A 242412-nucleotide genomic window follows, 5' to 3' on the forward strand; every position below is an offset into this window, starting at 1 on the left:
AAACAGAAGTTGTTTCGATATGTTATCAACTTCTAAATGCCTCTCAAAGATGTCATTGCTCCAACTGTCCAACTGACAGTGGTTACAATGTAAGAATGCTGATGAGCAAACTCTTCAGCATTATGGCCGATATGGAACTGTAAATAAAGAACAAGTAAGCTGTATCGAAGGCTTAGACAATAACAGTCACCAGTACACAGAATTTCCAGTGGCAACTTTGAGGTATAAATGCCATGTTTAGAAAAACTAGAGAATTCAAAGTGGAAATCAAGAACAAAGTAGAAAAAAGTGCATCCATTTCTGTGGAAATATTATCTATATGTTTGTGTAAAGTAATCAATTTATTATACCTATAAGTTAAAGATCTGAGAAGACTGTAGCAAAACATCAATTCCCATCTTCATACCAGTTCTTATTATTAAACATAAATTCTTGAACTGTGAACATAAATTACAGATCTTTCAGGAAATGACTTAATTTGTAGAAAAGTTCAACTGAGACAAAGGGAAATTTACTTTGCATTTATTTGATTGTTGTTCAATGCTATTCTTAAAGAGTTGTCTATGAATTGGTACAAAAGAAATGGCATTATCATTAAAGGGGCTATGTATACATGAGATTTTTGGCAAAAAATCCATACTCACTGATCAAATCCAATTATCTATATTTACCAAAAATAGCTCAAATTATTTGTTTCTAATACCTGTACTATTTATAGTAATAAAATAACTGAAAGTTTGAAAAAATTATAATGTAACTTGCATTGTATATTGTAGGAACTTTATTACAGTACTTCATTACAGATTTAAAACAGCAACATGCATAAAAGACATATTTTTGAAAGGTAATTATTTGTGCTCCTCCAAAAACATGCCAAAAATTTAACTCGATTTGAGTTGTTCAAAAATCCTCAGTGCAGTCTACATTGTAGCTTTTTAAGGACTAGAACTGTCAAATTTATCTAAAGTTTGAACATAAACAACGAGTTCATCAGAAAAGCAATGACTCATATGTTGAAAATATCATCTGCAATAAACCACAAAATATTTACTTATTTATACATTTGAGTGTTGTTTTACGCCATACTTAAGAATATTTCACTTTATACAATGGCAGCCAGCATTATTTTGCAAGGGAACTGAGCAGAGAGGGCGAAACCCACAACCATCCGCAGGCTGCTGGAAGACCTGCCCACGTACGAATGGAAAGGAAGCCAGCATGAGCTGGACTTGAACTCACACAGCGACTGCACTGGTGGGAGGCCCTTAGATTACTGCACCGCACTGGCATGATAACCCATTCAGCAATGGAGGCTCCCAACCACACAATCAAGTGCACAACTGTTTTCATGGCAAGCTTGTTGGCTGTCTTCTTAACAGATAAAGCTGCATGCAAATCACATTTTCATAAAATTACAAGAAAAAAAAAACAGGAATTCTAGTTTAGTTTATTCTATAGGAAAACCACCGTTGTTACAGAAAGTAAAACAGAGATGATGTATGCACTGCTAGAGCTACCTGCCAGAGTTTGATTAATTAGATGTTGTCACTTAATAAAGGAAATGATGCAGAGGAAGGAATAGCTGTACGGAAACAGGCCTGTTTTATTGCCTTTCTATTGGATTAGAACCATGTTAACCAGGCTCTATGCAACCTTGTTCTGTCACCCTATATCTTCACACAGCCCTACACTATAAGGTTCAGTGCAGCTCTCTCTCCCTGATGAAGGGTTCAGAAAGTGTAATTAATAATCAAGGCAGATTGCAATTTCAACAAAATCAAATCAGCAAACGTTTTTTTTTTTCCTAAACCCCTTTCAGTCCCCTGGTTACAATAATGTATTAAAATCTGTGATAGAAGACAGCTAAGTGACCAAACATGCACATGTACACATGGGCATTGAGTCATCACCCTTTAATAATCCAATATCTTTTTTACATGAAGCTGAAAATAAGTATGCAAGAATTCCACACATTTTTTTTTTTGATTAGATTTTGATTATATAATATTATTAACCAACATTAAAGAAATACAAGATCAATGAGTTGAAGAGAAATATCTAGCTGCACCTAGTCTCTTTGTCGGTTTCTGGAGAGGTCATCCTATCTTTTAACATTGGCGATTCACTTTGTAAGGGATCTGCATGTAAGAAGACAAAACATGAGCAATTGGTCTTGACATCACTTTCGAACCATATTTCAGCCATGAATCAAGATATAAGTCATCATATATGTGTTATGGGTTTACCGGATTGAAAAAGTCGCTGTCTCCCTCAGTCTCTAAAAGGACGTGTCAAAAATGATGTACGTTGAAAAGTGTAAAAAATATATTTAAAATATCTTAATTATTTAAATCATTAATTATTTAGACCACCTCATATGTAGGCTATGCTATAAACTAATAGTGCATCTAGATGACTGTTCTGTGGATTATTTAAATTCTCTTGAAATATTATCCCCACTAATGTCCAAAAAAAAAAAACCCAACACAAAACCCCCAAAGGGGCTTCCGTGGCTCAGTCGGTTAGCGCGCTAAACGCAACGTAATGACCCAGAAGCCTCTCACCAATGCGGTCGCTGTGAGTTCAAGACCAGCCCATGCTGCCTTCCTCTCCGGCCGTACGTGGGAAGGTCTGCCAGCAACCTGCGGATGGTCGTGAGTTTCCCCCGGGCTCTGCCCGGTTTCCACCCACCATAATGCTGGCCGCCGTCTCATATAAGTGAAATATTCTTGAGTATGGCGTAAAACACCAATCAAAAAAAAAAAAAAAAAAAAAATCAAAACCCCCAAAAGATTTCATTGTATAAAGACAGTTCAAGACGAGGACTAAAGACAGCTAATGTGATAAAGATAATACTTTGAAAAAGTGAATTAGCCGATGGAATATTAACTTTAATGACCGTAAAGTAGAGAGGTAACATATTTATAGGGACAAAATACACCGTAACACTGCTTAGCTCTACGTTATATGTATCAATTACAATGGCTAATTGTTTCACGAGTACGGCTGGATCTCAAGGGCCTGAAGTCTTGTTGCATCCTCTGTATTTGACCAGTAAGAATAACATGCTCGTATAGCAAATCAATTTCGCTTGTAAATGTTCAGATCTGGCCATGACGACTCTTATTTTGCCGCTGTAAGCCATTTACCAAACTTCAGTGTCCTGAAAAGAAAACCTGGAGATGAAATTACAAAACTGGCCGATGTATTAATTCTGCTTGCCTTTAATGGGCTGAAGTTATCAGCACCACCTAACATCAGAGGGAGGGAGCCTGTAGACGGGCAGTGTGCATCACGTTTGAGTTTCTTACGCCCCTTGACTCTGCTTCCAAAAACCTTCAGTCTAATCAATGCAGCTGATCATGAAGATTTCCGTACATGAAACTGGCTCCAGGGCTGTGGCTAAAGTGAGCTATAATATATGTAGCATAAGCATAAATCTTAATTTGTTTCCTATGACCTGTTGCCTGCATACATGTAAATTACTGATGCACTCTGGGAACCATTCATTATCCAAACCAGTTAAAGTTTCTCCTCATTCTTTTCGCCACAAAAACGTGCATACATATGTTTTTTGTTTTAAAAAGGTACATTTTGAGAAAATATATTCAATCTAGTGAAACATATCAGAAATTTAAAAACTAACAATGTATTTTAAAGGAATATTATTTCAATGCCTTTAGTGTTGCTTTAAGCAGGTGCAAAAACATTGAGCACAACAGATATGTTAAGGCAAAGAAGCACAAAACTGTTTACCAGCCATGTGTGTTTGACCTTTCATATCACGCACACAATTAAAGCCACTGTGATACCGTAAGCAGCACCACTGCTGGCTATATTGACAATTTCACACTCGACCAGTTCTACCATTGGTGATCACATCACCGTTCTCCGGGTCAAAGGTCAAGTGAGCATGATGTGCTCACGATCGAGAAACAGCCCTGACAGTTAAGAATGTCTGGGGCGACAATAATGCCTGACATTGACGTAACGCAGGCTCATGTACAATGAGGTGGCTGCCAACAGAGGCAATAGTTCCCTCATCATCACTAGCCATCAATAACTGACCAATGTCTGACCATGCCTAGCAGCTGGGAATGCTCATCAGCAACGCGCCTGATGACGAGAGGTTATGAGTAGCTTAACATTTGATCTACGCATGCTGGGATAACACGGACACCTCTCCTAACATGCCACGGGGCGTAGAAAATCTCCTGGTTCGTATGACTTATGCGATACACTAGACATTTGCAACTTGACCATTTATTCTGAACAGTACTGGAATACCTTTCCCCACCTTTAATCAAACATCGTACAAGATCATCAAAATCTTTCCATATTTCATTCCTTTAAATGCAAGAGTGTTTCCATTATATTTTGTGTGTGTGTGTGTGTGTGTGCTTCACTGTTTTAATTTTTGCGTTTTTTGTTTTGTGGACATTGAAATGGAATGGTGACTCAGTTTCCAAAGTGTTAAATGTTTGCTTCAGAGTCTTTTTTTTTTTTTTTTTTTACTTTCTTTCTTTTCATTATCTCACAGCTATACCTTTCTCTCTCTCTCTCTGCTCACATCATCAAACATTCATTACAACTCCAGAATTTCATGCTTTCAGCAAACATTTGGCCTAAACAGCAAAATACACGCTCACATGTATCAATTTTGTGGTGTAAGCAAAATCAATAAGCCAAAACACAAGCTGATAACGCCATCAGTTCCAACACTTTTTTTTTTTTTTTTAAAGCAATGTCGAAAGATATGTGCTGTACACATACAGAATTCCTCCTTCACATAAATTCTGTAAAAATGCTGCGCCTTTAAAAATCTTTTTATGATCATACACAGACAAAAGACTTTATGCATTAAGACTTTAAAACAGTACTGTTAATTTAAACTACATGTTTAACAATGGCAAACAGGACTTTCATGCCATACTTTTTAACAATACATAGTTGCAAAAATATTAAAAATACATGTATACTGTACTTCACAATGTTCTCTTTCTTCACAAAAAGCTCTTAACTTGCCCTTTTGGGTGAATGAATGAATCAACATCAAGGAAAATGTGTCACTTGAAGCTTAAAAATTTGGGGAAATACACTAGTATGGATTTTAATGGCCATACATGTAGGTTAAGGCATGGGGGGTGGAATATTAGTATTCATGTAGGCAGAAATGCCTTAATTTTCCAGCATATTTTACTGATCCACTAACACCACGCATGAAGACCTAGAGTTGATATCACACATTCCTTGCCATAATCGCCAGATCAATCTGCAGGTTTAGAGAAGATCAATTTATTATCATCACAAACAAACATTCTTATCAGCTGGCCCAACTGTTAACACCTGCATCACCTACAATCACTGATCCAGGAGCTCAGTGTACGTTTCTATTCCAGGTGTTGGCATTGCATGTCATTAGTAATCCATTCTGGCAGGTCTGTTCATTCAGGCAATAATTTCTGATGTTTATTTCTGTCTTGCAGGTGTAGCGCTATGGACTGATGATGTCACGGAAACCTCCGGCAGGTATGTATAATGTAACTTTGATCATATCCATGGCAATCTAGAGCAAGACACAAAAGACTTTTAAGTGTTATTTCCCTGAAGGCCTCCATTCATCCATCCATAAACCCAGCTGACCCATGCGTACTTTTGACTAAAACCCACATCCTGACTAAATTAATTGGAAAAAAGAATGGTATTAATAGAGCTTGTCACTCATGCATGTGATATTTTAAAGCAGTCTACACATCCCTATAGTCTACACATACATATCAGACATGCACCAATCAGAATGAGTTGCTACTGATGTTTCAGCTGGATTCATGGCAATAAAGTACCATATGCTACAGCTTCTGTAATTATTCAACCTTTTCACATATGTGCATCTTGTTTATTCAAGCGTAATCTGAAGGCATTATTCTGTTTAAACTGATAAAATTATACTTTTTGTGGAGCCCTGAAATTGGCCAACCAATGTAGTATTGCCTCCAAAATCAAATTAACTAAGTTTATCATGTATACAAATATATGTACGTGTATATAGACAGAAATATCCTCGAAAAAGAATTAATGACTGATAGTGCCAGTTTGTCAGTATCCTAACCATATGACATCGTGGCAAGAGGAACTGTCTAAACCAGGAGACAGATAATGGTTTTCAAATCGATAACAAAAACATTCCGTCCAACCAAATTATGGATTTAAACAAAAAACAAATAAGAAACAACAAACATGCAACCCTTTGTTTCGAAAACCATTTTTGACATTTCTCTTACAAATACGCACAAATCTTACAAAGAACAAATTATCTTGCTTTTATTACTAAAGACCATCAAGGTTATGAAATATTTTTCTACAAGTATTTAACTGTCAAGAAATGTTACACGTGACTGTAGTTTCCTTCTCAGTTTTTGGATCGGTTACATGTAGCTGTAGTTTCCTTCTCAGTTTTTGGATCAGTTACATGTAGCTGTAGTTTCCTTCTCAGTTTTTGGATCGGTTACATGTGACTGTAGTTTCCTTCTCAGTTTTGGATCCATATTCATACATATTCATACACACAATTATTTCAAATCTGTTGGAATTGCAAAGTAACCTTTTCTTCTTTTATGTGTCCGGATATAGTCTTCAAAGTTTCAAGCTTTCAAAATTATGCCCAACAGTCCAGTTAAAAGGAAATCAACACAGCATGGATTAATATGTACAAAAAAGCCTAAAGCAAAAAAAAAAAATATCAAGGCAGAAGAATACACATCTATGTCACTATAGATAAAAACCTAAGCAGATTTTAATCTCTAATCCAGATGTTCGAAATAACCTCTTAAGTCCCCCAACATTTCCAAAAATAAAAGAGAGAAAAACTAAGTAAATGTTAAAAGAAATGACAGGACACATATCACTTAGTTTGGCATTATATAGGTTGTTTCACATTGTTGGTGTGCACTGATTGCACTACTGGTCCACCTAGTTCAAATCGAGAAATGTAGCACTCAGAACAGAATACAGTGTACACGAAAATCCATTCATACACTAAGTACCTGAACAGGAGTATTTATGAAACTGATTACCCCATTGTCATTAAACTTAAGCATTCAGAGGTTAAAGATGATAAGCAAGATTTCATCAAAATCCGCACGGTCGTTTGGGAGGGGATGCAAGAGTTCAGATGATAGACAGGATGTATGTTTCGTCGAAATCGGCACAGTAGTTTGGGAAAAGATGCATGGACAAAATCATGTCTTACAGACAGACAGACCGACAGACATACGAACGAATGGACTGATAGGGAGATTCCAGTGTTCCACCCCACCTCCCCTAACAGCTTTGTTGAGGAAGATATAAAAAGGAGTACATAATCCATCAAGAAGCTGAATTCACATGTTGTCTACTCTTATCAGAATGTGAATATGCAGAATTTTTTCCTCTCTCCAATTTTTTTTTTCCAGGAAATTTTTTTACGGAATACTCTTTTCTTATCAGTATCAGGTTAGCAGCCAGAATTACAAAAAACAAAACCATTTTCTCTGTGGACAGTTCTCAGATTTCCTGCTGCTAAAACAAGTAATTACCCCACGATAATTATTAATCAATACAGGTTGATCATTCAGCTAATACCTGATAAAGCATAAATAATCTCCAATACCAGAGAAAAGGACAAAAGTACAAAGAATCTTTAAATGAACAGACAGATCTTAGGATATGCATGTTGACTCATCTGGTTAAAACCTTTATTGTGTCGCCCTCTAGCCAGTGAGGTTGTAGGCTCAAATCCAGCCGTTGTTTGTATGACTGCATCTTTAAGTCAGGAAATTTGTAAGGTTGGCCTGGTAAATGTTGACAGTTTACTTCATGCACAATTACAAACCAGATCACTGTCACATAAGTGAAAAAAACAATTCTTGAATTCTATCTAAACACTTAGGAAATGAATACATTTCTTTTATGAACAACATTTGTTCCTATTACCACATGTCAATCTGGATTCATTCTGCCTGATGCATTGTGCGGCATTCATTCGAAATGTCTTTGCACATTGCTAAACAGAGAATAATCTAGAGCTTATCAACACCCTTCATACATGAGGATGGACAAAGCTCTGGGAATACGTGTATTAATTAACCAGTGGGGATATAGCTGTTAACGGTGATACAGAAAGGCTTGTGTACATGCACTGATGGTCAAGGCTATGCATACATGTACAAGTACATTCAGCGTGAAGTTCCCGAAACACAAATTGTGAAGAACAGTGCACCTGGTGGTTGGAGAGATCATCCATTTGGTAAACAGAATAAAATGAGACAAATTATCACATTCACACACTGCTCTAAATCAACCTGACTGCCATGGCAACCAGTTCCTGAACGCAGCCCCATTGACACACCCTAATACCAAGATCACCATAGTAGCTTGTATGTAAAATCTATATCGCATAATGCCAGTCGAGGAGAGACAGAGAAAGTAAGGGCAGCTCCAGGGGATGTGCAGGACCGTACCTGTGAGGTGTAAGACCAGGTTATGGCCTACCCCACCCTACACACCAGGTAAGCCATATCACTTACCCACCTGATATATCCTGAGGCACAGGCACCTCATAATTCATAAGTAACTTCAAACAAGGCACTCAGGTAGATCTACAATCTACCGACCGTTATACCTGGCTAACACAGGTACATATCAGGAATGAATTCAGGTTATATGATGATTTGTAACAGCCTTATACCTGGAAGTTACCTAGCTCCCTGATCTATGTCAGCTTTAAAATCAGGCATACTATGAAACTGGCACCAAGAGTTTAGCTGCTTCTGCTTCAATGTCAGAAACTCTGTGTCTTAAAGGCAAGTTTAAATAACAGTTAAGGATCAAGAAAGTATGTGATATGTTTTTCTAGATGGAAAAGAAAAATTGCAGTGTATTAAAAGCGTTACTGTATGATTTGCAAGATGATACAGAATCAAAGGTTTTCTGTCCTTTCAACTTTGACCTGAAGTGATGTCTTGCAGGAAAACATGATGTCATCCATCACTGATATATATAGCCACAAATGATGCTCTACTTTCAAATGCTCTTAATGTCATTCTACAAACAATTGGCATATTCGATCTCATACCTGCCTGATTTAACGTCACAGAAGGAATGTCACACCGTGCCAATTTACCTAAACTGCCGAAGATTTTTTTTTTTTAGGACTCGATATTCAGGTTTATTAATTAAACAGAGTTATAAGATGTAAATCCTTTTTACCTAATGTGTTAGCTTTGTTCCACAGTTAGCTCATACTGTTTACAAAAGCCAATTTAAACTTTTCAAATTCAAATGAGTTAAGTTTACCACATTTCATTACGTTCAAAGTATAACTTGAATTTTGATGACAGATATTTATATACGTCAATGCAAACTCAATGTTAATCGATCAGCACATTTCTGAATGAGAGGAAAACAAACTGTTTGACGCCAATGTTTGAGCCCTCGTCAAACATTTGCAACCATTAGGCTTATTTGACGGTATTGCACCACATAAAACATATCCCGTTATGTGGCCTTAAAAATGAACGGTAATGAATATCATCAATAATAATGACTATGGATCCAGCTTGATTGATCATCAAATTTTGCTTGGTCAGCAAAGCAATGTATTTCAGTAAATTACTGAATGAATGATTATGGCTTAACACCAAGTAAATAAAGTCCACCACTGCAGAAAAACTGTTCTTTCTCTATAAAGATAATCCACTGATATATTTTCCAAGAAACATTTAATATCATATGCAGCTGAAGACTTGTTGACAATTCAGTGGTCAATGTTACACCAGAACATATCTTTATACCTGCAAGAAGAATATCAGACCTGCCAATTCTTCTGACTTGCCAATTTTACGATTCTCCCAAGGATGACTTAATTTAAGTGGAAATATTGATATCATCAAAATGAATTTCTTCAGAGATTTTACTTTACTTACTTATTATACTAATGTGTCCAGTGGATCAACTAGATTCAGACCTGCTTCAATGCAGCTTTCTGGCAGTTACAACCTAAAGTGCTCAAAGACCAGTGAGCTTATTAATTTGATAATATTCTCTTGATTGTTGCCAGTTTTATTTATACATTTCTTCACTGATGAATACAGACTGATCCTACTGAAACAGCTGTTATTGAAGTAAGCATTTGTAATAACGCACGAATGCTCAAGCTATAAGTGTCAAGATTCTTGGTAGATACTTGGTTGACAAATGGCCCTATGGTCAGGTCTTGGACAGATAAGAGTATGTAAATCTTCATATTCGTTACTAATGAGGATGATCATTAGACAAAACACCAACAATCAAACTGACACTCGCGTTTATCATGCGGATCTGAGTTACATACATGTATATAGCTCTGCAATGTACCTGCGGGAAGTCCTCTAATGAACAACTATAAGTCTGATACATGTGCGTGTGGTGTAAAGAGCTCGTTAGGCCGTTAAACAAGCCCCGTTATGTATGTACTTCTAGTATGAACTGAATGCTCAGGTAGTTAACAAGAAAGAAAATGGTGATGGAGGAGATGTATAGTATAGGTTGTTCCCCATGCCTAATGTATTCACCTGTAACAGACAAATTCGTGTCAGTCTAATTGTGAATATTGGGCTACTAGCATTATTACTAGCATTACTACTAGTATTACTAGAGTTAAGCATAGATGTAAACATAGGCACATAACTCCAAACTCTCTTCTTCGCTCAGTAAAAAGTGTTCAGACAAATAAAAATAGGAAAATATTACCCAGTACCAAACCAGAGAGAGAGAGAGAGAAAATCTGCCAAAAAAAGATGAATCATGCTCAAGCACCTTGGCTGGCAGACAACGGCTAAAATTCTTGTATATATACACAATGTAGCTGTGTCAACTTCTAGTGCCAATTTCCCTAAAAGGAATTCCTTAAATACAGGAATGAGAGGGCAAAACCTTTGATGCTTGACTGATCTGAAAAGTCAACAACTGGCAAAATGTCACTAGCATCTTCCGGCGTTTGACGGAGAGGGCAAAAAGTATACCCTGAACAAGTTTTATTTATTTAAGCAGCTGTGATTCCATTTGAAGTTTTATGGAAGAACAAAGTTCTATACCAAGAGGATGCTCAAAAACTCAGCTGTCACACTTTTGTTGACTTGTGTCAATTAATCTGTGTTAAGTCAGAAGGGGTCTTTGGAGAAAAGGAGTTCTCCAGTGGAGAATAGTGCCAAGCAGGAAAAGATGTTCTCCAACACTGATTAGAAGGGGGACACAACCCACCACACATACCACGCTGATAAACCAGCCCAGATTGAATTTATCTCTGTCCAGGTCAAACACCAAGAGGGGGAATAAGGCTAAAAGCTTTCCTGGACTCACACAAGCAGTAAGCAGATGGGCTCTACGTGTTGTACTCATTTATATGTGTTCTACCATTCATGCAGCTTCAAACAACAATGTGCAGGGAGTTACAGAAGGACTTTACGTCTGCGTGTAATGACACTGCATTTACACTATCCCCTTGATGTCATGCCAGAAGGTGTTACGGGAGCCGAACACAAACTACCTAACACAGCTGTCATAATTACCATGGAAACAAACCCCCTGTGTGCACCAGCACACCATGACATTGAATTGATTTCATCAATTATATTTACACATGTAGAACAAATTGTTTGGTAAAATTTGGTTAAATTTCTTCAGGAAAATTTTGACAAGTAGATTATCTAGAAAAGTACACCAGACAATATTTACTAACCCATAAAAGTGGGAAGGTAAAGCAAAATAGCTGTTGATGAGCTTCTATCTGGTATGCTTACCTTAATTTTTACATACAAAGGCCATTTACGTCAAAGACCAACTGACTTATGTCCCCTCGTAATACTTATACAATGTATTTCCAGCAAAGGCAGGAAAGAGCAAAAGACTACGCAGCACTGGCACAAATTATTTTAGGCCAGAAAGGATCCCCATTACAGTTGAAAACTACAACAGACCATTCATTCTGTTGCAATACCTAACTAGGAATTCCAAACCATAGGTCTATATGCCTTTTCCAAAGACAGAATGGAACAGTCAGTCAGTACACTTTTATGACTCAAACAGAACATTCAGGCCTGCATACACTGAACATGTTAAAACAACAATACCATTATGTAGTTGATCAGTAGTGGTATACTTTTTGTAGAGAGTGAAGTGTACGAATGTAAGAGGTATTAATTAGTAATAAGACCTGGTATTTAAAAATACATGAAAAGACTTGTCCTGGCTACAATTAAATCCTACAGTAGTCCAGATCTGTAAATCCCAGCCATTCTAACAACTCTTCGATGCAAACATGTACAAACATATACTGTAATTCTTCAACCCTTTCAATGTTTGCAAAGTGTTTCTTCCAGCTTATTCTGAAAGCACACTTCTTTGTAAACTGTTTACATTATACTTTTTGTCAAGCCCTAAAAGGGCCAAGGCCACAGGCCCCCATTAATTTTCCATAAGCGACAATGTAGCGCTGTAGCGCTGTAGCTCAGTTACAAACATTCCATGACCAATAAGCTTTGGGGCATACCTGGCCCAGCCTGTGAGAAAGAAGCCATAAAAATCTTGACATAAGTTGACCAGCAAAATCTGGACCTTTCTATGTGGGCAGCTGGGAGGCTGCTTAGCAACACCAAGGGGACGTCACTCGCATCCTCATCACTACCTCAAACCTTGTGTCCTCTCGCCCAGAATCTCAAACTTTCATCAATAAAGCTCATACCTCCTCAAAGTTTAGACAATTTCCAGTATTTTAATACCAAGCATGCACCTGTACACCAAAAATGGCCGCCTAAGAGCAAAAAAAAGACTTGATACCCTAAAGTAAACAGAATCACATTCGTCCCTACCGAAAAACGGTAGTTGTAATGGGGGTCTTTGTCCTTCTAACCATTGTAGTTTTGTCTCCAAAATCAAATTTCAAATGTGCATAAATTGAAAAAAAAATTGAGGAATTAAGTTTTACAAATAATTAGTTACATGTTCATGAATAGCACCTAAAAATAAAACAAAAAGAGCATAAAACAAAGAATACAGATTTATTTTTCTCTGGAGCTGCTGTGATTTTCCTTGCACCTTCAGCCAGCATCAAAACAAAGGCTGTCACAAGCTGTCATTAGCACCTATGTATGTGCATCCTCACTCTAGCTCCATGTAATAGTTAAGACTGTTCTACATGTACCTATGTTTGATCAAGGACAGACACCTACAGGACTGATCGAGTAACGCGTACAACACGTCATTCAGCCATTACCCTCCATGTTCTTGCTGAAGTGCTGTCCATGCACCCAACACAAACAATCTGCAGGCCTTATCAGCCTGACTACACAGTACGCTCTGCCGATTCCTATCTTTATCATATATGCATTTACACTGTTTACTTGTGTCAGTGTACTGGCATATCTGTCGCCATCCAACACAGATGACCAAAATGGCATCAGTTCCTGACAGCAAAACACTATTTTTCATTTGGTTTTTTTTTTTGTATACAGGCAATATTTGCTACATGGCATAGTGGTCATAGCATAAGAGATAGCATTGCAGGTCAATCCTTTATGTACACATTAAACCATGGAGCAGACAAGTTAACCGAATTCAAAAGCTTCAAAGGCTAATTTTTCAACGTACAAAGGCTGGTAAAATGAATTCAAAACTTGCCTCACAGTTTACCATGAACCAAATCTTTGCTACTGTTAATTCTAACCTTAACAACATTGATGAACTTTTTGTTGAAACAAATTTTGGTAATTTTCAGTCTGAAATGACTTAACACATATATGTTGCCATTATGTCTGAAAGAGGATATGAAAGGCCAATGTTGTAAATACACCTTTAAGGGGCTCGAAATTAGATCTCACGGATGTCTCTACTGTCCATCAAAAAAAAAAAACAGTAATTGTACCAATGTTAGAAATCAATGAGGTTGATATAACATTATATATCTGGCCCAGGAAATATACAGCTAAACTTATTGCAAGCAGCATTATTGCAGCTGTTTCAAGCTCTCTGGGGCAAATAAACAGACAGCCAGACCGCCAGGCATCAATTTGAAGCCTCGATACTCATACCTTAACTTCTTTGATTGTTGTACCATTTTCCTATGCATGGTACTTTTATACACCTTTCCAACTGTTCTATCTGACTAGGATGAGAACATACTCAGACACTCCCCTGCCCAAACCTACATATACGTATCATACAATTAAGCCATCCGTATGTTACTTTATCCTAAACTGATACAAGTACAATGATAGATCAATCCATGATACTTTCTCCCTAATTTGCTGTCTTGTTTTCCAAAAAAAGCTATATTATCATTTGAGACTTTCACAGCTGAGCTCTAAATCTAAATACTTTCAAATTTCTTTGTTATTTATTTCCCAGTAATTTCTGTATCCCACAATCTGCCTTGACATATTACATTCCCTCGTTGCGATAACAATTTTATTGCTGCAGCAGTATACAAACAGCTTGCACTTTAGAAAAAAATCAAATAATTTTAATGCAGCAAATTGCTGAACAAGAGTAATGATAAGGATCTTTACCTACCAACACATATATCCATTTATGTATCTGGTCTGGTTACTGAATTGTCTGATTTGTCTTTTTTTAAAATAAACTCTATGTTTAGCAGATCACAAGGTGACAGTACATAAATTTCACAGCAGATGGGAACAATGTGTGTTTTCATGCAGTCTCTGAGTGAATCAACTCACATAGCTTCATATAAATCTCAATAAACTGTGACAAGATACCCGTACATCAACACACTACATCTGACAAAACCTCAGTTTTTTTCATTAATTTGATTTACTTCACTTTATCGCAACACATTTTGTTGAGATCTAGTGTGGATAAAGCTGGCTACCGGCTGATCATAGCAAACAATTCAACCGTTTAATGATAAGCCAGGTCTCGGTATTAAAAACATTGATTTTTTTTTTGCCAGCTGTTTCATCCAGGTTAATTCTTTCACTGCCTTTATAGGCCAAAGGTAAAAACTTTCATGCACATCTGATCATTTCTTTAATCACCATAATCATATGTACCTTACTGAATTATTAAACAACGTTCATGAGTTTGCATACATAGCTTTCACATATTCCCTCCACTGGATATACATGAACATACTGTCTTAATTCACACATGTTGCTTAAATGCATTATACATGTATGTAATGCAAGCTATTTATACCCGCAGTATACAAAATCATTTATCACTGGTTATAGATATGCAGAACATGTTTTAGTGCATTATGTCTGCATATTATGTTGTTTTCTTGAAGATAATCAAACTAAAATAGACAAAATCAGACTGTAAGGACAACATTTTAACTAAAAAAACAGATTTCAAACAAGTAAAACTTTAACATTTTGAGGAAATACAGGTTACTGATAAAGACGTCCATTTCAGTTTGGAAAGTGATCAAAATTCAAGGCCAAAAAGGTAAAATTTCACTTGATTTCATGTGATTTTTCACCCCATTTGATTTTTTTTTTTGAGATGTCTTTCATGCACTGGGACACTTTGCAACCTAAATCAAGCAATGCTACCATAGAATTTTAGTTTTAAGGTAGCCCTAAATGCTGAAGACATAATGATTTTCTGATCACTTAATAATATGTGTAAGGATCAGACAGAAACAAAGCAATGAAGAAGAAAGGGTGATTTGCACAAAATTTCCTTGTATTTACAGACACAATGGCTTGTGTTCAACATCATTCCTTAATTATTATCAGCCAAAGATAAGACAAATCAAAAAAGATGCTGATCCAATTACTCTTGATTTTCTTTAATTGGGTAATGAAATGATAACCTTTGTACATGACGAGTGTGATGACAGCAATAATAACACTATAGGATTCCATCAAGAGATCCATGGCAAATGCTACTGCAACATCATTGCAGCAATCAAGGGCTGATGTAGAATCGTTTGGGCACCCTTTTGATTTCCAGAGCTGTCAGTTTTACATGCAAATAACAAAAAAAATTAACATTTGGGATCCCAAACTTCAGAACCCTTGATGGGCTCAAAATTGCCCTAGATCAGGTACTGGCCGAGAAATTAAAAAAAGAAAAAAGGACTTTCATGTATCACCCTTGCTTAAAACATCTCCTGTTTCTCTCTTTACAGACTGATGACGCGATGAATGAAAGTGAAACCACTCATGACCAACTAGACAAAGATAGTGTGCTACAAAACAGCTATGATTACACAAGTGTAAAGCCCGCCTCCATCCATAACACCACCTCCGTCAGAATCAACGATATCGTACCATGCTGCGCCCCAGGAGAAGATAACTCTGTAATAACCACGTCTGCCACCGAGGGAAAACAGGAGGAGCTACGGAGATTTTACCAGACGTACGACCCCACAGTTGGTCTACACACCGCTGCCGTTCTAGGAGGGATTCTTGTGATTCTTATATTGTACCTTTTCTACAAGACAAAGTGCAAGAAGGCCATTAAGAAAGGATTCAACTTAGCCTGTGATCGAATAAATGGGAAAACTTTTGAAAAGCTTGAGCAGCCAAAGACCCCCGAAATGCCTAACATCACCCGTCTGATGGCGAAAACGGGCACATGGATTAGGATAGACAGCCCCGGGGTGCTGCCCACTATGGAGGTGGATGCCCTTGAGGCCACTGCTCAGTGGGTGCAGAATCACCCCGTGGAAATTCAGAGCCTCCATGATGTCACGGGTATCATCCTCAGAATAGATACAGACCTGATTCAGGCTCACGACCTTCAAGAAAAACCTTACAGGACGTCAAGGTCGGATTTCCAACTTTCCAAAGGTCAAAAGTCGGACAGCTTAGATTCTCTCAGGAAAACCATGTTGGCCCAAAATCACATAGGTACTGAAGCGAGCAGCAAATACCTGGCTGTTCCCTCCAGTAGTGCATGGTGCAGTAACATGACTGCTCAGACCAGTTCCAGTTATCCCAATATCAAAGGGCTATACTATGCACAAGACCTCAAGACAAGCGACTATGTGTTACCACGGCGATCTCTAGATCCCTATTCTTCAAGGTCGCATAAAATTCCAATACATATATGTAATAGCGACAATATTCAAATTCACAGGACTACGTCAGACATCCTGTCTGCGACGAGCAGCGACAGTGAAATGTCCGACAACTCAGAAATGTCCGAGGAGCCTTTGCTCCAGCATGTTACCGTGGAAACCAGTGGATGTAAACAGCAAAATCAACAGTATTTGTGGCCAGCCAATGGATCTTGCGACAGCGACAAGCTTGGAGTGGATTACCTTGAGGTTCACCAGGTCCTCACCGACCTTGAACCTAGTGATACCAACGCTGGAAGTGCATCGCTGCAGACTACTGCAGAGACCATGCAAACTAGAATGGAAACGGAATTATAGCAAATGGTAGTTATAGATTTTAACAACTGTTACAAAAATGGTGTTCACTTTACCCCTACTGTGATTGTTTGAACTTTTTGATGTGTTAAGTATGTACATGTATATATGTATAAAATGAAATGCCGGAAAAGAGGACCTGAACAATTTGTGTGTATTCATCGTTATCGACAACAGTGTTTTATTATAGAAGCCAGACGACATGTGAGTGCTTGCACATCTTTGTACACCTGTATAATTACCAGGTGCATTCTTCAGGGTACAAGGAATGTTCACTTCACAAATACAGACCAATATGTGTATGACCAACAGATCAAATTGTCCAAACTGAAAATGACAACTGTTTCAGTCTTTTTCATGGGACCCTGTTTAGCTGCCATTCACACATCTTAATAAATTAACTGCTGTCTTACTAAATCCTTACTTAACTGGGGACCTTTCCTGCCTAATGTAATTCAGGTCCAAGCTCCATAGTGTATTTTTCATTCCAGCCTTTGCGCTAGCTGACATCTTGTGAACAATTGGTAGTGTAATACTCATAAATTATAAGAGAGCAGTCAGGTCAACCCAACTTGGGTCTGGTCATCATACCTTACACATGAAAGGTCATCAATTTCCCATTAAATGGATAATGCAAATCAATTTAGTCTGATCTGTATGATAATAAATGTTGCTGAAAAAATATTCACTAAAATCCTGGTTTAGATTATAGTTTAGTGAGTTAAATTATCAAGATGATCTCTGTGATGTCCACTGTTAGAATCCCAGAATCTGCAAAATTTCATATCTGCTTGCGGCATCCACGAAGTTACAAGATATCAACAGTAACGACCACACAAAGTAATTTTTCCACCTGTTTCTACAAGTCTAATCTGTTATGTATTTTCAGAGTTAATAAATTAGAAATTTGAATACGATAGTTTCTAATCTAATACAAACAAATTATCAAGTTGCATAAATTTTATCAAAAGCTAGCCTTTACTTTCTATAGCCTATATATAAATTGAGGCTGCATTCCTGCATAATGGACTACACTGGTGACAAAAAAAGCCCTTACAGAACAGCTAGGATAATACTACAGGGTTAAATGGGTTAGAAATGTCTAGTTTTCACATGCACCATAACACCATATAGAATGACAAATGTGGAAATGAATGTGTTGTACCTATCACAGCAGTGAAAAATTAGTTATTTACTGTATGTTTATATAATACCCACGTGCTAATCATGTCCTCAAAACAAGCACATTATGAATTTGAGGGGGGGGGGGGAGTGGACATGACCTTCATATTGTTTATGTATTAAGAAGTATTACAACATAATACCATTACTTTGATTCTATGGTCAAATCTACCTGATATCTGGAACTATGAATTCCCTTCCCAACTCAAAAAGCAATAAAAATACATTGTACTCAAAATTTCCAATTTAAGTACATGTGGAAATAGAGATTCCTTGTGCAATACACACGGCCATTGTATTTATACATTGTACATGGGTACATGAAATCTCAAACTCACACAGTGTATGTAGCTGGATTACTCAACCTTTTTGTGTATGAAAGAGCATTTTGGATAAAAAAAAAACTATATTGGTTGGATTGGCCAATTTCAGGGCTTCACAAAACTTATAATTTTATCAGTCTACACAGAGTAATGCCTTCAGAGTACGCTTGAATAAACTCCTCGCAAACATGCGAAAAAGATGAAGAGCTGCAGTAATATCATTATTCTCACTGTTTGACCACATTCAAGTTTGGCATATTTTTCAAAGTATGTTTCAAAGATATAGAGTCACAAAAAAATGTATGTGTTCGGCAAATTTGTTAAAGCATTCAACTATTACATATCCCCCTAAACCATGCAATGAGGTTTTCAGAACCTCTGCACATGCATGCCAGCACAAGACTCCCTGACTACCGGTACCAACATGGCGCTCACACAGATTTAAGAATGCAATTTACCCTATTCAATGCATCCTTCTTACTTTTATAAACACCTTGCTGATTAATTAGTTCTATGGCAGCTCTTGGCTGGTAAGATATATGGCAAAGCCAATTTAATAATAGACATCTACTGGCGTTGTTCATTAATTAACTTACAAGGAACTATGTTAATCAAGAATACCTGACAGCAAATTTGCAAATGAACACATTTATAGGCCTTCTTGATCGACGTAATTGCAACCATGAACTCAATCCCGAGGTTCATTTAAGACCAGATCCACACCCAAATACTACAGTAATTCACATGCGTCATCAGAAACGTCAGTTCCAAACATCTATAAAAGCCAGGTGTCATGGCACCTTTCTATTAAAACCGAGGTATACACATCTCCTTTCATCATAATAACACGCTTCATTTCAACAAGCTATTCAATATGACATGGTCAAAATTTTGAAAAAAGTTCATTCATATCTCTACATACTGTATTTCACCAAAAGTTTAGCACTTTCAAGGGACACATTTTGTTTAATCCTGATATATTCATCCACCTTATAAGGTTATTTTTTTGTGAAGTTTGATCAAGTTCCTATCAGAAGTGTTCATATTAAAAGTATCGCTTCAAGGCCTTTATGAACTTCTGAAAGTGCATTTCTACATACCAAGCTTTAGGAAAAATACAGTGTTTTCAAAATTTCTGTAAAAAAAAACATCATGATTATTCAGTGAAAGCCATGATATTATACAGATTTGGTTTATGATACATACCCAGATTTGGTTTATGGTGCATACCCAGATTTGGTTTATGATACATACCCAGGTTTGACTTATGGTACATACCCAGATTTGGTTTATGATACATACCCAGGTTTGGTTTATGGTGCATACCCAGATTTGGTTTATGATACATACCCAGATTTGGTTTATGGTGCATACCCAGATTTGGTTTATGATACATACCCAGATTTGACTTATGGTACATACCCAGATTTGGTTTATGGTGCATACCCAGATTTGGTTTATGATACATACCCAGATTTGACTTATGGTACATACCCAGATTTGGTTTATGATACATACCCAGATTTGGTTTATGGTGCATACCCAGATTTGGTTTAAGGTGCATACCCAGATTTGGTTTATGATACATACCCAGATTTGGTTTATGGTGCATACCCAGATTTGGTTTATGATACATACCCAGATTTGACTTATGGTACATACCCAGATTTGGTTTATGATACATACCCAGATTTGGTTTATGATACATACCCAGATTTGGTTTATGGTGCATACCCAGATTTGGTTTATGATACATACCCAGATTTGGTTTATGGTACATACCCAGATTTGGTTTATGGTAAATACACAGATTTGGTTTATGGTAAATACACAGATTTGGTTTATGGTACATACAGTGTTTTAATGAGGGAGGGGTTTATGTGTACCTTTCCACCCAAACACACTGACAAGTTTCATGCAATACACCACTATTATATACCTACTATATGAAAATTAAACTTTTGTTAGACACATACCTTCCAGTAATTATGCAACAGGTAAACTTCTTGAATCTTAAATATCTCTTTCCACCTGGAAATATGTATGCTGATAAAGTTTGTACAATGGTACAAATACAAAAATACCATCCACCAAAACTTCATGATCTTGAACTTTTGTCTGACACATCTAACGTCACCTTCTCAAATCAATAAAATTTAGAAGATGCTTGCATATTCTGATGAGTTTAAAATAGTGATACAATTTTATAGAAACCCAACAGATGTTCTTGGAATCTCACCAACTGTACATAATTTCCAAACCCAAATTTCTAGATCAAGTGTAAGCAACTTACCTGGCAATCCAGTCTAATTAAGATTTCTCCCTTGTTATCGTCCCCAAATATGTCAACACAGCTTAATTTCCATGCTTTCGAACCAGCTTTCCCATTTACTGTCAACATACAAATTATGGTCTATAAATATATATAACAACAATACAAAGGCCTCTCACATGACTTGGAGCAAAAAAAGAACACAACAACAACACAAGCTGAAAGCCATTTTTGTGACATGTAGCCATTGCTGATAGAAACGCAGCATGTGAAACAGAGTACGAACATCAAATTCGTATAATTTGTTCCTGTTTCATTCAACAAGTGTCACTCCATGGACATTAAGATACTGATAGAAATGGTATGAATTCAAATGCAAATAGTAACATGCATCCCTGGCCATTTATTACTCTCAAAATCTTACCACTATAAAGTATATTTTTCCCATTTAATGCAAGTATTTTTCTAGATACATTCTCTCTCTCTCTTAATGATACCTCCCAGATTATATTTATAGCCAGCATGTGCCTTGTTGTTCAATAACAAGTTTAATATAAGCTATAATAAATGAAGTAAAATTTTGCCTGTGAAAAGTTGCCCATTTAGCTGGATTCTGAGAACTCAATTGATCTTAGAAAGGTGTTTCATAGTTTCTAAGGTTGGCAGGATGATGTCATACATGGATAGTGCAAGTTTGGCACCAAAAGTAATTTTGCAGAACATTTTACTGAAAAATGCAATTTTTGGGCAAAGTTTTATGTCATTTACGGTAACAGATATAAATACAGATAATAATACATGTAGATGTCTTACTATTTGATATTGGCCACCTAAGACTTCACATTGCTTAACAAAATAATTGTGTAGTTTTCACAACTCCTTTATTTCTTCTGTCTCCAGTTCTGAATACGTAAAAATATATGTGTACAACTACACCATATAATCTGTATGCACTTGTGTGCATCATTGTGCACCGACTGATAAAGAAAACAGTTGTTCTGCAAGTTTTGCAAGTTTCTTCAGTTACTACAAATACAGCTGGAGATTGTGAAGAACTTTCTATCAAGAGATGAACATTTTTCTACATCAAAGAAAGCAACTTGCCAGCTAATAGAAAGCCAGTGGTTCACCTGTAGGATTTTCTGGTTAGCTAACCGTCATACCAATTTCCACACCTTCTCACACACTCAGCAGATAATGGTGTGGTGTGGTGAACATAAGTAAAATATGACTGGCCTGCTACAAGTGTGCTTCTGGTGGGTTAGTGGCATGCTCCTGAGAATCGCTACCCTGTTTATTTTAGTCTTAACACTAACATATCTTGTTTGACTTTCAAGTATTCGCATATTCACATTCAAGAAACAGTTAAGCCCACTATGGACATTGTTAAGCTTCGAACTGATGCATTCACACAGGATTCAAAATTCCCAAGCTGGTCTCTGATTTAGTTATCTGGCAGAAATTGTAGATATAGAGGCTCTATTCCTTAGCCCTGTTACCTACTTCACTTCAGAGTAATGCATTTCACAAGAGGGTGAAATCTGTTTCGTTGGAAGTTCTCACAGATTCAAGAACAGCCACTTTTGTTCCATCATGAAACCGTTCAAATCATGAAGAGGTTGTCTATGTTTGTCCAGTGATTTGAGCCTCTATGCAGGGACCAAGCTTCCACATTTGGGCTTTCTTGTCTGGGTTTTCAATTCAGATTCTCATGCAGTGATTGGTTAGAGTAAACTCGCTACACTGCAGGGTATGATTTAGCATGTCTGTGATGAATTAGCTTCTTCTAGTTACCCTTCATTATCTTTGGAATAAGACTGTTGGTGATTCCTTCATCTGTTTTAAGGTATTCTATTCCTTTCTTGTAAAGGGATTGTGTTTGTAATTTTGTATTTTGTTGGATAATTGGCATTATTAATTTCTGGACTTGTATTATAGTGTAGTGTACTTAGTAATTGGTTGTCCAGCGTGCATTCCATGATAGAAATACTCTTTATCAGTTTAGCTTTCTAAATTTTTATTCATTTTTTTTTCTTCTCATTATTCATCAGTCATCTTCTGGAAAAGCAAAATAGACCACTGGGCTAATTCAGAACCATAAAAAAATATGTATTTCGACTATGAAAGGACAAAACATAACAGACTCTGCAGATGATATGGAAAAAATAATGCAACGTAAACAAGGGCAGACTCCACAAAGCCATTTCTGACTTCAGTCAAAATTTGAAACCTCTTCACAATGATGCTTAGTTTTTTGTAGTGGAAATTGAAATTTGGACACCTTTGTCTTACAATAATATTCATGGGGTGAACAAAATGTTTATTTCTAAAACCAAAAAAAGAGCTTTAAGATCACATTATCAATTTTGGCCTAAGTCAGAAATGGCTTTGAGGAATTGGCCCCAGATCAAAGTACATTTATTATGAACTGTATGTGTTTATGTGCATGTATTACTCACAGGTATTTAGTTTCCATACCTATAGTCAGACACATGGATATTATCTAATATTATATTTTCAGCTGACAATTACCAATAATTCATATCATATATGACAAGACACAGTATCATGTATCAAAGAGTACCTGAGTAGGCAGTCATATACAATATTACATCCACAGATTATGGTATATACTGATATATATAGATATATGTATGTATGTATATGTAACGAAATCAAATAATCCATATACCTGTAATAGGATATGAAAGGTAGCAGTGGATGTATATTCATGATATTAACACTCGCTCAACTGAATCCATATCATTTGTAAATCTTATTTTGATCATGACAGATATATGATGTAAGCATTGTTCTGATCTCCTACTTAACTGTATATTAATTATGACAAAAGCAATAAACTGCATCTGTTAAAACATTTTGTTTTCAATATATATGATAAAGGTGTATTTATAGTTTGTATGTTTGTTGATATGATAGCTAGACGTTAAAGGTCCCAAAGTGGTGTGGCAGTTCTGACAGTATCACAGGTATGGTACAACAGGCCATACTTAAACATTTGTTATTACCTCACCCAGATATATCCACCAGATCGATTATTACCCTTTGTGTTTGTGATTCCATCCAAGTAGAAATTCATTCAGAAGTGACAATTTTTTCATACCCTAATATAATCAATCCTCACATTTCACCAAAGCTGTTGCTAAAGACAAATACAAGGTAAAGTGCTGGCCAGCCCATTGCAATCTTTATATAGGGCAAATTACAAGTCAACTATTAAGCTAAGACAGGTATATAGGCCTAGACACATACATATAGTTATATATAGACCCATTTAAATCTATATGCGGTAAAACTGGTAAACAAAAATATATATAAAGGCCATTTGTTGTTTGCCTAGATGTCAGATTTACATGATGATGTCGACAAATTATTCAGCAAGTCTCACAATAAACCTCATAATTCACAATGTATCATGTTTTCTTAATAAAAACAGTGGTAATTCATGTAGTTTAAAACTGACTGGGCACATTGGTATCTATTTCAGCGAAAATGATGTATACTCCAAGGAGGGATATTGAGTAACACAACAGTGCTCCAGACCGGGTCCCATTCTGTCATCAGAAAAGTCATTTCCCCAAAAATCATATTGGCACAAAAATGAAATGTAATTTTCTCTATTGTTTCATCCTGAAATTGATTTCCTCTGTAGGAACCCATTTCTGTCCAAGCTGTGCAGTTCTTCCCAATTGGACATCATTACAATCTTGTCAACGGAAAACATGTTTTTCCGATTTTATGTATTGCCTGCTGAACGTATTTTCCTGGATGAAATAAGGACTCCAGGTTCTGCACAAAGGCTTGGTTAAGAAGCTTGACAAACACATTAACTGCATTTTATCTAAAGTGTGGAATGTAAAAAATACACGATCTGAAACACTTAAATGCCTCAAAATGACCCTTATGATCCCAGCACATAAGTTTTTCCGATATCAAATTTGAGTGACCCAATATTACAGGTGAATGAATCGATCAGAATTCAGTAACGTGTCATTTTGAAAGATGTTAAAACTTCAGGGGCCATACCACACACACTTTAATAGCTTTTGTGCCAGGTGCATGTTTAGTTATGAAGCACAAAATTCTACTGGTTTAATTACTGCATGTACTCTGATCATAAGCCTGTGTAATCAGTTACGAGTGCGATAGACACATCGGACGGTTACTGAGTAGACAGAGTATAGAGGAATGTCTGCAAGTTATGAAATAAATGTATATACAGGTGTATAAGATTTATATATGTAGGGTAAATGACCTAAAATGGCATCCATAACTAAGTTGCTCATTTTCCCGGAGTTCTATTGATCATAGAAATGTGTTTTAAAGATTGCTAGAAAGCGAATAATATTTTATGATTTATTTCCCTCTAAAAATGTACATTTTGGGGCGAGATTTTAGGTTATTTACATATATAGGTAGACCTCTGCTGTACATGTATATAAAGCACATCCACACTGGCCAGTGGCTATATAAAGGTATATCCACTAAGTGTTTACCTGTGCAGCAATCTGGCCTCCAGGTGAAAAAAGGCGTGGTCTGGGTTATGGTATAGGACAGCACACTTTAGGATAGAAGGTTTGTAACCATCATTGTGGAAAAACTTAAACTGAAATCAAAAATACAGGACTACAGAACATGTAGTTCTAACACTGGGCATGCAGTATTTTTCTACATGAGGAACTGAATAAACGTTGATATCATTTAAAACTCCTTCTGTCAGTGTTCCCTTTTTTACTTCAGCTTAAATTACAGAACTTATTTTATTTACAGTACCTGATTAATTAATGTTTAAAGTGAATGTAAAGTCTGACACTATAACATACATAGAAAAAATGATATAGGACAGTTATCAGACATGTAAAAAATCCATGTCATTCTATCAAGTTTCGAAAGCCGAGAAGATGAAGTTCAGCATTGGGGATATGGCAATCACGGACAATAGCTCATAGCAGCCATGTTGTAGAAGCACATAAGAACTTGGCCAATCACTAGCGCTGAAAGAGTCATGTGATAATAAACACAACAGCTCTCGATAGCCAGTGTGGTTTCTTATGGTGGATAGATTGATATCAGTGCAATAAATTTGATTTTGCTGTTAATTCAAGTGTTAATCTGATGCATCTTGAACCACACATTTATGAGCAGGGAACTGAGAACAGCGAAGCCCGTGTCACAATACATACATGTTGGGCAAGAGACTTCTCAGGGTAAGCTGGCAAGAAAACCCCCTCAGGAGAGTCATTGATTGAAGAAAAAATATTGTGACTTCGCATCATTTTTCCTTAGCAAAGAAAGATTTATTACTAAAATGTCTTCCCAAAATGTGAATAAAAGTGTCTGCTCTCAATCAGAAGGTCCAGCTATTGTTGGGTAAATTCCGTGAAGTCGGTGCAGCCAGCTAGGCCTACCGCTTACTCCCATGCAAGACAAGGACGAGCAGGATCGCTAAAACACAACACTTGTGTCCACGAACATCCCCCTGACCGAGTGCCAAACTAAACTAAACATCGGACCTTTAAACACGGAACAGAGCTGATACTCTTTGGTTGGGTGTTTTTGTTTATGTTTTCTCATTGTCACATTGTTTAATACCAATTATACAAAGAGAGCTCCTTGGTTTTGTGACGTCACTGTAGCTAGCTATGACATGGCAAAATGGCGTTGCCAAATGAGTGGCTAGGTACTGACTACTGTTTGCTATTTATTTTGTTGATAAGAGGTGTAGATTCAGCTTTAGTGGCTGACTTTAGGTTCACTTTCAACATATGTATTTATTTATTTGACTGTTGTTTGATGCCATACTCATGGATATTTCACTTAAAATATAACGTAAGATCAGCTTCATGGATAATGGGTGAAGAAAAACAGAGTGCCCGGGAAAAAACCTCCTGCCTTTGGCAAGTTACTGACAAACTTTTCCACAGATGACGTACAGATATGCATACCATACTGGTGGACGACATGTGGTCTTCCACAAAAATGTTGATCGCATATTGTCAGGCAAGGCCCTATGAGCAGTGAGAATCTACAAATTCTTTGTTTATACCCAGATTTGAACACGCACTTGATATGTCCTAGTGATTAAAAAGCATGCAATCAATATTTTCATACTGAACATTGTTCCACTAACTCGCTGTTTAGCAGATGGAAGAAACGGGCACCGAGGTCACAAAGTGATCTTAGATTTAAGTTAACATTTTAATCATTAAATTTGGTATGTTCCTTTCTCTTATATGAGCTAATACTTGTTGCACAATAACGTAACCAGAATTTACATTGGCAAGCAATATTTTGACCTTGTTACATGAAAAACAACAACTATAGAGACATTTGAAATTTTGACTAAGATCGCTTCATGATCACGGAGCCTGGACATCACCTGGGGATAATCTATACAGCCCTTCTCGATCCAGGCAAGTGAGGGGCCTAACAAACCTTCTGATAAAATAAATGATAGCTTTTTTTTTTCATTAGTTTAATCATCTGAGGATGTCAATGTTCTTGTTTCGTCTAAACACTGGAAGAACATCAAATTGATTCATGCTCAAATGAGCCAAAAAATACTTGACTTTTCCATAGTCGATCTGCTTAGAAATTTATCTGTTTATTTTATTGGTGTTTTACACAGTATTCAAGATTCATACTCCTCACAGCGCATGTGTTGCTCTGTACTTTTCACTTTACATCACTTCCATCAATAGACAACACTGACCTTTGGAGCCTGTGAGACGCACATAGGGTTGTTTAGGCTTATCCTCATCACTTCTCTCTATTTTATCAGCATTCATAAATAATTTTTTTTCAGGTTTGGGTTAGAATCGTGTTATACACATTTCAGACAAAGAGAATGCATGTGTATGAAGTATTATTAGAGACAAAGGTTGAGATGGATTGTTTGTGTTTTCTGACATCACTTTCTGCCTCATCACCGTGACCCCAGTGACTTAAGCATTGTTCAAGATTTCTGTACAAAATATGCTAGTGGTGGCAGTGATGTAAAGCAAAAGGCAGAGAGCGACACATGCGCTGTAAGGACTGTGCTTAGCAATTTTAACACATTTAGCATTTGTTTTGAAGACAAATTGTCATTTTAACACATGATCGAGATTCGGACAGTCGATATAGCATATCTTCAGAAATAACCAAGTGGTTGCGCGTTAGTGGGCAAGAAATGTTCACACAAAACACAGAAATTATCTTCGCACGAGTCATTATTATGTTGCAGTTGTTGTTGACTTTCACTTTCAACTTCTGCGGTTTCGGTCCCTACCAGTATGGCCTAACTTAATCACCTTGAAAGTGTTCTTCATGTGTAAGTTTTATGGTAGCAAACAGCTTGCCTCGGACATTTTCGTTCTACTCATCACAACAATCAAACTGTATGCGTTTTACAGGAACGATGTGGTGTCTTTCCAACTCATCTGACTTTCCAGGTGCTCGCCATGCTTGCCGCCAACATCGAACTCGTTCGTGACCGCCAAACGGCATAAGGGAGGTAACTCTCATTTATAATTTCTTGCCCGCTGACTCCGATTGGTTATCGGTCGTAACTATTCGTGGGGGTTAACATATTGATTCATGAATACGGCTCTCGAATTGTTAACGAAAGACAAAAAGGTTAACACAGTTCATTTATAATGAATATAATGAATAATTAAATATAATTTTACATGTATCTCTGTAAAAATATGACCCAACAGTCAAAAGAGCAGCCGGTCGAGTTGATATGTACAATTTCTTGGTTCTACAAAATTTCCAACACTAGTTATCGAATTAAATTAGACTGACTGATTAAATGACAGATTAATTGATAGTTTGCGGAAGACGATTAATCCATGTATCTCTAAGAAAACGGCACTACGAAAGGTGTCGATTGAGATTGATTGTCATTTATTTACATGTAATTATTTCTTTGGTGTTTTACACTATACTCTTCAACACATCACATGTGCGGCGACCAGCGTCATGTTGGGAGGAAACCAGGCAGAGCCAGGAGGAAACTCACGACCATCCACAGAGAGGAAGAGGAAAAGCCAGCATGAGCTGCACTTGAACTCACGTGGACCGTATTGGTGAGAGACTCCTGGGTCATTGCGCCGCACTGGTACGCTAACCACCTTGACCACGGCGGCAGGTAGATCGCTTATCAAGTCATGTCATCAAGCCCCCATTGAAGGAGGAGAAACCTGGAAAATCCCTTGTCCGATGCCGGGACTGAGCCAGCACTCCGGGAAAGCATCCCTCCCGATTACAGGATTAGCATTTTTTGTGGCAAAATGTTAAGAACACATTCCTTATTGTTTCGTTCGAATGCAGTTTCTAACTTAATCAGAGACTTGTGAATATCCTCTGCACAGCATAGGCGTGTAGCTGCTGGTTTGTTTGCTTGAGTGACGTCCCTTGAACCACGATTAACGCCATATCATGATTTTTTTTCACGCTCGTTTTTCGTCCACCAGAACAACCTCATGCCATCTTTGCACATGCTGCCTCACTGAATAATCCCAAAACCCGGCTCAACGCCACCCAACCCTGGTGTTGACCTGGTGTTTTTACCGAAATATTTCCACTTGCCTCTGAATTATTTATATCCTATGCTGTACTTAACAATATTTCATGCATTTGACGGAGATCAAATGTTTTCAGATGGAGGAAGCTAGACACCACCACATGGAAAACACCCCAGTCCATAACTCTGAGAGCTAGATTAGCAAGTTTCCTATCTCAATCCATCTACCATATAGCAACCACCGAAGAAACCTTTTTGACGCCTCGTTCAAGCCTCGTTCCAAAATGGCACCCCTTGCCTCTCACGTATCTCCACATATAATGTTCACATTTTGCACTTACAGTGCAAAAGATTTATTTATTTGATTAACCTTTTACTACAGTAAATGTATACTTTACTCACATGACGACATTCGGGTTTATAAGAGGAGGAAAGTAGACAGAGCCCAAGGGAAACCATCGCCCTTCGTCAGGTGACATAAAAAACTCCTATACCGAACCAACTACATCGGAAGATGGATTCGAACGTGAGATCTTCATGGCCTATCAGGGTGGAATGTGGGCAGCCCTTACAAGGTAAAGAATTACATTATTTATTTATTTATTTACTTATTTATTTATTTATTTATTTGTTGAAAGCCATACTGAAAGAAATTTTCACCCATACAATAGTGGTTTTATGGGTGGGGGAAACCGGTATGCCCGGAAGAAGCCACAGTTACTGACAAACTTTTCCATGCGTGTGTAATGCACAAATCAGATTAAGACAAGTGGTCTTAAACTAATGTAAGAATGGCCAAATGGCCACACGAGCATCAGAATTCCCCTATAAACAGTAAAACTGGTAAAAAAAAGCTAACAATTTTCTGTCCAAAATCGGGTTTGAATCTGTATCTTGGGTGGCCAAGCTATTGAAGCGCAAGCGCCTTATAACCAGAAAGAATTGAAGATAAACAACAACATACTTGCAATTAAATTTTTGAAAATGCTCGCTGTTATTCATAGCTTTGTCACGTCTAACAACTCATACTTTGTTCGGAATAACTATCAATATATAATTGATATCCAGTACACAAAACACTGAATGCGATCAAGACTGAGACATATAGTGTACTTGAGGTATTAATCGAAGTGACTATGAATTTACCAAAATCTGAGACAAAAAGAAGAAAAAAATAAATGAACGAACAAATATAACATCAAATATACCATATATTAAAAGTAAATCCATGATTTTTCTTTCTTAGACCTACATATTATCGGAAAATATATCTTTGCATGCACATGCATTTCTGCACAAGCCTCGAAAAAGAGTTGCAAATATTTGCATGTAACGGGTAGATTGTGTCAAATTAAAACAATAACAAAACAAAGAACTAACTGCGAATCGATACCTGACTCAAACTGGAACCAGCTGGGTGGTATATTTTCAAAAACTGCGCAAACAGACTGGCGATATCCACATGTTTCGGAATAGGAGGTAGAAAATGTATTTTATTGATTACATCACGTGTAGTACGAAAGTAAATTCGTACATGAATTTGCCATTTGATACGCATCGATACACTCTATGATAAAAATTGTCTTTACAGATGTTATATTGCGAACGTTTGAGGACGACACTTCAAAGGTAGAAATATATGTAGGGAAAAATGTTCCTTTATCTCTTCCAGATCAAACAGGTTTCGTATATATATATCATTGCATTTAGTACACAGTACAGTTTATAATACATTATAGATGTCTTTTCTCGCTTTTGGGATGTTCTATTTATTTAGTTTCCTGAAACATTATTACACGAAAAAAAATCTGTTAAATTTTATAGAAAGTAAGTTGACAGAGTGATGCTAGAACGTATTATGTTATTATAACACAATATTGTGAAATATTCAACATAATGTCCTCTTAGTCTAATAGAATGGTTATGCTGAATTAATAGAATATGTGTGTTATATTTAACAGAATAATCTGCGGCGATAACAGAATACGCTCTAGCATCGCTCAGATAACAGACTTTCTGTTAAATTTAACAAATTATTTCTTCAAGTGTAGAATCTACACACTTTATCGCTAGGATGGCGCCGTGCGATGCTTCCGCACTGGGCAATTAATTGTCATTTGCACCAGTGATATCGTTATTCTACTTCGCAAAGGAAGACACGTCGCCAGACGCCAGAACGAAGGCATACTACTCAATGAACGATCGTAGTGGTAAAACGCGGAGTCGTCTTGTATATGGCTAAGAAAAGAGAATCATTACAAGAATGAACAACGCATTAAACAGACTTCACAAGAGTTGTTGTGTTTGGGAAAAATTACAACAATTCCATTCAGCAAACTGGTCCTGTATAGATAGTATACGTGGCGGGAAAAGACATTTGCGTTCTCACTGGGAACACAATTGCTTGGTTGTATCACTTAACGTTGTCTGACAACTATCACGCCTCGGTTTCGATCCAGAATTTCCGTCCCGTGTCTGGCTTTGGTTGCCAAAGGTTGGTTATTTGGCAAACATTGGTTTGACAACTTTACTTATACAAATGACCATCCCATCTTGTCGTATTGCACGTGCATAGAGACCAGTTCGTATAAGTTTGATCGCATCTTTTGCTAACAATGGCTGAGTGACGATTTTCCCATCTGTGTTGAACGTTGCCTTCATTCCTTCGACTGCAGACAATCCAATGTCTCCTCCATCGTTTTTCAAACATTGTCTGACAACCTTCCAATCATGTTGCGTACGTTTCATTGTCTGAGGAGAAATCAAGGTCTTCTTTGCAAAGATAGTTTGACAGATTGCCATTCATCTCTGACTATACGTTAACTGAGGACAATCAATATCCTGTTTGTATACGCCTGATTTTCACTGAAACCATTTGAATATGGCGACAGCCAAGATCGTAGATGTATGTACATTCCCCATTGTATGTATGCTGGTGGTTTAACGTTGTAGTCAACAAGTTTTCGGTCATGTGACGATTCCCCAATGTGAATTGAATGGTAACTACATAAGTGGTGTTAGAGGCTCAGCTTCACAAACTCAGTTTAACTTAAATAATTACTTAGCCCAGGAAATACGCGGCAATTATCTAGTTACAAAGTTCATATCCTGTGTCTGTCTTCTCGGTATAGAGTATAGCGCATGATAAGTATCTCGCAGAGAAATAAATAAAACATCAACAACCAAAGATTGCGTTTCTCAATAAATTACAGCACATATAGCAAATGGTAGCAGAATAATACAAGGAAAGGCCAAACATCAACAATATCAATCAACAGAAAGTGGAAGTGCATGAACTACATCAAGCCGGATAAGCGAAAACAAATAAGTACCCGTCTCCTCTCCCCTCCCTTTCAGGGTGGGGATTACATGAGGTCAGAGCGTCTTAAGTCCCATCCTTCGTCTGAACAATATTGTTGTTCGCATTCGGCCTCAGTGCATTAAAACAAGCATCAGTTTCACCCTCCGCGTCCCAATTACCACACTCCCATCCAAATATGGAAATGCACAGAAAATACAACTCCATAATCCGTGGAGTAATAACGACAATACGTAATACTTATCTGAACTAATATAGAATAGTAACATTTACATCGCACATTTTCTCTTCTTTCCACTCAAAATAATGTTCATTCTGTTTTCTTGGAATTCTCTCTTCCTGACCCGTACATTAAGGAGACGTCAGAAGTGACGTCATCGGACACGTTTATCTTATTTTTCCCGCCTTCAAATTTTAAAGAACCAGCCTCGATGTCGTCTTTTCATTGTGAATCTCAGTTCGAGACAGCCAAGTTCTTTGCCTCCATCGCTTAACACCCTGGCTCGTATTTCGTATTCCCCCTGAAACAAAACAAAGAAAAGTCAATTTAAAAGTCAATTATTTACTAGTATTCAAAATAAAAAATGCATTGAGATTCTCCTTGTTGCGTTGGTTTTTATTATGATAGGGTTGTCCATGACTATCAGTTAAGGGTTTGGACAGTTAAGACACTCAAGAACCATAACTCTGTAAGACAAGATCGTGTGTGGATGCTCCACATACAGCACACGTGGCTTAAAACGCACTGCTTCAAAATCTGTTCTCTAAGTGTTAATTAATATTAATTAAATAACATTTAGTCTCTCTTTTGATCGATCAAGATGAGATAGCTCGACAGTGACACTTGATTTGATTTTTGAAAAATGGGAAGTCATTCGTGGATATGGTATATCATTTTGTTCTTACAATACGATTGGGTTGAACAAACCAAGAGTTCGGGAACTTTCTCAAAGTATTGAAGTCAAACCGACGTGTTCTACAGTATTACGCATCATCTTCCCAAAAATCGACTCTAGTCTATACAGCTTCAAGAGTAATTTAAAAGGGAGGGGGGCGATTAATGCAATGAAACTAACCTTAAACTTTTTACAGGCTTTGGCTACTTTTGGGTCGTCGCATGTGAAACAACTTTTTGGTTCCTTCAAATTTGCAGAATTGCTCGAGCATGGTTCTTGATTTGTCTACAACATCAGAACAAAGGACTTCCTGATATCAGAGACATAAAGTACAAAGATAACTAATGGCAAACCAAACCTGATGCAAAACTGGTGCTTGGAACAAAGCAGTTGACGTTATTTGATTCCACGTTCTATTTTGTGACGGTTCTGCATTCATTTTTGTGTGTTGTGGAGATCTGTATAGATAGTCTGGACATAATAAAACATAACAATGTACAACATGTAAAAAGTGGTCAATTCAACTGGATTGGACGCATGCCTGAAATGTGGTTTCAAACCCAGCCTGGAACAGAGAATTTGTAGATTACCCCTGTTGTGGTGTCTTCGTAACAATAAACGACTGACCATGTTATATCGAAAGTTTCTTGAAGACCACTTGTCATGTGGGAAAGTCATTCAGCTGGTTGCCAAAGGTATGTTGTTTATTCCGCGCACTCCGCTTTCCCCAACCCAAAAACCTGACCGCCATCTTCTAAATGACACCTTCTTAAGGGCGGCTTTAAACAACAATCAAATAAATAAATTAATTAATTAAAAGTTAATTACACGTTTTATATTTCGATTGACTTGGTCACGTGTACGCTGAATGAAGGGCAAGGAATAAAGCAGAAAGAACACAACAAATCCAAAAATATCAGTCACATATGTCAACATCATCCATGATTCTGTTCTCCGCACGACAACCAGTATACAAGTATACCTTTATGTAGTTGGTCAGCTCAATCAAATCTATGCATCGAAACAGACATTCGTATACCAGCCGTCAACCAAGATGGACGTTATTTGCAATCAATAATCGCAAAACGACTTTTAACACAAACTAGCAAAGAGCTAAGAAAGTATATAAAGTACGGAATCATGCAAAGAACAGCAGTCAACAATTTTCGATGCTGTTGGAAAGCATTTAGTATGTTCTGCGCGGATGAATGAAATCGGAATTAAAATCATGTACTATGCTAGTATATAAGTTGTCAATACTGGCATTTGTACTCCAGCACGGAATACCGACAAAGGAACAACAATACGGATTATCCGTTAACATGTATGACGTGAACAAGCTATAGGTGTACAGGTAAATTGCACGCATCGACTTCTCATGCAGCCGTCTGTTTGAGGCACTATCAGATGTACGGAAGGCCGGAGTTGCCAATCCTCCACCCCCATCATTCTTCCACAGGCCTTCCTTATGTGATCCAGCAATTAACCAGCCGCCTGTTTGGGTCGATCCTGCAATACTGAAGACGTCGGGTGGGGTGGAGAGGAGAGGAAGGAACTTGGCTGTAAGTAAGAAGCCTGTCATACAACGTCAACAAGCCTTGCTAAATGAGCCATATTTATGTCTTTCTGTTTGATGCCGAGGGCAGAATCGGCGCTGGTGGTCCGATTATTTGGCATGTGCCGGCTATTTATCAGAAATTAAGGGGTGCTGTAGTTCACTCCATCTGCCCCCTGGCGGCAACCTAATCCGCCTCGGCATGTTTCCTTTCCAAACGCGTGTAGTATGTTATAGTCAGACGGCTCTATCGAACTGACAGCTGTCGTGCACGGAAGATCATAAACCACCCACCGGCCCTTACCCCTGGCCAACAATCCTTGTTGTGATCGAGGAGCTTAGGTGTGCCGAAAACCCTTATCACCAATTAAAACGTTAAAAGAGGGAAACTAAGTTGTTGGAAACTTATGTCACATCGCTTCCTTGAACAGTAAAAGAGAATACAAAAGTGTCGGAAAGTTGTATTTCATCGCTTCCTTGGCCAGTAAAGGGGAAATCAAAGGTGTCGGAAACTTTTGTCTTTATCACTTCCTAGAACAGTAAATGGGAATACACAGGTGTGGGAGACTTATGTCTCATCGCTTCCTTGAACCGTAAAGAGGAATACAAAGGTGACGGAAACTTTTGTCTTATTGCTCACTTGTGCAGTAAAGAGGAATATAAAGGTGTCGGAAACTTTTGTCACCTCTTTGAACACAACGGGAGAATACAAAGCTTTGCATTATCAACAAAGATTAACTGAAAACAGTTGTATGGGCAACTCCAAAGTGTGGGGGGACTTCGTTCAACTTTCTGAAAGCTAACGGGAGTACCAAAAGTGGGAAACTTTGGTATTGTCAGCACTTTGAGTGCTAAATCGCAATGCAAAGGTGAGGAAAACGTTCATACATTCACCTCCTTGAACTCTACAGGTGAATACAAAAGTGTGGACAATTTTTGTTCTTTCACCTCTTAGAACGCTTAAGGTGAATGCCAAGCTTTGCATCATGGCATCTTTGAACGTTTAAGGGGAACACAAAAGTTTGGAAAACTTTCACCTCTTTCAGCGCTGCAGATCAATACAATGTTGTGAGGAAGTTCCCTATTGTGACCTCTTTGGGAAATTAACGCTATAGGTGAATACAAAGGTGTGGGAAACATTTGTATTTTCACCTCTTTTAGCACCTTACTCTGTTGAAGGCGATAGATTGTCGCCGCAACGTCAGTAAATAATATACATTGTCCAGTAGAACAGTTTTATAATGTTGTCTTTTATATTTACGCTGTCATCTCTTAGAACTTAGAAACACTAAGGAATACAAAGCTTTGTATTATGACCTCTTTGAAAACAAAGGTGTGGGATCAGAGAGGTGACTTCGTATTTTCACCCTTCTGAACGCTAAAACGGAATGCAAAGGTGTGGGAAACTGATGTAATGTCACCGGGGTACGCAATAAGCCTTTTGTGGACTGTTCACAGGGCATCGTTACAATAAACGGATTCATTTATCTGATTGTTGTTGAACACCACACTCAAGAATTTTTCATTTTTTTTGGAATGGCAAACAGTTTTATAGATGTAGAAAATTGTCTGAGATATACCACAGACCTTCAGCAAGTTACTGACAAACTTTTTCACATGCGACGTACAGATATGCACATCATATTGGTGAAAGACAAGTAATCTTCACTGGTTGGATTTATTATATTAAACTTTGCGGTCATTTGTCTTTTGAATAATAATAACTGAGTTATATAGGTAATAGTAACTGAGTTATATAGGTAACAGTAACTGAGCTATATAAGTAATAGTAACTGTTTTATATAAGTAATAGTAACTGAGTTATTTATGTAATAGTAACTCAGTTATATATGTAATAGTAACTTAGTTACATAGGTAAAAAATCAATGTATCCTCCAGAATATAATAATAAAAGTGTGAGAAAATGTGTGACGTTTTACAAAATGGAAAATACGCAATTTTATTTGATCTGATAGTTCATCTCCATGTAAAAAAGTAACTTAAAACAGCTGGACGAATCTGAATGCACGAAATACCCTGTCGTAACATTCCTACTGCGTCTTATTCTAACTATACTAGTACAGTAAAAGGAGGATTTGATCGATAACTCTTGGTGTTGACCGATAACCTGATAAATCGGCTGACTGATTTATTACTAGGCCTTAAGGTGTGTCACCTCAGCTAGTTTGTGTTAGTTTGACAGCCGATAATAATTAACGTCAGGGATAGACTATATACAGGAATGGAAATCACAAGAACGGCGCCTGACCGTGGTCCTCTAGGGTCAGACGCTGTTAACGGACCACTGACCACATGGTCTCGTGGCTGGCCCCGGGGGGTCCTGGGGCGAATAGTTTATTACTGTATCAAGTCTCCTGTAAAAACAGCCGCTTAATGTACAAGAGGGGTGGTCGCCTGTGTAGGCTGTAGCTCTCAACCTGCCAAATACATCCTTGGGACGTTCTCTATTTCATTGGACAAAAATAACATTTCGTACACAAGAAACACAACCCACTTAACGCCCGGCATATAACTGTTAAAAAGAGACCGACGTGCACTTAAAGCGAGGTATATGATATTAAATTTTATTGAAACTGAACATGAAGTGTTAAGATGTTAATCTACTCGAAAGCTGTTGAGGCGAATAGATGAGGATGGATTTCCCAGAGGCACTAACTTGTGTCCCACACAGTTTGTTCAGGCGTAAACCTATATACAATTGGTTCAGTAAACAGGAATTAATCATTAACTTTGATGAAGATTTGTCCCCACACCGTAGATTATATATCCTTTCAATTAATCAACATATTGCATCAGAATTCAGCGCAGTTTTATTTCTGTCTTAGAAACAAAAAAGTAGACCAGAGGCTAAGAGCCTGAAACGTTTCTTTCAGCTTTCACTCAAAAATTTTTTACCCTCCAAAGTAAAACCCTGCATGGATAATTCCGATTAAAACGTTTTAACTCTAACCTTTTTCTTTCACAAATGAGTGCTGGCCCACGCTGTCTCATTCTAGTAAGTAACAATGTTGTTCGCCCCTCAATCCGACAGGTCAATGACCGATGATGTTGAAGGATTAAACATTGCGCCTTAAAGGATTCGTGAAACGTAATTTTGAATTGGTGATTATAAATGTGCATTTTTAAGCTACCGAAATGAAAAAAAAAATTGAACGCAGTTATTTGTCATTTCAGAAAGTTTGCCAAGTATCTAGCTTTACAGTTTCCTCCACGACTTTCCGGTTTCTCCTACGACTTTCCGGTTTCTTCCAACTATAAACCTGACCTTCGACCTTCGTGTTTATGACACCTTCGCTTTCTTAAAGGAAGTCCACTGCCTAAATCTAGCCTGGCATGATTATGACTTAATTTCCCCTTTGATTTGTTACTACTTGCTATTGCATGATGGTTTGTAACCGTAATTACTTGGGAAGTTGGTCTCAGTTCGTGGAATAGGACGGATGTAACACTCAGAGTGTTATTCCTGTTGTTTTTTAGATATGCCAGGATGACAAATATAAAACGCGGTAAGACTGATTTACGTACGCAGCAACACCTTGTTGATGGGACACTGGAAACAAGTATCCCAGTACATCGTGTACCAAGTATCCAGAGACGCACAGAAATGCAAAGCGGGCGTCAGTTTTCTACAACTGACTTTGGTTGCAATAGCCAAACTCAGTAGATCAAAAGGGCTGGCCGAAAACACTACTCCAAAGCAGAAACCCTCGTCAAACACGTCTTTCAAAAAATCGTCATCAAAACAAATTTAATGCGGATAAAGATGGTAAATAGTTACAATCTGATAATAATAAATTAATGTCGAATCCGTAATTAAATACCCCCCGAAGTCAAAATTCACGGAGAAAACGTGGGTAGTGTTTCTGGTGTGAAAAAACGATGGACGTAAAGTCATACCACACACGGACTCCGGTGTGTAAGGGTTTCAATCATCCCTCCGCAAACAAACTCTCCGGCTGATGCGTTTTATTGTTGATCTACCGTAGCAGCCGTCACCGAGATCTAAAGACGAGTTGCGTCTTAAGTCAGGAAGGATCAAACCTTGTGTGTATTTATACGCCTAAGCGTTGATCTGGCCGATTTTCCTTGATCTGCGCGGCGCAAGCTGAGCCGGTCAGTAACCGACTTTATTTGAGGAGGAACCGCCATTGATGTTGTCATGCCTGGTAGGAACCGGACAGCGTTTATCTCCTCGGTATTAACTTCGACGGTATATCAAAAGCTCTCTACTCTATGATCATGGTCAATCAACACGCCATGATACCCTCTCAAAAAATCGCTAACAGTAATTCTAACCTATGAGAGCGACCTACATCTACGGCAGGATCGCGAACGGGGTGACCCCTAGAATGTATAACTTGACTACTGTCTAAATGGTTTTATAAGGAGTTGTTAACCCGTTTTATTATATCAGATCAAATCAGCATCATGGTTTACCTAATGTTTTAGCAGGACCAGTGCATCAGAAATTTGAGCTAAGCGGTCTAATTTCCGTGGAAACTAGATTTAATGTTGAATTTCATCTGGTAAGTACAAAACTTACCACAACATGCTCCACTTTCTTATATAATTTTTGTCAGTGGCTGCTCAACTGCAAATGTTCAGCTGTTGAACTGAAATGTTCATCTGCTAAATTCCAATGTTCACCTTATTAACTGCATGTTCAGCTGTTGAACAGAAATGTTCATCTGATAAATTCCAACATTCAGTTCATTAAGACCATGTTTAGCTGTTAAACTGAAATGTTCATCTGAAAAATACCAATGTTCAGCTTATTAACAGTATGTTCAGCTGTTAAACTGAAATGTTCATCTGAAAAATACCAATGTTCAGCTTATTAACAGTATGTTCAGCTGTTGAACTGAAATGTTCATCTGATAAATTCCAATGTTCAGCTTATTAACCGTATGTTCAGCTGTTGAACTGAAATGTTCATCTGCTAAATTCCAATGTCCAGCTTACTAACTGCATGTTCAGCCATTGAACTGAAATGTTCATTTGCTAAATTACAATGCCCAGCTTATTAACTGCATGTTCATCTGCTAAACTGAAACTGAAATATTCATCTGCTAAATTCCAATGTTCAGCTCATTAAGAACATGTTCAGCTGTTGAACTGAAATGTTCATCAGCTATATTCCAGTGTTCAGCTTATTAACTGCATGTTCAGATGTTGAACTGAAATGTTCATCTGATAAATACCAATGTTCAGCTCATAAACTGCATGTACAGCTGTTGAAATGAAATGCTTAGCTGCTAAACTGCAATGTTCAGGCGTCGAGCTGCAATGTTCAGCTGCCGTGTTCAGTTGTACCGCTGTTGGGAGATATTCTTCGATGTACATGCCAGTGTATAGTCTTTCCAATCGTTCTCAGTGCCACACATCCTCAGGCATGAGTTTGATACATCATTCGCAGCCATTGTTTCCTGTACAATGGCCACCTGGCAAGCCTGTTTCGGGTGGTCTAGTCGCCATATGCAGCGCCAGACCTGTTAGGTGTCAGGAGCTGCCAAAGCGTATGCTCCAGGTGCCCTGATGCGGCCTATGAGGTTTTGGCCCAATGGCAGATGTTTTAAAACAAATATCAGTCTACATGCACATGTATCATATTCAGGTAAAGTTCATGAGATTCGAGATAATTCGTTCAATAATTGTAAGTTTCTCACAACGGTCTCATTGCACGATAATGCTTAAATGGGATTATACAAACACTCTCGCTTCCTTTCGCAACTATTCCAATGTACATAATTTTAATTTCAACAATAAGGTAAATCTTTACTTGGATTCCAGGCCATTGTCTAAATCCTTTGCGTTACGTGGAAAATGTTTTTCAGATACTAGGCATTACGGGGCGGTTAAAATAACAATAACGATATCTATACAATTTTCGCTCCAACTTCAAATAATGCTTGAATTTGAATTTTTTTCCGTTTACGGTGGTAATTAAAATGTTTTCAAATGCATGTAGACAGTCCAAGAAAAATTATGCATCATTCTAAGATGATACCTCTCTTAAACGTGTCAATTTATCGCTTGGGGCTGAGAGTGAGAATCTTTCGCTCTGCATGAAAAGAGCATCCATATCCCAGAGCCAACATATGACCCGTCTGATTGCCTGCAACCTGCTCTATATTTGTTTGTGCCTCCAGCTCACAGAAACCACCTGTTTGGGTGAGGAGGGGAGGGTACAGGTTTATCATTCCACTAATACCAGCGCACTGATGTTTGCAATACATGCCAGTAGCATGAGTAGAGGAAGCACTTTCTCGTGGACTTTACGCGCCACCTGCCGGCGCGGTTCTAGTCTGTATAACCTAAAGCCGAAAAGAGGCCACATTATAGAACAAACCGCCCTCTCGATCCTCTCTCTCTCTATACACTTAGATACCCCCATCGAACAAGCTATACAATATACCTATAAAGTGCCTGTCAAAACTGACACGTTGTATAATGCTTTTGTTGAGGTTTCAATGCCACTTAAGACAGCTTTTTCCAAGGATGTGTCAAGTAACGTTTATGACATCCGGGTTTTTAATGGTTGCCATTTGTTGGCGTATAGGCGGTTGAATGTGCAGACTGCCACAAACTACACTTCAGGAATAAATCATTTGAATTACGACCCATAAAATGTATCGCAATATTGTTTTTATCTTTAAAGAAGCACTTGCGTAAATTCGCTAGTTGGAAAACATATGGTTGGCACTAAACCTTTTCCAACGTTGGCCAGTCAATATTAGCACTAGTCTTAGTATTAGCTCAACATGGACGCGTAGGGTAATTGAAAAACTATATTGTCTGATATTGGAATAAGCTATCCTGCATACCAACTTCTTTCTCCTCCGTATCCCAGTACAGGTACTTAAATTTAGCAGTATGAATTTAAAAGTTGAAATGTGATAAGGATTTTTTTTATATTTTAAATAACAATTTAAGTATTCATGAAGTGAAATGCTGATGTATATGTACATGGACATAAGCTAAATTTCATTGGCTGAATAAACTCACGTGAATAAACATGGCGGCGAAGCCAACAACTTTGGGTAAGTTGATAGCCAGGTTTCTGACGCTGTATTTGCCCTCCCGAAAAGGGCAATGGCAGGGTATACGCTGCTTGACGAGTACCCGGGGGCAGCCGTACGCTTCAAACCGCTCCAGATATTGGCAGATGTTTTCATATGTACTGAAACACATTCAGGAGATAATGTAGAGACAATACACCAGGAAAAGAACAATTTTTAATAATTAAATTAAAAAAGGAAACCGATTCCAAGGGAACAATCTTTGATCGAAAGAAAACGGAAAATGACTTCGGAATGCTTACTTATAGCCCAGGTGTGTACCTTCCTTGGTTATCTTCATGATACGAATCATAAGAATAATTTTTTAATAATTATATTGACAAAGGGTGCCGATTCCATAAAAAAAAAATTAAAATACTAACATCTGGTTTTATCACAACAGTTGGTGGTCTGGCATAGATTTAAGTTTTAAATTGCAGTAGTTCAAATTTTGAAACAGCTTTGTGAAATCGGCTTAATGCAACCTTACCAGAAAATGCTTGTATATAGGTATTTTTTTGTGGTTGTATTTCAATCCAAAAGTCTAACGCATAATTTTGTCCGTGTTTTAGGTGCCCAAAACAGAAATACAAGATCCAAAGGACAGTTGACGATGACAAATTAATGTACTTCCAAAATACTTCCAGATTCAGACGTACATATTTGTAACGAAAAAACTGAAAAGATGGACACTGCTTTGTATGTATACTTCATAGTTTCCTGAAAGCACATTTCACTTTAATACACCTGACGAGGCTGATATCTACTCAGCGGAAAGCTTGCATGTGATATACCTATTCCTAGGTTAGTCCCTGAAAAATGCTTACCGTCGTTGCTTATTTTCAGTTAATCTTTAAGACAATGACTCACCATGAACCAACTTTGCCATTGATACAAGGAATGATAAATGGAAACCCGAAAATATATTTTCTGACGCTGAGGTCGACGTTGATGCGGCGTGGCAGGGCGTGGGTAATGTTCCCCTTAAGGTTAACGTGCAATGTGCCAGGGATAACGATAGGCATGGGGTGGGCATCAACGTGGTGGAAGTGAAGCGGTCGGGAGGGATCGACACCTGAAAACAAAGAACAGACCAATGGGAATACCTGCAATTTTATTCTTCAGTATACCGCTAAACATTAGAATACATATAACGTTTGGATGAATGGCAACACTTTAACGTCACATATTTTTCATCAAAAACCAGCGTGCATATTCATTGATCATTTGAGAACAGGCCCGAATACTAGAGAGAAGGTTTCATTGTAAACCCTGTATAAATCCAGTAATAGTGATGGAAAAATAGTGAAACAAAATAAAATGCTGAAGTATTGATTCAAAATGAAGTTATCAATTCTCGGAAATACACTCGGAAAGAATCATCTTGACTCTTAGAGTAGATAACGTATGCATGAAATGCAAATTTTTAACGTTACAGCAAATTTTACCGGAAACCTGCATGCTGATTCACTGATCATTTTTCACACGACTATATAGTGGTAGCCCCAGTCCGTGAGAGAAAGCTTCATACTGATTCCATCAACGGGATAATGTGGAAATAACTACCGAAACATTGAGTCAAGATGAAGCCTTCATTATATTGGAACGGATAACGTGTGACTCATTATTTTAAGGATCCATAAGTTTTTACCTGCTATACAACGGTAATAGCTAGGTATATTTAACCGTTATAAAAGACCGGCGGTATTCATTTAAAGCAGGATCTCTCCATCTGACAGTTGATACGTGACTTGTCAACATTGATACGTGACTTGTCAACATTGATACGTGACTTGTCAACATGTCACTGTTGGAGGTTTTAATCATTATACCAATATTCCACACATATAAACTAGTAAGCTAAAGAAAAACGGCGTAAAATAATTTTAAAAAAAAAAAGAACTGGGTGAGATGTTCCGCTGTTTCCTGCGGATAAAGACAAACATGCGGGTGAGATTCCGGCTAATCACACACTGTGCTTTCCTCACCTCTACACGAAGGGGAGTGTGAGGGAGAAAAAAAAACGCTCCACGGCTATAAACCATATGTCAGGCAATTATTAACAGTGATTTGTTGCAATAAATCCCGTTAGGAGCTTACTTATTAACACACCTTGCTCCAGTTATCTGTCATCAGCGGACAGTCAGTTGGGTGAATCGTCGTCATTAGCGGCGGGAGAATACCACCTACAGCTTCTCGGTGCAGGATTACTTGTCTACGTTACGCGGAGATTGGATTATATACATATAAAGGAAGTGATTAAAATCGATAGCCGTCGACCTATACCCTTGCAGTCCCCACCCCCTAGTTCAATCCCCCAACGCATCTCGAAACTATCTTCTCTTCTTCTGAAGAATGGTTGTTGATCCTTTAAAGCGCTTTTCGTACACGTTATATATTGTTTGTTTTTCACGTGTCAAACTGTGATATTATTGAAGTACTCAACTTTGCTCAAGGTTCTTCACCTAACAGTTGTTTATATATATTGAGCATCACAGCCTGAGATATTATTACCACACAAAAAGGTGCAAGCAGTGCACGACTTAAAGCTACTTATGTATTTGGTATAGGACAGCATTTCTTGAGACATTATTGCCGCACAGACATTTGCAGGTTATTCACGGCTGAAAGCCACTGATGTATTTTTATAGCTTTTATTTTATCTAAAATTGAGATATTATTACTGTACAGAAATTTGGAAATGGTTCATTGTTTTGAAGCTTTCCACGTATTTTGTACAGTAAAAATTATCAGATCTCAAATAAAAGTATTTTTACTACATATTTTATAAGTATTAGCTAAATTTACTAATGGTTTATTAACAATATTTAGTTCATCAGATACAACAGAAGACGAAAGAAAATCTTGCATTCCTTCAGGGTGGTTTACTGATATTTTAGTCGACCCGTCACAAACGGACACATCACAGGTCATTTCTTGGGACTCAAAATTACAAATAAACATACTGAATGCTATTTCCTTCTTTTCAGTAAAAAAAATGTAAATGAACACATCACATGCCGTTCCTAAAATATACTCCAAAATTAGACACTAAAATCACATCACCCGACCACAAAATCAAAAATAAACACATCAAATGGTCAGTGTTTAGTGTTTAGCAAATTACCAAGAATGCTTCTCAAGCTGGGTCACAGAAATAAATATTTTGATGAAACTTTGCAACGTCGGGTACATAAATTGTTCCCTTGAATTTCCAAATGTCTTAAAAAGAAACCCTGTGAAACACTGAAAACTGACAGTGGCGACACAGTTCTGTAGTCATGTGCACATACACTGCTTGAGTTTACAAAGATAACGTGGCCATGAAAAGAACCACCCGAATGACTGCCACAGTTCAGGAACAACCGTAAACATTACGCCAAGTCGAGAAGACCACGGATAGGCCGCCATCTTGCGCACGGCATACTTGTGGGGCCATCTTTTTCTCATTAACGTCATGTCAAGTTTGGTCATCGCCTATCCGCGCTTTCAGTCACCGGATCAATTAGTAACTGGAGGTTTCCTCTTGGAAACATCGCGATATGATGTGGCAGAAGTGGGATTTGACAACAATGTCACAACCTTTGAGAAGCCGGAATCGCGCAGCTGTCACGGCCTCACCGGAAGTTGTGCGCAACTACTGGTTACCTTAGTCCCGCCAGCTCTGACTGGGAGGCGATAGTTATCGGGTAAGAGCCGTCACAAGCCTCTGATGTATGGCGGTTTTATCAGACCGGCTGTTAGACGGGTCTGATAGCGCATTGTTACCCCTACTCACCACACTCAGCGCCGAGTCTGGCCTCATCGCTCATGTCATTTCACTGACGACTTCATTTAACTTCCATCGTATCAAGAAACGTAACACCACACAAACGACACCAATTTACGAGGCTGTGCCCCTGGTATATACATCTACCAAATGTAGGCTACCAATAACATATGTGCGTTTTCTTGGCAAACGAACTGAAGGTTAAACGGTTTAAAATATAAAACAGGCTCTTGAATATGTGATGAAAGTTTGCCTCTTTCTGATATTAATTTATTTTGTGCATGGACACCTATACCGAAAACTCCTAACCTTTCACTATTTAATAGTGAATATAAAATAGTGAACCTTTAATATTTGCACGGGGTATTATGAACTTTTTCCAATTTCTTCTCTACTTACCCTAAAAAAATCTTCCGTTAAATCGGTTGCCTGACTAATGACGACTTATGTTTGTCTCGATTAATCCGTTTCTGAGTATGGATTAATTTGCTGTCAGGGACTGATTAATGCGTTAGGTGGACGAAAATGCAATTTTGAGGGTAGTTCCATGGCAAGTTCGAGATGTTATTACCCGACATAAAGCTATGCATTATTTAGTGACAAAAATGAGTTAACTAGCCATTTGTGATCTGTTTGGAGAAGTAAATGTAATTAAATTTCGAAGAAAATCACGTCGATCACATGAGTACATAGACCTATACGTTATGTACATGTATACTACAAACGCAAACTGGGAAACATATCCATAAATAGTCAGTACATAGTTCGACACTCGATACATAGACAGGTGTCCGTGTGACACTCGATACATAGATAGGCGTCCGTGTGACACTCGATACATGGATAGGTGTCCATGTGACACTCATCCATGCACTCAATCTTTAATTATCATTCTGCAAGTACGAAAAAATTGCCAAAAAACTGAGGTTTAATTTTCAATTTTTGATTTATCTATATCCGAGAGGAAAATTCCTAATTGACATTCAGTTCAAAACAAAAAATTGAACATAAATTTTCATTTTTCAATTTTTCGATATGAAAAATAATGAGTTAGTATTCAGATAGGAGCTTGTACTGAGGAGAATTCCACAAAGCCCTTTCTGACATATTAAAATCTGGAATAGACTTTTATAGCTTATTTTTGAACGCTATAAATAAAAACTTTGACCATCTCATCAATGTTATCTTAAGAAATCTCAGAAATCTCAGAACGAACGACTAAACATTGTGACGACATTTAAAATCTCAGGGGAAATTAAAAATGGCTTTGTTAAATCTTCTCCAGCAGTGGAGAGACACCAGTATTGTGAATATACTTCAAATAGCAGACAGCTTTACGTCTGAATTAGTAGAGAGGCGCGAATACTTGCAATAGCGCGCGACTAGGTATACAAAAGCCTACATATCTAAAACAGTACAGCTATGCGTCCTTACGTATAGACCTAAGGCTCAGGATGGCGTCTTGTGTGGCCAGCTCTGTTAGCCGCTAAATTGACTGACACCTGTGACACAGGCAGCGTGTAAACGCTCAATAGGTAATCAATAACGGGTATTGCTGGATCTTTATTTGGCACCTGGACCAACTCTGAACCCATCCATCAAGCACACATAGCTATACAGAGAGGATACGGCTGTTCCTCACCTTTCCTCCGAGTATGCGTTCTACACGCTACCCCCCACTCCCCCAACATACCGACTCAACCAAAACAGGTTCATACTTCTTTGGAAGACAAAATGGGGGTTGACAGAAACACTTTACTTAATGACCGTTCATTTTTTCCACCGCCACTTATAAGAAGAACGATAGGAAGAGGTGATAATGCGCCATAAACATGCATGTGTCAACAACAAGCCTTAGAAAACGCTCACAAAAAATGTAGCTTAACAATTAGGATTTTGTCGACAGGAAATATGTCGACTAGATAATCTGTAAGCGAGTCTGTTATTTATTTATGTAGGATTTAACACGTATTTAAGAATATTCCAATGTAATGTATACAATAACTGACAGGTTTGTGCATTTGTCGAGGAAACCAAATACTGTTCAGAGAAACCACTCCAGAGAAATCACTGCTCGCTGCCGATAATTGTTCGCTGCATAAGCTGCTAACATAATCTTATATGGCAAATTAAGTATAATTAAACCTTAGATCATCGACATGAAGGAATGCCTCGACATCTCCCATTCAGTTTTCTCATGAGCCCTATTAACTAATCTCTCATTACCTTTTTATACATTTCATTACGTCTGTATTAAGTGTATCGCATATTTGCTCATTAAACATTTCAGTACATCTATATCACATATTTGTTCGTCTTTGTGGAACTGTGTATTTTCTTTCATTAGGTATTTATTCATTGTTCGTAGCTGTAAAACAGTAAGTTTCATAATACATTGAATGATGTTATACAGGATTACATAAAGTTACACAATTAAAACCGGAAATAAAATATGTTTCAAAAAGACTGAAGTCTCCTCCATCATATACTGTGAAGAATACAACCTAACACATGACAAATCACAAAACTAGGCCTGCCGTAGAGTACAGTTTTTTCTTGACAAACTTCTTAGGAAAGTGATTAACACGAAGAGCTTTTTATTTTTCTCTTTTTTCTTTTCCATGATAGAAGGTTTTTCCTTGATAATAATTTCCTGTTTGCGAAATCCGTTGACAATTTTTACCGTAGGTGCAGTTTGGCATTTATTCATGTTGAATTGTTTAGTTGGATCCACTTTTGATGCTGTGGCTGTAATGGTATTGTAAACAAAACTTTTATCCAGGGTCTCTATAACTATAAAAGAATCTTTTGATATTGTCGATAAAATAGTGTATACCCATAAATAAGACAAGTTCTGAAAAAAAATAAAAAATTAACTTTTAACGTAATTTTTTGTTTATTAATTTGACTAGCTCATGCGAAACTTGTCGCCTGGTTTAAAATATATGAACATATGAGTATTACACGAATGTGTGGAAACTAAAAGTTTTTTTGTTTTTTTTGGCAACTCTGAAGAGGAATTAGGCTGGTATCTACGATCACGGTGTACACAGTTAGTGTAGCTCTAACGGCCGAGTCTGGACGGGCACCTGTCATTGAGAACTATTACGTGGTAGGTTTGCCAGTCTTGTAGGCTCAGTCGAACGGTAATACCCGGGTATGAGGAATGGAAGGGGCACATGGCTCCTATTAACAAAGTAAACAGCCTTGTTTGTTGAACACGTACACCATCACGCTGTGAAGTCTAACACTTGACAGAACCGGAGTGCTAGACGTAATTCAGTCCGTATTCCGGAGCAATTGCACATGTGGATTTTACATGTAACCCCGACCTCCTCCATTCGCGTAATAAACCACGTCTCACGCGAGGAAAATGTTCCCTTACCGCCATACTTTGAAAGGTAAATATTTGCCGACACGTGAGCCAAAACTCAATATACTATATGATAACCTATTCAGGGCAAACGTTCAACTGCTCATTAATTTTATAGTTTCTCCTTGCATACTCCCTATATATTCATCTTTATTGATGCCCAGCTCTAGTACGTCCGCGCGTTTATCCCACATAGATGTTTCAACACAGTTTTTATTCCTATAACTTATACGTACCCCAATATTCACTCACATCAGCTACTTTTATTTCATCAGTTACTTCTATATTCCTTCCTTTTATCTTTGTATCATGTAATGTAATCCAATTCCTCTTTACCCTATTTATCTCCATCCAGTTCCTTCAATAAACCTTGCTGGGTATACACCCAGTTTTTCCCGGTCAACATAAACAAACTACTCACTGCGGGCGTGTTTTTGAAAACCAGTATGCCTTGTTTCTCCTAATCTCCTATGTGTGCATATCATGTATGCACCCACACATTTTTTCCCACCATTTACATACCGTATATAGGCCTAACGTCCCCAAGTTCACCAACAAACTAACCCATTTCGACTTTAATACACACAAGCAGGTATGAACAGGCTAACTATACTTTGTCAATTAAGCAAAAGCTTCAAACACCTATCCATTCACGACAAAAAAATAATAAATGCTCGATTCAACGTCTGTTTGAAATGTTCAGGGTTATTAAAACGCGGAACCTTTAAATCAATTTGTATGCCCAATTGTCCCTATCCATATATAACAGTTTGGCATGAGTGTTTCATCTTCACCTCCCTTTCACCTACAGTCTCTTTATGGGTGTGTAGTTTTTCGTTCCGGCACTCCAGTGGATAATACGTTGCTGTATACAAATGCGAGACGTCTTAATGTCGAAAGTGGCCTATCCAGTGGCACTTCGATCAACTTACCCTTTGGCTCTTACAATTTCCATCACTCAGAACCAGAGAAAAATCGACTAAGAAAAACATGTTTTTTCTTTCAGTGCACTTATCAATTCTTTAATCTCTGGCGTTTTCAGCCCTTTAGAGCCTTTTGTCAGCTACACTAGATCAATGTCGGTTGATTAAATACATGTCCGATTGCAGCCGTACCTCACTCACATAATGTTTATGAAAGCATGCCTAGCTCAATGCACCATTCACTCTCCAGTGAAACTCATCTGTTCTGATCGTATCGGTGCGCACCGAGCGACCCCTGCAAAATCTCATCAGGGTGCCATATCAGTGCTATACCAAGCCACGGCCCCATATTCACTCTTAGCAAACCCATCTGGTCAGTAAAAGGCTGCAAGCGGCGCGTGATCTCGAGCAACATCCAAATACATCATCAATACTGGTAAACGAATATTTGTGGTCCCTTCCGGTTTAAAATGCTATGATATATCAAATCATATTATCATCACATATTTAAATTATTTTAATTCCAATTACTAATTAGTGAATTCAAAATAGCAATAATTTAAAACATATTTATCATTTTAATCGTGTTTTACGCTCGGAAAAACATTACTATTTTCATTTTTTTTATCGCGAATTTGAAATTGCTCTATAGAATAAAGCATTCGTTCGTCCATACTGACATTTAGAAGCTGAAAAACAAACAGTGAAAATACGATCTTGTGCTAGCGAAAGTATTTTTGTTGTAAAACTCGAGTCTTCATGCCAAGAAACACAGATCTTGCAAAGCACTTCTGATCACAAAAATGCTGACGAACACAGAGGAAAACAAACAATATTTACCACAGTCTTTGAATTTAAGTGAAGCTTTGTGCCTTCTTTTGCGGGATTCACTCGTTACCACCAGAACTGCCACCAATAACCAGATTGGCGCCAGAAGAGATTTGGTCCTCATTGTAGTCAGTCGTTGAAAGGTCTGTCCGCCAAAATGGTATATGTCAAGATTCCTGATAATCAAGGTGAGCTGACTGGTCAGCGACGAGTCCGGCAGCGCCTATTATGGCAGGGATATTCTAGAAAAGGGCCAATTGGTAACCACTGACCGCCGAGCGGTAATTTCGCCGTGCTTCTTCGGTTGATGAAGTGTCCACACAGGTGGTAGGTATCGGCAAAGGTATGACACCAACAACCTCACTATACCTGAAACCAAAGTACGATTCCACTTCTATCTCATTTTGGTTTATATGTGTTTGTGGTTTTATACGCAACTACGGAAGTCATATCTCCATCGCACCTTTCCACTTGTGCAAATATTTACTACACAAGATGGGTCGGGCTGGTTGTGGACCGCACACGTTGTGATTACTGAAACGTCATCGGAATAGACCATCCCCCCCTCTCTGGGCGAACCGTCCACGGGCGGAAACTCGCTCCTTGGCCCCCGGGAGCCCGCCCTTTTACCAGCGCGACGGGTCGGCTGCTGATCAGGAAAAGCACCGGACACGCCGACCGGAAAAAAATCTCCACGCACGGGCAAAAATATTAGAACTCCCACCCTCAGTTTTCGTCAGCCGTGTAGCAAAATGTCCCATCAATGTCGAAGCTGGTAATAAACCCTCTACCTGGTACAACGGGACCGTGTCTGTAAGGGCCCAAGGTGTTTGGGGATGGTTTTAAGCCTACTTAAATGTACGCCCGCCCTGGTTTGAAACCATGAATGAATTGAAACTGATCTTCTTTATTGTCCAATAGGCAGCCTGCTATTAGCGGTGAGTGAAAGCCACTGGAGTCAGCGAGCGAGTGTATCTTAGCCTAGTAGCGGCCGCGCGGTAGGGCTAACACTTAGCAGACCACACAAGACGTCGCTCGACTCACTGCCTCGTATAATGGACTGAGGAGCGAGAGATGAGAAAGTCGGTGATTTAGCCCTGTGTTCTCTCTAACATAACACAGACCCTCACCGGCAATCAGACCTGACTCGTCCCTTCGCCGACCAGATCAGATCTTCGACTTCAAACGCGGCCGGTATTCAGTTGGACTATTCTTTTTGCGATGCTCCTAACTGGGACATTGGTTTGTTAACATTTGCGAGTCACTCATGCGGCAAAGGTGGAATGTTGCCATTCAGATAATATATCAGACCCCTCCCACTCGTAACGTAGCATTCTCCAAACGGTCTTATGATCGGTTTTGATAAGGGCTGTTGTTTTCCTTCCTCACTGAACAACCATGCAGTGGTCATCAAAAGTATACTCTGTCTAAATCTGATACGCGACAGCATGCGCGTATATCGTGTCAATGAAGGATTATAACAAGAGATTACCTGATACAACAGTTGAAATTACCGGACAAGAGTCATTGATGTAGTCGCACGAAAATGTAACGTAATTTATTATTTAAAAAAAAAAGTAAAATGGGTCTGATGATTTTGACATTAAGGTTTGTATCAAAATACAATTAAAAGTCAAGCCAATGTAAAGGAGTATTTCGTCTTCCTGCTTTGTACGAAAATTATATAATTTGACTTAATTCTTTGATTAATAAGGTGTTGCTGAATTCGCAAGGTTATCATATGTGAATTACTTCGAATTTCCTTATCTTATGTTAGGCGTATAATAAAACCTGATTTAAGAACCTCTCCATTTTTTATTTTATTTTTTTTTAACTGTCTTACCTGTGATATTTACGTCACGTCATTCATTTCCTGTGATGTGACAGTGCACATTTCTTATAAGTCAAAACTATAGTGATTGTGTAACAGAATGCGTTTTGTTCGTTTGACAATTATGTGTTTCCATCTTGAATGCATGCACGCCATTTTAGCTATACTTGTAAACATAAACATACACTTCAATATATACACTGAAAAAATAGTCAGTTTTAACACAAAGGCTGTTGTTGCCTGAGTGATGTTAAATTGTATTCTGTCATAGCATAACATTGTCATATTCAACATAATATCCTGTTAGTCTAATACAACCTTTATATTAAATAAATATGAATATGTGTATTATATATTTAACAGAATAATTCGCTGCTATACATAATAACAGGATACTTTCCAACATCACTGAGACAAAAGATTTTCTGTTACATTTACTAGATTAGTATTTTAGAGTATACATATATAAACAGGTATAGCTTACGTTGAAGGCTCACCTACTCATACAGACAAGGCACAAGGCTAATTTTTCAAACGTTGCAACTGACATATACGAATTATCAAAATTAGATTAATGATGCGTTTCAGATCATATACGTTAATAAATTTTCGCATAAATAAAGTTTATGTGGTAACCTTTTAGAAAACTTGAAGGAAAATGCACATACCTCGTCTTGACCTGAAGCAGAATTTCGCATTTTAATGAAGTGAAATGCACACATCATCAAGATGAAAAAGCAGACATAGATCCACGTTTTACATGAGCAATTTTAAACAAGTGATGTTCCTTGAAGGGCTAATTTAAAATTCAGTCACCAATTACCAGCACGTGCTGTCAACATTCAAACTGAAATTAGTTGCTTAGTGTTAAATGGATGAATGAGCTCTCTCCGTTATGGATTTTTTTTTAATACTTGAAATATTTTCTTGAAAGCCTTTTTAATGCTTATGTAAACATCTCACACACAATGTACAAATACTGCCGGAAATTGTTTTATCTTCAATTTGCAGTCCTATGTTGTACTTTAAATGCTTACTGTATATTCTTAATCTTCAGATATGAAAAAGAAAAATCTTCCCCCAAATACTTCTTACTTTCATTTTACATATTTCTCAAAATCACAGTTTGAAAACATTGTCATTAATGTTGTCATGATACATATAATTTGTCTTCCAAAGGCCCATGCTGTGCAGTGACGCTAACGTCTTCGCGGAAAGTTCCATATAGCCCTTTGGCCGATGAAGTCGCTGGTTCGAATCCAGTTAATTGTCGTTGTATCGGCTACGGCTTCACTTTAGGAAGTTGTTTCACCATATCATTGTCACATTCTTGAGTGCGGTGTTAAACATCGCGCAAGGGAAGAAATAATTAATAAATAATTAATTAACTAAATATTTTCCTCGAACGTATAGCTTTTTACGCCGGGATCATCAGCAATTCCCATCAGCATGTACGAATTTACTAACAGCATCATCTTGCATACGTGAATTGTGTAATTAACATACCTGAACGACAGATAGTGCCATTTATATCAGTAAACCATTACGTGTGTGTAGGATCGAACACGAAATGTATTTTATTTTTCATGAATTGACCACAACATTGTGGATGAGAGAATACAGGGATTTCTCAACGTGAATGGAATCGCATGATTCGCTAACCTGGACCTCGGCCTTATCTATAGTTTGCTGTCCACAACGCTACAAAACAGGCTTGATTTGATCAGGAAAGAATTCTCAATTCATGATACTTTTTTTAATTAATAAAGACCATCTTTTCAACCCTAACGTAACCCTATTAATGACAGGAGCCGAACGTCGCCAACCGCCATTTTCGAATCACTCCACTACGTTGCTATATAGGCTCATGTTGGTTAAACTTGGCATCCTCCGGAAAATGTGATCTGGGTTACACCATGGAGATGTACATTGTTACGGTGTTAATCATGTACCGAAATGTCACAAACGTTTTTAAAATTTAAGCAAATCAATATTAAAACAAATTCGTAATTCCACTCATAACAATTTACTTGGTTAAACTTGGCATCCTCCGGAAAATGTGATCTGGGTTACACCATGGAGATGTACATTGTTACGGTGTTAATCATGTACCGAAATGTCACAAACGTTTTTAAAATTTAAGCAAATCAATAATAAAACAAATTTGTAATTCCACTCATAACAATTTACTTCTCGACTAAGCATTGCATGGTCAGCTTCAATCGTTTGTTCAAATTAAACTTAAATATACAGTAGTTCGGACTTCTAGATGTACTTCTTGGATTTAGTATTTAAAGTATCTACAATTTCTCGTCTTATTCCATGTCATTAAATGCTAATTTTTCTGTTTCTCTTTGGAACATTACCAGTCCTTCACTTGTGTATTGACCCTTAGCTGCGAAGAGAAGCTATGTTGGAGTTTTATGATGTTGCTTAGGCCTATGTAAGATTTACAGATTCCAAGCCGCAGTATTGTGGCAGTAGTTCTCTATGAATTGACCACTGTTGATTAAATCTGCCTGAATCCAGAAACACATCTTATGGCCTTGGCGCAAATCATTCCGTGGAATAGAGTTGCCAGGTAACGTGATTTATGCATGTGTGTATGTTATAGTGTTGTTGTTGTTTTAATCGGTGTTCTTCTTGAACTTGAATGTGCAAGAGATTTAGTTTTAAAACGCGCATGGAGATCTCACATTTATAATTTTTTTATATGGGGATTACAATTCAAATCAACGGGAAACAAATCGTATCTATCTATCTTGAAATGCCTTTTATTTTCCTTTTTTTCAGAATTCTACTGATGATGATGATTGAAATGAGGTAAATGAAGTCAGAGGTTTTGATTGTATTCATGGTAAACTTGATGGACTATTATGATTTATGGACTATTAATAATGTAAGTCGCTGAACTGAATTTTTTAATGTTTTAACTACTAAGGTGTCCGCCATACATAAACTAGGTAAAAATGTTGGATTTCTTAAGAACAGTTTTAAACACCAATCAAAAGAACACATATCAATGGATAAACTGCCATTAAATTAGAAATGTCGTTATTTCTGAAAGATGAATAAGATGGGCCTGTTTGGTGTCAGTTGGCCTATCCACATTTTACCATGTAACCACTACAAGCCATGATGACAAAGTCCATTCAAACTCAGCGTGACCAATCCAGAGAGAGACACGGCATAGAACAGAGAACTCGGCATTGTTCATCTGGACATGACATGCTATTTACAGGTTTTATTGAAGGTATTACAAGAACTAAGCCCTGGCAGGATAGCAGGTAAACCAGGCTAACTTTTGTGGTTATCATGGCCCCGTTTACTAGCGAGTCGTTGGCACACAATACAATCATCGTGTTGCGGCGGCCAGGAGAACTGCTTTAAGAAGCACTCCTTGAATACCACACAAACAAACGATTTGCCCACATTTGTCGTTTCGTACACACGGAATAAACCCTTTATTATTGGCCAGACGTCGTCGATTGACGATACATGGCTAGGAGACCACCATGCTAGATGCCACTGAGAAGAACGGACTATAGCGCCAATTTCCAGAGGAGCAGACGAGAGAAAGAGAATGCCACGTGACTCCGCCGTGTATATCTCTTGACTGTGTTTGCCAGGCGGTGTTAATCTCTGGCTAAATTGCGTTTCATTGAAATAATTTCGTTAAAAGCACGTTGCTGCCAATGTGTGCAGCAGCCGTTGGCATTTAAACATCAGCTAAGTATAGCATTCCAGATCCATATGTAAAGATATACGTTTTATTTTCAGAAGTCAAGAAATCAGGTCGTAATCTCAAAACACGTAAACAAACACAGTTACATAGTCTGCAACTCAAAATAGTTTAATAGAGATATTAATCCCAGGTTGCGAAGGACTGTAAACAGTTATGATCGCATTAATATCGTAATTATTGCCCCCTCTGGCAAAATAATTTTGAAGGCAATTAATTTTATATGGGTTTTTAATGGCCTATTCTTACTTAGACGAGACACCAAAAATTCAGTATTCTGACGTCTGTGCAAGTGATGGTTAGATGGCACACGACCCCGCCTACATAGGATCAACAACCCTGCGGCCAGGACATGCTCGGGTGGGTCTAGATTCCCCCTACAGACGAAATGGCAGATGGCAAAGTACCCTAGGCTGAAGATGTGGAGGTAAGCCTAAACTTATTTTAAATGCCTGCATCAATAGTTAACCATGGAGTGCGAGTCAGTCATGAGTGCGAGTCAGTCATGATCCTTTGCTTTTACCTGTATAGATGTTATATGCTGGAGGAAAACTTGAGAGGAAATGATTTCGAGTGATGTATGGCTAGTTGCTTCACTGTCATAACCCATAACTACAAAAGTCACAAATAGTAAATTTAGCATTCTGATCAGCCTTCTTAGAACCTTCAATGGCTCTTAGGCTCGTTAAGAAGAGTTGGCTTTCTCAAGACATTATTTAAGAGGTGCGTGCGTGCCTATTTGGGGTTTAACGGCGTACTCAACAATTTTTCAGTCATGTGACGACGAAGGAATCATTAGGGTGCATGTACGTGTAATGTGCCTCCTTGTTGCAGGTCGGATTTCCACCGCTCTTTAATTTAGTGCTGCTCCACTGAGACGGCTTACCGAAGGCAAATAAGCCGCCCCGCCCGAGCCATTATACTGATACGGGTCAACCAGTCGTTGCACTATCCCCTTCATGCTGAACGCCAAGCGAGGAAGTTACAACTTCCTCTTTTAAAGTCTTAGGTGTGACTCGATCAAGGATTGATCCTGGATCTACCGGTCCCGTATTAAAAAGGTATTTTAATCTTGCGAAAAATCATTTAAGAAAAACTTGGACGAAACCAATTCGGAAGTAATTCTGGAAAAGCAAACGAGGCTAACTTTTTATTCTGGAGACAATGTTTCGGCAGACATTTTGTATGGCGCTGACACGCCGTCTGGCAGCTAAAGGTCACAACCAACTTGATTATCTCCTCTTATATTTTGAAAGATGATTACTCGAAACGACCAATCGCGTCATTTCTTTTTTACATGAATGAAACAGAGGTCTCAGTATACAGAGTAATAACGCTTTTACCACGGCCCGTCAATTAAGAGCTATCATTAATTTCTTGTAATTCTGTGTGGGACCTGCCAGTTGCTTAATAACTGATACATGTATACACTTGAGTTGATAACGCCCACGAACATTTCACATCTCATTTAAATAGGTTACATGTGTCATTAGACAAATAATGTGACGTAAAGCCACAATTAATGCGTGCACATGTAGTGGAACTGGAACACGATTTCATTGGTTGAAGGCTAGATGTCTGAGATATTTATAAACTTATTTAGATGATTATTGTTTAACGCTATATTGGAACATTGCTTACTAGTGCGATTCTTAATTGGCGATCAATTTTTGGGTGAAGGAATACCGGCTGACTAACTTTTCTTCCTGCATGTATCTGAAGTTCAGACTCGTATACAATGCGCAGTGGTGGAGGACAAGTGGCCTGGCTTCAAGAAGGAACATTCAAGCCTTCCCTCCTCCAAAATGCGGAAGAATCTAGAAGGTTTCTTCTCAAAAAAACTTGCTATCTGAAATGTATATGACAAGACCAGTGATTGAACTGGAGAGTATGCATTCGTACTGACGTAATATATCTCACTTTGCTTCAACAACATGAAAGGAGATTATGTTGTTGTTGTTTTTTTTACATATTCCTCTCCGATTGGACATTGGGAAGGTCTGCCAGAAACCTGAGGCCGGATGGTCATGGGTTTCCCCAGGGTTGCCTCCCACAATAATGCTGGCCGCCGTCGTATAAGTGAAATATTCTTGAGTAGGGCGTCAAACACGAATCAAATAAATAAATAAATAAATAAATGAGCATGCATGATGAATATATCATACATGTATCCCCACACTTCAGTATTTACCAGCAGTTGCTCTTTTGCAGAAAAAGAAATGGTACATCTAAAATAACTAAATAAAATTTTTGTTTATAACAGAAAAGCGGTGACAATAATAGTGTAATGACTAATGGTGGACTCGACTGAGTGATTGATTTGTTGATTGGTTGTAGATCTACTCGTTTAACACCACAACTTTTCATTTATGCGATGACATTTAGTTTAATGGAAACCCGAGTGTTTAGTAAACTACAGACCTGTCAAGTTTGCCAGCCATTGATAAACCTACTATGTCACAGAGACAACGAACGTGATTTTCGGAGAAAGTGATTTTCGACGAACGTGATTTCATCAAACGTGATTTTCGACGAACGTAGCGTCCTAGATCGTTTATTGTCGTGGAGTCCCCTATATACAAACACTAAGTTTAAAAGTTCGCCACATGTCCACAGCCGGTGTTGAACTCCCATTTCGCGTACTATACATCTCGCTCCCAATTATAGGTTCGAATACATGACCTCATTGCACATTTAAAGATCTGCAAGGTGAAATAAAGTTCACAACCCGCCATACCCAGCGATGTAGTCTTGGCACAAAGTAATTCTGCTTAGTCGAGAATGTGATGTATACAAAACAGTGCAGAGCTTCGCTGTAGAAGTTAAATAGTGTTTGATCTTCTTGCATAAGAGGAATGGGTAATTAACTAAAACCAGATACAGCAAACACAACGATGAAACGAACACGATATTTGCAGTACTTTTCCAACACGGCTTTATTTTAACGTTTGAAGTGATTCTAGTTCTGAAAAGACATTAGGATTTTGTTTTCTACGCCTAATTGTTTTCTGAAATTGTTTTGACTACGTTTTGCGACGGGTGTATTATGGAACTGGTTCAACTGACGCCGCGGAAAAAGTGTTTTCAGCATGATGTGACTCTGGACCTTTTCAAACACCCGTTTGTATTTTGGCCTTTCCTGTATGGTATATTGGTGCCACAAGAGCGTGCCGGACAAATGGCGAACATTAGATCGGGGTAAGACAATACGAAAACGCGGTAATAGTAGCGCGATGGAAGTGATCAGGCTGAACGCTGATGATATCTGACAGAGCCTCGCCGCGCCTCACAGCGCACACTTAATACCCGCTGTGTGTGTTCCGCCCTGACACCGGCAATAAAACTACCTGAAGACGATAGTGAGACGACAGCATTACGCCTATGTGACCACCACATGCGTCACGTGGAGACAATTACAGTTGACAATATTCATACCTGCCCAGTCCAAGGCTCGTGGACGCCACGATACCAACCGGAACTTGATCCGCAAAAAAAAGAAAGAAAAAACAAAAAAAAATAGCCCCGGTAAAGTTTACGTGGAAAAGCGTGGGGTTAGTGATGTTGCCTGTGGTGGGAAGCTCTGATTGGCCCAGTTGTGTGGTGTCAGTCAGCTTAGTAACAGAATATGACATATAGACAAGTGTCAAGTCAAGTTTACCCACAGCAACAGGTCTCTGAAGCGAGACAGTGGACAAAATGAATATTGTAGTAGGTCTAAACAATAGGCTGTGTGGGTTCATTAGTGAAGTGCGAAATAATTAGTGTCAACGTACATTGCTAAAAAAAATAATAATACATATCTAAAAAAGACTTTGTCGCAGGAAGAGATAATAGTGGAATAATCCTATACAGACCGTGTACAGTCATACACCTAAAGATCATATGTCTATGAATAAAAATAATACACACAGCGAATCAGGACGGAAGATAATATTCACGTACTCTAATATTAGCTGTTTGTACTACCATTGGACAGTATAATGTATCTACATGTAAGCTTCACCCTCCACAGTCCTTAAATTTATACTATACGTGAGACACGCTCATTCCAAAGTGGCAGATCGATCTCAGAAAAAAATTGGGTTTTTTCCTCCCTTTTGTTTAGTTTTGTAACTTTTTCATAGGTTTTCAAGTGAGCGAAAAGGTTTCCACCTGGGTAAAAATGTTTCCACCTATATGTATCTGTATGGGTGAAAAGTTCCCACCCGCATGTATCTACAGCTGGGTGAAAGGGTTTCCACCTACGTGTACCTGGGTGAAAAGGTTTCCATCTACACATGTCTGGGTGAAAAGGTTTCCACCTGCATGTATATATAACTGGGTAAAAAGGTTTCCACCGACATGTAGCTGGGTGAAAAGGTTTTCACCTGCATGTAGCTGGGCGAATAGGTTTCCACCTACATATGTATATAACTGGGTGAAAAGGTTTCCACCTGCAAGTAGCTGGGTGAAAAGGTTTCCACCTGCATCTGTATATAGCTGGGTGAAAAGGTTTCCACCTGTAAGTAGCTGGGGGATAAAGTTTCCACATACATGTATCTTGGTGAAAAGAATTCCACATGAGTGAAACGGTTTCCACCTACACAAGAAGCTTTGTATTCGTTCAGAGCTTTTGAGTCTGTGAATTGAAGATGAAAGAGAAACGCTTCACGGAGAGAAAACAAAAATATTCCCATATAGTATCCCTATATATGTTATTTGCTATGAAACTAATTGTACATTCAGTCAGTAATTAGTCCTAAATCATGCTGAGACTGTTGATTTGTTCATTTCATTGGTAAATTGGTAAACGTTGGTAAAAGTTTTTTCTGGGTGGAAAGGTTTTTCGCCGGCATGGTTGAAAAGGTTTCACCTGCATTGGTGGAAAGGTTTTCACTTACATGTATGGATGGAAAGGTTTTTCCTGGGTGGAAAGGTTTTCACCTGGGAGGAAACCTTTCCTATTTCCAACATTTTCATCCAGATGGAAATTTTTAACCCAGGTGGAAACCTTTAATCTGCGTGAAAACAAATGCTACAAAACTTGAGACGTCGTATACACAATCACTGGCACAAGGAAGAAACACATGTTTATTGTCAAGGACAATTTTAGTTTACCAGCAATGGAAAAGAGAAAAATGAAAGCTGTATCTGAAAATGCTTTTAAGTCTTGGACATTTTTCAGCTGCAATGCTTTTATTGTAAGATGGGCCTTATTGCTGACAGTAATAATGAAGGTCGCCCATGACGCCAAAGGTACCCACTTTTCTCTGGCCCTAAAGTACGCATTTAATGTCAAATTTGCTTTTAGGTGTACAGAAATAATGTTCACAAGGAGTTTATTTAGACCTGAAAATAATGGTGTACAGAAAGTTGCGTTTTGCCCACATTTGCGATTATCAACATCGACTGAATTTAATCTATAAATAAAAGAAAGAAAATTTGAAAAAAAATTACGGTTTTCATTAATCTTTCTCCCGATTCTCACCTTATTTTTATATTGACTTTTCCTTTAGTACGAGATGCAAAACTGGTAGTTCGTCATCATCTACATTTAACGCTTCAACTACTTGTGTACTTCTGTTTTAGATTCAAGACTCACCGTTTCAAACAATCAAGACCGAAGTATGATCACCGGAGTATAGTGTACATATCGGAGTGTGTTGACACAATCCTCCCAAGATGATTTGTTAAAAGATTCCCTTTAGTTTTAAAATTGTCATTAAATCGACATGTTTTGCAACTATGTAAATCAAACTAGACGGCCCAGGTTTGCTTGTTTCTACATTAATTATTGTTACAAGTTGGGTGAGGGCATATGAGGACAAGGTGGGCTACATGTGAACAATTTTACTGTAATCGGTGTTCCTGGAGGACAACTGAACTTCTCTAATTAGCATCTAGAAGTTAGTGATGAGCCAAATGGAAGGCATCATAAGGATCTGCACTGAAACGTTGCGTCAGACAAACTGTGAAATTCCTCTTGGTTGATTATAGCTTATGATATGCAGAAGTGACGTGTAAGCCTGTTATGCGTGACCTTCACCTGTCTTGAGATTTATGATCCCAGATCGCTAGGCTTGTGCTATTTTGACAGCCATCTTGATTATTTTGATTATATTTTTGGTTGTCGCAACTTTCAAGTTCATAAACCAATATAGAATGGAAACCTTTTCATTTGTATAGGATGCGAATTCGCAAGAACTTGTTAGAGCATGGTATATAAATAGAGAAATTAGATGTTATTAAAAAAGTATAGGGCTTCTTTTTCATTGGATAAGCTGTCTTTGTCTCAGGATTATATTCAGGACTCTGCGATTTTTGTTTGAAATTATTGAGCACATAAGGTGATTCTTCACGGGAACAGCCTATACATGTACATGGAGAAACAAATTGGCCAAGTACACTTAGGTTCGCCATCTCGTGCAACGCTTACAACAGATCGGCCTATGTACGATGATGTAATATTTCCATTGCGAAGAAACTTTGTCTGCGTTTTATGTGATCTTGCATGATGAAAGGCCAATAATTCTATTAACCTAACTCCCAACCCCGCCCACTAACATTCCTTATCGGCAAATACACAATTCCGACTGGCATAAAGTAGCGAATACTACTCCAGTGGACCTAGCTTTCTCTAACCTATGCGCCATATATAGGCTCTCCGTGGGTTTATATGCACATACTTTGCACTGATTCCCACGATTAATCAGCAGAGTTGGTGTGTTTGTAGATCGTCCATGTTTTCAGTTCAACAGGATGATGCCGTTTGTTTGTTTCCTGTATCAAGACTAGAATACGCTTCGTTGATGTTTGCCAGAGAGCTGAGCTGACAGTCGTATTTCACAGCTCCACATTCCTCAATAATTATCCTGACTGCTCCATTGACATTCCAGGCATTCTTCTAAGTCCGGGTTTTGATTGATTCCTACAAGTGCAGGGAATGTTCGGTCCCCCGAGGTTTGGTAGGGCCCCTCATGGACGCCTTCAGTCTTCGATGTGGCACTGATGGCTAAACTACATCAATCACCCCACGAAGCATGTCGATTGTTTACAGTCTGGTTGTGTAAGCTCTCGGGTGGTCCCGTCAATGGCTGGAACCTGAACATGCAAACCCACCTCATCGTCCTACCACGGTGACATGAGCATAACCCTCGTTTAGACTGCACAAGTGAAACATCAAAACAAACCAATAAGTATTTATTTACGTAGAGTATAATAGTACTTCGCTGAAGAAGACATTATCTATGCATGTCCTTGTACCCTTGATTTAATTTATTCTGGTGTTTAAAACACTGTAGACGAGAATTTTTTACTTATACAATAGTGGTCATAATTACGGTCGAGAGAAACCGAATTGTCAGGAGAAAACCACCGCCTTCAGGTCGCTAAGTACCTGACATAACGTTGGCCCTCTTGTACCATATGGTATGGAGCAACATTTCGTTTGGTTAATCTTAGAAGCGGACACCTTGGCTAAGAATCATACCTAGAGGACTTTAGGATCGGTAGACTGCATTGAAAACAACAAGCGGTTACAAAATCTGTTGGCTGCGTGAAGCTAGAAAATATTCTGTTATTATAACATAATACTGTGTCGTATTCAACATACTATCCTGTTATTCCAATTATAATACAATCTTCATGTTGATTTAATAGAATATTTGTGCTATACTTAACAGATTAATCTGCTGCCATACTAGAATTACATTGTAGCTATACTCAGACAACAGAATCTATGTTAAATTTTAAAGATCATTACTACCTCGGTTTGCGCTCAGCATAAGGGGAATTCATGAACCAAGTAATGATCGACCCGTTGCCAGTATAATGTGACGTCATGGGCGAGATGATGTCTTGTGTCTTCGGCATGGCGTTCTAGTAAGGTAACACTGCTTGGACTGATCTGCTACAATGAGACACGGCCGCGATATGATCCTAAAATGTTGAAGTCCCGACGAAACAACACAAATTGCTCATACTCGATCGCCAGAAAGTGGATGCCAGAATACGTTCTAGCGCGTATTATCTGAATATGCAAAGTAACGGGGAAAGAACGGGTTCCGATGACTTGCTTCCTTATTGGATGCACAAGCTAACCAAAACCAGTCGTCCTTGATTCTGGGGCAATACCTTTCTGTGGTGGATACTGCGTTTACACAAGTGTACACAAAAAATGTCATTCTTTTACAGTGACATTTAAGGTTTTCACTATTTATTACCTTTTACCAGATTCAGATTAGGCCTTGGCGCTAAGAGACTCGTTAAATTAATTTAATCATTTCCAGTGAGTTAGAATAGAAATCTATGACCGTAAAATCTGTGAAAACATGACTTTTCGTTCCTGCATGCATAATCCACGTGGCATTTTGTAGTGTGAAATTGATGCATAAACTTAATGCAATAACGAGGTTTTTAAAGAAAATGCACAGTGAGAAGCGTAATTTCGCATTCCCCCTTATTTTCCCAAACATTTTATTTCCGAATGGCGTTTTTACTCGCCCCCCACGGAGAAGAAAATATTTCTAACCAGCCCTCCGGTAACCAGTTTTCTAACCAGTTGCTGCCTCGCTGAAGGCCATGCCGAACACGCCACACACGACACTACTCCCATGATGTGCCAACTTGAAGTTTTTGGATTCGATTAGAATTGGAATTGAACTCGATATATACGTTTACAAAGCAGATGTTTAATTTCTATAGATATAGCTATAAGTATTTCATTCAAAATATATCTACACATATGAACATTACGCTTGTACGTACAACTTTAGCAGATTGAACACAGTAAACGTTGTTGGTCAACGTAAATAATCCGATATGAACCTTAACATGTAACATTACGTTTTAACCAAATGGCCTCTTACTGAAACTTCTTGATTTTGGATTTACCGGACATTTCATCACAAAAAAATTCCACGTCAAGTGACACGCTCTTATTAAGACGTAAATTAGTTGACACCAGATTTTGATCTTTCGTGCTGCTGAAAAGACAGATTTGATTGATGAATAAAATGATATGTCAGACTGACGTAGGTTGAAGTGTGGTCAAGGCCCTGGGGGAGAGAGGGGGACACCAAGCTTTATGGATGGGTGGGGCTTGCTTAGAGCGGGGGGGGGGGATGAGTGTGGGTTGTGAGAGGTGGGATGGGAGGCCAAGCCACTTGAGGCCAGCGGCAATATCCTGAGATTGTGCCATATAACTGCAGCACAGACGTCTTAGATAAGCATGTCCTTCGTGGTGACGTTATTGATCATGTGCGTGTGGGTAGCTATATGTTTATTGACTGCTTTCGTTTCTTTATTTTCATATGTAAATAAATATGCAAATTAGATGCAATAATTAATTAAGTGCTCGCACACGGAGCTCCGGTTATTTAGTTTCTTAGTGGCGATTACTTTCGTATATGTGTTATTTTCGTTTATTACATATAGGCCTATATCCCACGATACTTTTAGTAATGGAGGATAAACATATGGTTTTAAATTAAATGCAGTATAAGTGACAACAAATTCCGTGGTACATGCTCTGAATTTGAAATTTATGAAAACTGTTGAATAGTATGGATAATAAACCCTTTGAGAAATGAATTTGGCAATGATGTTTCACAAAATGTGAGTTTTGTTAGGTTTTATAAAATGTGTTTTCTTATACATAAATCATGTAACGGCTCTTCATTTTGACATGTCTGTAAAGGCTTATGACCCAAAACATACTTATAGATTATGGTACGTTCTAACTCCTTGTGAATGAGCCAATACTAATCAAGAACTGCATTTGAACCAGCTGCTTTTAAACCGTACTTAAACGTCCAGTTTAGCTGGAACGGTTAATTTTCTCGCTTATTTCTCAGTTTGAAAAGTAAAATGACGAGATCCTATTACTTCGGTTCTTATATTATTAGTAAGACCTAAATACAGACCAAGAATCATTTTCAATCACAGCACTGGTCAAAATGAACCATTGAATCAGATGTATTTATCTAGGCTATGAACACGTACTGGTAAATTATATTGTTTGATGTGACAAACTGCATGTAAAGCTACGAAAACTACGGCTGGTAGGTTCATAGTGTAAAGAAACTAAACACAGCCTTCGAGATAGTACCATACATCTGCAAGTGAACGTCAAACTTTATCCAGGTGTAAAAAAAAAAACATACAGCACACCGAATGCGGAAGCAGAAATATTCATCCTAAATAATCGGTGCTTGGAAAAATTATTATCCTCATGAATTTTTAACTTTTTGTCACTAAGAACAGTGACATTCAGTGAATCTACTAAAAGGCGAAATTTCCTACTGTTCTTTTTAACCCCTGATTGAACAGTAACTACATGCGATACATTAAGGAGGAACATAGTGGACGTGAAACATTTATGTGATTGCACGACATCACTAAGCTATGGTCAATTTTTTTCTTTGCCTTTAGAAGATTGCAATGTTTGCGCAAATTCTGGATTTACAAACATGTTAGAGTTTACATAAACAATGATTCCCCTGTTTAGTGTAGGAGCACGCGGCCCTGCATGATCGCATGCCCATTGTTTTGAAGAGCAAAGAAATTGAGAAATAGAAAAACCACATGTTTCTTTGTGGGTAGACCAAAACACTAAACACTAAAATGAATGAATGAATGCTTGGGGTTTATTTATTTGATTCATTTTTTACGCTGTATTTAAAAATATTGTACTTAGACGACGGAGGCCAGCAGTAAGGTGGGTGAAAACCAGGCAGATCTCGTGGGAAACGCACAACCATCCGCAGTTTGCTGCGAAATCCTCCAGTTGCATGGGGTAAACCACCGAAGGTTCCCAAGTGTGACGTACAGGTATACACACCATGCTGGTGGATAGCACGTGGTCTTAACTCCGATGAATGCTACAGTGCCCAAACAACCACACGAGCGTCGTCGGTTGCTTATTGCCATTAAGCCCGGCAAAGCAAAGAAAACGCAACAATTTACAAATTCTCTGTCAATTTACAATTTACAAATACGAACTGGGTTTGAACTCGCAATTCAAATGTCCTAGCCACTGAAAAGCAGGTAGCTTTACCACTCGGCCTCAGCAATATATACAATTAAGTGAGATATAAGATAAAACATAACACAATGAATCTCCGCTTGTTATGAATTTGAAGTTTATGCAAGTTGCATGCGAAATAGCACAAAAACCAGTTTTAGAGATCATCATTTTGACAGTTTGTGTAAAATGTGTTATCATGTGTAGGCCTACTAAAAGATAAAATCGCAATAGCCCAGGAGCCCCTCACCAATGCGGTCGCTGTGAGTTCAAGTCCAGTTCATGTTGGCTTCCTCTCCGGTCGTTAGTGGGAAGGTCTATCAGCAACCTGCGGATGATCGTGGGTTTCCCCCGGAGCTCTTCCCGGTTTCCTCCCACCATAATGCTGGCCGCCGTCGTATAAGGGAAATATTCTTGAGTACGGTACAGCGTAATACGCCAATCAAATAAATAAATACAACTTTAGGCAGAAATTGTTTGCAATTATATACCAGTTGCGCTCTGGGCTCCCAATTTGATTCCACTGAGCGGGGTGTACGCATGTACACGCGTGTTTAAGGTGACTGCCATTAAATCGTCATGACATCCCAGATGTTGGTGACCATTCAATTTTCAACATTCGCGTGCTTCGCGTGGAAAACTTCACCACTAGTTTAACAAGTGTCGGTGGTCCACTAAAACAGCTCACTTTCCTCTACCCATAAAACTGGCCCCCATGGTGTATGCAGGTGAAAAACAACGAACCCTTGTTATTCTTTGAAACCCAAATACTTTTTCTTGTTATTTCAAGCTGTCTCCGTGCTGTTCATGTAAGTTAAAACACAAGAAAACTTTTCTTCCTTCTGCATATCAAACCCCATCTGGTATGATCACTTCTGGGCGATAAGATTTACCTCCCCTAAATCCAACCACGTGTATAGCCATTTCAAACAGTTGCTACCGTTTATCAAGCATCAATGCATGTGTTTTATTCCCCTTACCTGTACATTCTGTATTACCGCGTCGTCAGTGACCAAACCATATAAAAATCGAAATGTAACGTATTTATATGTATAGTGCATAACCTACATATTTTTTTACCCTAGAAGAAAACTGAATTGCTCGCGGAGAGTACACCGCCGCCCTGTACCAGGAACGGTAAAGGGCAAACCTCTTGACTTATAACCGCTGACGCACAGTCAGGCGAGAGCTGGATTCGAACAAGCTATCTCAACAGTCAAGGTACGTCTAGAATGCAACACACCTGTGTTCAGGTATGGAAGGTACCAATGTTGACTGTGGAAGATTACTTTCCAATTTGGTTTGCATTTTTAATAATACAAGGGCCAATACTTGGATTCACAAAACTTCGTTAATCAATTTTTCGTAACTATTTTAGTAAATCACATCTAATAAACCACATAGTGTTACATAGATAGTATTATTCTCGAAAACAGTTGCCAGCTGAGCAAGTGGATCTACGACTTTTAGTTAATGTGTTGTGGAACTGTCTTCATCGTTTATCTTTGTAGTATAAACTGCCTCTGTGGAGTGAATACAAGACATATTCGGCGATTTTCCTAAAACAGCTTCAATAACTGTCAGATTTTTCTCTTTTCGTGTAGATATTTCCGAACCATAATCATTCTGTTAAATATATACATTCTATAAATATAAAATGACGTTGTACCAAACACATTATAATTTCTACTTAATAACCATTTCAGTGCCTTTATACATCCTGGGATTTGCTTTCCAGGAGTGACGTAGCTCGTGGAGAACACTTTCAGATATTCGTTGGTATAAACCTCGCAGGCTGAAAATGATATGTCACCGTCAAAATCCGCACTGATGTTATAGATTTACTGTAGAGAAGATACCCTTATTCATACATCGTTGTGGTAGCGAAGCAAGGCTTAATCTACTCACTTCAAATCCCGTATTTCATAGCTGTCTGGGACATTAAAGCCATGATGTAATAGGTTAAATAACACTGTAAAATGCTGCAACACTTGGGCAGATTAACATTTTACAATATTTGGCCTCAAAAATAAAAAAATAAAAAAATGTTAACATTTCGGTGAAGATAACACTTGTCAGGTTTAGTCAACTCCTCCCGTTTATTCCCAAGAAAACAGCGTGACAAAATATAATGTTGTAATTACATTTAATACTTGGGGCTAACGGTACATATCTGTGACAGTCTTTAAGCTCACATTGTATGAACTACATCGTCCTCCAAAACAAGTATACTTGTAATTAGCATAATTGAACTTAAACTTGACAGGGAGGTGTAGAAATTTACTCATTCATGGTTTAATGTGGCCATTTACACTATGTAGCCATTATACACCCATATGTGTTTCAATTAGATTGTCGATGCATGGTCGCTTATTAGGTGGGCCCTTTAAAAGGAAATGTGAAAATGATAGTTTTATTACAGGCTTAATTTGTTTAGTTCTGCTTAGGTTTAAGGTGGAGATAGTTTAAATAAAGATTATCTGGATAAACTATTAAGGTATGATGAAGTGGATAACAGAACGGACATTAAGCTACTATTGCATGGGCTACTTTGCCATTTGTATATTTCTCTTAAGTTTGAAAACTACTGTCAGATTATGAGACAGTAAACAGCATAACGAGGGGCGATAACAATGTCAACTGATCTGGATCACTAGAGTGACTTCCCTTCAATAACTCCAACATTAAAACGAGGCTGGCATCCTCTCACGGAAAGACGACAACAACACATACTTTTACGGTAAGTATTTATTGAAAGAAACGATTCCTTGATAAGTTTGTAAACACGGGGGAAAGTGTGAGTTAGCGAATGGCATACTTCCTTTCTAGGGGGTTCAGTCAGTTATTTTGTCACGTAATGGATATGAAGTTTGGAAGACGTCCGCCTGACTGGACTGCCGAAAGTTGTAACTGCATGCGTGACGTATTATCATTATGTCTCCCGGCTGACAGTAACAGCTTGTCTGTATCAGGTGGCACACTGACATAACGGCGAGCACCGTTAAGTGTGTCTGTCTGTCCCAGTGAGATCAACACATACCTGTGACACCGTTGTGTACAGGTGTACGAGAACAAGCCATGTCAGCAAGTCAGTATAGATCTTAGCTCGCCTGGATTAAACTTAGAAGTGACAGTCTTACATGTAAGGTTGATGGCTGTAAAACGCTGAAGTTTTGATTTTCATAATGTGCTAAACAGAGCAATTTACACCAAAAGTAGAGTGATCATTATTCTGCTGGCTAAAAGTAGAAATTCTATGCATTGGTACATACAAATCAGCAGCTAATTATGCTAGATTGGGTATAAAATTGGCAGGTATTAATTATCAAGGTAACCACTTATGACTTTTGACACTTCTCAACTGAAAATTTGGTGACCTAAAACCTTTATTATTCATTAGATTCATAGTTTCTCTTCTACATTGATAGTTTATTCTGGGAAGTGTTGGGGAAATACACCAGATTTGTACACAGGTTAATTGGCAGAGTATGCCTAGGGTTTACATGTAGCTGTAATGTTTTACAATGTGTGACCTCAGGCCTATATACCAGAAAATATATATTTGTCAAAACAAAATTCAGCTAAATATGTTAATTGAATAGACACATAGATGTACAAAAGACAAATACATAATTGATGAAGAATTATTTGAATCAAGTGTAACATAAATCCTTGTAAGATTGCCCAAAAAATGTGGGTCCTAGTTTTATGGGTCCAGTTTTTTTGTTTAATACCTTGCAACATTTTTGGACTGCTTTTGCCAAGAGCAGTGCCTTCAGTCTAGCCCGCCTGTGGATGATGTCTGCATGGGTAATGTCAGAATAGATATATATAATTGTTCAAAACCTTCGATCATCAACCAACAACACCCCTCCCCCTCCCTTACTCTGTTATTGTAAGATAATGACATTGTGTTGTGCATGTATACCTGTGTCTATGTTTACATCCTAAACATGATCAAGTAAAGTATAATTATATTTTAGTGTATTCATTCTGTAAGTGTGGTAAATGTATTGAGTGTGCGCAAGGCCCCGCATGTGCACATACATGTGCAAGTACAAGTATTCTTTCATCCCTTAATTACACTTGATGGTCTTAGTCATAAGTGAATGCATCATAAAGTGTTAATCAGGTATGATCCTGATAATGAGAGTCATCATTCTTGGATAAGAACACTTTTAGGAATCATTATCAGTCACACTAGAAAGAAAAAACACCCGGACATGTGGGATTTGTTTGCTAAATATGAATTGACAGGTGGAGATCATGTACTGACATCCATTTACTTCAGACATCATGGGTGTGTATATTTAATCTTGAAAATAAGAGAAATTTTTGTTGTTATTAATTTTTTTTCATATCTCTCATCATGTCTCTCATTGATTCATCTACATTATGTTAAGTTTTTTTTATGTTGGCAATAAGGGTATTTTTTTAAGGCCCTTAAGTGCATCTGAAAGTGCATTTTTAGATACCAAAATTTAGATGAAATACAGTACTATATTTTGGACATGCAGTGTTCTTGAGAACTGATACATTTTTAATACTGGAAAACTGGTTGATTTACTGACTTTAATTACTGATTTTAACTCGTTCATAATTTCTCCACTTTTGCTGTTTTCAACGCTTATCAAGTTTTTCTCATAAGAGCATTTTCATGTACATGTAGGGGCAGCTCTGGCTCGCATCATCAAGTACCTTTCGTAAACCATAAATTCAATAATTACGTGGATGATGCTGTGTGATAATTCTGTATTATACTACTCATCAGATGAGTATAAGTCATGAATCAAAATATTTCATAAGTTCTCAAAAATCTGAGTAAATAATGTGGTTAGTCACAGTTCAAGAGTTCACACAGAAATGACTCATTTACCAGATTTGATATTTTAAGAAATGTCTTATGTAACAGATGACAAAATGTTCATCCTAGAAACTGAATGTATGGTCTTCAAAACATGATACAACTATGTCTGGCCCGAAATTCATATTCAAATAAAACAGTCAATGAAAACTGAATTTAGTTTCTGGAGTGTGGGTGGGTGTTTAATAGATCGATGGCCACCTCTTCTAATTATGTTCAGGTAATAGTTGGAAAGCATAATAAAAATAACTCAGCCAGGAAACTGAACTGCGTCTTAGCCCATGTTCACTCTGGTGTATGAGAGCATGGTGATAACTGGTGCTGATATAATGTAACACAGTGACAGACCTAGCTAAGAGGGTTTATCTTATAGATGTCACCAGACACTATAAACTCTCTGCTGTTGATCTTTCAATGTTAAACTCACCACAGGCTGTCAATGATATGTTTTCTAGTTTACAATATGGTATATAGAGCATTTTTTCTTCTGCTTGGTTTGCACACCTGACCAGGAAGAAAAACAGTAAACTCTGTCTGTTTCAAAAAGTAAGATTAACAGATAGGGGATTACTAACATGAGTGGATGAGCAGTGATGTGTGGAATCTGTGTCTGTCTCCTCCCTCTATCATGAGTGTTAAAAGTACATACATCTATCTTCCCTTTATTGCCTCAGTAGAAGTACCGTACGACTAAACACTATATCCATGTATGTATTGTACACCCATTTTCCTCCAGTATAGTGTTAAGTATTAATGATGGGGCTCAATATGATCAGTGCATAAGAGGTTAATTGTCTAGAATTAAGTCTGCATTGAGACATGTACATATATGGTTATACATGTAAGTCTCTGTGACAGAGACTGGCAGAAAAAATTTAGGCATGTCCTGGTGATAACCTACTGTTTGTGTATGTGTATGCACATACTGTAGATTGTAGGTTGTATTTGTATTTTACAGTGTTTTCTGATTGTAGTTATTGAAGAGTATGTGGTCTAACTGGTAGGATACATTTTGTCTTACTATCAGTATTTTAACAGTGTAATCATGTTATTCGAGGTCGATGGTGAGCTGGCTGTGGCTTAATGATTAATAGCGCTTACAACACATGCACCTTTCAGTTTATTTATTTATTTTTTTGATTGATGTTTTATGCCATACTCAAGAATATTTCACTTATACAACTGCTGCTAGCATTGTGATGGGAGGAAACTGGGCAGAGTGCGTGGGAAACCACGATCATCTGTAGGTTGTTGTCAAACGTTCCCAAGTGCTCTCGGTGAGGAAGACAGCATGAGCTGGACTTGAACACTCCTGGGTCATTGCGCTGCGCTGGTGTGTTAACTCCCTCAGCCCCATGTACCTTTCAGTATTACAAGGTGTAAGCTCAAACCTGGGACATGGAATTGTCGGCTCGCCTGAACAAAGTGTAGACGTAGTGCTCTAATACCCTACCCTGAGCGGCGAACCACATCAAGTAACTGAGAAAGATTGAAAGTAATGTTTCTCTAACATACTTGTAAACATTAAGGGTGGTATCTTAAATAGTGCCAGCTCAGGTATATAAAGAACTGTATCATTAGGGAGATGTTCCATTGTTGGTGCTTTTTGTTGAATTAATTTTTAATACCGTAATTTGCACTTTAATTTACGTAATTAAACAGCAATAAAATAAATGAATAAAATAAACAGAGGTTGACAATCCCGGCAAACACATGCATGTAAATGCATGGTTTCCTCTGGGGTCTGATCGGTTTCCTCTCACCACAATGTTGATCACTGTCATATAAATGAAATATTCTTGAGTAAGGCATAAAACACCAATCCAGTAAAGAAAATAAATAAACCATTCAATCAATAAATCAATCAAAACTTTATGTGTTCATACATGTTCTTAACAGCTTGTAAAATGTTATTTGACTGTGTCCTTGAACAAATTTTTTATCATACATATATATGCAAATATATGCAAGTCTTACCATTTGAAGTTACTGAGGGCCTCCTTTAGTACACACATAGGCACACACAAAAAATCATGTGATCAGTCTTCATGAATGAATGATACTACCTGGGATACATCAGTTGACCTGATTTAGAAGAAAAAAAAGACTGTTGAAGGCTTGACTTACAAAGCCAAAGGTGTGAAGGGTGGCTGATCTATATTGTAAGCATATTAGTATTAGTAGTATGGGGTACTGGGATTATTAGAACATAGGAGAAGCAATGGAGGAATGCTATATAGATGGCTGGTGTTGTACACCAGTCACACACCTGTTTACACAGTACACATACACGCACACACACCCTTCTCAGGTGCCCATACAGGTAAGCATAAAAGGTTAAATCTCTGTTTCTCGCTATTACACTGGCCATGGGACAAGTCTGCACACATTGATATTTGCTTTATTATAAGAAACCTTTTTAATTTTCTGTGTACATGTGTTTCTTGTTTTGTTTTTGTCAGGAGCTAGCTGGCCTGAGAAGAAAGTGGGCTCTGTGAAATAGCAAGACAGGAAAGTTTTTCAAATATATGTGGCCAGCCATTGACTCCTGCTGCTGACCTCTGTCTCAGTGTCTGGGTATTACCTCAGCTCTTAGCCACACTCAGCCACATTTGTATGTATAGCCAGGTCCCCATCACCTCAGCCCTTTGACAGCCAGCATGCCCTGATACTGAGCCTCCTGACAGGTTGACACAGGACTTTATGAGGGATTTGTTGTGGAGCTCCCCTGACAGAGATCCCTTTTTATACCTCCAACAGAGCATCACCCCCAGTGCTGTCACTGTATCAGGTGGCAACAGTGCAGTTTCAGCAGTATACCTGGTCAATGATCCCTCTTGTAGTTTTAGCCTGTCAACAACGTATTGCTGTGTGTTAACAGGAGGTGGGCTATGCAGACAGCATGGAATGCCTACTCCTAAACTTACAGTGCTGATTTTTACCTAGTATACATGATATTGCTGTGATAAAAGGAAGGTGTTAGCCATCATGAGGCGTAATTCAGTGACCCTGCTGAAGTTTGTGATTGCGGCCGCAGTGTTTATAGTAACAGGCCCCATGGCATTGCGATTCCTCATGAACAAGAGTGGGGAAGAGGACTCTGTGGCAGGTGTAGTGAAGGAGATGGGTCTGCCACAAGCTCCCAGGGATGCTAGGGATGCTGGTGATGCTGTGAAAGTCTTTGACCAGTTAAAGGCACTTGTGAAGGATGAGGGACATCGTCAAGGAGCACAGGTAACTGTAGTTCTGTCTGTTTATTGTTTTTCTGTCTAAGGTGTGTGTATTTTGTCTGTCTGTCTGATGTCTATTGTCTGTCTCTGTCTCAGGCTGGCTGTCTGTATGTCTGTTGTCTTTCGTTCTTTTGTTAAAAACACAGTAGTTAGTTTTCTCTGTAATGCTTTATAGTGAAACTTTGAAGGGCTTACAGTACATGTGTACCGGTACAATTTGATTAGCACATGTGGACACACATCTAGTGATACACACACACGAAAAATAAGTCAACATTAAACATAAACTATGTATGTTTGGGACAATGCAGTGATAGTAGTTAGCCACAGTGTTAGTATTACATGTACTTTGCATGTAAACTGATCTGTGCGATCACACAGTGAAACATCAAGACCATAAATCGTCAACAAATCCGACCAGTAAGTGATAAACTAATATGTATTTTGAAAACAAATAATTTGATTATAATATGTTGTTCATCTACTAGCAGAAATGAACTTGACAGAAATTACAAAACGTGTTACAAACCTGTTCAGATCAGAATAATTCCTGTAATATACCAAAACATGCGGTATCTCTATGGTCAAAGTTGGTCATGGATTTATAAAGGATACGTATAGATGTACATTTTACACAAGACTGAATGTTCGGTCATGGTAGTCATAGCAGTCGTGTCAGTCACATTTCCTAGCTGCAACCCAGTTGTTCTTTGTCTTGATTTCCAACTTGGCAAGTGGAAAAAAAAATTATGAAACCACTTGGGTTGTTAACAGAACTTCCAAAAGTAATTTATCATCTAGGTTAAGTCTTATCCAGACAGCAGCCATCATTAACGTGAGCTACATGTAACAAAGTTCTCAGCATGCTGATAACAAAATTCACCCCTGCACATTCTATACATGAGTTTTTAATCAATGTCTGAGTCAACACGAATAGTTCAGCACTACTGTGTATTTAAAGCAACAGGTCCACTGATAATGTGTATAAACATCCACCACTGAGTCTGGCGGGAGTCTGGGGGCATTAATAGGCATTCAAGTTGTCTTGTGTGGAGTGGATTGGAGATCCAACACACATCAATATGTTATAGACTTACACGTACATAGTGCTGGGCACTTTGGTCTCCTCCACCTGTAAAAGTGCCTGTCATATGACTGAACAATTCTTAACATGGCATGTTAACAAGCAGCAAGAAAGAAACAAAATAATAATAGTTACCTTGCATGTGGAGCAGTTCAATTAATTCATAGGTACCCATTTAGGCCTGTTAAATCATGAACTGCCCTTAAAACTAATTGTTGGTATGTATATAAAATTAAAACCTGTCTGCATCATTGATGAATTACCTCCCTTGATGAAAATGGCACACAACATGGGTACATCTGTTTATATGTACATCTCCTGTTGGCAAGGTATTAAAAATGAGAACTGTTAAATTCAAGATCATGAGTACTGTAAAGGCTGTTGTGTTCTACTACATATTTGTACGTCGCATAAACATACATACCATACGCATGTTTTTGCAGTGTCAAACATGCAGGTAGGTCACAGAATATTGGTTTTGTCTTTTTTAATTGTGTTAGAGAAGACAGTGTATAAAATATTAAGTTTCATTGAAGATATACATGTAGATAATGTGACATGTAATGTCATAATCATAAAAATCACACTCTCGTCTGCTTGTGAACTGATATTAATCCAGATCATTTTACCCATTGTAATACCCATTTTATTCCCAGTTTATATTGAGGCTATCTATTTCCCATTATTTTCCATTCAACAATGCTTCAAATTATCCAACATTTAAGTTAGTTATTTATTTATTTATTTGATCGGTGTTTTACGCTGTACCCATAAATATGTCACATATACGACAGTGGCCATCATTATGGTAGGAAGAAACCGGGCAGAGCCCCATGGAAACCCATGCCTATCCGCAGGTTGCTGGCAGACCTTCCCATGTACAGGCAGAGAGGAAGCCAGCATGAGCTAGATTTGAACTCCCAACGACTGCATTGGTGAGAGACTCCTGGGTCATTACGAGGGGCTAGAGTGCTAACCAACTGAGCCACAGAGGCCCCTGCCACCAAATAAGTGCATCAGTTAACCTTTCATTACTAGGTCCATGATGATGTACTTAATAAGCAAAGGATATATGTTGATTTATGTTGATTCAGTGACATTGAGAAGCAGGGTAGGGATGGTTGGGGCTGGGCTCACATGTTTTACTGGATTGTATAGTGTGTAATGGGCTAGATAGTGTGCTGTGTTTGAGTACCTTGGTAGCAGCCTTCAACCTGGAGTGGCTCTTGGAATGCACAATATCCCATATCCCACATCCCACAATATCCCACATCCCACATCCCACAATATCCCATATCCCACAATATCCCATATCCCACAATATCCCACATCTCACAAGACGTTGGCACAGTGCATACTTGCCTACAGCTAAATTTCATTTCTCAGATCCACATATATGTCTTGTAATCTATATGTTACAAGCTACACTGTAGATTGAAGATGTTTTATCCCATTTATTGATTATAGTATTAGTCACCTAAGGGCTGAATAACTTATTAAATGGCAAGGCGTGGACTGTTAAAATGCTACAGGTAGACCAACAGGAATTCACTTCGTACATGGACATACTGCATGCTACATATAAAACTATGAGTCTATAAATTTTAAGTTTTAGGCTTTGTCCACAATTGTCTGTCCAAACTACACGAACATCAGTACAGTCTTTACAGATCAGCATATTGTGTGTGGAGCTTATTTTTTAAGCGTTTTGTCATGCTCATAACATCTGTGTTTGTTTAGATGGTTTGAACTTTTTATTGATTGTCAGTGTTCATGCCAGACCTCATGACAGTTTGCCATGATTATGAATAAGTGAGTGTACATGTACGGTACATGTAGATTTCTTCAGTGAACTGATTTATTTGTGAAACACTATATTTGGGACACAGGAAAATTAGTTCTACTTTCATTTTACATGTACAATCTGCATCAAATATTATTTCTACGTAACTGGACATTAGGCCATAACAAATTAAATTTTTGTTTAAAGTGCATAATGAATGTCTGAGGAGGATATGGAAGTAAAATTGCCTTACTACTCGTACGTGTAGTGCACTGACTTTTCCTATTTGCGAATAAAGTCTTAGATTTCAGGTATTAGGTCATGTGAGTCTGTAGTACCGCAAAAATCTGTACCGTCCCATAAGTCTGTAGTGCTCATATATCTGTAGTGTCCCATAAGTTTGTAGTGCCTGTATAACTGGACTGCCCCATAAGTTTGTAATGCCCATATATCTGTAGTGTCCCATAAGTCTGTAGTGCCCATATATCTTTAGGGTCCCATAAGTCTGTAGTTCCCATATATCTGTACTGTCCCATAAGTCTGTGATGCCAATATATCCCTACTGCCCCATAAGTCTAGTGCCCATATATCTGTAGTGTCCCATATGTCTGTAGTGCCCATATATCTATACTGTCTTATTAGTCTGTAGTGCCCATGTATCTGTACTGACCCATAAATCTAGTGCCCATGTATCTGTGCTGTCCCATAAGTCTGTAGTGCCCGTATATCTATACTGTCTCATTAGCCTGTAGTGCCCCATAGATCTGTGGAGTCCCATAAGCTTGTAGATTACCATAAGTTGTATAAGTCCCATAAGTCAGTCGGTGACCCATAAATCCATAAAGTCCCATATCTCAAGAATATTTCACTTATACATCGACTACCAGCATTATGGTGTTAGGAATCCGGACAAAGCCAATAACCATATATATGGTACAAATAAGGGACATAAATGTTGACATGTTAACCTCATATGGTGTGTCAACTGGTTTTTGATATTGTTGTCTAGTCATTGTGAGGCTTCCTCTCTGGCTGTACATGGGAACGTCTGCCAGCAACCTGCGGATAGTCGTTTGTTTCTCCCGGGCCCAGTTTCCTCCCACCATAATGCTGGCAGCCATCGTATAAGTGAAATATTCTTGAGTACAGTGTAAAACACCAATCAGAAAAAATAATTTACTCATTGTTAAAAGAACACAGCCTGTAATGCTGTTAACTTGTGCTCAACAACAACCTTTTATGACGTCTGTACAGTTCGCTTGTTATAGAGCCCAACTTGTGGAGAGACTTTACGGCACATTTTGTGAGACATTTTCCTTACGAATAAGTATTCTGATCATCTCTTCTTGTTTTCCCATGTTGACTTTTGTCTGGTGATGAATTGTGTGGAGTTATAATTGTGTTTTGATCAGGAGAGCTTAGATATGGCCCAAGACTGATTTTTTTTTTTCAGCAATCCAGCGATTAACAGGTACATAAAACTTGCAAATTTTGGGGAAACCATTTGTCAATGTGTTGCTTGTAAAACTGATGTTTCTACAATCCCAGTGAGATCCTCTCCCCAGATTTTATGTTTGTTCCTGTGTATCTGGAGTGGTGTCTTAGACATGCTCTTGTATTTTCTCATATGTTTTAATTTGACTTAAGTATTTATTTGATTAATATTATTAACATATGTCGTATTCAAGCCAGGGAGAAACCCGCAACCATCCGCACGTTGCTGGCAGTGGCAGACCTTCCCACGTACGGCTGGAGAGGAAGCCAGCATGAGGATTGTTGGCAGGCTTTAGGGTCATTGTGCCGCGCCTTGGCCCTTCCTCAGATGTTTCGTATGGTTTTATTATTCAATAATATGTCTGGAATTTTATCTGAGTGTGTTTGTGCTTCTTGCTTTGATATTGCTCCTTCAGTGTGGAGCATTGAATGTCCATTGAATGCTAGATAAATAGATGTAATTCAGTGGTTAGACACTCTCAGATTTTCCCTGTTTGCTGTTCAATTAGAAACAGCTGACATCATACATCATGATGTGTATTGATTTTATCCTAACTTGAACTGCGTTTTTTTCTTGTAAAGCTTATCCATATCACACATCTGTTACCAAGCATTTCTAAACCCATGCTATTGATGCAAGGCTGTTGAGTTCATTACGCAAAGGTGTACATAAAAATTCATCACTCGGGAACATGTATATTAATACCTGTGTGTTATTGTATAAATGTGGAAAGGCAATATGGACATGTAGCCGTGGTTTATTTTTGCTGCTCTTTGTGGTATTGACTAGACCTGCAAAACAATTTGCCTTTACAGTTTGAGGCGCTTATGAATTAGTTAAAAAAAAATTAAATTTGCTGATAGCCTGAAACCTCAAGATATGCATGTATTTCGGACACAGAGGATACTTATAATGTGTATGTATGGACATGTGTACATGTCTACTCTTAAAAACACAGGCAAATCAAATCTGTTGCATGAACTACAGTATATTTATTTATTTATTTGATTGGTGTTTTACGCCATACTCAAGAATATTTCACTTGTACGACAGCGACCAGCAATATGGTGGGTGGAAACCGGGCAGAACCCGGGGGAAACCCACGACCATCCGCAGGTTGCTGCCAGACCAACTACAGTATAGCCAGGTTGTATAAGTAGCAGTAGATACATTTACATGTATATAGCCAACAACAAATCAAGTGGCAGATTACTTCTTGTGTTAGCTTCTGTTGTTTATAATAAGTTGATGTTGAAGATTAAATTTTATTGTAGTCCACACATATAGCAAGGATTACCTTGAAAAGATTGGATTAGAAAAACTGGAAATTATTGCGACAGTCCTGCATATGGAGAATCATGTCCTTGTCAGGCTTGTCTAGAACAGACCACATCAGTACTGTACATGTAGTTTCTAATTGTAAATGTTAAATTTGTAAGTTTTGTTTTAAGTTGTAAATATGCAACCACATACTAAATGTAGAATTCCTCAAGAATCACCCAAGGTTTAAGGACAGACAATACCAGAGATTTTCACCCCAAAAAAGGTCCATATTTGTGAATGAAATCAAATTTTCTGTATTCTCCTAGAATTGCTCAGATTTTTGTCCTGTGCTTCTATTATTTATAGTGTTAGAATGGTTTTAATGTCATATTTTAGGCACATGTATGTCATTACCACTTTTGAATTATAACATTGGCACAGATGAGGTTGATATTTTGTAAAAGGTCATTAATTATTCATGGTACTCAAAAATAATAATCCAGTTTCCTCCCATAATAATGCTGGCCATCATCATATAAGTGAAATATTCTTGAGTATGGCGTAACACAGCTTTCAGATAAATATATCAAATAAAAAATTATAGCAAAATGTCTTGGATTTTGCTGAATGTGTTTTTGTCCAAAAATCTCCAGTGTAGCCCCTTTAATATTGCAGTGATTTGTTAAACATAATGTTTTTTTGTACCGGCTATTCAGACATTATATTGGTGTATATGTCAGAATCTAATGTGACTGGTACAGCTGGCTGATCAGACTGATTTAATACCGAAGTTAAACATTTTACCTGTTTGCGTTCGGGACGCTTTATTGACTTTAGATATTGATTCAGACTCACAGCTTTGTATGACACATGTCTTGTATGTCAATGGATCTATATGTATATGTATGCTTTTTCAGTAAAGAATTGCTGATAAGATGCACGCAGATCAGCAGGTGGTGATTTAACTTTATACTTGATTGTTAATTATAAACATATACAGTATACCTGTACATATGCATGTACACAGAACCAGCAGAACCTGGACTGAGCCCTATTTGCACATTGTAACAATATGCGTAGTGTACATGTACATGTTCTCCATTAGCATTTATTATTATATTTTGTAAGTGTGTCAGAGAATAGGGATTAAAATAATTATTTGGTTCGGAAGGAATTAAGCTAAATTAGGAAATATTAGAGGCTGAATAAGAAAAAAATGTGCAGCTAGATTTACAAACTTGACTTGACAAGTACAATAAATCTTCAACCTTTTCAACCTCCATTAGCATTTTTTTTCAGTGGAATTTACGCATACAATTTTTTATGAAAATGGCTCCAAAAATGATTTGTTTAAGTCAATATTAAGGAAGCAAGCTTAATAAAACTGTACAAATTATTTCTCTACATCCCATAGTTCTCCCAGAATGTTTCAAAATATTGGTCGCAGTGGTGGTTGAAAAGGTTGAAGAATTAGCGAACTTTTTTGGGTGCACTGACTAAAAGGTGAGTGCACATACTTGTACATGTATGTGCACCCATTCAACTTTAATTTCAAAACCTGAATCATGTATGTCTTTTTACATTACTTTTAACACACAGTACAGTATGTAGATGCCAGTAATACATACATGATGCTCCAGCAGTTGATAGTGCATGTAGACATGTACACAAAAGACTCAATACTGAGTAAGGGCATAAATCCTGCTCCTGTGTTATCAAGTTTATACCTACACAAATCTACATGTATATATGGCATTTTATTGCACAAGATGAAGTAAATACCTTTGGTTTCCTTTTTTATCAGGCCGAGGACCCTATGGAGAAGATAGATTGGCATAACTATAAACAAATAGCAGAGGAAGAACAGCGCAAAGGTAAGCAACTCTGTCATACCCAAACTATAGTTGCTAGTAAAGGCCTTGTCACAAACTACAGAATGAGTTTTGAAAATCAGCATATGTCATGATGAGCATGAATATAGTATAGATGCACAGTGGTTGGAATATATCACATGAATATTCAATATATACCACTTACAGTGTGTAAAAGAATGTAGTTGAGTCCCAGAGCTTCTGCTAGATGTTCACTATAGTGGGTAGCTCTTGGCCAATGGTGTGTCATGTTCAAATCCAGGACCCACTCACTTTTAAGTCAGGAAGTTTAGTCAGGTATCTGACAAAGCGTTACAGGATTTGACGTCAGGAATAGCCAGTTGGGGTGACAGATGTGGAGTTGTTTCTGACTTTAGTCGCTGCAATATGGCTAAAATATACATGTAACCATAATCAGTCATTCTTCACTTATGGATTGTGGACAGGGCTGTGGTTGGGTGGGTGATCAAAGTTCGTACTTGTGGAAACGGTCATGTGGAAACAAACTCATTCTTGAACCATTTGCTTATTGGGGCCTTGGTAGCAAAAGCACTCAGCACTTCCTTTCTATGAGTGTAACAGATTACACATGTGAGAGTTCATTAGTTAGTCAAAATTTGTTGCTAATACTCTGGTTACTCCAGTTTCCTTGATGTGTAAAACTCAGGCGTCCATTTTTTCAGTGAAAATTGTTGAATATTTATTTATTTATTTATTTGATTGGTGTTTACGCAGTACTCAAGAATATTTCCCTTATACAACGGCGGCCAGCATTATGGTGGGTGGAAACCGGGCACAACCTGGGGGAGACCCACGACAATCCGCAGGTTGATTGACAGACCTTCCCACTTACGGCCGGAGAGGAAGCCAGCATGAGCTGGACTTGAACAAATTGTTGAATATGGCATTATACAAGTTACAATAATCAGAATACTAATCCTGTGGTTTGTAGGCCCTGGAGAGCAAGGCCAGGCAGTGATTCTCTCCCCTGAAGAAGAAGCGAAAAAGGACGCTCTCTACAGAGTCAACGGTTTCAATGCCTTTGCTAGCGATAAGATCTCATTGGACAGATCATTGAAGGATATACGTCACGAAGAGTAAGTTGACTTTCGCACATTAAAAACACACATAAATATAAATAAATTCCTTATATAAATTATAAAGTGTATTTTATGAGAAGAACAATAAGCTGTGTACCAATTTCCATCAGGACTTTAAGACCAAATTTTTGTGATTAAAAGCTTTCTCCCAGAGTCCTGCCCTATATTATAAAGGATGCTTGATGTTTGTGTTTCGAACTTTCAAGGGATTTATCTTTCAAAGAGAGGATAAACATTGGATGACTAGATCTACACGCTCTTCCCTTTGTGATTTGCTTTACTTTTTACTTTATATTCCTACATATAGGTGTAAATCAAAAAAGTATGTAAGAAAGCTTCCAACAGCAAGTATAGTTGTACCATTCCACAACGAACACTGGACCACACTCTTACGAACAGTTCACAGTGTAATCAACAGATCTCCCGCACATCTTCTTCATGAAGTAATCCTGGCCGATGACTTCAGTAATAAAGGTTAGTGGATAGTCAGTGTTGTACTCAGTGACTTCATCAGTAAAGGTTTATGCTGGGTAGTATACATCATAGAATGTGGCTTCATTATACATCGTAGTCTGTGACTTCAGTATACATCATAGTCCATGACTTCAGTATACATCATAGCCTGTGACTTCAGTATACATCATAGTATGTGACTTCAGTATACATCATAGTCTGTGACTTCAGTATACATCATAATCTGTGATTTCAGTATACGCCATAGCCTGTGACTTCAGTACACATCATAGTCTGTGACTTCAGTATACGTCATAATCTGTGATTTCAGTATACATCATAGCCTGTGACTTCAGTATACGTCATAGCCTGTGACTTCAGTATCCATCATAGTCCATGACTTCAGTATACGTCATAGTCTGTGATTTCAGTATACATCATAGCCTGTGACTTCAGTATACGTCATAGTCTGTGATTTCAGTATACGTCATAGCCTGTGACTTCAGTATACGTCATAGTCTGTGACTTCAGTATACGTCATAGCCTGTGACTTCAGTATACGTCATAATCTGTGACTTCAGTATACGTCATAGTCTGTGACTTCAGTATACGTCATAGTCTGTGACTTCAGTATACGTCATAGCCTGTGACTTCAGTATACGTCATAATCTGTGACTTCAGTATACGTCATAGTCTGTGATTTCAGTATACATCATAGCCTGTGACTTCAGTATACATCATAGTCCAAGACTTCAGTATACATCATAGTCTGTGACTTCAGTATACATCATAGTCCAAGACTTCAGTATACATCATAGTCTGTGACTTCAGTATACATCATAGCATGTGACTTCAGTATACATCATAGTCTGTGACTTCAGTATACATCATAGTCTGTGACTTCAGTATACATCATAGTCCATGACTTCAGTATACATCATAGTCTGTGACTTCAGTTTACATCATAGTCTGTGACTTCAGTATACATCATAGCATGTGACTTCAGTATACATCATAGTATGTGGCTTCAGCAGTAAAGGTTTGTGGCGGATGATATGCGCTTATCTCGTCTAATTTTTTTATATTGTGGACAAGATTATCAAAAACAGTTCAAGACAGAGCTTTCAGTATCATTATGTTCATTTCATAAAATGGGGCATATGTGTTTTATAAACTCTCAACATAAAGTCAATCGTCTCTTCCTGACAACTCGAGGTACCTTTATCAAGTATTATTTTTGTTGTCAGAATTTCTGGGGTCTCAGCTGGAGGAGTATGTGAAGAAGAAGTTTGACAAAGTAAAGGTAGTGAGGGCCAAGCGGAGAGAGGGGTTGATCCGCACCAGGCTGCTGGGCGCCCGTGCTGCCACTGGGGATGTGGTCATCTTCTTAGACTCCCACGTGGAGGCAAATATCAACTGGCTACCTCCGCTTCTAGGTAAGAAATCTGTGTGATTTCATACAGGTGGTGAACATAATCACAAACTTAGGCTTTCTATTATGAGATCCACTCCACCTACTCTCATTGTTTGTGGAGCCTTGGTGACAATAAGCGGTTGACTTATTGTTGATGTTCACACATTGTAACATTCGTTTAAGATCATTTGTCTTCCATCAATATTGTGTGCCTTGTATACGTGTGTTTGTCAGCGACTTACCAGAGGTCATTGGTTTATTCCGGCCTCACCAGTTTCTCCTACTCATGAAAGCTGACTGCCATAGTGTGAGGGAAGAATTATTGAGTATGGCATCAATCATCAGTCTGATAAATAAATAAAAGCGACTAACATCAAGAATTGTGTGAAATAAACATGATTACTTGCAAGAGAATCAGGCATAAAATAACTGTTACTGCCATGATTAGGACAAATTTTTCTAAAACTACAATTCACTAAAAATTTTAGCGGTTGTGAAATATTTGTCTGGATGTTGTTTTCTTGGTCTTTTTGTGTGTTAGTCATGAAAACATTTCAGTATTAGAGGTGGCAAATTTTGTTTTGTTCAACGCTATAAAAATCTAAACATGTGTGATGCTAATTTTTTGATCTGTAGAACCCATTGCCTTAAACCGGAAGACAGTTGTGTGCCCTTTCATTGATGTCATTGACTTTGAAACGTTCGCATACCGTGCGCAGGATGAGGGGGCTCGCGGAGCATTTGACTGGGAGTTCTTCTATAAACGGCTTCCTCTTTTACCAGAAGATCTGAAACACCCGTCTGATCCTTTTAAGTAAGATTTGGGAAAACTTGCTGGAATTACTGAAAATTTGACAGCATGAAGTTTTAATCCGACAGGCCATCAAGCTTTAGCGATAGATTTATGAACCCAAGCACAGATTTTATTAGTTTTGATCTTGGGAATTAAAGAAGTCATCTTTCTGACTTTAAAATGAACACAATATCAGTCAAAACATGACTGAATACACCTCAGGTTTTCAAGTGTTAGAAATTATTTTGGATTATCTCCCCTTGGGTCCCACAGAGTACTTCAAATATGTCCTCATATTTATGAACATGGACCCTTTCTCCTCACAATAAATGTGTTACCTACATATATTACCTTTTTTATCAACAGTTTCTCATATCTAAGGGCAGCGTTAAACTTAATTTATTCATTATAGCAGTAATTTAAGTTTTGAAGGGTTTGCCAACATCTGGGATTCACAGAAAATCTCAGTGCAGGCAGAGAAATGATGTTGCTAAAAAGCAATATTGTTTACACAAAATTTGCTTAGTAATTTGTCATTCAAAACAGCAAGAAGAAACTGTTACTTTGAAAAAGTGTTACCATTTGTTTCAAACTTTAGAGGGCCCTGTTTTTTTAGCAACTTGGTGCCAATGTGACCACACCTGCTCTGTTGTGGCGAGTGTAGTAGTGCGTAACATCAAATGCAAATATACCTGATGATATTATCACTGATAAAACATGACATTATGTTGAAAGATAATAAAAATGATTTTAAAAATATAAAAACGATTTAAAACAGAAAAAAGCCAGAAATTGAAGTTTTACCAAATATATTTCCTTTTTCCATGTTGTATAACCAGGAGTCCTGTGATGGCTGGAGGGTTGTTTGCCATGGACAGGAAATTCTTCTGGGAGCTTGGAGGATATGACCCAGGTCTGGACATCTGGGGAGGAGAGCAGTATGAACTATCATTTAAGGTAAAAACAAATAAAGAGAAGAAGGAATTTGTACCTGTACAGATAGTATGTTTAGTGCAGATGGTGTCCATGATCCAGCTTAGTGTTGATATGCATATAATTTATAAAACCTTAATATTAAGATAATTTAGTAAATTACACACTGCTTAAGATTCATAGTTGTACATGGGTTTAATATTAATAATGAAGTCGAGGCATCACCGCATGAATGTAAAAGGTTTTGATCCACATGCCAGGATCATGACTAACTTTATTTCAAAAATATAAATGGTATATAGTGGAATGTTTACTATGTATGAAGAACTCAACAGAAGTTGGCTGAGATGTTATGTCTGGGGGTTTGTTAAGTACATCTAAGTACTCTGTCCAGGTCTTCCATACCTGTGATATTACCAAGTTCACAAGACTGAAAAATGTCAGTGAACAGTAGGCCTGAATCAGAGAAATAAATCCTGACAGAAATCAGAACTTATGCGTACTTTGAAATGTTACATCAACTGATAACTGTTTGTATACTCATACCCACGTTGCCTGTTTGTGTCTGCACAGATATGGCAGTGTCACGGGGAAATGGTGGACGCCCCCTGCTCCAGAGTGGGGCACATCTACAGGAAGTTTGCCCCCTTCCCTAATCCGGGTGTTGGGGACTTTGTTGGCAGGGTGAGTATGCTTAGAACAGATTTTTTTTGAACATCTGCATGTAGATGGAATTCTGTATGGCATACATTGTGCCTGAACTAATATTTCAGTTTACATGTAAAATGAAGTTTTGGAAATATCTGCGTCAAGCAAACTATCATGTTTGGTTCACTTCTTTCTGTTAAACTTGACCTGATCAGTATATTTATTGTATGGTATGTTATGTTTATATTGTTTGTTCAAGACTTATCATCTTTGTGTGTTTGTGCCTTAGAATTACAAGCGTGTGGCTGAGGTATGGATGGATGAGTATAAGGATTACCTGTACCAGCGACGTCCACACTACAGACAGATTGACGCCGGTGACCTCTCTGCTCAGTTGGCCATCCGCTCAAAGCACAAGTGTAAACCCTTCAAGTGGTTCATGAAGGAAGTGGCCTTTGACCTGCCCAATTATTACCCACCTGTGGAGCCCAAACCATTTGCCTATGGAGAGGTAAGCTATGATTACAGTACTCACTTGGAAGTTACCCTAATTCCTCAAACTTTTTTGCATGTGAAAGAGCAACTTTCAATGCATTTTGTACACATTTTAATTTGATTTTATCAGAAAGTGTAATTTTATCAGTCAATACAGAAAATGCCTTCAAAATATGCTTGAATAAACACCTTGCAAACATGCAAAGATTGAAGAATTACAGGACTGTTTATAAGGAAAATCTCATCATCATTATCATCATCATCACAAGAAGTGCAGACTTTTTCGTGGAAAACAAGGGCAAATTTGCAGTAGCTTAATAGCTTGATAGCATCTTACTCTGGCCACTCTTTCAGTGAATGGCCCATGTTAAAATATAGGATGTCAGAAATTTGATAGCATAACTTACTGAGGAGCCTGCCTCAACTAAATGTAAGGTTCAAGTCTATATATTTAATATATATGTGTCTTGGAAGTAAACCAAACCTGCGGATGGTCGTGGGTTTGCCCACGGACTCTGCCCGGTTTCCTCCCTCCATAATGTAGGCCTCCGTTGTATAAGTGAAATATTCTTGAGTACGGCTTAACGCCAATCAAATAAATAAATAAAATCAAAGTAAACCACTAAACAAGTCTTTCGATCTGTTGAAATAAAATATGTATTGAAACAGGATGGCATGTTGTTCTTTTATACTTTGAAATCTGCCCACTTTATTAAAATTTCAGTTAATATATTTTAGATCCATCTGAAAGACAGCCCACTTTGTTAAAATTTCAGTTAATATATTTTAGATCCGTCTGAAAGACAGCCCACTTTGTTAAAATTTCAGTTAATATATTTTAGATCCGTCTGAAAGACAGCCCACTTTGTTAACATTTCAGTTAATATGTTTTAGATTCGTCTGAAAGACACTGAAATGTGTATAGACTCGCGGTTTAAGGGAGCCAATGAGAAGTTTGGTTTGGAGAAGTGTATCAAGGATGGAGGCAGTGGAGGAGAACAGGTGAAGGTTTTTATTACAGAAGATTGAAAACTGTCAACGTCAAGTCAGAAAATAACCTCTACAGAACTTGGTATTCCTTTGAGCGCTGCCATGAACCTTCCTTTTTGCCTCTCAGTGAAATAAACGTCTCTCAGGAAATAGTATGCTGAAATACCAACTATTAACACCATTAAAAGTGTAATGCTCAGGACCCATTTAGCAATTTTAGAGTTTTAATGGAACACAACTCTGTTCAAAGCCATGTAAAAACACAGCTTTCTCTATTGTCATTAGTGTGAAGGTATAGTGCTTGTGATTAACCACTTTGCTTTACGAGTACAATTATATGTAAACAATATGGCTCCAGAAAAAAAAAGAGAGCATGATTGACCCATTTTCTTTAGGTAGCCAATTTTTTAAAAAACATCAGTCAAATCAAACAAACCTTTAACATACATTGTTGTTCAATGAAAATGGAAAGCCTTGTGATGATGTTAAGTGGTAACCTTAACATACATGGTTGTTCAATGAAAATGGAAAGCCTTGTGACGATGTTAAGTGGTAACCTTAACATACATGGTTGTTCAATGAAAGTGTTAAGCCGTGTGATGATATTAAGTGGTAACCTTAACATACATGGTTGTTCAATGAAAGTGTAAAGCCATGTGATGATGTTAAGTGGTAGCCTTAACACACATGGTTGTTAAATGAAAATCTAAAGCCTTGTGATGATGTTAAGTGGTAACCTTAACATACATGGTTGTTCAATGAAAATGGAAAGCCTTGTGATGATGTTAAGTGGTGACCTTAACATACGTGGTTGTTCAATGACAGTGTAAAGCCTTGTGATGATGTTAAGTGGTCACCTTAACATACATGGTTGTCAATGAAAATCTAAAGCCGTGTGATGATGTTAAGTGGTATACATTTGTTTGTATTGTGCTGCAGGAGTTTGAAATGACGTGGCACAAGGATTTGCGACCAAAGAAAAGGAATGTATGTTTTGATGCATCCCAATCTATTCCGAAAGCACCTGTCATTCTCTTCAGCTGTCACGGCATGAAAGGAAACCAGTGGTGGAAATACAATATGGTATGGATTTTTCAGATAAAAGCCTTGTGTGATTGATAATATAAAAGGTTACATGGAATATACAGTAGGTCTTTCTCACATATTGATTTCCAGTAGTGATTTTGTATAAAGAGCCTCGCTTTTGATCTATTTATTTATTTATTTATTTGATTGGTGTTTTACGCCGTACTCGAGAATATTTCACTTATACGATGGCGGCCAGCATTATGGTGGCAGGAAACCGGGCAGAGCCCGGGGGAAACCCACGACCATCTGCAGGTTGCTGACTTACCTTCCCACTTACGGCCGGAGAGGAAGCCAGCATGGACTCACAGCAACCGCATTGGTGAGAGGCTTCTGGGTCATTACGCTGCGCTAGCGCGCTAACCGACTGAGCCACGGAGGCCTCTGCTTTTGATCTAGATTGGCCTAGACACTTTTGTCACACAGCGAGCTAGTCCATCTAGATGGATGGACTTGGAGTACCATTTTAAAATTCTCATAACCATTGTAACACTGAGTCCATTCTCAAAAGACTTGCCGCAGATTTCAAACTCTATGTCTCCTGCCCACTCTTGGCAGTCTGCACTCACCTCCTCTGCTCATTTTTGTGTAGCTTTACCATGGAATCTTGCATACTATCCTCTTAATAAATATTTATAAAATATTGTCTGTATTAAATTTACATGTATATTTTTCCGTCTTGCTTTGCTGCTGGCCTAAAATATACTTCAGCAATATAATCAAAAGATAACGTGTTCATGCAGTCATGTTTATAACATGTATATGTACAGATATGTACGCAAACAATATTTGGTTGCTTACAGGAATTGTGTTTTTCTCATGGAGTATATGTTATGACCTTAACTTGTTTTCTGTCCTTGCTGTAGGACACAAACCAGCTGAAGCATGTGATCAGTAACCAATGTCTGGATGCGGATGCTGAGCGGAAAGATGTCTACATGAACCCCTGTGATACAGACAGTAACACACAGAAATGGACGTTCGGCAATGTCAATGAGACAGCAGTCAGACGAGAATGGATCAGAAACTAGGATCAGTATTCCGTCATCAGACACGTGTTAGGGGGGAGGTTAAAGGTCGTATGTCCAAAAGAGATCAGGAGGAGTATTAAGGGGTATGTGTCTGAAAATGGATAAAGGTCCTCTGTTAGAGTTGAAAATGGATTTTAAAGGTCACCTTTCAGACAGAGCTCAAGTGGAGGTTAAAGGTCATCCTTCAGATGTAGTTTATGTAGAGGTTAAAGGTCAGCCCTCAGGCAGAGATCACAGTTAAATGTCATCTATGAGGAGGTCACTGATTATCTGTCTGAAGAAGGCTGAAGACAACTTCCTCTGTTAGACAGAGGTTTTATATATTGAAGCAGAATGTTTATATCATTGCTAATGCAAGTTATCAAGTATAGTGCAAAAGGATTCTTTGGGTAAATGTGGACAACACAGATAAATTTGAAGGTGATTGCATTTTATGAAAATGAAATAATAGAAGTGATGCACTTTTGTGAACATGACTCCATGCACTCATTTGTATAAAGATGAACCTAGTGATATATCTGTGTGTTTGTGTGATAGAAGATGCTCAAGAGAATGAGTCTGATCTCCTGATAGACATCGGATCAGATACCTGACTCAAGTTTAGCATGTGATCCTTTCAAGCCTTTTGTGATCACAGAATCAGCAATATTTATACAACATTTTCACTTTTTCAGCAATGTCAAGATAAAAGCCTCAGCCAGATGTATTACCAAACATGTAATTTCAGCACAATGACAAACCAAAGAGTTTTTACATGTAGAAGCTGTAACTGTTAAGTGTGAATGATATCTGACCTTTCTATACTTTGTGTTAAATGACAAGAAAAATTGTTGCTTGGCATGTCAGGCATATCAAGTACACTGGGAAATTCTTGTTATGGATAAACAACTTCCTGGTTTATTAACACAACGGTTCAATGTAGTTACTAACATCGCTAACTATTGATAACTCGATAACAATGTTAGTAACTACATCGAAACGTCGTCTTAATAAACCAAAAAGTTGTATGTCCATAAGAAAGACTTTTCCAGTGCACTTCCTTCCCATCCTCTAAATGCCACTCCCACATGTCTATGTCCATGCATATGTAGTCTACATGTTTCCTCCCAAGTATAAGTGAAATATTCTTGAGTGAGGAGTACTAATCAAATAAATAAATAAATCAGTTTCGTCTACATCTGTTTGGCTGAACTAAGCCTGTGGAGGAGTAATTTTATTGTTAGAGGGTCCTATGTCTTTTCTACACAAGTATTCCATATAGAATTGGTGACATTGGCAAAGGTACATGTATATCATGCTTACCCTGGGGGCCTACTGTCCATTTATGCCCCCTGGGGTGGCTTCATGTGCAAAAGATGAATGTGTTTCATCCATCTTTGGGGGGCCCTAGACCATATGATAGTGGTGTGCTGTTGCATTGTACATAGCAGATGGTAGGTTTGATGTGGCAACATTTATGCAGTAGTGCACAAAATCAGTGCACCACAAAAAGCAGATTATCACACCCCCGCTTTCCACCACCAAACAAATTGGTTTAAAGCTGTGTAAAAACACGATTGCCTGGTGTTGTGCTGTAGTGCTTGTGATCTACCTCTTTGCTTTAGGTTCACAATTACATGGAATCTCTGAGGTATTACAGATAAGGGAAAATAAGAGAAGAGTCCAATACTTGGACTGTCTTGATTCTTCAACCTTTTCAACCGCCTCTGTAACCAATAGTTTGAAACCTTCTGATAGAACAATGGGGTGTGTAGAAATGTTATCTTAAATGACCCAAAATTTGGCCCATAGCGCATTGTGAGAGGATAATAAATGTCACAAAATGTTATTTTTGGTGTGGAAACTTACAATTTTCCAGCAGATTATCATCTCATGTTCCAAGCAAACCTCAAAACACCTTTCTAAAGTCGGTAGGACTCTCAGAATCAGGAAAAATGGGCGAGTTAGTCATGGACGAAATTTATGGTCATTTAGGATATGTACAGTTTTATGGGGCTTGCATCTTTAGTGACACAAACAAGTCATATCTGCCGTTATTTTCATAATAATGGTATTGTATAAATTCCTCTGAAATTCCTTCCTTAAGTGGTTGAAAAGATTAATGAAGTTGTGTTTGGCTGCTTTTTGCTGTGAATCAAGAATCGAAAGTGTCTCACATGCTTGCACACTTTGATTACACTGATCTTCTGTTGGAATGAAATCAACATCATGAGTGAACATCTGTCTTTGTACAAAGCAGATGTCTATATTGACTGTATTTGGTCCCTGAATTCATGGCATCTTAACCTTTTACCATTATTAAAGACTTTTTCACATCGTTTTTGAAAATACATTGATTATGTAAGGCGCTGCAGTGTTCTTAAATTGTCTAGGGGCATGATTCCATGTTTTATGTGCTCTAGATCTGCATTTTATATGTGAATTTATAACTAAGGGTTTACATGACGCGTGTTGTGTGGTACAGATAGAAATACCTGTACTTTTTTAAATGTTTTGTATTCACAACTCATATGATATGATGCAAAGTAACCTATGCGTGATGGTGGAGAAATATACAGGTGTATGTATAGTATTGTTGTGCACCATGGAATCCAAACCCTGGGATAACAAAGCTGTCTTCAAATTGACATATGGTGTAAATTAACTTGTGATTTGTGACCATATTCCTGGTCTTACGTTTGAACTTGAAAAGAAAAAGAAACAGACCAACTTTAAGTAAACCAAGCATTGTATAGAAGACTACACTGCATATTGATTCGAAATACTAGTATTGTTTTCAGGATTTTTTTTGAGATCGAAAAAAAATGAGGTTTTGCAGTAAACTTTTTGGACCGTATTGAACCAAATGAGTAACAGTGACATAATTGATTGGTTTTAGCCATTGATTGTTTTTTTAAACATGCCCTGTTTCCTATATTCCTATGTTCCACATGACCATGCATGTAGTTCATGTATATTTATATCTGTATAAAACATGTTTAATGTGGAAATGTTACAGTGAAAGCATGTTTAAGAATGAGAAAGAATTTGTGACATCGCTGCTTCAGCCTTTTCAATATGGCCTAAAGAGTCCACTGTAGAACCTCGGTATTTCGGGCATTTTATTTACCTTAAAAAAAACGTGAAAAAAAAAACAACATGAAAACTGTATTTGAAATCTGCACAAAATGGTCTTTCAGATGACTTTATTTAAAGTTGGTCTTTTCTTTTCAGCACCAATTTTTATCTTCGCCATGAGAGCTTACAGCTAATTTTTGTGTAAAGAATAAAATTTTTATCGGTGACACATTTACAACAAGCAGTGCTGAAGTTCAGACTGATTCAGTCTTTTCAAAGACAACAGTCAGCTTTAGGATCTTATGGCTAGTTATTGTATTATAGATAAAATTTATTTCTGATGTTACACAAAGATTTTGTTGAATCAAATTTGTAATTAAAATGACCAATACCAACTCCAATATGTGTATGGCACAAGATGGAAAGATAGTTGATATATTGTTTATGAATGTTTAAAAAAGGGACTTATACAAACTGTTTTTATGTTTAAAGGAATATAAGGGCATGTGTGGAACCGAATTCATTTTTTACGTGGGTGTATTTAATTATTTTATAGTGAGGGAGAAAATGTTTTATAAGCCTGGGGCATTTTAATTCATATTATTGGATGACGTTTTGTAATTTGCACATATTTTTAATGGTTTTTTGACTTGATCGTTAATGCCCAGCGCAGCACAGTGACTGGAACGTCCCGCCGATGTGGTGGCTTTCCATGCTGGCTTTCTGTCTAGTCGTATGTCATATGCGTGGGAAGGTTTGCCGACGACTCCTTCGTAAAATATTCCTGATTACCTACTAACACCTACTAACAACCATATACCAACACTGAGTTACAACAATAGTCTCATATCGAGTAACAATTTACATAGCCCGCAGATGGTAGTGGGTTTCCCCCTGGCTCTGTGCGGTTCCTCCAACCATAAAGCTGGCCGCCATCGTATAAGTGAAATATTGAGTAAGGCGTAAACACCATTGAAATAAATAAATAAATCAGTCTACATAGGCTACTCGTGAATAGTATTCAAGTCGTGATCATTTGGGGACAGACTGTCAATCGTTTCTGTCAGATTTCGTCTTGTACCTTTTAATGACTTTTGTTGTAGTGAAGTGTCGGCTTTTTTTTTATTTTCTGACATATATTTTTTGATCCATGACATGTCCAACTGTTAATTGTCGTTATACCATTCTGTCGGGGATTGAGCTGTATGAAAAAACCCACTAATTATATTGAAATCATTTTCAGTTGATCGTAATAATTATCTAGACTCTACAATTAGATGTACAGTGCTCATTAACCCAATTTTTTTAGTTTAATTGTATTAATTAGTGTTTTAATGAAACCTGCGTACATTTCAACAAACTAATCAGAAGCACCGTAAACTTAAAAATTGTTAGCTTGTGGGGCTTGTACAACCCTCACACATTAAGCAATGTCCTTCCACCATAATGCTGGCCGCCGTCGTATGAGTGAAATACTCTTCAGTACGGTGCGCCCCCCATCCCCCCCAACAAAAAAAAAAATAATAAAAACTTGAAGCAGTGGATAAAAGCAAATAACTGGATAAAACATGCCAATATGTATTTAGCTGAACGACTTTGCTACATGTACTTGTACCTCCATTTCACAAGAAGCCCATTTCTCACACTTAATAGATCATCGCGGAGTATGAGCGTCATCTGAATGACTGTAGCATTTACACTTTACCATTTTGACATCATCAAAATTTCAAATTACACCAAGTGGTCAACATCGCCTGCATTATTTGCCTTTCATTAGATATACTGGCAATAGCCTGTGGTTTCCCCCGGGGTCTGCCTGGGTTCCCCCACCACAATGCTGGCGTATTAGTGATATATTCTTGAATACGGCGTATAACACCAATCATATAAATAAATAGCCTGTGTCTTTTATATACAGTTAGATGAACAGTTGAATGGGGCAAAATCTTGCAAATACGGCATGTGAATACACAAAACATGCTACATATCAAACTGCAGGAGATCGAACTTCTTTTTTTTTTTTTTTTTTTTTTTTTTTTGAGGACAAAGTGTTATGCTGCCCGAGTAGGTGGTGGTATGCAATTGCTTGCGCCTGTATGATCATCTATTCCATTGGATAGTCCAGCGCAGTGTTCTCGGAAGTATTCTTGCATGCCCGATCCTTATTGTACTTATGAAGCTGGCTGGTTCCGAATGAATGGTTATTTGATACAACAGATTTTGGACAGACTTCATGTGCTGTTGTTCATACAATTCATATATTGCCAAATTTAATGTTACTAAAACCAGTGTATATAGTGAATAAAGAGCTGTTACTTTTGGGAGAAAATTCTGTTGTTTCACGTGTTGTTGATGGACATTCTGTCACACGATTGGATGGCATATTTCTACGTGGGCAAAGTCCTTTTCTCGGACAGGTCTTAGTGGCGATAAGTGGTGGACGATACTCTCCTGTGTGGTCTTGCATGAAGTTGACTGGCGACATTTTTACTCACCCGTACAAGAGATCACAACTGAAGAGCCTCCCAAATATCGATGTTTTACGCCTGTTTACGCCACTGCCATCAAGAATGTGTTAAGCAACAATTAAACCAAAAATTTTATAATTTCGCCCAATAATTTCGGGTTTGGTATCATGTAATAGGATGCAGCTGTACAACACTTTAGCTTGTCGCTCTAAAAAACATCAGTATTTTGCAGATAAAGTTGCTAATTACCTTAACGAATCGAAAACTGAAGCGACTTCCTTTCTTTTAGGCATTCTGTCCAAATATTATTCCACGCGAGTTCAGACATTTTGGGAAGGGCAGTGTAGGTCGAAGTTCATGAATTAATCGTGATTTTAATCGCACGTTTAGGGAAGGAAACGCGGAAGGGACATAGTTTTTTAAATTCTTTTTTATTGGCCATTTAAAAAAGAGAATAAAAAACTTCTGCTAACGCGAGAAGAATTATTTCCCCAACTACCAATCAAAATGGTAATATTGAGAATAATAATTTCCTATTGGCTGCTCGGGGGGAAATTGATGTTCCCAAGTTATAGAGATATAGTTTCTTTTCTGTGTTTGTCTCCTGGAGAAAAAAGGGGAGAATTTAATTACGGAGGAAAGTATTTAGCCAGCAAACAAAATTCTGATATTTGAGATAATTGCTTCTGATTGGCTAATAAACGTCTGAGGAAATTAATTCCCACCGTTAATCAATTAATTTAACTGTACATTAATTTCCCGTGAAATTTATTTTAGGAAATAGGCTATATTCCCGTTTTCTCCAGCAGACTAATCACGCTAATGAGGGAGAGAAAAAATTTCTCCCGTGTTGGCAAAATAGTTTTTTGTTTTTGTTTCATTCTCTGTATGCATTGCAAAAGAAATAGAACTGAAAAAAAAAAACGATGTGAACCATGTTTGTTCCGCGTTTCTGGGTTAAGTAACTACACCGACTGTAACTACATGTGTAATTACGTATGTGTCAGAAATAGTGTTACTGTCAACTGGGGGCCAGCGCGGCCTCTGGCCATTGCGGTCGCGATGAGTTCAAGCCCAGCACACCATATTGCTGGGCACCGTCGTATAAGTGAAATATTCTTGAACACGGCGTAAAACACGTATCAAATAAATAAATAAATGAATTAATACTGTCATGTGGGAAACGTGTCCTAGATTTGATTTCCCGAGACGTATTTCTCTGCGGAGTGAGCAGAGGGCAGCGTTTGTCTCTAAGCGCCCCCATCCCCCACCCCCATCTCCCACTCCGACCCACACAGGTGTCGTTACTGTGTAACGATAACTGTTAACTTTAAGCGGAAAAGGTCGCCTATTGAACACTCGCTGTAGGTTTCGACCAGTGGTCCTCGTGGCAAATCAATAGAAGAGATTCACATATGCATGCATGTCACATTTATGTGGTGGGAAAACGTCCCTTATGACATATACGTGTACAGGTCGTGCAGGATGTTAACCTGATGGCCTATAGCTCTGATTTCGCGGACAGTAAAACGTCCAGATGTCGTCTATACGGATGCGTACCTTTGGCCTATGTGTACTTGTAAACTTATTACTGTCATTACGATAAGTCTGCGGCATCATGAGACGAAACTCAGTGATCGTACTTAAGTATATGGTAGTAGCGACGTTGTTTCTAATGATCTTACGAATCCTCGTGGCAATGATTGGGAGTGAGGGCCCTCGCGCTGACTTAGGAAATGAGCTGGGTATGCCACAGGCTCCCAGGGAATCTGATGGGGCCTTAAAAGTCCAGAAAAAGTTACCCGTGAAGGACAAACTGCCTTCTAATGAGGACCAGGTATGTCTTTGTCTGTATACATGTGTACGAGCCTGCGTGTCTGTCAGGATACTGTATGTCTGTCTCAGTATATGTATACATGCATGTCTGATTACTGTATGTCCATGTCTGTATCTATGTGAACATGCCTGCATGTCCGTCAGAATACTGTCTGTCTCTCTCTATATGTAGCCTACATGCATGTCTGATAACTGTATTTTCCATGTCTGTATCTATGTGAACAGGCTCCCAGGGAATCTGATGGGGCCTTAAAAGTCCAGAAAAAGTTACCCGTGAAGGACAAACTGCCTTCTAATGAGGACCAGGTATGTCTTTGTCTGTATACATGTGTACGAGCCTGCGTGTCTGTCAGGATACTGTATGTCTGTCTCAGTATATGTATACATGCATGTCTGAGTACTGTATGTCCATGTCTGTATACATGCCAGCATGTCTGTCAGAATACTGTATGTCTCTCTTAGTAGATAACCTACATGCATGTCTGAGTACTGTATGGCCATGTCTGTATCTATGTGTACATCCCTGCATGTCTGTCAGGATACTGTATGTCTCTGTGTTTAGCCTACATGCATGTCTGAGTACTGTCGCCCGTGTCTATATATATGTGTGTGTATGCCAACATGTCTGTTTATTTCTTTACTTATTTGGTCTTTTACGCCGACTATTTATACGACTTATACGACGGCGGCCAGCATTATGGTTAGAGGAATCCCACGACCACGTCTGTCCTTGGCAGACCTTCCCACTTACAGCCAGACCTGTGCATGCATTGTATGTAGGCCTATATTTGTGCATTCCGTCATGCTTATCTTATGTATTGAAAGTTTCTATACATGTAGGCTATACATACCTGCATGCCAGTTTGAGTACTTCATGTCTGCGAGTTTTCCTCAGTATGTACCTCTCTGTATACGAGACCATGCCTGAATGCCTGACTGGGTAGACCAACATACCTCTGTCATTTCTGTGTTTGTGTATGTGCATCACGACAGAGAAAATGCTAACGTAAAGTTCCTGAAAGATGAAAGCCCATTAAAACTATCCACAAAAATAGTGGGATTTATTTTTTTTTTTTTTTCGAATTTTTTTTTTTTTTCATCTCAGTAAAATGCGTTTGGAACTTTTGAATCTGTAGTGACTTTATCTGACCATATGTGGGCAAATAACGTAGCATCACATTTTTGCCTCTTAACACACACAGGCCGCTAGATTCTATCGCTCTAAATGCATAAACTTATATATCTATGAATGCATTTGCCCAATGGACCGTGAAACGAACTGTTTCAAGGAAAACTGTGTAAGTGACGTCGCCGATACCCCCTGGGTCACTAAAGACCACTGTAGAACATGATATTTTATAAACATTTTACTCGGTTGGAAAAATTCTAAAAACTAAATCGAACTATATTCCTGGACAATGTTGAATGGTCTTTCATCTGATATATATTTCATGTTCATTAATGTTTCCTTTGCACCTCAAGTTTGTTTCTGCATACTCAACTCTGTCTGTATATGTGTATATGTCTGCCTGACTACCTAACTGCGCTGTTTGGCTCTCAGTCACCGTACATGCCAGCATGCTTGTCTGAGCATATAAATCTCTGGTTGCGTGCATATGCCTACATATCTGTCTGTGTACTGTATATCTGTCTGTCTCAAAATATACCTCTGTGGATTCGTGTACATGCCTGCATGTCTGTCTGAGTACTGTATGTCTTTATGTATACTTGTACATGCTTGCATGTTTGTCTCAGAATATACCCGTGTCTGTATGTGTACATGCCTGCATGTCGGTCTCAGAATATACCCTGTCTGTATGTGTACATGCCTGCATGTCTGTCTGAGTACTGTATGTCTAACATTCTGTATATTTGTACATGCTTGCATGTGTGTCACAGCATATACCCGTGTCTGTATGTGTACATGCTTGCATGGCTGTCTCAGAATATATTCCTGTCTGCATGTAGCATATGCCCGTGTCTGTATGTTTGTACATGCTTGCATGTCTGTCTCAGCATATACCTCTAGCTGTCTGTATTTGTGCATGCTTGCATGTCTGTCGGAGTGCTGTATGTCACTTATATGTGTGAGCATTTGCCCCATATTTGTGCTTGTCTATCAGTATGTTACACTATATACTTGTGTAGGCTATAGCCATACGCATCGTCGATTACATAACCTCCCAAGATAATTGACAAGTTCGTTTACATTAACTGATCGACTTTGAATTGTCGACAGATGGCGTAACTAGTCGCCAGTTTGCTTTAGTTGGCTTCAAACAGGGGCTTCATTTCAGAACAGCTGACGTCAGATTTAACGTAAATGGTAGATCGCGGCCTGTGATAGCTAGACAACGTGTGTTACTGTTTCAATGTGACAGTTCGACCCACACTGTAATCAATAAGCCAGAGCGCCCCTCAGGGCGCCCCTCAGAGGGCCCCATGGAAGGGGGTTGACTCCTCTTCTGTTTCATTCCCTCCGCAAGGGGTAATATTAAATTCAATGGTAAATTTAACATATGGTATCTGATAAATTGCATTTAACGCTGCATTGCTTTTTGTTATTTGCTACCATTTAAGCATTTACAGTTAGCATAAAACCTTCACCTAAGTAAACTGACAAGAGGCCGTTTTTCACCGGTTGCCAGTTATCATGCTGTCGTCACTGCTCTGAAAACTTGAGATTCCACAATTTATTCTGCTTAATACATTAGGATAAGGTCGGATCATTTTGCAATGACTTGTTCTCCAAGTCAAAATATTCTCGCTTTGGCCTTATGACAGCTGTTAAGTTTAGACTGACTAAGCCGGCGTGTCCGGGCTAAGCAACCGGTGTTCGTCAAGTACGTACAGACAACCAATTAAGAGATGTGCATCATTCACTGTGGCAGGTCGAGTAGCAGAGATGGACATTGATGTAACCATCTGAAAACTCAAACCCCAAGCAAGATGTCGTTTTTTTTTTCTAAAGCACGTGTAACAATGTTATTATTCGGAATGTCTAAAATATGAGGAGGAATGCCATGATGCAGGAGCGTAGTCTACGTCAAACGACATTCACTGTCCCAGTCACCTGAATTGACTTACCTGAAGAATGAAGAAAATACACTGTAAATTCGATTGGCATTTCTATATCGTCTTTTAGGTTGAGGACCCTCTGGAGAAGATCGACTGGCATGACTATAAGCAGATAGCGATAGACAAACACCGCAAAGGTACGCAACTCGCTATCTAACGCATCACCTTAACACCCATATACTGTAATTTTTCTAGTTTTTTAAACACCTGGCCTGCTCTTTGTACCCAGAACAAATGCAACTGTAGCCGGAATATTTAGTTTCAATTTTGTTCAAATGGGTAGTCCACCCAGTGAAAAACATTCATATCTTTGCATGTTCAAAATAACACTTTGACAACGAGTGTCACTTCAAACTCATGTTATCATATCGTTTGGAAAATTTCAGTTTAAGAAATATTTTATGTTTGGGCAACACAGAGTCTGGAAAAATATCTAGATAGTAGAATTTGGCCACCTGAATTTGCATTCAGTTGAAGTGACTATATAACTACCGGAAGTGTAAGTAACCTACATCCCATGTAAAACAATCAGTTCCTCATCTCTCTAGGCGTGGGCCCAAAATATCACATTGCAATGATCGTGAACATATTTAGCATGTGTGTAGCCCTTAACACTTCAGTGAAGTGTTCAGTCATACGTATACCATAGGTACAAATTTGTGTCCATGGTGTCATTGGCTGATAATGTTCAGAACAACACGACTTTGCATATGGAAATTATTTCTAAACTAAAATCATCCATGTCTGTTTCACCTCAAACCATCTTTATTTGTTTTTATTTACTTATTACCATTCTTAATATTTGTGCCGTGCGTACTCACTATATATATATATATATATATATATATATATATATATATATATATAATCCAATTATTCCTATACACGTAAGCATATATCAAATTAGCTATGCATATATAACCAATCAGTTTCTCCCTTGCCTCTGATGTTGGTATAGGTGCGGGAGAGCAGGGACAGGCGGTCATTATCTCCCCTGATGGTGAGGAGAAAGCCAAAATGCAGTCTCTCTTCAACCCTAACGGTTTCAATGCCTGGATTAGCGATAAGATCTCAGTCGAGAGGTCACTGGCTGATATACGGCACCCAGAGTAAGTGATAGCATCTGCTAACAGCTTTCCGTTTGTTTTGTTTTTTTGTTGTTTTTTTTAAAGTGGACAGCAATAAGTGTTCGTGATGTGTATATCAGGTATAAAGCAACATTGTTTATTGTGTGTTACAGATCACATATATAAAATGTGGTCATGATTTATGTGGTTCCCCGATATGAATACTGTTGTGATCCCGTATAACGTTAAATACAAATAGTTCAAATGTGAACTAAAGGTAAGCAGATGTCTGTCTTAATCAATAATCAATTATGTGGATTTCAACACGGGGTCAAACCTAATTTAACAATGTATGCTTCAGTGTGTTCTGATATTTCCACTAGAGATACATTGATTTGTCGGGACCTGTAAAAATAATACACGAATACATACACGTATAGCAAATAGATATAAAATGGTTACAAACACATTCATGTAAACGTACGAACAGTTTACTTCAGAATGTTGTGAAAACGTTACCAAACTGGATTCAGCCGTTTTGAATGTCCAGTCACAAAGTTCGTTTCCTAGAATAAGAAAACACCGGGTCAATCCACCGTTGGTCACAATTTCAATAACCAAGGTCAAGGAGGCAGTCGTTCTGTAATTCCACTGGTACAGCATCACATGAATGCTCATGGAATGAACTGGAAACCTGGAATCTTTAATAATTCCAACTCACTTTTGGCATAGTATTACTGCTAAAAGGTCTCTAGCCAACAATTTCGCAGCCAGACATTCCGTGCCCTGGATTATAACACGAAGTAAAACACAAGATCACAAAAATCCCACATGAGTATATAGCTGTCACTTCGCACCATAATATCTTCTGATCGCTAGAAGACGCTCGATGTTCTCCCACGAATGAACTTCGTTAACTGCCCTAGGCTCACTATTTGTTGCCCGGCTCCTGTAAATATTAAGAACAGAATTCTATCGAAATCGACACCATTAACGGGCCTCTTGCATATACACACTGTACTTTGTTTATACCTACCACGGCGGCAAACATCAAAATATGCGCCTTCCTCTGCGCCTTTTGTGATTGGCAGTCCAGTTGGCTTGACGGCACTTACACGATGATATCGGCAAACATTACTGTATACATACATATGCGAGGAAAACAAATTCACACAAAGATAACAACACTCTTCTATGTGTATAAGTTACGTAATAAGTAAAATAAGGGCGATACCTGATGACTGCCATTTCGTCCCACATGACTGACTAGGGTATACATTATGTACCTTTACGTACGTCTCCCTGCCAGCACTGGATTCCACCTAGTCATGACCTTGCTTGAATCGTTGCACTGGGCAGGGCATTTCTTCGGTTTTACAATTCCATATTCTGATTCTTTTGTATCAGGTGTAAAAATAAGAAATACCCGAGGAAGCTCCCCAGAGCAAGTATTATCATACCATTCTACAACGAACACTGGACCACACTCTTAAGAACAGTTCACAGTGTAATCAACAGATCTCCCGCACATCTTCTTCATGAAGTAATCCTGGCGGATGACTTCAGCAATAAAGGTTAGTGAATATATTGAACACTGTAATTAGTGACTTCAAATTCAAGGTAAGTAGATAACAACTCTGATAGTAAAGAAAGACTTGTCGATGAATTCAACAATAGATTAAGCGAGAGTTGGATTCGAACACGCGTCCAAATTAACAAGGAGTGAAGCAATCCAGTGTGGTCGGTCAGATCACACACACTTTTGCCACCATGCAGCTAATAAATGTCAATTTATAGTGTTACCCTTTTCTTCCCTCAAGGTTCAAAAGTTTTTCTAGTTCCAGAATTTTATGGAATGTCCGCATTTTATTAGACAAATCTTTCATGATTTGCGTAGGTCTTCATTTTATGTATTTATTTATTTCGTGTTGGACGCCACTCTCAAGAATTTTTCCCTTGTAAGACGTTTATTCGAAACCGAAGTAAACCACTGCCCTTCGTCGGATACCAGGCAAAGTTCTTGATAATGGCGGAACTGAAAAAGCGAGAGATGGATTCGAACTTGTGACCACATTACCAAGGGTATGCATGATCGGCTCAATTGAGATTGTCTGTTGATTGCAGAATTTTTGGGAGCTCAACTGGAGTACTATATGAAGAGTAAATTTGACAAAGTCAAGGTGCTACGTGCCGAGAAACGAGAGGGGTTGATTCGCACCCGACTGCTGGGTGCCCGTGCTGCCACGGGGGACGTGCTCATCTTTTTAGACTCTCACGTGGAGGCTAACACTAACTGGCTCCCTCCGCTGCTAGGTAAGACCTGATAACTCCGAGGGATATATTATTCCTCCGCGACTTTGGCGAATTCAGGGACTGTTGCCTACAACAGGTTATAGAAGTGTTTGGTGATATGTATTTTCCAAATGTGATACTTCAGAGTGTTTTTAGATTGAGAAAGTTTCTAACATAATGCGCATTAACAATACATATATAATTGTTGAATCCAGGGCTGAAAGGCTTACAATTTATGAATATAGTATTTTGATAGCGATGAATGTGGTAAGTACTCTAGCTAAAAAATATAATCATTAGCAGTGTTTTTGATGTTTTGATGCATTAAATGGTAATATATTTCTGATCTGTATAATTTAGGCCTATTTAGGATGCTAATTTTTTAAAAGAGAAAGCAACAGATAATATAACCTGAGGTTTTCGGGTAGAGGAGTGGAAACAGGTCATATATTTTCTGATGGTAACTCAATAAATCTAGTTATAATGTGGACCTCCACCGAGACCATCGGGTGCGTCATGTAAGGGAAACAAGATATCGCACATATTGTTAAAAGGTAAACCCTGTACCCGACTGATTGATCAAACTTGATTACATGGCGGCGCTTTCGATTCTCTCAAAATGTGCGATTATGGCTTTCGATTCTCTCAAAGTGTGCGATTATGCCTACTTTGAACTGTGATATCCCGGTTATGCAGGATCGATGCATATATACATTTGGTCTTGTGTTGTTGTTTGTTTTAATCATCAGAACCCATTGCCCTAAACCGGAAAACAGTTACCTGCCCTTTCATTGATGTCATTAGCTACGAGACGTTTGCATACAGCGCTCAGGACGAGGGTGCTCGGGGTGCATTTGACTGGAACTTTTTATACAAGCGAATTCCACTTTTACCCGAAGATTTGAAGCATCCGTCAGAACCCTTTAAGTAAGGTTTTGTGTAACATACAGAGTGTTATAGTAATGTTCTAGAAAATAACCTTATTCACCAGAAATCACGTAAGTTAGAAATAATCTGAGTTCGACATTCTTACCTACTAAGCAAATCCGTTGCAGCTGCATGTAGGAATAATGACGGTAAAACATGCATTTTTGAATTGTGTGAATGACTTTCATCTTTGAAGAAACGGTGTATTCCTTTCACCAACAGATTAAGACAATCTCGCCTACTTATCTAGGCAGGGAGAACTGAACTGTAAAGCATATACTAAGCTATCTGTGTTTGCTTTCCAAATTGTGTCTTGGCGACAGATTGCTTAAGGATAGTGTTTCAGCCAGCCATAGGCTTCATTTCAAGGCTTCATTTCGCTTCAAGAAGTTTCTGCTGTAGAAAAAAACTTCCCAAGAACACATGCTTGGCGAAGCACGCGCCATAAGTGGTATACATTTATTGACAAAGTGACAAAAGTCTTGAACGAATCGGGAGATAGGAGAATGTCCCTTTGTCTTCACGAGCAACGAAGATGTCTACATCAGGATAGACTTCTTTGTGAAAATTCTCCGCTATGATGTCGTTAATGGACGAGGTGCGTTTGACTGTGCGCCGTCAAAATATGAATTTCATATTCATCTCGCTCCTATACTTAATCAGGAGCCCAGTAATGGCAGGAGGCTTATTTGCAATCGACAAGGACTTTTTCTGGGAGCTTGGCGGTTATGACCCTGGCCTTGACACTTGGGGAGGAGAGCAGTATGAACTATCATTCAAGGTAAACCAGCTGAAAGTATCTATATATTTTTACAAGAATAATTTGTATTATGCTGGCCTGTTTGCTCTTTATGCAGATATAAATCTTGGCGATCGCTCGGTAGCAAAATGGTTGGATCGAATATCTGCTGCATGTAGTCTTTAACAGTGAATTTATAGTTTTCATTTCTTACATTACCAGTAACGTCTTTTATGACTTGTATATCTGGTGTCCTGTCATTCATATCTTACATTACCAGTAACGTCTTTCATGACTTGTATATCTGGTGTCCTCTCATTCATTTCTGGTGGCCAGTGTGCCGAGCTGTGGGTTAGCTCGGTTTATCGCTAGGCTTATGCTTTTTTGATAGACATCTTGTCGAGATTTGTTTATACATTTTCGGCGGTAGGAACTTCCAAGCCCACAAAATTACACAAGAAGATTTGTTTGACTTGTAGTTCACAAATTAAAAAAAATTGTTTTAGAATGCTCTAGACAGACAAAAAGCAACGATTATGGGAAAAGATAGGAGCGCGCGTTTCAGTGGACAAGCCGTGTTTGCTTTTGGATAGAACCCTTCAAATGAAGGATCGTGCGATTCGAATTTGAAATTATTGTGACGTGACTATTCGGGAATTAATTATAAGGAGAAACAAGTTGACCGTGTTAAATTTTTTATTTTCACATTTTCTCCCATTTTAAGTTGCTTTATCTCCACAGATCTGGCAGTGTCACGGGTTGATGGTTGACGTCCCTTGTTCCAGGGTCGGTCATGTCTACAGGAAATATGCTCCCTTCAGCCTCGGCTCTGTAGGCAAGGTCAGCCTTTAATGCCATCAACTTCTCAAAACTTTTTGTGCAGGAAATTTAATGCATTTATTTATCTGATTGGTGTTTTACGTCGCATTCAGGAATACTTCACTTAATTATATAACGGCGACCAACATTATGGTGGGAGGAAACTGGACAGAACCTGGTAGATTTTGTGCAGGAAACGACATTGTCACTCAAGAATTTCATTCAGAGTTGAAAACTCGGTTTACACCACTGATATCAAGAATGACCTATATGGTCCATCGACACTTTACTTCACTGTTTTGTTTTGCTTCACTTTAACAAAACTAACAGCGGAGGTTTTTTACCGTCTCAGGAATGTATGGCATGCTTTTTTGTCATCGTTTAAATTTGATTTGATCGAGTGTTCCTGGGGATAATACTTACTGGAATGATGACTATGACAAAGATTTATTTATTTATTTATTTGATTGGCGTTTTACGCCGTACTCAAGAATATTTCACTTATACGACGGCGGCCAGCATTATGGTGGGAGGAAACCGGGCACAGCCCGGGGGAAACCCACGATCATCCGCAGGTTGCTGGCAGACCTTCCCACTTACGGCCGGAGACTATGACAAAGAGCCACAAGGAGTAACTGTGAAGAGAGCACAGAAACTACTTTCTCCATGTCTCTCAAACCTTGCAAATTTTACACGACAAATATTAAATATACTTTCTTTTAGAACTGACATTAAATTAGAAAAAAATTGAGCTTAATTTAAATCTGTTTTCTGTTCTTCTTAATACAAAGGCAAGGCCTCATGATTATCATATGTCATTTTATGCAGAAATAGTACAGATCACTCAAATAAAAGTTTCATGTGTAGAATTTCAAGCGTGTGGCTGAGGTATGGATGGACGAGTATAAGGAGTACCTATATCAGCGACGGCCATACTGCAGACAGATAGACGCCGGCGACCTTTCCGCTCAGCTGGCGATTCGGAGCAAACTCCAGTGCAAACCATTCGAATGGTTCATGAAGGAAGTGGCCTTTGACCTGCCCAATTATTACCCACCTGTAGAGCCCAAACCAATTGCCTATGGGGAGGTAAGCTATAATTACAAGATCAATCACAAATGTATCACATCCCAGATGATGGTGATAAAGGTGGAGTTCAAATGCTTATAACGCAGTGATATATAATAGTAACAGCGTGGTTATTGGTATATATCGATAAAAGACCGAAAACGTCATAATAATACATGTTTGTAAAATATATTTCAGACTCTACATAATTATTATTTCTGCCATGTTTTTCGAAATTTTGCTCTCGCCAAGGTACAGGAAATTTACTTGCGTGCGTCAGTGATGCATGACTAGATAAAATGGAATGAATTTTCACTTTTGCTGTATAGATTCTTCACATGAGAACTGGGAAGTGTTTAGGCTGGAATTTTAGGTTTGGACTCAAGAAATGCAGCAAGGACGGAGGCAATGGCGGCGTGCAGGTAAGTCTGATACAAGAAGGAGATCGATCACAGTGTGTGCATCTTTCCAATATGGATTTCCTGCATGCCTTACTCTCTTGAAAAATAAACATATTCCCGAATGCATCTTACGCTACATTACTCGTTTAGGCGCTTGAGCACTTCCGTCATATCAGTGAGCTATTTTTGGTTTCAACTTAACCTACCAATCATATGAAAAGTGAAAATAACCTATTAATTTCTGAGTGTCCCCAACCCCACACAGGAGTTCGAGATGACCTGGCACAAGGACCTGCGGACTACACAAACAAACAGGTGCTTGGACGTGTCACAATACAATCCTAAAGCCCCTGTGTCTCTTTACAACTGCCATGGAATGAAAGGGCACCAGTGGTGGAAATTTAATGTGGTAAGTATGTGTTCGTAGACTAAAAGTAAACGTGGCGAGGATGTTCGCAGAAACAGCCTAGTGTGATTGCGCAGAGAAGGTTATTTATCTTGGAAGGTTAACAATGTAGTAGCCGAACTCGAGGAACCCATATGGCAACCTAACAGCTTAATTAACAAGATCAGTTTGAAACATTTAAAACATTTTAATAATGTATGTGTGGATAAATCTTCTCTTAATTTGGAATGTGCGGCTGAAAACTATCACAACCTAATTGTCGTCTTTGCTCTGGTTTGATGCTCCATGTAGTAGTTTTTCAAATCACGCTTTCAAGGGGAGGCAACTCTAAATAAACTGCTACATAACAACACCACTGAAGTAAGATCATTGTGTTATGATTTGGCAGCTTTCAAGTCTCAAACTGTTTTCATGGTCCATTATAATTATACTTAAAGATTAAGCATCTACATCTTTTATAACAACAGCGCATCTAGTGGATATGAACATGTAGTTCACCAAAAAGACTCCAAATGTCATGCAAATTGTATACCTATTTCTTGTAGGGGATTGAGCATACAATCTCCCATTTATTTTGTCACTCGTGGTGTTTATTTCATGTCCCCGGTGCACTAAAACCGAGTTTCCCTTCAGCTCCATAGATCTTCTTCCTATGCCTCTCCTGTAATCGCGTGTTGTTTTCAATTTTTTTTCCCATCTTATCTTGTATTGTAGGACACGCACCAATTAAAGCATGTGGTCAGTAACCAATGTCTGGACGCGGACGCTGAAGGGAAGGATATCTACATGAACCCGTGTGATACGGACAGTCTCACACAGCAATGGACGTTCGGACATATCAATGAGACAGCAGTCAGACTAGAGTGGGCTAAAGGTTAGGATACAGCCTCACATATAGCCGGTCATACCCTAGATGTCTGATGACGTCAAACGTCATCTTCATCGGAAGGAGGAAGGTACACGTTAATCTGGTAGATCTGACGTTTTAACGCCTGTCATCAGAGGTCAGGTGAAGGTCAATAGTAACCTGTCTGAAAGAGGACAACGATGAGAGGTTGAGTGTTCTCCGTTTGACAGGAATTAGATGGAGGTTACAGGTCATCTGTCTGAAAGAGAAGGACGATAAAGTTGTTGGCTAACACTGGTGTTCGACAGAAGTCACAGGTGTTCACAGACGTCATACACTAAGACAAGACTAAGACTCCGTGACATACGAGATCTCAGTATCCTCTGTCACAGATGAGGATTGAAATGTGAGGACTAAACGGCTGCTTCATATGGACACACATAATTAAAGGGTTATTCGGGTAATTTTTATACGGCTTACTTGCATTGTGGGATGGAGTTTCCAGCTCTGTGCCTTATTATGTTTAGCATGTATCTTATGTATAAACTTTTTTTCAGGAAGAATCTAATGCTACACGTCTTCCCGACATCCTGGTCATAATTTCAGGCAATTAAGTTTGTTTTCTGGGGGCTTGGGGCTTACGACCCTGGGCACGACACTTGGGGAAGAGTGCAAGATAGGAAACATCATTTAAGGCTATATAACTAGGAATCTTTTTAAGGCAACTAACTTTCATTCCAAGATTTTTTTTGTGGATTAAGGAGAAAGGGGGAGGGGGGATCGTAATTCAGTTCTTTTCATAAAACGGGTCTTCTGAGAATGTGGCTTTGGACATTTTTTTTTCCCATTGACGGCTTTACGTGTGATTTTAACCTTTCGTCTGGTTAACATAGGCAGAAGACCGTTTTATGAGCGATGTGAAAGTCTCAGAGCTGTAAATGTGTTCATATATCGATATGAAAATGGATCAAATCATATCATTAAACAAATCAGCTCAAGTGTGCAGGAATTGTCTTAACGCTTAGAGTTTTATCTGTAATCTGGACAGTCATGTGAAATTTGGCTGAGTCTAGGCGAAAGAAGGGCTTAGATGGTAAGGGCTCTGACTCATGCGGCTGACTTGCACCAATCAGTTTCTGTTGCCCATTTAAACCAAAAAATGATTACATTTTTGTGAGTCGGTGGTTTACTCCCGGCATCAATAGGACTGCCTGCGTATATTTTAAAAGAAAAGACAACAAACAATTTAACCTTAGTTTCGGAAGAGAGGTAGAAACAGAGCTAAATGGTCATTGCAACTTTGTTCTAGCGAACTTGGTGACTTTGATCAACTTTTAATCTGGAGTTTATTACGAAGACATGGGAGGCGATATGATACAGAAACCGAAAATATGACGTCGCGTCACCCGTGCCCCAGGCTCATATGCCCAAAAGGCAAATCAAGGTTCGGAGGACGTCAACAGAAACAGCTACGATTTGGGGCCAAAGAAATGCCTAATTGGTTAAAATTTACGACATGGCAGAGCTTTCAATTTTCTCAATGTGCGCGATTTTGCATACTTTGAACTGCGATATCTCGGTTATGGAACATCACAAAAATAAAAGTTATTTTTTTTTACTTTCCTATTAAAAACATCTTGGAGATAAATACCAATTAGTCAGTGGCTCGTACCCATATATTCTTAAACTATACCAAGATGCATTGCTGTTATTTTACAAGCAGCATTTAATTGATTAGATATGACCTTCTTAAAAATATTTTTCTTAAAGGTGCAAGATAATCCATGTTGTTTTTGATTCTAGTATATCATGTTGGTAAACATCAATATACATGTATTAATAAATTTTTGTCCATGTGACTACTTGGAAAGGTATCATGTGATTTCTTTCCTTGTCAGTACGTTGAATGTTGTACACTGCCAGTGTAAACTGTCAGAAAGTTTAATATTTGAAGGTATAATCAATGATGTGGCCCCCAGGTGCAAGGGAAAATAAGCACCACTGGGCACAAAATCGATGCATGATGCTTATATCAGCAGCTGTAATTAAACCACGGCTGAGGTGTACTATTCCCTTCGTCCTGAATGGATTATTAACGTTTAACTGATAGTTATTCTGAGTATTCCAAATAATCGTCATGTCTGTACTACAGACAGACAGTGGAAAATTGCTGAAAACTGATGACTGTTGGTTTCTGTATAACTTGATACTCATTTAACTGATTCCTGAGACGGGGATAAATGAGATGTTCAATGACCATACGGGCGATATGACACATGGAGCACTGAAGGACACACGGGAAGATGGTCTTTTCTGACTCACTGACTGCTATTATCAGACTTTTGACCAATGCGGTTGCGTGTTCGAATCCAGCTTTCGCTGATACGGCTGTGCTTTCAAGTCAGTTTCAGATGTTTGTCAGATGCCCGACAAAGGTTGATGGTTTTCTCCACCCATATAGGAATTAATAAATCAATAACGCAGAGGGGAACGTGAGCAATTCCAAGATGTATCTTCACTCTCTAGTTTAAACCGTCAGCATCATATTTACATCATGGTGTCTTCAGCGTGATGTTCTAGTGATGCTGACCGGCCCCGATAGCACAGTTGGTAGAGTGTCCGCTTCGGGAGCGGTAGATCCAGGGTCAATCCTGGGTCGAGTCACACCTGAGGCCTTAAAAGAGGAAGTTGTAACTTCCTCGCTTGGCATGAAGGTGATAGTGTAACGGCTGGCTTGTGCGGGGCGGCTTACTTGCCTTCGGTAAGGCGTCTCAGTGAAGCAATACTAGATAAAAGAGCGGTGGAAATCCATCCTGCAAAAAGGAGGCACATTACATACACTCGAAGGATTCCTTCGTCGTCATATGACTGAAAAATTGTTAAGTACGACGTTAAACCCCAAGCACTCACTCACTCACTCTAGTGATACTCTGAAATTGTGCTGCACAAAATGAAAAGTGTTGATTGGAGCTCTAAAGGGGTTATACAGGAGATTTGGGCAAAAAATCGACCATTGCGAATCCAATCCCAAATCGACTTTTAGCCAGTACAGAACAGCCCAAATACCTTTCACGAAATATCAGTCTCGCCTGTGCAAATATTTCCGTTCAAAATCGATAATAAAGTTCGTAAAAAATTTAAGGTGGGCTGTATATAACTTTTTTAGCATTAAAGTCCTTTTAACACAATAAGTATTACAGGTCAAAGACTGATATTTACCGACAGGCAATAATGTAGGCTATTCTTGGTAAACAGGGGAAATCAGATTGATTTGCGAATACCGATTTTTTGCCCAAAATCACAGATATAGTCTCTTTAAACTCCGAACAAGGTAATTCAGAGCAAAACCTTGGCACGGAGCAACCTTGTTTTTGTCAAACTCGATCTGTGGAAGGGATACGCAAACAAAGTTTCATCATTAATGGGCAATATTTGAAGCAGTTTTTCCATGAAATCCAGTGACCAATTGTAATTCTGAAATCTGATTAAATATGCAAAACCTACGTAGGAATCCTTCTTTTATATATACACACAAAGTATCTTTTAGAAATCCATAAATACTTGGTGCAGTTATTGCAAGACAAGCAAAGCGTGACAAACGGACATACCGACAGGCCCATATTAGTATCATTCGCTATCATTGAAAACTGGGATAAAATCGATAGTTCAAGCCCAAAGGGAGGCTGCCTCCAATGTTTAGAGCATTGGATTGTCAGGTTCTTCACTAATGAGGTCGCCGTTTTGGGCGCTATGCCTTTTAGTCAAGAGGTTTGTCAGTTACACTCAAAACAATAATCTGTTAATTTTAATGGAAAGTGTGTTATCTGAATGATACTAGAATGTATTCTATTGTTGCAGCGGATTATTCTGTTAAATATAACGCACATATTCGTACTATTATTTCAATATAAAGATTCTTGTAGACTAACAGCATGTTATGTTGGATGACAGAATATTGTGTTATATGGTCACGAACAAAGATGTATAAAGGATAACACGAAGTGCATTCCTGTGAACATAAATAACTTTATTTCAATACATTACAGTATGAAACAGTGTTCCTACCCATAAATACAAAAATTACAAACCACTTGAAATGTTTTATGATAAACAGTGATGTGACGTCATAAAATAGCTGGTCGACAATTGGCTTTTTGCCCTCGTTTTGTTATGGGCACTGAGTAAATTTCCACCACCTTGGACCATTGTTTTTGTCAATAAATACAAACCAATGTACTTCCTGTTTCAATTGTAATACCCTGTGTGATGTTAACACGCATAATGAGAGGATAAATGTCGTTGGAAACGATGTATTTGGTGAAAGCAATGAGTAATGTAACATCGTCTTCATTTCTGTGTTTTTTGACACCAAGCACGCATATTTACAAGCGTGAATGTGAAAGACACATCGTCATATTATGAGACTGCAGTATAGTGAATCCCACGAAAGAGTAAACATACATTTATGCGCAATGTTTGATCAGTAAACTTAAAAATGAAAGTTGATACTTAGGAGAGATGGTACGGCACATTAGACAAAACAATTAGAAGACCATAATAAATGCACTGTGGCAACCATGGATAAGTCCTCAATTATGTGAATACTAAACTTCTACAATATATGATCAGAGAAGTGCTACTATGTCCCTAGAAGTCGTGCAGTCTCCTTTTTTTCTTCTACGTCTTGGGCTTTCGAAGAAATCATAGAATAACGTACCAGAGGGTATATGCGTTTTATTTTCAAACAATATTGTAAATTTTGAAGCAACATGTATTGTGAGCAAGGTACTGAAAACATGGCTACAAAAAATGCACTGGGTTTAGCCAGTTTGTCGTTATCGGGGTCTATTTTCTATCAAATTTGACATTTTCGGGTATGAATTGATTCCAAACTGTTTGTGTCTGTAGAGCGTAGCTTCTGGACAAGTTTAGCAAGAGTGGGCTAATATTCACCATACAATAGAAACGTGTAATGGTTTTATTAAAAAGTAAGCTAAACAGAAATGTCATGCGTCAAAACGTGATGGGTACTCCAGTTTCTTTTGACCAGCTTAAATGGCAAAATACCACCAGTGCCGCCAGACACAGTCCAAAAGCAGAAGAATTCAAGTTACTGCCGATAGACGAGCTATGATCATTAAAACGGACGCAGCGATTGAATTCTATCACCTCCTGTTGCATGATGAATGTTAAGTACTGAAGTGTTCCGTCCCAGTCCTCTATGAAGGTCACCGCATCCGGAATGGGACTTTTCTCTGTCAGAAACCAGTACACACCCGTCAGGGCCACCGAGAATGTGTCTTTGGTTTCAGACGGCAACAAAAACCCTTCGAAATGTTCCCCGTATTTAATTTCCAACCTCGGCTCTGGGCATGGCGGATAAATACCCGAAAATCTCCGAACAGCTTATTTCCGTAAGTTCCGGTGTATTCCTCTAATGGACGCTGCGGCGCATGCGCCTTACTAGGGAAGTCTACAGTGGGCTGAACCTCGCGCCAAGGTTCCGGGAACGTGCATGACGTCGTGTGATTCAGCCACGGTGTCTCCCCTGACGTCACGTCCGCCAGATAGTAGGCTATCAGCGCCAGAACCGGGTCTCTTGCTTGACGATTTGCAGCGACGAAAATCCCTGTTTTCTGATCAGGTAACAACCACAGAACAGAAGACGATGCTAATAGAGCGCCTGCATGGTTCACAAGGCGATGACCTGGAAGTGGAACAAAATGAAAAAAAAAACTTTATACACAGCAAATAATGCTGTTTATTTAACGGTTAGACGCATATACTATTACTTAGCCTCAAAAATCTTTGGTTAAATCCGTTTTCCCTGAGGGAATGTAATTTCCGTCGGTCTAACGAATTAATCCGTAATTTAACGGAAGATTTTCCTGAGAGTAATTATTTATATGATTGTTGTTTAACGCCATACTCGAGAAGTTTTCACTTATACGACGGCCGTCGACTTTTACGGGTGGAGAAAATTGGAGCGCCCGGGTTAAACCAAAGATCATTGGCGAGTTACTGACGAACTTTCTTACTTGTGGCGTACAAATATGCCCCGTGTGCTAGTGGAAGATGAGTGGTCTTGAACAATCGTAAAACTGCACAGACGAAGACACAATCGTCGTCAACCGTTTATTGTCACCACGGCCCAACGTACGGTGAGGGTGAGGTATTAGCGTTTGAAGTCGCCCACAAAATAATTCAGCTGTGTAGCACAGGTCAAATTTATGCTTGGAGTATTATACCGAGAAGAGCTTGTATTATCCTGGCTATTATTAGTCTAGTCGTGAGTAGATCATGTATACAGTAGCCCTGGGTCCAGTTTCACAAATCGGCTTACCATATTGTTTTATCGTACATTTGTCGTACGATATTTTGTACGTCACTATTACCGAACCATTGTCCTATATGCGCGATTATCGTACATGTACAACATCTATGTGAAACTGGGCCTTGCTGTTCACTACAAGGCATACTGACCTCGGTAGCTCCCAATAACCCATCCGAATCCGAATCCGTAGGAGTGAGGGTTGCCGGGTAACGGCGGATCGAATCCGAACCAAGTCTCCATGACCATATGCGGCGTCATCGTATCTTGAAAAGCGGACGTATTCGCCAAGTTGGTCGGCGTCATCCCGAAACTTTTGATGTTCAGTAAAAACTGCATCCATTTTATCATGTCATTTCCGGTGGAACAAATGGACGCCGCTGGTTGTTCTGGGTGAAAACTGTGGGCAGAAGAGTTAACTAGTTGATTACAACATCATACTCTAAAACAACTGAGAGAAATGCTGACTGCTTTCTGTTAACTTCATTTTCTGAAGTGACCGTATGTCTTCACAATATATGTTGGCATGAATGTTACGCCAGGCACACGTCACGACAACTACGCAAAACGCGCCTACAAAGCGCACCTAAATTTGCGGCAGGCGCAAATGTCATGGCAACGTATTACTTCAGTGTGTGTTACAATTACCGTTACGCTTGCACACAATTTTCGCACGCTTTGTATAAGGGGCTCCATGGGTCTCATTCAGCTGAATGGAGACAATAACTTCAACCGACCAGCCAGCAAAGAAACCATCGCGCAACACCGAGGATTAACACCGACTATATATGTAAAACATTTGGAGAGGTCAACATGGAAAATGATTTGCAAACTTCGAAGAGGACCATACAAGATTATCTCGAACAGTGGACAGGCATGCTCACACGTTCTAAGAAAAGGCTGATGAAAGTCAACCTGATTAAAAAAGGAACCAACGTTTGGAATTACGCTCCACAATCACAGGTTTGTTTTTGTACAATAAAAACGCAGGTTACCTGTAATGTTCCAGGGGAAACGGATGAAAGTCTCCGTTGACCACGCGGTACGGGACGGCTAGCGTAGTATTGACGTAACGTCGCAGGTCCCTGAGAAAGACGGTCGAGTCCATTCCGAGGGGTCCCAGGATGTTCTTGACGATCAAATCCTCCCAGGACTCCCCTCCGGACAAAACCTCTGCGATATACCCGGCCAACATGTACATCCAGTTATTGTACAACAGCTTGTCCCTGAATCCGAATCGCGCCTCAAGATGATTCAGACGACTGAAACAGAAGATTGATTAATTTATTGATGGAGTGACGCCATACTCAAGATTTACTTGAGATAGCGTATAAAGCGGTTCGTTTCATTGGGGAATGAAACTGAAGTGCCGGGGGTAAATCAACAACCTTTGGTAAGTTACTGACAAATTTTCACATGTGTACATACATAGTTGCGTGCCATATTTATGGAAAGCAACGGACGTAAAACTGCACATGTAAACCGCCCACAAGCGCATACCTTACATACGTTTACAATCCAGATCTACCAAGTTCTAATGTGGCCTCAAATAGGTTACCCTAAGTCCTCAACTTTTTCGCATATGAAAGAGTAACTTTCAGTGCAATTTATGCACATTTTAAATTTGTTTTTGGAGACAAAACTACATTGGTTAGATTGGCAAAAAAGGTGGAACAATTTTAATATACCGGATATTTTGGGCAAAAATCGATTATCGCAAATGCAATCAATGTTTTGCTTACATTAGCCCAGGTAATTATCTTTCACAATGTAATAATTTTTTCTGCGCACAGCTCAAACTGCATGGTAAAGTTCCTAACATTTATAATACGGATTGTACTATAATTTTTTAAACTTTACAGAATGATTTAAACACTATTCATAGTAGAGGCACGATTCTGATATTCACTGAAAGGCAATACTTTGAGCAATTCTTAATAATAATACAGAAAATTTTATCTGATGAGCGAATTTGGATATTTGCTTCTCCAGTCTTCGGTATAACATCTTTAAGTCAGATGACTTGTCAGGTGGTGATTTCTTGCGGGTTTCTCTATCCCTACACCTGACCTCCAGCATACAAGTGAAATATTCATCAGTGCGTAAACGACAACTAAATGCGTCTACTATAGATATTATAGGTCTAGTATAGGTACTACTTATTGGCTGAAAGCTGGTATACGAATGTCTGTTTCGACGCATTGATACATGAATATACTAATTCTGAACAATTATATTCGACAATCCTGATGGCTAACTATCGCGGAAAGAATATCTAAAACACGTTTAAGTATAAATACCCTAAAAATCATGTTTAAAATCAGACAAGATGAAGAGTGGGGGATTATGGGAAGCAAATAAGCCTTGCACACAGAAAATCTAATAACAGATTATCTCTGACATATCTTCATTGATCGTCACATGTGCCAACATATATACTCAGTATGACAGTCTATGGATGGACCAACGCCTTTAAAGGACTAGGGTTTTGCTGTGGGCTGAATTCCTATCTACTGACACTATCTTATTACTGCTGCACCGCCATGAAAGAAAACCATGGAGAAAGACTCAGCGTTACTTAGCAAAAATATAACGCACACATTGACGGTGCCTGTATACACTGTACAGTGATTTGCAAAGCAGGTGCGATGAAAATATAACCGACAGGTCCATTATTGGCCTATCAAATTCCCTTGCGGAGACATGGTGGCATTGTTTACGATAAGCATATGACTGTTTGCTGATGTATCATGCGACCGAGTCACCTGTCCGCATCTGTTCGTGTATATAGCCTTTTGGTAAGCACAGAATTCCTCTCTGATAAAGTAAATAAACAGCGTTGTGCCAAGGGTAAGTATCCCAAAGCATATATACGGCTACCGTACTTACTGGACCATCTCCCGGCGTGTAACGGTTTCCGGATAGCCTCCGTAGATGCCAAGGTCACCCCGGATTAAGCCTGTCCGGTGAGACAGCAGATCCTTGACTGTGGTGAGTTCAGTCCGGACATCGTCCACGAAGTGGAACTCTTCTCCTAGGATATCTTCACCGAGTGTCCCAAACGGTGCTAAAAACGTGAATCAAAAGCCTATTACGACCAGTTCAGTAGCAGATTTAATCTGGCGAATGTTACCACAAGAATACTAGCACGTCATCAGTGTGTGATGTGTATGTTCGAATAAGAGGAAATACAGAATAAACAGTTAGCCTTCCGCAAAAATACAAAAAAAATTGAACTGTTAAGAATAGTAGAGTACTGTATGCTGCATTTTGTCTAGCACAGAGAATAGCGGGAAAGGTTATGTTGTGATCTGGTAGGCTGTCAAGGATTGGGACAGTGGCCTTACAATGAAGTGTTGTGATGACATGAAGAAAATAATGCTGAAAGCGAAAAATCACCCTAAAACCTACATAATCAGAAAGCAAAACATATCACATTTTTGTGACGTCACATTTTTTGCTAAATGCAATTGTCCTGGTATTTACTGTTCTAAATAATACATTTTGCGATAATATATAAAAAGGAATGATTGTAGTCACTTTTTTAACTTAAGTATTCATTCTTGTTTCCATGATTTATTGACATATAGACGGATTGAATGACCATATGCAATAAAATAGAGAGACCGAACAAAGTACTTACACCAGTCATTGGCAACGTAAAAATATATGTGGTATGTCTACCGCACCTTTACATTCAGCAATGAAAACCCAGATGCCTTCACGCTCTGTATAGCATCCACCCAGCCCAGCTCGTTAACCAACTTAAGTATTTCTCGATTTTTGTCAGATCTTCACGTGAAAATGTCTCTAACTGGGGCGGAAGTAAGTTGTCTTGTTCTGATAATCTTCAATTCTCCACACCCACCAGAGGTCCGAAGAGCACCGTGCCATGTCAATTAGCAATATCAGCTATCTCACTGCATGGTGGGAAGCGCCATGTCGTATCTTCATTTGCCCATTTGCCCGCGTGAAGATGGTAGTTTTATTTGGCGCTAAAGCCTGATTAGAGATGCATTTCCGCCGACGAATGATTTTATCAGATCGAGGCTACTTCCGGAAATGTTAAGCGATATTTCTGGTTAGGTTGTGAGGACGCAAACTAGAGAAGGGAGACTTGGCGTATAATTTTGTTTGGTAAGAAACGAGTATTAAGGTCCTTAAGTGATGAAGATAACGGTTTAATGCGCTTTATAAGCACAGTGTTACAATTTCAAAAATTAAGGAAACAGAATAGTTGAAGCGTTTGTCCATACATACTGTAACTCTTCACCTTTTCACATGTCTGCAAAGTGTTTAATCAAGCATATTCTGAAGGCATTATTCTGTGCTGACTGATAAAATTATACTTTTTGTAAAGCCCTGAAACAGGCCAACCCAACCAATATACATTTTTTCTCCAAAATCAAGTTAAAAATGTAATAATAATTTGCAGTGAAAGTTGATCTTCACGAGAAGGTTGAGGAATTAGGGTATTCAGAATTAAAACAGTTGTTCACTTTACATCTTTTTGCTGCTCATTAGTATATATGAAACAATCATATTAGATTAGCCCTGTATTTTAACCATGGCAGTATGTCATAAAATCAAGGACCAGTGACTTCTTCTCACAGAATTTCGTAGTCAAATTTTTCTATACAAGACGTCACCTATAGCTGAACTACATCATAAACAGGGTATTTTACGGGAAAGAGTCTGTAACTATGGAATCTTAAGATCACTACATCAGCAAGACATATATCCAGCATAAATCGAGATGTCATAATCTACATTCGTATACTCGTCATCAACCATAATGGGCGTTCACGTATATCCAGCATAAATCAAGCGTCATTAGATATTCGCATACCAATCAACCATAATGGACGTTTACGTATATCCAGCATAAATCGAGGCTCATTACAGACATTCGCATACCAATCATCAACTATAATGGACGTCCACATATATTCAGCATAAATAGAGGCGTCATTACAGACATTCGCATACCAATCATAAATCATAATGGACATCCACATATATCCAGCATAAATCGAGGCGTCATTACAGACATTAATGGACGTCCATGTCATTAATCAAAAGATCAATTTCCAGAACAACGTACTTTAATCACAAACCACCAAAGTCATGTCAAGAGAAGCAATAAAAAAAACTTCATCGCTTAGACAGAAGACGCAAGGAGTGTTGTAGTTGTATAAATGTTTATGAGCGTCCAAACCGTGTATATTTTACTGTGCAAAATTTCCAACGTTTAATGACGATCTGGCAATGCCAAGCTGTACATATATTAAATGAAACACGGTTTCAGCATAAATAATACGTAACACGCTAGAGAGCCGAACAAATCTGACACAGGTCAATATCACGAAAGCTTGGACTGCCGTGTAATTTCCAGACACAGCTAGACGGATGAGGAAATGCCCATAGCGTTTGGGGTTCTGTAGACTTGATTTAACGCCTAAGGACAGTTCATTAGTAAACATTACCCTATGCACCCAGTTGTTTGTTCGCTACAACACCATGTTTGTCGACGGCCGTGGCGTTTTGCCGAGGCCTTTGCCGGTTAGACAGCGCCGTGAAGACAACTGACATCTGATAACAACCCCTCTTCTCTCTTTGACAATTTGTAAAAGCTGGACATTTACTTAGAGCGATATCAAAGCATGGACACATGGCTACTGCCAGCTGGATTGACAGGCCGCTGACAGAAAGCAGAAAGTCCCTGACTAAAATGTCTCTGATATGTTTTCACACGTGGTCTTAAGGGCTATATTAAACCCTGGTCAACGTGATCAGGGCTCTTTGAAACCCACCCGCAAGGTACCAAGCCTAGGCATATCCGTTATGCTTTTTCCTCGACACCCCACCCCAAAGATGTAACGACGCCGGTACCAAGTAGATCAGGGGAGGGGGGTGGGGGTGGGGAAATGCAGTCAGAACGGTGGTTTCGTCAACGGTCAGTTCCCGGGGGTAGGGGAGTGCCAGTCATGAGGCATGCCGCCAGGTCCGCCAGGATGATACAGCTGAAACTTTGACTTTATAGGCTGGTCACGTTTACAGGTTAGCACGGCTCACAGCTCGCCATGGCTGAGACCGTATTGTGGCTATCGTACTGACCCAAGTAGGTCTTGAACACTTCGGAATTCGATGAATTTCTAATGATTGCATGAACTACTCTCAACAAAACTCGATGCTCCATGGTGCTACTATCACCGATGTGTTGGATATGCATACTTGTAGCTTACGTACTGTTAGCTTACGTACTGTTGTATCAAGTCACATTATTCCCGTGCAGAGACAAGGTACTTAATTAATCGTATGTAGTCTTCGGCCTTTGAAGTCTACAGACTTCGTTTTCTGTATTTACATTAGCTATGTTACTACACAATGATTAGACCCTACTGCTAACTAAATCCATGGATTGCACCTCTTCGTGCTAGTATTAATCATGTACTCGTTATGCATGTAACTTGCGTGAAGTTGTATAAAGTAGCATTATACCCTGAGGCAAGACACCTAATCATAATTAATCGAGTATATTGCCCTTCAAGTCTGCAGGTCATGGGTATTTTAATATAGAATGGTAGCACCAGGCTATGAGCTATATAAAACATGGCCACACTGTCATGGTACACTGACTCCTAATTGTTCGGTATCAATGTAGTTACATACGCTTCTATCCTGCTTTATTATGCAGAGGCGAGGTGTTTGTGTACTTTGCCGTTGCTGTATGTACACCCGATTCCATTAAAAATATCTACATTAGGTCTGTTAATATATATATATATATATATATATATATATATATAGAGAGAGAGAGAGAGAGAGAGAGAGAGGAGAGAGAGAGAGAGAGAGAGAGAGAGAGAGAGAGAGGACTCGTTGGCCTGGTGTGAGTATAATGTGACTGGGTGTTGTGTCATGTCTGGTGTCTTCGGCATGACACTTCAGTGGCGGCAGCACTTTCGGCCTGTCACTGCCACAAGAAGAAAGGGTAGACCTATATGTACACAAACCTAACTGTTGAAGTGAACTGGATTGACAAAGACGCTGAGCCTATATAAATGTCTCTCCCTATAATATACAATGAATGTACTACACTATTAACAATAAATCATGATTGCATCTCATGGTACATTTATTGTTGTACCTATGTGTTCCATATGCACATATATTTTATGTATTGTTGCATCAAATTATATTTCACCTTGAAGTCGGAACCTAATAAATGTTATATATACTGCCATTCAAGTCTGCAGATCTCAAGTACTATAGGCCTGTTAATATATAATGCTCATCATGATCTTGAATGATACATGAAAGAATAGCTTTCGTCAAAAATATAATTGGTATATAGCGAAAAATATACATAACAATAAGCAAAACGGTACTGATTTAGTACGAAGAAAACTGTAAGCTGTATGCGAGAAAACTGAATAATGTGAATGTTGAACGCCCGAAGGCTAAAAAAAAAGGTATGCATGAAGACACAAGCAACCACCCTGGAAGGAAGTGCTTGAAAACAGCATCGATGGATAGAGCGCCCGAAGGTTACAGAAAATGTATGCATGAAGCCACAAGTGTCCACCTTCGGAAGAGGTGCTTGAAAACAGCATCGATGGATAGAGCGCCCGAAGGTTACAGAAAATGTATGCATGAAGCCACAAGTGTCCACCTTCGGAAGAGGTGCTTGAAAACAGTATTGATGGATAGAGCACCCAAAGGTTAAACAAACATCATGCAAGTGCCCGGATACACAACACTCGGTTTGGTTTTAAACATCAACGGTGAACTCTCGAAGCCGATAGCAATCAAGAAAGTGGCAAAGCTGGAAAAGAACGGGATAACGTGTCATTCCATGAATACTGAGACAAACCAGCCCTAAGACAAATTGGTCAGTCCTCCAGGTAGTAGTTCTCTCTTTAATAATATATGAGAGAGCTGTTAACACGTGTATGGCCTGACGACTTACGTTCTCGACTGGAGTGACTATCATACCAGAGCTGACCCAGGGGAAACTGTTAGAAGATTATAAAAATCCATACATCGGCACCGCAATGCTCCTCAGAGGTGCCATAGTACGAGATTGTGCGACAGGACAGGTGAAAATGTTCACGCTAATCGATTTAAGGTCACGGGTTAATTCATTCCTTAGAGCACCGTTTTATCTGGCACTGCCACAAGATCACTTTTTCAAGGCAACGGGTTAAACGGCTTCTAAATTTCAAAGGCACAGGCTGAGAATAGAAGATACCCTGGATTTGCAGAAAGACCAAGTTCTCGGGATTTCAAAATGATCACCGTGTAATTTTGTTGCACGTATATATTAACAGGATGTCCAAAAAGTAAAGCATAGGTTGACTTTTTATCTTTAAAAATATGCTTTAGTTTAAAGGTGCATAATTAATTTTCTCCTGTCGTTTTCAGCCAAATCACACAATGAAGCTGAAAATTAGCGGAATATGAGCAGTGAAATCTCATTCAGCCAGGACGCCATATCACAAGTGATAGTTCATCCCAGCATCTGGTGTTTCTAGCATCCTTAAACCAGGCGTTTCTTTTTGGGACAGTGCATTTTGATTCATGCTCTGAAAATCGGAAGGTCTAGCTAGCTGGATTTGGAACTCAGTGATGTGACTGAATTGATCATCTTTTTAATATTCTTGATAGCGTTCATATTCGGGAGTTTAATTTCAGTTAACTCTGACAAGTGTTTACATATACCAGTATATGTATCTCGCCATATAATGCATATAATGCAGGGAATGTAATGTAGGAGCAACAGCGAGACAAGTGGGATACCGATACATGTGCAGCCTGTCACAAAATATATACTGAAATGAGTTACTTGTTAATGTGAATTAATGTCAGACTTATGTTTGTGTTTGTATAAGTTTCGTTGTGCTTGTAATGACGGAATTTCTATTGGATGTAACAGCTTGTGGTACGCAAGTACTCACCAGGAGCACATCTACTTCTGAAACAATGTTGCACAACTTGTGTAAATGCAGTTTAAAGCCATTAATATTGTGTGCATCTGTAACAAATTCCGTCACTGTAAGCGTAGCAAAATTTATATTTAGTGCCAGGCTAGGAAAGAGAGAAGAGGGCACAGAAGAGAGCAGAGGAGAGAGAAGAGAAGAGATTGTTACTGTTTATTCAGCCTGTGTCATGTTTCTAATACTGGTATACCTTTGATCAGTCGGAAACATATCTGTGTTTTCTTGTGAGTTGCTTTAACCCGGCTCCAAGAAAATGAAGATGGCTTAGATGTGCAAGAACTATTAGCCCGCTTTATACACTCGTACACCTCACTTAGCACTACGATTGCACTTTATAGCACTAATTTGCGTGGTTTGGTGGGGGGGAGGGGGGGGGGGTGCTGGCTATTTTAGTTACATCTATGACGTTTTGTAGAGCAGTTTTGAAGTTACTGCCAGTTAAGTTTTGGTGGACATTATTTAAAACTTGGGTCGGTGTACACACTTGGAATGACAACGCCACAGCTGAGAACCTGGCAATTCCTGACACTCTTGTGTTTGAGAACATCTAGCTGAAAAATACATCCATCAAGTTCCTTCAAAATTTTCACCAGTAATGTCTCACACGTGGGTGAAAACGAACTAAGAAGGTTTGGAGTTGGTAGGTTTAAGGACTGCTCAGCGGCACTGAACCCTAGCATGTAAGCAAATGGAAAATTAATTATGGTTCAAAGACAGTAGGCAGAAAACAAGATGCTGGACTGTAGAGCTTGGTGGTTCACGGATTAGTCGTTAGCGAAGCTTACGAACGGACCAGTTCTTCAAGAGCGAACTACATAATTGTCTGAAAAGATTAACAAGAATTACCACAAAATAACACAATACCCACACTTAGAAAGATACCAGCGAATAACACAAGTGTACAAAATCAACATGACACCAGCGAATAACACTACTGAATATACTTACACCCGAACAATACCAACGAATGGCACCATACCTACACTCGAAAAGATATCAGCGAATAGCACAATACCTACGTTGAAAAGATACCAGTGAAAAAAGCCATACATGTATCTACACTCGAAACGATACCAGCGAATTACACCATATTTACACTCGAAAAGATACCAGCGAAAAACAACATACATACACTTACACCAGCGAATAACACCATACTTACACTCGAAAAGATAAAAGCGAATAACACCTTACTTACACTCGAAAAGATATCAGCGAATAACACAATTCCTACACTCAAATATATACTAGCGAATGCCACCAAAACTACCTTCATTCGAAAAGATGCCAGCGAATAAACTGCAGCCTGCCTACACTCGAGGAGATACCAACGAATAATACCATATACCTACGCTCAAAAAATACCAGCGAATAATAAACGATAATAGAGAATAACAGCATATACATACACTCAAAACGACACCAGCGAATAATACCATATACCTACACTCAAAACGACACTAGCGAATAACACCACATACCTACGCTCAAAACGATACCAGCAAGTAACACTATACTTACACTTAAAACGACACCAGCGAATAACACCATACTTACACTCAAAACGATACCAGCAAATATACCTACACTCAAAACGACATCAGTGAATAACACCATATACCTACACTCAAAACGATACCAGCGAATAACGCCATACTCACACTCAAAACGATACCAGCGAATAACACCATACTTACACTCAAAACGATATCAGCGGACAACACCATATACCTACACTCAAAACGACACCAGCGAATAATAACATATGCCTACACTCAAAAGGATACAAGCGAATAATATCATAACTACACTCAAAACGACACCAGCGAATAACACCATATACCTACACTCAAAACGATACCAGCGAATAACAACATATGCTTACACTCAAAACGATACCAGCTAATAATATCATACCTACACTCAAAACGACACCAGCGAATAACACCATATACCTACACTGAAAACGATACCAGCCAATGATACCATACACCTACACTCAAAAGAATACCAGCGAACAACACCATATACCTACACTCAAAACGACACCAGCGAATAACATCATATACCTACACTAAAAACGACACCAGCGAATAACAACATATGCCTACACTCAAAACGATACCAGCTAATAATATCATACCTACACTCAAAACGACACCAGCGAATAACACCATATACCTACACTGAAAACGATACCAGCCAATGATACCATACACCTACACTCAAAAGAATACCAGCGAACAACACCATATACCTACACTCAAAACGACACCAGCGAATAACATCATATACCTACACTAAAAACGACACCAGCGAATAACAACATATGCCTACACTCAAAACGATACCAGCTAATAATATCATACCTACACTCAAAACGACACCAGCGAATAACACCATATACCTACACTGAAAACGATACCAGCCAATGATACCATACACCTACACTCAAAAGAATACCAGCGAACAACACCATATACCTACACTCAAAACAACACCAGCGAATAACATCATATACCTACACTAAAAACGACACCAGCAAATAACACCATATACAGTCACTCAAAACAATACCAGCGAATAACACCACATACCTACATTCAAAACGATACCAGCGAATAATATCATACCTATGCTCAAAACGACACCAGTGAATAACACCATACGTGCACTTAAAACGACACCAGCGAATAATACCATATACCTACACTCAAAACGACATCAGCAAATAACACCACATACCTACGCTCAAAACGATACACCGAATATCACACATACACTCAAAACGACACCAGTGAATAATAACATACTTACACTCAAAACAATACCAGCGAATATACCTACACTCACAACGATACCAGCGAATAACACCATGTACCTACACTCAAAACGATACCAGCGAATATACCTACACTCAAAACGATACCAGCGAATAACGCCATACTCACACTCAAAATGATACCAGCGAATAACACCATACTTACACTCAAAACGATATCAGCGAACAACGCCACATACCTACACTCAAAACGATACCAGCGAATAGTATTATACCTACACTCACAACGATACCAGCGAATAACACCGTATACCTAGAATAGACCACTTACACCCAAATGGCCCAAACAAATAAATCAAACAAATAAATAAAATAAAGCCATTTTTCTTGACGAGCACTCTAGTTGTCATTGAGAAGACACTTCAATACCAGATTTTTTTTAGAGAATCACAACAAATTACCCACGTATTCTTTGTCCGATAGCTTAACGCAGTAAACGGATATGACAGTTTAACGAAATCTGAACTCTTATTCCTTCATCTAGCTAATAATTAGTCGTGCTATAGCTATACGTATGTACAAGCCAAAACATTTAGGGCCTGCGTCACACACGCCTCTCTTAGTAAAGTGACTTTTGTAGCGCTTGGTTGCTGGATGTAGTATCGTCTCTTATCACTGTATCCATACGCCGGTACTGGCCGCAGTTGGAATTCATAACTGTAATTGCATTTCCACACCGGGATATTCTGCAGAGAATTTATTACATAGCTGTTTCTAATTAAGCTACGTTTGTTTTAATTGCAAAACCTTGGACGTAAAGTGAATCAAATTATTATATACCTCGTTAACGGACACATCTTTTGATTCATTCACCAACACTTCAGATCTAATGGCGTTATACAAATCTGGTGTTCCTTTTGCTGGTGTATAAGCACTGGTGCTACACTGAAAAAATCATCCAAACGGTGAAGTGGTTTAACACGCCCCGCCTCAGAGTTGGTTAGCCCAATCCCAACCCCACCCGCGTGTCCTACACCAGTCATACTCATATATCACGTTACCGAACGTACACTTTAAGCCGTCGTGAAATCTGTTTACCGCAGTCCTTTCAGTAAAACTACATTTTTGAGCGACAGTCTCTTTTGAAGTTGACGTTTTCTCCAGTCAAAAATTATATGACCTTGATAAAAACGGGAAATTCGGAGAATTGACAAATTGTCGCTGCTTTCTATATTTAACCGCAAAAGGTCACATGGGTCACGTGGCTTTTGACAAAAACTCTGAAGGTGACGTCTGCTTCGTAGCCAATGACTCAGCTTCTCTCTCCAGATCGAGTTTTTCTCACATATACAACCTTAATGCCATTAGACACATCTGATTAAAACTCTCAACTTTTTTACATAGTATGTCGAACATAATTTACTTTGGAGAAGGTTTCTCAGTTTATATTAGTCAATGTCCCACTTTCTGCATAATTTGTGTAAAACGAGTGATTGAGACATTCCCAGAGAAAACTTCCGACGGTGGTAAAGTTGAGGTCATGATAAGGTGAACATATATGTAGCTATTCGCCGTCAAAAATATACGCATCTTTTTTTGGAATATAGGCCTCAAACTTGAAATCCCGTGATCATTTAATGGTGAATGTCATGAGAAGACTATTTGATGCTATCAGAAAGAAACGAAATTTTCAAGACATTCGATTCTGTTAAATTTGTTGGTATCTATCATGCGAACTTCGTAACTACAGCGTTACCTATAAGGGAGTTCGTTAAAGTGGATGATAAAACTTTAAAAGTAATGGAATATTTTGCTGAAAAACATTAATGTGAATTAGACACGATATTTCTTCAGTTTATTTTACCATTATCATAATGTAGACGATTACGAATTCAAATGCCGAAACACCGAGTCTGGCATACCGAATATTTCCGCTTTTCTAGTTAGTAAAGTCGAATGTTTTTATGATAAGAATTTGTGTATCTATGATGCCGTATGGATAATGTGTGACATATGACTCACTGCTGGGAAAATTTGGGGTCTAGTTGTCCGTTCTGATATGTACATGCCATTAGTCTTCATCTTACAATCCTAGTTAAGACCCATTTCCAAGACCACATTCACCAGTGCGCAACAAAGAAATCTTGCATACAGAATGCAGACTGTATGCAGGAGAGAGCAAGAGAGAGAGCAGGCATGAGACTTCAAATATATCAGAAAAAACCAAGATACTGCTCAGTCGCGCTGTGCAAATGTTCCACAAAGGACCAAAAACAGCGTAATGAAAATGATTATATATGTTTATAAGCCTTCTAATGCGAAATTATAAAGCACACAGAAAACTAGAATGTTAAATCCTGCTCGTTTTCAGGAATTCTGATCACAGTCTTTACAGATTTCACCAAAACGACTAAAGTAAGCAGGAATGCAGTGTGAATGATGAATATTTCAGATAGATTTTCAAGACAATTCTAAAATGTATGTTCCTTTGTGAAATAATATACACAAAATATGCTTAAATACTCTTCTGTATTCTGATAAGTAGTGAAAAGTGGTGATGCTTTGAATTCTGCAGGGTAAATAATTCTTCCGTTTCGAACTGATACATACAGCTCAAGCTCATTCTGTACAAACATTTTGTCATGCTATGACACGATATTCCTTTCGATATGTACACGCTCGTAATTCTCGACTGCTTATGTCAATTGGTCCAATCTGACAACATTACATAGAACGGTGTCCAGTATATTCAACAGGTCAGCCTTAATAGCTTATCTAACATTCTAACCGGGAGTGATTAATTGTTAGGAATAATTAACAGCAACTGATGCAACCTAACTGACAGCGATTTACTGGTAAGGTATAATTCTTAGCGAGTGACAGAGTCTCACTGACTACGATTAGATACAAACTGACTGCAATAACTGCCGGTCAAACTGAAAGCGATTATACGATACGACTAATAATGGTCGGTGCAATGTGCCTCAGCGATAATGGCTGGTGCAGTCCAACCAATGTACAGTCCAACTGGTACGCAGTGTTCGATGCTGTAACAGTCTAACTCACAGCAACGAATGGAATCTAACTGACAACGATTAATAACGGTATAACGGTATAACGGTTTTTAGACTGATACAAGGATGGTCTAATTTATAACAGCCTATGTAACCTAACTGAAAACGACAGGTACAGTCTAACTAGCAATAACCGCACTGATATACAGGCAAACTGACAGTGACTGATTCACAGTCCAACTGAACCAACTGATACAGTATAACTGATAACGATTGATACAATCTAACAGCGACTGATGCAGTATAACTAACAGTAATTAATACTGTATATATGCCTGTTCAGTACTAGTTCATAGCTTAAATGGGTATGATTGATAGAGATTATACAATCTACCTGACGGCGATTGATAATATTAGATACTTACTCTGGGAATTCCGCAGGTAGAAGTCCGGCCAGTAATGTGGCCGTGAAGGCCTTGGTCAGTGAGGCCAAACAGAAGATCGAGTCCGTAGAGGTGCTGATGTTGTTTCTCACGTCAGCCTTCCCATACGCCCGGGAAAATGTCTCCCCCTCCCTCACCACAGACACGACAAGCCCAGGGGTGTCCCGACAGTCCATGATGTTCTCAATAAATCTATCCAGCTTCCTCAATTGTTCTTTAGTATACATACACTCCGCTTGTGTTACCATAAACAGACAGAGCAGCAGCAACGGTATCCACGCCGCCCGCCGTACGCACCATCTTACACGTTCTCTTGCCACTTTCATATTTCCCTGGCAAATCCGCCGCTAAAAAGTACAGCCAGTCAAGAGCTGCGACGGAATGGACTCCGGCTCTGCTACCATACCGCGCTTGATACATGTACCACCAGGCCTCGGCAATGATAGACGCTCAGTTTTAAGTGGCAATCTCCAATGCAGGCTAACGTTACCATGGATCTGGGAAAGCCACCCGCAGGCGGGCCTGTGGTGAGCACACGATAGTCTACATCCCACACCAAGGGACACAAAATCTGAAATGGTCTGAAGGCGAAGTTTTGACAATTTTCTCTGGGGGGGTTAATTTATGTAGCGCTATGCCACTATAATGATATGATTTAAGTTTCCTGGGAAACATCATAAGCACTTGGATATGGCCACCTGCTATTAGCTTTGATGTGACTAGTAATTAGTATATTATAGTTGCAGCTTAAGGCGCAATGTGCTGAGCGTACGTTGGTATTTTCCTTGATACCGAGATTACAAATCAGAATGCTGGGAATATAGGTCTGTGTACATGGGCCTCTGGGGTGTAGCAGGAGAAGTACGTACCTGGACATCACTTAGCTACTTAACACCCTTAGTTTATCACCCGTTGTCCCCCAGGGGCTGTTATTGTGGAGTTAAGATCACATGGGCGATTGTGTGCTACTCGATCCCTGTGCCACTAACTTCCCCACCTTCTTGCTTCTGTGCAGCGTGCATCACATCAATTACCTACAAAAACAGATGCAGCCCATAATACAAATTCATCACCTAATTAATGACGCAAGGCGTCCCGGCGGTAATCAAAACGGGCGATATCAAATACGGTCTGTACATATAGACATGTATATATACAACATATACCTCCATAGTTAAATATAATCCGAATACAACGGGTTATTTGGAATACATCCTTAAAAACCGTGACTTTTCGTGCCCTTATTTTTAACCATCCATACATAATTGGGTCGACTGGCTACAACGAGAAGACATCTTGGAAACAACATCGGAAAATACGTCTTTTTTATCGGTACAGTGTGAGGACACATTAGCGACCGACTTTCTTTTTAACGATGTGTACCAATTTTGGAAAATCAGTGACATTTCCAAAACAAGTCTGGCACGTAAACCAGAACGCCTTTCACTGTTACAACACATTGTTTGGTCCTGAAAGAATTCTGATGAAGCATGACCTTCTCCATTGACTTGCTCTTATATAAGGACACGCAGAACAATGGCGATTTCAGACTACAGTTTCTGTCGTCGTTTTCCAATCATTGGTAATGTCTTCCAATTACTTTTAATGTCTCCAGTAGAGGTTAATGTCCTTCTATCAAAATAATGACTTGCGATCACCAAGAATCTTAACCTTGATATCAACGAATATCGATCACCGTATATCTATTTCCTTAGGTCCTCTGATGAATACTAGTAGAGTTCGCATGAAGTGATATATTTGGGCTTCTTACTAGTAAGCACAGTTCAAACTGTAAATCCACAGTCAAATTCTCAAAGACCAGTTTTATTACTAAAATATGTGCCTTCGTGCCAGAATGGGTAACGTGCAAGAGAAGCACATATCGCTATGAGCCCATGCTTGCTTTCTCTCCTGTGTACCTAAATCGTGGCCAAAGACAGTATCGCCTTGCAACTATACGATTAAAAGATATATATATCATCTACATGTTTGAAAGCAAATCCTATCATGGGTGAGTGAGTGCTTGGGGTTTAACGCCGTACTCAACAATTTTTCATTCATATGACGACGAAGGAATCCTTAGCGTGAAATGTGCCTCCTTGTTGCAGGGCGGATTTCCACCGCTCTTATCTAGTCCTGCTTTACTGAGACGCCTTACCGAAGGCAAGTAAGCTGCCCCAAATAAGCCATTATACTGATACTAGTCAACAAGTCGTTGCCTTATCTCCTTCATGCTGAACGCCAAGCAAGGAAGTTACAACTGCCTCTTTTAAGGTCTTAGGTGTGACTCGATCCAGGATTGACCCTGGATCTACCTCTCCCGAAGCGGACGCTCTACCAACTGTGCCATCGGGGCCGGTTAATCCCATGAAAACTGAGCTGGAAACCAACTGTAGAAAGTTATAAAACTTGCAGTTTGAGGTACCTCCCGAATATCATAGAAAAAACTGATGACAGGACCATATCAGCCAAAATTAACACTAGATTTACTTACGACTAGAAACGTTTGTAAACAGTGTTAATTTTCACACAATTCCAGCGAATTATGTAGACATAAAAAGCGTTCAGAAAATACTGGCTTCCTCTCGGGCCGTACGTGGCAAGGGGTGGCAGCAACCTGCAGATGGTCGGGAGCTTCCCCTGGGCTCTGCCCGCTTTCCTCCAACCATAATGCTGGCCGACGTCGTATAAGTGAGTACGGCCTAAAACAGCAACCAAATGAATATATAAATAAATAAACAAATAAATAGACCAAAAAAATACCCTGTGGTTCCCACCTTAGTGCAGACGTCCACATTTTAGATGATCGTCTTGTTTTCGGGGGTAGATCCGGAAAAGAATCGCGCCATATGCTAATTACAAATTTGAATCTTATGATCCCGTATACACAGGATTGACCAGGTTCAGACAAAATCCAATAGCTTTGAAAACCACAATGACTGAAGTATGTTTTTCAGCATCGTCGTGGATTTCCATCGTTCCGTATGGAATGCTTATTTTTTTATGGATTTGTGTCCTGCGTATCACACAAAAAATTACCTGTATATAGATTACCAATAATGTGCGGAAAATTTCATTAAAGTGTTCAGAATAAAAGTAATCTGAGGATCTGACACCGGAAGCTAGATGCCGCAGTAGTCACACAAGATCGGTGATGATATCCCAAGGAACATCCCAAAGAACATCCCAAAGGACATCCCAAGGAACATCCCAAAGATATCCCAAGGAATAACGTGGTTTGGTACATTGTTTTAAATCCTAACGGCATAATAGACGATCTATGTCAATAACTGCAGGTCAATTTCCAAAACAGCACATGCTACTAAGAACTAAGGAAATGTATAAATTAAATATAAGGAAGCAGTCGATTACAAATGTTTATACATTATCCAACGTGACGATTTTATTTGACACGATGTAGATAAAACTGCAAGCACCGCGAGCTAACGGCATTCGACAAAGTTGTGTAGGAGAGTACCAGAGATCCAGGACATTCTGTTCAAGCATATTTGACCAAATTCAAAATGCATACGAATAATTTTGAGAAAGTAATCCGTTTTTACCGTAGTTACCCAGCAAAGTACTGATTTTTTTTTTTTTGCTTGTCAGTGTCCGATGAAGGCAACCAGTGCCATCTAATGGGTCAGACAGCGTATGTGAAGGTACGTGGATTTTGCAGGCAGCAATGCCTTCAATGAATATTTCGTTAAACAGATTTAGGATCCGTTTACGATGAAAGTTGTAACCTAGTTATCGGGCATTAACGTGTGGAAATAGACTTCTGTAGAGAATATAGTATATATACACGATGCTGAGAGTTGCCATGATCAGTGAGAACTGCCAGGAATCTGCCTAGTCCAGGCAGAAATCTCGGTAGTTGCGTGGGATGTGAAGTGTAAGGGTGAGGGGGGGTGGGGGGGGGGTGAGGGGGGGGGGGGGGGGGGGGGGAGGGGGCTGTGGTTGGAGGTGGATTAATACGTTGGAACGCCAAGGTCAGGGATAATTGAGTAATTAGTGTAGCTGGTGTTGTACTACAGAAGGGTGAGCACAGGGAACTTCTACAGAAGAGCGTTATAGGTGCCAATATTCGAAACATTAGCACACATTTACAGAAAACTACATTTCCTTAATTTGGTTTCGCACATCAGTTCCCATGAACAGTATTAGTCCTGGAAGCAAGTATTCTGTCATCACCAGTAACGTATATTGGACAGCGGTCAGTCCTATGTTTGTTACCGAAGGTTGACAGAGGTTTGGTTTCGTTCTGTTTTGTTTCTTCATGGTTTCATGTTTCTTTTAAATCGCTTTCAACATTATCGCCACTGAAAGTATTCATTTCTCGAATACAATATATAGTTAATATTTGACTAATTGGCTTAATTTTACTTTCACTTTTTTTTCTTTTTTTCTTCTTCTTCTATGCCTTGTAATTTAATACCATTTATGCATTTACATGAACAATTAGAATAAATACTAACTGAGGTAAATTGACAAGAGGCCGAATTTCACCGGTTACGTGTGATCGTTTGCTAACTATCACACTGTCATCGCCGGTCTGGATTTACTCTCTATGCTGTACATCGTTTATAGTATTCTCTCGACAGCACCTGGCCCAGTATGTGTAGCTAGCTTACTTTATTGACCAGTTCTCTACCACAAAGGTATCTTGTTGGGTCACTTTTCAAGTGACAATTAACCTCAAGACGTTTGATGGTTTATAACGCTCTGCTTTGACGTCACGTTTAAGGTAACGGAATATCCTGACACAGCTGGTGGATTGTTACCGTAAATACACCAAAATAAGGGTTAACTTTTACACACACAGCCTAACAGTTTACGGTGGACAATAGTCACCAACACTTTATACACAGGCTGTTGTATGAACCGCTTCGTGGATTCATACACTTGGCACAACTTGTTTTTTGTTTTATATCTCTTAATACAACATTCCACCACTTTATACAAAATTTCATAACGTCATGCTAACGGCATACATCGTAACGTGTGCGGTAGACATAGCTAAAATGGGTTGTAAATTTTCCCGGAACCTGGCTGTGACTTTAGCAATCCGTTTCCGAGTACTTAGCCCGCAAACTAGCCGTATCGGGAGCATCCATGCCGGTATGTCTGCAATGTCAACCACTTAACCTCTCATTTCTCCTCCCTTAAAGTTATCAATCTGTTTACAGTCCTGCTCTTAATTCCTGCCGCGCAGCGGTCCAAACTGCATGTGTAACACTGCAGTATGATAGGCTGGCTGGCTATGTTGGTTTGTAAAAATAAACAATCATCTATCCCGTATGTAAACTAATTACATATACATATGCGGTTGTCCACCCGCTAAAAAAGTTAGTTTACAAATATTTTGTACGATTTTTATCACTGCGTCTCACCCAAAATGAAGGAAGTCTGCCGGAAAGGTTAAGAAGCGGTTAATGTGAGTCAGAGCCAACTGGAACTGGCTGATGAGACCGGAACTAGCCATCTCCAGCAATAATTCCTGATCAGATCAGGCGTCAACCGAAAACTTTCTGTACCCGTCATCTACAGGGTTTCAAATTTCGCGCAGTGATATAGCCTGACATGGTGATAGAAATCTGTGGCCAGCTGGATGTTTTTTTGTGATGGTTGACATAATTACCGATCACTTCTGTCATCGCCCTTATCTACGCACAGACGTTGGCGATTTCAGTCACGACACCACCAGGTTTTGACCACCTATTCCCTGCAATCTGATTGGACAGTAACAACCCTCTGTGAAATGAAGCTAGCGTGACGTCATTTATGTTCAAGCTACGTTGTGAGTAAAGCTAAGTGGGGCACTTAATGAAAAGTACAATTTTACAAGGTACCCACGCACGTGAAATAGCTTACGATACCTACAAGATCTTCCAGTCCACTCGGAAGTTTTTGGCATTGACGTAAGCATGATAAAACTCTAGCACATAACACGAAGTTCCAATTAAACACTTAAAAGTATCACTTCAGTGTAAATTATTCGGAAGTTTAAAACTATTCACCTAGTACAGATCGATAATCCTATAAATGTTTCATCAAAGTAATGATAGTAAGGTAACGTGATATCATTCTTGACTTTGACAGCATTGTCTCATGAGGCAAATCAGTAACTCGTATACAACAAGTAAATGTTAATTCCAGATTGGCGGCCATCCTTTGTAGACATGTATTGTATAATTTCAGCTTTTCGGTCATGTTTTGGAGATATACACTATATACAATAACTAAATGTTAATTCCAGCTTGGTGGTCACCTTTTGAAGACGTACTATATACTACAACTAAATGTTATTTCCAGCATGGCAGCTATCTTTTGCAGATATGTACTATATAATTTCAGCTTTTCGGTCATGTTTTGGAGATATACACTATATACAATAACTAAATGTTAATTCCAGCATGGAGACGTACTATATACTACAACTAAATGTTATTTCCTGCTTGGGCGGACATCTTTTGGAGACACTTATAGCAGGTAGAGGTAGACTAGAAGTACTAGGGCAGATTTCAAAAGTGCTTTTGATACAACGTGCATTTTATGATCATAGAAATTAAAATTTGGACAAGTTTTCTTAAAGAGAACAATAGTTAAATTTTCCAAATTCTATCTTCTTTCATCCAAAATAAGCGCTAAAATCACAACTCAAATTTACACAGAAGTCCGGACTGCTTTGTAGGATTAGGCCCAGGATGGCTAGTTACTTGTAGGGTGCTAGTGGTGAGCTAGTGGCATGCCACTAAGAGCCTCTGGTGTCAGAAGAAGGACAAGAAGGCAGGCGTCGTTCGTCTGAACCAGTGCTTCCTTACGTTGTGAGCCGACAGTGCATTGTGCAACAACATGCAATGTCATTACGCCTGGATTATGCGGTATTGAGAGAAAATTGAGTAACTGTGTAATGGCGTTAACAGTGAATTAGCTGAGCAGCGTGTATCTCCCCCCCCCCCCCCCCCCCCCCCAGTATGCTCAACCTCACACAAATAGTTTGGCACCGTGTATAGATGATGCAGATACTTCACAATGTCTTTCAGGATCTGGCCTTCAATAATCTTACAAATTTGTACCGTACAATTGCTCTAATCATCCTGCCACATAGGCTGTAATCATGCTCACAGGCAATACTCCCAAGAAGCGCTTACAGGATTACATCACTGTCTCCATAACATAGCTCACTTTTTGGCATAGTTTCTAGATGTTTACACGTATCCTCAGACGGATCATAAAGTAACGGTCCTCAATGGAGAAAAATAATAATAACAAAACTTCAAAAGATCTTGACTAGGAATATTTAGTTGAGCATTGCCATATGCTGTAATAGCAGAATACATTCTAGTATCACTTAGATAACAGACTTTCTGTTAAAGCTAACTGATTAATTTTTTGAGTGTACAAGAATGCTGCTTAACTTTTGTGCGCAGCCCAGTCAGTGACGTAAGGGTATTCCCCAGAATTCCGCCTTCTTATTGGCTAACGGACCACATATGTAAGGATAGGTTCGCAATATAGCTACCACGAGAGAGATAGAGGTTACAGCTTTTGTTTGCTTTTCTTTCTTTAGAACCTTACAGTTTTCTAACCAAAAAATTTGCAAATAAAATAAAACTTGTTGCACTAAGGGATATAGACAATGGACTGTCATCTTTTTTATTTAAAGTGATGAAATCATGTTGTTTGAAAAGGAGAACATATTTTAAGTAACAACAGAAAAAAGGGGATGAGAAAGACCTTTTTTCTGACATCGCTACCATACCAAATCTTGGCATTGTTCAAGATTTCTGTTCCTTGTTGGCTAGAAAGGAAGTGATGTACAGCTGATGTAGGTAATGAGCATGCGCTTTCGAAGAAAATTTGTTTTACCAAGATTATCCCTAGCGCAGCGGACGACCACAAATTAGACGCAAAATGTTCTTTAACCACAGTCAAGTCACCCCAGATAGGTCAATTAATTGCCTTACTTTCTGCACTTGTAAAACCAATTAACACGCACATGTAATGTTAGAATTGCCTTACGGCCTCTGGGGGGTATCCGTTTCATTGCTCTCGTGACACCGGTACATTTCCCGATGGTTAATATAGGTTGGATAGATAATGCCTCTCTAAATAGATTTCCTCAGATTAATAAGGGACACTGATACATGCCCACAAGGCCAAACTGGTATATTTCTGCATCGGGCATTCATTCCAAAGTGTGCCAAGAAAACCCTCATAGTCACGGTTAAACATACGGCCAACTTGAAATATTCCAGAATGGTTAACCTGCACTGTAACTTCACAGACGGCAGCATTAGACATTGGACAGTTGAGATTTCATGGGATGTTGATATGCATTCAACGAATACTTAATCATTGTATATGTACATTCTACTGCAAACTCGATATTTTCTCCAAGCCTTCAACTTTTCAGCCGACTGCCTGGTTTACATTCAGTTGACTATACAGTGTAATTTGCCAGTGTGGTTTAACAAAGAACCTCCCTATTCCTGCACCCATTAAAATTATCGCCATTGTATAAATGTGGCGTCAAAAAATAAACAAATAAATAACTAAATGAATTCATAAATGACTACAGTACGAACAGTGGCGTACCACTAGCTTTGCAACTAGAAAACCTTCAGCAGGCTTTTCGCATACCACAACCATTTCTGATACACGGAGAGTAAAGCCGGGAGTAGCGACGACAAAGTGATGACTGGAAAAGGCCTCACGTAGATTTGCTTCAGATAGCGTTTTACTCTATATTCATGTAAATGTCGAAATACATGTATGTAGTAACAACTTAGTAGTCCTAGTGGCTTCGCTTTGTGTGATAAGGGTGGGGTTGTGTAGTCTTCGTTATGGAATTCCAGGTAGGGATGTAATTTATAGCTTTTAACCTAGTACAGATTCAAATGTTATGAATTAGTTCTCCTTTAACCTAATATGAGGACGATTATGTCACAATTATAGATGCAGATCTATTTTATCCCACAAAAAGGTAAACTTGAGGATCTGACCGCCTTAATTCACGGAACGTATATATTGGTTCATAGAATTTAATATAACATTTAGTTGAGAAAGCAACAGTAAACATAATTATGAGACATGTCCAGATTTAACTTATTTATGTATTTGGTTGGTGTTTTACGCCGTACTCAACAATCATGTCTATATTAAATGACCTTTGTCTTTATGTATCTGCAAAGTTAGGGCGTGCGCCTCCAAGTCCGGAGACCCCGGGATCAAACCCGGGTCGGGTCATTCCTAAGACTTTTAAAATTGTGCTTGCTGCTGCCTCTGTTGGCGCTCAGCACTGAGAAGTTAGAGCAAGGAAAAGGACTGGTTAACCCCTTTGTCAGTATAATGTGACTGCGTGTCATGTCTGATGTCTGCGGCCTGATACTTCAGCGCATGGCGGCAGCACTTTGGCGGTATGGATTCGACCTGCCTCAGTAAGACACAGTATATGCCCAATTAAACTCCTGATCAAATTGTTAAGTACGACGTAAATCCCCATACATACATACATAGATACATACATACATACTGTTATGTGCACGGCTGCCGTCAGTTTCTAAATTTAGCTTGCCATTGTTTACATACGCTGAGTTCGGCGCCTGTTTGTTTACATCAAGTGTTCAGGAATTTTCTTATTCTAGACAATTCCACCAGGCTATATAAGACCTATGAAAGCAGGTCAAACGGAGAGAGGAGAGAACAGAGAACGGAGAAAGGAGAATTATTGAGAGCTTGGATGCTCTTGCTGTGTATTACTTTAGTAGGCCATTTGTGCTGAATTTTGGTGTCTCTATAGCCTCTGGCTTTGTTATATCCTATCTCCACCGAGCACTTGTTCAGTCCGAACTTGTATATTTGATTCGTGCTCTTGTGTACACAGTGCTTATTAGTACACGGACCCTGTCTGTGGAATTTTGTGTATATTTCGTCATACACTCAGTTATACTGTGGATTTTCCCTCCTTTGAATTTGCCTCTGAGCATTTATGCCTGTGTGGTATATATTGTGGAATATATGCGTCCGTTTGGACTTGACACCGTAAGTACCTTAGTATTTGTATAGATACTGCTATCCTTTCTTGTTAAACTTAAGTACTTTAGTATTTGTATAAGTCTTATTATCTGTTCTTGTTAAAGCTAATAAATTGTTGTAAAATAAAATCTGCTGGTTTTGGTTACTTTTTTGTGCGGCTAAACTGTCCTGTATTTCGAACAAGCCATCTCTTTATAATACAGACAGTTTGGGTCGTAACAATACATACATACATACATACATGCATACATACAAACATACATACATACAAGATGGTCGTCATATGACTGAAAAATTGTTGAGTACGACGTTAAACCCCAAGCACTCACTCACTCACTCATCTACAAGATGATGAACACCACTTAATGCAGTATGATTTTAACAGTGACAGTATTCAGCGCACTGAAACTAATTATATCATAAGACAATTATGATCATGACAGTGTGATATGTACTGCAACAATAGCCACATGTGTGTATCCAGCCCTGACCCAAAAGGTCATCAACCCAGTTTGGTAATTACGGGAACTAACGATTAACCGACACACTCTGTTCACTGTGGGGTTCCGATAGACCGTAATACTTGGTAAGTGCTTCTTATTAACAAGATATTCATAGTGGGTTATCACCTGTACTGTCACAAACAGGTAAACGGACCTCAACTCTTCTTACATATCTTTGTTCCTGGATGAACTTTGCCACAAACGCACATAACACTGAAAATCATTCTGGTCTCCGAGCTGTGAAAATTTCCTTTCCTCGATGTTTTTTGTCCTGCAGCCAAAATCAGCCTTGTTCGTAACATCAATCCATCCATCAACCCGTCTATCCAATTCTTTGTAAACAGTCTACACGTGCCTGTGACCAGGTTTACTAAGGTTATACCACATGTACATAATTACGCAGTGGAGATTTTCAGTGTCTTTGGCAAATTATTTTCAAGGTCATTGAGGTCATATAATTTGTATTTTGTGACACTTGCAACCACGATTGATCTCTTGATTTAAGCACTTGTCACTGAACTCGTACCACGTGTGCAGTTAATAATGTAGACAGATCAGTCCGTCCATTCGTCCATCCGTTCGATTGTTTTGTCTCAGTGGTTCTGAAAACTCGAAAAGATACGACATCAGTGATTGTTCCATTACATCAGGGTGTAATATGTCCAGTATATAACGTTGATCAAACCGAACATCAATGGGAATCCAAACCGAGACACTTTGTCCAGCAGAAGAGCCTTCCGTTTTCCTATTGACTTCAAAGTTCCGTTGACTGACGGCTTTCGGCTGGAGGTCTTCAAAAACATAGAATAAAAAACAACAATGGAAGGATTATAATGATCATAGAGCATAATAGCAGCAGGAATAATAAGGGAGAATATGCAAGAAATGCAACAGTAAGTCATCTTTTAGTTGTCACTATGTACTTAATTAAATAGGTGCTACAATTTTTATATTCTTGGGAGTAAGATTATTGTCCAATTTATCTTTAAACAAACCATCCTTTATCCTATGGATAATCGTCATGTTGAAAGAAAATTTCATGTGTGCATTTATTGTTTTACCAAGCCATTTCTGCTAGCAATGATACATTGCCACATTTTGACACTATACATATATAGATGCCATCGCTGGCTCAGTCATACAAAGCGTTCTTCTCGCTCAGGCTGATCAGTGAGGTTGCTTACTGAGTGGGTTGCAAGCTTGAGTAAGGAAGTTTGTCAGATACTTGGCGAAAGGCGGTGATTTAATCCAGCCACTCTGGTTTCCTCTCTTAATAAACCTGGTTTCCTCTCTTAATAAACCTTATGCATGCGATCTATTCCTGATTAATGCATTAAACACTAACCAAGTAAATTAATATGTTTTGAGATTTTAAAGCTGGTACCTGCTGCAATCTTCAAATCTCTTAAATCTATGAACAAATCTCAGTTAAGTGTGCAAATGCATTCACCAAATCTTTTGATATACGTCTTAACTGAGTGAACATTGGTTGGATTTGAACCGTTTACAAAATCTTGGATACCAGCTACCCGTAATAGCAGATTTCTGGAATATTAAAGCATTTGCCTTTACATAACAATGTGCACGAAGTCGATGAGAAAACCTAACTACCGATCTTGCCACTTTTGAGTTAACCTTCCTTTCCCTTCCTTGATTTTTTTCCAAATTAACCACGGAAATACATTGTTTTAAAGAAAATAAAAGGGCGTGTAAAATTTACATGTGGCATTATAGCCTATACTCATCTTTCTTTACATATGTAAATACACAGGGGAAACAACTGATAACGTTCACATTTCTGTTTTGCAATTAGAGTAGTCCCCCTTAGAGGGATCATAACTGGAGCATTCAGAAAGCACTGGCGAATTTGTAACTCTAATCGACTACAACAAGATTGGGCTTCAATAACCAACCCTTCTCAGCCTCAGCCGGACAAAACAGTGAATTAATTTATTTATTTACTTATCTGAATGGTTTTACGCAAATTACGGAGTACTCTGAAACATTTCACTCATATGAACTGATAAATTGTTGTAAGGTTATATTTACGACAACAGTTCGGTTTTATGAGGATAGAGGAAACCCGAGTGCCCGTGGTAAACCACCGACCTCAGGTAAATTCCTGCTGAATTTTCCTACGTGTGACACACAGACTTGCACGTCAGGTCGTTGAAAAACAAATGGCCTCCAACAGGCGTAAGGATGTGAAATCAGGATTATGAGCTCCGTCGATTGCTTGATATTGTCTTCAAGATTCTCTATGTGCATGGTCGGGTATCACTTAGGCGTATATAAAGGCGTTCAGGTTCATGAATGGATTTGTTTATTTATTTTTTTATTTATCTGTGTTTTGCGCCATACTCAAGAATATTTCAATTATACGACGTCGGCCTGTATTACGGTGGGAGGAAACAGAGCAGAACTCGGGAGGAACCCACTACCATCCGCATGCTGCTGGAAGACCTTCCCACGCACGGCTGTCATGCATGGAGGACAATGGGGAAATCAATGGTCCTAACTAGGCAGCCTGTATAAAGAGCTAGGCCAGCAAAAACTCTTCTGACAAAAAAAAATGCATGAGCCATTCTAGAAGCCCGTAACGTTATATCATCTCCAAATGTCGCAATTGCGACAATAGGGGGACCATCTACATGTAGTTCTCTAGGCCTATACCCTAATGTGGGTGCACCGGCATCAGGGTGAATAGAGCACTGCTGTTATTGGAATCTTAAATTGCGAATTACATCCCCTAATGTCGCACTGAATCAAGATGTCATAATTTGTCGTCGAATATTCGCGGCTTAATGTTGAGAGCTGCTGTAGATATTAAATAAAATGTCGCAATTGCGTTAGATTTTTTTTCTTCTGTGTTATAATCGGTATTTCGAGCACTTATAGGCCAGTGACGTCAAATATTTTGCAACTATCATCGCTGCCTCTTTTTGTTACATCGTTATTATGCTTAAGCCATTGTGCTATGGGGCGCGTACGTACCTACTTCTTAAAAGCATACATGAACAGCTATAATAAAATCTTAACTGAGGTAAATTGATAATTGGATGTATTTCACTCGTAATACCTGTAGCCATATCTCAACTATCATACTGTCGTCACTGCTCTGGTTTTACTCTCTACTGTGTAGTCTTTTATAACTTTCCTGATTACATGTATACGATAGTGTACTGTACCTAGCTGACATACCGGGCTAGAGACATCGTCTGTACTCTTGGAATGGCGACTCAACACATTCACGAAAGCGAACTCCAGCAAGGCGGCGAAGACGAAGACAAGACAAACGGCCATCCAGACATCCAGAGCCTTGGCGTACGAGACCCTGGGCAGAGAGTTCTGTAGACTGGAGCTCTGGGTGGTCAGAGTCAAGATAGTCAACACGCCCAGTGAGATGCGGGCGGGAATAGCCTCCACATTCAGCCAAAATGACACCCAAGACAGGATGACGATGAGGATGCTGGGTACGTAGATCTGAATGATATAATAACCCTTGTCTCTCTCCATCCGCAAATCAGCCCGGACACAAGTGAAATTTTTTAGTCCTGTGAATAGAACGTGTATATTTATATATTCGAATGCATGATTTGTTGTTTGACAAAATCTTCAAAAGTTTTTCACTTATACGGTATCGGTTTACCATAGCGAAGGAATCTAGGCATCAAACGCGAAATCTCCAAGTTGATTTTCACAGGAAATCATACTTAACGACTAAGCAAACTGGATAGAGGTACCCCGGATGAAACGCGAATATCTGCACAAAGAGCGCTGGCAGTCGTAATGCGGCTTATTAAAGCAATACCGCTTGTCTTTCGTGTGTCTGTTGACTTTCTAAGGGGCTTTGCTGATTGGCTAATTCAAAGATTACTTTTTCAAATGCATTTTCGACAATTAAATCAGATCGAATCGTTTACAAAAACTCGACAGTGTTTTTATTTGTTATTTTATTGTTTATCTATTTGATTGGTGTTTCACGCCGTACTAAAAAATATTTCACTTATACCACAGCAGTCAGAATGAGCTGGAGTTGACTTTTAGAGGCGTTGCAAAGTTTTTTAAATGCATGTCCCGGTTTTAAGTTTTAATAAAAATGATTCAGTTTACTTTGAAAGTAATTTTCAGTGTTGGGTGTTATGGCATATTTGTTGGCATCCAGTGCTATGTTATTCATATCTTCCTGCCAAGCTACATGCGTTCCATTTGGCTTTCCTCTACTGCATGTACTTTATAATTAATTATTTTCTCCCTGTATTGTCTTCTTTGGGGAGAACTTCAACTAAAATGTTGTTCACTAATTTTTTTAAGAAATCAAAGTTTGTAAAACTTGATACTAAATTAACCTTTGGGTGTAGTACGGCGTAATGCACGGTATGAATAAGTACATGTGGGTAGATGGCCTTTCATGTCCCACTCCTTACAGCCCATGAGCCGCTCAATACGCTCGCTTCACTTCACTGCTACCAATACGCAAGTTTGACATTTGGAGTCTGTGAGACGCAGGTTTGTTTAGACTTATACCTTCAGCACTCATGTCCTCGCGCGGAATTATTTAATCAGCATTGATCAATAAAATTGTTTCAGGTTTTGGTTAGAATCAAGTTGTACATGGTTTAGACAGAGAGAATGCATGTGTACAAAGTATTATCAGAAACAAAGGTTGCGACGGATTGTTTGTGTTTTCTGACATCACTTCCTGCCTCATTACCTTGACCTCAATGACCTCGGCATTGTTCAGGATTTCTGTACAAAATTTGGTATTGGTCGCAGTGATGTAAAGCTAACGTAGAGCGACCATGCCTTTCAGGGTTAGGCCCGCAAATAGAAAGCTCTTATCGTTCGACCAATCTACATATACATGTCATAAACATTGCACATCAGTTGATCATCAGAAAGGCACTCAAAAAATGGCTGCTCTCGCTCTCGCTAAAATTGTTAGGCTAGTTACTTATGCAAAAATTAACTCCGAATGTATGACAAGGGCCGTAGAATGTATCGATCCCGTTCTAAGCTAGTGTCACCCAACTGCCTTTTAATGACAAGCACATTTCATGCAGGCGAGTGTCGAGGAGTTAATGAAAATGGTCATCGTATACATATCAATCAGCTGCAGATGACATCAGATCAGGGGTTGCCTGTGCTTGTGTTGGTCAACATTTGTGTTTGTATTTGTTATACAGTGCTATTAGCTTGTCTTCCCAGCTATATATAAGACATGTTCATTAATTCAATGACCTAATCAAATGTATTACAATCACTGTACTAAATATAACAATAACTTGGTTTCGTGTGCTCAGGTGTTTTTCCACCATTAACGATGAACACGCTCGATGGTGAGGCTACTGAGGTAATAAGCCCAATCAGCGTTTCATGAGTCTCGCGAGTTCACACAGATGTTGGTGAGACTGGTGGAAGGTCTCACAAACTAACGTAGATAATAGACGTTATTTTACGGTAGGTGCTAAATTGAATACACATCTGTCTGTCCACTAGGCGGCGCCGTTGGCACCTAACGTAAAATCACGTCCTTTAGCTGCGGTAGTTTGCGAGAGCTTCCACCTGTCTCGCCGACATCTGTGTGAACTAGCGAGACCACTGAAACGCCGACTGAGCTTATAATCATTGATGAAGAACCAATAAAAAGTTATAACGCCTTTACAAAACCATTATTACATCATGCTGTACATGACCATATTCATACAGGAAATGCAGCTCCGCTTCGGAGAGATCGCTTTTAAACTGCTCAGCAATTTTGCCATACGCATGCAATGTCGTTATCTCGTCCGCGTCATTTTTGAAGCATATCTGTACACTTCATTTTGTACAGATGCCTGTGCTGGTTAACTGGTCCGTATTAGACTTTCTCTCAGGGGACAAACAGAGGTTATCTCCCCATAATACCGGACGTCTGGTACATAATTATATTAATGGCTGGTCGTAGCGCGTGGCTCCTGTTTGGAGCAGGCTTTCTGTTGCGCATTACACAGTGCAGTCTCCCCATCTCATCGTTTTGGCTACCTCACCCATACTGCCCTAATGTATCAGTGTGGAAATATATCATATAACTGCAGACGTGTTTGTTTTGCAGATCGAGTTATCAAAACCATTTTGTTTGAATTGGATGGGGGTTGTGCAGTTGGCAGCAAGGTATATTACATACGTCTGATTGACAAAACCCGGACTGACAAAACTCCAACCATGTCAAAATGCACAAGAAAGAGTTTCCAAAATAGATCTCTTCAGATAGATTGTGTTTTGCATAATAGACAAATTGGCATCACTAAATTTGATGATCGAAGTGTCTCTTGTGCCGAAGTCATTTATTATAGAACATTAGGGAGAACTGCTGTTCCAGAACCCGGATCTAGTTAAATCAATTACACTGGCTCTTGGGACGACTAATGGGCTGGTTGTTATGGTATAAATTAAATTAACATATTCGGGTTCATCAGAGGGGCATCGACACCAGGATTTTCACCAGGAGAACGAACTAATATGTTCAATTCCAAATCGGACTAGGTGCTGGACGAGTCCGAACAGAGATAGTAGATGATCTATACAGCCATCCAAGTAAGGTTTCGATTATAAAACTATATTTAATAATTTATATATGAACAGCTAAAATAAAATCCTACCTAAATTGACAAGAGCCCGTATTTCAACGGTTGGTTGTCATCATTTACCAGTTATAACGCTGCATGTTGTAGTTGTTACTCTGGTTTTACTCTCTATTCTGCACAGCCATCCAAGTAAGGTTACGCTTAATAAAGCCATATATCTACCTGCCATGTAGTATATTATCAGCTTATCCCTTTCAATTCCTTTCACTGTAATTTACTTTGTGGGAAAATTCGTGTTCGTAATGACCGCATCAGATTAGTTTTAAGCGGTTGCTGCATTATTATAGTTCTATCGGGGGTTTGTGAATGACAGTGTACTCGCTTGTCTTTGTCACATTTCGACCTCTAAAGTAATCGCAAGACTATTTACTAAAGCAACGCTTAACATTCACAAACCCGCAATGTTTCTTGTATAGAACAACCACGATACAGAAATGAAATTCAGAGAGAATCTGGTTCCCTGTGGCTTCTACATGGTGTCAGATAATGTACTGTAATGTAATGGGGAATCTAGTCCTATTGAGAATTTAATTACCACTGGGTAATCAGCTATAGAACCCCAACAGTTTGCTTGGTTTAGATATCTTTCACATTAATGGATTTTTACACCTATGTTCAGGTGAAGATTAAAAATAATGTATGGTGCAGTATTTAGAAATCCAAAACATAACGGAAGTATATGCTGAAATTATCTAAAATTATCGCAGTTCACGACGAATACTATTTACATGAACCTCTGCAATTTCCCTTCCTTATTCTCACAACCCCTAGTCTCAACTTTTTTGTGCACGCTTTTCCACCGTAAGAACAAAAACTTTTATGATATTTACAATATTCGGATTTGTTTCATTGGTTTCTAACGCAAAGATTGAGAATAGCGAGCAAAGAATTTCGGTTCTGACAGACAATATCAGTAACGTAAGTCCAGAAGTCCAGATGTGTCTGTTCAGACATAGGCACTAAGAGGTGTATACAAATTCCTTACACGTTATGGAAGACTATCCAAGCCACCAATACATCACATGTATGCTGACTAGACTGACCTTTACATTAAGTCACCAGATACCTTGACCCGGAAATATCTCGTTTACCAGAATAAACCGTAGCAGATCTATCTGATTTGGCATGAGTTCTCTAATAGTCAGCAAAGTTATTCCACGCTTATCTGGCAGGGCATTGTCTTCCATCTTTCCGTTCTCGCGGGATATAACTCACAACCCAAACATTTCCCAGGTGATGTGTGAGACTGTGAAACGTGTGGTATGCTGGTTTGCCTGCTGCGCGCTCTCTCCACACACCAGGGGAGCGAATAACAGTTCTCCATCATGCCGATCTCAACCCACGGAAGTAAATACCAGTGCTCTATATATAAAGTCCTTCCCTGCGCAATAACGACTTTCACACTTATTACTAGTAAATGATGAAGCACGTGTGTAAATTTCGTCACTTCTGTGAATTGTATGGCTCAGGGCGAAGTCTACATATTTCCATGCAGTGTGAGTGAGGTTACTGAAACAATTCTTTTTACATTGAAATTTATCGTTAAATTTCGAACATAACGCAACACGATACTTTGAACTGAAAAGAAAGTACTTTGATGGACTTCACCTAAGACAAACTCTTCTTCCACGACTTTCAAGTTTATGAAATCTTTCAACAAAATTCATGTACTGTCAAATACTATAAGGACAAGAGAACAGTTCTTCTAAAGCCGAATCACCTCTTCCATAACTTTCCGCTTAGATTTTTAAGACACACCTGTATATAAATTTGCACGCTTTAGATAGTTCTACTCACCGTAATTTTTGCTGCAGTCCTCAACTGTTAATCCGTCAAGCCTGAATTGTGAGATGACCACCATATCCGTAATAACCGGTGGATTCCCCATCCACGCGAACTGCAGGTATTCTGTACTGTGACCATCTGGGAAGGGAGTGGTATGGAAGCCGGTTAATGCCTTCACTGTACCATGGTACTTTTGTTTAATCATGCGACCATGGAACCAAGCGATGAAACGATACAACGATGGTACGATGATGGAATTAACCGTCTTCCACAGAAAAGGTCTAAGTGCTTGAATTACACATGGACTGACATATCGAAATGAACTGATTTTCTCGCTGAAAGATTTATTGTAAAGTAACCCAATTTGACATGTTCTATGTTTTCAAAAACAAATGTCTCAAATAAAACGAGACAAGGAGAATAATATGCCAAACGAGTAGAAAAGTGAATAAAATTATATGCTTACGAAGTAGATTTATTGAAACGATATAGATATGTGGGAATCAGAGAATAAGTGAGTACACTGTCATCACCACGTCTGCGGTTTACCGTTACTTCACACATTGATTGTTACTTTCAGTGAAACCAGGCTAAATACATTCACAGTACTCACAGCTCTCCACGATGATGGGACAGACCTGGGCGTCCAATGGATACTTCTCCAGGTTCATCTGACAACTTAGCCGCAGCGATAACCTGTGGACCAGGGATTGATTGACTGATTGCTTGAGTGATTGCATGAATGATTGATTGGTTCATTCATTCATTCATTCATCCATTATTCTGTTCTTTATTGCGTGGTTGAATAATTTATAGATTGATTGATATGTTTATGTTACTGATTGATTGAAAAGGTTGATTCATTTATTAATTTGTCAATTGCTTGACTGATTCATTCATTTGGTGATTTATTTGATTAAGAAACCTGAATCGTAGATTTCTTGGTTGGTTGTTTGATTGTTTGGTTGGTTAATTGATTCATATCTTCATTTATTCATTCTTTTCACTCGTTCACTTATTCATTTCATTCGGTCACTTATTCATTTCCAGCATTCACTTATTCTGTTCAAGCATTCACTTATTCCTTTCATTCAATCATTCATTATTTCACATGGCTTACTTAGTGAATTGATTAATTTCGAGGACTGCTTGCATGATTATCAGGGTAAATATTTCATTGACAGCTGGAACAAACACTTAAATACACTAATACCTTGGTTTCATGAAAATCAACACATCTTTTTCTGAAATATCGCAGCTACATGGAAATTCCTTGATTACCTGAGACTGTAAAACACGGTGCCGTTTCTGTAGATGTGAAGTAGACGATTGGACACCGTGACCATGTGAAAGCGCGCGCTCTTTTCATTGACAAAGAACAGGTCGGGCACCCAGACCCTGTCAATGAGCTTAACGTCCAGCTCCAGTGGCTCGGGTAGGACTGTGTTAGATTCGTAAGACAGGCGATGGTCCCGCCACAACTGCCGCAGGAAAATTGTTATCGTAAAGTCCTAGAACAGAGCGTTTTTACACAAGGGTGTGATAGTAGGAAAACGGTGATAACGGAAGTCACGATAATGTGTTTCATTTCAATGAAGCTGTGCTTTACTGATTCAAATGAACCTTAACTGCCTGATCGTGATAACACGAAACGGCCTGAAAAATAATTTCGTTAGAAAATAAAAAATAAGCCGATGAAAAAGTTAACGTAAATTAACGCAACAGGTATATGCAAGCCAATATATGCAAAATAGGACTCGTTCTTACATAAAGGAAGATGACAGCAGTTGAAGGTACCTGTTTTCTGCCAAATCTGTATTTTTTTCTCTTTTGTTAAATCAGCTATGAAAATGATATTAATCTAAATTCGATGATAAACGACTGATAGTGTCTATTCCGAACATTTTGGCAAGATATCGATAAATGTAAATACAGTTTAATTTTGCTATTATTTTAGAACAGCCCAAATAATTACCTTTAACAAAATTTCCTAAAATTTAGGAAGCGATGGCATTAAAATTCTTTGAAGTTAGTTATCATTTTAACACTAAATGGCAGAAGTACCAGGTATGGTGATATTTACTGAATAACAATAATTTGACCAATTAGCGAATATTGGCTTTTGGCCAAAAAACAAAAATAAAGATTTATTCGGTAAGTGTATATAGTTTTATATTCTCAAGTTCAAGCATAGCTGGTAGAGCGTCCTTGGTCGGGTCACACCTAAGACCTTAAAAAAGAGGAAACTGTAACTTCCTCGCTTGACGTTCAGCATGAAGGGGATAGCGCAACGATCAGTATAATGGCTCGGGCAGGGCTGCTTACTTGGCTTCGGTAAGTCATCACAGTGAAGCAGCACTAGATAAAAGAGCGGTGTAAATCCGTTCCGCAACAAGGAGGCACATTACACACACTCTAAGGACTCCTTCGTCGTCATATGACTAAAAAATTGTTAAGAACGACGTTAAACCCCAAGCGCTCACTCACTCATGTATATCTGAGCCGTCGTCGCATAAGTGAAATATTCTTTAGTACGACCTAAAGCACCAATCAAATAAATGTTCCGAGTAAAACATCAGGCTTATAATAAAGTATTATAAAATATCTCACCATGGCGGCTTCGTCGAAAGAATCAATGCTACAGACGTAAATCTGTACCCCCACCATGGTAGGTGTGCCTAAAACAAGCGTAACGTCTATAATGTAAATAAATTAACATGCATACACGAGGTGTGGGAACAACAATTAGACATCACATCACATGTCACAAATGTCACAAAGACCTTTCTGACGATATATACATAATACAGTACTGTGTTTATTTAACTGCCCTCATCATCAGGGGATACATCAACATATATTGAATTTCCAACATAACTATCATGAGACCCTTGAAAATACTGGTTCGAGTTTTTCGATTTTTGAATAACGAATATCGTACTAGCACCAGATTCGATATTCAGATCTCAAATGACCCGCTGGACGTACAAACTTCACCACCATGTTCACCATATGAACTCACACTGCCCTCAATGAGACTCTGTCTCGAATATGGTGCCAGCAACAATCAAATAAATAAATAAATCGAATAACAAAACACCCATGTCTTTCCAGCGTGTGATTCGATATTTGAACAACGAATGTGGTGGTAGCACGATATTTGATATTCGAATAACGAATGTGATGGTAGCACGATGGTCGATATTCGAATAACGAATGTGGTACGCTGACATGTACGCCATATTGCATGATGGTAGACGAAATGTCTTCAAGGAACATTAGGCACCGTAAATGGCCTCGCTTATCGTCACCAAATCACATGAACACTGAGAGGGCAAACGACAAATTTCCTGCCAAAGCCCGGGATTGAACCCGTTATATGAAAAACCTGGACTAGACTATATACCTGTTATATCGTTTGGTAGCTCCGTAGAGTCATAGTCAACCAACAAGGCATGAATGGTCTCTTTTCTGAAATACAGTCCCAAAATAAAACACTTTGATTCAGTAGCCACAATCGACAGGGAATCGACAATTTACCTTACGATTCTTATCATTTACTGATGTCAATCGATCGACAACTTTTATTTTAAAGCGAGCTAAACCATAAACTGGCTTTTATAACAACACCATGAACATAAGAGAGTATAAACCATATGCTCATATCTTCAAGTATTTTCAAACGCTTATATTGTACGGTTTAAAAAGCAAAGAAAACATTAACGTGAAGTATATGTCAAAAGAATGACCATTAAACACTGTCCAGAAAAATATTTCGTTTCATTTCATTTACTTTTTTAACCAAATAAAATGCATTTGAAACTCTAGGTTCCACGGTGGCCTCTTCTTGGCCATATTTGGGATCCGAGACATACTTCACGTTAGTGTTTTCTTTGCCTTTAAATGAATTCTGTATACTGAATGGACACCAGCTGCTGACCATATGCCATTCTCATGTAATTAAATACTGCTTTTGTTTACGTCACCTAGAATAGGTCAGTTTGTCGTTGAATTATTTTGGTTGAATTGTTTCTTTTTGACACGATTCACAGGTTTTTGTTGCAAAGTTGAATCGCATAAATAGGTACGTGTCTGGAACAAGAGTTGATTCGAATTTCTTTCTCGTGCAGTTACCTTGTTGAGTTGGATGCCATGACACTCCCAATGACGTCATCAATGTACACTGCGCAGACACTGATGAACAGCAGAACCCACATCCACCTTTTCGACATACTTCACACTGAGCACACCTAGATGTCACTTGTTACGACTTCTCGAGGTACGCACCTGCAGATCGAAAGAATACGCTCACAGGTAAATATATACACTGCCGAAGAAAATTTAAAAAAACCGAGCACGCGTTTGAACATTTTTTCATCCAGCAAATCCCTATAACATGTAACGGGGAACCGTCTAAAGCACTTTGGGTCAAATCTCTATTGTGTATTGTACATTCCCGTGTTTGCGATGACGATTTTATAGGCAAAATGGTAACGCAATAATCATATATCACAAGAGAACAATGGCCTATCCGACAAGCACCCCAATAACCAATACCACAGCACTGAGAGCATTGGCAAAAAAGCATAACGACAATTCACTCGACCGCACGATCGACCGAATATCAACTTCCCAGTCTTGACGCCTTCACAATCGAAAACTAGTCCAAGCTACTGGCAGTCCCGACGTCGTAAAACTCTGAATGTATGAAGCGAGAGAGAGATTGTGTGCATTTAGTATTTTAGAGTTTAGTTAACAAGTTTTAGTTTATCTATTAATAACTTTATTTATTCATAGCTTTATTTATTAATAACTTTATTAGTTAAAGATTTTAACTATTAAAGAGTTTGTTTAATTAGCACGGGTATATCACAACATGAAGAAAATAAGTGATGCATGATGCAAAATTCCTCAAGTCTTAAGTAATAACTCCCCTCCCCCCTTAAATTCACCCTTACAACCAGCTTTGTTCGGCTAAACTGGTGTTAAATTCTGTTGTTCCCGAACTACATTCTTATATAGTAAAGACGTGAGGGTTATGTGAAAACAGAGCTGAGAAATCCGTGGGCTGTTATTCTGACATTGATGATTGATGATGGAAAACGGCTAACTTACTTTACCTTCTGTTTACACTTGTGAATCTGAAGTACAGACTTTTTGGATATGAGGCATGTGCTCGAGAAACCATGGAATATCGGTAGGCCTACTCAGCTATGACTGGCCACGCATTCTACACAGGACAACAGGATACCAATACTCACCTGTGACTGACCACGCATTTTACACAGGACAACAGGATACCAATACTCACCTGTGATTGACCACGCATTTTACACAGGACAACAGGATACCAATACTCACCTGTGATTGACCACGCATTCTACACAGGACAACAGGATACCAATACTCACCTGTGATTGACCACGCATTTTACACAGGACAACAGGATACCAATACTCACCTGTGACTGACCACGCATTTTACACAGGACAACAGGATACCAATACTCACCTGTGATTGACCACGCATTCTACACAGGACAACACGATACCAATACTCACCTGTGATTGACCACGCATTTTACACAGGACAACAGGGTACCAATACTCACCTGTGACTGACCACGCATTTTACACAGGACAACAGGATACCAATACTCACCTGTGATTGACCACGCATTCTACACAGGACAACAGGATACCAATACTCACCCTGTGACTGGCCACGCATTCTACACAGGACAACAGGATACCAATACTCACCTGTGATTGACCACACATTTTACACAGACAACAGGATACCGGTACTCACCTGTAATTGACCATGCAATTTACACAAACAACAGGATACCGGTACTCACCTGTAATTGACCATGCAATTTACACAAACAACAGGATACCAGTACTCACCTTTGACTGACCACGCATTTGAAACAGACAACAGGATACCAGTACTCACCTTTGACTGACCACGCATTTGAAACAGACAACAGGATACCAGTACGCACCTGCGATTGATCACGCATTTGAAACAGACAACAATATACCAATACTCACCTGTGACTGACGACGCATTTGAAACAGACAACAGGATACCAATATTCACCTGTGACTGACCACGCATTTTACACAAACAACAGGATACCAATACTCACCTTTGACTGACCACGCATTTGAAACAGACAACAGGATACCAGTACTCACCTTTGACTGACCAAGCATTTCACACAAACAACAGGATACCAATACTCACCCTGTGACTGATCTCGCATTCTACACAGACAACAGGATACCAATACTCACCTGTGACTGACCACGCATTTTACACGGACAACGGGATGCGAATACTCACCTGTGATTGACCACGCATTTTAAGCAGACAACAGGATACCAATACTCACCTGTGATTGACCACACATTTTACACAGACAACGGGATACCAATACTCACCCTGTGACTGACCACGCATTTTAAGCAGACAACAGGATACCAATACTCACCTGTGATTGACCACGCATTTTAAGCAGACAACAGGATACCAATACTCACCTGTGATTGACCACGCATTTTAAGCAGACAACAGGATACCAATACTCACCTGTGATTGACCACGTATTTTAAGCAGACAACAGGATACCAATACTCACCTGTGATTGACCACACATTTTACACAGACAACAGGATACCAATACTCACCTGTGATTGACCACGCATTTTAAGCAGACAACAGGATACCAATACTCACCTGTGATTGACCACACATTTTACACAGACAACAGGATACTCAACCGTGACTGAGAAAGGAGGACACGAATTCGAAATAAATGTCTTGTCTGATGGTCTACATTGTATTTTTATAATGTCATTACCAGTGACCGTTGGTGTCTAGCATTGCCTTTAGAAATGTTATGCTTATGAAAACTAGTCGGTGTGGATTTAATCAAAGTACTCAAGCAATAACCTGTAAAACTTTAAAATCTTTAAAACTGAAGAGAGTAACATTCCTGGCAAAAGCGAATGAGAAAGCTCTTTTAAGAGCAGCGAAATGGATTCAACAATCTTTTCTGATTAGCTCTAATATTGGGACAATATAAGCATAGTGAATAATTGATTTTGGCAATCCAAAAAGATTTTGTGCAAAATGTCACATGACACCTTTCAATTCTCTGTCTACCGCATACCTAACGACTATTGTAATACCACGAGAATAACGCCACTCTTACTCTATGTATAATTTATCCTTTTCCATGGAGGCTTTACAAAGCTGTGATTTTTATAGTCTTACCTTCAAGCAAAAAAATCCTCTCTATGCGATAGGAAGCTTGAATTAAGGGTAACGGTACACTTGGCGAATAGTTACAATTCGATGTGCTTCACAGAACGGGCACCTGCCACCGTGTTAGGTCCTGTTAGTATATGCATCTATAATTGGACAGTCTAGCCTTCAGTAGTCCATCCACAACTATGACCAGGGCTGAGGAAACATCTGCTGATGTTTATCTTTGTTTGTGAAGTGTGTCGGACCTGAGATATCCCCAGGCAGTTTTCAGGGAGCACATAACTCATCAGCTATATCAGCAGAGAGTCTGGCAGCGTGAGGAAATAAAGCCTAAAAGACTGGCAATGGGTCAATACTAGCCTATGCTGGTGATACTGTCTTATAGTGTTCCCATAATATGTGTCTGAACGTAACATCGACTAGAATAACATGGATTAATTCTGTTTTTTTTTTTTTATTTATTCATGTTGATTTCCAGCACAGAATATCTTTTTACAAAATCAGTTCAAATGCATAGTTCTGTATGTGCGATATGAACATGTATTGTATAAGATTAAAGGAAAAAGAAATATCCCCGCAATCATGGCTTTTGGCGTAATGAATAAGTAATCAAAAGAATGGTTGCAGGCTACAGTCTGTCTCTACACTCACCCTGTTTAATCAAGATTCGTCCTATCTCTACAGTCATCCTGTTTAATCAAGATGAGCATCAGTAACCGCGAGTAGTGCAAGTGTACGAGTTCTACAGGTGCTTGTTATTGCGCAATATGTGCTTTACATTTCCTCTAGTTAAGTACCTGACAAAATTGCTTTTGAATGCCGAAATATTATAATAGATCTACTCGATAAAAAAGCAGGATAAATCTCCAACTGAGAACGTCCACCAAGTTGCAAGTTGCACATCAGCAAGCTGCAATTTTATCTGTCTAGTATTTTTGTCCGTTTCATCCCATCTCTTCCCTTGTGGTATAAACGATAAATCTCATATATGATGTTATGAAGAACAAATAGCCCAAACTCAGCGAACATAAGGCTGTAACGGCAAGCCGGCGCTGGTGATTGTTCGGGGTTTTTGTGTGGAGTTTTTACTGAGCAGCAATCAATGCACTACAGAGTGACAAAACATGGCATCTCAACCATTCAGTGCTACGTTAATCCTCAAGCATCCATTCTCAACCATTCGATACTGAGTGCACGAAGTCTGTAGATAACATACCCTATTTCTTCTAATTTTGGGACACCTGGTCTGCTCATTTTAGCTAGTATGTATGTAATTGTAGCAGGAATATTTAGTTTCTTTCCTCTCATGAACAAAATATCTTTAGTTTTCCAAAAAGTTGGTGAAGAAATGTAATATTCTACTTTCAACATTAGTAATATCCGTCCCAAAAATTACAAGAATTAACAGCTTTGTACTGCATGGTGCGGTATTTTGGTCGGAGAGCGGATAAAAAGGTTAACAGATGATATTTGGTGAACAAGGGAAAGAACAATTTTCCAAAATTCCTTTAAAAAGGAAATGTTATTAAACATAAGAAAAGTCATAAGGTAATGAGCTCACCTAACAACAGATTAGACATGCCCATGGCACGGACACTGTAGAGCCACCAGTTTACTTCCTCCCGATGTACATGTTGTATGCTTGTAATTTGTAGTCCTCATACACCACAACAGCACCCCACTAACTCCATGGTTCAGAGCAGATATTTCTGTCCAGCGAAGCATTTTTCCAGCAAGTCTCAGCTACAGCTCTCTAGTTGTTTGCGGCCGAGTGAAGTGTTCTTGGATGGGCTCCAAAATGACAAATATAACCGCAATTGTTGTCTTTTTTTATAGCCTGCTCTGCATCAATGAAATATTTCTTGGATCATTTCTTTTAAGCGGCTTTCGCACCAAAGCTATCCGTGTATAGATTATTGTTGAAGCTGTCAATGTACAATTACGACCCGTGCGAGACGTCGCTATAATTTGATCAATTTCCATTCATATAGATTAACGCCTGGTATAGAGTTCCTTCTTCACTACTGTGGGCAATTGTATGCTCACATGCACGTGTCATTATTTTTTTTTTGCTGGAACTAGCTTTATCCCATTTGCAAACATCTTTGCAAATAACAAGATCGGAAGCACAAATTACACATCTGAATGACTCGAAAAATGCTGGTAACTGTCTATTTTCGAAGAATGTACTATGTTATACCACAGAGGATCAGGATGGTTTAACATTACTAACCATAAGCAATCACAGCTCGAGGGACCTTGTTGACGACGACACATCATGGGTGGATTACACAGTCTTCACAATCGCTGATGAAGACCACATCCCCAATTATTGTGGCTTTCAAGTCTTTGAGTCACACGTGACCAAGTCCGTCAAAATTAGCCAAAACTCAGTGGTTTATTTCGGGCGCCCCGGTTTCCGAGATCCACTAACTAAAGTCCTGCAGCAAATGAACAGTTTACAAATTACTTAGGTGAACGGTTTGCCGGTAATTTTTCATTCCCATATGTGACACCAAGTAATGTTGCTTCTGTTATCTCGGACCTCAAGTCCTCAGCCTCTGCAGGTATCGATCGAAACTTTTCTCCGATTACATTTCTACCCCTCTGTCGCATATCAACTTATCCTACGCATCAGGCAAAGTTCCTGACTGCATGAATATTGCTTAAGGGTCGCCTGTATACAAAACAGGAGAGGTTAATTTACCGGAAAACTACCGACCTATGTCTGTACTTACTTCCCTGCTGCAGTAAAATGCATGAGAAAATGACTTCAAATGCAGCTGTATAGACATGCAGAATATGACATGATTTATAAAAACCAGCATGAGCAAATCGCTCGACATCTCTGGCTGCTTGTTCAATTAGCGACCGCCATGGAGAACAAACTGTATAGTATGGTCAAATTTCTTGACAATTCCAAGGCATTTGATACAGTAAATCCTGCCATACTTTTGCGTAACTTTGAATATTATGGTTTTAGAGGTAAAAGTAACTCTTGGTTTAGAATTTATTTATATAATAGAAGTCAGTGTGCGACATTTTCAGACAGGTTGTCATCAAGTGAATCTGTACACTGTGGAGTTCCAGAACTCTCTATTTTGAAATCTCTTTTGTTCCTATTTTATATCACCGAGATTCTCATGTATCAACCCTTCTCCATTTCCTGTTTCATTTGCTGATTATACCAGCATAGTTTACTTCTCTCAAAACATAAATGATCTCTGAAATACTAGGTCTAGTTAATTTGGAAAACTTGGTTCTGTTCCAATTGTCTAGTATCTTTAAAAATTACAAAAACAAAAAATCTTCTTATAACCCCTCTCACTAAACAGAAAGTAAATTTACCACCCTTTCTTAAAATATGTGACACTTAAATAGAAAGATTATATAAGTTAAAATTTCTTACAATGGTCTTTAATTCCAATTTTAACTGAACTTCCCACATTAAATATATTAGTGGAAAGGTATCCAGAAATCTGGGGTTGATAAACATTCTGTTAACAGGAAAATATTGTTTATTTTATATCTCTTATATATCCTTATCCTTATATATCCTTATAGGGAAAGGTGCCGCAATACATATCGAACTTATCTCATACCCTTGCAGATTCTGCAGAAACGCGCTATTCGAACTATCACTCATTCAAAAAGAAATTACCACACGCTCCTTCTGTTCCGTCAGCTGTGTAACCTACACCTACGAGAGCTCAACATCCTGTCTGTATCACTCCTAGTACACAAGTTTTTTTTTATCATCCCGAACTTATTCCTCCCAGCTTCGAAACTTTAAACAACCTGCTACCCTTCACTATGTGACCAAAGCAACGCCAATGGATTATAATAGGCCAGAACAGAATAGAACGAACTTAATGTACTTCTCATTAAAAACAATATGCTGTCGAGAATGGAATAAACTACCCATCACCCTTCGTGGTATAAATTCCACGTCTCGTAAATAAATCTAGTCTTAAATTACATCTCAATGAACAGCTTAATTGAGGCGCACTTTGGCTGCTTATGTAGGTTAATGACAAATGTAAAAAAGGTAAATAAAATTCACATGAAACATGTTCATAAAGTTTCCAGCATCTTTTATAATCCCTTTTTGCGTCCATTTGTCCTGTATGTGTATGTATGACACACTGTGATGTTATTACCATCAATCCATGTATACTATACCTTCCATGGGATAGGACAAGCTCTTGTGAGCTTTATTCCACATGTATACACGTATTTTAATTTAAGGTTTATGATGAATATATATGAAATGAAATCAAATGATATGATATGAAAATTGAGTTGCCGCCATGGAACATATAGGCCTGGGTGAAAAGAACATGAGGAACTAAACAGCATTCAAACAAATCAAATAAATACTATATCCTTGCGATGTAATTGACATTGACAGTTTTTCTGTAGAACTGTAACATACTGATACTGAATATCAGTACAGTATATTGGTAAGAATATCGCAGATGGATGTTCAATCTGTCTCTCGGTGCGTTCCTAGGAATAAAAATGTCTCAGCTTTTCCGATACAGATATCAATGACTTTAACAAGTTAACCCAGTGTGCATTATATGCTATTTCAATTAAACGAGGCTCGAATGGTGTATTAATCAATGGGCGAGAGAATAGACCTTTCCGAACTGTCAACCAAGAACACACAACCGGATGTCCCACACATTGGTTACAAATGTCCAGTTCTTCTGTGACGTCCTGACCCCACAACTGCTTTCACCGGGAATAGAATGAAAAGTAACGTTGTCACGAGAAGGGAGGGTGTGACATCGGATGTGTTGGAGCCATCCATTACAAAGAGAAGTTACTCAAGTCAAAAGTTCTACTTACATGTGTCAGGAGAAAGCTCTCTTCTGTATGGTCCATAAATAACTTCGCCGGTAGTTTCCAAGTTATATATCATCAGACAACATCTTCAGTATTTGACCGCTTATATATTCCATGGCACGATCTCCGTCAGTTGCCAGGCTTTATCCCAGGGTGTAACATCACTGAAATAGTTGTCAACTCGTATATCGGAATGACATCTCCAGTATATCCACATTGTTGCCAGGTTAGCCTATATTACGATCTCAGGGTAACATCTCTGTATAATCTAGTTGCCAGCGGACATGCATGAATATGGATGTTATCGTCACGTGGTTAATTTCTTTGATAGCTCACCCAAAGGACTGGTACCTTCCCTGAATCGGCTTGGAACTTATGATAACACACATCAACGCAATTTGGTATATAGACTCTCAGCGTGATTGGCCGTACATAAACGGTACAATAGCTCCATATACTCCACCAGCCCACCGCAGGTTCTAATAACAGACCCACATGTGAGAGCTGATCTCCAGATCTGTTAGATAACAGACTGAAGGCTCACACACGTGTATTGTATATTACAGCCTAGTACGTGAATCCACGATACTTCGTCCGCTTCACATACGAACCCGATCAGACGCTGTGAGGTGTATAGACTTTAATCCATGTAAACAGTACCCCAAATCACCTGCATGAATAGCTTAAAACAATGATGTCAATTAGATACACCCTGCACTGAAATCAATAAATGTTAAATCTAACCGATGTCGAAATAACTCAAATGTTAACGATTTCCATATAGGTCTCCTGCGACACGGGTGACCCGTATATAATACATCCAGTGGACAGGATTCATCACACGACATCGGATATTCAGAGTGCCAACAGGCCTATATCCGATTTGTCTTCAATGGATACGGAAGATTAAGTTCGAAGCTGTGTGATAAACTGACTGATCTTGGTCATTGCATGGAACCGCCGAAATACATGTATACTGACCACTGTTTCATCTGCCTATATATCGTGTCAGAGACTCATTATAAGCCTCGGTGGGCCTCCGTGACAGAGGGGGTTAGCACACCAGTGTGGTGCAATGACCCAGGAACCTCCCAACAGTGCGGTCGCTGTGAGTTCAAGTCCAACTCATGCTGGCTACCTCTCCGGCCGTTCGTGGGAAGGTCTTCCAGCAACCTGTGGATGGTCATTAGTTTCCCGTGGGTTCTGTCCGGTTTCCTCCCACCATAATGCTGGCCGCCGTCGTATAAGTAAAATATTCTTCAATACGGCGTAAAATACCAATCAGATCAGAATCAGATACAAGCCTCGGTGCGTTGACCACGCATGCGTGTGAATCTATGCATCAGCTGTCCGACATTCGTGCACCACACGTAAACCGCAATGGTGAGTACCAAGTTGATAATCACAAGACCCATTTCCAAAAGAATAAATCCAGTTTCCAGGAATAAAATAAAAATATATAATTATAATAATAATAATAAAAATAATAATAATAATAATAATAATTTTGTTATTTTTGACTGAAATCCACATGTAGATAGAAATATTTAGAAAAGGAGTAGAAAACAGCTAAAAATGCATAAGGTTGGACCTGATATATGTAGCAGGTTTAGGACAGAATGTTTTGCACAGATTACAGTGTGCACAACCAAATCTGATGAGCGAAATATTTAAGGCAATGCATCCTATATATCGACTGGTTATTGTCAGGTTTTGACAACTTAAATGCCACACCAGAATGTGTCGTGTATTTTACTTCTGGTGCATAGTTGGACTATATATACTACTTCCGTGGTCGAGAGGTTAAATTGTCCTAAGTTGAAGACCCGGTTTCAAAGCCATGTTTAGCCATGCCTAATACTGGAAATGTTCTTAAAGAAATTTGCTTTAGGGCGACAAAATGCATTACGATGATTAAAATGTCATCCATGCAACAAAATACAGAAGTATCTACACTGCATGCGTTAGGGTATCGGTATAATAAGACAAAATCAATTCCCGTTAAGGAGTCTAACCTGGGTCAAACATAGTAACACTCTTAAACACTCAAATGGTTGGTTTAACAATTTAATAAACCAAAAAGGAAAATAATGATTTCAACTACAAATAGCAGTCCACAGGATCCTGTTTCTGGACGTCCGTTCCCTCTTTACTGGCGCAGTTTGTTGATCTCCCCCAACCATAACACGGTTGAATCCTCCGCCATGTCTTACGAAGGGAGATTGATACTATTCTGGTATCGAGACCACAAATCCTCTAGCAAGTAGTTAATATATTCACGATAATCCAAATTACACCGGCTTTTCCACTCCAAAGGTACAAACAATTCCTTCTAATTATAGCTGTGATGTATCGTCCGTAACTCAAATAAACCAGCATTCCGTCAACAGCACCTTATAGCTGTCTAAATATCACTGTCGTATCACTAACTTATCACTGTTCATAACTATTACTGACCCTCTCTAAGCTTACAAATCTGCCGCCTTGTATATTGTCATCGAAGCTTCGAGAAAGGACAAAGAAAACACAGAAACAATGTCATTTTCCAGAAGCATCGGTCAATCGAAAGTGATAATCTAGAAATTTACGAGATGTTATATATTTATACTACCCGGTTGCGACTGAAATGAACACGTCACGTGACTACGCCGCGCTCGGAAATGTGCAATTATAAACATACAATGTATTGTTACAAGACACATGGATTTAGGTTCCACTTTAACCCATTCTGTTGTCCAACACTAAGCTGTACAACATAGAGAGTAAAACCAGAGCAGCGACAACACTATGATAGACGTACAACATGGAGAGTAAAACCAGAGCAGCGACAACATTATGATAGACGTACAGCATAGAGAGTAAAACCAGAGCAGCGACAACACTATGATAGACGTACAACATAGAGAGTAAAACCAGAGCAGCGACAACACTATGATAGACGTACAACATGGAGAGTAAAACCAGAGCAGCGACAACACTATGATAGACGTACAACATGGAGAGTAAAACCAGAGCAGCGACAACACTATGATAGCACTATGATAGACGTACAGCATAGAGAGTAAAACCAGAGCAGCGACAACACTATGATAGACGTACAACATAGAGAGTAAAACCAGAGCAGCGACAACACTATGATAGACGTACAACATAAGGAGTAAAACCAGAGCAGCGACAACACTATGATAGACGTACAACATGGAGAGTAAAACCAGAGCAGCGACAACATTATGATAGACGTACGACATAAGGAGTAAAACCAGGGCAGCGACAACACTATGATAGACGTACAACATAGAGAGTAAAACCAGGGCAGCGACAACACTATGATAGACGTACAAAACAGAGAGTAAAACCAGGGCAGCGACAACAGTGTGACAACCGTACAACATAGAGAGTAAAACCAGAGCAGCGACAACATTATGATAGACGTACAGCATATAGAGTAAAACCAGAGCAGCGACAACAGTGTGACAGCCGTACAACATAGAGAGTAAAACCAGAGCAGTGACAACACTATGATAGACGTACAGCATATAGAGTAAAACCAGAGCAGCGACAACAGTGTGACAACCATACATAGAGAGTAAAACCAGAGCAGTGTGATAAACGCACAGCATAGAGAGTAAAACCAGAGCAGTGTGATAAATGCACAGCATAGAGAGTAAAACCAGAGCAGCGACAACTGTGAGACAACCGTACAACATATAGAGTAAAATCAGAGCAGCGACAACACTATGATAGATGTACAGCATAGGGAGTAAAACCAGAGCAGTGACAACAATGTGACAACCATACATAGAGAGTAAAACCAGAGCAGTGTGATAGACGCACAGCATAAAGAGTAAAACCAGAGCAGCAATAACAGTGTGATAACTGGTAAATGGTCGCATGTCACTGCTGAAATACAGCCTCTTGTCAATTTACCTCAGTCAGGGTTTTATGACCTGTATAACTGTTCATGTAAATGCATAGATATTAGTAGTTTCCACGCCCACTAGCACCATGGCTTAAGTAGAATTAGATAAAAATAAAATATTCACTGACGTTAATTGCAATTTATTAGACTTCCCTGATGTAGAATTACTTAAAATGCTGTGTTGTCATCACATTTAGCACACAATCACATTAAAACATTGCAAAGAAACCAGGCCTCACAGATGCTTAGTTGCAGGAATACAACATCACACGTAAGCGGTGAAATAATACCTCTTGTCAATATACCTCAGTCACGGTTTTATCTTAACTTTTCATGCATAATTGCATAAATAGCATGATGGCATAAATTTACACACCTTCTAGCACCATGGCTTAAGTAGAATTAGGTAAAAATATACAGTGATGTTAATTGCAATTTATTACAATAAAGTTATGATAACAAACTGCGTTTCTGTGTAGCCAAGACACCTAGGCCTATATCGCCTGTTTTTTATTCCCACCATAAGACGAAGAAGAAAATATTTGTGATGGAATGAACAGAAAAAACAAGACAGGTAACTGAATTATCTATAACGAAGGCGTTCAGAGTTATGTCCCCTTGAAAGTTTTCTACCTCAACAAAAGAACAATTCGATGTCAGTTAATGGCATCTATGTCAACAGAAAGAGAGCGTGGGTTGATGCAGGTAAGAGCAAAGGGAAAGTCCCCTTTCTTTTTACAGTTCGACAAGGTGCTTAACTAAGCCCTAATGCCCAGTGAAAACCTTCCACGATTTGATTTCAAGAAAAGACTTTGTAATAGCTCTGAATCATCTAAATTGTAAAAGAAACAATAAGGTTGTCTTGAGCCTGGCGTATAGCTTGTGCAATTCTACTTGAACTGTCATGCATGTGCTTCGTTAATCTAACAGTTACTGACATGCTTTTTGTTTGATTTACAAAGTGAGGTTGATGTGATTTTGAGTGTTTGATTTGTAAATTCACCATCGGCATTCTATGTTCATACCGTAGTTTAATATTGGTAGATTCCATTCAAACACTCGTTGGTTGCGTATACTTACCCCCCCCCCCCCCCCCACCGCCAGCCGTGCTGGAGTATTGTCCCCATGTGCCAGAAACGAGGTTGTGCCCGGTTTCCACCCACCATAAATCTGGTGTCGTCGTATAAGTGAAATATTCTTGAGTACGACGTATAACACCAATCAAATAAATAAATAAATCAAAACGTGCTATGTACCTTTGTATACTTGCATCGCTGTGCCGCCGATAGACTGTATCAACATTGTCATGTCAAAAACTGCTTTACAGACCTACCGGAGAGCACGCTGAAAACTATCCGTGAAGGTTGTTTGGAAGCCTGGAGGCTGTTCTTTTTTATTTTTTTCCCGTTATTAGTTATCCGCATCTATATTATCTGAAAGAGAGCATGGGTTAATGAAGGAAAAAGTTAGGGGAAGTCCCCTTTCTTTCTGCAGTTTGCCAAGATAATCAAGCCCTGAATCGCACTGAAACTTATTCCCATGGCCACTTTTGTTGTTTGTATAAAGAGATTTCAAAAAAAAAGAGTTTGTCATAGGTCTGACTTACCGAAGAAAGTTATCAATAAACTTTCCTTTAATGAACATCGTACATATATTTCTGAATGTTTATCACCATGTTTGCGTGGCGTATTTAAAGCTTTCTTGGGGTTCCGGATCTTACGCAAGCAGAGCACAGTTTTGGCATCCAAGATATTGTTTGTATAATTCCGTCTGTCATCTCATGCATGTCCGTCGTAATGAACCTGTTTACTGCTACTATTTTTTTGTTTGTTTATAACTTACATGACCATGCACACAACACAGTGATACTGAGATAGTTTCTTTAAAAATTTTGAAATGAGTGTTTGAGTGTATTTCATTTGTAAAATTTCCATCGGTATTCTGTAATACTGGTATGTTCCAATCAAACGTTTGTTGGTTGCATATACATGTACAATAGTTTCGGACCTGTTTCACTGGCGCCTGGTTTCTAAGTATAAGTAATGGTGCTTGTAACTCATGGAATTAAACAAAAATGAAATAAACATACTGAACATATGCGTCAAAGCAGTCAACAGTTTTCACTGATGTTGGAAAGACGCAAGTTGTGTTCAAAGCGAATGAATGAAGTCCATATTCAATGGTTTTCCATACTAGTATAAAAGTTGTCGATAATAAAACATGTATCTCAGTTGCGCTTTGATTCCAACTGTTCAAACATCGAAGGTAGCAATCTAATTTAAGACGGTGAATATACGTCCCTTAGTCCCGTCCTGAGAGGAATTAGACACAATCACGAAACAGTGCCAGAGATTCTGGGCGCTCTGTCCATATTTACTTACACATCATATGCCGGACGTTTCGGTACATTGTTGCCCAAGTAAGGGTAAGTACTATGTCAAAATTGAAACCACCCCTCTTGTGCTAAAGTCTGCGAGAGAGGAAACCGTTTTAGTCCTTGTACATATACAGGTTCAGATAAGATGTACCATCTAGGGAGTCTGAGGTTTCCTTTAAACCCAGAGAAGGTGGATATATATGTTTCACACCCTTTACTATACCGATGTTAAGCCCCAACCATACATTCATCCTTTGCTATATACAGATTGCCTAAAGCTAGGAGATCATCATTATGCTCCCCCAGTGAATGAGAAAGGTCGAACGTGGTGAGGATTACTCCTTGCTTGTAAAATATAGTCTTATTCCGATGAGAACAGGTATAGGTCAGCCATAAGGGAGAGGTACAACCTGCACCCATCCAGATACCTATACATTGTTGATAAATGGTTTCCCCGAATTTCACATAGATGATATAGATGAAATTCAAACAACAAAACATTCCATGGATGTTAACACTTGTACGTAGAATACAGAAGCCTTTGTTGCCTTTGACGTTAATTTTACGTTGACCAGTTTTATTAAACACTGATACAATTTTATCAATCAAATCTGTGTGAGGAATAGTAATGAAACAATTTGACAACGCATTACTGAAAAACAAACGTTGTTTATCATTAAAACAACAGGTTTATCAGTCGACAAAGTATAGGGCAAGATGTTATTGTATCCCTAGTGTCAGATGTGGAGACATGGAAGTCTTCGTTGAAGGTAGAAGGAGGGCAACTCTAGGGCATGGCATGAAGAGCATCTTATAGTATGGAGGGCATCCCCAGTCCGAAGTATGGAGGACACCCCTAGGGCAAGATGTTATGGCATCCCTAGGTCCAGGTGTGGAAGACATCCATAAAACAAGGTGTACAGGGCATCTCCAGAACATGATATGAAGGACATACCTAAGAAAACAAAAGACAAGATATGGATAGTGTTCCATAAACCTGGATTTGATTTGAGCGAGATGCGACTATTATAACTTAGTCACAATTTCATATTCTTTTCATTCACATACTGTCGATTGGTTAATAATTTCGCTTGAAAATAGCAAATTAGTAAAGTGTTGCAGTATAATGGATGAACTGTTCAGGGTTGTTTGAAAAGCCATGTAAGACATAGTGTTTAACGAGAGCGTTGTTAATCCCATTTTCCTCTTAATGTACTCAAGCAGTTATGGTGAATTGTATAAAGTTCAAATTTGACGAAAACTTTACATTTCATTAAGTGTTAATAGAGAGGGCTAGTAGCCTAATTAAACAATATACTCAGGGTAGCGGAATCTTTGGTAGGTATATCGTGTTACCGAACAAATATATTGCTTGGATGACCGTATGCACACAATGCTCGAGATTCTAAGGTTGCAGGTTCGAATCCACAACGCGCTTCGAATGTCGCTTTACGTTAGTGTTTGTCCGGTACTTGACCAGATGAGGTGGTATCCTTGGATCTGCCTGAATTATTCCACCAAATCTAACCTGAGCAAGCCGTCAGATATGCTTGTATAAAAAATATTCAGTATAAAACACTAAATAACTAAAATTAAAATATCAAACTCGGCAATATGGTGCAGGTGGGTGGTCTATCCCGAGCTCTCAAGGTTCGTCCACCAATAAATGAATGAATGAATAAATAAATAAATAAATAAATAAATAAATAAATAAATAAATAGTTTACTCGACCATGTATAGATATAATATAATTAAAGACGTATGTCCCGGCTCACATGGACGAATTTTTCCGTTACAATTAAACCAGCATAAGACACTTTTCTCGCGGTTTATCGACTAACTGTGAACTAAAGCAGTGGGAGGGTTTCGAGTTCGAAATCTTTTGTCTTTGACGGTAACACAGTCCGCCTCAATAATGTGACTAGTGAAAAATATTAGGCAACCTTTGTAGACATTAAATTATCAATCATTTGCCCCACTGTGTTCCAGAGGCACAAATGACACCGCTTTGCTTTAGAAACTTATCAAGTTCATGAATGTTTAGCGCCTCAACATAGTTTGTCTGGTCTAAATAACTTGTTGGGAAACTTTTTTCAGACGCTCATGTTATAGTAAACGTGATCCCACATTAATTGCCTGACATTGGCGACAGGTCATATGATACAATAGAACTATTTTTACCTTTAGCGACCCAGCTAAAGAGCCACAGCTCAAAACTATTATTTTCATGCTGACTTCGGTATGAAACGAACTTGCTTCATGGTTGACGTGTTGCTGATGTCAAGCCATTGACAATCTTTCCGGGCGAAGGTTAAGTGTAGAGGTATCCTCCGGACATCCCGCCGGTCCCTGTGTAGCGTCGCCATAAAACCACCAGTTATATGACCTTTGCAATAAGCCGTCACGACACGACTCCGCCAATTCACGGCAATACTTAATCCCATCCCAGGTACTACAACGGCGTCTCTAGTGCAAAACAAAAACACAAATACAAATAAAAATAAAATTGCCCTTAACCTGTGACCTATTTAGGTATCTGTCAGTGACTGTGTTTTTATTTTTTTTATTTTTGTTGTTTTTCTCATATACATCGTATATATGTACACTGTAAAAGATAACTTCAGCCGAACTGAACTTATATTTCTGGTAATACTGCAGAATATTTAAGCTGTCGAATATGTGTTTCGTTGCAACTGGGTTAAATTCTTTGATTTTATACTTTTCGTTTCGTTCAAAGAAGTATTGTGACATGGTGACTTTGTACGAGGAAAGAAATGTTGGGACATTTTGTAAATATTTTCAAACCACAATTAATTATCGATTCGTGATTATGAGAATATACAGGTAATTTGCAATATTACGTTAGTATTCTGTATACACACACGGTATACACGTAGCTCACAGTATTCTGTGTGCATTCTGTATATAAATACCGTATACAGGCAACTCTCAGCAGTCGGTTTGCATTCTGCACACGCATACCCTACAGGTAACTTTCGGTATTCGGTTTACATTCTGTGTACACGTGTCGTATGCACGTAAATCTGAGTATTCTGTTTGCATTTTGTATCAACATACCGCATACGGGTAACTTACAGTTTTCTGTTCCTGTTCATATTATAACATATTATTACAGCATGTAAGTTATTATCAATATGCCGTAATCTCGTTATTATTACTCGGACATGTTTTATTGGCTTTACTATGGTCAGTTCAGTTTCTAGGAGCTCCTTTCTAAACCTTAATGGTAAAACATACAAATAACGATGGAGAAATGCCTGTCTTTGTATACCTGATGGTTATAAGTACACCCGCACCTTAACCTAGATCACAGATTCCGACAGTTGAGCCCTATAAGATGTTTTTCTGAAGATGCGGCGGGTTATAGGACATTGGGTACACCAACACACTGGTCTTCTATTGGTTGGAATCTGCCTCACAGTTTCGTGCATTTTCCGTGGGTGTGTAATACATATCTATTTGTACGTCAAGCGAACTTTATTGCTCCTCTCTTATGAGGCGGATAAAACGTTTTAAAAGACTTTAAAGGGTAACAAAAAAATCTTTGTTGTTGAATTTCTCATAAGACGTATTTGCCATCCTTTCACATGTCAGCTTGAATGTCCAAAATAAAAGTAACGTGTCGTTCGGGGCTTGTGTTAACGGGTGATAGGTGTAGTTATATGTGTTCGTATACGGACAGATAAACATCCCTGGAGTGGTCTCTTAAGATTTGAATAAACGCACACCAATTACTAACAGTATATAGACCAACAATACAATGTGGCCCAGGGGAAAACATCACTGACCACGCTGGTAAATCCCCTGTGCACACTTCCGATGACCCTGCAAGATTTCCGCAAGGAAAGTGGAGATTAAGAGTCTTTATTTTATGATCACTTTATCGTTGAATTTGTTTAACAAGTTGTTCTTGAGAGGAGCATTGTCTTTCCCACTATCAAAAAGTACGTGCTAATGTATACCTAGGTACAAGCAGGTTTAATACTACAGCGAGGGTAGTCGAGTAAACACAGTGCAGACAAACCAGCCAGGGAGGTGTTGTCTACAAGTATTCACGTAGGTATAGCAGTGTCACAGATTTTGCATAAAGCCCACTCTTGTCCCCAGGATTCGACAAATACATGCATTGCTGTGGGTGTCAGGTGAGGCCCTAGAGAAAGCTATACCGAACTCTTTTCATGCGTGACCGACTAGCAATCGAGGAGTTCATGTAACTGTCTCCCGAGCTAGAGTTCACAGTTACAGAAAGGAGTTCGTCTCCTGAAGATACCTGTCGCATAACAACAGCATACCAGGGCTACTTGCTTTTACTGAAGGAATTCCTTGTGTGTCACAATTAGCAATTAGCGTTCGTAACAGTCGACATGGATGATAAAGAAGGAAAGAACGGAAGGGCAGGAGTTGTGGGTGAGAAATACACACCATATAGCGGTGACAGTGGTTATGATCAAGACGAAGACGCCACAGGCAATGGGAAAATCGACGGCGATGGCGGTGATGTTGAGGAGACATCACTGGACATTGAGGATGGACACGAGCGTGAGACCTGGACGGGTAAACTGGACTTTCTGCTCGCCTGTGTCGGTTTCTCCGTAGGACTGGGGAACGTTTGGAGATTTCCGTACCTCTGCTACAAAAATGGAGGAGGTAAGACTATTGTAAACAAAATAATACCTAACGTTTAGTAACACATATCGATCTTTATCACATTTAGTACAGGTATTTAAGAAATCATTAGAAACACACATTAGATTAGCATAAATTAGTATGAGAATGAATACATTATTATTAAATACTTCTGAATTATCCATTGTATTTGTATGTACTTTTTAGCTCCTTTTATTGTATTCAGGATTTATATGACGTACATAAGTTATGCGATCTAATTTTGAAAGACATGACAAAAGTCAGTTTTTATTGCCCAGATTGCATTTTTGATTCACTCGACCGGGAGCTTGATTGTTACATGTGTGTTTTTCGTAATTAGTAATGAAATAAAGTATGTATACAAGAATTTAGTTTAAACAGCGTTCACAAACAATCCTCTTTGTTTTTTACGAAACAATCGTGTTGAGCAGAACATAGGACATACGCACTAGTATCATCCTCCTGATTATAGACATTCTCCTGTGGATTGTCCAGAAACTTGAAAGCCATAATTGCGTTATTTATTTGATTGCAGGTGTATACATGTATACGTTATTAGAAACCATTTATAAGATTAGGAAAGAGATGTTAGCCGTTTCTCCTATAGCTGATGGGATTAAAACAAGCATCGTATATCGGATCACTATAATTAATCAATAATTTATCTGTCGCCGGCAATAAAATATGAATCAGTTTTCTCATGTTTATGTCATTAAAGAATATGTGGATGATTGGGGATGAAAATATATAAATACATAAATAGCGCTTACAATTAACTCTTTTAGCGCGCAAAAGGCAACAGTACATATACACTTTAATCCTGGTGGCGATTCCCTTCATGGAATCCATAGATATGGATAAGATTATAACGAGTTCCAGTATAATTTTTTCTAAAAATGACAAACAGATATATAACAAAGCCGGATACAGATTTTACTGCCTTCTTGGCCTTAGTTCGTCTCATTTATAACAGTTTAGACGCTCTGGCGTGCCCGGATGCTCATAAATTCAGGTGTACTATGCATGCACAGGCTGTATGTCCCCGTTGTAATCTGTTACGTGGTAGATGGGTCACGGCTATCCCATCTACACGATTCTATTTCTATTGCACTATAGTCATACTGACGTGTTCAGGGTAATCTATTTCAGCAGTCATCCAAGCATCTATAACCTCTAGCATCTAGAGGCTTATATAACCTTTATTTTCTCACGATTCAAGTTAAATAAGTTAAACTGAGCAAGCCCGGTAATATTGCATTGTACATGACACGCCGCTACGTCTCCGATGTCACATATATGTTTTTTGACCTGCCTAGTGCTGTGCCTTCATTAAATGCAAATTTTAATACGTTGTGTCAAGCGAATCTAACTTTATAAATAGTGGCAGGCCAATAGCAATGCGAACTGGAACATGACTATGCCATTCAATTATCAGTGGACGTGTACCTAGCAGGATACGTTTGTTACCTGACTGTACACTCCATGCACCGCTATTGCTATGGATTTATTTATTTATTTATCTGATTGGTGTTTTACGCCGTACTCAAGAATATTTCACTTATACGACGGTGACCAACATTATGGAGGGAGGAAACCGAGCAGAGCCCGGGGGAAACCCGCGACCAGGTTGCTGGTAGACCTTCCCACGTACGGCCGGAGAGGAAGCCAGCATGAGCTGGACTGGAACTCTCAGCGATCGCATTGGTGAAAGGCTGCTGGGTCATTACGATGCGCTAGCGCGCTAACCAACTGAGCCACGAGGCCCTCTATTGTTATGGACAGGTCACAGCTCTACCAGTGAATATATGACATCCGTGAATGAGGTTTTCTGTTGTGATTTTTTAAAATTTATTATTATTATTACTTTACATTTAATGGACCCGTGACATTTATAAAACTGTCATATCGTCAATATTAAATGCATTAACGAGATATATGACTAACCCAATACCTCCAGTCATTCTTCTCAATCTTCTCATATCATAGTGAAACGAATGAATGAATGGTCTTGGCTATACCCCACCACGGCAGTATTATAGTCAAATCCTGACGATGTTGACGGTAGCTATAACACTTTTTGTAAGCGCAACGAGGAAGGGGGAAGGGGGGGGGCTTTTATATTATGCTCTAAAAATGATTTTGGCGACATATCCGTAAAAGATAATCACTAAATCTGAGAGTAAACATTTTGTTTTAACTTATAATTTAGTCACCACTTCATGATTTGCTGTCCATGACATCTAATGCTTAACGGATTCTGCCTGCCGTAATATATCGTAAGAATCGCTACGCTAAACTAACATAGTAGTGTTATCCTGTAAAACGATATGATGAAGAAATAAATGTCGATATGTTGAGTCGTAAAACGATATGATGACGAAATAAATGTTGAGCCCTAAAACTATATGATGCCGAAATAAATGTTGAAATGTTGAGCCGTTAAACGAAATAATGACTAAATAAATGTGTAAATGTTGCGCTGTAAAACGATATGATGACGAAATAAATGCCTAAAGGTTGAGCAGTCAAAGCAGGTATCAATTTTTTTTTTTAATATTTCAAGCTTTTCAGAGTCAAGATCTCACCAAAACTTTAAAGGTTTGAAATATGTCTCTGAAATTATGAATATTTGCTGATACCATATCGAGATGACCTGGGCTCAATTTGAGGTTATGTTTATTATTTTGAGCTCTTAAAGACGAGTGAGTGATCAAACATTTTACAAGATGAAGAGTTCTCTCTTACTTGCCGGGTTAGCATTAAGCTGATCAGCAGAACTACATGTTTACAAAGAAACACTTGGGGCAATTATTCCAGGTCACTTCTAAGTTCTGAAAGATTATTCAACTGATGGTGAAGCCAGCCCGCCCCGGTAAGAAGCTGGTGTATATGTCCTGTTGTTCGTGTGTCAGAAAAGCCGATAACATAACTGTATGTGGAGCATTTTGTTCATCAATAAATGCTATATATCGGGTGGGCATTAAAAATTGGCCGTACTTTGACGCTCAATATCTCTGAAACCCTCTTACGTCAGCTTCTAACACAAGAGCCAGACAATTTTTTCAGATGACACTTGATTGACTCGTGTCACACTGGTGCAGCGTGCGCTCTACTCATGACACCTGACAGGTAATGCCATGTGGGTCACCTGAACGTGCGTTTTTGAGGCTATGTTTTCAATTTAACTCTGTGTACAGACTACTCAAGCTATGACCTTGAAAACTGGTCAGTACATTAAGAAAATCCTGCCATTTGAATGTCTAAAGTTTCAAAAGGTTTGGACTAAGGATAATGGAGCAATGCAACATCAAAGTACGGCCCATTGTTTATGCTCACCCGATATACACCTATTCACAACTAGAAACATCGCACTATGTTGAACCGGATATTCAAATCTAAATCAAATTATGTAAACTCCTACCAGTGCTGCTTGTTCAAAAACAGGAGTTACTTCTACTGCAATGAACAAGTGGACATTTTCTAAAGCCATGTACATATATATGGATGGGATGTTTTTTCATATATAACTCTAATCTTGCATTTTAATCTTCATCATGGAAAAAAGGGCTTAGCCTTTTCTGCACGCATGTGCACACATGTATATCTTTTAGACTATAGTTCCTAAATAACCTGTCATTAAAATATTACAAGGGAATTCTGTATGCATCGAATTTGTTTGATCAAAGAGCTTGGGGAAGATTGGTGCAGTTTGAAATGCTTTGAGTTCACTACGAAGCTAATACCCTAACTGATCTTCTTTTATTGGTCCATGACGAAATTATTCCATTTTGCTTGATTCTGGGAATTCTATTGATCTGAGAAAGGTTTTTATGATTTGCGTTTGGAAGGTTGGGAAAATGTACGTTATATTTTATGAAATTTGATTTCCTCGAAAATGTACTTTAAGGGCATTTAAATTGAATCACTAATGGTCCAAGGTATCCTGTAGTACAATGGAATCCTTTGAGGACTCATCTCTTTTCCTTCACTCTACACAATGTGGGTTATTTGTCAACAAGGGTAACCTATGCATATTTATGCATACCTATACAACTATATACACCTGTGTAATAGATCTTCCTAACAAAAGGAACACATATTGTTAAAGATACAGGTAATGATAGCCTGAAGTCTGGTAAGCCGACGACTTTCGCTCTGGCCCATATTGCCGCGAGCCTTGTGGGGTAAGGCTAACTTTTTCTGCACTCATGTGAAACGGGCATGTTTTTTTTTTTGAGGTCATGTATATATGATATCTTTCGTTTCAACCCTAGGTCAGTGAGCCTTATAGATAAGATGAACCTTTTCTGCAGTCATGGAAACCGGACAACTTTGCTGGAACTTCTATGGCAATACATATAATGGGCATTTCCTGAAGGCATGTGAGCGGGACGTATTTCCCTGTTACCTCTAACACAAAGGCCATAGGAGACAAGCCGAAGTGAATTTATCTTTCCCTGTAACGGGTAATGCAATGGGCCTTTCGGGCCCTTATTTCTTCTATTGCAATGAATCTTCATTGATAAAGTGAACTTTCCTGAAGTCATTTAAATGAAATTTCTTTGTTTCTTTGATTTGAAGCTTTAATGTTTATGAATCTTTGTATTTCACAAAACGGTCAGCATGCATCATAATTACTATCATTATCGGTCCTAGGAGAAACTAGTTTTTGTGCTTTTCAAATGCTTTCAGTTTATCAGGATAAATCAATGTTTTATACGCTGATACAAGATTTTTTAACTAGGTACAAGGTGGGTTGAAACAGGAAGGCACAAAATGACATAATGATTTCTCTGTCAAATGTAAAGAAAACATATTGCATATAACCTTCTATTCATCACAGAAGATAAACATATATTGCGTGTAAACTGTTATGAAAACTGTCAGGGGAGCAAACATAAAAACAATCGCATGAAGGCGAGCTTAGTTTCGGAAGACACGAAGAATTTGACCCTTTAGAATGACATACGTAAATATTCATACTCATGCAGGCGTCAAGTGATCACGCACAGGAGAACTTTTCCATTGCGCGGAATGACCCTGCTGCATGCCTTTTAGACGAAACCATGTTTGCTATATAGGTCAGACTGTGTCAACACTATGAAGACAAACATGCTTTCCAAGAGGACAATCGATTCTCTACCTAACACTATTTTTACGTACTTTGTGAGCAGTACAGAAAAGACATGGGCATATTCACTTACGTACTACGTGAAATATGATACAATCATATCCCAGGGGCTGTGCGTAGTTAAACGTAATTAGTGACTTTTGCGATTTCACAGTAAACTTTCTTGTGCAAAATACTGCTGCGGATTACTAGGTCAAGAAACAAGAAGCCCATATAAAAGCACAAGTATAACTATAACAGAGGATTCGTGTCGTACACAAATGCTTGCTCTAGAGGGGAAGTGTCGCTTTACTCATGCGCCAAAGCAAAAGTTATATATTTCAACACCTCTGAGTGTTACGGAGGGTGGTAGAACTATTACGCCTGGGACAGTGTCGAAAGAATACCTCACACATTCACGAGTGTAATTGTAAAACCCGCGGCTAGGGTGAAATCCTTAATTGCACTTCCTGAGTGCTGTTTTTTCTATTTTTTTATTTTTTATTTAACGTTTTAGTTTTTAGCTTATGTGCAATACGAATTTCACTCTGTAGCTGTATTACGTCATTTAAATGACGTATACAGGTAGATCACAGGTAGAGACCGCACTGGTACCCTTGGTCATAGAGTGCAAAGGACATTGTACAATGCAATACAATACAACATATCTCAAACTTTTTGTCTCACGCCACATTATAACATGGCAGTGAAGGCTAATGGTGTAATACTACACACCATATAACATGAGAGTTTTCACAATGTAAACAGCACATTAGCTGATATGCTGATATGATGCTGGTATGATGAGTCGAGAGCATTAACGCAGTTGGAAGTAAAGAATGCCATAGAACTTTCAGACACGGACTAAAAGGAGATTCTCTTATAGCAAAAAAATTAACGGTAAACTAATATTTACACTACAAAACAAACCTACATGACATATTTTATTTCAGAGTAAATTTCCAGATTACAAAAGAGCGAAAAAAACATTTACATAACGATAATGTATCCATTTCGGGGTCAAGGTCTTTTCTGTAAACATGGATGTTTGCGGGTCAAATATTGTCAAGCATTTTGAAAACTAAAACCAAGATGATATTTATCTTCAGTTGAAAATCTCTTTTGCCAACTAAGAAAACACTGAGACTATAGAAAAATGGAGAATGTGTATCATTTGATTGAAAATATTTGCGTAGCAACGCCCCACTGAACTTATAAGCCAAGGCTCTCAAAAACTTTTGTAACTCTAAACTGTGCTCTTTCCTCACGCCGGACTGCATTGTTGACAGCACGGATCAAACCCCAACATTTTCTGCAGCTTCACATTTTCTCATTCTAAAAATTCTGTTCAATTTGAAGTCAGGGTTATTTTGACAATATAGAATCTACAAGCTTGACATAAACCATTGCGACACATCTGATGACGTATTCCATTGCACAACCTCGTATTCTGTTCGCATTTACGTCATCGAATTACCTTGCAATAAACATTGCTTTACCGATCACACAAAAATCCTGATCGGATGGTGTGCAACTGGTACATAGAGGGGATCCACACAGATTTACCACTTTTGCAACATTATGGATGACACAAACTTAAGTTATCCCAATTTAATTATTTGACTTATTGATTTATCTGTTTGTATAATATAATATAATAAATTATTTACTTATTTGTGTATTTATATATTACTAGATGAAAAACTAGAAATGCCCCAGTATTTACTCCACAAGACAACTCTGCTGTGCTTGTTTTATTTAAGAGTGATGTTCCTGATGATAAAAGAGCGCCAAACATGAAAATCACAACATGAACATCTCCAGTTTATGGACGTTTCTGAAGAAAAAAAATCCCCAGGGGTCAAATATTGCAGACAACGTTTTGAAAACTACCGCCAAATTGAGAATCTGTTATACCGAAAAAGAAATAGTCATGGAAAAAATGTGTCAAACTAAAAGTAATTACAGATACTTACACAGTAACGCCAGACAGCCCGACTAAATTATGTTGCTTGTTGACCTTCTTCGGTAGGTTTCAAAACTTCAAACACTCGCCCACTGCCACTTCATAAATAACAGTTAGTCATTGTCAGTGGCATGTTTTTTATGAGAACAAATCTTGCCTCACTGCGCATTGTAAGTGTCAGGTTTACCTTTATTATCATTTTCTTTGCCTTTCTGGCGGATTTGGGTCGGGGTTGGGGATGGGAGTATTCGCTTTTGTTATATGGAATATTCATGAAGCAGAAAGATAAGCGTATGAGAAAGGGTATACATAGCTCTTCTTTGGAATATCCCCAAAGCCTTGACCCCAGATAACCTTCTTTCTATCCTATGACTGATTCAGTTTAATTTTGGATTACTTTTTCGTTTGGACCAAACACATTGCTGACAGCACGCATCAAACCCAAACATGTTCAGCTTCATATTGACGTATTGCATTACACAATCGTGTATTCCGTTCATAGTGACGTCGTCTTATGACCTTGAACGTAATGAAGATTGCTTTACCACACACACACCGCTGCTACATGGCTGGTCTGAAACTGGTTCATATAGGGACTTCCCCCGTAATTACCACCGTTACAACACTGACGACCCAATTTAGTTGTTTGTTTTTTTTTTTGTGGTTTTTTTTTATTAATAAATTTATTTCATTATTGCTAGATGGAAACACCCTGGTTGACACATCTTCATACTGCAATATTAAAGTGAACATGAAGTCTGCCCAATGTATATACATAGAAGAAACGATATATGACACAGTTCTCACAGAAAAATATACAACAAATTCTATAAAGTTTTGAAAACAGAGACACTGAAGTTCAGTACTGGGGATATGCCAATCAATAGCGCGCCGTCGTATAAGTAAAATATTCTTGAGTACGGCGTAAAGCACCAATCAGATAAATAAATAAATAAATCACTAGCGCTGAAAGCGTCACGTGATAATTGGCTGTAAGGTCAAAAAACTTATTAGATCTCGATTGGCAGTTTGGGTTCTAGACAGATAGACAGATATGGATGGAATAAATTGAATTTTGCGGTTAGTTAAAGTGTTAAACGAGTGCATTTTGGACCACTCATTTATCAGGTGACTGAGAACGGCTGCTCGTGTCACAATGCGTACAGGACCTAATGTTGGGCAGCAGACTGCAGCTAACATGGCAGGGTGAGCTAGCAAGAAAATCGCCACGGGAGAGTTATTGCTTGAAGAAAAATATTGTGACTTTGCATTACTTTTCCCTAGCAGAGTCAGATTTATTACGAAAATATCTTCCCAAAACCTGAATGAAAGAATTTGTTATCAGTCAGAAGGTCCTGCTATGTTCGGCGAATTTCATGTGTCGGTACAGTCAGCTAGGCCCAATGCTTACACCCATGCAGGACGAAAGTAAAAGAAACATCGGCCCCTTGAACACGGAGCAGAGATGATACTCTTTGGTTGGGTACCAAGCATTTTTGTTTGTATTTTCTCATTATCACACTGTTTAATACCGATGGTACGGGAGATCTCCTAGGTTTTGTGACGTCCTGGACGTCACCAAATAAGTGGCTAGGTAGGGAAGTATTTGCTATTTATTTTGTTGATAATATTTATAGAACATTTCTGGAATACTGCTTTATTAATTAACTTATATTTAGTGGCTGACATTATGTTCACTTTAATCACGCTGATTAGACATACCGTAATGTAAATGAAGCTGGACAGACACATCTATGAAGAGTAGTGTGAATCACCCTGGCTAGACACATCCCTATACTGTGATGTGAATCACGCTTTTCAGAAACATCTCCATATGGTATTGTGAATCACGCTCGTTAGACACATCTCCTTACAGTAATGTGAATCAAGCTTGAAAAGACACGTTTCCACACCGCAGTGTGAATCACGCGGGTTAGACACACCACCATACCGTAATGTGAATCACGTTGGTTGAACACATCCCCATACTGTAATGTGAATCACGCTGGTTAGACACATTTCCATATCGTAATGTGAATCACGCTGGTTAGAGACATCTCCATACAGTAATGTGTATCAAGCTTGATTAACACATCTCCATAACGTAATGTGAATTACGCTGGGTAGACAGATGTGCATACCGTAATGTGAATCACGCTGGTTAGACACACCACCATACCGCAATGTGAATCACGCTGAGACAAATCTCTATCCAGTAACGTAATGCGTAATTACTCTATACAGTAATGTAATCAGTCTCAATCTAGACACATGTGACCATAATGTAACTCGTGCTTCGCAGTAACATCAACTTTGCCGTCAAACAGATGCTATAAATCAATCAAATTTTATTTGTTTCACTAACTGCTTTATATTTTACGATTCGTCAGCAAAATAACATTATTACCATTACGGGTGCTTTAGAAGAACATTTGGTGTATAGCTAAATCTCTATTTTGAAATATATGGCCGCTCCCATGATATAGCCCCAGGCTATGCAGGGTTACAGTCTGTTACAGTTCAGTGGCGATTCGGCCTAGGCCATCCTCAGGCACAGAGCCACGACATGCACAAGTGAATTTTTCTGAAAGGCTGTATGTACCATTGTGCTAGCTGTCAGTCACCGAAAAATATGAAGTTTAGCCGTGTGAGCATTATTCCCCCCAGCAGCATTTAAATAAAAAAAAAGATCGATATTGTTTGACAAGAGTAGGTGGAAGCGAATGCGTTCAATTTATAGTCATGCATGAAAAACACAAAAAAGGAAAAGTACAAATATATTTGAGGTTGAGATTACCGTTTTTTATCAGCAGAAATCTATCGCGATTTGCCATAAATGAGAATGAGCTACACCGTTTGTGAGTTTTCCTTCATGATCACAGAGCCCTACAATCGAACGAGCCTTACAATCAAACATATATAAACAAAGCAGCAATGAATGGACAAAAAAGTAGATTATATGTAAGTATGGTGAGTATCAGGTTTAGACCGGCCCCAATAATTGAGTTGGTAGAGCGTCCGCTTCAAGAGTGGTAGACCCAGAGTCAATCCTGGGTCGGGTCACACCTGAGACTTTAAAAGAGGGAGTTGTAACTTTCTCACCTGCCGTCCAGCATTAAGGGGATAATGTAACGACTGGTTGACCCGTATCTTCCCTTCGGTAGGTCTCAATGAAGCAACAGTAGATAAAAGAGAGGTGGAAATCCGTCCTGCAATAAGGAGGCACATTACATTTCGTCATCATTTGACTGAAAAATTGTTAAGTGCGACGTTAAACCCCAAGCACTTACACTCTCACTCACTAACTCAGGGTTTTGCCTACCGCAGTAGGTCCTGCCGACTTTTTAACTAATTCAATGAAAACAACCCAAACACCCAGATTGAAAAGTCTCGTGTAGGTATAAAAAGTGTAAAAAAAACAAGTTCCTTGTAGGCCCGTGAGTGTAAAGATAAATCCTATGTGAGTCCCTGAGTGAAAAGATAAATCCTATGTGGGTCCCTGAGTGTAAGGATAAATCCTATGTGGGTCCCTGAGTGTAAGGATAAATCCTATGTGGGTCCCTGAGTGAAAAGATAAATCCTATGTGGGTCCCTGAGTGTAAAGATAAATCCTATGTGGGTCCCCGAGTGTAAGGATAAATCCTATATTGGTCCATAAGCGAACAAGGTCCCGTGTTGCCCACTGAGTGTAAAGCTAAATCCTGTGTAGGTCCTTAAGTGTACAAGAAAGTCCCTTGTTGACCCCTGAGTGTAAAGATAAATCCCAATTGTACAAAGAAATCTCATGTGGGTGCTTGAGTATAAAGATAAGTCCCGTGTGAGTCCTTGGGTGCAAAGATAAATCCCATGTGAGTCCTTGAGTATAAAGATAAATCCTATGTGGGTCCCTGAGTGTAAAGATAAATCCTATGTGGGTCCCCGAGTGAAAGGATAAATCCTATATTGGTCCATAAGCGAACAAGGTCCCGTGTTGCCCACTGAGTGTAAAGCTAAATCCTGTGTAGGTCCTTAAGTGTACAAGAAAGTCCATTGTTGACCCCTGAGTGTAAAGATAAATCCCAATTGTACAAAGAAATCTCATGTGGGTCCTTGAGTATAAAGATAAATCCCATGTGTGTCCTTGAGTATAAAGATAAATCCCATGTGAGTCTTTGAGTGTAAACATAAATCCCATGTGGGTCCTTGGGTGTAAAGGTAATTCCCATGTGGATCCTTGGGCGTAAACATAAATCCCATGGGGAGTCCTTGAGGATAAAATCCCATGGGGAGTCCTTGAGGATAAAACCCCATGGGGAGTCCTTGAGGATAAATGGGTGTAAAGATAAATCCCGTGTGAGTGCTTAATTATAAAGATAAATCCCACGTGAGTCCTTGAGTGTAAAGATAAATCCCCTGTGGGTCCTTCAATATAAAAATAAATCCCATGTGAGTCCTTGGGTGCTAAGATAAATCTCATGTGGGTGCTTGAGTATAAAGATAAATCCTGTGTGAGTCCTTGGGTGCAAAGATAAATCCCATGTGAGTCCTTGAGTATAAAGATAAATCTCATGTGAGTCTTTGAGTGTAAACATAAATCCCATGTGTGTCCTTGAGTATAAAGATAAATCCCATGTGAGTCTTTGAGTGTAAACATAAATCCCATGTGGGTCCTTGGGTGTAAAGGTAATTCCCATGTGGATCCTTGGGCGTAAACATAAATCCCATGGGGAGTCCTTGAGGATAAAATCCCATGGGGAGTCCTTGAGGATAAAATCCCATGGGGAGTCCTTGAGGATAAATGGGTGTAAAGATAAATCCCGTGTGAGTGCTTAATTATAAAGATAAATCCCACGTGAGTCCTTGAGTGTAAAGATAAATCCCATGTGGGTCCTTCAATATAAAAATAAATCCCATGTGAGTCCTTGGGTGCTAAGATAAATCTCATGTGGGTCCTTGAGTATAAAGATAAATCTCATGTGAGTCCTTGAGTGTAAAGATAAATCCCATGTGGGTCCTTGTGTGCAAAGATAAATCCCATGAGAGTCCTTGAGTATAAAGATAAATTCCATGTGAGTTCTAGGGTGCATGCTGCTAAGCGTACGGCGAAGTCCCTCAGTTAAAAGGGAAGCAGAAGACAGTTAACTAGATAAATCCCATGTGGGTCCATGTGTGCAAAGATAAATCCCATGTGAGTCCTTGAGTATAAAGATAAGTTCCATATGAGTCCTTGAGTGCATGCTGCTAAGCGTACGGCGAAGTCACTCAGTTAAAAGGGGAGCAGAAGACAGTTAACTAGGCCGATTGCTCAGATAAGGTGAAGGCATAAAACCTGCTTAATTCTTCAAAGAAAACACAACACTAGACCAAATGTATATATGTATTTTACATATATATGTATTTTTTATTATTTTACTCGAGGTTTGTTTAATTCTACAGTGACTCTTGCTGAAAATATGGACAGAGCGTTCATACACCCTCAAGCTATCTGTTTCATAGCTGTATCTAACTCCGATTAATCCGTGGCTAGGGGATTTATAAGGAGTCGCGTTTGTGGCATCAACAATGCTTCTGTAAACAGCGACAACCAAAGCGCAACTTAGGTCTTTCCTTCATCAATGACGACGTTGGGGATTCAACAATTTTATAGATATAGGTGATATGTATAGACCTGTTTAAAAAGTAGGCCTGTCATGAATAAAAATGCATGGGACATAAGCGCATGGAAAGCCCCCTCTTCCTTCAGATTTGTTAACGACATTTCAAATGTATTGTGTAAGAAATACGTGAATGGTGTTTGTAGTATTGTCCAACAGTACACAGCTTTACACCAAGATTGAGCGCACTGTAGAGCAATGCAGTGTATGCCCTTGTACCGTGAAGTACTATAGAACAGAGCATGTGTTCTATGCTCTTCGTAGCGATATAGGTGACTATAAAGTTGACAATTAATTGGCGTTAATTACACTTTCTTGTTTACAGTAAGGTGAGAAAAACATTTATAATTTAGATGGAGACGCAGATATGATTGAGGATACAATTAACTTACAAAAACATAAAGAAAACTGTAAGTAAATAGCATCTGTCCATACTGGCTTGACGGCGACATGTGAAGAATACCCGGTGCTAAATCAGTGAAGACCTCATAAAATGTTATTTAGTTATTTATGTAACTAGTGTTTTACGCTGCACTCAAGACTGTTTCACTTAAAGGACGGCGATTGGCAAAGTCTGCCGCTGTACAAGCACCATACAACTCCCATTCGCGACTGACAGGAAGTCAAAGAGCTGTGAACTTCTATGCGCATGTATTTGTTTTTTACCTGTATTTATTGTACTATGTTTATTTCTTGTGTGATTGCATGATATTGATTTATGTATTTATTTGATTGGTGTTACTCAAGAAACCGGGCAGAGCCCGGAGCAGGTTGCTGACGAACCTTCCCACGTACTGCATGGTATTGAACGATATGAATAAAGATACTGCGTTGGGGGATTTCACTTATTCAGCACATGCAGGACAACTTTTTTGAAAATAAAAGACAAGAGCATAGAAATTAAAAACCAGAACAGCGACGACAGCGTGGTAGCTGGAAAATGGTTACACGTAACCGGTGAAATACAGCCTTTTGTCAAATTACCTCTGTTAGGACTTTATTCTAACCGTTCCTGTAAAGGCTCATAAAGTTTCATCTTTATTTAGCAGGATATTCATAACAAAAATTGTACCCTCCTGACGCTTAGTGTTGAAACTTACAATGCTTTAATAAATGACAAAACAGTCAATTTGAAACTTTACTTATGGTGCCTGGATATGGTGTTAAACAATCGGTAATATTTATTTATTTGATTTGTGTTTTACGCCGAAATCAAATATATTTCACTCATACGAGTATTATGGTGTGTGTGTGTGTGGGGGGGGGGGGGGGGGCGTGCAGTGCTAGAGGGAAACTGACGACCATCTGCAGGCTGGTGGAAGCCCTTCCCATTTATTACCCGAGAGGAACCCAGCATGAGCTGGACTTGAACTCTCAGCGACCGCACTGGTGAGGGGCTCCTGCATGATTGTGCTGCACTAGTACAATCATCTAGTGTCATTTAGGCCACGAGCATCCACTGGCAGAATTATTAGCAAGCAACAATATACACAGTAAAAATTACGACAGATTGCTGCGTGTTGACATTCACCCGTCGTTAATTACAGGTGCCTTCCTCTTGCCCTACTTCATCTGTGTCATCATTGGTGGAATCCCGCTCTTCTTCCTGGAGGTGGCAGTTGGTCAGTTCATGTCCATCGGGGGCACCAAGGCTTGGAACATCGTGCCTCTTTTCCAGGGTAAGTGTATATGTCTCCCCACTTCGACCCAAAAACTTCAGCCCAATGTCAAGGATCGATTGTTTTTGTTTTGTTTTGTTTTTTTTTTCAAGATAGATATACACCTATGATGTGTTGATATTTTTAATTTAAGCGCAATTATTAACATCATACATAGATGTGACGGCTGATGGCCTAAATGAAAAAAGCCCCAACGGCTCTATTTTATCATCGATCATATTACTGCACAAACAGAATAATTAAAGTAAATTAAACTTAGTCACGCGTCAGTGATTCCTCCAATGTATACGCCATAATGAACAATTATAGCTTACCTTGCCCATGGTATGGGTGATGATGTTATAGCTCGGAATAGTAGTACGTGCCCCTGCGGTAATACGGCTTACACCTAAAGGCTTTCATTTAATTTGCTGTTAAATGGTTCAGAATTGGGCTTGTTCATCAATAGTGACGACGCCAACCCCAACTATAACACCACGTTTGAATATAATATGCATATGGTATGGCATGCATTGTTATGCGATTATCATTACACCTCCCCCACTACACCCAAAAAGAACACTGAGTATTTTTGTAAGAAGTTAAACGCGTTAATGTGTTTTGATACACGTGTCTCGCGCCCTACGCGTCTACTGAATACGTAACATTTCTGTCTGTCAGATTCAGGTAATGCTCAGGTGAATACAGTTAACCTCAAGCGCCAAGACGTGGTCTCAATTTATTCATGATATAAAACTTTTAATAGTGGAGCCATTTCGCTGGGGTTTTTTTGTTTTGTTTTTTTTTTTTTTTGTTTTTTTTTTTTGTTTTTTTTTTTTTTTGTTTTTTTTTTTTCGCGATGACACACAGAATTGCAGCTATTGCATAGACTAACGTTTGACATTTTGAAATTGTTTTGTCATCAACGTCGTTGCAATTGTTTGATAATTGTAGCAGAGCTAAACCCTCTACCATAGTTTTGGAGTCTTCAGCATAGATTGATAATGATGTACTTCACTCGTTAAACTTCTCAGGATAAGGGCTCTTGCTGGCAGCAGGGTATCTTGGAGTAAACTGTCACAAAAGTTTACAGCATCAGTATCACAATACCTTATGTCAACTTAACCAAGACTGCATCATTTATTAGCACTGCGAATTACCCAGACCACTGGTTTACGCATAAAGAAACCTATGAGATTGTAGCAGATAATATATAACCAGTGGTGTTTTACCCCGTACTCAAGAATATTTCACTTATAGGACGGCGGTATGAAACCGGACAATGGGAAACCCACAACCATCCGCAGGTTGCTGGGAGATCTTTCCACGTACCATTTATTTGATTTATTTGATTGGTGTTTTAAGCCATACTCAAGAATATTTCACTTATACGACGGCGACCAGCATTATGGTGAGAGGAAACCGGACAGAAACCAGTGGAAATACACGACCATCCGCAGGTTGCTGATGGACCTTCCCACTTACGGCCGGAGATGAAGCCAGCATGAGCTCGACTTGATCTCACAGAGACCACATTGGTGAGAGGCTCCTGGTTCATTACGCTACGCTAGCGCGCTAACCAACTGAGCCACGGAGGCCCCCTCCCATGTACGAGTTCTGTCATGTATAATTTATTAGATGTGCATCGCATCCTTGTTCAGAACATTATTATGCATAGACAATATATTCTAAGAGGTGATCCCAAATACCCAACATGCAAAAATATTTTCAAATACCTTTTTCTTCTAAAAGTCAAAAAAGGACAAAAAGACCATATCTGCACATTAAGCATTCACGGTCTTTCATCTGATTTTGGCATCAGTTTTATGTTTCCTTCCCTTGTTACCGTGTTTATGCTTTGTTCCAACAGAAATCGACATAGCCACCACGGTAACAGCGTTTATGGTTTGTTCCGATAGGTATTGCCATCGCCACCAGGATTAACAGTGGTTATCGTTTCTTCCCACAGGTATCGCCATCGCCACCACGGTAACAGTGTTTATCCTAAACTGTTACTACAATGTCATCATGGCCTGGGCCTTCTACTATCTGTTCTCCTCGTTTACATCCGTCCTGCCCTGGTCCCACTGTGACAACTACTGGAACACGGACTTCTGCACCACTAACTTCACCAAGCTAGCCGATCAGAACATCACCGTGGGAAACGACGTAATTAACCTGGCCAATAGAAGCCTGTGTTACGACATTGTCGAGAACAACGGCTCAGTGACGTTTTGGGATGGCACGAACGCGACGACCAATCACTCTGCTTGGGCCTTCTGCGAGGCCGTCATCTTTGATGACAAGAAAGTTGACTCGGTTATTGAATTCTGGGAGTAAGTTCTCTTTCAAATTCAGTGTCAAAGATTTTCTAAATAACGTGTTATAATTCGTGGAATAGGACTTTCGTCTTTGTGTTACATATAATTATTAACACAATTGCTGTAGGAGAAAAAGACCTCGGGGTCACGGATCAATCTTAGACTTAAGTCAAAGTTTCACATCACTTCAAAATTGTTATTTCTTACACATTGCTTGACTACGTACATTCTAGGAAAGTAAGTATAAAACAAATTTCAGCTGAAATAGTCGACAGAAACATGTCAATTTTAATGACTGAAATTTTGACCTAAGTTCGCTCCGTGAACCAGGGGCCATGACTTTTCACATTTTTACAAGTCTTTTACGCTTAAAGTAATTCAGTCCCAAAGATTGCAAATAAACAATTGCCAATCTGCACCCGTGTTCGCGGGAAATAGTACCCCCATTGGTGTGCTAAGTTGGACTGAAGAGTATTTAAGTTAAAATGCTTCGAACAGATTTATTGTCATCAAAGAGGCACAAAAGAACCCGGTGGTATGGATATTAACCATGAACAAAGGATGAAGAAGAAAACTGAAAACTATTAACTACAACCAAAAGTTGTTTTACATCATCAGTAAACTGAACCTCCGTGAGCGAGGTGGTTACCGTACAGCGCGGCGCATTGGCACAGGAGTAGAATAATCTGTAGCATGCAGAATTAATATATTATGCTGTTGTTATACAAATAAAAAAAAATTCATTTGTGAATCGTATGCGGTGGTAATTAGAATCAACTCAATGCAAATTATGTTGGGGCCTACGTGGCCGAGAATTTATCACGCTGGCGCAGAATAATGGTTCAGAAGCCTCTCATCCATGCCGTTGCTGGGAGTCCAACACAGGCTGGCTTCCTCTCCGAACATGGGCTGGTCTGGCAGCAACCTGACATGGTCGTGGGTTTCTCCATGGCTCTGCTTGGATTCCTGCTACCATAATGCTGGCCGCCGTCGAATAAGTGAAATATTACGGCGTAAAACATCAGTCAAATGAGTAAATAACTACAAAATACTGTTTGACAAAGCCTTCATCTAGTGTACTGTTCCATAATTCATGATAACTGTGAAAATTGCAGACGAAAGGTGTTGTCTATCTCTCCCGGAATTGACCAGCCTGGGGTTCTGAAGTGGGACCTCAGTCTGTGCTTGTTACTCGCCTGGGTTGTCGTCTACTTCTGTATTTGTAAAGGCATCAAGTCTTCCGGAAAGGTAAGAGTAAGCCCTATATTAAACTGTAGACGTTAGTACCGGTATGTGATATGTTTACTGTCTAAAAGCAATTGTGTACAAAACTATACACAAGATGTGTACCACAGGTGTACATTAATTGTACAGCTTATATAGTGATGACATAACTGTGTGCATTCAATGCAGCATTTGTCAAATTTACACTTAAATGAAATGTGGTACACATCTTGTTTGCACGGCAAGTTACACAATCACATGTGTACAGAACAGTGCGCAGTGAACAGCTTGTTACTTATCTCCAAAACTGCCGAACATTCGAACTGAAATTGAAATGTATTTATCACACATGATTATTATTCATTGACGTGGTCAGCTAATAAAGTTGTCTGCATTTTTATTTACAGGTAATGTACGTCACGGCTACCTCCCCTTACATTCTCATGATTGTCCTTTTAATCCGCGGCGTGACGCTAGATGGCGCCAAAGAGGGCGTGTTGTACTACCTGACCCCGGACTTCGGTCGTCTGCTGGACATGCAGGTACTCAATTAGATTAGAGCGATGGCGGGTGGTCTCACTGTGTTTTAAATGTATTTAATATATTTTTAAAATTCCTAACAGGTCATAAGTTTCCTAAACATAATTTTCTTTGGCTTGAGGCATTGGTTCAATCCATGCATCGGATAACAAATTTTTTAGATGTGCAGGCCTGTCCTCACTGTTCTCCTGACAATAAACATTCGGCAAAGCGAGTAAAGCCGCTTAAGTGAGCTTACGCAAAGTAACTTGGAGATCACTCGCTGTTCTCGTAACAATAAACGTTCGCCAATGTGTCATATGTACTGACCTAGCTCTACGGATAAAAATATGTAGTTATTTAGTTATTTATATGGTATTTACGTCGTCCTCAAGAATATTTCACTGATGTGACGGCGGCCAGCATTATGGTGGGAGGAAACCAGGTAGTGTCACGGGAAAATCTACGTTAGGACGATACATATGAGTTGATCACTTTCTGTCAGAACAGAGTTAAAATTCCACCTTTGACAATTTCTGTAAGAAACCAAATTTAAATTCTGGCGTTTTCAATTTATGCACTTTAAACACGAGAACAAAGAAGAAACGCAACTTTTATAACAACTATAGGCCTATGTAGGCCTATATATACTATCACATGTACGTTTTTTTTCTTGCCCCCTTAGGTATGGGTAGACGCTGGGACACAGATTTTCTTTTCATATTCTATTGCACTGGGCGCTTTGACTGCACTGGGCAGCTATAATAAATTCCATCACGACTGCTACAGGTAGGTATACATATACAACTTTAAAGTACAAAGCGGAACACAGATACAAGCATGTTTATGGTCGTAAAACTCAGTAACTTTTGACGACAATGAATGTTCACGGTCATGATAGCTATGTTCATGATCTTCATGACAATGGTTACGAGAATGGTTGTTCATGGCTATGACTAATCATGACGATGATTATTCATGACAGTGGCTGTCCAAAACAATGGATGTGTATTACAATGACATTGACCATTCATGGCAATGACTGCTATTGACAATGGTTGTTCATGAAAATAACTCATTCTGTCCTTGACTGTTCATGACACTGAATGTTCATGATGACGACTGTTCATGACGCTGTCTGTTCATGTCATTTTGTCGTACGTCACACTATCTTTCGCTCTGCATTGTTTCAGAGATTCTATCATCTTTGCCCTGACAAACAGTGGCACCAGTTTCCTTGCCGGATTTGTCATTTTCTCTGTTCTGGGATATATGGCGCAAGAGCAGGGGGTAGACATAGCAGAAGTGGCTGAATCAGGTAAGCCTTTACAAATCCAAGAATGATTTTGATTTGAATAGATTGTATTGAATTTCGCGAAAAATGGTACGTAGTTGTCTGCTACATGCATATTTTACATATGAAATTTATCGATAATAAATTGGGTTGTTCTATGTTCTACTGTATTTATGTATTATTAAACTGGATTAAGATATGCTTCCTTGAAAGAAAAAAAAACGTATTTACTCTACTATTTTCTAAATCCTAACGAGCCATAAATTTCCTAGACGAAATATGTTTATCTAGCATGTTGAGTAAAATTTCAACCACTCACTGTATACAATCACAGAGCTTCACTCATTCCCCTTATTCCACGTTGTAGGCCCCGGTCTAACATTTATCGCCTACCCGAAGGCCCTGGCGGCTATGCCCATCTCTCCGCTCTGGTCCATCCTCTTCTTCATCATGGTTATATTACTCGGCCTGGACAGTGAGGTATAAAAAGTTCAACCTGTTCCTCCATGTGTAAAGAGTACGACTTTAAACCCCAAGCACTCACTCCATGTGTAAAGCTTTGTGAATGTGGCACGTTTTAATTGAGGTAATTCAGAGGTCTATTGTTATAGGAATGTCACTCTTTTTCTTGCGAGACTGTCACAAGGTGACGTACGATGCCCGACACCTGGTCATTGAGGTCGGAGTATCGATTCCAGCTCTCGTCCTCGCGGCTATAAGTCAGGAGATTTAGCAGTAACCATTTACCCCCGATTCTGCTCTACTATATCTTTAATTCATGTTTAATCAATTCGTCCCTCAGACATCCATTTTCCTTTTTCTCCACCCATGAGAATATTCTTGAGGACGACGATAGACAATATTAAGTGAACAAAATACATAGGTGTTTCATTCCATGTGTTTTGTATGCTTGCGTGGTAGGCGTAGATTTTAACCAGTTCCTTTTATGGTCGTACTTTGTAAGCGTGCTACGCGTAGGATTTGAAAATAGGCTATCTCTTGTGTTCGTGCCTTGTAAGCCTGTAAAGCTTGGACTTGAACATCTTCTGTGATCCCACTTTGTAAGCCTGTAAATCGTGGAATTTACCCCTCACTCATGTGTTCGTGTTTTGTAAGTCTGCTAGGTGTGGACTTTACTCCTCACTCATGTGTTTGTGTTTTGTAAGTCTGCTTGGCGTGGACTACCCCTTACTCCTGTGTTCATGTTTTGTTAGTCTGCTAGGCGTGGACATTACCCTTCACTCATGTGTTCATGTTTTGTAAGCGTGTTAGGCGTGGACTTTACCCCTTACTCACGTGCTGATGGTTTGTAAGCCCGCTAGGCGTGGACTTTACCCCTTACTCACGTGTTAATGCTTTGTTAGTCTGCTAGGCGTGGACTTTACCCTTCACTCATGTGTTCATGTTTTGTAAGCGTGTTAGGTGGGGACTTTACCCCTTACTCCTGTGTTCATGTTTTGTAAGCGTGCTAGGCGTGGACTTTACCCCCCACTCATGTGTTCATGTTTTGTAAGTCTGCTAAGCGTGGACTTTACACTTTACTCATGTGTTCATGTTTTGTAAGCCTGCTAAACGTGGACTTTACCCCTTACTCATTTGTTTATGTTTTTTAAGCGTGTTAGGTGTGGACTTTACACCTTACTCATGTGTTCATGTTTTGTAAGCCTGCTAGGCGTGGACATATCCCTTACTCTTGTGTTCATGTTTTGTAAGTCTTCTAGGCGTGGATTTTAACCACTTCCTTTTGTTTTATGTAGTTTGTAGGTGTGGAAGGCGTCATTACTACAGTCGTTGACCAATGGCCAGGCTATCTCAGGAAGGGTTACAGACGAGAGATCTTCATCGGGATCGTGTGTTTTGTAACTTTCCTTGTAGGATTACCCATGTGTACAGAGGTAACAAGCAAAGGCAAAGAATACAAACATTAAAATTAGCTTCAGAAAACACCAATTAAACCTGAATTCGAAAATATCGTTTCTTATTTTATTTTATTTTTATTTATTTCGATTTTTTAAATGTCAAACCTTTAAATTTTAAGGTTGGCTCTGTAGGCCATGTTTGATGCCAATGTTGGTTTTATGGATCGTTTTTGGTGCCAACGTTTGCTTTATATGGACCACTTTTGGTGGCAATCACGTTCCAAAATTTGTTTCGCCTCAAACCCGATATTTAATGCTGGAGGGACTTCTCTGATTTGATTTGATTTTACTTGGTGTTTTACGCGGTAGTCAAGAATATTCCATTTATACAACGGCGGCCAGCATCATGATGGGAGGAAACCGCCAACTTATCTGTGTTTGTGAGGACGCATTACACTAGCGAACTAAACTATAATTTTTTCAGATGTGAAAATAATGTGTCACATTATTGGATTCCATCATGATTAACATGTTTATGAAGCCCACCTGAGATATCAAGTATTTAAACATTTTATTTAGTGAAAAGCATTCATTAAAAATAAGCAAAGGTGATGTTAGACATAGTTTACAGCAGACTTTCCGCTGAGTCTGATTTTTTTTAAAATTAAGACTGAATAACACAATTTGTAATATCTGGGGGTTCTTTTTAGTTCTCTGCGTTGTTAATGTAACATAATAATGCTGCCCGAAATCCTCCTATATTATCATTCGGGCAAAATAAAGCGTGAACTAATTTCAAATACCATTATTATGCTTTCCCTGTAAAGTTTTTTAGAACATTTAATAAAACAGTCAACAACCCACATTCAGTGGCCACCTGTTTTTGGACACGCTACATATATGGTGTTGAACTGTTGCTCATAACAATGTAAACAATGTTAACTTCTTCCTCTATTCACATGTACACCTGTTCTTTGTCCACAGGGTGGTATGTACGTCTTTCAACTATTCGACTACTACGGCGGCAGTAAGATCGTACTGTTGGTTTCCTTCATAGAGTGCGCTGCCGTATCCTACGTCTATGGTAAGAGGCTTACATGTATTCCCCTAGAGGACACGTAAATGAAGTTTCGATCTGGACCTGTTTAAAAGATCTATATATAAGCACGTATTATACGTCTGGAGCTAAGCGGAGTAATTAAAATGGATTTGTTTTCAAAGATGCTATTTAAACAAGAAATCAAAACATGAAATAACCATGTGCCTTTTATAACGTCATCAAAAAAGTACGGATTTCTCTACGTTCAGATTGATGATACTCTATAATGATACAATTTACAGACGATAACATAATTTTGGCCGTCATCAGCCAGAGCCGAAAGTAGGTTTGCTTATGAGATAGTTTGTTGAAGCAGAATTACGCTTATATTCAATTGTGTTTCCAGGAATCAGACGCTTCTACGACAACCTCGAAATGATGCTGGGATATCGTATTGGACCGTACATGTTCATCAGCTGGTTGATTACGTCACCCATTTACTGCCTGGTGAGTGGAGAAGTCACGAACAAGAACAATACATCATTTGAAGTATTAGGTTTAATAGTGGTTTGCGTGATACCCCAGAACAAAGACCCAGGAGCCCCTCATTAACGCGGTCGCTGTGAGTTCAAGTCCAACTCGAACTAACCTCCTCTCCGGTCATACGCGGGAAGGTATTCTCGCAGCCTGCGGATGGCCGTGAGTTCCCTAAGGCTCTGTCCAGTTTCCTCCCTCCACAATCCTGGCCGTCGTATAGTATAAATGAAATACACTTGAGGATAACGTAAAAGTACAATCAAATAAATAAACAATGCAGTGCATATGTTACTGCTCAAATGTTCAACTTTGATAGATTTGTGTGTTGAAATAAAACTTAATTTATGTGTGCTCTAACTTTAGCTCCTAAATTAACAAAATAAACTTTTTTTAAATCAATTTTTAAATGTTGACTTCGGCAAAACTGACCATTTGGTATTTCTTTCCTTACACTGTTAAGTGTGATAATTGACATATTGCTTTGGATAATAATAAATTAGTGATGATTCAGTAATAATAACTTCGTGATAATTTTGTAATAATAACATGGTGATGATTCACTATTACAACTTAGTGATGATTTACTAATAATATTTTAGTGATGATTCTGTAATAATAACTTAGGGATGATTTTATAATAATAACGTGGTGATAATTCAGTGACGATTCTGTAATAATACTTAGTGACGATGCTATAATAATAACGTGGTTATGATTCAGTAATAGTAACTTAGTCATGATTCTCTTGTAATAAAGTAACTTAGTCATGATTCTCTTGTAATAAAGTAACGTGGTGATGATTCACTAATAACAACTTAGTGATGATTCACTAATAATATCTTAGTGAAGATTTTATAACAGTAACGTGGTGATAATTCAGTAATAATGACTTAGAGATGATTCAGCGATAATAACTTAGTAATAATTCAGTTATTATGACTTAGTGACGATTCTCTTAGTGCATGTCATGGCCTCATCTTTTCTGTTGGTCATTTATTTACGGATGCTTGTCATTTTCAGATTTTTTAGATATATTCCGGTTTTTAGAGAAACCCTTTGTGTGGATGAATTCGTGGTGGAAGTTTTCCCCCTTTTCACGACAATAATTAGGATTGACATAAAACCCATTAAGTACTGCATTTCACCCAAGTGACACATTTTACTTCATTCTGAATGACATATCCATCTTTTACAGCTATGCACTTACAGCTGTAGAAGTTCTTTGTGAAGTTTGATTAACGTTTTAATAGAAAAAAGCTTTAGTGTTGGCCTCAAAAGCATCCTTTGTGTGTTTCTGAAAGTACATTTTGGCCAGATTTTTATGGGCCTAACCCTAACCTGAACACCTTACACAAATGCATTCTATTCTTCTGTCTGTGAACAAGATTTAATAACATGTATATCCATGTATCAACTCTTTTGATCTCTCACTCAGTAGCACGCTTAGTTTTGATCCTCGGTTGTTTCTCAGGTGATCTTCGTCCTGGGTGTGATCAACTATTCGGAGCTGTCCTACAAACGGCCGTCTGTTGTCTATGAGTACCCAGCCTGGGCCGTGGGTATAGGTTGGTGCCTTGCGCTCATCTCTATCATCTGGATACCCATCGTCATGATATACAAGCTGATCAAATACTCCAACGTTATCCGGGTAAGTCATGATATACCAGTTGATCAAATACTACAACGTTATATCGGCAAAATGTACAAGATGATTCAATAATCCAACGCTTTGGCGGTAAGTCATGGTATGCAGGCTGATCAACGTTTTCGCTGTAAGTCATGATATAAAAGATGATCAAATAATCCAACGTTATCTCCATAAGTCCTAATATACAAGTTGATCACAGACTCCAACGTTAACCCTGTAAATCATGATATACAAGATAATTTAATATTACAAAATTAACCCTGTAAGTCATGATATACAAGATGATCACATAGTCCAACGTTATCGCAGTAAGTCATGATATACAAGATGATCCCAGACTCCAACGTTAACCCTGTAAGTCATGATATACTAGATGATCACATAGTCCAACGTTATAGCGGTAAGTCATGATATACAAGATCATCACATACGACAACGCCTTCGCGGTAAGTCATTATATACAACGCATCAAATACTCCAACTTCAGTGAAAAGAGTCATGACGTCTTTATTTATATTCTTCATCTACCATCCAAATCGCATCCTATCAGTAGCACTGTAATGTAACTGTGCGGCCATCCAATCTCAGGAATACTACAGTGAAACTAGATGAACAGGTGATTCTGATGTTGTTGGTGTTACAGATACTCAAACTCCTATGCCACCCGTCCACTCTCAAATCTCACCAGTTGCGGCCGCTGGACATGGACGAGGAGTCCGTGGATTACCTGGTGGATTCCAAGACCATCACTGTAAACGTCCCCAGACGACGTACTTTTGACGGAGGAAACACCGACCTAGATGTGACCCCAAGTTCATCTGACAAGCTGGATCAGCCGCCATCTTATGACAAATTCGTACACACTAACGCCGCCTATGATGCTCATATTGACTAGAACGTTTAATCAGGAATTATATTAACTGGTGCGGATTAAACGCCGGACATGTTCTATCTAACTGTCTATAATTACAAAATATGATGTATGCTGTTCTTTGTTTTTTCGGTTTTTTGTTTAAGAGAGTTAAGAAAATTTAAATATTTGAATTCAGTGGCGGACGGGTACTCTGTCGTCTCAGAAAAATTGTCCCATTCTTAACACATCTCGTAAGGTTGGAGTCGAGTAAAAGATTACACAAATTATGTTCACATATATTTCGCCTTTAGGTGAAAATGCTGGAAGAAAAAGGGTACGATATCAGTGTAATCTTGCCACAGGCATAATGTAATGGCAATCGAAGAATTTAAGAATTTGAATGCGTTTGATTTCATTTTAAAAAGTCTAGAAATATGACTACAAGAAGATATATTCAAGTTTTTAATCTGGCAATGCTTGCTTCAGTTTTGAGCTGTTTTTCCCTCCTATAACAACAGCTGTTTGTCATTGCATTAAAATGAAGGTTTAAGAAACAGACTCAAGAATTGCTGCAAATTCGTCCACTTTGTTTTATATCTAGCAGATTGCTTAAGCCACAATCAAAATATCTTACTATGAAGCTGCTTACAGTAACATCAGAGGCGTATTGTTACAGATGAAGGAATGATCTTCATCCTGTAGCTTATAATTGCAAATATTTGGGAGATCTTGGTGAAATATGCGAACGTTAATTTTCATAAACATACTTCATCTGCGCATGGCGTAATTTAGGACATACTCCGGATGAAGCCTTATGAAGGAAGACCCTGTACTCTACTCCCAGTTTAGTTTTCGTGCATTTTCGACAAAATTATAAGGCCTACCTATCAGGCTCTCCATAGGCTTGGAAAAAAGACAAATGAATCTGTTCAAAAATAACATTTAAAAAATATATATTTAAAACAAAAAGTTTACAATAACCTATATGTGTAATTAATCCTGCGTTCAGGAATTGTCCAGGTTACTCGCAATTCATGCATTTAGCAGCGTCCTGCACATTCAGGGTTTTAAATTAAAATATATTTTTAGAAAGAAACATTTGCATTCATTGTTTATCGCAGTTAACCAGTTAAAATGTTCAATGTAAATGTTTTCTACTTCAGTTTTCATTTCACTTGAACTATGTTAGCCAGATCTTGACCTTTATTATAGTGTGTTACGTTTCAGGGGAGATAATGCATTAAGGTATTTTGCATTTAAGTAGCTGTTCCGCTGCAGGTGTCCACGAATTCACTAGTTCAAAACGCACTGAGAAACAACTTAAATTTCACAAGGAATTTTTTATTTCTTTTATTTTTCAACGCCAGATATACATGTATACACGCTTTCGTAACTTGTGAAATTTAAGGCTCAGAATGATTATACAGGATGATTTTATACACTAATTCAAACGCAAACCTTATGGATTTTTTCGACAATGCCCTACCTTAACTCTTCATCGATCTAAGCTAGTCTTAAAAGCAAGAATGTTCAGAAAGTGTAACTAGTTCAACCGATGAAACAATGCGTTGCCGTGTAAAAGGAATCAAAAATCGATTTAACTAATTATAGTGAATGGCCTCTATACCATAATGCTGACCGCAGCATAGGTGAAATATTCTTGAGTAAAACATCTATGAAATAAATAAATACCGACTGGTTGCTAAAGTGTTAAAAGACGGGTAACTGAACAGGCTGGATATAGGGCCTTTATATATGCCACTGTATGATGTTCATATGATATGAAATGGATTAGATTTCATAACCTACCTATCTTCATATATTTAACACCGAGTCATCCCTTGTATATAAATATGGTCAATTTCGTAACTTCATAGATACTTCAACCAGAGTAGGGGAATTGATGTCTCTTATATGTCGTACAGACAGTTTACTTTGTGTGATGACGTTTTACATTTGACTGATACACTTAATTATTGAAATTCGCGTTGGATGTCGAAAATGTTACTGTCTGTTTCCAGGACATGCGATCGTGTTTAATTGTGATTAGTCCTCCGATAGGTCTATCGAAAATGAGCTGGAACTCTAGAATTAGGCAATACAATTTCCACGGACAAAATTTCATTGCTAAATGCGGAAGAAGGTCCATTTTGAAAGTCATTTTGCGACTTAACGACGTTTTGATCTATCTCCCAACAAACAACAAAAGGCTAAATCTAGCCCTCTGAGGAATTCCATCAAGCTGATCATTTTACGTGGTTTTAAACTGAATATTATGATGCCCTCTGCGTGCACCAAGCAAACTCATTGCACTGCGTGGTGTCTGTTCCACTAACAAGCTGTCACAAAGCGGTGACAAGGCTTCGTCAAGAACGTTTATTATGGTGACTTACCTCTTCACTACACCATCTTGTCATGGAATGTTACGACAGGCGCAATTTGCGACTATTTGCGATTTTCTTTAAGTAGGCCTTCGGGGAAATTCTTCTGAATATAACGACCACGCGCGGGATAGGTGAAACCATTTTACAGAATGCGTCCAGCAAATGAACGAAAAATCGCAAGCACAATCACATAACGGTGCCGTCATGAGTGACCCGCCACCCGGACACCTTTGGGTTAACGCGGAAAGTGGCTACGAAATGGCACCAAGACTGAAAACAGACGTTTTGGCCCAGATAGGTGGATTGATTGCATGGTGTGAGGCTCAATGCTTTGTTCTAACATGGGTACAGTGGAAAGTTCAAGTTTATGCAATATGTAAATATTACTGTAATCAGCTGCTAATTGATTATATACCAAGATATTATTACATTAGTCTTCGTCTCCGAGGTAAATTATGTTCTTGTTATAACATTCATAGTTGTGTATTTGTATAAATGCATATTCCTTTTGTCAGATGATATGGTACCACTTATAAAGAAATTTTTGCCATCAGGTGCATAATATGAACAGAAAAAAACAGACTAAAATGTTTTATATTTTTACACATTGAAATAAACATATATTTTCATTTGTACAACAGTCTTTTGCGTTTCTTTTTTTTTTTTGGTTACTTTTGTACAGCTCCATGAAATTCATACATTTCATTCCGTATCCAATTAACTATTTTTTCGAACAGTTGTCAAACGAATGCGACCTGTTTAAAATTAAATGATTCGCAAAGATTACTGATTTCCGGTATTATGTTTTCTAAAGATTAAGTACTGTTTTCCGGACCGTATTGTGACTCGTAAAGATTAAGTACTAGTTTCCAGTATTGTGACTGTATAGGTTACTGGTTTCTGGTAGTGTGACTTGTAAAGGTTACTGATTTCCGGTATTGTGACTCGTATAGGTTACTGATTCTGGCACTGTAACTCGGACAAGTTTCTGGTTCTGGTATTGTGACTCGCATAGGTTACTGTTTTCTGGTAGTGTGATTCGTATAGGTTACTGTTTTCTGGTGTTGTGACTCGTATAGGTTATTGATTTCTGGTATTGTAACTCGTATAGGTTACCGATTTCTGGTATTGTGACTCGTATAGGTTATTGATCTCTGGTATTGTAACTCGCATAAGTTACTGATTTCTGGTATTGTGACTCGTATAGGTTACTGATTTCTGGTATTGTGACTCGTAATGGTTACTGATTTCTGGTATTGTGACTCGTATAGGTTATTGATTTCTGGTATAGTAACTCGTATAGGTTACCGATTTCTGGAATTGTGACTCGTATGTGTTACTGGTTTCGGGTATTGTAACTCGTATAGGTCACTGGTTTCTGGTATTGTGACTCGTATAGGTTACTGGTTTCTGGTAGTATGACTTGTATAGGTTACTGATTTTGGTATTGTGACTCGTATAGCTTACTGGTCTCTGGCATTGTGATTCGTAGAGGTTACTGATTTCTGGTATTCTGACTCGTAAAGATTTCTGATTTCGGATATTGTGACTCGTAATGGTTACTCATTTCTGGTATTGTAAATCGTATACGTTATTGGTTTCTGGGATTGTGACTCGTATAGGTTACTGGTTTCGGGTATTGTAACTCGCGTGGGTTACTGATTTCTGGCATTGTGACTCGTATAGGTTACTGATTTCTGGTATTGTGACTCGTACATGTTTCTGGTTTTGTGATTCGTACAGGTTACTGGTTTCGGGTATTGTAACTCGTACAAGTTATTAGTTTCGGGTATTGTGAGTCCTCTAGGTTACTGGTTTCTGGTATTGTGAATCGTATATGTTACTGGTTTCTGGCATTGTGACTCGCATAGGTGACTGGTTTCTGGTTTTGTGATTCGTAAAGGTTACTGATTTCTGGTACTGTGACTCGTATAAGTTGCTAATTTCTGGTATTGTGACTCGTATAGGTTACTGGTCTCTGGTATTGTGACTCCTATAGGTTATTGATTTCTGGTACTGTAACTTGTTAAGGTTACTGATTTCTGTTACTGTGACTAGTATAGGCTGCTGGTTTCTGGTATTGTGACCGTATAGGTTACTGATTTCTAGTATTGTGGCTCGTACAGATTACTGGTTTCTGGTATTGTGATTCATTATTTTTTGTTGAAAGTACAAACATTTTAAATGACCTACGGCGTAAAACATTAATCAAATAAATATATTTTAAATGACTTAATCGAAGTGGAGCCGGTCTCAAAACATGTTTCATATTTCAAACAATTTAACATATTTTTAAGTTTCTTTTCCACACTTACAAAATCGCGCTTTTCAACAGTGTACAAGTTGAAGTGGATACATATATTTTACCTGACCTGATCACGTTCGTTATTTGTACCTCAGCCGAATACCTGGTTCTCGGTGGAGCCAAGACGTTTGCCAGTTACCTGACAAGGACGATAGCTTTTCTCCGTCACTTCCGCCCCCAATCGTCTTAAATCTGACCGTTGCAGTTTATGTGAAACAAAGCTTTACGGCGTAAAAAGCCAATCAAGTAAATGAACTAGTGTAAGTGTGCACTTTGAGAGAACAAACACCCACCCCAGTTAAATGTAGAAATTGTCGTGCTGTGCACACGGGGAGGATACTCTGTATTTCAGCCTTATCTGTGAGTGGTGAAGAATCGCTTAACGACCCAGATCACCCCCAAAATGGATTGGTTCTCAGCCGAAGGTTTTTATCTGAGCGCAAAATTCCATCCAAATCCATATATAACTATTTCAGTGAAGTTGTCAACAGACACACAGACAGACAAAAAGTCAGACGGATTTATAGCTTTTATTCTTTCATTGACAAAAACTTTGACCAAAGGTAGCGAGTCCCATGTTTGGGTTCCCTCGCAATGGTGTAAGACGATGGCTAATCATAGGTTTCTATGCCTTTCTTTTAGATTTTCTCATGGCGAAGGTTGCCGGAGCTTCGCTCTGAACTGAACACGGATTATCTTGCATTAAACGATGTTTGACCCAAGGTTCTCATGGCCAATTACCGGACTCCCTTGTACTGATGTAAAACGTTGTCTAACACCAGGTACCCCATGACCATTTACCGGAATCCCTTATGCTGATGTAATACGTTGTTTGACCTAAGGTTCCCGTGCCCATTTAAAGGTCTCCCTTATACTGATATAAAACGTTGTTTGACCCAAGGTTCCAAGGGAAATTTACCGGACTCCCTTGTACTGGTGTAAAATGTTGTTTGACCTAAGGTTCCCGTGGCCATTTACTGGACTCCCTTATACTGATATAAAACGTTGTTTGACCCAAGGTTCCAAGGGAAATTTACCGGACTCCCTTGTACTGATGTAAAACGTTGTTTGACCCAAGTTTCCCATGGCCATTTACCAAACTCCCTTATACTGATGCAATGCGTTGTTTGACCAAAGGTTCCAATGGCCATTCACCGGACTCCCTTATACTGGTGTAAAATGTTGTTTGACCTAAGGTTCCCGTGGCCATTTACTGGACTCCCTTATACTGATATAAAACGTTGTTTGACCCAAGGTTCCCATGGAAATTTACTGGACCCCTTATACTGATGTAAAACGACCCAAGGTTCCCATGGCCATTTACAGGGCTCCCGTACAATGATATAAAACGTTGCTTGATCTAAGGTTCCCATGGCCTATTGCCGGTCTCCCTTATACTGATGTAAATCGATGTTTGACCTAAAGTTCCCATAGCCAATTACCGAACACCCTCATAGTCATATTAAACGTTATTTGACCTTATACCCTTATTCCCTTATACTGATGTAAAACGTTGTTTGACCCACAGTTTTCATTGCCGTTTACCGAACTCCTTTATAGTGGCATAAAACATTGTTTGACACAAGGTACCCCATGGCCATTCACCGAACTCCCTCATACTGATATAAAACGTTGTTTGACCCACAGCTCTCATTGCCATTTACCGAACTCCTTTATAGTGGCATAAAACGTTGTTTGACACAAGGTACCCCATGGCCATTCACCGAACTCCCTCATACTGATATAAAACGTTGTTTAACCCAAAGTTCTCATGGCCATTTACCGAACACCCTCATATTGATATAAAACTTTGTTTGACACAAGGTACCCCAAAGCCATTTACCGACCTCCCTCATAGTCATATAAAACGTTATTTGACACAAGGTACCCCATGGCCATTTACCGAGCTCCTTTATATTGATGTAAAACGTTGTTTGACACCAGGTACCCCATGGCCATTTACCAGACTCCCTTATACTGATGTAAAACATTGTTTGACCCAAAGCTCCCTGGCCATTTACCGAACTCCCTTATACTGATGTAAAACGTTGTTTGACACAATGTACCACATGGCCATTTACTGGACTTCCTTACAATGATATAAAACGTTGTTTGAGAAAGTTCAAAGGACCTTCTTCTAAAACGCCTTGACACAGAACACTCCGTGGTCAAAGGTTTCCAAGAATCTCCTCTACCCATAAGACTGACCGCCATCGTATATACGTGGGTATTAGTGTGTACATGACGTTAAGCAACAATCTAAACAAACTAGCACGTAGAGAGAGATGCAGATGTGGAGAAATATTTCGAATGTAAGTAAACAGAATATATGGAATTATACTATTCGACGTGTGTTGTTCGGTGACTGGCTGTTTTGAGCCATCACAGATCTTGCAAAGTCTAACTCAAATAAAAGTAGTACATTACAGATAACAAACTCTAGTACTAATGTTAAATCGTTTTTATTGTCAAACTACGAACAGTGGATCTGAGAGGTCATTGACAGTGTGGTGCAAACGTCTTGGAGAAGCCGTAAGTCATGGTGACGGGGGTAATGAAGAGTAAGTTGGAATAAAAACTAAAAGCTCCAGTAACAAAAAACAACCAGCTACATACACCTAGGGTAAGGGCCGGTTTTATTCACAAGTCACCTTTCCGTCAGAATGTTTATATTAAAAATGATATAGAAAAAGAGGACATAGAAATACATACAGTTATGTTTGAAAAGTACAGATCCTGTCGAAGTGCAAAAATCTTTCGGCCTCGTTTTCGTCGTATCGTCAAGCTGAAGGCCCCGGATGAAGGTCGTTGGGTGATTCTCGGCCACGGGATAGTCGAGGTAAGACAAAACGGCTTTGTCGTGAGGATGCGGACGAAATCTTACGGTGATCGGATCGCTACCATCGTCTGCCCCCATAACATACCACAACGGTCCAACGTATGTGGCCACAAATGTGTTCGGATGTCTCATAGCTTTCAACACCATTTCGCCAAAGCGCCCGTAATGAAGTCTCAAAGGTGCATTTTCAGAACCACCTAGTGAGATAGTTATGTTACCAAAAGCTAAATGTCCGTAAACCCCTGTGTAATCCGCTAGAGGGCGTGTCGGCTTCCGGCTTGCGCCGTGTTGATCAGGTCTGGGCTGTTTCGGTTTCTCAGGACCCGGCCGTTCGTAAGGTAGCGGGAATTTACAGGCGGTTGTCATATTCAGCCATGATCGTTCCCCTAGTAACAGATCAGCGGCGAAATACCCGACTTCCTGTGTGACATATCGTTTGTTCCGGTCCAGCGGTCCACTGACGGAGAAGAACAGCCCAGCGTCAACATCCGGGAACAGCCATAAACCGGATGTATAGGAAATGATTCCACCAGAATGCCAGAGCTTCCGATAACCTGCAGAGGGACAAAAAAAAGGAGAGCTCAGTCATGACAACATGGCCCAAAAGGCATCGCTTCGATTTAATCCAGAAATATTGTTGCACAGCTGCGGTGACGGAGGAGATAGTCAGCCTCGTAAAGGAATCCATACCAAGGTTCAATTCCTAGTTAGGCTTCTGTAGGATATCAAAGCTGGCAATCTTTGTGCATCCTCGCATAGCACTCGACATTAAGGGTTGAGCCAGGTACTGGTCGGCGTCCTTATGTTGAGAGTGTGGATCGTCGCCCTTGGTGACTTGGGCTTTCCACTTGTTTTGATTGTTTGGGGGCTTTTACAAACTGAGTGCTGAAGGTATACCACTGACCATTAGCGAGTAAACAACCATATTTTCCATGTACGATATACAAAAAATTTCGCTGAGCAAAACTAGCGCGATGCTATACTGGAGAACCAACAAATGTAATTCAACCTAAGCCGGCATACAAGCGCTGAAGACCAATTATTGCTGTCATGGCCTTAAAACGACGCAAGCACGAAACCAGGATTGAGCCAAATCCGATCCACTGAAAGGGCACAATTCAATTTCCATTGGCTGTTATAAGTTACAAAAGCGGTGTCAATGTATACACACTTATGAACAAGTTGGTGTTGTTTCGTATTGGTTAACAACGAAATGTTATGAAATGTGCATGATTTGGATCAGTAAAAACACATAACGTATGCATGGGACTGCGTGTAGATTAAGAAGCCTTACCTCTGTAATTAGAGTTCACCCAGCCAAGAGCATATGCTATTGTAACATCATGGATCGGATACGTTGGCTTTATTTTGTCATTTGGAAAAAAACCTCCCGGCATTTGCCCCTCATAAGTGTCCGCCATTTTGAGGAGGTACGGGGAAAGAGGATTGTGAGATCGCAGCATTGCGGAGATATTCAGGTGAAACTTGATCCATTTTGTCATGTCCTCAGCTGTGGAGAATACGGAGCCTGCAGGTCCAGCAGGATTGACGCTTCTGCAAGTAACGTCACGAATGTGAGATGAAAATGCTCTAGACGGTAAGGCAGAAACATGCCATGGGTCCCTGTGTGTCTAATATGCAGAAATGTTACCTAATCCTGAATCTAACCTGAATTATTGCGTATTGCTTTATAATCAATATCGTTAAAACGGTACTGCTAAGTGTCAAGGTGAATGCTACAGGTGATTGAGCATTCCGCCCCGGATCAAACAAATTACCCTCAAAAGAAATTCCAATTCGCTATTCAAGTTAGTGTGTTTATGAGTGTTAACCCGTCCCCTTTACCTCTAAAGAATACATGAAGCGATTGATTTTTGTTTCTTAATATGCAATATGGAATGTGTCCTGACGTATAAATGTATAAATAAAGCTTCTGAGCTTTTTCCTTGGGGATGAAAATGCTTTAAACTCCAGTTTCCTACGGTCCCAGTGGTCAGTCTGGAAATTTAGTAGCCTGTGTTCGTGATGTCAAGGGTGGTAGCTGTCTAAACAACACCACGGGAGAAAGAGCCCAGCTGGAACGGCGTTAAGCTGGCCCCGCTAATCCTGTAAGTTCATAGTTGGCATAGGTCCGAAAAATTTTGGCCGTTGACCGAATGGATGCATCAGTTTAAGGGTAGTTAAGAAAATATACTTCAAAAACTATTTTTCAAGTTTTAAATAAAACCATTATCTTTGTTTTAGAGTTTCTTTTCATGTATCTTTAACCCGTACTTACGTTATCAAGTCTTTTGAAATATTCACTAGCTCCCCATTCACTGTTATATACGGTAGAGCAAAGTTTTCAAAACCGTGGTCATCGTTTACGAAGCCCGTTGACGTCATGCCGAGCGGGGTGAAGATGTTGTCGCGCACCAAGTCTTCCCAGCTAGCTTTACCCAGAACTTCCGCCACGTAACCCGCCAGGGAGTACATGTAGTTGTTGTATAAGAAGTTTGTCCGGATAGGCTCGGTGGCCTCCATGAATTGTAATCGCCTGTAAGAAGAAGAAATGTTCGCTCCGCTATGATGGAAATATTACTGAGGTGTTAATGAAGGGGCCTCAAGTTTAAATTCAAAGCTGAACCAAAAACATTTATTTATTTATTACATTGTTGCGTGATGCCATAATAAAGATTTTTCACCATTGCAATCACTTTCGTGGGTGGAGGGAACCGGGGTGACCGGTGTAAGCCTTTGGCAAGTTACCGACGAACTTTCCCACATATGGCATACAGATATGTGCAATGTATGGAGAGGTAGCATGACCTACTGTTGGCCGCCATAGTAGAGTACTGCGGCTATCCAAGCCCATGTTAACGTCTCCAATATGACTGACTGCCTATTGTGCTGCTAGGGTGATAATGTCACGTGTATCCCCTCTGATGATGGAAGACAAGTGGTTTTCAAGGAAGGACAGACGGGTCAAACGGTCAAAAAGGCTTCGTCGACAGCTTATTGTCAAGACACCAAAACCAGTGCGAACTGGAAAGATATGCCGTGTAATGACTAGTAAAGAAATATGTCCTAATCACAGTTCAAGACATTAGCCTTTAAAATAATCAAAATAGATCAGAAGTCAAATTGCCAACTTGTAAAATGCTGCCCACTGACCCGAATTATCTCGTCATGCATAAAAAGCGGTAGCAAAACAAATATGCTACCGTATACAGAAGAAATTACCTGACAAGATCTGACCTAGTGACGTCATCAGGGAAACCATTCAGAAGAGCACTAAAATAACTGGGGACACCCATTTTGTGAGCGAGGAGGTCCCTCAAGTTAGCGATGTCAGTGCGCAACTCATCGCTGAAGCGGAAGTCATCTCCAAGGATCTTGCGAACAGGTGTATCCCATGTGATACTACAAAAAAACCCAGGATATAGCACTGTAGCAGCTGTTGCCGAAAATAGTATAAAAAGTACAAAACCTTCGAAAAGACCAATATTCAATTTAAAAATTATAATTATTTCCAATAAATATACATAGATAAATACAGATTTCTTTAAAATAAAACACATTTCATATTGATAAAAGAGACACTCATGTAAAGTGCCTATAATCTGAGGGAAGCTGGATCGATAGATACAAAAGTTTGATTTCATGGTTCAAGATTGCACTGCGTCGGTCTTTAGTGAAAACCTTGAATTCTCTAGTCGGTGCCAAGCCAAATTTATTGACATTGACAATCGTGGTACTTTCTCATTTTGTGTCAGCATGTTGTTAAACATCCAATCAATCAATCATCCAGTTTTTATTAGATACCAAGTATGAAAGGAGGACGCAAGCACTCACAGCCATTTTGCGAGGTACACCCCAAGAACTACAGATTCATTCATTCAAGCACCTGAACGTCGTACTATGAGTGAAAATGCGTTGAACCAAACAAATATATAGATAAGGGAGATAACTGAAGTAGCCTGGACAATATTGCTATAGCGATCAAAACACACAAGAGCAGAACTAAACTAATTGCTGCTGATGCAAAAGACAAAAACCCAGCCGGGTCCCAAATGGATATCAAGTACAAGCTATTATACAGGTCTCTTTTTTTCTTTTACAATGCTCCTCTGTTTTAAGGAAATCATATTGAATAGGTAAATTAGCCGTTCTTTCATTAGCCTGAAACGTTCCACTCTGCACATACGAACGCGTTACGGCACACTACAAGAAAGTGACGAATTACTCAGGATTAAGTTAAGTTAACAAAATGTTAACAAATAATGTTAACACTTACACGATTTAATAGCGGAAGAAAATGGAGTAACGGAGTCAGCCGCAGCACTTACCATTTACCTGACAAGTCCGCTGACTTAACGCCGAGCCAGAGAGACCTAGATACGAGTCTGTGTCCTCACTGGCCAAACGCTGATCCGCTGCGGCGATCAAAATGTCGGTCTCAAGCCGCCGATGTCACATATCTATGTTATTTTTCTACAGCGCGCAAAATTAAAGGCATTCTGTCTATTTATGTTCTTGGAAATTTTGTGACAGTAAGGATATGATGATGTCGTTAATAAGAAAGAATTCTCAAAGGTGGACAGCGGGAAACGTTTCCCAATGTCTACTGTTCTCACAAATATCATGTCTTCGTCAAACTTGATTTCAAGTCCATTCCTAATATATGCAGTGATATAACTTTTCCATATAACCTCGTAAATGAACTTTTCGTAAATTGTTGTGAAAGCTAAGTCAAGCAACCTTTTTAAGAAATTAGCTTAAATGTCGCAACTTGTGAATAAGGTGTCTCAAGACATGGTATGTGTTGTCAAGCATGACCTGAGTACGGCGTAAAACACCATTCAAATAAATAAATAACTAGGACATGATCTTGTTCGCAAAACCTGACACTCATTATAAAGTCACCTTACGAAATGATCACTCCACAAAGAAATAACTTACTTCTGTTCCTGAGACAAGATCTTCCCCAGTATGGTAGAGGTAAAAGCCTTAGACAAGGATCCAATGCAAAACCGTGTGTTCCGTGTTGCAGGCTTCCCGTTTTCTCTATCCGCCTTACCGAATCCTCTACTCCACACAAAGGAGTCGCCTTTCACCAAAGTTACCGCCATTGCTGGTACATTTCGACATTTTACCAATTTTTGAACGTATGCCGTCAACTCGTTCAGCTGATCCCTTGTCGGTATTCCAGTCAAGTCCAGGTGCGCTGCACAAAAGGTACACAAAATGAATCCCAGCACGCCAGTATAGCTATACATGTTTGGTTATATCTCTCCACTGCAGATATAAAGAGAGACAGAATCACACAACGACGCACTGAAGCACAAATAGCAAAGCCCAGAGACTCTTCTTGCCCCAGTAATCCATACCATAAAAAGTGCTTTTGCTGGACGCCTTTAAAATTTCCATCATTTTGAAACTTTTTCCCCTTTGATCACGAAACTTTTACATATGCGCCCATGACAGAATCTGTCTGACTTCCGGTTAGTTCAGGATAGCAATCAGAGCAAACAAGAAGCTTCCTCGTAATCGTTATATCACTTAATTATTGTCCTGAAAACGAAATCGACGGGAGTCTTCAGATCTAAGACTATACTGCATCAACTCTAGGCTTGTCATCGGGCCACTTTATCTGCATTAGTTCTCCCCGACATTTTCTATCCTCGCACCTTACGACGAACTTCCTCTGGTATCGACAGCTCGGCAGTCATCAGAACAGCACTCTACTGTATCCAGCATAATCAGCTGAAACCGCCACAGTGCTTTTCCACCAGTATTCCGGAGATTTAATTATCATTCACACAAATTCGTAGCCATGTCACGAAAGGTAAAAACTCAACCTTGGTAGTTCGAGTAGCTGGGGTTTAATGTAATTTGGCCCGATGGCATTGTGATTATTCGCTGGATTCGATGAGGGAAATAACGGAGGTGCCGTGCTCAAGGCCTCTGCCGACTTGAGCAGGAATTTCCCCGGGGCCCCTTGCTCTACTTAATCACAATATATCGGGAAACTGCGGAAACAGAAAGAGAAATAATGCAGTAAAACATAATTCATATAACACTATGCATATATGAGTGCTGTAAAATGGCCAAATCGTCGATATCCAGAGGCCGCAGTCTGTTTAATTACGACTGGACGATTTAAATAATTTAGGGAGCTGTTGGAAGACATCGTTAGTTTACAGACACTTCAGCGCACTATATATGTACTCTTGTCAACTTACAACGGAAGCAAATCCCGTACATTGGCAGGAAGTTCTAGTACATGTACACCAACAGGCGCCCATTATGTAAGACATCGGCTTAGGTGACTAGGTCCCGCTGAGATGGCTCACAAATATTCATCAGAACAGAGCTTTTAATAGTACTGATAGCAGAACGGAGTGCATAAAATGCAGTTTTCGCCGTAATTATGGGATACACCCTTGGTAGAATTAGAGAACATCCCTGACGGCTTCACGTCAAGATAGCATCGGAAATTACAGAATAATGTACTGTACGCGTGCAATAATTAGATAGAGGATCTGTACCTTAATAAAGCAAAATCTTTTGGAATCCTAAACAAAAACAAGAAAACGTACATGAATGTGTTTCTTTGGAATTCTATCCGGCAACATGGAGGGGTGCATATCGGAACATTGGGGGATATAAGGCAGCTAACGTAAATCTACGCCTCGAAACAGTATACCAGCGGTTAACAAAAATGGATGCTTCGGGTCAATAATTGCAAGGCCAATCCCCTTTGGCATTTAGGCACGTTCCTCCTTATTCTTGTCAACGTTTGCTTGATTTTTAAGAGTATCTCTCCGAAAGATTTACAAGCATTGCTGTATGAGAGGGTATAAGCGTAATTATTGTAAGCATATGGATTATCAAAGGATGCAGGGTATACTCAGCGGAAATGTTGACCGCACAAGCGTCGTTGTGTTTTTGTAATAAGTTGTCAATATTTAATGCGGCGAATAAACTCATTTATAACATCGCCCATTAACAAATTATTACACAGATTTGTGCTTTTGGAAATATTCACCCACTTGGCACCACAAACGCTATTTCGGTATATGACCAAATATTTCGCACAAACTTCGTATTTTAAAGACAAATAAGTGTCACAAAATATTATCTTTGGTGCTGAAACTTACATTTTCTTAAACAAACGTCACCACACTTTTTTTAAATGCACAAAAATAAAAGCATAGAATCTGGCAAAATGTGCAATTTTGCCATGGCCGAAAGTTTAGGTCATTCACCGTATTCTTTGTCATACTTACCTTCGCAAAAGCACACTGTAAGGTGAACCCGATAATACCCCTTGGCAGTCTTTTTGCACACTCGAGATATGGGGAGACAAGATTTACCGGATTGTCACGACCGTTCTGTAGAGAGGGATGAGTCTTGATTTAAGAAACTGTGGAAGAAAGAGGCTATATAGGAACACGCATCTTGGATGTGGGTGGAGAGTTCATTCTTAATAGTACAGCAGGTGTAGTTGTTCCACTCCTACGAGTGGGCCTCATGACAATTTGCCATAGATTGTTCTGCCCACGAATAAGCTGATACACCAATTTTCCATCGGAAACTATTGTTTACGGTCTTGTCACCATACAACGTGACGATTAGTAGCGTTAACAATGGTGCATTAACGAGACACGTCCCATATATCCACATACTTGGTAAGTAGGTGGAGAGTGGATTAAGAAAAACAAAATTAATCTGTATCTACTTAAGAACAATGAAAAAATCTTGACATACACACAGCCAGGTTATTCGAACGTTTCATTTAGTGACAATGTCGTTGCCTTTTGTTGAACAGTTATATGGGCGGTATGGTTTATTTAACTTTATATTTATCGATCACCGGTAAGTACCGTTCGTCGAGAGATACCCTATTTTTCAAATTTAGCAGTGCAAACTAAAGATTTTGATTATAAACATCTGACTTCCGGGCTTTGCAATCGGCTACAAACTAACAACTGGTAGAGGCTCCTATTTATTTAGTTTATTTATTTGATTGGTGTTTTAAGCCGTACTCAAGAATATTTCCCTTGTACGACGGTGGTAGGAAGTCGGGCAGGGCCCGGGGGAACCCCACAACCATCCGCAGATTGCTGACAGACCTTCCCATGTAGGGCCGGAGAGGAAACCAGCGTCATTGAGCCGCGCTGGCACGCTAACCACCTCGACCGCTGAGACCTCTAGATGTTACTAGACGACACCAAACTGAAACCTGCCGATATCGGAGGAAAACAATTAACACGTTTGCATATGGAAACTAGTAAGACAGATGCATAATCTTTCTATACAGGGAGTTAATATTGCTAATCATTCCGCTGTGCGGAACCATTTCCGCTGCGCTCATTATCGCCTTACTTTAGTTAAGACAAATACAAACCAGAACGCGCTGTGTAACACGACTGAGATCAGGTTTCAAAGATTTTATAATGTTGCCTTGACCACTGATTGAGCTACATATCCATTAACGCATGTCTATAATGCTCTTCGTCATAGAAGTTACCTCGTTGAATTTGGCGAAAGAGGATCCGAGCAGTATAAAATACGGTCTTAGTTACCTCTTGCAATCTCACTTAACTTAGTGGTGAGCATGAAAATCGCATGACAAGATCACTTTGCAATGTTGCAAGACGAGAGCGTGTGTCACAGAATATCGCAAAAACGTGCAAAGATATAAGTAGTCATATAAGCTCTTAACTTTATGGTCCAAATAACGCCTTCGTCTACCGTCGCTAATGTGATAAGAAACTGGTCGCATTGAGTTTCCATACAAACAGGTTAACAAACACCATTACTGGGAGTAATCCATCTTCCTTGAAGCCGTTAACCAACAAAATACCTGAGTTTTTGTACCATCTAAATCAATTTGTCAGCAGACCCACATTCTTTTTCCTAAATCCCATAATAGATGTAATGAAGAATCATTCTAGTCTTGATGTAATTCGATTTAAACTGTTCTTTCTACAATTCACCCGTGTGGCATGTGTAGTCGATATTTTCCTGACATGTGGTTTTCTGTCATCTTATTTACCTTATTTCACTGGTATTTTAGACAAGCTAAAAAACTTGCCGAATGCACAGATGAGAGATGAATTCAAAAAGGGCGAGCGAAAGGTCAGATTGATATTCTTTAGCGAAACAATCAGCGTCCAGTGACCATCAAAATGTAATGGATTGTGTCTTGATTGGCCCACGGTCAACATCTGCGTAAATTTCAACCAACTCTATGCAATAGTTACTGATAGACACACACACATATATACACCTGCAGAACACATTTTGGGGGTGGTTATAAAGTGAACTAGTTTCTATGAGGTGTGTTTTAAGTCATATTTTCCGAAGCTTCGAAACGTTACTTGGAACTCATTAAATTCATTGACGGAAGCTGGCTTACAATTTTCCGTTTTTAGGATGTACAACAAAGCAGAAAGGAAAATTGCGCATTAAAAGCTCTGTTTGACTATCTCACTTGAATTGATAGGACGAAGCATCGGAAAAACATCTTTTTTTCTTAAATTAAATTTGAACACCAACTGAAGGAAAATTAAATAATAGCTGGACATTTTGTCCAACATCCCGTTTGCCTGACCCCATCGCTTATATTTGGCTTAGGGATAGTATCACTAGATAGGTTGACAGATCATCCACGCGACGGCACCAGGCCAATAAACGATTAAAGATTTGGAGACCAGAAAGACCTGTTTTGCCTTCAAATGTCACTCGTAGTGACAGATTGATAGGGGCACGTGAGGTATTGTGTAACCGATGCGATATCTATAGCTGAATACATCAGCCTTACCTTAAATCGTGTCCCCCTTGATGGATTGCCTAGAACAAAAAGGTGACCGGAGGGTGTGGTTAAACCTGCATCAACATACCCACCCGCCCACTCAACGACTTCATATTCCTCGATTTCCAACTAGTATACTATCCACATTTCTCACAGGTTGACGTGTCTTAAGATGCGAGTATGATGAGAACTGCCGACAGGAATCAAACTCACGCTACGCATACGTAATGGTCATAGAACAGTATCAGCGTGACTAGAACTCACGACAAATTATGTACGGCCATAGGGGCTAGTAATGTGGGTAATGACATGCATCGAGATTCCCCTAAATGAAACCGTGATATTACACAATATAATGGCCTTAAACTGCTACAGTGAATGTAATTGCTCACGACGATTTATTTCAGTTGATCGCATACAGATGTCATTTTATTTTTGACGACCGGGAAAATTTTGAAATTTCTAGATGTAAAGCAGATGGTAGCATTCCGCAAAAATCAGCAGATTCAGTGAAACCTGAATTCTGACCGTTGTATTCTATACAATTCAGTACCTGGCTGAAAGCATTTCTCAAACGTAACTTCATTAAGATTCTCTTCCCAGTAATTGGGCGATTTAAGAAAGTCATCTTTTCTTGACAGCTCAACGGTTGATGCTTGCCATTAAAAGGTTCTTATCCAGTGGGAAATGCTCTTAACAGACAGTTACTAACGGAAAATTTGTCTGCAACAGACGCCTGTCTTTATCACTCAGTACTTGCTGTTTTCCAACCAATTATCCAGCTTTGGTCAATTAAGGAGTACTATGGTTTGTGATACGATTTCCCTAATCAGTCTGGCATTGACGTGTCGGTGGCGCTATATATACATACAACTGGGAACCCTATATCGATACAGTTTGAGGACCATAACGCCATCATGTATGCAAAATGAAAACAAAATTTTGCAAGTACTTTTACCAGAACCATGTGTTCCCTAATCATTTCCATATAGCCATTAATGTCGATTAACCATTTCAACCTACAGCTATTTGTGGCTCGATGCTCTCTTCTTTTGATCGCTTTTATTACAATCCATTTTTTTCCTGGAATGAACTCATTGACAAAACCCAAACCTACGTGGCAATTTTCCTCATGCCAGTGTAACGGTAAAACGCTAGCCCTGTCACAGTTATCGTAAATGTCGCATAGCGGGAAACGAGTACCCTAGAACGGAAGCTGACTCGTGACCTTCGGGCATCTGTTGAGAGAGAAGGAGAAGAACAGGTGGGCGGACGTGGGTGTGAGGGGGCACCCTATACAGGTGATGGCCCTTGTCAGAGAATAACAACTCTTTACACAGATTTCTTTTTATTACTTTTTTTTGGAAAATCTCACGCTTTTTACATGGTTTGCCCAATTCATGATTGTGGCTGGAAAAGCGAGGAAAGACAGTAAATGGGGTAACGAGTCTCAAAACTTTTATCCAAACCATTCATTACTTCGGAGTATTCAGTAAACAGGCCATTCGAAATTATTCATGCCAGCGGGCAAACAGAATAGCGGACACTTATACTTTCTGTAGACTCAGGGAAAACATTTTAAATGTCAAGTTTTGCACAAAGCTATTTTTGTACCTTCCTGTTTGGTGTCATGGGACTTTGATTGAGGAAAGAACAGTTAATATGGGTCAGCCTTACAGCTGATTTTGATCGTTATCTACTAATTCATCCTTGCGTGGGTGGTTCCATGACATCCCAAACAACCAAAACGAAAAAAGACCTTCTTTCCAAAAACGTTTTTGTGTAGCTGTGCCAATTGCGGATGGGCAGCTAGTTTTAAAAGACGGCGCAAGACAGACTATAAAAGATAAATTAACGATGCTGCTAGTCGTAATTAGAGATTGAAAGTGTTCCAATTTACCGCCAAGTGTTTTCGGGTTTTATTTTTTGGGGGAGGCGTGAGCGGCCGTAACATTTAAACGGTTCCGATCCAAAACAAAAAAGCTAGCAAATTTTAATCGCAGTATAAATTAAGGAGAGGCAACAAAATTGCTCGGACATAAACCTTTTATGTCACTGTCAAATTCATATTCATTTTACAATGTTAAAGCGAAAAAACACATCCTTGAGACGGTCAGGCAGAAAACGATATCTACAGATTTAAAAAAAATAATCTCAGTTACTATGAATGATAGATACTGAATATACATTTACATCAATACATAAATAATTCTACTATTTATACTAGTACTTGTCTAGGCGAAAAAAGTTACTGCAATGTACAATATTCAAGCAATAGACTAGGGCTTCAGAAAGGAACGTGATGGAAAAGTCCGAAGGCACCCAGATTAAAGTATGGTTTTCTAAAGAACGTAAAACAATTAAATTTCTTTTGGCCAAGTAAGAACTCTCTAACTGATGAGAATAACCATGCATGCATGCGTAATGAATGGTTGTACAAGGTTTCATTGCTGTACAAGGCATTCTGTTTTCTGTTGTTTGAGGATTTTCTCAACACCTGTAACTTTTTATAAATCTCGAAAACATAATTCCTGGCAGATTTTCTTGTGTTTTGAAACACTTTGTCACAGAAAATACAATCCAACACTTATTTCTTTTAAAACTAAACGTAAAGATAGATTACTAAACATTCTGCTAACAGAACATCCTTATTGCTGATCGTTGCAGAAAGCAAATCTCCGAATCGATAGTTCCCTACTATATGTAAACCAAGCAAACCATGACCAATGGCCACATGCTGTGTCTGTCCTTTACACATGCCTTTGAAGTTCGTTTTATTATGTAGGGAAATAACAGAATGGAAATTGGAAGAGTCGGTCTGGCGTCAGGATGACATTAGTGCCGCCATGCACTTCACGAGGCTCACAGCTGGATATCTCTTCTAGGTTGGGGTAATTTGGCTAGCCTATGCTAACGCATATGTAAACAAATGCAGATCTTTGGTTATGTTTCATAGTCGAAAAAGATCAAACGCACTAATTTCAGGAGAACACGCTTTGTGCGCATCTATAGCCGAAACCTTACTATTTTGAATTACAAAGGGTATAAACATCGTTCATATTCCAAACTTATGAAGTCGCTGATTCTCATTTCAGAATCCTTCCTAAAGCCAATCAGTCTCGTGTTAGAACTGGCGTCTCCTGCGACTGCTTTGCCTGGATCTATCCTACGCCTAGTCAGATTTCTGATGTTTGAATGCGTAAAGTGTCAAGTGATGTAGTCGCATGACTTTTTTTTCCAATGAGGTAGAAATAATGCAAAAAGTTGCGTAAAACACTTATACACAAGCACCACACAGACACAAAAATTAGTATGCTAGTGGTAGAGTAGGCTACCGCATTTTCAAGTTAATATCTGAAAACTTACGGAAAAGTTGAAAATAGCCATACTGTAGGCAGAAAGGGACTTGGGATGTTAAAACATTGCATAAATCTAAGTGTGATAACAGACACTGAATGTTCGTATGACTGTGACAATTAGAATAAATGTCAATAATCACAAGGTCAATTTACTAGACTGACTATGGCTAGATTTATTTCTCTTTTCTTTTTTTTCACTTATACACGACGAAAGTAAGGTGGCCAATCCGGGTTCAAGGACTAAACATGTAGGACTAAACCAGGTGTCGAGATCACTAAACGATATTAGATTTAAGTCAAAACTTCAATCATAAAAAGTCGTATGTCCCTTTCTTGTTGCAGCTGAAATTTGTTGTACAATAACTTTTCCAGACCTTACATTGTCAAGCAAAATTTTGATCGGGTAACATGACAAACTACATGTTTAATGTGGTTTGAAATTTTGACTTAAGTTAATGATCGTTTCGTGATCCCGGACCCAGGAGGTGAGGCCATACACGAAAGCGAGGACTGGAGTCTGCTGTATCGTACTGATCGGGCGTTAACCGAATTCGATGAGATCAACGATTTAGGCGACTAAACCAACGGAAGCAATATAACTATGCATAAGTCATTTTAGACAGTTTAAACATAACACAGAAAATCAGCGTGTAAGTCCACATGCATCGACATCCACTATATTATTGGTTGAGATTGTTGCTTCCATGCAGCAAGTCTTGACCAAACTGTGTTGGAACCATCTTTTTTGGAACATAAAACAGTCCTGAACTATTTACTGTCCAAAATCCACACTGCCCAAGAACCTTTGTGGAACACTTCGGCCCGATGGAACTAAATGAAAAGGGTATGACTGTGTGGTACTGGATTGTGAATCTCTACAGGGAAATGAACACTTAAGGTCTTTCGTGTTTTTACATTTAATTCATGTTGAAATTGTCAGGCACAACGAGGAGGTGTTTCCAAACACGAAGAACAGTATCAAAAGGTTCAAACCCGAAGCTATTGAGCCATTTAAAAAAAAATAAAAAAATAAAAAAATTTTATAAAAAATAAAAACAGAAAAAAAATATCACGCCTCACCATGATATGGTTTATGTTGCGGGTGCAAATCACGTTGATGCACGTGAGATCTGATCACTTATGCATCAGAACAGAATATATCTTTGGCTATCTATTTACGAAACATGAGCAAGTACACCAAATATCCAGGAACATACCTGTCAGGTCCTATATACAATTGCCTGGGTACTCTACGTTCACCGTGCACTTCCTCGCGCCCAGTGTACGTGCTCTCTCCGTCAACACGGGCCGATCAAATTGAATCGTGGGTCGAGTGGAGCCGCCAAGGTGTGATCATCTGCAATCAGGGTAAGAGCAATTTTCATACACTGCTTGGACTCTTGGGGTTCGATGAGCCAATTCTCCACGATTCATTCACGCCAGATTGCCTTATCAGGCGAACAGAGACAGCCTTTCAGTGTGATTATTGCAGCGAGCTCTTACCACATTACCGGCTATAGTTTTCTTACCTCAACACGGAGAATCAACGGTTCTCTTGAAATATCGATCACCCAAGCCTCAGTCGTGCACGGTAAGCCAGAATCCCCCCGACGAGTTAAGCAAGGGGGACTATAGTATTACCGGTGTTTTAGTTGCAGCCGGCTACATGAATGTAAAAACACAAGGTATACAAAGAACGTTCCAATATAACGTCACGCGCCGATCCGCTGGAACTCGTTAAAGAAAGTGTTCCGACTGCATGGTCTGTCCCTTTCTGCTGCATGCCCAAAGAAACCAGCACTGGTTCGTGGTTATGATAGATACAGTGCTCTTGAAAAGCCGAGGCAACGAAAACATATTGCACAACAGAGGAGAAACAAAGTTGTTTTGAGTTTCACAAATGAAACCATCACTCATTTGTCTGCACGCTATATTTAGAAGAGCAAAACAAAAACTGTGACTTGTCATGCACATCGTATATATTCTACCGGAAACGGAAGCCGTATCGCCATGATTACGTGTGACAGTCTGGCGGTAGACTGGTAAAACACATCGTATGTTCTTACTGGAAAGGGAAACCTTAAAGTCATGGTTTGATGATATGATGGTGTGCTGGTATAAACACGCAAAGAATTTGGACTTAGCGAACACATGGCATGTTTTAGTGTGTCCCCACTTTGTTGCTGATGTTTTAAAATCCCATGTCTAGGTTCATTTTATACCATGTTTTGCAGCTCTTCTGTCTGTACCTGTAGTTCCTGTGCTGCACATAATATCAACTACATGTAGTATGTGTATCCAAAATTGGCTCGTGTTCATCTGTTTTTGTGCCAAACACTGTTTTCTGTATGGGCAGTCCACAAATACACTCGTCATCGCAGTTGTTTTGTGTGTTTAGCCCAGTATATATAATACTTGAACCTTGGCGTCAAAACAGACATTCGTACAACAGCCGTCAACCAAAATGGACGTTCAGTTGAACCCTTTTTTTTCACAGGTCCCCACTTTGAGCGAGAACCATCGAACCCATAGTTACCGTGCAAGATGGCTGCATTGTTAGATCTTAAGTATGACAATCAGTGATGCTGACACGATTATGGGGTTACGTTATCAGGCAATATTTATACAGCAAAACTGATCACGTGATACATTTGTTCTGCCTTTGCGTGATTCTGATCATGTTTTCTGGAGAGTCGCTTTAAATCTATAAAGAGGTTTTACTTAAGAATTTGTCGACTTGTTCAGACTCTTTGTACGATCAATGGGCAAGGAGCACTTAGATAAACGAGTGATTGATTCAGTGCAGATCGCATCGTCATTATGCCTGACAGGCGCCATTATCGTGTCCTAGACCGAAGTCATTCACATCCGGGCCATTGCATCCGGAGTCAGCCGAACGATGAGCCCGTTAAACGTCTATAGTGAGTTCATCAAAGCGGATGCTGACACATCTAGACCAACACGACATAGTTTTTTTCTGTTTATGTTAAGCCTTCAAATAGGGTGAAATCAGCTTTAGATCAGATCCAAATGATAGCCTGTATGCAATTTTAAAAAAACCGTGAACCCTCAAATGCAAAAATCGATGCAACCATCAAAATACTCTTTGTTAAGCGACTAAGCGAAGTAACCGAGCCCATCAGTTTGGGAAACACCCTTCCTCTCACGAATTACATGTGCCAAACTTGTCTCCGGGAAATGTAGATACTAGGTATAAAGTTTGTCTGCAGCATACCGGTAGCATATCGGCATCAGAAGCCAAAGCTCTGCACATGAAATGCCCTTTGCTTGAGACAAATAGCTTGTCATCACAAAGTACCAAGCTTGTATGCACCATATATAAATCAAAACTGATTACATAATATTTAAAAATTGTCCTGTCGAGATACCAAGCCTGCCTGCATTGGATGCAGAATTTGTCGAAATAAGATGGAATGCTCTTGTACGTGAGCTTATCCACATGAAATACCAAGCCTACCCACATTAGATGCCAGACGTGTCTACATGAGATTCCAAGATTACCCACATTAGATGCCAGACGTGTCTACATGAGATTCCAAGCCTACCCACATTAGATGCCAGACGTGTCTACATGAGATTCCAAGCCTACCCACATTAGATGCAAGACGTGTCTACATGAAATACCAAGCTTACCCACATTAGATGCCAGACCTGTCTACATGAGATACCAAGCCTATCCACATTAGATGCCAGACGTGTCTACATGAAATACCAAGCTTACTCACCTTTGATGCCAGACGTGTCTACATGAGATACCAAGCCTACCCACATTAGATGCAAGACGTGTCTGCCTGAAATACCAAGCTTACTCACCTTTGATTTCAGACGTGTCTATATGAGATTCCAAGCCTACCCACATTAGATACAAGACGTGTCTACATGAAATACCAAGCTTACTCACCTTTGATGTCAGACATGTCTACATGAGATACCAAGCCTACCCACATTAGATGCAAGACGTGTCTGCCTGAAATACCAAGCTTATTCACCTTTGATTTCAGACGTGTCTACATGAGATTCCAAGCCTACCCACATTAGATTCCAGACGTGTCTACATGAGATACCAAGCCTACCCACATTAGATGCCAGACGTGTCTACATGAGATTCCAAGCCTACCCACATTAGATGCAAGACGTGTCTACATGAAATACCAAGCTTACCCACATTAGATGCCAGACCTGTCTACATGAGATACCAAGCCTATCCACATTAGATGCCAGACGTGTCTACATGAAATACCAAGCTTACCCACCTTTGATTTCAGACATGTCTACATGAGATACCAAGCCTACCCACATTAGATGCAAGACGTGTCTGCCTGAAATACCAAGCTTATTCACCTTTGATTTCAGACGTGTCTACATGAGATTCCAAGCCTACCCACATTAGATGCCAGACCTGTCTACATGAGATACCAAGCCTACCCACATTAGATGCCAGACGTGTCTACATGAAATACCAAGCTTATTCACCTTTGATTTCAGACGTGTCTACATGAGATTCCAAGCCTACCCACATTAGATTCCAGACCTGTCTACATGAGATACCAAGCCTACCCACATTAGATGCCAGACGTGTCTACATGAAATACCAAGCTTACTCACCTTTGATTTCAGACGTGTCTATATGAGATTCCAAGCCTACCCACATTAGATACAAGACGTGTCTACCTGAAATACCAAGCTTACTCACCTTTGATGTCAGACGTGTCTACATGAGATACCAAGCCTACCCACATTAGATGCCAGACGTGTCTACATCAGATACCAAACTCACATGATATACAAAAATGTCCACCTAAAATGCAAGGTTAGTCTTCTCAAACCGCCAATCTTCTTTCACTCCTTACCAAGTATATCGATATGATATTCCATCAGCTAGTCTACATTAGTTCAATCTTGTCTGTACGTGACATCTAACACAAGACCCTAAGCGTCTCCTCACGCGACTGAACGAAAATGAGACCAGCTCGTCTACAAGAGAGATTCCAACATTGTCAGCATGATGGTCTGGTTACAAATGTGAAATGAGTTTGAGCAAAGGGTAGCTGCGTCTTGTGAAGTGAAAATTAGCCGTTTTTCATTTAATAGTTAAACCCTTAAAGTTCATACAATTTGTAAAATTCGACAAGCCGCACCGTATGAAAGAGATTTATTAAACACTGTTGTTCTATTTTCGTTCACGTAATCGATTTCCACTATATACTGACAATGTTGTTATTGCTTTATTTTTCTCCATAACCGTTTATTATTTAAAATTCCCAACGCATTATTATAAATTGTCTCTAACGCCTTGATGGGCTTCTGTGGCCGAGATAGTTATCACGCCAGTACGGCGCAATATTCAAGGAACCTCTACTAGTGCGGTCGCTGTTCAAGTCCAGCACAAGCTTGCTTCCTCTCCGGCCTCTACGTGGGAAGGTCTGTCAACAACTTGCGGATGATCATAGGTTTCACCCAGGCTCTGCCTGGTTTCCACCCATGCATCATAATGCTGACCGCCGTCGAAAAAGTGAAATATTCTTGAGTACTACGTAAAACACCAATCAAATAACTAAATGTAATGCCTTGGAACTTATTATATAAGAATGAAAACCCTAAGATTTTTATTATAGTAAAAAAAAAAAGTAAGGATTTCCATTTTAAACTGCATTACGATTCTTCATTTCAGTGCATATCTATATTAAAATACCTGTGAAAAGTAGTACAATAATTACCACGATGGTATATACGTGTCCTATATACATATGGCGTTCGTAATTTCCTATATAGGCTACAAATTTTGTCGGGGAAAGAACACTGGTGACTGTCCTTTAGGTCGCGAAAAGACTTCATTCTGTCCTTCAATAAGAAGTTCTAGTTAGGATTGCCTACTTTCTAGGAAATTAAAGTCTGTTACCTGAATATCGGTGATTTCACTGTGTACCGTAGCCATAGCCGTTCCCAAAACAGGGATGGTCAACGGCTCTATTCCACAAAATCCAGCAAGTGGCAAAGTTTGTACAAGCATGACATGTAAGTATAGCTGACAAGGTGAACATAATAGCATCGTATGTATGAACGCATTGAACGCTTTGTGAAACTCTCGAAGCCGGGAGATCTGGGAACAAACTCGGGTCGTGCCATACATTGTCCTCATGACTTCTCGCCGTTGTTTGACTGAAAAATTGCTAAATGCGACGAAAGCCCCCCAAAGCATACATGCATAAACATGCTTTGTGAAACCGAATGACAACCTCTTATTTATTACTTTGAAATGAAAGAATCTTATTTTGACTGATAAAAATAAATCAACTGCAGCCTGCAGTAGTACTCATAATATGGGCATGAATAAGTAATTGGTGTTTAGTATTTCGGCAGTATTTAAGCCATATCATTTCGACATATATAATTTAAGAGACTACCATTTGTTCATACCATCATACAATAAATGCACATTAATTGTATCCATTTGTTGTATTTCTCACCCATACAGGAAATCGTGCCTTTTCTTCAATCCAAATTTACATCGCGCCTCTACCCACACCGACAATCAGACTCACACCCTACCCATATTTCCAACCTTATAGAATCACACTATTTTCCAACAGGGCAAACGTTTGAGAAATCGAGATCACTGAGCTCTGTTCTAGGCATTTTGGATGTTGTGGGGAGGACACAAACATTGCAAGTTGTCTAATTTTAGATGATGTTAAGAATACTACATATATAAGGTAATATTTGTTTTCCTACGCGCTATCCATTTCAGCCCACAAGTTTACAAACATCAGTAATCACAGCGGAAGGCTCAGCGCATTAATTTGACGAGTTCGGCGTCAGATATCTTCACACATCAGACGAAAAGTGGTGTATTTACACTCTCCCTTCTACGCCAAGGCCAGCTCGTCGTGTTTTTGTTAACTGTGGTATTCATTAGCTCATTTCAAACTGTTATTTTAGAATTTGTTTTCACCCCAGAAGATAGTCCGTGTAGGTGGACAACCCACGCTCGAATAAAAGAAACAAGCCCACTTCCATCTGCTTGGAGTCACTAGGGAATGTGCACCGACTAGAAATAGTCCTACAGGATAGATGTATAGCTCAGGGCCATAGCTTTGCCATTATTCATCAGGAGCGCCAAGTCAGTAAGCCAGGCATCACGAATAAACGTAGATTTTTGACCCGTGCTGTTTATCATAATGCTGACATGATGACATCCATTAGGCATATGTTTCTTGCAAACTTTTCAAAATTATGCTATGACCTGATTTCCACTTCCCTACAACTTTGTCTAACAAGCACTGTTGTTTATGTCTCATTCCCTACTCTCCAAAATAATCTGTTAAATTTAACAGAAAGCCTGTTGTCTGATTGATGCTAGAATGTATTCTGTTAATGCAGCAGATTATTCTGTTTAAAAATGTAGCACAAATGGTCTAATCATTCAATATAAGGACTTTGGGGATAATAGGATCATACGTTGAATATGACACAGTATTATGTTATAATAACAGAATACATTCTAGTATCGCTCAGACAACAGGCTTTCTTTTAAACTTAACAGATTCTTTTTGGAGAGTAGCGAATGAGACATATACAACAGTGCTCGTTAGACAAACTTGAAGAAAAGTTGAAATCCGGTCATAGCATCATTCCAACAAGTTTGCAAGAAACATACGCCTAATAGATGTTATCATGTCAGCATTATGACGGGGCAATGGACTTTTGAGACGACACGCAAGACAAACAAAAATCTACATCTATACGTGATGCCTGTGCTTACATTTTTTAGTGTATCTTACTTTAGTACACGAAAATCTAATTCTTGAAATCACGTGAATCAAGTTAAACGTTGTAAACAGGTTATGGGTATTCCCCGTCTACATGGTATATTTGGGGAAGCCATTGTAGTTACTGTAATATAACTACAACTCATTGAACTCGTGCAGCAAGGAGACAAGATGGAAAGCGTACGTGCCAGATTTCTGGAACCATCTATGCAAATGCCCGTCTTTCCTCGGAGGTAATCTTATCGTGAAACGCCATCTTAATTCCTTGTCATTTCAAACGGTCACACCCAGAACTGGGTGATAACTAATGTCATTCAACTAAAAAGATACGCCTTTTATCTCGCGAGATTTTCATTTCCATCTTGTGTTGGACGAAGACACCGTTTCACCTGCCAGACCGTATGTTGCAGCAACAGACTGAAAGAAAAACAACGCACAGCTCCTCAGCCTAACTACATGCAGGCGTATATGATCTGGCGATAAGACGATAAGATAAATATTACACATCATTAAGCTAAATTGGGAATGATTTCTCATCGGATATATTTAATACTTATGGATATGTTTTCATATGGAATCCATCTATCGGTTTATTTTTATTCAACATTTTTGCGTCAAAACCCCAACACTGTTTCACATGGGAAGGTCGACAATTAAATATGTGAAAGCTTTGGATAACCAAGGAATCTATAGCCAACTATCTAATAAGCAAATAGTAGCGAATACTATATTATACTTGATACTTCCGTGTTTGCATTGTTGAAGCACCTGGTATAATTCCATGCCTGCATTGTTAAAGCACCTGGTATAACTCCGTGCTTGCATTGTTGAAGCACCAGGTATAATTCCGTGCTTGCATTGTTGAATCGTCTGATATAATTCCGTGCTTGTTGAAGCGTCTGGTATAATTCCGTGCTTGTTGAAGCGTCTGGTATAATACCGTGATTGCATTGTTAAAGCGCCTGGTATAATTCCGTGCTTGTTAAAGCGTCTGGTATAATTCCGTGCTTGTTGAAGCGTCTGGTATAATACCATGATTGCATTGTTAAAGCGCCTGGTATAATTCCGTGCTTGTTAAAGCGTCTGGTATATTTCCGTGCTTGTTAAAGCCGCAGGTATAATTCCGTGCTTGCATTGTGGAAGCACCTTGTATAATTCCGTGTTTGCATTTTTGAAGCGTCATGTATAATTTCGTGCTTTCATTGTTGAAGCGTCTTGGATAATTCCGTGCTTGCATTGTTGAAGCGTCAGGTATAATTCCGTGTTTGTTGAAGCACCTGGTATAATTCGGTGCATGCATTGTTAACGCACCTGCCTCTTTCTTCCATGCTTGATGAACCATGTGGCAATAATGTGAGTGTGATCATTTCAAATCTGCTGGCTGCCGCAATGTTTTTCTTTGAGGGGAGCACGAAATGCAGAAGCTGAGGCAATATATAGAATTAACGTCCTCCATCTAGAATCTTGCACTTCTGTACAGTGGAGACATTTAACTGATCGCCTTTACATTATTTCATGTGATTGTTTCCTAAATGTGTATCTGACTGCAAAGTTGCCTCTCACCATAATGCTGGCCGCCGTCGTGTAAGTGAAATATTCTTGAGAGTGGCGTAAAACACCGAATAAATAAATAAATAAATATGTATGTTTGTATGAAGTAGGATTCTCCTGGTGGAGCCCTCTGTGCTTCTGTAATTCCTTTTACATTGTTCCCATGTGAGTGTTTGTTAAATGTGACGGCAGCACAGCATTTTGAGTAAATACTCTCAAAAATATGGTGTAAAACGTGTAATAAATTGCAATTCACATCACTGCTTGTATTTTTATTTCTGTCTGATTCCTCAGACCCCATGGTGTTAGGGGATTTGTAAATATTCAGTAAGTAAACATTTAAATAAGCAGTTGAAATAAAGCCCTAACTCCAGGGAGGGAAATTGACAACAGACCGTACTCCATCGGTTACCTGAGGATAGAACCTGGTACGGTAAGGCAGAGAATCGGCCCCAGAGAGGTACGCTAAGAAAGTGCAAATTTCAAAATCCAGGCACAGTTCTGTAAATTTCCAAATTAGAAGTATAAACCTTGGCCATAAAAGTTATAAGGCAATAAAAGAGACCCGCCAAAAAACGCCAATTTTTCGTACAAACGAGGCACTCCGTGTTTTAATTACAGCTTGAAGATCGACGTTAACCATGCAGTAAAATATTTTTCCTGAATCTTTCATGTATTTCTACTCGCTGTCAAAGTTTCGGTTTGGTTAACGTTTGTCTTCTTAAGCCAAACATTAACTTTATAATGTGATCAGTTTTGTCATATTTTGACAAGTTTAAAATCCGTCTGCCATAGTCTATCTACTAATCTTCATAGTACAGTGGACTTACGAAGTCACTGTGCAGAGCAGGTTACACCTCGAGGGTGAGTTCGAATCTTTGCAGGTTCCTTTTTGCCTTTGGAAACATACTTTTGTGTGAGTACAGATATAAGCCGTCTTGCATTAAATAAGTGTTATCATTGATTAGCATGGATAAGCTATGGTATTACGTAACGTTTGGCAACTATAGCGAAATCGTACGTGAATCCTGGTTGAAAGCGCATGTGGTCGTCTGGCTATCATTAACATTAATATGCGTGGTGGAAGTATTATGATGACAGTTTCATTTCTTTTATATTTATTTAATTAAATTTTTTAGAAAGTTACATTTGTGTGGCAATTATTTTCCCGACCCCACAGTGTGTATTGCAAAAAAAAAAGAAGATATTTCAGTGTGACTGACGCAGGCTACCATTTTTCGATTTTATGACCTATAGATCGCTTCAGTGCATGTTTGGAGCTTTACAAATCGCATGCTTGCCATATAACAGGAAACGAAGAGTAAAACAGAGCTGAAAACAAGAAAAGAAGTAGTCTTACGAGTGTGTCAGCAGTTGTCGCTCATACACAGCTATAGTCAGTTTCGCTTCTGGAGGTGCTCAGTTCCTTGCACTGGGACCGACTCTCTGCCTTACCATACCAGGTCCATTGATCGTTATCACGCGGTTCTGATTTTATTCTCTATGCTGCGCTATTTTATATAATTCAAGCCTGCAAGGATAAACGAGGATTCTGCTAATGAACTAAGAATCCGAGGCCTGATTCCTTTGCAGTGTTGCCATTATAACGTTTATTAAATGTGATGACAACACAATAATTTGAGTCATTCTAGACATGAATAAATACATTGCAATTAACATCACTGCTTTTTTTTGTTTTTGTTTTTACCTAATTCTGTGGAGCCGTCAAAGGGACATGACGGTTTCCTTTTTTTAACTATGCATTTTTATTTTTTCCGCTTTTGCGGTCGGAGTTTTACTTTTCTTTATGCAGCTTCTGAATCATTCATGCTTGCTTGCGAAAACGCCTAGCCAACAGCCGCGCAGCCATTGGATGATTAACTCGGGGCCCGACTTAGTTATGTCTGGGCCCGATATAATCACCCAATGACAATATCACGTACATGAGTGTTCAACAAAAGCGCGAAACAAAACGTAATCCGACTGATTTATTATGTCAGACCTTTTTGTGGAATTTTTTTTTCCTTCTTCTTTTTTTCTTTTCGTCTTCTAAAAAAAAAAAAGAAAGAAAAAATCCTACCCGACCTCTATTTGTGGGAATTTTTCTTTGTGTGGGAGGGGGGGGGGGCTGCTTAAAGAAAACCAGAAGCGGAAAAAATAAAAATGCACAGTCAAAAAAAGAAAACTGCCATGTCCCTTTTACGGCTCCCTATAATTCTGCAATAGTGCAATGGCTACTTTTTATGCATTTACAGATAAACATTTAAAATAAAACCCTAACTAGATTAATCTACAAGGCTGGATTTCACCACTAGCCGTCGTCGCTGATCTGGTTTTAGGTTACACATGCGCACTTGGTTCAGCTGCGTCCAAGATTTGTCTCCATACTGAAGAGTAAAGAAGCTTTGGGTAATACTGCCACACATACAGTTTAGGTTGTTGATGCACTATAGGGTTTATTTCTCCACTGTTATGTTGCAGCTATAGTTAAAACATATCAGAATTTGTTTTATTTTGGATAGAAATGAAAACATTCCCAGTGTTACTGCCCACCCCGCTGGAGGTTACCAATTTAACGAAATGCTATGACTTCACTTCCAGCATAGACAGCTAAAATTATAGTGATCATATCCTAGGTTCAATTTTTTGACATGTTGTAGAGAAAAGTGCAAACTGCATGTGGTGGCATGGCATGGTACCACGTGAAAGTTAGGCGACATATATTTTTAGGTTGAAATTGACAAATGTACTACATCAATAGTAAGGAAAATCAGTGCGCTCGTGTAAGCTTACTCTCCTTGCTGTAGTTTATTACATTATTTTCTCATCCATTCTTACACCGTTAAAAAGAAGAGCTTAGCGGATCTCCGATGGCGTATATGTTGAACTTCACAGACAGTAATTTCCATCTTACAAACTGATTGAAGAGATAAATAAACATAACAAAAGTGAAAAGCGATTCGAAAATGTGAAATGCTAATTAAAATATAGTTAAATCCTCTGCATTTTCACTTTGATCGCTCGTATACTATCAACATTGCTCCTTTGTCTGAAGACCTTCTAAAAAGATGGTTAGCAACTTATACACGAGGCTGATTTTACAGAGCAAAATTTGGTATGGGTTTTTAACGCTAATTTTTTCCGTCCTGTACATACAGGATGATTTATTTTATTAATTTAAAAGCCGGGTTACCACTGACCTTCGGCAAGTAACTGACAAACTTTCCCGCGTTGTATATTCAGATTTTAACCAGTCCAAGCGAACTCAAAGGGTCAGCCATTTTACGTAAAACCGGTTTCCCCCGGGTTGTGCCCGGTTCCCTCGCACCATAATGCTGGCCGCCGTCGTATAAGTGAAATATTCTTGAGTACGGCGTAAAACCCCAATCAAATAAATAAATAAATTACATAAACTTAAGGACTCTACCACCACTGACGCTTATTTCCACAAAGGATTCGAAAATTCACTATCCTGAACTGAAATAACTCAATTTAAATGCAATAACTGTTGTGCAGAGGAAGACAATCGTCCTTACCTGACCTCACTGTGTACGTCATGAGGTTTGTCACGTACGTGACAAAGGACATTAGTTTACTCAACAGACACTCCGGTCGATGGATAAACGACAAAATCTTGACTCCAGGGTTAAACATCAACCAAATAATTAAACAAATTAGAAAAATATGGTAATAAATACTAAATAACGGAAATTATGACACATGGCTTAACCTAGAGTTTGCACTGGGTATAAGACTGAATGGTCCCTAAACCTATATACATTGCATACATTGGTGCAAGACAAACTGTTTTCAGCGAACCCTAATACTATCCAAATGGTCTCATGCATGAGCATCGTCGACCGCTTTCTTTGTCACCGAGGTCACACAAGCGGTGAGAGTGTGACATTAATAAAAATTTCACGGCACAAGAACGGAATCGAACCCACACACCTCGCGTGTCCTGTACTTCGATTCAAAAGATAAGCGTCTAAATCAGTCAGCCACAAACCGCTCCCGATAGAGCATTTTCAGATCACTCAAAAGGCTAAGTTAGATAGAGGCAGCTGTATCGCAGTGTAGAAGCGTAGAATTTCTGCAACGTTGTCGATGGCCTAAAATCAGTCATTAAACACACTTTACAAGGTCTTTAACTCTTGCGTCCGTAAAAAAAGGTGTATAGAGAGAGTTTTCTCCCCTGAAACATGACGTCTTATACCGAAATGTATACTGGTAAGCCTACGAATTACGAACAAAGTGTAACATGAACAAAATAATCAATCTCTGAGCCAGTTAATGGGATCTTTCGTAGAGGACGCTAACTAAGTAATATTCTGGCGTGTAAGTTAAAGGCCATCAGAGTATAATACATGCGGTTCAAGGCAATGGACTTATACACATGACATTCGTTTCATCCATCTTTGATCTGTCTTATTAATGGTATCTTTTCCACTAAATTCCTTATTCCTTCTAACTTCCTTATTTTCTGACTTTTCATGAAATCTCACTGTGTTTATTTATATATAGATAAGTAACATGAACATCCTTAACTGCTAATAATGTTTCACCTATAGGGTTTTGACGATCGGCTTAATAATTGTGTATAGGTATATGCACGTGTTCTTAAACAATGATATCGACACCGAGTTCGATATCTTGGTCATTTAGATCGTGCAGCAGCGATTAATCAACCACAGTTTAATAGCATGATTTAAAGGTGCAACATGCACAGGTACAAAACTGGGTCAGTTATGCATTTCAGTCTTGTTGAGTGGCACATACCTGTAACTCTGATTCATGTTCACTCTAAATACAAACCGCACGACTTTCCGCTACTAGATAGTCTGCGTATTTCCCGACACAATCGTATTATACTATACACGTCTACATGTACACCGGGCCTGGCGAGGTGCTGATGAGTTTACCTTTTATCATTCTCACCTTGACCACAAATATGAGGAGAAGTTGTTCTATTTCCGTACGGGTAGGATGAGTCATGAGTCATGCGGTGACCATTTTCTTGTCCGTGCTAAATGTGAAAGGTTCATTCATGATTTAAATCACCTCCATTAGGCCAAAATGCTGGGTCATGCATACTTGCACATAAATACAACACCGGTGACAATCAAAACAACAACCCACCCGCTTACAGGTTCGAACACTGAGCATGCGCACGTATGTATAGATTTGATTAAAAGTGCTCTTGTATACCTATTTAGATATGTGATAGTTTACGAATTAGCTCACAGCTAAAACAGTTGAAAAACTGTTAAGTGCAATGTAAAAACGAAAGTATACATATATACATACATACACACACACACGCATGCATAGAAATCAGTTACATTTAAGTCCGCATTTTTCAAGATGATAATATCCCACACTGTACTTATACTAACTGTGTGTCGGTACAAGTGTATACCACTCGTTATACACGAGTCTTTTTCCTCCGTATAATTTGTAAAGTAATGCCAGGAATACCAATAAATTGCGTGTATATGCCTATAAACAGATATACACACGCATACATCCTGGCTTATAAACAGATATACACACGCATACATAGCCTACTGGCCTATAAACGGATATATTTATTTATTTATTTTGATTGGTGTTTTACGCCGTACTCAAGAATATTTCACTTATACGACGGCGGCCAATCAAAACACCAATCAAATAATAGATAAATAAATAATACTTTTTATGTAGATATATAAAATATTAATAATAGGTATTCGTCTATGTATATATTCTTGGCCATGCAGCAAACCTTTGGGGGTAATTGTAAGGTCAAATCAACCACTGAGTAATCTCCGGCATGACCCAGATGAATAGTTCACACTAATTTCACTAACTAAACCGAAGAAAAACTACAGAATGACAGCGTTTATCATGCTGGAAGGTTATATATACATGATGACTGTGTTACGCATACATACCTGAGCGTAGTAGAATTGTCTCCCCTCACTTAACCAACTGCGCTCAAAAGCGTGGGCAGCGTTCAGACTTCAAGTTAAATATTATTTCAGTTCAGACTGTCGTTACAAAGTGAGACTGGTACTGGAGCTTACGTCTAGCTATTTCATTATGAAGCTTTGGACAATACACTGTACCAAATAAAATTAGGAAACAGGACTGTTTCCTTGCTCTAACCTCTCAGTTCGATTTCACTTAAGGTAACTGAGTCGATCGACGGGAGTTATGTAAGGCCTATATCAAGACCCCATCTTTCTGACGCCGATAAATCCAACGTTTGTTAACTTGATTTTGACTGACTTCTCTCTCAGCATTATTTCATGAGGTATTCTCCCAATGACGACATGTATGTATGTAGCCGGCTTATTTATTTTCCTGTCATATGTTGCCTCACCAAATTAAGGTGACTCACAGTATAATGCCCAGTACTTATCAATGCGGGTGCTTATATGCTAGATGGGTTTACCATTGAAGTTGGCTCGTGAAGATCGTCGATTTTATAAACTGAACCACATCACAAATTTCAGGCTGTATATGTGCATGGTGTCTTCAGCGGTGTCCGCCAAAAATCTGGAAATATCGCCGACACTTTTGCTTCGAAATTGGAAGAAGGACATCACAGTCTCCAGTATCTCTGGCGCTCTGCTTCTGATTGTGTCTAATTGCGCGTAACCGGAGGCTAGGGGCTGTATATTCATGGTGTTGAATTAGATAGGATATACGTTGGATACGTTGGATATATATGAACCCATGCAATCAAAGCGAAGCTGAGTTACACATTTTGTTATCGACAACTGATATTCTAGCGTGGTACACGATTTGAATACTGATTTCACTCAGTCTTCTAGAACATACCTTGCGTCTTTCCAATATCATTGAAAACTGTCGACTCCTTCTCTTAGCATGATCCCATCCTATTCTCGTACTTTATATACTTTCTTAGTTCTTTGGTGGTTTGTGTTGTACGTCTTTTGGGGGAATAGGCCTTGCGATTATTGACCTGGGACGTCCATTTTGGTTGATGGCTAGTATTCGAATGTCTGTTTCGACACATAGAATCGAAATGCTGCTGTCATTTCATCCTTTGTCCGTTTGCAAATATATTGTTGACGTGATATGTAGCTAACGGGCAATTCACAGTGCCTGTCGCTTTCAATTGAGACGAATGTTTTTGCGGCTATCCCTGATCCCGTTGCCCGTTGCCATAGAGATTATGGTTGATATTGCTTTTTCTTGGACTCCATCATCTTATATATATATATGTCCGTCGCTATTCTATAAGAAGGCTGCATGTCGTCGCCCTTTTTAATACTCACTCATATCCCTGTATATATGACTTAATAGTGCTATTTAAACGCAATATCTTGGCAAATCTTGGCATGGCTTTCGGTGCCATTCCCATTCTTGAGATGAAAGCTTCAATCCTGGATGGCTAAATTAAATTTGTTAAAATTTCTAATTCGAAAATGCTGATGGTAACCCCATAGTGGCTTGTTTCCTGGGAGAATGCTGCTTGATGGTGCGTGGCCTTCCAAAGCTATACTCAGCTTGTTTTAACTTGTCTATTTATTTGATTGATGTTAAACGAAAAATAATCAAGAATTTTGCATATTTAAGAGGCTGGTAAGCTCTGTCGATGGAGGAACCCGGAGTGCCTGGATAAAACCATCGACTTTTGGAAAGTAGAGGACATACTTTCTCAAACTTGCATATTGGTAGAATGAATGATTATGGCTTAACTTCACTTCACCAATATTGGGCAAACATATCGAGGCGAGGCAAGTAATCTGCAGAGTATTTTGATTGGTGTTTTTACGCTGTACTCAGGAATATTTTACTTATACGATGGCGGCCAGCATTATGGTGGTAGGAAACCGGAGAGAGCGCCGAGGAAACCCACGACCATCCGCTGTCGGAAGAGATGGTGGACAGACCTTCCCACATATACGATCAGAGAGGAAGCCAGCATGAGCTGGACTTGAATGATCAGCAAAGTATTTCATGTATATACAAGACTACGGTATCGCGTGCTGTTGACATTTTTATAGTGTCACCATGCAATACCTTAATCCATATCCAGGAGATCAGCGGAGACGGGAGAATATGTCACGAGGTTGGGACAGAACCAGTAACTTTTCGTGTGTCCTATATGAATAGGGAGACTACATTTAAGTTCCCCCTTTCCCACCCCACCCGCTGGAAGTATGAAGGTTTATGCTTGATTAAGGTTATAATTTATATACATGTATTTCATTTATACATGCAATAAACTCTTCAAGATCTACTTTATCATGCGCCGTAGTATATGTGCAACAGAGATAATACATGACAAATGCTGAGAATCGGTCGCGCTACGAACAAATCCGTGGACGAAACATTGGGGAAACTTGACGCGTTGCAACAAAACCGATGAGGACTCCGACAAGCCAAGTAGACGCCATCCCATATAAAGATGTTTTTTTTTTTCAGAATATGGAGACGGTTCTCCAATGTTTCGTGCTGTACACTTCTACAATTAATCCAAATTCTCGTTATGAAACATCAATGTCTAGTTGTTCTAAAGTGTATTAGCTAATACTGGTATTTAAAGCACTTTTTATATTTAAATTTAATAGCATTATTTATTTATTTATTTATTTGATTGGTGTTTTACGCCGTACTCAAGAATATTTCACTTATACGACGGCCGCCAGCATTATGGTGGGAGGAAACCGGACACAGCTGGGCGGAAACCCATGACCATCCGTAGGTTGCTGTAAGACTGTCCCCACGTACGGCCGGAAAGGAAGCCAACATGAACTGGACTTGAACTCACAGCGACCGCATTGGTGAAGGCTCCTGTGTCCTTACGCTGCGCTACCGCGCTAACCGACTGAGCCACGGAGGCCCCTTAAATTCTATTTAAGCAGACAGTGCAGCTGTCCAAAGCCAAAGCATAACAGCAGTTAATTTATAGTTCATATTTAATGCACTATAGCGATATGCTGGTGTTTTGACAATGCAGCCAATTAAGTTTTGTTCGTAAAAAATCCAATATTTTGCAAATCACATTTAATTTACCCATTTCTTCGTAATGCTGAATTCCGATCCTTATATACGTCATACAGGACGCCTATCTTTGCCTTAATGTATAATTTTCATTTTATGTCTATATATTAATCTCCAGAGTCTCCTGCAAGTATACTCTTTGCAAAGAGACGACCACGCATGGGGCCTTTCTCGGCGCTCACCGAGGATGCGAGTTCGAATCCAGTTTTCGCTGGATCGATTACAGTTTAACTTGTTGTCTGTATGACGAGCATATATAGACAGTGATCCGGGTGTAAAAATGTTTTTCTTAATAGTCTTGATCCTACTACCGTTTTTCTTCTGTTAACTGTATGGGGGCTTAATTTGAAGGAAGTATATATGTATTATTGATGTGTGTTATGAAAGCCATTGAATGCATGGTTTTTCAAATAATACCTTCCCTACAGTTTATAGTGGTTAAAAAACGTTTTCTAATGTAAATACATACATACAGCATTCGAAATGTTCATTTTATACAGCTCTACAAAACAAGCGAGGAGGTACCATCATGCATTGGCAATTTATTATAGTTCACGCGTTATATCTCAGACTCAGTAGGATATATGAGGCGTACGTCTTTAATTATACTGCAAGGCCATAGGGTTCAGTCAGTGGGTAATGATTAGCACAAAATCTCTACGTATGAAAAATGTGAGAAATGTATATTTACATATGTGATTGGTGTTTTACACCGTACTCAAGAATAAGTATAGGCTATACGACGGCGGCTAGCGTTGTGGTGGGAGGAAACCGGGCAGAGCCCGCGGGGGGACAAAATAATGTATATTGTGTACCGGTATCTACTATACATAAGCCCTATGTATTGCAGTTGCTCGTTATTTTTATTGTTGTTTTAACTTAATTTAATTTTTGAACTGATTTTTTTTCTTTTCTTTTTTTATGATTTTATTTGTTTCACGCTGTGGAGATACATACAGTAAGTGGGCATAAGTATTCGTCACTTCCATAACGTTGCAGCATTGCGTTTCGCGAAGTGTTTATGTTCAGCTCTATTTAAAGACATAGAATTATGTCAAACCTTTTATATGAAATAGACTTTAAGTTGTCATAAATACATTCAAGACGTCATATCGTCGTCTGCTCTTGGGGTTTCTTCGTAAACACTGTTTGACAACATGGGTTGGAAAGGCACACCTGAATGTGGGGGAGAAAGAAATGATTATGAAAGCAACATTTCATACTCCATGAAAATCAGAGATCGCACTTGTTTGGGATTCCCAGAACGACAATTACCAGCATTTTAAGTCAATATCTAGCAGAGGGTAACGTTGAAAACAAGCCACGAATCGGGAGGAAAAAATGTTCACAGTAAGAGATCACACATCTCTTATTCGACTTGTGAAATGTAACAGAAGATTCAGTTTGACAGATGTGACTAACAAGCTAAGTGCATGAGGGAAAGGGTCGTCAATTTTGTCAGAAAACTGTGTCAAGAAAATTACAACAAGCGGGGTATAAAAGTTGCAAAGAAGAAAATCGCGGTTCCTGAGGTGAACAGTCCACATCTTGTCTGACCGCCTCAGAGGAAGGTAACTTTAATGGTCTGGGCTGTGTCTGTTATAATGGTGTTGGAACATTAGTGGCGGTAGATGGCAACATATATGGTCAGAAATATAGTGATATAATTGATAATAATTTATTGATAATAGAACTTGCGTAGTCCGTAAATTTATGGAAGAAAATGAAATAAAAATTACGGAATGGCCAGCACAATCCCCCGATCAAAATATCATCCAAAATGTTTGGCTTAGACAGAAACGAGACCTTCAAGCACCGGTTACAGACATCGTTGATCGAGACCAGCTGTTCGATGAAATCTACCGCCTGAGGCAAAACACACCTTTTGAGCAAGTCAGAAATTTATTTTCAAGTATCACAGGTAGAATTCAGGAAGTGATACGCATGAAAGGCAATCTCACAAAATACTGAGTTAAGACATATCCTCTTTTACCTTGAAACCACTATTGAAGCTACTGATAAAAATGCCACCCAGCGTGACGGCATGTTGGAAGTGACGAATACGTACGTCTATTAACTGTAGATGCCCAATATTATTATAGCCTACAGTTAGACCTTATATGTATGCAAACGCAGCAAGGGAATTAATTACATGTGTTTATTATTATCATTATGATCATTATTATTATTGTTGTTGTTGTTTTGTTGTTATCATTACTATTATTATTACCATTATTATATGTTGTGTTTAATACCTTATACGGAGGCTGTGTTTAATACTCTATATGACGCTCTAGTAACAAACTATGCATATTATATGATTATGCATGATCAGAACAATAGGCCTCGATCCACATGCAGGTACTTAGGCCTACAGGTGAATTTAGCGTCTATATACATGTAATCTATATATTTACCTGACATTGTAGGCGTATAGCATTTGTACCTGCATGTACAAGTATCGGCTTACATGACAAGAATGTACATCATGTGAATATTTTATT

General features: G+C 38.9%; 7 protein-coding genes and 1 long non-coding RNA gene across 9 annotated transcripts; 3 read left to right on the forward strand and 5 right to left on the reverse strand.

Annotated features, from left to right (window-relative positions):
- Positions 1–21240: 21240 nt before the first annotated feature.
- Positions 21241–28641, reverse strand: LOC135472780 (uncharacterized). Its single transcript, XR_010444555.1, has 3 exons — positions 28507–28641; positions 25711–25820; positions 21241–21312 (listed from the first exon to the last, which is right to left on the reverse strand). It is a non-coding gene; the product is annotated as an uncharacterized LOC135472780 (long non-coding RNA).
- Positions 28642–31757: 3116 nt separating this feature from the next.
- LOC135473501 (ganglioside GM2 activator-like) lies at positions 31758–51589 on the reverse strand. Its single transcript, XM_064753351.1, has 5 exons — positions 51478–51589; positions 43443–43647; positions 42520–42694; positions 34119–34223; positions 31758–33563 (listed from the first exon to the last, which is right to left on the reverse strand). Exons 1-5 carry the CDS (start codon positions 51587–51589, stop codon positions 33450–33452), a joined length of 711 nt encoding a protein of 236 aa, XP_064609421.1. The 3' UTR covers positions 31758–33449.
- Positions 51590–69125: 17536 nt separating this feature from the next.
- Positions 69126–96757, forward strand: LOC135472404 (putative polypeptide N-acetylgalactosaminyltransferase 10). 2 transcript variants are annotated; one of them, XM_064751890.1, is made up of 13 exons: positions 69126–69261; positions 75367–76138; positions 83564–83633; positions 84583–84727; positions 85038–85204; positions 86431–86619; positions 87234–87411; positions 88230–88347; positions 88897–89007; positions 89261–89482; positions 90361–90468; positions 91396–91539; positions 92409–96757. In XM_064751890.1, exons 2-13 carry the CDS (start codon positions 75893–75895, stop codon positions 92571–92573), a joined length of 1863 nt encoding a protein of 620 aa, XP_064607960.1. In that variant the 5' UTR covers positions 69126–69261; positions 75367–75892; the 3' UTR covers positions 92574–96757. The 2 variants fall into 2 exon arrangements, with proteins under 2 accessions (XP_064607960.1, XP_064607959.1); XM_064751889.1 differs by lacking the exon at positions 69126–69261 and adding an exon at positions 70739–70780.
- A 3040-nt stretch (positions 96758–99797) lies between these two features.
- Positions 99798–113346, forward strand: LOC135473502 (putative polypeptide N-acetylgalactosaminyltransferase 10). Its single transcript, XM_064753353.1, has 13 exons — positions 99798–99935; positions 100160–100240; positions 103080–103149; positions 103971–104121; positions 105487–105653; positions 106204–106392; positions 107121–107298; positions 107962–108079; positions 108779–108877; positions 109724–109945; positions 110254–110346; positions 110591–110734; positions 111446–113346. Exons 1-13 carry the CDS (start codon positions 99798–99800, stop codon positions 111608–111610), a joined length of 1815 nt encoding a protein of 604 aa, XP_064609423.1. The 3' UTR covers positions 111611–113346.
- A 2298-nt stretch (positions 113347–115644) lies between these two features.
- Positions 115645–133326, reverse strand: LOC135473503 (uncharacterized). Its single transcript, XM_064753354.1, has 6 exons — positions 133130–133326; positions 126867–126883; positions 120799–120976; positions 118905–119171; positions 118062–118309; positions 115645–117285 (listed from the first exon to the last, which is right to left on the reverse strand). Exons 1-6 carry the CDS (start codon positions 133321–133323, stop codon positions 116858–116860), a joined length of 1332 nt encoding a protein of 443 aa, XP_064609424.1. The 5' UTR covers positions 133324–133326; the 3' UTR covers positions 115645–116857.
- Positions 133327–143670: 10344 nt separating this feature from the next.
- LOC135473504 (glycine receptor subunit alpha-2-like) lies at positions 143671–156334 on the reverse strand. Its single transcript, XM_064753355.1, has 8 exons — positions 156237–156334; positions 155509–155573; positions 154713–154780; positions 153384–153613; positions 152716–152798; positions 152115–152240; positions 146893–147245; positions 143671–144482 (listed from the first exon to the last, which is right to left on the reverse strand). The coding sequence occupies exons 1-8, from the start codon at positions 156332–156334 to the stop codon at positions 144333–144335; spliced, it is 1173 nt and encodes a 390-aa protein (XP_064609425.1). The 3' UTR covers positions 143671–144332.
- Positions 156335–174386: 18052 nt separating this feature from the next.
- On the forward strand, positions 174387–203818 carry LOC135473912 (sodium- and chloride-dependent taurine transporter-like). The gene is made up of 13 exons (XM_064753844.1): positions 174387–175196; positions 189453–189584; positions 191533–191899; positions 193000–193132; positions 193516–193650; positions 194313–194416; positions 194821–194945; positions 195289–195401; positions 196679–196816; positions 197765–197864; positions 198226–198326; positions 199828–200004; positions 200648–203818. Exons 1-13 carry the CDS (start codon positions 174914–174916, stop codon positions 200897–200899), a joined length of 2160 nt encoding a protein of 719 aa, XP_064609914.1. The 5' UTR covers positions 174387–174913; the 3' UTR covers positions 200900–203818.
- Positions 203819–208018: 4200 nt separating this feature from the next.
- Positions 208019–213985, reverse strand: LOC135473505 (uncharacterized). Its single transcript, XM_064753356.1, has 5 exons — positions 213327–213985; positions 211608–211787; positions 210664–210921; positions 209680–209939; positions 208019–208939 (listed from the first exon to the last, which is right to left on the reverse strand). Exons 1-5 carry the CDS (start codon positions 213641–213643, stop codon positions 208194–208196), a joined length of 1761 nt encoding a protein of 586 aa, XP_064609426.1. The 5' UTR covers positions 213644–213985; the 3' UTR covers positions 208019–208193.
- Positions 213986–242412: the final 28427 nt, after the last annotated feature.

This window comes from Liolophura sinensis, chromosome 8 (assembly GCF_032854445.1).
Source record: "Liolophura sinensis isolate JHLJ2023 chromosome 8, CUHK_Ljap_v2, whole genome shotgun sequence".
Taxonomy (NCBI): Eukaryota; Metazoa; Mollusca; class Polyplacophora; order Chitonida; family Chitonidae; genus Liolophura; species Liolophura sinensis.

Bases quoted from the DNA above. Each gene is read 5' to 3' on its own strand.
- LOC135473501 (XM_064753351.1), bottom strand. From the start codon at position 51,589: ATGAGGACCAAATCTCTTCTGGCGCCAATCTGGTTATTGGTGGCAGTT. The intron at 42,695-43,442 runs GTGAGTCATTGT...AATGTGTTTCAG, and splicing joins AATGGCAAAGTTGGTTCATG to TACATATGAAAACATCTGCC. The intron at 33,564-34,118 runs GTTAGTTTCATT...GTTTTGTTTCAG, and splicing joins AAGCCTGTAAAAAGTTTAAG to GGGGAATACGAAATACGAGC.
- LOC135472404 (XM_064751890.1), top strand. From the start codon at position 75,893: ATGAGGCGTAATTCAGTGACCCTGCTGAAGTTTGTGATTGCGGCCGCA. The intron at 84,728-85,037 runs GTAAGTTGACTT...TCCTACATATAG, and splicing joins AAGGATATACGTCACGAAGA to GTGTAAATCAAAAAAGTATG. The intron at 88,348-88,896 runs GTAAAAACAAAT...GTGTCTGCACAG, and splicing joins AGTATGAACTATCATTTAAG to ATATGGCAGTGTCACGGGGA.
- LOC135473502 (XM_064753353.1), top strand. From the start codon at position 99,798: ATGATTGGGAGTGAGGGCCCTCGCGCTGACTTAGGAAATGAGCTGGGT. The intron at 103,150-103,970 runs GTACGCAACTCG...ATGTTGGTATAG, and splicing joins GATAGACAAACACCGCAAAG to GTGCGGGAGAGCAGGGACAG. The intron at 110,735-111,445 runs GTAAGTATGTGT...CTTGTATTGTAG, and splicing joins AGTGGTGGAAATTTAATGTG to GACACGCACCAATTAAAGCA.
- LOC135473503 (XM_064753354.1), bottom strand. From the start codon at position 133,323: ATGGACTGTCGGGACACCCCTGGGCTTGTCGTGTCTGTGGTGAGGGAG. The intron at 119,172-120,798 runs GTAAGTACGGTA...CTTCTGTTTCAG, and splicing joins ACACGCCGGGAGATGGTCCA to TCGTCTGAATCATCTTGAGG. The intron at 117,286-118,061 runs GTCAGTATGCCT...TTCCACTTCCAG, and splicing joins GGTTATTGGGAGCTACCGAG to GTCATCGCCTTGTGAACCAT.
- LOC135473504 (XM_064753355.1), bottom strand. From the start codon at position 156,334: ATGTCGAAAAGGTGGATGTGGGTTCTGCTGTTCATCAGTGTCTGCGCA. The intron at 154,781-155,508 runs GTATATAGTCTA...CGCTTGTTTTAG, and splicing joins GCTACCAAACGATATAACAG to GCACACCTACCATGGTGGGG. The intron at 152,799-153,383 runs GTAATCAAGGAA...CCTGGTCCACAG, and splicing joins ACCGTGTTTTACAGTCTCAG to GTTATCGCTGCGGCTAAGTT.
- LOC135473912 (XM_064753844.1), top strand. From the start codon at position 174,914: ATGGATGATAAAGAAGGAAAGAACGGAAGGGCAGGAGTTGTGGGTGAG. The intron at 194,946-195,288 runs GTAAGCCTTTAC...TCCACGTTGTAG, and splicing joins AGCAGAAGTGGCTGAATCAG to GCCCCGGTCTAACATTTATC. The intron at 200,005-200,647 runs GTAAGTCATGAT...TTGGTGTTACAG, and splicing joins AATACTCCAACGTTATCCGG to ATACTCAAACTCCTATGCCA.
- LOC135473505 (XM_064753356.1), bottom strand. From the start codon at position 213,643: ATGTATAGCTATACTGGCGTGCTGGGATTCATTTTGTGTACCTTTTGT. The intron at 210,922-211,607 runs GTAATTTCTTCT...TTCTTCTTACAG, and splicing joins ACTAGGTCAGATCTTGTCAG to GCGATTACAATTCATGGAGG. The intron at 208,940-209,679 runs GTAAGGCTTCTT...GTCCCTCTGCAG, and splicing joins GGTGAACTCTAATTACAGAG to GTTATCGGAAGCTCTGGCAT.